General features: G+C 45.5%; 2 protein-coding genes and 23 non-coding genes across 25 annotated transcripts; all 25 read left to right on the forward strand.

The window, feature by feature from the left end:
- The first annotated feature begins 53,117 nt into the window (after nucleotides 1-53,117).
- On the forward strand, nucleotides 53,118-106,872 carry LOC137423137 (fibroblast growth factor 4B). Its single transcript, XM_068109969.2, has 3 exons — nucleotides 53,118-53,728; nucleotides 102,555-102,658; nucleotides 106,589-106,872. The coding sequence occupies exons 1-3, from the start codon at nucleotides 53,425-53,427 to the stop codon at nucleotides 106,799-106,801; spliced, it is 621 nt and encodes a 206-aa protein (XP_067966070.1). The 5' UTR covers nucleotides 53,118-53,424; the 3' UTR covers nucleotides 106,802-106,872.
- A 15,374-nt stretch (nucleotides 106,873-122,246) lies between these two features.
- On the forward strand, nucleotides 122,247-122,328 carry TRNAS-GCU (transfer RNA serine (anticodon GCU)). The gene has a single exon. It is a non-coding gene; the product is annotated as a tRNA-Ser (tRNA).
- Nucleotides 122,329-123,068: 740 nt separating this feature from the next.
- TRNAS-GCU (transfer RNA serine (anticodon GCU)) lies at nucleotides 123,069-123,150 on the forward strand. Its single transcript has one exon. It is a non-coding gene; the product is annotated as a tRNA-Ser (tRNA).
- Nucleotides 123,151-124,759: 1,609 nt separating this feature from the next.
- On the forward strand, nucleotides 124,760-124,844 carry TRNAS-GCU (transfer RNA serine (anticodon GCU)). Its single transcript has one exon. It is a non-coding gene; the product is annotated as a tRNA-Ser (tRNA).
- Nucleotides 124,845-125,581: 737 nt separating this feature from the next.
- Nucleotides 125,582-125,663, forward strand: TRNAS-GCU (transfer RNA serine (anticodon GCU)). Its single transcript has one exon. It is a non-coding gene; the product is annotated as a tRNA-Ser (tRNA).
- Nucleotides 125,664-126,398: 735 nt separating this feature from the next.
- Nucleotides 126,399-126,480, forward strand: TRNAS-GCU (transfer RNA serine (anticodon GCU)). Its single transcript has one exon. It is a non-coding gene; the product is annotated as a tRNA-Ser (tRNA).
- Nucleotides 126,481-133,319: 6,839 nt separating this feature from the next.
- Nucleotides 133,320-133,401, forward strand: TRNAS-GCU (transfer RNA serine (anticodon GCU)). Its single transcript has one exon. It is a non-coding gene; the product is annotated as a tRNA-Ser (tRNA).
- Nucleotides 133,402-135,011: 1,610 nt separating this feature from the next.
- TRNAS-GCU (transfer RNA serine (anticodon GCU)) lies at nucleotides 135,012-135,093 on the forward strand. The gene has a single exon. It is a non-coding gene; the product is annotated as a tRNA-Asn (tRNA).
- Nucleotides 135,094-135,813: 720 nt separating this feature from the next.
- Nucleotides 135,814-135,894, forward strand: TRNAS-GCU (transfer RNA serine (anticodon GCU)). The gene has a single exon. It is a non-coding gene; the product is annotated as a tRNA-Ser (tRNA).
- Nucleotides 135,895-139,255: 3,361 nt separating this feature from the next.
- Nucleotides 139,256-139,337, forward strand: TRNAS-GCU (transfer RNA serine (anticodon GCU)). Its single transcript has one exon. It is a non-coding gene; the product is annotated as a tRNA-Ser (tRNA).
- A 2,327-nt stretch (nucleotides 139,338-141,664) lies between these two features.
- On the forward strand, nucleotides 141,665-141,746 carry TRNAS-GCU (transfer RNA serine (anticodon GCU)). Its single transcript has one exon. It is a non-coding gene; the product is annotated as a tRNA-Ser (tRNA).
- A 1,568-nt stretch (nucleotides 141,747-143,314) lies between these two features.
- On the forward strand, nucleotides 143,315-143,396 carry TRNAS-GCU (transfer RNA serine (anticodon GCU)). The gene has a single exon. It is a non-coding gene; the product is annotated as a tRNA-Ser (tRNA).
- A 739-nt stretch (nucleotides 143,397-144,135) lies between these two features.
- TRNAS-GCU (transfer RNA serine (anticodon GCU)) lies at nucleotides 144,136-144,217 on the forward strand. Its single transcript has one exon. It is a non-coding gene; the product is annotated as a tRNA-Ser (tRNA).
- Nucleotides 144,218-144,958: 741 nt separating this feature from the next.
- TRNAS-GCU (transfer RNA serine (anticodon GCU)) lies at nucleotides 144,959-145,040 on the forward strand. The gene has a single exon. It is a non-coding gene; the product is annotated as a tRNA-Ser (tRNA).
- Nucleotides 145,041-145,777: 737 nt separating this feature from the next.
- Nucleotides 145,778-145,859, forward strand: TRNAY-GUA (transfer RNA tyrosine (anticodon GUA)). The gene has a single exon. It is a non-coding gene; the product is annotated as a tRNA-Tyr (tRNA).
- A 748-nt stretch (nucleotides 145,860-146,607) lies between these two features.
- Nucleotides 146,608-146,689, forward strand: TRNAS-GCU (transfer RNA serine (anticodon GCU)). Its single transcript has one exon. It is a non-coding gene; the product is annotated as a tRNA-Ser (tRNA).
- Nucleotides 146,690-147,429: 740 nt separating this feature from the next.
- TRNAS-GCU (transfer RNA serine (anticodon GCU)) lies at nucleotides 147,430-147,511 on the forward strand. Its single transcript has one exon. It is a non-coding gene; the product is annotated as a tRNA-Ser (tRNA).
- Nucleotides 147,512-156,202: 8,691 nt separating this feature from the next.
- On the forward strand, nucleotides 156,203-156,284 carry TRNAS-GCU (transfer RNA serine (anticodon GCU)). The gene has a single exon. It is a non-coding gene; the product is annotated as a tRNA-Ser (tRNA).
- A 738-nt stretch (nucleotides 156,285-157,022) lies between these two features.
- TRNAS-GCU (transfer RNA serine (anticodon GCU)) lies at nucleotides 157,023-157,104 on the forward strand. The gene has a single exon. It is a non-coding gene; the product is annotated as a tRNA-Ser (tRNA).
- A 737-nt stretch (nucleotides 157,105-157,841) lies between these two features.
- Nucleotides 157,842-157,923, forward strand: TRNAS-GCU (transfer RNA serine (anticodon GCU)). Its single transcript has one exon. It is a non-coding gene; the product is annotated as a tRNA-Tyr (tRNA).
- Nucleotides 157,924-161,169: 3,246 nt separating this feature from the next.
- TRNAS-GCU (transfer RNA serine (anticodon GCU)) lies at nucleotides 161,170-161,252 on the forward strand. Its single transcript has one exon. It is a non-coding gene; the product is annotated as a tRNA-Ser (tRNA).
- A 739-nt stretch (nucleotides 161,253-161,991) lies between these two features.
- Nucleotides 161,992-162,073, forward strand: TRNAS-GCU (transfer RNA serine (anticodon GCU)). The gene has a single exon. It is a non-coding gene; the product is annotated as a tRNA-Ser (tRNA).
- A 741-nt stretch (nucleotides 162,074-162,814) lies between these two features.
- TRNAS-GCU (transfer RNA serine (anticodon GCU)) lies at nucleotides 162,815-162,896 on the forward strand. The gene has a single exon. It is a non-coding gene; the product is annotated as a tRNA-Ser (tRNA).
- Nucleotides 162,897-164,498: 1,602 nt separating this feature from the next.
- Nucleotides 164,499-164,580, forward strand: TRNAS-GCU (transfer RNA serine (anticodon GCU)). Its single transcript has one exon. It is a non-coding gene; the product is annotated as a tRNA-Ser (tRNA).
- A 24,203-nt stretch (nucleotides 164,581-188,783) lies between these two features.
- On the forward strand, nucleotides 188,784-250,873 carry NDUFA9 (NADH:ubiquinone oxidoreductase subunit A9). Its single transcript, XM_068109968.2, has 11 exons — nucleotides 188,784-188,888; nucleotides 190,464-190,664; nucleotides 192,236-192,333; nucleotides 206,944-207,035; nucleotides 208,243-208,384; nucleotides 208,570-208,672; nucleotides 221,550-221,617; nucleotides 224,718-224,794; nucleotides 230,474-230,569; nucleotides 237,595-237,661; nucleotides 250,554-250,873. The coding sequence occupies exons 1-11, from the start codon at nucleotides 188,840-188,842 to the stop codon at nucleotides 250,734-250,736; spliced, it is 1,176 nt and encodes a 391-aa protein (XP_067966069.2). The 5' UTR covers nucleotides 188,784-188,839; the 3' UTR covers nucleotides 250,737-250,873.
- Nucleotides 250,874-288,358: the final 37,485 nt, after the last annotated feature.

Below are 288,358 nucleotides of genomic sequence, written 5' to 3' on the forward strand. Positions count from 1 at the left end.
TTAACTTTCCTTCTCTATATTCTCATAGTAAAGCTTTGTTGAAACGTTTATGACAAAACTCAAAAGGTAAGTTTTAATTTCAGGTCAATTGGATGAAAATTTATGATTTTAGGTGATGCTGATCTTTAACCTCGTGACCTTTTGACAAAATTATTAATTTACCTTTTCCATATTATCATAATAAAGCTTTATTGAAAATTTGATGACAAAACTCAAATGGTAAATTTAAATTTCAGGTCATTTGGATGAAAATTGATGATTTTATGTGAGGCTGACCTTTGAACTTTTGACAAAATTATTAATTTGCCTTTTCCATGTTATCATAATCCGGCTCTTGTTAAAATTTGATGCCAATAGCTCCAATGATAAAAAGTTACGGCACGGTCAGACACACACACACACACACACACACACACACACACACACACACACACACACACACACACGCACACACACGCGTGATTGCAAAACCCCGTCTCCTGCTGCGCATGGGGACAGGCTAATAAATAAATAAATTCTTCCTCACCACACATATTTCTGCTCTTTTACCACCCTTCTTCCTCCATCTTGCCGATTTCACCATTCCATCCTCACTCTGTTCGTGAATTATTCACCATACCCCTTTACGATCTCTTTCAACATTTCTCTTTTTACTCTACCCTGCTTTTAAAAAAACAAGAAAGAAGTCCCTCCAAGAAAGAAGGTCCCTCCAAGAAAGAAGTACTTTACTAACCAAGTGCTTATATACTCAACATCAAAATAAACTTATCAAATCTTTAGATTTAGAAGGACACTTCATTGAAATGCTCCACGCAAAAATGAAAAATATTTGAACACAGAGGTAAAGTTCAGCTATCTTTACTAAAGACATGTCAATAAACAAGAGGTTGCCTCAATCACAAAAAACAAAAAGCATGAACATCACAAGGGGTGGTGCAACAAAAGTCACAGCACTGCAACACAAAGGCACGCACCTGAATACAGTCAAAACAAAATGACACAGGAATGGACACAACACTCCTAACAGTCGAGGACAGAATGACAGCAGTCCTAAATATCGTGTGTGTCCTCCCTGAGCTGTGATGCAGGCTGTACACCTGCGACGCATGCTCTGTACCAGGCGTCTGATGTGGTCCTGGGGAAGTCGATCCTTGAATGAGCATTTGCCGATTGACAGCTGTTGATCTCCTCGATGCAAGACGTCAACCAAGCTCATCCCATAAATGCTCAATGGGATTGAGGTCAGGGGAATAAGGCATCCAAGGCATCACTTCAACACCCTATTCCTGGAGGAAGTTGGTGGTCAGGTGAGCAGCATGGGGTCGAGTATTGTCCTGCTGGAAAACTGCGACGTCAGGATGAGCCTGGATAAATGGCAGCAGATGAGGTCTCAAAACTTCATTGACAAAACGCTGACTCGTGAGATTGCCTTCGATGATGACCAGAGGTGTCCTGTAACGGGTGTAAATGCCGGCCATACCATCACACTGGGTCCTCCCCATCGATTGATCTGGCGAATACAGCATGATGCATACCTTTCCCCACCTCTGCGCCACACCTGTTGACGCCCATCAGCAGCATGGAGGCAAAATCTGGACTCATCGCTGAACAAGACTGCACTCCACTGTTGCTGTGTCCAGCGGCGATGCTGCAGAAACCATCTTAGTCTGTTCCGCTGATGCACTGCGTTCAACACTGGACCTATGCATGGACGTCTTGCCACCAAGCCCCAACTTCTCAAGCGCCTCCGCACAGTAGTGACACTGACGTGGTTGTTGTGGTGACCTTTTGTCACTGCAGCTGTTTGCGTCGCAGCACGGAAACGATCACGAAGATGCTGCAGCAAAATCCAGCGGTCTTGGTTTGGGGTGGTTACCCGTGGTCCTCCTCTTCGTGGACCATCATTCACAGTTCCAGTTTCACCATAACATCTGGCCAGGTTGGAAATTGCATGCTGTGAGCAACCAATATGTTGGGCAATTGTTCACTGGCTTACACCAGCCTCAAGCATCCCAATTGCCCTTAAACGTTGTTCAGATGTCAGGCGTGGCATCTGAATTTTCTTGTTGTGTCAGAAGTCTCTAGAGTCTAGAGTGACTAGAGACAGCAGAAAATGAATGTCTAACCACCAGAACTGAAGGATTTAATTATGAGGGTCATTATTTAAAGGGAAAGATCCCGATACAGAACCACTCAAGCATGCCATTGTTGATCAACCAGGTGATTGAAGTGAAGTTCCCGTTACATAATCAGCCATTACAATTGAAGAAACGTGTTTGTAAAGCTCCACATTTCTAAAAATGAAAGTGATGTTTATTTTGATGTTCAGTTTATATACACCTCCACCTTTCCTTCAATCTACGCTCCACTTAGCTTATAAATCTGGTTTTATTGTTTCTTCCTTTTTCTGCTTTTGGAACCGCTGGCTGCAATATTCGTCCTCCCAGCCTCCCTGCCCTCATTTAGGTGAATACCCAAACCTTCACGTTGTTTGTTATTTTGTGCTCGGGAATCGAAAACAGGGTTAGGCATTCGGGTGCGTACGTGTGTATGTGTGGCATACATGCGTGTCTGCATATTTAAAACTAATTTTCTCGGCAACCATTATTCCGATACAAAGATATACAGAAAAATTGTATACTGTATATGTATAAATATTGAAGTGAGAGAAAGAACCCCAATTTTAGTGAAAAATTTGACCATGACCTGCACATTTTCATGGCAGTGGGTTTCATAAAACTCAGACCCCAAAAACTTAGTTCGGCTGCTTTTAATCACCATTTGAACACAATCTTTGGGATACCGTTCCATTGTCTTCCTCACTGGGCTATCCCTTCACCCAGTATCTATGTCAGCTCAATTCCTATTATTGAAGTCAGCTCATAGGCAATTATTGAAACAAGGGTCTTTTGTTTCTCATTACCTCGTCATGAAGTTATTTCTAAATGAAGCTTCACTGAGCAGCTTCATATCAAAATGGCCTAAGGAAACCAAGCAGTGAGCCCTGCTGTAAAATAGATGCCGGGAATCTGTTGTTACCCCACACACGAAGCGAAAAAGTTGGGGTAAATCGCAATTGGTTCACTTTGTCTATCTGTCTACAAACGTCAGTCTATGATTGAGGAACTACATTATTTCAATTGGATGTTATATTTTAAACATCGCATGGGAGCATTTATATTTTAAACACTGTAGAACACAAAAACATGAACCTGTAGTTCAGCAGTGCTTTGGCTCTGAAATTGGCAAATTGCACGGAATCTCGTTCCATTCCATGTGCATGTGCGCACAGTGGAGTACGATACTTGTATTATTCTGTCTGCCTTCCTGGCAGTAAAACAACATTGAAAATCATTCCAAACATGGAACTTACTAATTTTAGGAACGTCATAAAGGACACAAAAAAAAGGCACGAATAACTCATGTAATGTGTCAAATAGGTGGTGCAAAAGACAGTGCATGAACGGCGGTAAACTTCCAACAGATTTTTTTATTTAATTTTATAGCTTTTAATTTTTTTTACTATATTTCAATTGAATTATATAGTTGAACATTGTAGAACACAAATAGCCTTGTTGGCACTTCCAAAAAACCTCCATTTTGCCATACTTTAACAAAAGATTAAGCCATTTTACACCACCTTCCCAGCCAGCATGTACAGCTGGGTCCCATATGAGTCCTATGTGGGCTAACTTTTGGGTCCCATGTGTGTCCCCACACATAGGCCCCAGCTGGATTTTTCCATAGGTTCCGTGCCAGCTGGGTTGCCCACGTGGACAGTGCATGGATTTTTTGTGGGCTACCCCATGTGGGCAGGGCATGGGTTTTTCATGGGCTAACCCATGTGGGCTGGGCATGGGGTTTTCTTGGGCTACCCCATGTGGGCTGGGAATGGGATTTGCATGGGTTATACATGGATTTTTTCCTGGGCCTCATGTGAATGTAAATGGGGTGTAAATCAACACTGCATTAGCTACATCACATTTGCTTTACTGTCAGTAGATATATAGAATGGTGTGTATCTTTAGAGAGGCTTTTGCTTTTGCTTGAAGTGATCTCAAAGAACATCATAACTTGGATCTGTCAAAACAAGATAATAATGGAAAATACTTTAATAATTCAATGGTGTTCCTGTAGTATTTCAAATGCCTTGGAACATCTTGCTGTGGTATTCCTGCTTCCAGAATATCAAGGGTGTGAACCTCTGAAAGTTGTACGAAGATAAGATCCATTCACCCATCCCCGAGAAAAATGGCGACACACACACACACACACATACACACACACACACACACACACACACACACACACACACACACACACACACACACACACCAGACACATCAGGCACATCAGACCTGGTAGGTCTCCGTTCCACCTTCTGAAACCACATGGAGATAACGGATAAACGTTCCACATCGAGATAACAAACAATGGAGTAGCAACTTAAGACCATTCCATTCACGTATATGAAGGAAATAAACCTGTTCAAACGCAGACCTTCAAACATGGAGACAAGTGTGTACCTTCAAAACAAAACTGGCAAACCACACAAAACACCAGCACACACAAAACTCCAGCACACACAAAACACCATCACACACAAAACACCATCACACACAACACACCATTACAACACACACAACTCATTAGTGACACGAAATATCTCTCACCTCGCCCGTTCAGTCACGTGAGCAAGGCCCGTCACATTTCAACAGTTAGGCCTGGTCATGTACTTTGCACAGTGCAGCCACATGTCTGTACAAAGGCCATAAAATGTCACTTCAACCAATAACATACACGACTACATACAAGATGTCTAATAAAGAGATTCCTCTATTGATAACCTTGCCCTGAAACTAGAGTTACAAGATCTGCTCTACAACAACCTGCTTGGCGCTCCACGAAGAGGTTTAACCAGTTCCTCTCGTAGACTCTTCCATTCCACACCGTGTCGGGGAGGGGGGGGGGGGGGGGCAAGAGGAAAATGGACTTGTCTGACCAGTCCATATATCTCTGCCATTTTTAAACTTCTGAAAATAATATTAGCTTGACCTAGCTGCGACCCACATAGGACCCAGTTCAAAGCCCATTCAAAATCCCAAGTCGAGTTCAGCTAATCTAACCGACAAAAACCCATGTGGCCCCCAGCCAGCTTTGTAAGGTGGGATTTGACGTCAAAGAGTGTAGTTCTAAAGTTTTAGAATGACATTGGCATCCCAGATGACAGCCATGTGGAACCCAGTTAAACAAGCGTTACGCCTAGGGCCCCCGTCGGTGAAGTGATGTGAGTTGACAAGGTGGAAGGCGCAAGGCGGCCATCTTGGATTTTGACGTGGCGACCCAATTTTCAATAGCGTTCTTCCTTATGCCTAGATACACCCACACACCAGATTAGAAGTTAGTAGTTCGTTTATTTTTCAAGATATTTCGCTCACAAGGTTCAGACATATATATGGTGGTGGCCATCTTGGATTTTGACGTAACGAACCAATTTTCAACAGCGTTCTTCCTTATGCGTAGATACATCCACACACCAGATTAGAAGTTGGTACTTTGCTTATTTTTCAAGATATTCCGCTCACAAGGTTCAGACATACATGGCATCAGACATACATGGCGGCGGCCATCTTGGATTTTGACGTGGGTTGCACCCACACACCAAATTAGAATTCGGTCCTTCGCTTACGCACGCACGCACGTATGCACGCACACACGCACGCCCGCACGCACACACGCACGCACACACGCACGGAGGGGAAAACCATAGTCCCCCTTTCGCTCCGCGGTGCGACGGGGGACAAAAACACACCCAAAACCCAAGCCCAGCTTTGCCCATCAAAACCACCAATTTCCCTGCTGGGCCCTAGCTGTACGTGCTGGCTGGGTTGACCAATCAAATTTGCTCTCAGCATTAGGGACTATTGAAATTCAGATAAAATCGTGTCTCGTAGGAAATATATATGTCTCCTGTTGTCCTTTTAATTCAATTAAAATGCAATGACGTGTCAAAGCGCTATGGTGATGATCGAGCTGGTGGTGAAATAATTGTAATGCATTCACAGATTGTGTGAGTTCCGCTTCCAATCTTGTAAACGCAGCGCAGTATTAAGGAGCTTCTACAAACTCAGCCAGTCATGGGGAAAACCCAGCTGACTCATTATTAACCTCCGGGGAAGGGGTCACCTGTCTGTTATGGTCTCTATGTGATACTCGGTTTGTTGACATTGTGGTTAACTCGCAATGCCCCCAGGGCAGCAGCACAACTAAAGCAAAATAAACTGAAATACGACCGATGAAAATTGTTATGTATAATATTACCAACTATCAGGGCTCACTTTTCATTGAGCACTGTTTATAGATTTTAGTGTGCACATTTGCAGGTGAACGTGCAGCAGGTCAATGTGAGATCTTTGCGGAGCAGATTGTTTGTCAATATTGGCGAATGATGAGGACTCAGGGCTAAGCTCCCAGACATTGAAGGTTCGCAGCCAGTTGAAGACAATATTCAAAGGACATTTGAAGGATCTGGATCCTAAATTTGTGGAAAGCGAGCAGTATTACCATGTCACTATCGGATTGCAGGTGAAATCCCAGCTGACTCATTAATGACCTTAACGGAGAGATGAGTCTGCCTGTCCCAGCATCTAGGGTTTCCATGTGATGCCAACACACATTGAGTTTGACTCTTAATCCCTTGGCTTAAGAGTCAAACACAATGTGGGGATTGGCATCACAATTACATCACAATCCTCTTAATCAAATCGAAGAACATTCGTTTTGTTCTGTTATAGTATTACGCGTCCTAACACATCTAGACGCATTGTTACTTCATCATTGCGATTTTAGAGGATCATTGCAAGATGAGTGTACCTCCTCCATTGCTCTACACACTGTGTGCCTGGCCTTGATGCTTTGTCCAGCATATGGGGTTGACCTTCGTCCCTTATAATTATCTCCTAGCTTCTCACCACTCAAATGGCCCCTTGAGGCTCTCCAGCAAGCCTCTATCAGGATGTTTTGATGTGTTTGTATAGTCATCCCATCGTTGTGGAGTACAGAGATTTTTGAAGCAGGTGAAGGTAATTGGAGATCGTCCTGGTCACATTAGCAGCTGCTTAGAGACAGAAAGGAAATAGGGGACTTTGCAAGGCTCAGAGCAGCGCTCAACGCGCTGCAATTATCCGATGAACACAGATAAACACTTCCTGAGTTTCATGCTGCCTTGCACTGAAATTGTCATTGTTCCAAGCACCCTCCCTGCTTTTCAAACCTGCTTTCCTTCTACAGTTCGTTGGTTTTGGCCCTTCATGTAACATCAAAAGGGTACCGTACAGCTGCGTGCATTCAAATTCAAAACAAAGCTAGTTGTTGAGTGAAGTCAATATTCTTCATGGGCATTCGAAAGGTTCTTCAAAAGATGCGGTCAGAAATGTCCAAGAGATGCCAAACTTTTTATATTCTTAAATGGATAAGTAAATGTAATTACAAAGAAAAAAACATTTTCTCATTTCTTTATAAATAAACAAGAAGAAAAAGACATATAATGTCATAGCCCCCGCCATGGTTTTAGTCATTTTGCTGTGCGGAGTTAACTAAAAGCTGTCAGTCGGACATCTTTGGTCGTATGGGAAAACAAAATCTTCTGCAAATGTATTACTCATGTATCGTCTTTCTGCCAAGTTTCAAGAAAATCGGTCCATGCATATCTGAGAAATGGATGGGGATACGTTTAAGTAACAAAATGGCCTACATTCGGCAATCTTAGATCTGATCTTGAAAAAAATGACGTGCATATGCAACCCATCATTCGTTTTCTGCGTGCCAAATTTGAACAAGATCGGTAAATGCATGTCTGAGAAATGGTGGAGGACATGGTCAATATCGGGATTTTTACAAGTAAAATGGCCGCCAGTCGACCATCTTTGATCAATTGCAAAATAAAGTGAAGTGAATATATATATGCTGCCATGTGCTATGCTCATGCCAAGTTTGAACAAAATTGGACCATGCATGTTCACGAAATGGTTTGGGACAAGTTTAAGTAACAAAATGGCCGCCAGTCGGCCATCTTGTATCTGTTCTCGAAACTAATTGACGTGCAGATGTAAGCCACATTCATTATCTGTGTGCCAAATTTGAACAAGATTGGTAAATGCATGTCCGAGAAATCGTTGAGGACGTGTTGAACCTCGGGTTTTTTTTACAACTAAAATAGCCTCCAGTTGGCCAGCTTTGATCGCATCGCGAAACAAAATGATGTACTTATGTATACCCTCATCACCTCATGTATTGTCTTTGTGCCAAGTATGAACAAAATCGATCCATACATCTCCGAGATATGGTTGCGGATGCACGGATGCACGGACAGACAGACGGACGGACAGACTGACGAGACCAAATCCATAAGCCCCTGTTTCAGCCCAAGTACAACGAGGGCTAATTAATATTCCCAAATATCTATATTATAATAGCCGTAGATGATTCTGTCTGTCTGTCTGTCTATCTGTTGGGTGTCTGTCCGGGGTGTGGCTTACTCGGTTTGCAGAGTAGCTCCACCCATAGCTCCACCCATTCTGGGAGTGGCTATAAACAAATATCCACCATTTTATTAACTCGCATAGCTTTGAGTCCTGTTTTGTAGGCCCGTGGTGTCTTGCTCTCCCCCAGTTTTATTTCAAATCAAATTCGATAAATCATTTCATTTTTCACAGTCGCTAACATAGTTTTAGACTCGGTTGAAAAAAAACGGGAAGAAAATCCGATGAAAGTTGCCGTTTATAGAACGAAATGAATTCTCAAAGGCCTGTAACTTCAAGGCCATTGAGTCTCTCTCACGCCTTTATCTCCAATCTAACTCACCATATGATTTCATTTTTATCGATGGTTTTACTTTTAGACTCGGTGTCAGCAATAATTGAGAACAATCCACACACGCGGGAAAATGCAGAGATATATTTTTTAAAATCGCGTCATGGTGTATCATACACCGCCCAACATGACACCGCCGGCAATGTGTCGATATATATTAAAAATTCGCTTTTGCTTTTCCGTTATGATATATTACTATTTCGTTTGATGATAGTCGTCACAAAAACGTCAACAATGATGCCGACATATATTTCTTCGTTTTTATTTCATTCAACATATTAGCCGGAAGTAAAATATGTTTCAGGAAATTACCGAGAGATATTTCTTCGTTTTTTTTATTAGTTATGTGCGCATACACTTTAAATAGGTTTATTTGAAATCTTTAATTTTCCACAAACATTCCACACACGCGGGAAAATGCAGAGATATATTTTTTAAAATCGCGTCATGGTGTATCATACACCGCCCAACATGACACCGACGGCAATGTGTCGATATCTATTTTAAATTCGATATATCATTTCATTTTTCACAGTCGCTAACATAGTTTTAGACTCGGTTGAAAAAAAACGAGAAGAAAATCCGATGAAAGTTGCCGTTTATAGAACGAAATGAATTCTCAAATGCCTGTAACTTCAAGGCCATTGAGTCTCTCTCACGCCTTTATCTCCAATCTAACTCACCATATGATTTCATTTTTATCGATGGTTTTAGAGTCGGTGTCAGCAATAATTGAGAACATTCCACACACGCGGGAAAATGCAGATATATTTTTTAAAATCGCGTCATGGTGTATCATACACCGCCTAACATGACACCGACGGCAACGTGTCGATACATATTAAAAATTCGATATATCATTTCATTTTTCACAGTCGCTAACATAGTTTTCGACTCGGTTGAAAAAAAACGGGAAGGAAATCCAATGAAAGTTGCCGTTTATAGAACGAAATGAATTCTCAAACGCCTGTAACTTCAACTTCAAGGCCATTGAGTCTCTCTCACGCCTTTATCTCCAATCTAACTCACCATATGATTTCATTTTTATCGATGGTTTTGGACTCGGTGTCAGCAATAATTGAGAACATTCCACACACGCGGGAAAATGCAGAGATATATTTTTAAAAATCGCGTCATGGTGTATCATACACCGCCCAACATGACACCGACGGCAACGTGTCGATATATATTAAAAATTCGCTTTTGCTTTTCCGTTAAGATATATTACTTTTTCGTTTGATGACAGTCGTCACAAAAACGTCAACAATGATGCCGACATATATTTCTTCGTTTTTATTTAATTCAACATTATTAGCCGGAAGTAAAATATGTTTCAGGAAATTACCGAGAGATATTTCTTCGTTTTTTAAAATTAGTTATGTGCGAATACACTTTAAATAGGTTTATTTGAAATCTTTAATTTTCCACAATATAATTTACTTGCCATTTATCATTTGATGATTACGAGACAAATTCCTCTTGAGGATCGTGACAATTCATGCGCTGCGTGGAAACTTCTATTTCCAAAATGAATGAGACGATCGATGAAGAACGCAGACTTGAACAGGATGTAGCAAGAAAACGAATGAGACGGGCGAACGAGTCCATCGACGAACGTCAATGCAAACTTGCGGGGTCACCCGTGGGAATCCCACGGGCATGGATGTGTGTGACATTTCGACATATTGAGTTAGATGCTGCACATTCATTTTTACAAAATGGTTACTGGCAAGTCATCAGATCCAGAAATGGTGTAAAAACCACCGTTTAGAGGCCATTTTTCCCCGCAAAGCGGGGGTTGGCCTTTTCGGGGACCGTGGTAGTTGTTGTTTTTTTGTCCCCTTTTTGAAGCAATGTTTTACGGCCGGATGCCCTTCCTGACGCCAACCCTTTTTGCCGCCTTCAACGACAAACAGGGCATTACCAGTGAACTGGTACTCAATTAGCCGACCTCGGAAGGATGACAGGCTGAGTCAACCCCCCTGGCATTAATTCGGCGATCGACCGAGATTCGAACCCAGGATCCTAAGCCGGCACCCTAGCCGCTAGCCCAACACCAGAAATGGTGTCATGAACACAATTTATTTATGCACAAGCACAAAAGCAAGACGGGCCGATTTCCGATTCCGACGGGCCGACGGGCGAGACGGGCCGATTTCCGATTCCGACGGGCCGATTTGGAGCAAGAAAAAGAACGAGACGGGAGAAAAAGGAGAGAAACGAGACGGGGAAAGCCGATTGGAGAGGCGAGTGAGGCGCGATTGGAGAGGAGTGTGAGGCGCGATTGGAGAGGAGTGTGAGGCACGATTGGAGAGGAGTGTGAGGCGTGATTGGAGAGGAGTGTGAGGCACGATTGGAGAGGAGTGATTGGAGGGGAGTGTGAGGCACGATTGGAGAGGAGTGTGAGGCACGATTGGAGAGGAGTGTGAGGCGCGATTGGAGAGGAGTGTGAGGCGCGATTGGAGAGGAGTGTGAGGCGCGATTGGAGAGGCGTGTGAAGGATTGGAGAGGAGAGGAGTGTGAGGGATTGGAGAGGTGAGGGATTGGAAAGGAGAGGGATGTGAGGGTTTGGAGAGGAGAGGAGTGCTAGGTGGAGAGAGGAGAGTGTCAGGTGGAGAGAGGAGAGTGTCAGGTGGAGACAGGAGAGTGTCAGGTGGAGAGGAGTGAGGGGTCACATATTATGTGAAATAACTAAATTCACACCATTTCTGGATCTGATGACTTGCCAGTAACCATTTTGTAAAAATGAATGTGCAGCATATAACTCAATATGTCGAAATGTCACACACATCCATGCCCGTGGGATTCCCACGGGTGACCCCGCTAGTATATGTATATTGTCACAACTGGAGCTCCCATTAAGACAGAAAGCTTAACACCGAGATCTTTAGTCTCGAAAGATGGACCAAACGATCTTTTATTGCACTGCATTCAATAAATTTACACAACTTTACCATTCCCCAAGGATCATTCAATTGGGCCGAAATTGATGGCAAACACACATGGAAAACAGATACCTCAAACATGTTTTCTTACCTTTTAAAGGATTTATTTTGTAAAGTAAACAGAAAAGAGAGTAAATAAGATGCTATAAACAAAAACAGAATGAACAAAGAATGGCAGTGATGGCCAGCACCCAGAGTTCCCAAATTTTGAATTCCTACCTATTAACTAGATGGTATTCCTAGAATACTTATTCCCGCACAGTCTTGAGAAGGACTTGGTGCAGGCCAACTCTTCTGTTTTTTAAGGTTGTTTTTTCTTTGATCCAATATGGCTGCCAGTCCACATGAGCTATGACGTCATATATTTACATTCTCCAATATAATTGTTGTGTAGATCACGCTCAAGAAATTTCCAACAGATCGGACTAAGCGTTTCACTTGTCGAATTATGACCTCCTAATGAAGGCAACAAAGACATCATCGTTAAGAAAACTTCTTTCCCATGCAGAGTTCTTAACAATGAGACATGTTTCATTTTGTTTCCTTTTGAGCAGTTTCTGAGATATAGAGGTCCAAAGTTTTCAGTTTGTCCAAAATAATGTCCATACCACGTGACATATGACGTAATAAGTATCACAAATCCTGCATGAGTACATATACACATACCATGGTGAAGATTTCTTGTCAATCAGACCAAGGGTTGCTGAGAAAATGAATTTTAAAAATGCAGACACGTATCTACACACCGATCGCTTAACCCCACTTTTCGCTTCACGCATGAATGACTTGACCAGGTTCTAGAGATAGTCACAACTGATAAGCCACCCTGACTTGAGCCATCCCATTTAGGTCAAAGGTCATATTGAGGTCAAATTTCTAAAATCATCATTTTTCATCCGTTTGACTTGAAAGTTGAACAGAATTTATATTTTGGGTCAATGAATTGGGAAACCAACAAATTTTGAGGTTAAAAGGTCAAAGGTCAACCCAACGTCAAGCTTCTAAAGTTATCAATTTTAATCTGAAAAATCGTTAATTTTCATCCAATTGACTTGATAATTAAACAGCAATTGCATAGTGCATTACTGAAATGGGGAACCAACTATATTTTAGGTCAAAAGGTCAAAGGTCAACTCATGGTCAAACTTCTAAAATCATCAATTTTCATCTGATTGACCCAAGCTTTGATCAAGATCAATTTTAATCTTAATGAAATGGACAATTTGATGTATCCATGGCAAAAAAAACTTTTGGGGGGAGGGGGGGGGAGGGGGAAGTTTGCAAGTATCGTACGTCTTTCTTGTTTGTGTGTCTGTTTGTCTGTATGACAATCGCCTACTAGTCACAATTTGAAACCAATCTTCACAAACTTCACAAAACGGTGGAGTTGGTCATAAGCAAAAAAGTTAACTATTGATTTTCAGGTCAAAAGGTCAACAACTCTGTCAAATTTATGAAATCATCAATTTTTATCTGATTGACTTGAAATTTGAAGAGGATTTTAACATCAGGTTTGCAAATTTAACCACCAATTATTTTTGAAGTCAACCTATGCCAAAAGGTCAACATACGCCACATTTCTAAAATTGTCAATTTTCATCCATCTGACTTGCAATGTGAAGAGGATTTGCATATCAGGCCACTGTACTCAATGACCAATTATTCTTGAGGTGAACATAGGCTAAAAGGTCAACATAGGCGAAAAGGTCAACATAGGCCAAAGGTCAACAACTTAGTAACAACTGCTAAAATCCTCAATTTTCATCCGATTGACTTGAAACTTGAACAGGATTCACATATCAGATCACTCAATTCAACCACCAATTGTTTTTGAAGTCTTACGGTCAAAAGGTCAACATAGATGGAATTTCTAAAATTATCAATTTTCATCTGATTGACTTAAAATTTGAAAAGGATTTGCATGTCATGTCACTGAATTCAACCACCAATTATTTTTTTAGGTCAACATAGGCCAAAAGGTCTACATAGGCCAAAGGTCAACAATGTATTCTCGGGATTCCACAAGTATCGTGCTATGCATGACATTATTTCTTATTATTTGTTCATATGCCACACAAGGCTGTGGGATAGCATCATTGTCTGAGGGCATGGCTGTGCCCTGATGCAATGCCCTCTGCTGGTTAGGGCAGGAATTTGTAATTTTTTCAGGGTGCCGGCGATAATTCGCCTCTTCTTCATGAAGGACACAGTGGGATTTTTAACGTCCACCAAATAATGCTGGCAGACGAGATGCCCGTTTAACATCCACCAACTAATGTTGGCAGTCTGTTTAACGTCTGTCCGAGGGACACACATTGATGAATCACCTTCTCTGCGAAACACCAGGATGACAGTTTATTGCTAGGTTAGGCTTCAAACCCAGGTTACACAGCAACGAGACGAGTGTGGTGTACCTCTAACATAGGCTATCCTATCAGCTCATATCATATGCTCATCCACTTGCATATACCATTGTATACACTTACATACATACCATACATTTGTCCATAAGTAGCACCCCAACAGCCTAAAATGCAAAACATCTTGAGATCTATAATATCCACCAGCAGCATCATACCATTATGATAAATTTCTATCCAATTCTATCAAATATTTTGGAGTTTTAAGGGATTCTTTTCGTACACTAACTTTGTGAGAAGTGGAATACTCCACAAATATGGGGAATTAGCTGGATTCATGGTTTTATAGTCCAATCAGACTGAATAGAGATTTCATCTTGGCGATAGATTTCATCTTGGCGTTAACATATGTAATGTTAATGATGATGAAAGGAATAGTTTAAACCAATAACCGAGTTTACACAAAAATACATTTATGGAATATGCTGTAGTTTATAAAGCTACGAGGTACATTAATTGACCCTCAAGCTGCTTTCTAAGGATTGTATGACTGAAACAGATGTCAAAGATCACATTTCACTGTCATGTTGAGATGGCCAATGGTCTGTTCTTCAAGTCTTGGCTATTATGCTTATCTTTCCTGACCATGTTTACTTCTTAATACTCTTCAGATCCAGAGAGTGTACGAGTGTTCGAGTTCATGCAAATTGTGAAACTGCTTTGTATACAACGCATGTGTGTATCTGCAATTATTTCCATATGATACGTATCGAGCACACTTAGGATGAATGGATGCGTGACTTGTTTCAAAACTTTAAAGAACGACACAAAAATTTCACAGTGCAAAATAAACTTACTTAATTGATTCTAAACAATTTAGAATTGTTTATAAGAGGCTATGCTCTTTGTTATTTAGTTTCCAATGTTTAGGCTCATGGAAGAGCTTGGTTATATACTGTGTAAAAGTTATTAGAAAGTGCTTCATTAACATAGTTCATAGGCTTTAAACCTGAAGTCTCATCATCATCATCATCATCATCATCATCATCATCATCATCATCAGGGCCAATCAGAGGTGGGGCCAGGAGGGGTATTTGGCCTGGGTCTCAAACTTTATAATAGCTATTTGGCCTGGCCTGGATCTGACCATCGCCAAAGAGTAGTCAAATTTAGTCACTTGTTAATCTTTTGGGCATTTTATTAGGTTTCGTGACTTGTTATTTTTACAGTCACGTGAAAAAGTAAGTACACCCCATGTAAAGTTTTGACTTTTTCAACATATTTCAACATACAACTATTTGATCTTCATTTCAACAATATTGACAGATAAAGGTGATATAATATAACAAATATCATGAAATATTTACATTTTGTAGTCCATTGTATAATTTAAACAAACATAAATGCAAATTTCGCATGTGGAAAAAGTAAGTACACCCTTGGCTCTAATAGGTGGTATTGCCCCCTTTGGCAGAGACAACCTCAAGTAGGCGTTTCTTATAACTGTCTACCAGTGTCTGACATCGACTGGGAGAAATTTTTGCCCACTCCTCCATGCAGAATTCTTTCAGCTGTGTGATGTTTGAGGGGTTTCTTGCATGCACAGCTCGTTTCAAATCCCCCCACAACATCTCGATGGGATTTAGATCCGGGCTTTGACTTGGCCATTCCAGAACCCTCCATTTCTTTCTTTTCAGCCATTCCTTGGTGGATTTACTGGTATGTTTAGGGTCATTGTCATGTTGCAAGGTCGACCTTCGGTTGAGCTTCAACTTTCCGACAGATGGCCTCACATTATCCTCAAGCACCCTCTGGTACAATGAAGAATTCATAGTGGATTCTATGATGGTGAGCTGCCCAGGCCCTGATGCAGCAAAGCTGCCCCAAACCATAATATTTCCACCACCATGCTTTACAATTGGTATCAGGTTCTTGTGGTCAAATGCTGTCTTTGGTTTTCGCCAAACATGTCTTCTGGTACTGTGGCCAAATAGCTCTACCTTTGACTCATCTGTCCAGAGCACATTGTTCCAGAAGTGCTGGTCTTTGCCGAGGTGTTCATTGGCAAACTTTAGTCTTGCCCTGATGTTCTTTCTGGACAGCAAAGGTTTCCTCCTGGCACACCTCACATGTAGATCAAATTTGTGCAGCCTCTTTCTAATGGTAGACTCGTGCACTTTGACATCAACAGTGGCAAGAGCTATCTGTAGGTCCCGTGATGATATTCTGGGGTTCTTAGAGACTTCTTTCAGCATCTTGCGGTCTGCTCTCGGGCTGAACTTGCTGGGGCGGCCTGGCCTGAACAAGTTGGCAGTTGTTTGGAATCTTCTCCACTTGTAGATGAGCTTCCGGACAGTCGAAAGATTGATTTCAAATTGATTGGAGATCTTTTTAAATCCCTTCCCAGACTCGTAGGCATCTATAACCTTCTTTCTGAAGGCCTCAGAGAGCTCTTTTGATCGAGGCATGGTGACGCCGCACACTTCAACAACAAAGAGCAAACCAAACTAAATGTCTGAGGCTTAAATAAGACAGGTTCCTCCAAGATCCTCTCTAATGATGTTCTAATCATTTGCACCTGAGCTGGTGCACCTGATTCTAATTTTAGGTATTTGAAGTAGTGATAAATGTAGGGGTGTACTTACTTTTTCCACATGCGAAATTTGCATTTATGTTTATTTAAATTATACAATGGGCTACAAAATGTAAATGTTTCATGATAGTTGTTATATTATATCACCTTTATCTATCAATATTGTTGAAATGAAGATCAAATAGCTGTATGATGAAATATGTTGAAAAAGTTAAAACTTTACATGGGGTGTACTTACTTTTTCACGTGACTGTATATGCCACCTTATTGGGCCAGAAGGTGACACACTCTCACCTTAGAGATACAAATTTAAACAGGTAAGAGATGTGATTTGGTGAAAAACGTTCATTTTTTTTGTTAATTGATATGGATGTTTTCATATTTAGTTTAAAATGTTAATATATATATATATATATATATATATATACAATATACATACATACATATATACATACATACATGCATACAGTGCATTCAGAAAGTATTCAGACCCCCACACTTTTTTCACATTTTGTTATGTTGCAGCCTTGTGCTGAAATCGTTTAAATTCATTTTTTCCCTCATCAATCTACACTCAATACCCCATAATGACAAAGAGAAAACAAGATTTTAGAAAGTTTTGCAAATTTATTAAAAGAAAAAACTGAAATATCACATTGACATAAGTATTCATACCCTTTGCTATAACACTTGAAATTTAGCTCAGGTGCCTCCCATTTCTCTTGATCATCTTTGAGATGTTTCTACACCTTGATTGGAGTCCACCTGTGGTAAATTCAATTGATTGGACATGATTTGGAAAGGCACACACCTGTCTATATAAGGTCTCACAGCTGACAATGCATATCAGAGCAAAAACCAAGCCATGAGGTCGAAGGAACTGCCCGCAGAGCTCAGAGACAGGATTGTGTCGAGCCGCAGATCTGGGGAAGCCGACAAAAAAATTTCTGCTGCATTGAAGGTTCCCAAGAGCACAGTGGCCTCCATAATTCTTAAATGGAAGAAGTTTGGAACAATCAGGACTCTTCCTAGAGCTGGCCGCCCGGCCGAACTGAGCAATCGGGGGAGAAGGGCCTTGGTAAGAGAGGTGACCAAGAACCCGATGGTCACTCTGGCTGAGCTCCAGAGATCCTGTGTGGAGATGGAAGAAACTTCCAGAAGGACAACCATCACTGCAACACTCCACCGGTCTGGGATTTATGGCAGATTGGCCAGACGGAAGCCAAACAGTTCAATCTTGGTTTCATCAGACCACAGAATCTTGTTTCTCACAGTCTGAGAGTCCTTTAGGTGCTTTTTTGTAAACTCCAAGCAGGCTTTGATGTGTCTTTCACTGAGGAGAGGCTTCAATCTGGCCACTCTGCCATAAAGCCCAGATCAGTGGAGTGTTGCAGTGATGGTTGTCCTTCTGGAAGTTTCTCCCATCTCCACACAGGATCTCTGGAGCTCAGCCAGAGTGACCATCGGGTTCTTGGTCACCTCTTTTACCAAGGCCCTTCTCCCCCGATTGCTCAGTTTGGCCGGGCAGCCAGCTCTAGGAAGAGTCCTGGTTGTTCCAAACTTCTTCCATTTATGAATTATGGAGGCCACTGTGCTCTTGTGAACCTTCAATGCAGCAGAAATTTTTTTGTAGGCTTCCCCAAATCTGTGCCCCGGCACAATCCTGTCTCTGAGCTCTGCGGGCAGTTCCTTCGACCTCATGGCTTGGTTTTTGCTCTGATATGCATTGTCAGCTGTGAGACCTTATATAGACAGGTGTGTGCCTTTCCAAATCATGTCCAATCAATTGAATATACCACAGGTGGACTCCAATCAAGGTGCAGAAACATCTCAAAGATGATCAAGAGAAATGGGAGGCACCTGAGCTAAATTTCAAGTGTCATCGCAAAGGGTCTGAATACTTATGTAAATGTGATATTTCAGTTTTTTCTTTTGAATAAATTTGCAAAACTTTCTAAAATCCTGCTTTCTCTTTGTCATTATGGGGTATTGAGTGTAGATTGATGAGGGAAAAAATGAATTTAAACGATTTCAGCATAAGGCTGCAACATAACAAAATGTGAAAAAAGTGTGGGGGTCTGAATACTTACAGAATGCATTTTACACACACACACACACACACACACACACACACACACACACACACACACACACACACACACACACACACACACACACACACACACACACACACACACACACACACACACACACACACACACACGTACTAGGTTTTTTCTGTGTGAAGTCTTTTGTTTGATTTTCATACAATTCATACCCTGGGCAAGTTACCCAAAATGTTCTCCACCATAAAATTGTAACACATACTAGGTCAATGTCACAATAAAAAAGCAATTTTTAATCAAATCAATGTTAAAACAGGAAATAATTGTGCTCTGGCTAACAGCGGGGAGAAGGGCGACGCTTGGTTTATGACTCGGCACTTCTGTATGTCGTGTTCAAAGGTGAATTATTTGCAAGAATTTGAACCAATTGCATTTTTTATACTTGCTCTGGGCTCGTGGAAAAGGTAGAATTTAATAATTTATATTCTGTATGCAGAATGGAATATAATATATAACGAATCCACAGTCTCCACAGGACTACACTGAGTGTAAATAGTCATTGCACGACCCTATCCGACCTCAAACAAGAAAACGAGGCCTTTGGCCCATCAGTGCAGTGTTCCACTCTGGGGTTTATTTTTGCTACAGCTCTAAATATGAATCTTCTTGAAGTGTTGCTCAGGTCTAAACAAGAAGACATCATGCAGAGCACGATACTTGCAAAACCACCCCCCCCCCCTCCTCCCCCACCCCCCACAGAAAAAGAAATTTGCCATGGATACATCAAATTGTCCATTTAATTAAGATTTAAATTGATGATCTTAATCAAAGCTTGGTTCAATCAGATGAAAATTGATTATTTTTCAGATGAAAATTGGATTTTAGAAGTTTGACCGTGGGTTGACCTTTGACCTTTTGACGTAAAATAGTTGCTTTCCCAATTCACTGAGGCACTATGTAATTGCTGTTTAATGTTCAAGTCAATCGGATGAAAATTTATGATTTTAGAAGTTTGACCTTGAGTAGACCTTTGACATTTTGACTTAAAATAGTTGGTTTTCCAATTTAGTGACTCAATGTGCAAATGCTGTTCAATTTCCAAGTCAATCGGATGAAAAATGACAATTTTAGAAATTCGACCTCTAGATGACCTTTGACTTTTGACTTCAAAATCAATAGGCTTCTTCCTTATGACCAACTGTACCATCTGGTGAAGTTTCGTGAAGATCGGTTTAAAATTGTGACCTGTAGGTGATTGACAGACAAACAGACAAACAGAGATAGAATAATGTGCAAGATCAAACAATATACTTGAAAAATCTTAGATTTTGCAAGTAATAAGCTAATATTGATCTCTTTTTTTTTTTTTACAAGCTAGTATTGTAAAATTCATCTCTCACAGTTGGGGACATTTGTGTCTTTTCGGTCCTCGGGGACTTTTGTGTTATCTGGGTCTTTTGGATCCTCGGGAGCTTTTGTGTCTTCTGGGGCTTTTGGGTCCTCGGGGACTTTTGGGTTATCTGGGTCTTTTGGATCCTCGGGAGCTTTTGTGTCTTCTGGGGCTTTTGGGTCCTCGGGGACTTTTGGGTTATCTGGGTCTTTTGGATCCTCGGGAGCTTTTGTGTCTTCTGGGGCTTTTGGGTCCTCTGGGGCTTATGGGTCATCTGGGTCTTTTGGATCCTCGGGAGCTTTTGTGTCTTCTGGGGCTTTTGGGTCCTCGGGGACTTTTGGGTTATCTGGGTCTTTTGGATCCTCGGGAGCTTTTGTGTCTTCTGTGGCGTTTGGGTCCTCTGGGGCTTATGGGTCATCTGGGTCTTTTCAGTCCTCAGGTACTTTTGGATCTTCTGTTTCTTTTGTGTCTTAAGGATCTTAGGGTTCTTAATAACTTATACCCATACAGTAGAAAATTGAGCTAATATTGATCTTACAAGCTTTTTACAGTACATACAAGCTTCAACTTATTACATACAAGCTTCAACTTATTACATACAAGCTTCAACTTATTACATACAAGCTTCAACTTATTACATACAAGCTTCAACTTATTACATACAAGCTTCAACTTATTACATACAAGCTTCAACTTATTACATACAAGCTTCAACTTATTACATACAAGCTTCAACTTATTACATACAAGCTTCAACTTATTACATACAAGCTTCAACTTATTACATACAAGCTTCAACTTATTACATACAAGCTTCAACTTATTACATACAAGCTTCAACTTATTACATACAAGCTTCAACTTATTACATACAAGCTTCAACTTATTACATACAAGCTTCAACTTATTACATACAAGCTTCAACTTATTACATACAAGCTGTTCCATTCTAAATTTAAAATCAATTACTTTTCTCATTTTATTGATAATATTTAGCATTGCACTCATTTGAATAAGTGATAAACTTATCAAACTGAAATTATAAAGTTATTTATTCATTGTGCTATTGTCCTCATTACCTGCTCATTGCCAACAACAACACCGACAATAACAACAACAACAACAACACAAACAGCACCAATGACGAGGAAACAGCAGTGTCGGAAGAAATATCATGGTGTAACCGACTCAACAAGGATGGTTTGGACCGAACTGCATTGGGATATCACAGGTCTTGGCTTGCCAGGCGCAAACCCCTACCCTGATACACAACCCAGATATAGTCTTGAGACAGCAACCTGACAAAAATTGAGACAAACGACGTGCCAAATTGCCTGTAACGAGCAAACTCCACTTGAACTTGGGCCTCAGAATGCTTGCTTGTGGGCCTTGTGGTGTGTGTAATGGAGAAGCAATTTGGCTGATAATACTGGGCAGACACAGAGCGTAAAAAGTTCACATCTGTCTGTCCTAAGTGATGTCACAGGCATCCCTGCAGGGGCACACAATGGAATCAAACACAGTTATAATGCAGCAAAACTGACAAAGATAATAAAAATAAATCTAAAGCATATGAAGAATATTCATGAATTATTGCCCTTCCATTTAATTGTATGATTATTATAACAATTAACATTTTACCCAGAAAATAAATAATCACTCATTATGGCACCCCACAAAATTGTAATATGCTCATGTCGAGGCTGTGTGCTATTTGTTTTGCTCTTTGACGATGAGATCTGACCATCGCCTGGTTCTGAGCCTGCAAGGAGGCATTCCATCAAGGAGAGACATTAAACTGCTTTCCTCATCTAATTGTTCTTTAACTCTTTAGACTGCTGTGACCCCTTCGACGTTGGAAGACCCTTTAAGACCCCTAAGATCCTTAAGATCCAAAAGACACGGAAGACCCAAAAGTACCCGAGGACTGAAAAGACCCAGATGACCCAAAAGCTCCCGAGGATCCAAAAGACCCAGATACCCCAAACGCCCCTGAGGACCGAAAAGATACAGATGACCTAAAAGTTGCCGAGGACCGAAAAGATGCAGATGACCCAAAAGTACCCGAGAACCCAAAATACACAAAGGTTCCCAAAGACCAAAAAGACCCAGAATACCCAAATGTCCCCAAGGACCCAAAATACCCAAATGACCCAAAAGTCCTTGAGGACCCAAAACACCTAGTCGACCCAAAAGTTCCCAAGGACCCAAAACACTCCCAAAGTTCCTGAGGACCCAAAATATCCAGATGACCTAAAATTCCCTGGGGACTTTTTAAAAAACTCCAAGGACCCATAATACCACAAGAACTGAAATGACCCAAAAGTTCCAGAAGACTGGAAAGACCCAAAAGACCCAAAAGTCCCCGAGGACCCAAAAAACCAAAAAGACTCAAAAGTCCCTGAGGACCCGAAAGACCCAAAATTTCCTGAGGACCCAAAAGACCCAGATGACCCCTAAAGTCTCTGCAGACTTAAAAGGTCCGGGGACCCAGAGACCCAAAAGACAGGTTGCTGTCAGGTTGCTGTCTCAAGAGACCGAAAAAACTCAGAAGACCCAAAAGTTCCTGACGACCCAAAAGACCCAGAGGACCCGAAACACACCCCCCCCTCACTCCCCGAGTCCGACAGGCAGGTAAGCTACAAGGTGGTGAAGACCAATGAAAATTTTGTCCAATGGACCAACTGGCCCACTAGTTATATAAACTCCAGAAATCAATTTTTTTTTCACCCTGAAAAAAGCTCACATTGGTGAAACTTGTGATATGGCGATATACAGTACGTTTGGGAAAGTGTTGTATGGATATAGATTAATAGATCACACATATTTGTATAAGATAGATATAACTTAAGACCTAAGCTATTGTATCAAGCTGGCTGACATCTTAATACAAGGTACACATTCGAAATTAATCTGGAATATTTAATATCACACCAGAAAAACATCCACTGCAATTTTTTAACCTTAGATCAAACAAAAATCTTTTGCAACAAATAACTGAGCAGTTCTCAGCAGGGTGGGAATCATAAATTATAAAAATATTATACCAGAAAAATAATTTATGAAGGTAAACCTTTCGTTAATCGGTATGAAATTTAACAAGCTCACGCATATTCTGCATTCTGCAAATGCTGTGATTCAACGAAGAAACTATACAATATTAAACACGTAACATGTCACATGACCTCACACAAAACACTTGTTACTAACTTCCTGTCTCCCCCGCCCTACCCCCCTCCTACCACCCCTTCCCCCCACGACCGTCATCACCTGTCTTACTCCTTCTGTTAGAGGTTGATGCAAGACAGACAGATGGGCCAAACAACCTCTTAAATCCCAAGGTAAGTGGAAATTATACACAAGGTGAGGAATGTTGTGACCTCTCATTATAATTAATCATGTGAGTAGGTGATATTGGTTATTAAAATATTGCACACATTTAATATTGAATAAAATAAATACCATATTTTAAATTTAAAAAAATTTAAATAAAATAAAATAAACATTTAAATTAACAAGCATTCTGAGTATTGCGCTGCAATACATGTCCCCTACCGGCAGTCTGTCGTCCAGAAAACTGTTGGGGAAATTACGAAGGGTTATTTATCCACAGATTCCGAGTCGTTCCCAATCGCTAAATACCTCAGGACGGGCTCACCTGTGATTCGCACTCGGGACTTCGATTTATACACCTTGTGGCCAGGTCAGCAGAAGCACGAGAAAATAAGTTGTTGATAAAGAACCTTTCGAGTCGCTAAATATCAGTAATTTCTTATATTTTCCGGTTCACGATCAATGATCGATGTGTATATATATGTTGCTCGGCTTGGTTCCGCCCCTCCGGCAAGCGTGCGCTGTTGACGTTCGCGAGACGAGGCTGAGGGTGCACGGTGCGGAGTGAGGAGAACTCTAGAATAAACAAGAGATATCCATTAAAAAAAATATTTTCGTTTAATTAACGATATCTGCCAAACCACGTGCCCTATCGCAAATTCCAAAAGGACATTTTAGTGCTGAACATATCTGTGAAGTTTCCCCTCGATTGGATCAAAAATGAGGGAGGAGCTCGGTTTTCAAGGTTCATGCTTAAAAACGTCATAACTCTGAAACCATGTGATGCATGACGTCATGCTCGCTGACTTTTTTGTTCGTCATGGGTATGCGATTCTGCCTGCAAAGTTTGGCCTCGATCTGTTCAGCCATTGCAGAGAAAAAGGGTGTTTTCGTGTTTTCACGAAAAACAATATGGCGGCCGAACAACGTGACCCGTGACGTCATAATTACCATTAAAATATTCCACAGACCGAGTCCCCCCTACGGTGAAAATTTGATCTCAATCGGTCCTATTATTGCAGAGAAAATGGTTTTTAAAGGAAATTAAAACTTAAAATGGCACTGAGTTAAGGATCATCAGAATTATCAGAATTACCAAAGTTCAAAGTGCCATAACTTTGTCAAAAATGATCGAAACGTCGTGAAGTTCGAACTCGATCTGTAACTTATCATGAGGAAACCATGTGCCCGGTTTGAAATCATTAGCATTAAGAGTTTAGAAAAAAAGTCCGGAAAACTGTTCTTTGTGTGACGGACTGACGGACTGACGGACTGACGGACGGACAGACTGACAGACTGACGGACTGACGGACTGACAGACTGACGGCCTGACGGACTGACGTACTGCCAGACTGACGGACTGACAGACTGACGGACTGACGGACTGACGGACGGACAGACGGAGGGACGGCGTGCAAACCTATAGTCCCCTCCGGTGTACACCGTTAGGGGACTAATTAAAATATTAAATATTTAAATAAAATGTTGCACACAATAAAATATGGTTGATGTTGTATACACTAAATAACTACTCTTTCAGTTCTGACTTACTTACCAGAATCAACGTTTAATTGACATTTAAACACTTAAAATTGACCGAAATACATGTCGAGCATTTGCTTATTCAAACGCAATCAACCACTTTCCCCCAATCTCCCCCACCCCTCCCTTGAACACAACAACTATATACCACCCATACCCCCAACGTTCCCACGCTACATCCCTCGTCTATACATGGAAAATAGATGACCCCAAATGCAATGTAAAGTGAAACCATTAATTACGATCATAAAGAAGAATATAAAACATAGGGGCAATACCCCTGGTGATCACCTGGTAGAATAAACAGTATAATGCACTGACTAAAGGTATTTTAAACCAATTTCAATGGTTGCGAGAAACAGGGCAGCATGTAGAATCATAACAACATAATCATAAGACTTTAAACAAACAAACAAAAAAATACCATTTCGGGGGGCAACCCCCCTCCCCCAACCCCGTATACCTCCTAAGACCCCAATATTTTTAATGCCGTGAACAAACATTGACACATCACGGGTGGTGAAAGTTGTGGTGAAGTTTCATCGAAATATTATATTTAGTTTCAGAGAAAAAAGCAAATTCCTATTTTGGGGGTGAAACCTGGGCCCACTTTGACCCCCGGTAAACCCCCTTAGACCTCGCTTTTATTTAATGCCGTGATCAAACTTTAATCAAAACACAACAATATAATTTGTGCCAAATTTGGTCGCAATCTCTTCAGCGGTTTCGGAGAAGAAGTTGCAAGTGTTTATGGATGGACGGATATTCTGACGGACTGACGGACTGACGGACTGAATGACTGACTGAATGACTGACTGACGGACTGACTGACGGACTGACTGATGGATTGACGGATTGACGGATTGACGGAATGACGGAATGACTGACGGACGGACTGACGGATTGACGGACTAATAGAATGACGGACTGACTGACAGACTGACTGACTGACGGACAGACTGATGGGTGGACTGACAGACAGACTGATGGACTGATGGACTGACTGACTGACGGACTGACGGACTGATGGACTGATTGACAGACTGACGGACTGACGGACTGACTGACGGAATGATGGACTGACAGTCTGACAAACGCATAAGCTCCCCTGAACTTCGTTCCAGGTGAGCTAACAAGGAAACAAATTCTGTAATGGTCGCAACAGCTATATAAACGATTTTGGTGCAAGAATGCAAAAGATGCCGAGCGAATTGTTGATTGGATGAAATGTGATATTGCTGAGAGGAGTTTGACTGCAATGGTTCAAGACGGTTAGCTACGACCACCTTCTCAGTTATGGATGAAGGATAAATGTTACCTTATCCAGGAACACCTACATCCCGTAACTCCTCAATAACAAAAGTCAATGTGTGTCCATTAGTCTGTCATTGTGTGTGTGTGTGTGTGTGTGTGTCTCCTCCATAACTGTAAAACCATGAAACCTAGCAACCCCAAACTTCGCTTGCATACGTATCGACCTCCGAGGGAGTGTATGAATGAAAATTAGGTGTTTGGGTGTGTTAAAACACCCATTTTGAAGATCATTAACCGGTTTATTTAATTAAACCAAAAACAGGCTTTATCCTTGGTCAGCCTGCTATCACTCGTAGCTGTCTTCAGCTTTTTCTGCCTGCTCAAAAAACACATTGCCTTGGAAAAGGCCACAACGGTTTCTCAATTTAAATTAAGCTCAGCATTTTTCACTTTCATCACTCATATCCTCGAATGTCTGATCTTCATACCTACAATTTGCGTATACATCGCTTTTGCGCTTTTGTATAAATCACATTTTATGACTGTGAAGTGACTCACACTCTCATTTTAACTCCTTTTCGATTTCTGTCTTCATTTATGGCAGTGAATAAAGTAGATTAAGACTCGGTGAAAAATACATTGTGTGACGATCCGTTCAGTTTTGATTAATTTACGGTGTGGAGTGATCTTACATGGTGCACAGTCACGGGAAAAAGTGAGGACACCCCATGTGAAGTTTTGACTTTTTCAACATATTTCAACATACAGCTATTTGATCTTCATTTCAACAATATTGACAGATAAAGGTGATATAATATAACAAATATCATGAAACATTAAAATTTTGTAGTCCATTGTATAATTTAAATAAACAAAAATGCAATTTTCGCACGTGGAAAAAGTAAGTACACCCCTACATTTATCACTACTTCAAATACATAAAATTAGAATCGGGTGCACCAGCTCAGGTGCAAATGATTAGAACATCGTTAGAGAGGATCTTGGAGGAACCTGTCTTATTTAAACCTCAGACATTTCGTTTGGTTTGCTCTTTGTTGTTGAAGTGTGCGGCGTCACCATGCCTAGATCAAAAGAGCTCTCTGAGGCCTTCAGAAAGAAGGTTATAGATGCCTACGAGTGTGGGAAGGGATTTAAAAAGATCTCCAAACAATTTGAAATCAATCATTCGACTGTCCGGAAGATCATCTACAAGTGGAGAAGATTCCAAACAACTGCCAACTTGTTCAGGCCAGGCCGCCCCAGCAAGTTCAGGCCGAGAGCAGACCGCAAGATGCTGAAAGAAGTCTCTAAGAACCCCAGAATGTCATCACGGGACCTACAGATAGCTCTTGCCACTGTTGATGTCAAAGTGCACGAGTCTACCACTAGAAAGAGGCTGCACAAATTTGATCTACATGGGAGGTGTGCCAGGAGGAAACCTTTGCTGTCCAGAAAGAACATCAGGGCAAGACTAAAGTTTGCCAATGAACACCTAGGCAAAGACCAGCACTTCTGGAACAATGTGTTCTGGACAGATGAGTCAAAGGTAGAGCTATTTAGCCACAGTACCAGAAGACATGTTTGGCGAAAACCAAATACAGCATTTGACCAGAATAACCTGATACCAACTGTAATGTGTCCCCCCCCCCCGCCCCCCCCATCCCACACCTCCTCCCCCAAGCCCTCTCCCTCCCACACATCTCCCTGCTCTTAAATGTTGTGTGCTCTCAAGTGTTTGTGTGCTTCCCCTTCTCTTGTCTTCCGCTCCCTCTTTTTATATATTTTGTTTGTCTGGTTGATTTGTTTGTGAAGTAAATGTCAGCTCTTTCACGAGCCTCGATTCAGTAAAAAAAAAGCAAAAAAAAAAAGCATGGTGGTGGAAATATGGTTTGGGGCAGCTTTGCTGTATCAGGGCCTGGGCAGCTCACCATCATAGAATCCACTATGAATTCTTCATTGTGCCAGAGGGTGCTTGAGGATAATGTGAGGCCATCTGGCGGGAATTGAAGCTCAACCGAAGGTGGACCTTGCAACATGACAATGACCCTAAACATACCAGTAAATCCACCAAGGAATGGCTGAAAAGAAAGAAATGGAGGGTTCTGGAATGGCCAAGTCAAAGCCCGGATCTAAATCCCATCGAGATGTTGTGGGGGGATTTGAAACGAGCTGTGCATGCAAGAAACCCCTCAAACATCGCACAGCTGAAAGAATTCTGCGTGGAGGAGTGGGCAAACATTTCTTCCAGTCGATGTCAGAGACTGGTAGACAGTTATAAGAAACACCTACTTGAGGTTGTTTCTGCCAAGGGGGCAATACCACCTATTAGAGCCAAGGGTGTACTTACTTTTTCCACATGCGAAATTTGCATTTATGTTTATTTAAATTATACAATGGACTACAAAATGTAAATGTTTCATGATATTTGTTATATTGTATCACCTTTATCTATCAATATTGTTGAAATGAAGATCAAATAGCTGTATGTTGAAATATGTTGAAAAAGTCAAAACTTTACATGGGGTGTACTTACTTTTTCACGTGACTGTATGTTGTAGGCCTTCCCTACTGTTAGACTGCATCGTTTTCTGCTCATAAAGGTGTCTAAATGATTTTTGTTTGTTCACAGTTGTACATATTTTCACATACCTGAAGTGAAAAGCTGTTGGCTTATCTAAGGATTGGAGATGCATGGCTTAGAAATAACATTTTATCACTTTGTCAAGGATTTCTTTTGGTGAAAATGTGTTTTTTGCTTTGAATGGCCTCACACCCTCATTTTACCTCTGATTTGATTCATGTTTTCATTTCTGGTAGTCTCTAAGATAGATAAACTCTCTGTGAACACAAATGTTTGAAAAGCCGTTCACTTTTGATTGACTTACCATGTCTAGTAGTAACTTTACGACTAACTATCCTCCCCTCTGAATCCTCCTCCTCCTCTCCTCGCCTCCTCCTCTACCCACCCCGCCTCCTCCTCTCCTCTCCCCTCCTCTCTTTCCCTCCTCCTCTCTTTATATTACAGTCACGAAGCGCCTCTGCTTTGACCAGAAACGCTGGGTACCTTTGCTAGTGTATAATCCTTACTGTCATTAATGGACCGGTGTTTGTTTGTCACTCTACTACTCCTAAGGTTCTGGCCCAATTACATCCAGACTTGCTACATAGCATCAGCATGACCCAAATTAGTGTATAGGGATGTTTCTGTCTTTGATGGTGGACCTGGGGGTAGGGGTGAGAGGGACAAAAATTCTCTATGTAAATGTGTATCGTGTAGCACCGCTCTAGGTGGGGGAAGGTATTGCAAGCTCCCAACCTTTAGAGTGCAGTATTCCAGTCGCTACGTTTTCCAGTGCATTGTTCGGTATTTTTGAACTGTAATCAGTCGGCATGTTTTTTCTTTATGCCCGTAATTTGTGTTTTTTTTTTCTGGGAGCGATTGAGGCGCTTGTCACCTGCCTATACACCACCCAAATGAAAATGTCTCAGAAGACTGTGTTACTTGCTTGGAACTAGATCGCCCTAAGGGCGGGTACTCTGCTAGTAGTAAAAACTTGTGTTTTTTAACATTGTAACATGGCCTAAGGCACACACACACACACACACACACACACACACACACACACACACACACACACACACACACACATACACACCCACAACACTCTGTGATCTCACTTTTTCTGCACAGTCAGCACAGCAATTGAGAAATTACCCTCTCCCCATGGGCGCCAATGAACTGATCTGGGTTTGTCCCTGCTTTATCCTCTCAGTCTAAATGCTGAATGTCAAGTGTGTCCTGTACAACCAGAGCCAGTATTGGAAGAAACCACAATGGTTATAGAGAACACAGTTTATCTTGCGATGAATGACAAAGTCCAATGATCAGGTTACCCAATTAATGAAGAGGCCATAAAAATAAGGCAATGGTATGGTTGTGTTTCAAAAACAAGATCACACACACCGTGTCTTCAGACAAAATAAGGAAAAAAAGCCTTCTCTTTCAAATGATATCCACTTTGCATTTCATACACAACTGCATCACCAGAGATCTGTTCTTTGGCTATCTAGTATTTAGTGGGGGAGGGAGAGATCATGGATCATGGGATGAACCACTTCCCGAATATTTCAAGAAACAATGGGAAACTGGGGTGCCTCTCTCACCGTACTCACCACTGTTCCGCACAATTATTGTCCTTATCCGATGTCTGAAAACTCACGCCGTGAGTTACACGTTTTACCAGAAGCATCAACGGAAGCAATTGGTGTCTGCAGTTATTTGTGTCTTGTCAATGGCAACAGTGAAGTCATTGTAAGTTTTGTTGCAGGAAAAGCCAAGTTTGCACCGCTACAGACAAGTATTCCATGTTTAGAAGTCTGCACCTCTGTTCTGGCTGTCGAATTGGCTGACACACTTCGTTATAAAGATGCGGACACGCAGATAGGATCCAGCACCATATTTATTCCAGGCAATGGCAACACAGGCCTCACTCGGCCCCGCCCACAGCGGCCTCACTCGGCCCCGCCCACAGCGGCCTCACTCGGCCCCGCCCACAGCGGCCTCACTCGGCCGGACACGGCACTACGAATCTACGATCCTCCGCCAGTATTGGTTGTCGTTGGTTTAGTACATACGACGTGCCGTCGTCTGGTGCCGTCCCGCGCATGCTCGGTTATGCCTTTTGTCGCATTCATGATCTTCTTCCTCTTGGCTCTTTGTTTCCCTTGAGCTTGGTGTGTTTTGCGTGAGCTCCCAATATAGCTCTATCTATTCACAGAAACGGTGTGCTGTGTGTGATCCAATGGAGTGAGAACACGATAAGGTCTATCTCGGCTAATTGGCGTGGTGGCGGCGATTCCGACCCTCCGTTCCAGCCTTTCAGAAATGTGCTGCACCCGAATGCCTCGTGCTTCTTCTTCTTCACAATGTGTGATGGACCACCCAGGCGCTCACAACCTGAGTAACACAGCCATCGGCACGGTTTCTGTGAGTAACGTTTTTATCTACACCTATGACGATGGCAAACTCACATCGGGCTCCCAAACAATGGTGCCTTACTAAATCAGAGACGATTAATTCTTTTGAAAACTGGAAACAAAATCTCCATTACGTACAAGTTATCGCTAGACCCGAGTTTCGCCCCTTTTCTTGTGACTGGCTCACAGTGGCTCAAGAAAACGAGGTCAACACCTGTCCGGAATCCGGTGAGCACCCAATAAAGCTCTATCTATTCACGGAAAGGGCGTGCTGTGCGTGATCCGATGGAATGAGAACACGATAAGGTCTATCTCAGCTAACTGGCGCTCACAGATGAGCTCGACATAGAACTCATCCCCATCACTCTCTGCACAGACAGTTGTGTGGTGCTTGGATATATCAACAACGTATCTCGCCAGTTTTATGTATTTGTGGCCAACCGTGTACAAAGGATTCATGAGTACATCACCTTCTCAATGGAACTACAGTACGTGACAATCGACATCAATTCGGCAGACCTGGCTACTCGTTTCATAAAAGCCTATGACCTGGTGGAGTCATTATGGCTGCATAGGCCAAAATTTCTCAAGGATTTTGAACTACCCATGAAACCCACTCTGCCCGCTGCAGAATTTGTTAACGATCCGGAGTTTTGTTCCATATCCACATTAGCCCCCAGACATGAACATTGGGAACTCGTTGGGGGAACATTGGGAGTGGCTTTTCACATGTTTCTCCAACTTAATTCGATATTACTTTGTTGGTCCACTTCATATGCTTGTTCAAGCTAATAGGAAGACTACCAACAACTTCCACTTCATCTGATGGAGGAGGCTACAATGATCACAGTCAGCAATGTTCATCATGACTCAGCCTCAGCAACATCAGCCTCGGAAATTCACAGCCTCACTAACGGCAAACAAGTGGACACGTCCATCACCCTGCACAAATTAAATCCTGCCTCCGATGATGAAGGAATTCTGAGAGTGGGTGGTCTACCCAACCGAGCAGACCTAAGTGAAAAGGAGCGACATCCAGTCATATTACCCAAACTGCATCACGTTACCACCCTCGTTATACATCATTATCACAAGCAAGTTAATCATCAAGGTAGACACTTCCCAAGTGGCGCTATTCGCTCAGGTGGATATTGGATTGTTAGCAGCGAGCGTCTCATTGATGGTATACTGAACAAGTGGGTCACATGTCGTAAACTCCGAGGGAAATGTATACAGCAGCAAATGTATGATCTTCCTCCCCAACGACTTGTACCTTCTGCTTCCTATACTCATGTTGGCCTTGATGTGTTTGGACCATGTGAAGTTCTCACCCGTTGTACCAGGGGCAACATCTCCTCTGGACAATGCTGGGCCATATCATTTACCTGTATGTCAGCAAGAGCAGTATTAATATAAGTAATTGGAGAGATGACTGCATCATCATTTATCAATGCACTGCGCCGCTTTGTGGCTATCCGTGGGCCTGTTATAACTTTACTTTCAGACTGTGGAAGCAACTTCGTCAGAAATGATGCCCTGAAGGAACTTGATGAACAACAAAGTTGTGTGGAAGTTCAACCCCCTCTCTCCCCATCCCTTCATGCGTCACATATGGGTGGAGTGTGGGAATGGATGATCGGTGCCTGTCGCATATTCCTAGATCCAATTCTCTTGGAGACAAAAGTTTCTCTAACACATGAGCTCCTTACTACCTTCCTGGCCGAGAATGCGCTATTGTCAACACTCGTCCACTTGTACTGGTGTCTACAGATCCAGACGTCCCAGAAATATTGACAACAGCGACACTACTTACAATGAAAACAACGCCTTCATACATCTTTGGCCATCAGTGGTGACGTGTACAGAATATGGCAAACACCTTCTGGTCAAGATGGTGCAAATAATATCTCCCAACCCTGCAGCCCCATAAGTGGTGACAAGTCAAGGAATGCAACTTTGGTGTTGGTAATATTGTTCTGCTGAAGACAAATGCTCACAGGAATGACTGGCCCAATGGACGTGCAATTGAGACATTGCCCAGTGCCGACCGTCAGGTTCGGAAAGTGTGAATCCACACCACGAAGTGGCTGCTCCAGTGGCAGTGGCTTTATTTCTTTAATATAAAAACCAGGTGATGAGTGGGATGGAACCAGGTTTGATTGTACACATGCATATTCATGTTCCACCCATGCTTTGCATCATTTCCTCTCGGGGTGGCCGGCAGTTTCCCTTCCCTTTTTGCGTGAACTGTGTGTGGACTCATGTGACAAAGGAGCACAGTTCAGCAGTGTGATGAACTGCAGTGGACAGGATGTTCTTGCGGAGATGCCATCCTGCAAGGCAGGATGCCAATTACATGACCAGCAGTGCGCTGAAAGACGGGCCCAAGGGCACACGCACACATACACGCATGTGCGAACTCTTTCTTCTCACTGCTCTTGGCCCACGGACTTTGTTGGCCCCAAGCTTGTGGAGTTAAACCCTCTGCCTGGAACTCTGCTCTTCAGTGAAAGGGCTGACCTGCTACCTCCCCATTCACCAGCAGAGGCCACATTGATTCATCTGGCCTGCTGCAGCATCGGAGCGGCGTGGACAAACCCAACCACAAGGATTTGTCATGCCATTTGCAAGTTCTTGCCTGTATCCCCATTGTATGGTTCGGGTGAGTGTGAAATTGGAGCCAGAGGGGTTTTAGTTCATTTGTATCATAAGTTTGTGTCTTTCTTTCCCTTATTCGTGGTCTTCGTCCACCAGATAAGTTCTGTGTTTCATTGTCTCGACTCCATGTGTCATTTCTCTTTTCAACAAACCATTTTAAATATAAGAAGCATCTTCTCAACTCTCACTTCCTGCATGTGGGAAAGACCGCCAGTTGGAAAGACCATATTAAATGACCTTGCGGAAATATTAAGTTATAACATAAGCTCCTGGTATTATGTTGTGGAGAGAAAAATGCAAGCACTATCTGCTCAATGTGACTTCGTAAAGATTGTTTCGCCATTCACGGAGGTATTAGACCTCCCGCTCAGACGGTCCACATTTGCAGACCCTCTGACGGACAATAATAAACATATGGATTGAAACGAATCGAAACGTTGAGGTTTCTTGGACTAAGTGAGTAACTCATTCAGTGCACTTTTTGAACATCCTGCATATAATGATTGGTGACCTTCATTTTGAGGTTCACTTGTTTGAATCCCAATCCCGAGTCAGAGAGCAAAGTGATCTAATAAGTCAGAGCAAGGAAGCATTAAGGAAGGTTTTGCTAAAAGTGCACATACCAGTTCGTAGTTCTTAACGGGGGGAAATGGAAGCCTTATTTGTGGGGTGTTGATGTTAGGAGGACGTTGAGTTGGGTGATTTTGGGTAAGTGTGGAGGAACCGGTAATCACAGGGCAGATGAAAGAGTCTATTTGGTATGAGAAGCAGGAGCTACAACGGTGGAGCGGGTTTGGGGAAATGGGGCGGAGAGGGGTCGAAGGAATTGAAGGGCAGGGCGTGAGTGGGAGGATGAAACACGGCAGTGAAGGAGGGAAGATGCATTCGATGCCATTTCCCCAGACATGACAGACAGACAGTGGGTATGCCAAGCAATATCTGCTCAAACAAAGGCAGCCGGTGTTAGGATGGCAACTCAGACAGAAAGTCGGTTGGGAAGACAGCAAGGCCAACAGTACAGGCTCTTTCACGTGTTGTTGACATCATAGAAGGTGGGAGGAGTGAATTGATGTGAAAGGATAAGAAAGAAGATTTGACCTTTTATCCGCTTCATCCAAATTATGAGGTCAGATTGTAGCTGCCTGCCGAGCTCCCACTACACTGTCCAAAAAATGCTAACAAGACATAACAGTTTGTCTCCCAGTATGCGTGGAAGCCCAATGGGATATCACACAAGTGAAATACTGTCCACATCAAGGGCGAATAGTAGAACCATCCCAATCCTAAAAAAGGACATCAGTCTTCAACAATTCTTTTTCTTTTCTTCCTTTATTTCGACTTGAGTCTTCTAAACACAAAAATTGTCTGAGTTCCCCAAACATTTCCCTTCCCTTCCTCAATTACCCTCACCTGCCAATCTCTATCTCTTCCCTTTCCTTAAGTTTATGTCCTTCTACTTCTTCCTTAGAGTGTAACTTCCCTCACTTTTAGCAATTTTAATGTATTATTGTGAACCTCCCTCGCACCCTCCAACTTTGCATAGAGAATATTTTCTTTGCTATAGATTAAAATACAGACCAGGTATGGTGTCAGGTGTCAGCAGAGGGTGTTACCTTGCAAAGGATATTGTCATTTATGTTGGAAATATAGTCGACAGTATCTTCTCCAGTATTGTAAACTTAAAACTCTCTTTCTTTCTCTGGTGTTCTGTTCAGTGCACTAGGATTACACTAGGTGGTTTACCTTTGCCTTCCCAGTGGTCAGGAAAGATTTTGTAATTTGCTCAGCAGACTGGTGATGACTAGTCGAGTCTTTGCTAAAGACACCATGGGGATCTTTAACGACCACCAACTAATGCTAGCAGATAGGACACCCCGTTTAACGTCCATATGATCACTGATCAGGGAAGAATGGAAATATAGAAAGCAGCTGCATCATTCTCCATTGATCTGGAATTGATTCGAAGTTGGTATGATAAATGGAACATGGCTTCCAATGCTGGAAAATCTCAGTCTCACCCTGGTACTTATTGGAAGACCTTTCTATTTCCATGGTCAGCCAATGGAAGACGCTCAGTCTGTTGAGCTTCAAAGCCATCACCGTCAGTCATGACTTCATCCAACCAAGTTGGATGGAAAATCAAGGTGGAAAATGTCTTTTTAATGCAATTTAATTCCAGGCTGTAAGGTAACAAAAGGTGAATATTTTAAAAGAGGTTGTACCTTTCTATAGACACTGCTCTTCCACGAGCCTCGACTATGTATACAAAAAAAAAGTACAAACCAAAAGAAAGCTGGTAAATGCTGTAGTATTCAATGTATGGATGTGAGTCATACTCATGGACAGTGAAAAAGAAAGAAAGGAAGAAGATTGACCGTTTTGAAATGTGGTGTTGGAGGTGAATGTTAAAAATTCCATGAACTGGAAGAAGAACAAGCAGATCAGTGTTTGAACAAATTAGATCACCATGTACATTAGAAGTGTTGATGGTAAAACAGAAACTGTCATACTTTGGACACATCATGCGTACAGAGCACAAAGGTCTGTATAAATCATCCATGCTGGGTGTAGTTGAGGGAAGAAGAGGAAGCCCTTCAATGCACTGGATGGATGGGGTAATGGCTGCAACCAAACTATCTCTGCCAGAGTTTGGGGAAGCAATGCAGGATTGGGATGTTTGGAGAAATCTGATCATGAATGTCACCAGAAGTCGGACATGACTTGGCGGAACTAGATAAAATAAATAAATTAATAAATAATGGTCTTTCTATGAAGAATATTGTGACAGAAATAAAAATTTATTGTAAAACAAAAACAAAACTGACATGTTTGGTTATTATCCCATTCGTGCAGCGGTGCAGGCATGGAAGTACATTTATAGCTTTATTTTTTTAATCTTGGCTCTCAAACGATTCGAATCCAGCTGGCTCTTACACAAGCCAGAAACTGGTGCTGACAACACATTTGTTTTGTCCGTCACTTAACCTTGCCTGTTATTCGAGTGTGCCGAAAACGTGATTTCACCTGCTAGCCCGAGTTCCAAGTCGACATATTATCCCAAGCCCTGTTTCACATCTGAGCAGGTCGATTGGGTCACTGGGAGGCGTGGCTTGTGCTGCACACACTGGGAGGCGTGGCTTGTGCTGCAAGCACTGGGGGGGGTGGCTTGGTGCTGCACAGGCTGGGAGGCATGGCTTGTGCTGCACACACTGGGAGGGGTGGCTAGTGCTGTACACACTGGGAGGGGTGGCTTGTGCTGCATGCACTGGGAGGGGTGGCTTGTGCTGCACATACTGGGAGGGGTGGCTGGTGCTGTACACACTGGGAGGGGTGGCTTGTGCTGCACACACTGGGAGGGGTGGCTGGTGCTGTACACACTGGGAGGGGTGGCTTTAGCTGCACTCACTGGGAGGGGTGGCTTGTGCTGCACACACTGGGAGGGGTGGCTTGTGCTGCACACACTGGGAGGGGTGGCTTGTGCTGCACACACTGGGAGGGGTGGCTTGTGCTGCACACACTGGGAGGGGTGGCTTTAGCTGCACGCACTGGGAGGGGTGGCTTGTGCTGCACACACTGGGAGGGGTGGCTTGTGCTGCACACACTGGGAGGGGTGGCTTTAGCTGCACACACTGGGAGGGGTGGCTTTAGCTGCACACACTGGGAGGGGTGGCTTTAGCTGCACACACTGGGCGGGGTGGCTTGTGCTGCACACACTGGGAGGGGTGGCTTGTGCTGCACACACTGGGAGGGGTGGCTTTAGCTGCACACACTGGGAGGGGTGGCTTTAGCTGCACACACTGGGAGGGGTGGCTTTAGCTGCACACACTGGGCGGGGTGGCTTGTGCTGCATGCACTGGGAGGGGTGGCTTGTGCTGCACATACTGGGAGGTGTGGCTTGTGCTGCACACACTGGTGAGGGGTGGCTGGTGCTGTACACTCTGGGAGGCGTGGCTGGTGCTGTAGGTCCCGATTAGGATATTTATTACCGGCAGGGGCTTTTCCCTGTCCCGATTTTCTTTGCAATAAACCCTTGTATTATTTTCCATTCCCTGTTAAACCTGTGCCCGGTTGAATTAATTTCCTTGCAGGATCGAAGCTGCAGTCGGCACACAAGGTAAGCTTTTTGCGCAGCTTCCATTTTCCTTCTTCCTCCTGTGCAACATAGTAAAATCCGTGTTTGGTTGTTGCCTCCGAATAAACCGTTTAGGCCTATCCGCGACCTGCTGGTGTTAACCGGGAGTCACACGACAATATACATACAGTTCATTCAGAAAGTATTCAGACCCTTTCACTTTTTTCACATTTTGTTATGTTGCAGCCTTATGCTGAAATCCTTTAAATCCATTTTTCCCTCATCTATCTACACTCAATACCCCATAATGACAAAGAGAAAACAGGATTTTAGAAAGTTTTGCAAATTTATTAAAAATAAAAAACTGAAATATCACATTGACAAAAGTATTCATACCCTTTGCTATGACACTTGAAATTTAGCTCAGGTGCCTCCCATTTCTCTTGATCGTCTTCGAGATGTTTCTACACCTTGATTGGAGTCCACCTGTGGTAAATTCAATTGATTGGACATGATTTGGAAAGGCACACACCTGTCTATATAAGGTCTCACAGCTGACAATGCATATCAGAGCAAAAACCAAGCCATGAGGTCGAAGGAACTCCCTGCAGAGCTCAGAGACAGGATTGTGTCGAGGCGCAGATTTGGGGAAGCCTACAAAGAAATTTCTGCTGCATTGAAGGTTCCCAAGAGCACAGTGGCCTCCATAATTCTTAAATGGAAGAAGTTTGGAACAACCAGGACTCTTCCTAGAGCTGGCCGCCCGGCCAAACTGAGCAATCGGGGGAGAAGGGTCTTGGTAAGAGAGGTGACCAAGAACCCGATGGTCACTCTGGCTGAGCTCCAGAGATCCTGTGTGGAGATGGGAGAAACTTCCAGAAGGACAGCCATCACTGCAACACTCCACCGATCTGGGCTTTATGGCAGAGTGGCCAGATAGCCAAAGTTGTAAAAATGCGATTTGAACTTGTCATTTTCAATGAACATGTACTCGGTCATGTGTGAGAGCAATGATGCATGGAAGGTATGAATGGAAAGCTGAGGATCTCTTCTTAATTAGTAAACCACATGTAAATTGTCAAAATAAATAACCTTTGCATATTAACCCCTTGAATTCGGATTACCTTTTTTTTGATACGCACTGTATATATATAAATAGTGTGTATCTTTTCAGAGAAGAAAGTACCTATTTTTTTGTAGGGGGGTGGTGTTGTCAAACTGTACCATTTTGACCTCCCCCCCCCCCCTCCCCCCCGACCCTCTCTTCTCTCTCCCGTAGACGCCCTTCGATTCTGATTTTCTTAATGCCATGAAAAAACTTTGGTACATCATGGGCAATGAAGGTTTTGATCAAGTTTCATGGAAATAGTGTGTGTAGTTATATTTTGGGTCGTCAAACTGGACCCCCTAGGACCCAATTAATCCCCCCTTTGACCCCAATTTTTTTGCCATGAACAAACTTGAGTTGCAACATACCAAATATCATTTCAGCCAAGTTTGGTCACGATCCCATCAGCAGTTGGAAATTTTGAAGTTGAGAGAATAAGTTGCAAATTTTTACGGACTGGCAGACGGACGACGCTCCATGGCATAATCTCCCCGGAACTACATTCCAGGTGATCTAATGATATGAAATATTAGTCAGAAGCAACATGAAGCCGTGAGGGAGGCAGAAAGTATGAGCATTAAAAAGTTACATTTTATATCAAAGCAAATTCGTCTTTACAGAGTTATACAATTAACGCTGTTTTTAACACTATTCATCTTCAAGGGAAGGCATGACTATTGTGAATAGGTACGTACTGTTTATGCCTTACCGTAGCAGATGGCTTTGGCTTACCACAACATGAAAATGGTGAACGTATTATTTATTTAGTTCGGTTCTTATTGTGCGTCGAATTGGGCCAGCTGTGCAGCTAGCCAATAGATGCGCAGCTCGGCCAATTAAATATGCTGGCCTTTGCCCGTGTTATGTGCCACGTGATAGCTGTTAACCAATGAGATCGCATATAAATGAAAAAGCCCGAAAAGTCGCCCTCAAAGGCCGAGGTTGTGGATGAAAATACCCTTAGGACAATCCCTGGGTCAGACATGGTCTGTGTGTCAAATTTGGTGGTTGTCGGCCCAGCGGTCTTTGCAAAAAAAACGCGAACAAACAGACAGACACCCTGATTAATTTTATTTATTTGATGTGTCTACGTACGAATCACAGTTCATTATTGCTTACAATGTGTAAGCATACCCCATTCGTATATATATATATATATATATATATGTATTATGTATGTATGTATATATATTGTATATACAGCATATACAGTGGTGAGAAAAAGTTTGTGAAATATTAGAATTTTCTGTATTTCTGCATAAATTTGACCTAAAATTTGACCAGATCTTCATCTACCTCTTAATAATAGATAAAGGGAACCTGATGAAACAAATAGCACACAAAAAAATCGACTTTTACAATTATTTATTGAGCAAAATGATCCAACATTTAATTTCTTTGTCAGAAAGAGTATGTGAACTTTTACATTCAGTACCTGGTCTTTCACTTACTTAGTCACCGCAGGTAGGTTGGCGGTCTTTCCGTCTTCTTCCGACTCCTCTCCGGCCTTGCTCCCCCAGCTCTCTCTGGGCTCTGTCCCCCAAATATTCCTCCAGGTCGCACAAGATCCGCCTGCAACCCTCATATGGTGAAACTGCCAAAATCAAGACTCTCTGCTCACCTTCACTCTTTCATTCCTCTTTTCTCCCGCCTCTGGAACAAACTCCCTCACTCTCTTCAATCCCACTCCCCCCTCCAAGTCTTTAAAACAGCTGTTCACCACCATCTCTTATCTTCCCCCATCCAAAACCTTGACCTTTTCTACGCCCGCTAATTTCACCCCAGATCCAATATATATATATTTTTTGGAAATACCGACTTCATTCCTGGAAGTCCTTGCAGTGTCCTTGTGTTTTATACTTCTCCCACCCACCACCCCCTTCGCAGGCCTCCTCCCCCCAAGCCCTCTCCCTCCCACAGATCTCCCGATGTCCCTGCTCTCAAATGTTGTGATTGTGTGCTTCCCCTTCTCTCCCCATCTTGTCTACCACTCCCCTTATTATATGTTTTGTGTGTCTGTTTGATTTTTTGTGTGATAAATGTTAGCTCTTTCACGAGCCTCGATCCTGTATTTAAAAAAAAACAAAAAAAAAAAAAAAAAAAACTGGTGGCACCCCTTGAGCAAAAATAACTTTAACCCAACATTTCTGTAACTCTTCATCAGACCTGCACATTGGCTTGGAGGATTTTGGCCCACTTCCTGACATTCTCCTGTAGAATTTGCTGGTACAATCCAGAATTGATGATTCCATCAATGATGGCAAGCCATATAGGTCCTGAGGCAGCAAAGCAACCCCAAACATTGATACTCCCATCACCATGCTTCACCGTTGGGATGAGGTTCTTATGTTGGAATGCAGTGTTTGGTTTTCGCCAAACATACGTTTATCATTTAAGCCAAAAAGTTCCACATTCGACTTATCTGTCCATATAACATTCTTCCATTAGTCTCCGGGATCATCCAGGTGTTATTTAGCAAACTTGAGACGGGCGGCAATGTTGTGCTTGGAGATATTCCATCCATCTTTATTCTTCCATCTTTGCTTAGAGATATTCCATCTTTAATACTATCCTCCCATGTACACCATTCTTGTTCAGTGTTTTCCTGATGGTGGACTCATGCACATTGACATTAGCCAATGCAACACATAGATCCTTAGATGTTAGAGGGGCGATAGCGGTGCATATTTTTGCATTCCTAAAACTCAAACTCCTCCCTCCAAGGTATTGATGCGGTGAGTCATTGTTATTAACGCCGCTCCAACCAATGGGAGCTAGGGATAATGGAGACTGAGTCAACCAATAGGTGTTCCGAGTACCAATTACGTCATGACTGATGAACCAATCGGTGTCGCTCTTACATAGACATGCTTATAAATGCACGATCTCTCACCTTTTCCGTTCTCTTGCTGTGAATTACCTTTAGGAGTACAGAACGAAAAGCTTTGGTTATTCTTATTATGTCGTGTTTGTTTTCTTGTATTTTAAAGTTCTGTAGTACCAAACATCTGTTTTCACCCCTCAGCCCAAATTGGGCTAAGGGGTATTGTCGTCACGGGCGTCGTCCGAGCGTCCGGGCGTCCGTCAATTTTTGGTTTCCGTCAATTTCAAGGAGAACGGCTTGTCTGATTAAATCCATTTTTGCAGTGTATGTTGGGGTTGAGTAGAGGAAGGTTCCTTTCTAAAATGGGCGCGCTATGGCCGCCACGGCAGCCATCTTGAAATTGGTTTCCGTCAATTTCGAGCAGAATGGCTTGTCCCATTAAATTAATTTTTGCAGTGTGTGTTGGGGTTGAGTCGAGGAAGGTTTATGGGTGCGCTGCGATTTTCAATATGGCCACCACGTCAGCCATCTTGAAATTGGTTTCCGTCAATTTCGAGCAGAACGGCTTGTCCGATTAAATCCATTTTTGCAGTGTGTGTTGGGGTTGGGTAGAGGAACGTTCATGGGCGTGCTGCGATTTTCAATATGGCCGCCACGGCAGCCATCTTGAAATTGGTTTCCACCATGCATGGGCTGAGGGGTTACGCCCGCTTTGCGGTGCTATTTATTATATATCTATATACAGTGCCTTCACAAACTATTCACATCACTTGACCTTTTTACATTTTCTTATGTTACAGCATGAATTAAAAATGGATTATATTGAGATATTCTTTTTGTCACTGATCTTCACATAATACCCCATAATGTCAAAGTGGATTCTTTTCTATCTAAACAGTTTAAGAAATGTTTCTTTAATGATTTTTATACCTATAGATGTTTTAGGTAAAATATATACTATATACTAAGACAAACATTTGACTAATTGATGCTAGATGTGAACCGTACGTATGTAACTGTTCCGACTTACATACAAATTCGACTTACAGACAGACTTAAAAACGGAACTCGTTCGTAACCCAGGGACTGCCTGTAATACCATCCCGACCGTGAAGCATGGTGGTGGCAGCATCATGCTATGGGGATGCTTTTCAGCAGCAGGGACTGGAAGACTTGTAAGGATAGAGGGAACAATGAATGGAGCCAAATACAGGCAAATGCTTGAGGAGAACATGCTTCAGAGTGCAAAAAAACCTGACGCTGCGGTGAAAATGTACGTTTGAACAGGACAATGACCCCAAGCCCACAGCCAAAGCAACACTGGAATGGCTTCAGAACAAGAATGTGAAAGTCCTTGATTGGCCCAGCCAAAGCCCAGACTTGAATCCCATTGAGAATTTGTGAAAAGACTTGAAGATTGCTGTTCAGCGACACTTCCCATCCAACGTGACAGATCTTGAGCAAATCAGCGAGGAAGAATAGAAGAATATATATTATTTATACATGTATATTTATATATACACATTATGCATGTATAAGTATATACCACACATATCATATTCATAGAATACACACACATACACACAGAGATTATATATATATATATATATATATATATATATATATATATATATATATATATATATATGTATAATATATATATATATAATTGGAAGAAATTAAATAAGTAGCGGAAGTAGCTTCAAGACGGTCGATCTTTTATTTTTGACAAGCTTTCGACCAAACAGGTCTTTTTCTCAGTCTTCCTCGAGTTAAATGAAAGTTAACGACTTTCAATATACATATGCTGTATAGCCTGGTGTTGGCTTAGTGGTTAGGGTGCTGGATTGGGATCCTAGGATCCTGAGCTTGAATCCTGGTCGATCGTTGAATTAACACCAGGGAGTGTTAATTCAATGACTCAGCCTGTCATCCTTCCGAGGTCGGCAAACTGAGCACCAGCTTACTGGGATGAATGAGCCACCCGCGTATCCTGCGTCAGAGTGGCGACCCGTCCAGGGCGACCCGTCCAGGATTGTGACCAATAGCCAAGGAAACTGCTTCGGCACAGCCCTATGCACTGCCACTGTGTGAAAAGGAATGGTTATATATATATATATATATATATATATATATATATATATATATATATATACATATACATTTCTATATATATATACACCACTGGTCAAAAGTTTTAGAACACCTCAATTTTTCCAGTTTTTATTTAAATTTAAGCAATTCAAGTCCAGTGAATAACCTGAAATGGTACAAAGGTAAGCAGTAAACTGCTCGAGGTTAAAAAAAAAGTATAGGTTAGCAAAAACGGGAAAATAATGTAAATTGCACAGTTATATTGTAAAACTAGAACGCCACTCAGTGGAGCGCACACTCCCGCCATGGGTGGCCGCTGCTGAGCCCTATCTTCCAATGGTAAAAAATTCCTGGATCCAGAATAATATCCTGAGCTTCACCAAAAACGAATCAATTCTTCCTTATCCCAAGGGCAATCATCCTACCAACTTTCATCCAAATCCGTTCAGAACTTTTCCAGATATCTTGTTCACAAACACACGAACACACGAACATAAGAACACACACACACACACACACACACACACACACACACACACACACACACACACACACACACACACACAAACGGACACGATCGAATGCATTACTCCCTGGCGGGAGTAAAAAGGCCTTCTTCAGGGAACAAGTAATGGGTTAACAACTTACAGCTGTTCGGCAGCAATGTAAATTAAGCCTTGAAAGTTGATGCAAACAATTCCTACAGGTGTCCCAACCTCTGCTGATTACTTGATTACAAACCCCCTGTCTGTATAAAAGCAGTATTGGAACAGACTCTCATTACACCCTCTGAAGCATTACTTGGACAATATTGCACGGCAGGAAGTAATATATTGCAATCATAATGGTGAGAAAAAGGCAATTAACAAAGGAAGACAGACAGACCATTATAACCCTTAAAAGTGTAGGTCTTTCCTTTGGAAAAATTGCAAAGAAAGCCAAGGTGTCAGTGAGCACAGTTTCCTACACCATCAAAAGGCACTTGGAAACTGGAGGAAACTCTGACAGGAAGAGGTCTGGCAGACCCAAAGCCACAACAGAATCAGAAGACAAGTTTCTGAGAGTCAACAGCTTGCGTGATAGGCGGCTCAGAGGACAACAGCTTCAAGCACAGTTTAATACTGGTCGAAGTAAGCAAGTCTCAGTTTCAACTGTGAAGAGAAGACTTCGAGCTGCAGGTTTGACAGGTCAAGTGGCAGTGAGAAAGCCATTGCTAAGATGGCAAAATAAGAAAAAGAGGCTTGCCTGGGCCATGAAGCATCGCCAGTGGACTACTGAAGACTGGAAGAAGGTCTTATGGACCGATGAATCAAAATTTGAAATCTTTGGTTCATCACGCAGGGCTTTTGTACGCAGTCGAGTAGGCGAAAGGATGGTTCCTCATTGTGTGACACCAACTGTCAAACATGGAGGAGGAAGCGTGATGGTCTGGGGCTCTTTTGCTGGATCCAGAGTTGGCGACTTGCACAGACTGACTGGCAGCCTGAACCAAAAGGGCTGCCACAGCATTTTGCAGCACCATGTAATACCCTCTGGTATATGCCAAGTTGGTCAGGGGCTGATCCTACAGCAAGATAATGACCCTAAACACACCTCCAGGCTATGTCAAAACTACCTTCGAGGAAAAGCCTTCGAGGCTAATGACTGTACCTGAGTTGCTGTGTTGTCATGATTTACACCAATCATAATACAAATAATTACTTTGCACAAATGTATTTGTTGTGTTTGTGATATTACATTTTTATAGGCAATTTAGGTTGAAGATTTAGGTTGAATGTTTTTTTTTCAAGAAAGAACCTCTCAGCACATACAAAGGGGAGGGGAAGGTGCACACTGGAAGTTTGGGACGATTACACCTCACCACCACGTAATTCAAAACACCTCACCACCACGTAATTTAAAACACCTCACAGCCATAAAACACGTAATAAAAACACCTCACAGCCATAAAACACTTAATAAAAACACCTCACCACCACGAAATTAAAAACACCTCACAGCCATCAAACACGTAATAAAAGCACCTCACCACCACGAAATTAAAAACACCTCACAGCCATCAAACACGTAATAAAAACACCTCACAGCCATAAAACACGTAATAAAAACACCTCACCACCACGAAATTAAAAACACCTCACAGCCATCAAACACGTAATAAAAGCACCTCACCACCACGAAATTAAAAACACCTCACAGCCATCAAACACGTAATAAAAACACCTCACAGCCATAAAACACGTAATAAAAACACCTCACATCCATCAAACACGTAATAAAAACACCTCACAGCCATAAAACACGTAATAAAAACACCTCACCACCACGAAATTAAAAACACCTCACAGCCATAAAACACGTAATAAAAACACCTCACAGCCATAAAACACGTCATAAAAACACACCACCACGAAATTAAAAACACCTCACAGCCATAAAACATGTAATAAAAACACCTCACCACCACAAAATTAAAAACACCTCACAGCCATAAAACACGTAAAAAAAACACCTCACCATCACAAAATTAAAAACACCTCACAGCCATAAAACACGTAAAAAAAACACCTCACAGCCACGAAATTAAAAACACCTCACAGCCATAAAACACGTAAAAAAAACACCTCACCACCAAGTAATTCAAAACACCTCATCACCACGTAATTCAAAACACCTCACCACCACGTAATTCAAAACACCTCATCACCACGTAATTATAAATACCTCACCACCACGTAAATCAAAACACCTCACCACCATGTGATTTTAAAACATCTCACCACCACATAATTCAAAATACCTCACGACCACGTGATTCAAAACCACCACAACGTTATTAAAAACACTTCACAACCACGGAAACAAAAGTTTGAGGGAGTCGTTAAGTGACAACACATACACTGCCCAGATGTGTAGATGTATAGATAAATGACTGCACCCGAGTTGCCGTTTTGTCATGGTTTAAACCAATCATAATTCAAACAACTATTTTGCACAAATGTATTTGTAATATACGTCATATCACATTTTATAAACAATTGAAGTTGAAAAAAAAAATTTCCCAAAAAAATTCCCCCAAAAAAAATTAAAAAAAATTGGAAAATTTTTCAAAAGAAATACCCTTAGGACATACCGACGGGAGAGATATGTGCATACCAGAAGTTTGGTACGATTTCACAAAAGTTTGAGAAAGTAGTTCAGTGACAAGACAACACAGGACAGGACAGACGCTGCACAGATATATATATAGTATACTATATATATATATATATATATATATATATATATATATATATATATATATATATATATATATATATATATATATATATACATACACACTTCCAAGTACATGTGGAATTATTTTGCCATACTTTTGTGAGGTGTTAACCTGGGATGATGTGTCAGTATGCCTTTGGGTAATTCAAACTGAGCTGAGCAACGTTACAAGCTTCACGTCTACAAGCTTTATCCCGAAGGACTAATATCTGAACCACAGAAGTGTATAATATGGCTGTGTGCCATAAAAAGGGAACATTTCAATCCTAAATCAGTAGGGTTATGTTGTGTTTGTCTCTTGGTAAAACCTTAAAATGCACACGTCAGTCTCATTTGGCATACATTTGAGATGAAGTGAAAACTTTCTCAGAGGTATTCAGGGAGGATTGTTTCTGTTGTGTATAGTTAAACCACGTGGTTCAACTTTATTGAAAATATGGTTCGAGGTTTCGATTTCCAGCCCTTCGCTCATACTAAAGCACAAATTTTATTGTATTTTGCTTTTCAAGTGAATTATGAATTGAACTGGCTTGATTTACAAGCGTTTGATTAAACTTAAGAAGCACAATTGCGATTCCACCCTGTTTGTACAATCAATCATGCTATGTTATGATTGAGCGTTGTACATTATACTGCTATTATTATTATACTGTACAAGGTTTTGGCTCGTGAAAAAGCAGGAACGTGAAGTCAGAGGGAAGAAGGGCAAGCACAGACAGTTAGACAACAGGTGTATGTGTAAATACGCAATAGATTGAATGCCTGAATGAAGAAGGAAAAAACAGGAGGGAGGAACAGGGCTACGTTCTGTGACGTTTCGGATAGACGGGGTATCGGGCTGGTAGGATAAAGCCCATAGGTATGCACACTCACAATCGCACTGTTCTCACCGTTGTTCAAGGCAAGTTTTCACCGCGTTTACCATGAATAAATGATAAATTCCAGTCGAGCGTCTGGCCTGGCCAGCGCCCCAAAAGTATTCCCAACTGACCCCAAATAAGGTGGGAATGGGCTGTCACTGTCCGGATAGTCTCGAGGTATGCACACTCGCCTCTAACTGTCCATCCTGGGTTCGAATCCTGAATCCAGCTTTCGACTGTCATCCCTTTGCTTTACAGGCAGAATGATTCATGTGTGTGTGTGTGTGTGTGTGTGTGTGTGTGTGTGTGTGTGTGTGTGTGTGTGTGTGTGTCGTTCCTCGGACTGACGCTAACCGGGAATCACGTCTGCTGACAATAGTCGGTGTAGTAGTAGTTGTAGTAGTAGTAGTAGTTATAGTTGCTGTTGTTATTATAGTAGTTGTTGTTATAGTAGTTTTAGTAGTAGTTGTTGTTGTTATAGTTGTTGTTGTTGTTGTTGTTGTTGTTGTTGTAGTAGTTGTTGGAGTAGTAGTAGAAGTAGTTATAGTAGTAGTAGTAGTTATAGTTGTTATTGTTGTTACCTCCACCACCGAAGGTGGATGGAGGTTATGTTTTCACCCCTGTCTGTTTGTCTGTTTGTCTGCCTGTGACCAAGATATCTCAAAAAGTTGTGGATGGATTAGGACGAAATTTGGAAGAGATGTAGCGTATGTGACAAGGACGAAATGATTAGATTTTGGTGAAGATCCGGATTCTGATCCGCCTGGTTTTTAAGTGATTCTTCACCATTGTGATTCTATTTTTTAACCATTGTGATATAATTTTAAAGTGATTCTTCACTATTGGGAGATAGGGCCAAAAACGATACATAGCAGGATATCTCAAAAAGTTGTGGATGGATTTGGACTAAACTTATTGGACCGGGTGGGTGTTTGATAAGGACGATTCGATTCCATTTTGGCGAAGATCTGAATATGTATTCAAATATGACAATTATTCATTTTTTAAAGTGATTCTTCACCATTGAGAGATCAGGCGAAATGCGATAGAGGCTACTGTATAACATGATATTGTTATGAAAATTAGGGGTAAAGGAATATCTATATCCAGGTAGATCTGCATAGGTAGGTGTCCAGCTGTCGTGATAGCGAATCTAGATGTAATAAGTTCTGTAGCCTGAATGTCGGATAAGCTTGTATCTTTGTCCCCGCCACGAGGGGGCGGAGCATGCTAATTAGTACAGGGATTATGGGTAGAATTCCCTTGTGTATCATTCCCTCTGTGAGCATCCCAGTGTCCCTTATGGCAATACATCCCGTAGACATTAGATAGGCCCATTGGCGCACCACACATTAAATAATTCCCCCGCCGCCACAATGACTTTGGAAGAACCAACAGGCAGCAGCTGCGCAGTACGCCACCATGGGCGACAAACATCGTGCCAGGCACGCTGGAGCCACACCCAGGAGAATGTGTAATTGGTCGGGGAAGGGACAAAAAGCTTCCTTGTGATTGGAGGGTAAGAAAGGTAAAGGAGAGGCACACTGATTGGCCCCAGACCATTGACACCTCGGCCAATCAGTGCAGAAGGCGCGAACATTCAGCCAATCAGTGCGGAAGGCACAACACGACGACTTAGAAGCAGGGCGCTGATTTAAGGACAAGCGCCGGTGACGTCAGAAGGTGCGAAAGACGACCAAGAAACGAGGCACTGGTTGGGAGAGAAAAAGGGCTGACGTCACCCTGCAAGTGACAAAACGACTCGCTCGCCGGCATTTTGGCTCTTCTTCGCTCTCTTCCCTCGCTCTCTCTTCCCTTGCTTCTCTTCCCTCGCTTCTCTTCCCTTGGCCTCTTGCTCCTGATTGTCCCTTCGCACTGGGCCTTCTCTTGCTTCGGACCCGGTGGAGGAATGAGCCGTTCGAAAGACGGTGGAGAGAAGGAACGCCGTCGATTCTCTTCCTTGCGTTGGTGTGTGAACGACAAACGACGAGCAGGGCTTGCGTTGGAGCGCTGACGAGCGGGCGCGCCGAGGGCCAGGCAGTTCGCGCCAACCGGAGCTGCGTCGGACGATGCGCTCGAACCAGATGATCCCTCACACTGCCAGACGCAGATAAGCTCGCATCCACAAACGCACAAACAACGTTTCTTTTATTTACTGATTTCCCTTGTCTTGTATGTGAAGTGAGGTGTGCGGGATCCCAATTTAGGATTTAGTGTTTATCGTCGCGTTTCCCTGTCCCGATATTTATTTTGAATAAACTCTTGTATTATTTTCCCTTTCTATTCAAAACCCCGTTTTGGTTTGATTCATTAATTTGCAGGGTTGAAGACTGCTCGGAACGCGTCAGGTAAGAGCTCGCCGCTTCTTCCTCTTCCTTCTTCCTCTAGTGCTTGCATAGTCAAGTCCGCAATTGATCGTCGCCTCGGAGTTAAAGCTCGTTCAGGCTATCCGCGATCCCAAGGTCTTAACAAGGGGGCAATCGCGCGACAATATTTTAAAATGTTGTGGACGAGTTATGACTAAACTTGGTGGATGATTTGGTTTGGTGACAAGAACAAGCCGACTATATTTAAATTCTGGTCCGTATCCAGATCCGTCCTATCAGAGAGATACAAAACATACACTGTTCAGCCTGGCGGAGGTATGCGCACTACCGAGTGTCGTTATAGTTGTTGTAGTAGTAGTAGTAGTAGTGTTGTAGTAGTAGTAGTACTAGTAGTAGTAGTAGTCGTAGTAGTAGTAGTAGTAGTCGTAGTAGTAGTAGTAGTAGTAGTAGTAGTTAAATAAGGTATTTTTACCCAGAAAGCCAAATAAGCGTCACGTAGATGGATCTCATTAGTCTTGTTTAAAATCATGAAAACATTAGTGAAAATTACTTTCGATCTTTTAATCTACTTTGAACATTTCCAGCTCCTCGTGGTTTCATCCTATTTCCAATGAACATCCATCGGCCCACCGTGTAATCAAAAAGCCAATATCTATCTTCTATATACTGTATATTATAAAAGGAGCAATGTCTGTCTGTCTCTGTGTCTGTTTGTTTGTTTGTCGTGTTCTAACTTGTGAATGGACTAACGGATTTCAATAAATTCAACTACTTTGGATTCGGGTAACTCCCGGGAACGTTTGTGATCCCATTTTTTTTTTAATGGGTACATGGACACGTGTGAAAACTGCAAATGCCAACATGTGACGTTAGTTATCCCTGCACGGAGAGCAGGATCTCCGAGGAATCCTCCCCCCCCCCCCCCCCCCCCATAGATTAGCCATCGCACCAAAGATTGGTATTTCCGACAGTGAAGCGACGGGTCTTATATTCTAGTGTAAACGAAATGAGTCTTTTTCGAATGTAATTTTCGAACAAATCAAAATACACAAAGACGAGAGTAAGTGGAGAAAAGAATTTCGATAAGCACTAAATCGATAAGTTCTCTACCGCGGACCACGTGCGGACTAGATCAGGATTGGCGCAGTAGGTCGTCGACCTCTACAGGGATTTGAACGTTCAGACCGACGGACGGCGTGCTCCGAGATGCATCCCCCCTGCTGGCATTGCACCCAGAGTCGTTTTTGGTCGAATCCCATTTCGCTGGGTCCAACGAGCACACGACTAGGCCTACTTAAGTTCGGCGAGCAGACAGATACACCACCGAGTTTCCCAGCCTCCACCTGATCACATTTACAATCCTCTTCCAATCCTTTTACAATTTAATTTATTAATTTAATTTACAAATTTAAAATTACTATTTACAATCCCCCCACCCCCCTTCCCATTCCACCTCCCCCCAAGCCCTCTCCCTCCCACAGATCTAGCGATGTCCCTGCTCTCAAATGTTGTACTTGTATGCTTCCCTCCCACAGATCTCCCGATGTTCCTGCTCTCCATCTTGTCTCCCGCCCCCTTTATCATATGTTTTATGTGTCAGTTTGTCTTTTTGTGATCAATGTTAGCTCTTACACGAGCCTCGACCTTGTATACAAAAAATAAATAATAATAATCCACGAATCGAAGTCACGCTCCAACTGGACGCGACGTGTTCGGCCGGGATCGTGTGAACTTGAGCTTTTCCCGCCAAAGCGTCAAACGCACGTCGGACGCGCGGAGCGTGAGAATCGGTCTGTCTGACGACGCCACGACGGGTGTGGCCCGAACGGCTCCATCGATCGACCTGTCCAGGTCATACTCGTCACAGGAGAGTTAAACATCCTCGGATTCAGGGAGCGCCGGACCCCGGAGGGGCTTTCGGAGGATCCTTCGACCACGAGCTTCATTTTCCACGTGGATTCTCCTCCAGGAAACCCGTTCGTACCAGCAGCCCCCGGGGCACTGCAGCATGTCACGTGATTGTTTATAAACATAATACTTTCGTGCATACGTGATGAATGAACTCGTACAACGAACTCATGCACTAGGTGGTTTGCCGTTGCCTTGGCAGTAGGACCCGGAGCATGAATTTACAATTTGTTCAGGTAGAACTCACCGACTCATGGCGAAAACCTATGGCGCCCAGACGAGACAGCTCGCAGGTGAGTGAGTGTGCTACCTGTGCATCATCCTGTCGGACGTCGACGCTTGTTTTCGCGGGATATTCGGAACAGGCCGCGGACGCGCACTCGACGTGCTCTTCTTCTTCATCAATTTAAACACCTCCTCTCGTTGCTGCGCGTCTCGGAAGTACCTCGTTTTGCACGCCACACTCAGCACCTCCTGCCGTTAACCCTCGGGGCGTGTGGTCATCACCCTACAGACAAGACCCATCCCTGAGGACGCGTTTCCCACGGCTGGGCCGGGCTAATGGCGCCCGGGGCCGCCCCGTACGAATATACCCGCCCCTGCACACTTTGCGAACGGGCAATGGCCCTGCCTGTTCTGCGCACACCTTCTGACGAGCCGCGAGGAGAGCGGTCACGGTGGCTGAACGTTGCTGCGTGCGGCGGCGGCACCGACACGAGCATGAGGATCCTCCTGACGTCACTCCGATGCTCGGATATAAATATGATGGCTGAGGCGCGTCGCTTGGATTATGGCAAGCGAGTACAGGTGCTGTCGGCACTGACGGGTTCGAGTCCACCTTCGAAGTCGCCTGTGCCGCTGTCTCGGGCCGTTCATAAAGTTCGCCGATCGCAGCCGGAATAAGACACGGGGAGGCGCCGCCACTATTTTTAGCAGCTGCGTCCCGCGAGCACGTGCGCGCAGATGGGACCGCGATGGGACCGGGACCGGGCTGCGCGGACCGCGCTCGTGGTCTCGCTCTTCGTGGCGATGCTGCCCGCGGCCTGTCCGGGAACTCCGCGAGCGGACGAGCCGCGCCACGACACGCTGCTGTCGCGATCCCGGCACGGCAGGCCCGGGCACGGGTTGTCCGGCGCCCAGGACGAGAGCGACTACATGTTCGGCATCCGACGGCTGCGCCGCCTCTACTGCAACGTGGGCATCGGTTTTCACCTGCAGGTCCTGCCAGCTGGAAAGATTAACGGCGGGCACAGGGAGAGCTCGTACGGTACGTGCTCGTAGGGTAGAGCGCGGGGCTTGGATGGGAGCTCGTCTCTCTGATTGTGTGCGACCTCGTGCTCTGGAAGCACCGAACGCTGCACGTTTGCTGCTGAATGCAGATAAGAATGGAAAACTTTCAGAGGCAACAGTGGATAGGGGGTTTTGAAGGTGCGGTGGTTAACGTGTCTGAAAGTCATGCGTGTTCAAGACCCCACGGAGTATACAGTATAAGGCCACCAAGAACGGCACCGTCACAAAATCCTTCATGGCATAAAGACGTTGTGACCGTTATACCGTGGTGAAATTAATAATTACTCAAAAGGAATATTACATAATATACATTATATATATACAATTACTTATTTATATAATTATTTATTCATATAATTATTTGTTTATATAATTATTTATTCATATACTTCATTATTTATGTATTTAATTATATATTTACATATATTTAATTATTATTTTATTTATATTTAATTAATTATATATATATAATTCTTTATTTGTTTATGTTGAATCATTAATTTAGATAAATTTAATTATTTATTTATATACTTAATTATTTATTTGTGTATTTAATTATATATTTACATCTATTTAATTATTGTTTTATTTATATTTAATTAACTATATATATATTATATATATATATATATACTTATTTAATTCTTTATTTGTATATATTTAATCATTTATTTGGATATATTTAATTATTTATTTAGATATATTTAATTATTTATATATATATATATAACCGTTTACACCCTTTTGCTGGACCATAACCGCTTCTGTAACCCCAATATGGTGCAACTCGCACAGAGAATGACGTTCGATCGGGAATGCTTTAATCGTGTATAGGCCTTCAATACAGCGTGAAGATGCTGTAAAATTGGTGCTTCATGCGAGATGCGTTCAACCTTTTCCTCACGGATCGTGTAGCTCAACCTGGGCGATTTACCTTAAATCGAGGATCTCCGGAATGTGCTCGATTTGGGTGGTGTAGGCCCGGAAAATACATACAGGACTCGGTGACGTGATGGATCTGGGATTTCGGTGGTTCGGACCCTGGCTGAGTCATACGAAACACTTTAATAATGGCGTGTGCTGCTTCCTTGCTTGATGCTCAACATTTGAAAGCACAGACAAACAACCGCAGGTTGGCAATACTATCGCATGTTTTCATGGGAATATTATGACCTCTTCCTTCCTTGAAGTTCATTGTAAGGGAACTCGTATTTATTTATATATATATATTCTTATATATATTAAATGTATTTGCTACCTCGCCGCTGTATGTAGTAATATAGACAAGCTCTTCTGATAAAAGGTATCGAATCACGGTCTTGTCTGCTCACGTCCGGACTTACCTTGCGAGCTTCAACAACGGCCGTGGTTGTCTCGGTGTTTTCCCTCGGCCGATCCGTATCTGCTTTTCAAACGCGGGCTCAGCGTCGGCGCGTCTCTCCATGTCCCTTGTGTCTGCCGAGATGACAGCAAGAGGAGCTTATCGTGGAGCGGGGCGCCGCGGCCTTTGTCTGCCCGACTCATCAGACAGCGAGGCAAGTCAAGTTCGCCGAACGCCGCTTCTTGTCTGCACTCTGGGAACATCTTTTTGGCAAAAACAGCGAAATGCTCTCAAAACGAGGCGGAACGTCTGGGTGTCCCGAGGGAATCGGCAGGGATTAAATATATACACAGATGTATCATGGACATCACCAGGGAATTCGTTAGGTGTGAACACACCTTCATTTTACCGGTGAAAAATATTTATTTTCGACTAAAAAACCCTTTTTCTCAAATTATTTTTGAGAAAAAAAAAACTAGACTTTTCTGAAATAACTAAGTGCAAATAAGCTTCAAAACGCTACAAGATGTTAGACAACTGACTATTATATACCTGAGAAAAGAGATCATTTTCTAACCAAACGCATTGTCATGACGTCACCATCATAAAGCTCCAGCTGGGCATAAAAGACAATGCGTTCGCATGACTGACGAGCTTTGTTGTTTCCACATCGAGCAGTAATCGCTGTAATAAGACTCCACCTGCTGTCTTGCTAAACGACGTACACACACACACACACACACACACACACACACACACACACACACACACACACACACACACACACACACACACACACACACACACACACACACACACACACACACTGTATATATATATACACACATATATATATATATATATAGCAGCAGCTGTATGGGACACCTTGCTGGCGGTTCTCCACTGCTAATATGAAGGTCGCGTAGTGACTGATATAAAAACCGAAAGGTTCACAGAGTTATAAGTGTATGGAAGCCTCACTGCGTTGCCCTGATGAAGCCCCAACAAGGGCGAAACCAGGTCGGTAACTGTGAGTTTTGCATGCACTTGTGACAGTATCTGAATTTATAATCCGTAATGACGCACTGCTAGATGGTTCCTCTGGAGCTTTGCAGGCAATGCGGACATGCATGGCGATGACGTCATGCTGTCCGCTCATTAGGTTGGAGAACCAGAATACAGATACCATTATTAGTAACTCCCAACCGCAACCAGGTCGACTCCATATGATGAGTGGATACCAGAGATAACGTTACCGTGTGGCAGGCGGTGCTTATCGCTCCCAGCAAGGTGCAGCAGCAGCTGTATGGGACACCTTGCTGGCGGTTCTCCACTGATGATATGGGGGTCGCATAGTGACTGCTATATATTTATATATCTGTGCAGTGTCTCTTTTGTCCAGTGTTGTCACTGAACTACTCCCTCAAACTTTTGTGAAATCCTACCAAACTTCTGGAATGCACCTATCTCTCCCGTTGGTATGTCCTAAGGGTATTTAAAAATATATAGGGTGGGGGGGGGGGGGGGGGGGGGTTGGGAATTTTTTTTTTTTCAACTTCAATTGTTGATAAAATGTAATATGACGTATATTACAAATACATTTGTGCATTATGATTGTTTGAATTATGAATGGTGTGAACCATTAAAAAAACAGCAACTCAGGTACAGTCATTTATCCATATATCTACACATCTGGGCAGTGTCTGTTGTCACTGAACTACTACCTGAAACTTTTGTTGCCGTGGTTGTGAAGTGTTTTTAATAACGTGGTGGTGGTTTTGAACCACGTGGGGGTGAGGTGTTTTTAAATCATGTGGTGGTGAGGTGTTTTGAATTACATGATGGTGAGGTGTTTTGAATTACTTGGTGGTGAGGTGTTTTTAATTATGTGGTGGTGAGGTGTTTTGAATTAGTTGGTGATGAGGTGTTTTGAATTACTTGGTGGTGTGGTTTTTTTAATTATGTGATGGTGAGGTGTTTTGAATTACATGGTGGTAAGGTGTTTTTAATTACATGGTGGTGAGGTGTTTTAAATTATGTGGTGGTGAGGTGTTTTGAATTACGTGGTGGTGAGGTGTTTTGAATTACTTGCTGGTGATGTGTTTTAAATTAGGTGGGGTGAGGTGTTTTAAATTACGTGGGGGTGAGGTATTTTAAATTACATGGGGGTGAGGTGTTTTGAATTACATGGGGGTGAGGTGTTTTGAATTATGTGGTGGTGAGGTGTTTTAAATGACGTGGTGGTGAGGTGTTTTGAATTACATGGTGGTGAGGTGTAATCGTCCCAAACTTCCAGTCTGCTCCTACCCCTCCCGTATGTATGTGCTGAGGGGTTCTTTTTTGAATTTTATATGCTTTTTCAACCTAAATCTTCAACCTAAATTGCTAATAAAAATGTAAAATCACAAACACTTCAAACAAGAAGACGTCATGCGGAGCACGATACTTGCAAATACGCCCCCCACTCCCCAAGAAAAAAAATTCCATTGATACAGCAAATTGTTCATTTCGTTGGTGATTAAAATTAACAATCTTGATCAAAGCTCGGGTTGCAGTTCCAGGAAGGAAGAAACCAGGAAGAAAAGTGACGATTTTTCAGATGAAAAATGATGATTTTGGAAGGTTGACCTTTGACCTTTTGACCTCAAAAATAGTTGGTTTCCCTATTTAGTGACTCAATGTGCAAATGCTGTTCAATATTCAAGTCAATCGGATGAAAATTGATGGGTTTTTTCAGATAAAAAGTGATGATTTTGAAAGTTTGACCTTGAGTTGACCTTTGACCTTTTGACCTAAAAATAGTATCTTTCCCAATTTAGTGAATCGATATGCAAATGCTGTTCAATTTTCAAGTCAATCGGTTGAGAATTGATGGCTTTTTAGATGAAAATTGATGATTTTTAAAATTTGACCTTGAGTTGACCTTTGACCTTTTGACCTCAAAAATAGTATGTTTCCCAATTTAGTGACTCGATATGCAAATGCTGTTCAATTTTCAAGTCAATCGGTTGAGAATTGTTGGCTTTTAAGATGAAAATTGATGATTTATAAAATTTGACCTTGAGTTGAGCTTTGACCTTTTGACCACAAAAATAGTATGTTTCCCAATTTATTGACTCGATATGCAAATGCTGTTCAATTTTCAAGTCAACCGGATTTAAAATGGCGATTTTAGAAATTTGACCTCCAGATGACCTTTGACCTCAAAATTAATAGGCTTCTCGATTGGGTCGACTTATACAACGTGGTGAAGTTTCGTGACGATCGGTTTAGAATTGTGACCTGTAGGCCGGTGACAAACAGACAAACAGACAGAACCACAAACGGAACCGACCAATATACTTGAAAAATCTTTGATTTTGCAAGTAATAAATTTGTGCAAAATTATTGTTTGTATTATGATTGGTGTAAATCATGACAACACAGCAACTCAGGTACAGTCATTATCCTCAGCTAAAATAAGCCCGTTCCTCACTAACTGCGCTCGCCTCACCAAGCTAGGATATATATATATATATATATATATATATATATATATATATATATATATATATATATATATATATATATATATACGTATATATATATATATATATATATATATATATATATATATATAGTATATATATATATATATATATATATATATATATATATATATATATATATATATATATATATATATATATATATATATATATATATATATATATATATATATATATATATATATATATATATATATATATATATATATATATATATATATATATATATATATATATATACAGGGTGATTGAAAAGTAACTCCCTATTTTAAAATACTTATAATTTATTTCTTAACTATAATTTTTACAAAACATGGATAGAAGAAGAAAGCGTATAGCATGAGGTTTTATTTACAATTCGATATGGGCACCAGAATTCGCCACCAGCTTCTCAAGCCGCCCGGAAACCGCGTCAACTGATTTCACCAGGAACTCTTGTGGGATGGAAGACATAACTTCTCGTATTCGCCCTTCAAGTTCTTCCAAAGTCGTTGGTTTGGTACAGTAGACCTGCTCTTTTACCCAACCCCAAAGAAAAAAGTCACATGGTGTTAAGTCAGGGCTCCTGGCTGGCCACTCATACGGACCACGACGACCCATCCATCTCCCAGGGAAGTGGGCATTCAGCCATTCACGAACAACAATAGCAAAATGTGGAGGAGCGCCATCTTGCATGAAAATCAAATCTTCAACATTCTCCGAAGCACTGATAATTGGCCAGATTTCGTCTTGCAGCATGGTGAGCTACCTTTTGGCAATCATGGTATCGCGAAGAATGAAGGGACCTACAATCCTTTCCGAAGTCATTCCACACCACACCGTTACCTTGGGCCGATATTGCGTTTTTTCAGAAATAACACGAGGATCTTCTCCTGCCCAGTAATAGCAGTTGTGACGGTTCACAAACCCACCGATGTGAAATACCGCTTCATCAGACCAGAGGATATTTTTAAAGAGATCAGACCAATCTTCATACCACTAGCTGGGCATGCTCCTGCAGGGTAAGACATCCAGCCATGTTTGTAGGGCTTCCGAATTTCAAACAAAAAATAATCTGAAAAAAAACCAACACAGACTAAATTCTCATACATAAAGGAACAAACACTAAAAATGTGAGAAATATATTACAATAAATAAATAATTTCGAAATATTTTAAAATAGGGAGTTACTTTTCAATCACCCTGTATATATATATATATATATATATATATATATATATATATATATATATATATATATATATATATATATATATATATATATATATATATATACATATATATATATACATACATATATATATATATATATATATTGAAAACACACCTGGTCACAAGTGTACCTCACTGACCGGATCCTCAGTTGAGGTCCTCTGCATCATCCCCTTTCGGCCCTTCAACCTCGATATGGTCAGCTAAGGTGGGCCAGCAGGGGCACATACACCTCCACATGCAGCAGCTACACCTGGGTGCGTGTGTATATATGTATATATATATATATATATACAGTCACGTGAAAAAGTATGTACACCCCATGTAAAGTTTTGACTTTTTCGACATATTTCAACATACAGCTATTTGATCTTCATTTCAACAATATTGATAGATAAAGGTGATATAATATAACAAATATCATGAAACATTTACATTTTGTAGTCCATTGTATAATTTAAATAAACATAAATGCAAATTTCGCATGTGGAAAAAGTAAGTACACCCTTGCCTCTAATAGGTGGTATTGCCCCCATTTGGCAGAACCAACCTCAAGTAGGCGTTTCTTATAACTGTCTACCAGTCTCTGACATCGACTGGGAGAAATTTTTGCCCACTTCTCCATGCAGAATTCTTTCAGCTGTGCGATGTTTGAGGGGTTTCTTGCATGCACAGCTCGTTTCAAATCCCCCCACAACATCTCGATGGGATTTACATCCGGGCCTTGACTTGGCCATTCCAGAACCCTCCATTTCTTTCTTTTCAGTCATTCCTTGGTGGATTTACTGGTATGTTTAGGGTCATTGTCATGTTGCAAGGTCCACACTCGGTTGAGCTTCAACTTTCCGACAGATGGCCTCACATTATCCTCAAGCACCCTCTGGTACAATGAAGAATTCATCGTGGATTCTATGATGGTGAGCTGCCCAGGCCCGGATGCAGCAAAGCTGCCCCTAATATTTCCACCACCATGCTTTACAGTTGGTATCAGGTTCTTGTGGTCAAATGCTGTCTTTGGTTTTCACCAAACATGTCTTCTGGTACTGTAGCCAAATAGCTCTACCTTTGACTCATCTGTCCAGAGCACAGTGTTCCAGAAGTGCTGGTCTTTGCCTAGGTGTTCATTGGCAAACTTTAGTCTTGCCCAGATGTTCTTTCTGGACAGCAAAGGTTTCCTCCTGGCACACCTCCCATGTAGATCATGTAGATCAAATTTGTGCAGCCTCTTTCTAATGGTAGACTCGTGCACTTTGACATCAACAGTGGCAAGAGCTACATGTAGGTCCCGTGATGACATTCTGGGGTTCTTAGAGACTTCTTTCAGCATCTTGCGGTCTGCTTTCGGGCTGAACCTGCTGGGGCAGCCTGGCCTGAACAAGTTGGCAGTTGTTTGGAATCTTCTCCACTTCTAAATGTTCTTTGGGACAGTCGAATGATTGATTTCAAATTGTTTGGAGATCTTTTTTTAATCCCTCCCCAGACTCGTACGCATCTATAACGTTCTTTCTGAAGGCCTCAGAGAGCTCTTTTGATCTAGGCATGGTGACGCCGCACACTTCAACAACAAAGAGCAAACCAAACGAAATGTCTGAGGTTTAAATCAGACAGGTTCCTCCAAGATCCTCTCGAACGATGTTCTAATCATTTGCACCTGAGCTGGTGCACCTGATTCTAATTTTAGGCATTTGAAGTAGTGATAAATGTAGGGGTGTACTTACTTTTTCCACATGCGAAATTTGCATTTATGTTTATTTAAATTATACAATGGACTACAAAATGTAAATGTTTCATGATATTTGTTATATTATAGTGTGGCGGACACAAAAGCCCACTGGCGTGGTGACATCATTCCGCGCACCAAGTGGGCGGTGGCCACGCCCGAGGGGTAGGCGTGGCCTCATGATATACACCGGGCGCGCAGCCCGGAGCGCGCCAGTGTTACAGTGAGCTCCTGAAATAAAGACGCTTATAAGTTACCGCTTGTCCGCTTCCTCCTTGCTCGCAAGCAGCGCGCGTAACGCCGCGCTTTACTGGTGACCCCCTTGACGTTGGATCTGCCGGAGCGATCCTTCCACACGCGACGCCATTGCCATGGCCAACTTCATCAAACTTCCCGAATTTTGGGAGGCTCAGGCCGAAGTCTGGTTCGTCCAGGCCGAAGCCCAATTTAAGCTTCGGCGCCTCACCGGCGATGACACGCGCTATTGCCACGTCGTCGCCTCCCTCGGGCCCGGCACGGCCGCTCGAGTTGTGTCCGTCCTTCGCCACCCACCGGACGGCCACAAGTACGAGGCACTCAAGCGGCTACTCCTAGCCACGTTCGGCCTCACGGACGACGCACGGGCCGACCGCCTCCTGGATCTCCCCGAGCTCGGTGACACGCGCCCGTCGGTCCGAATGGACCATATGCTGTCACTGTTGGGCGACGAAGCCCCCGGTTCTCTATTCCGGGCGCTTTTCCATCGCCAACTTCCAGCGCAGGTTCGCCTCGCGTTGGCCGGGACCGGGCTAACGGAACCCCGAGCATTGGCAGCCGAGGCGGACAAGTACTTCGCCGCTTCGGACACGCGGGCGAGAGTCGGCGTGGCCGTCACGCCCTCGTGGCTGATGCTGCTGATGCTGCTGCTGATGCTGCTGATCCACAGCATCAGCTTATACAGCATACGCAGCATGCTGATACGCACCTCGTGACCGCCGCCACGCCCCGCCCACCGCCGCGGCGAAAACCGCCACCGCGGGGAACCCCGCCAACTCCACCGGCCTGGCGGAGCCAGCCGCGCTCCTCCAGCTCCACCACCTGGTGCTGGTTCCACGCCAAGTTCGGCCACGAAGCTCGGCAGTGTCATCCGCCATGCTCCTTCAACAGGTCGGGAAACGCCTGGGCCAGCGCTCAATAGTGGCGATGAGCGCCGGCCATTCGAGCAGCCTGCTGTTCATAATGGACACCTTCTCCGGGCGCCGTTACCTGTGCGACACAGGAGCGCAGGTGAGTGTCGTTCCCGCCGGCACGTCAGACAAGCACGCCGCGGGTGGGGGCCCCACGCTGCTTGCCGCGAACGGGACGCCCATCCGTACGTACGGAAAACGCTGCCTCTCTCTGCGGTTCGGAGGGCAGGTTTTCCGATGGACGTTCGTCACCGCCGACGTGCCCATGGCACTGCTTGGCACGGACTTCCTGTGCGCTAATGGGCTCCTGGTCGACGTCAAGCGCAGACGTCTTGTCCAGGCCGAGACGTTCAGCTCGCTCGCTTGTGCGTTGCCCAGCTCAACGAGCGGCTTGCCAAGCGGCTTGCCGAACGGTTCGGTTCTGGCCACGTTGGTCTGTACGCTTCCGGCAGCGGACGCATTCACCCGCCTCCTCGCCGGCTTCCCGGCCCTCACGCGGCCCACCTTCTCGGCAGGGGCCATCAAGCACGGGGTGGCCCGTCACATCCCCACCGTTGGGCCACCGGTCTACGCCCGGGCACGCCGCCTCGAGCCGACGAAGCTGGCGGTGGCAAAAGCGGCGTTCGCTACCCTGGAGCGACTCGGCATCGTTCGGCGCTCAGAGTGCTTGGGCGTCGCCGCTGCACATCGTGCCGAAGCCCGGCGGGGGATGGCGACCGTGCGGGGACTATCGCCATCTCAATGACGCCACGACTCCCGACCGCTACCCCGTCCCCCACATTCAGGACTTTTCCACCCGTTTGGCGGGCATGTCCTTCTTCTCGAAGGTGGACCTCATACGTGGCTACCATCAGGTCCCCGTCAGGCCGGAGGACGTCCCGAAGACGGCGGTCATCACGCCATTCGGACTCTTCGAGTTCCTGCGCATGCCCTTCGGTCTGAAGAATGCGGCTCAGGCGTTCCAGCGACTGATGGACAGCGTCCTGCGTGACTTGGATTTTGTCTACGTCTACCTGGACGATATCCTCGTCGCCAGCGCGTCCCGCGAAGAGCACCTACGCCACCTCCGCACGCTCTTTGAACGCCTGGGCCAGCATGGCCTGATTGTGAACCCCGCAAAGTGCCGGTTCGGCGCCACCATAATCGATTTTCTGGGGCACCGTGTCACCAGGCACGGAGCCGTCCCCCTGCCGGCCAAGGTGGAGGCGGTGAAGGGGTTTCCGTGACCCCGCACGATCAGAGGGCTGCAGGAGTTCCTGGGCATGGTGAACTTTTACCATCGGTTCCTGCCCCGTATCGCCCAGCTCCTGCGCCCCCTGCACGAAGCTCTCCGAGGTAAGCCGGGCAAAGGCGACGTTACCTGGACCGAGCAGATGGACACGGCGTTCACGGGCGCGAAGCTCGCCTTGGCTAACGCCACCATGCTCGCGCACCCGGCGCCCGATGCACCGATCGCCCACACCACCGATGCCTCGGACTACGCGGTGGGCGCGGTGCACGAGCAATGGGTGCGTGGAGCTTGGCAACCGCTGGCGTTCTTTAGCCGGCAGCTTCGCCCGCCCGAACGCCGTTACAGTACCTTCGACCGCGAGTTGCTCGGGCTTCACTTGGCGGTCAGGCACTTCCGCCATCTGCTCGAGGGCCGTGCGTTCACTGCCTTCGTCGACCACAAGCCGCTGATCTTCGCGATGGGCAAGGTCACCGAGCCGTGGTCGGCCCGGCAGCAGCGTCACCTCTCGGCCGTGTCCGAGTACATGACGGACATCCAGCACGTCGCGGGGAAGGACAACCCGGTGGCGGATTGCCTTTCCCGGGCCGTCGCCCACGCAGTCCACCTCGGCATCGACTATGCCCGGATGGCAGCGGACCAGGCCGCTGACCCCGACGTCCAGGCCTTGCGGACCGCCGTCACGGGCCTCCGCGTCACCGAGGTGGCGTTCGACGGCGCGGGCGCGGCCCTCTTGTGCGACGTCTCCATCGGGCGTCCTCGCCCCATCGTGCCCGCGGGCTGGCAGCGCCAGGTGTTTGACGCCATCCACGGCCTGTCCCACTCGGGCACGAGGGCCTCCCAAAGGCTGATCGCCGACAAGTTCGTCTGGCATGGCCTCCGGAAGGCCGTCCGCGGCTGGGCCAGGACGTGCCTCGCGTGCCAGCGCGCCAAGGTGCACCGGCACACCCAGGCCCCGTTGGCCCCGTTCACGGTGCCGGAACGCCGGTTTGACCACGCCCACGTGGACCTGGTGGGACCTCTGCCCCCCTCGCGGGGTTTCACCTACGTCCTCACCATGGTGGACCGCACCACCCGGTGGCCGGAGGCCGTGCCCTTGGCGTCGACAACGGCGGCCGATGTCGCGCAGGCTTTCATCGCCACCTGGGTCGCCCGGTTCGGCGCCCCCTCAGACATCTCGTCCGACCGCGGCCCCCAGTTCACCTCGGAGCTCTGGGGGGCGGTCGCGCAGGGGCTCGGGGTCCGGCTGCACCGAACCACGGCCTACCACCCCCAGGCTAACGGCCTGTGTGAGCGATTTCACCGCTCATTGAAGGCCGCGCTCCGGGCCACCCTCCGCGACGGCGGCTGGGCCGACAGGCTCCCCTGGGTCCTGCTTGGCCTCCGGACGGCGCCCAAGGAGGACCTGCGCGCATCCGTGGCGGAGTTGGTCTTCGGGCAACCGCTGCGGGTGCCGGGCGAGTTCCTCCCCGACTCCACGGCACCATGGTCCGCGGCACAGCAGCGCTCCGCTCTGCAAGAGACCGCCCAGAGGTTCGCCCCGGTGCCAACGGCATGCCACGGGCACCCACCGACGCACGCCGCCCCGGAGCTTCGCACGGCGGAGTACGTCTTCGTCCGCCATGATGCCCACCGGACACCACTGCGGCCCCCGTACGACGGGCCTTTCCGCGTGCTGGAGACCGGGGAGAAGCACTTCACCCTGGACATCGGCGGTACTCCTGACCGCGTTTCGGTAGACCGCCTCAAGCCGGCCCACCTCGACGTGGACCATCCACCGCCAGTGGCCCGACCCCCACGTCGGGGCCGCCCCCCTGCGGGCGGACCCCCGGCACCGCCCAGCCCCGCCGCCACGCCGCCCCCCGGTCCTGCACCCATCCCAGGGGCAGCCAGGGGCATCCCACCTGGCATCCCTGCACCCCGGACGCCGCCGATCGCCAGGGGGCGCTTTGGCCGGGTCATTCGTCTGCCCCGCAAACTGGCCCTCCAGGTGCGCGGGAATTCTGGGGGGGCGCGTGTGGCGGACACAAAAGCCCACTGGCGTGGTGACATCATTCCGCACACCAAGTGGGCGGTGGCCACGCCCGAGGGGTAGGCGTGGCCTCATGATATACACCGGGCGCGCAGGCCGGAGCACGCCAGTGTTACAGTGAGCTCCTGAAATAAAGACGCTTATAAGTTACCGCTTGTCCGCTTCCTCCTTGCTCGCAAGCAGCGCGCGTAACGCCGCGCTTTAATAGCACCTTTATCTGTCAATATTGTTGAAATGAAGATCAAATAGCTGTATGTTGAAATATGTTGAAAAAGTCAAAACTTTACATGGGGTATACTTACTTTTTCTAAGTGACTGTATATATATTATTGTATATATATATATATTGTTACCGAATCGGAGTATGGCACTCCCCTTACCGAGGGGGGTTTAATCCCCTTGTCGTTAAGCTGGCCGTCTCCGTCCCTGGACCCACCCCGCTCCTTTGTGGGATAGGATTGGCCAAGGTGATTAGTCAAGGGATTCCCGGACACCTCTGCCAATCCCTCCACAAAGCAGGTGGATGGCCCCGCTCGAATCCCGGACAAGATGGTATTTTGCCGAGTGGTTTAGCAGTCCGGAATCCGAGCCGTTAGCAATCGACTAAACCCGATTGCGAAGCGGGTCGGCTAAAATCGTGCCACAGGTACTCAATTGAAAGAAATCACGAAAGCAATCGGATGAGAATGAAACCAAAGTAAGGAGGAACAGGTATTTATTGACTATTATTTACAAAACCAAAGAAACCAAAGGAGAGGAAAAAGAAACGAAAGTAATTTACAGAAGAAGAAGAAGAAGACAGTGCAATTCTTAGACCAAGCTTAACTTATACCCCAGGGACAATACAAACATCACAAACTCACGTACACTAATGGGGAATTGAAGGCAGGAATGAATGGCTGGAAGGAGAAGGTGGGACCACAGGGCTGGAAGGATGAGGTTCAGGTCCGTGCAGAACGGCAGGGCTGGAGGTGAGCGGCCGCCGACTCCCCGCACTCTGGTTCACACGGCAGGGTTGCTCGCGGCAGCGCGCCAAAGGTTTACGCGGTAGGGGCTGTTTGAAGCAGCGTCTCTCTCTCGTAACTCACTCCACAGAACTCCGAACTTGGTCAACACTCAAGCGCCTCCCTCCACAGAACTGCTTGGTTCGTGCTCCCTCACTCATCTGCATAAGCAGTCCCTCACTCCTCCTTTTATTGCCCTCCCCGAAATCAAGCCGCGGGCTACGAGGGCACGCCTACCGGGTCGCTCACCGTGGTGCTGATTGGCTGTTAGGGCTGGCTGACTCCACCTCTGATGACGATGAGGTGCCACGCCCCCCTTCTTCTCTGAGATGAGCACATGGCAATGGCGGCTTGCAGGAATGGAAAACCACTCGCACCCTTTTGAAGGGAAAATGGGCCTACTCTTATTTGATTGATGCAACGCAGATTCAACTATTGGACACATGGCCTTACCTGAAACACATAATAATGATAAAACTACGAAAGGGCCTATGATTTGCCACGTGTTGCAATGTGGACTAACTAAGGTGCAATTATTTCATTTAACAGCCAATTAAGGGGGAATGTACACAGAGGTTATTTATAAGGGAATTTACTACTAAATTGACAAAGTGAAGGTTCTAAAAACCGCAACACAGCACCCTCATTCCTCACGGCACGTCTCGGGCCGAAAAACGTTAACTTAGTGTGACACGCAGGCGTAACTTCCCTCTACTATTAACCTTACCCTGAGTGCGACAGTTTTAAACACAAATAAGTATGTCCCCCTACTACGTTGCATCCTACCTAACAGATTCACGCCCACAATTAACAGAGTTGCGGAATTAATTCTCAAACTATACATTTACGGTGGGGAGAATTATTTACAAGTGACATTATTACATTATTTACAAAACGCAACCCAGGACCTGTCATTTTTCTGAGGAAACAAAAAGAATCATGTGGGAGGGAGGAGACAGCATGCACTGCATCGATACACCACCTCACATGCCCAGGGATGCGGAAATTTATTGTAATGCATCCCCGAGCATGCAAGCACCAAAGCACCAATCATAAGCACCAGTCAAAGCACCAATAAAAGCACCAATAAAAGCAAGTGATGGTCTTGATGTTCCTTGCTGCTGCTCCCTCTGCTGGCCGTTGTCTCTTCCAGATGTTCTCTCTTAATGGTCTCAACTTGTGGCTTGCTGCCTACTTGCAATAATAATAAATAAAAAAGCACAAACCGTGTCCATTTTTATTTATGGCCCACAGGGGCCAGCTGTGGGTGGTCCACCTGTAGGGCAAAAGGGGGCCACCTCTCCGTGGTCCGCAAGTAAACTTTCTTGGGCCATGGTGGCCGGTCCCAGCAGAGGGGTCATGCCCCAAAACGTGGGGTCCATCAGTGTGGTGCTCGGCCACAGAACCGTGGTCCATATGGTGGTGCATGGCCGCAAGACGTGCGGTCCATAAGTGGTGCATCGATTCAGGCAGCTGGCAGCGGGGGCTCGGGCACACAATTGCGGCTCCCGCACGCTCTCCCTCAGTGCCCAGAGAGCACGGTCCATGGGGGGAGGGGGGAGGAAGACAAAGCAGAGTCAGCGAGGGCAAGGGTGCAAGGGTACACATCAACACAGGTAATGCAGAGCGAGGTGCGCACGGTGAGCGGGCGGAGAAAGCTTGTCCCTATCATACGCCACCCCCCCCCCCCCTGTCACCTACTCTACCTTTGCCCTTACCCCATATTTACAAAATCTACACATTTACCAATTCGTCACTATCGTCACGTCTTCCCCATATCTCCCCTAATACCAAATTTGTTACAATCCCTCTAAACCAAATTTCCCATCACCAATTCATCATCAATCCCTCCTAAGGAGGAAGCGATGGAACAACCAGCACAATGTCTCACCCACGTCATGATGCATCTCACATTCCCAAAAACATCTGCACAAAAATAAATAACAAACCATGGCATGGTGTGGAGTTCTGTCACCTCAGGTGAGTGGGTGTAGATGGTACGAGGAGATTTCAATCCTAACTATCCTCTAAATGACTTTAACACTTTTACACTACCCGGGGTCTTTCCCTGCAAAACCATTGGCCATCTTACTCTATGCGGTTTTAAGAACCAAATTCCCATTGACCAAACTGTGGTGCTTCCTCAATTTGGGGTCTCACTCCCCCGATTCAACTCCCTGTGCCTTTGCACAATTTCAGGACTGGGTCGTGTGGCTCTCCCAGCAGGTCTACCCACCTGCACACCGCCACCACTGCAGTTGCCTCCGAGCTTACCTGCTCCTTACCTAACCTATCTAACTGGGGAAGGCCCTCTCTGACACTTACCTCCTCGGTGCCCTCTCTGGCACTGGGCTACCCGGGTCCGTCCTCCCGATCCTCGGGCCCCATCCACAACTCTACCGGCTCCCAGAGCCCACCTGCGGCCTAACCTGGCCGACATCCTCACAGTGGCGGAGTGTCCAACCAACCACACACACTAACAGGCCACACGCCCAGCCATTCCACGTCACTAATGCACCCATCCAAACACCATTCTACCACACGCACCACAGATGCCAATATCCACCACAATTTACCTATACCCTCTGTCTTACTCTTAAACTACCCTCCCCGAGTATTCGTGATAGGGGTCCATCTTCCCCATCCACTCCCTTCGCGCCAACCACTCCACTCTACGTTTTCCACCGTACTCACTCCACACCATCCATTCCATACTCCATTCCAATTATTTCATTCAACCATTCTCCATACACCTGTTCACTTGCACACCTGTGCTCACAAACACCTGGTGGCTCTTGCAGCCTCATTTCCTCCCAGGCTTCTTCGTTCACTACAATGCCATTCACCCACACTCCCAATACTCTGCTCAATACTCTTTCTACACACACACACACAGCATCATCTAAATCTAAGTACTCCCTTCTGCAACTCGCGCTTCCCAGTCACCCCTTATACTATTGCCCTTCCTCGTCGTTATAATCCATCTAACCTACCTACGTCCCCTACTACAGGTATCATGTCGCTACTTAACCCTACGGTTACCTATTGTCATTTCTCTAGATCCCTAATCCATTATCCAAACCCTCCCTCGGCGAACTTACACTGCCAAAACCCCATAATCTATAGCTCATGTGCCCGGGTGGATGTGAGGGATGGTGGATTTGCCATCCCTCCACCTCGGGCATCTCCCACTATCAATTTTGCCCATCCAATTTTCTGCCAATCAAATTTACCAATCATTGGTGCGTGGTGCCAATCAAATTTGCCAATCCAATTTGCCAATCATCAATTTCCTACCCCTATTCGTCCATTATTCTGAGCCTCGGTGCATCGTTACATTCTCAAAGCCCGGCTTCGCAAAGCCGAGCAATGAATTTGGGTGGTTTGGTCGCCTGCAGGTTGAGTCCGTCCGGCATTCGGTTCAGGGGAGGAGATTTGCTCGGGCCGAGGTTTAAAGCACCATCCCTATGCAGGGCCTCTCGCTCCCAAGCGCGATGGGCCAACCTTGCCCGGGTGGAACGCCGCCACCACAAGGGGGCGCCGTTCCGGTCCCCCCTACCTTCCCTCGAACCGGACCGGTCGCCTTGCCCGGCAAAGCCCGGACTCGACCGTGCGGGGCAGGCCGCAGCCCGGATCGTGCACAACGCTCCGAAGAGGAGCGACGCAGCACCGATCCCCGCCGGCTCCCGCAATACCCAAAGCCTGGCATGGACCGAGCGCTCGCGTCGGTTAAACGTCGGTCTAACTGCTGCTCCGTTTAACGTCGAAGCCTTACTCGCATGCTCGCATCCATACGCGACACCTTTCACACTCTCCAAACCCGGCGCACCAACGCCGCTCGTATATCCCACACACTTTGTCACAGCACTCGCTCGTGCATACCCCTTTCTTACGCACTCTGTTACGCACCACTCCTCTCACGCACCTTCTCGCGCACTCATCCTACTCGCACACTCCATCGCACACCACTCCTCTGTTACGTACTCCGTAACACTCACCACGGGTGTGCACTCCTGCACATACCCACTCACGTGCTCCGATGTGCCCTCCCGCACCGGCGCCACCACCAACTCACTCTCCGTGTCACACTCCGTACACTCTGTTTCACACATACCCTCCGACGTGCATTCGCTCTCGCACCCGGTATCACTCCCACACTTTGTAACACACTCACTCTCCGACGCACACTTTTTCCTCACACGCATGCCATTTTTTCTCACACAGCGCCCAACAGACCTCCCACAAACGCCCGCGGTACGCTGGGATCCCAAGCGCGTGAAAATTCTTTTCACGCCAAACATCCTCCTGCAAAACCTATTAGCACCATATACCACCTTACTCACCTTTGGGATCCTCCTCTCTACGGGCACCTGCAAATCTTTATAAGGATTAGCAAGTACGGCATCAGGATGTGATTTCAGACTTTGTACATTATCCATTTCTCACTTCTGCTGGTGCTTTTCTAAATCTGCCGTCTCTACAAGCCCGATTTCAACTATTTCTTTCTCTTTATTCACCTCGACGACCCCTGGCTTTATTAAAATTCCGTCTTCCACCTCAGCGGTCGCCGGCTTCCCCACACCCCGGGTCGCGATTTCTACCCCGGTCCAGTTACCTGTGCCTTGCTCCGACTCGCTCAACCTGCGCTCCTCGACCCGCGTTACCCTGTCGCATACCCCCGCAACCTTTTCGCCCGATTTGCTCCCAAGGTTCTCCCCTACTGCCAAATTCGTCCCCATCTTTTCCATATCACACCTGGATTCCTCCCTTTTTGACTCTGCATTCATTTCTTTTAGTTCCTTAGTCATTTGAACACCCATGTCGTTAATTTCCCTGGTGGATATGAGCCCCTGGGCATACATTTTGTTTTCTTCATCCCACTGGGTCAAAAATTTCAACAAATTTGCAAATAATGGATCCCAGGCCGTTGACAACGCGGGCTCGACTGCCACGACCACGTGCGAGGCGCCATTCTGTGCTCCTCTAACCTCATGCGCGAGGCCGCCATCTTGTGCGCCTGAAATCCCCTCTACCGCATTCGTATTGCTCTACTCTTCCAATTCCTCCCTGGGGTCCTGGGTTACATCCAAACCCTCTTCTTCTACCCCCACCGGCATCCGACCGACTTGATCATCCATGGCACGATTTTAATTTGGATGTTACTACAATTTCGGCCGCTCCAAATTTTGACCAAATTTTTAAGATGTTTCAAAAATTTGGTTCGGGTCCAAATCCCACTCCCCGACACCAATTGTTACGGCCAATAGTACAATTGGTGTCCAAAATTTGGGCTAAATAATTTTAGTCCCAGGTTCCAGATCCCACTCCTGACACCAATTGTTACGGATCTGGGGGACAGCACTCCCGTTAGCAAGGGCGGTTTAATCCCCTTGTCTTGTTAAGCTGGCCGTCTGACCGGTCCTGGGGGTATGACGTCACGCCCGGACAGCGCTGAATAGGGTAGTAGGCCAATCCTTCCTATGACCTAAGTACCAGCGCCTTCCGGTATGCGAGGAAATACTCCCACCCGAGCCGCAGCGTAATTGATGGATTGCGCCGAGCGAAGCGAGCCGCGACGCGGGCCGTTAACAAAAGACTAAACCCGATTGTAAGCGGTTCTGCCAAAATCGTGACACAGGTATTCAATAGGGAAAACACGAAGACGATCGGACGAGAATGAAAACCAAAGAATAAGGAGGAACAGGGATTTATTAATTATTATACAAAACCAAAGAAACCAAAGGAGAAACGAAAGCAATATACAGAAGAAGAAGACACAGAGCAAATCCTTAAACAAGCTTAATTATACCCAGGGACAAGACAAACAGAACAAACTCACGTACACTAATGGGTTTTCAGACAGGAATGGTGGGAAGGATGAGAAGGGCAGACGGTCCACAGGGCTGGTGGCAGGGAGCTTCGGGAATCGCGGCACGCCGTTGGTGGCCCACGTGAGCGTCCACGCTCCGGTGCAGTGGCGAAAACCCGGTCGTCAGTGCTGGTTGGTAACGCGTCTCTCTCCAGTGTTCCTTTCTCATGAACCTCCTTCCGCGTCTCTTCTCATGGGGGCCTCGTGCCAAGGGTTTTATAACCACGCCCTTGGAACCCTCTCGAACCCTCTAGATGTTTCTTGCCACGCCCTATCAAGCCATGCCCACCAAGCCCTGGTTGGTCGTTAAGGGCTCTCTGGCTCCACCTTTGATGACAAGGGCTCTCTGGCTCCACCTCCTTCCTCTCCGATCCTGGCCTTGTGGGCAACGGAGTTTGGCGCCAGGCAGCGAACGCCCCTGGGCGAGTAGAGGCGGTGTGATGCCCATGAAAACAGCCCAACTGTCACTGGCACTTGGCAGAGGCGATTGGGGATCTGAAAGGGGAACTATCTTATTTGATTGATGCAACGTAGAGTCAACTATTGGAAACACAGCCTTACCTGGAACACAGAATAATGATATAACTATAGAGCGGTCTGAAAGTGTCCTTGTTGGAACCCATCGTTGGATCGGTCCCATCGGCCGATGGGTCTGACCCATCTGTGGATGCATGAGAAATGACAATGCAGACCCATCGGCCGATGGGTCTGCGCCATCTGCGGATGTGTTGTTCACCTTGAAGGAATGTGTATGCATCAATGGTGGATGAGTATATTGTTACAGACGTGGCTTGGATGTTATTTACCGAGCGGTTTTATGGTATGACCACGTCTGCACAAGTTACCCGATTGTGCCCGAACGTTGACTAGTCGCGCGATGCTGGCTCAATAAGAAAAAGAAGACACCCGGCTGGATTACAATAACACAATACGACACCAGGGGTTCAGTTCTCAAGACCTCCGGAGGAGGTTATATTAAGGCGGAAGGTTAGATTACAACTACAAGAGGGACAGCATAGAAAGACAAGCACTTAGACACAATCTTATATTATTCCCAACAGACGACAGGTAAACAGGACAACGGCTGACTCACACGGGGATTGATGCAAAGGACAGGCGGGTAGCGATGGCTCCAGGTGCACCTGGGCTCAGGGCAGAATCGACCCGGTTCGGTCCGGTCCAAAGATGCGGGGAGGTATCGTCGCGCTGGGGGTGGCGGTGGCTTCCTCTGCTCTCCGTAGTTCAGGCGCATCTGACGTCACATCCGGCGCGGGGCCGCGTATATCCGGCGGGGAGTGACACGCCCTCGGCTCGTTAGCTCCGCCTCGTGGAATCGGCACGTTGCTTCTCATTGGGTGCGTGCGGGGGGTTTACCAGGCTCCGCCCTTGACGAGGAGCTGACAAGGAGCCCCTTCGTGGTAACCCCGTGGAGCGCATGGTCTGGAGCTAATCGAGCCGGTGGGAGGACGCATCCTCCCCCGCTCCGCCGCCATCTCCTCTGTTGTTGTTGTAATTGTTGGGGAAGAAGATGGAAGGAGGTATGGGAAAGGTCCTAAACTCACTACTGATGCCATATAATCACATTCTGGTGCAACGAAGAGTCATAATTAATGGAAACGAGGCCTTAACTGACATAGATTAAGAATAACTAGGAAGATGTCCGAAAGTTGTCTACGTGTGGTGCGGTGGACCTGGGCACGACATTTAATGGGGGAAGAAGGGGAAGGTCGGCTCTACTGATTGTTATTTACATGCAATGGGACTAGGGAATGGGGGATTGGGGAAAGTTGGGGAGTATTGGAGAAAATAGGGGAATATTTACAAGTGGATATGGAGGCCAAATTCCATATTCGCAACATTGCACCCTTCTCTACCCTCGGGGCGTCCCGACCCGATAAATTTTTACCTACTTTAGTGTGGCACGCAATGTAGTTCCCTCTACTATTAACTCTACCCTGAGTGCGACAGTTTTACAGATATTCACAAATGAGTAAATATGTCCCCCTGCGACGTTGCACCCTTCTCCTCACAGAAACACACCCACAGGATAACCGAATCCGGAAAGAATTCTCAAACTAAACATACAGCCGGTAGGGAGCATTATTTACAAGACTACGCTGCTATTTACACTACGATCCAGGACCTGTTTTTGGAGGGACACATGCAGATGTTATGCATAGAGAGAGAGCGCGCTTGCCAACATCGATACACCAACCCACGAGTGCTCTGTGGCCGACGGCCTTTAATAACGTGCAGAGCACCCTTCCCGAGCATCAACAGCACCACCCCACCACCAATCGGTGCAGTCACCATTGTTCATTGGAATAAAAATAAATTCGACAACCCCTAACCCTGCAGGTGTCTCTTGCTCTTCTTGTGGTGCACTTGGTGTTAATTAACAGTGGTTCACCTTTATGGCATAGGTGCCACGTTGACCCATAGGTCCATCCCCGGGTGGTGCTTGGCCGCAAACGAACTGCGGTCCATTGTGGGTGGCCACAAACATTGCGGTCCATATGGTGTATCGATCCCGGCAGCAAACAGCGAAAGTGCAGGCCCACAACTGCGCAGCCAGCACCTCTCTCTCCTCTCTCTCTACCCCAAAGCCAGATCCTCGGAGGTGGGAGACAAAAGAAGAAACAAGTGAGTAAGGTGGTAAGGGCGCAAAAGTGCACGCAATGTAAGGTGATGCACACTGGGGGCACATGGGAACCAGGTGAGACAGGTACGTTCCTATCGTACGCCCCCCCCCCCACCAGGTAACCTACATGGCCCCTCCCTTACCCCTTACTGCATCCACAAAACACAACACTACTCATAAACATCTACTTTACAAATCAACAAACATCCCTACTGTCTTCCCCGTTCCTCCCATAAACCAAATTCGTCTTCTCTCCCTCCTAACCAATCAAATTTGCCATTTTCAACTCTCATCAAAATTTGCCATCTCCAACTGCACATCAAAATTTGCCATTACCAATTCATCATCAGTCCCTCCTAGGGAGGGAGAGATGGAATCACCCCAATGTCTCATCCACGTCGTGATGCGTCTCACAAATCCACAGCAATCTCATTTCCTGCAACAAACAAAGAAAACACAGGTGTGGAGTCATCATCATCACCACAGGTAAGTGGCTGCGTATGGTGCGACAGGTTCATCAATCCTAACTATTTCCTAAATGACTTTAACAACTTTACACTACCCGGGGTCTTTCTCCGGCCAAACCATTGGCCCTCTTACACTACGGGTTCTAAAAACCAATTCCCATTGGCCAAACTGTGGTGCTTTTCAATTTGGGGTCTCACTCCCCCGATTCATCTCCCGGTGCCCTCGCACAATTTCTGGGCTGTGGCGTGTACCTCTCCCAGCGGGTCTACCCACCTGCACACCTCCACCACTGCAGTTGCCTCCGAGCTTACCTGCTCCTTACCCTAACCTAACTACCTGGGGAAGGCCCTCTCGCACTCTCCCCACTCGGTGCCCTCTCTGGCACTGGGCTACCCGGGTCCGTCCTCCGGATCCTCGGGCCCCATCCACAACTCTACCGGCTCCCAGAGCCCACCTGCGGCCTCACCTGGCCGACATCCTCACAGTGGTGGAGTGCCCAACCAACTACACACACTAACAGGCTACACGCCCAGCCATTTCCACAACACTAATGCACCCATCCACAACACCATTCTGCAACCGCACCACAGATGCCAATATCTAACCACAATTTACCTATACCCTCTACCTAACACTTACACTACCCGCCCCGGGTACTCGTGAAAGGGGGTCCACTCTTCCCCCATCCACACCTTCGCACCATGCACACCACTCCGTACCACTCACTCCAACTCTCTCCACACACCTGTACCTGCACACCTGTGCTCTCACACCTGGTGCCACCTGCACCCTTCTCTCCCCAAGCGCATTCGCGCTGATCCACACACTCACTACTCATACACTGCTCCACACACCTGTCCAGTTGCACACCTGTGCAATCACACCTGTTCCATCCTCACACACACGGCATCATCTCAGCTAACTACTCCCTTCTGAAACTTGCGCTTCCCAGTCGTCCCTTTAAACTATTGCGCTCCCACGTCATTATCATCCATACTAATCTACCTGCGTCCCCACTACAGGTATCAGTCACTAACTAAACTTAACGTTACCTACTGTCATCTTCTAGATCCCTACACACAATATCCTAACCCACCCGGGCTAGTTTTCACTGCCATACACCCCATAAACTATTGCTCCTTTGCCCCCCGCATGGGAAGGGTGGCAGATTTGCCATCCCACCCCATCGGGGGTCTCTCACTACCAATTTTGCACATCAAATTGCAACAAATTAAAAATTTGCCAATCACTACCCATCATCTGCCAATTACTACTGCCAATCCCTTGCCAATCATCAAATTTTGTTTTTCTCTAATTTTGGGTCCAAAACACTAACCTCATCTCCCAGTCTACTCACTAATACCTCTCGGTGCGCCAATCCCTGTCCAAAGCCCGGCTTCGTAAAGCCAAGCAATGGATGCTGGTTGTTTTGTGCCAGCGGCTGGATACGTCCGGCACTCGGTGCAGGGACGGGGGCTTACCCGTGCCGAGATCCCACACACCACCTCGGCGTGGAGCCATCCAATGCCCCGATCTAGACCTGCCGGCACGTCTCAACAAAAAGTGGTCGCCATAACGACCCTTCCTATCCAGCTGCCCGCTCCGCCTAGTGGAGCACGGACGCGGCCGTCCCACGCGAGGCCCAGCGTGGATCGCGCACGGCGGTCCTTTCGAACCCGCCGTGGCTCGGATCCCCGCTGGTTCTCGCGGCACGCGAAGCCCGGCACGCACCGAGGGCCCGATTCGGCTATAAGTCGTTCTAAACTCGACCCCGTCTAACGTCGATGCTTCACCTGGACGCTTACACCCCGCAGCCCGTTCCTTGCTCACACATCCAGCCGTGCCCATGCTCCTCGTACCTTTCCTTACACACCCAGGTACACCCATTCCACTCACAGCCTTGGTCACACACCTGACCACCGAACACTTTGGCACACATTCGTTGCTCGCACACCTCACCAATACACCGCTTCGCGCCCCCTCCTCGGTCACCTCCTCTGTGACAATCACAGGTGTGCCCTCATTCGCACACCCAACCACGTGCCTCACCACCAACTCCAGCGTGCATTCCCACTCACGCTCTACCATTCCAGGTGTGCATCCTTCCATCCCAGGTGTACATCCTCGCTCACCTGTCACAACTAACTCACGCTCCATGTCACTCTCACTACTTCCACCTCCATTCCTGACAGCGCACTCACCCTTACTCTTGACAGCGCACTCTTTCCCCATGCACCTGTCCGTTACACACCTTCCTCGCGCACACTCTCCCGTCAAACCCTCTGTAACACTCACCACAGGCATGCATTCTTCCTTGCCTTTGACAGCGCACTCTCTCCCCATGCACCTGTCCGTTACACACCTTTCTCGCGCACACTCTCCCGTTACACCCTCTGTAACACTCACCACAGGTGGACACTCTTCCTTACTTCTGACAGCGCACTCTTTCCTCATGCACCTGTCCGTCACACACCTTTCTCGCGCACACTCCTGTGCACACTCTCCCGTCACACCCTCTGTAACACCCACCACACCGCGCTCCCATGTGCTCCCTCGCACACACGCTACGACCGACTCACTCTCGCCAGCACACTCACTCCTTGGCACGCACTTTTTCCTCACACACCCCAGAGTCGGACTGTCTCGCACACCTCCTCTTTCGCACACCAGACCTGTCGCACACTTCACCCACGGCCTCTCACGAACACCCGGGTCTATCTCGACCCCCAAGCTTCTTAAATCCCCTGGCGCATCATATGCACGACCATATTGGTCACCACTTACACCGGGTCCTCTTCCTCTTCGCTTCGCCTCCATCACCTGCGAATCCCTCATCCGGTTAATGAGCACATCATCACGATCCAAACACAGACTTTGGACCAATTCTTTTATCTCCTCTTTTATCTCTTTCTTATCCCCTCTCCGTCGCTTCTTAATTTCGCTCATCCCTTCTTCCACTTCTTCTAATTTGTGCTTCACCTCTTTTATTCCCCGGTACGTCTCCTCAAGCTCATCCTCTAAGGCTACCTTGACCGTTTCCAGGTGCGTCCTCACCTGCCGGTCCTTCGTCTCCATTACCTCTATCACCTCGTCCAACCTCGTTGTCAGTCCCTCACGTACCATCTGACATTCCCTCTTTGTCGCTATCAAGTCGTTTTTTATGTCGTTTTGTGTCGCTTTTAAACCTCCTAATACCGCAGTGTTCCTTTGAACCTGCTCCACTAACTCCGTCTGTCCCACCGTCAGCTGCTCCACCTCCTGCGTCAGGTCCTCTATGCCCCCTTGTAACTTTACAGTCCCCTTTCTCACCTCCTTTTCCATGTGCTCCTCACAGTGCCTCACCTCCTCGCGCACTCCTCCGACCTCCTCACTCACTCCTCTTCTGATCTCTTCTCCCATCACTTGCATCTCCTGCCCAGATGCCACCCTCATCTGCTCCATTTCCTCCCTGTGAGCATCCAGTTTGGCTTCTACCCCCATTCTGACCCCCTCTATCTGCTGCCCCATTTGGTTAACTTCCCTTTCCGCTTGGTCCCTCATGTCCCTCAATTTGCCTTCCATACTGTTTTCTAACCCCTCTAACCCTTTTTGCATCCCTTCCATTTGATTCTCTTGAGCGGCCATTCTGTTTTCTACCCCCGTTAACCCATGTTTTACTTCTTTTATCCCATTGTCTAACCCCTCTAATTTCTTGTCTAATCCCTCTATTCTACTCCCTAACCCCCCGATCTGCGCCCCCATGTCCTCCCTCAATTTCTCGCTATTGGACCCCATTTGGCCCTCCAATCGCTCACTATTCTTTTCCATAAGGGCCGTCATTTGTATAAAAAAAAGTTCCAATCTTCCCAGCGGCGCTACTTCGGTCGCGGGCACGGTGACCAGCGAGGCGCCTTTTTGCGCGCCCGCTACTTCGTGCGTGACGGCGCTATTTTGCGAACCTGCCGCCCTCACTGCTTCGCTCTCCTCTTGTCCCTCAATTTGGTCCTGGATCGACCCTACCTCTCTCTCCTCTACCGGACACCAGCTGTCTTGATCCGCCATAGCGCGACTTTCAAAATTCGGTTTTTTATTTTATTTTCGTAAAACAAATTCAAATTTCGCCGTTATAATTTCGCGCGGGAAACGCGCTCCGAATCGATTCTACTTGTTACCAATTTGGGCCTAATAAATTTAGTCCCGGGTTCGAATTCCACTCCTCGACACCAATTGTTACAGACGTGGCTTGGATGTTATTTACCGAGCGGTTTTATGGTATGACCACGTCTGCACAAGTTACCCGATTGTGCCCGAACGTTGACTAGTCGCGCGATGCTGGCTCAATAAGAAAAAGAAGACACCCGGCTGGATTACAATAACACAATACGACACCAGGGGTTCAGTTCTCAAGACCTCCGGAGGAGGTTATATTAAGGCGGAAGGTTAGATTACAACTACAAGAGGGACAGCATAGAAAGACAAGCACTTAGACACAATCTTATATTATTCCCAACAGACGACAGGTAAACAGGACAACGGCTGACTCACACGGGGATTGATGCAAAGGACAGGCGGGTAGCGATGGCTCCAGGTGCACCTGGGCTCAGGGCAGAATCGACCCGGTTCGGTCCGGTCCAAAGATGCGGGGAGGTATCGTCGCGCTGGGGGTGGCGGTGGCTTCCTCTGCTCTCCGTAGTTCAGGCGCATCTGACGTCACATCCGGCGCGGGGCCGCGTATATCCGGCGGGGAGTGACACGCCCTCGGCTCGTTAGCTCCGCCTCGTGGAATCGGCACGTTGCTTCTCATTGGGTGCGTGCGGGGGGTTTACCAGGCTCCGCCCTTGACGAGGAGCTGACAAGGAGCCCCTTCGTGGTAACCCCGTGGAGCGCATGGTCTGGAGCTAATCGAGCCGGTGGGAGGACGCATCCTCCCCCGCTCCGCCGCCATCTCCTCTGTTGTTGTTGTAATTGTTGGGGAAGAAGATGGAAGGAGGTATGGGAAAGGTCCTAAACTCACTACTGATGCCATATAATCACATTCTGGTGCAACGAAGAGTCATAATTAATGGAAACGAGGCCTTAACTGACATAGATTAAGAATAACTAGGAAGATGTCCGAAAGTTGTCTACGTGTGGTGCGGTGGACCTGGGCACGACATTTAATGGGGGAAGAAGGGGAAGGTCGGCTCTACTGATTGTTATTTACATGCAATGGGACTAGGGAATGGGGGATTGGGGAAAGTTGGGGAGTATTGGAGAAAATAGGGGAATATTTACAAGCGGATATGGAGGCCAAATTCCATATTCGCAACAATATTTATTTGAACCTAAAAATATTATCTTATTTTTATCTTATCGACAAACGGTTATCGACAAACCACATGTCACGGACTGCTTTATAAACATTTATGACATCAATTGCTTATTTTTAGGTTCAAATAAACATACTCATCCACCATTGATGCATACACATTCCTTCAAGGTGAACAACACATCCGCAGATGGCGCAGACCCATCGGCCGATGGGTCTGCATTGTCATTTCTCGTGCATCCACAGATGGGTCAGACCCATCGGCCGATGGGACCGATCCACAGATGGGTTCCAACATCCTACGTGTTTGTACATGGACTAACTAAGGTGCAATCTTTAATTAACAGCCAATTAAGGGGAAATGTACACAGGGGTTATTTATAAGGGAATTTACGACTAAATTTACATGTGAAGGTTCTAAAAACCATAACAATATTGTCGCGTAGCCGTGATTAACACCACAGTTACGGATGACCGATTTGCGAGACTTTAACTCCCGAGGCGAACACTCAATGGCGGACTCAAGTTCAACACCAACGCACGGAATGGCGGGACGCAGCGAAGGCTCCGCAACCTTATCTATTAAAATCAAACACCCAGGAAAACTGCGTTCAAATATATACAGAAAATAATATAAGGGTTTATTAGGAAAAGTAAAGCCAGTGAAAAAGCCCGCCGGTAAATCTAATAACTCTAATCGGGACGTCCCCACACGACAGACAGCAAACACAAACGAGGGAGATTAATTACGAAAATAACACGTCTTGTAAAATGTACACAAGGAGCTCGGCTTATCTGTCTTTGTCGTCTTGTATTGTTTGCCGTCCACCCCGGCACCGCTCGGCCCCGATGCACCCACGAGGCCTCGCTCCACCAGGCTCCGATCCTCTCGCCGCCCACCAGGTCCGTGCACCACGCTCCAAAGCACCCAACGCAAGCCAGCAGCTTCACACGAGGTCGATCCCCACACAAAGCACGAAGACAGGACCGGAGAGAACGCAGGTGTGACTGCACGTCTCGTCCTTCCAACTCGCTTCTCAATTGCTCACTGCCAAGCTCGAACTCGACTGCGACTGCCCGAAATGGCGTGTCCTCTCCAACTCCAACTGGCGAACTAACTCCGTGTGACTTGCGACTCAACTCTCTGGTGCCTGCCTGCGTCTGCCACGAACTCAACTCAACTCGCGACGCAACTGCCGAAATGGCGTTCGACCGTCGCCTATATTGGTGGCCGATGACGTCACATTGGCGCACTCCTCAGCCAATCATAGCCTCCCAACTCGCCCAGGTCACGCCCTCTGCGGCATGCGACTCCTGACATCTCCCGTCCGTGACCCCGCGGTCCTGGCATAACACGTGCCGGCCAGGTTTGTAGGCCTTTGGAGGTGTACACGGTGGCGGCCAATTGTGGTGGTGTTTTTGACCTGGTTTCCTGTCAATTTAATACGAAGTCCTTGTCAGGGAAAGGGGATTATTTAATGTTGCGCTAAGGACCTAACTAATGTTTATGTGGTTTGCAGTGCCATAAAGGACAAAGGTTTGATTACTAGGTGATACTCACAGGGGCGTTACCTTTAATCCCTCACTATTTAACACTCGGACCTCCAGGTAGATCCACAATCATACATCTTACCCCGACAAACGCCTAAACATCAAGAACTTATTACATGTAGAGTCCCTGTCACGACAGCCGAATACCTACCTATTCAGATCTACCTAGCTCTAGATGTTGCATTACCAAATTCATAACAATATATATATCTATCTATCTCTATCTATCTATATATATATATATATACTATACTATATATATATATATATATATATCTATCTATATATATATATATATATATATATATATATATATATATATATATATATATTATATATATATATATATATATATATATATATATATATATATATATATATATATATATATTATCTATCTATCTATCTATATATATATATATATATATATATATATATATATATATATATATATATATATATATATATATATATATATATCTATCTATATATATATATATATATATATATATATATATATATATATATATATCTATCTATATATATATATATATATATATATATATATATATATATATATATATATATATATATATATATATATATATATATATATATATATATTATATTATATATATATAATTATAATAGCCGTAGATGATTCTGTCTGTCTGTCTGTCTATCTGTTGGGTGTCTGTCCGGGGTGTGGCTTACTCGGTTTGCAGAGTAGCTCCACCCATAGCTCCACCCATTCTGGGAGTGGCTATAAACAAATATCCACCATTTTATTAACTCGCATAGCTTTGAGTCCTGTTTTGTAGGCCCGTGGTGTCTTGCTCTCCCCCAGTTTTATTTCAAATCAAATTCGATAAATCATTTCATTTTTCACAGTCGCTAACATAGTTTTAGACTCGGTTGAAAAAAACGGGAAGAAAATCCGATGAAAGTTGCCGTTTATAGAACGAAATGAATTCTCAAAGGCCTGTAACTTCAAGGCCATTGAGTCTCTCTCACGCCTTTATCTCCAATCTAACTCACCATATGATTTCATTTTTATCGATGGTTTTACTTTTAGACTCGGTGTCAGCAATAATTGAGAACAATCCACACACGCGGGAAAATGCAGAGATATATTTTTTAAAATCGCGTCATGGTGTATCATACACCGCCCAACATGACACCGCCGGCAATGTGTCGATATATATTTAAAATTCGCTTTTGCTTTTCCGTTATGATATATTACTATTTCGTTTGATGATAGTCGTCACAAAAACGTCAACAATGATGCCGACATATATTTCTTCGTTTTTATTTCATTCAACATATTAGCCGGAAGTAAAATATGTTTCAGGAAATTACCGAGAGATATTTCTTCGTTTTTTTTATTCGTTATGTGCGCATACACTTTAAATAGGTTTATTTGAAATCTTTAATTTTCCACAAACATTCCACACACGCGGGAAAATGCAGAGATATATTTTTTTAAATCGCGTCATGGTGTATCATACACCGCCCAACATGACACCGACGGCAATGTGTCGATATCTATTTTAAATTCGATATATCATTTCATTTTTCACAGTCGCTAACATAGTTTTAGACTCGGTTGAATAGTCGAGAAGAAAGATCCGATGAAAGTTGCCGTTTATAGAACGAAATGAATTCTCAAATGCCTGTAACTTCAAGGCCATTGAGTCTCTCTCACGCCTTTATCTCCAATATAACTCACCATATGATTTCATTTTTATCGATGGTTTTAGAGTCGGTGTCAGCAATAATTGAGAACATTCCACACACGCGGGAAAATGCAGATATATTTTTTAAAATCGCGTCATGGTGTATCATACACCGCCTAACATGACACCGACGGCAACGTGTCGATACATATTAAAAATTCGATATATCATTTCATTTTTCACAGTCGCTAACATAGTTTTCGACTCGGTTGAAAAAAAACGGGAACGAAATCCAATGAAAGTTGCCGTTTATAGAACGAAATGAATTCTCAAACGCCTGTAACTTCAACTTCAAGGCCATTGAGTCTCTCTCACGCCTTTATCTCCAATCTAACTCACCATATGATTTCATTTTTATCGATGGTTTTGGACTCGGTGTCAGCAATAATTGAGAACATTCCACACACGCGGGAAAAGGCAGATATATATTTTTAAAAATCGCGTCATGGTGTATCATACACCGCCCAACATGACACCGACGGCAACGTGTCGATATATATTAAAAATTCGCTTTTGCTTTTCCGTTAAGATATATTACTTTTTCGTTTGATGACAGTCGTCACAAAAACGTCAACAATGATGCCGACATATATTTCTTCGTTTTTATTTAATTCAACATTATTAGCCGGAAGTAAAATGTTTCAGGAAATTACCGAGAGATATTTCTTCGTTTTTTAAAATTAGTTATGTGCGAATACACTTTAAATAGGTTTATTTGAAATCTTTAATTTTCCACAATATAATTTACTTGCCATTTATCATTTGATGATTACGAGACAAATTCCTCTTGAGGATCGTGACAATTCATGCGCTGCGTGGAAACTTCTATTTCCAAAATGAATGAGACGATCGATGAAGAACGCAGACTTGAACAGGATGCAGCAAGAAAACGAATGAGACGGGCGAACGAGTCCATCGACGAACGTCAATGCAAACTTGCGGGGTCACCCGTGGGAATCCCACGGGCATGGATGTGTGTGACATTTCGACATATTGAGTTAGATGCTGCGCATTCATTTTTACAAAATGGTTACTGGCAAGTCATCAGATCCAGAAATGGTGTAAAAACCACCGTTTAGAGGCCATTTTTCCCCGCAAAGCGGGGGTTGGCCTTTTCGGGGACCGTGGTAGTTGTTGTTTTTTTGTCCCCTTTTTGAAGCAATGTTTTACGGCCGGATGCCCTTCCTGACGCCAACCCTTTTTGCCGCCTTCAACGACAAACAGGGAATTACCAGTGAACTGGTACTCAATTAGCCGACCTCGGAAGGAATGACAGGCTGAGTCAACCCCCCTGGCATTAATTCGGCGATCGACCGAGATTCGAACCCAGGATCCTAAGCCGGCACCCTAGCCGCTAGCCCAACACCAGAAATGGTGTCATGAACACAATTTATTTACGCACAAGCACAAAAGCAAGACGGGCCGATTTCCGATTCCGACGGGCCGACGGGCGAGACGGGCCGATTTCCGATTCCGACGGGCCGATTTGGAGCAAGAAAAGAACGAGACGGGAGAAAAAGGAGAGAAACGAGACGGGGAAAGCCGATTGGAGAGGCGAGTGAGGCGCGATTGGAGAGGAGTGTGAGGCGCGATTGGAGAGGAGTGTGAGGCACGATTGGAGAGGAGTGTGAGGCGTGATTGGAGAGGAGTGTGAGGCACGATTGGAGAGGAGTGATTGGAGGGGAGTGTGAGGCACGATTGGAGAGGAGTGTGAGGCACGATTGGAGAGGAGTGTGAGGCGCGATTGGAGAGGAGTGTGAGGCGCGATTGGAGAGGAGTGTGAGGCGCGATTGGAGAGGCGTGTGAAGGATTGCAGAGGAGAGGAGTGTGAGGGATTGGAGAGGTGAGGGATTGGAAAGGAGAGGGATGTGAGGGTTTGGAGAGGAAAGGAGTGCTAGGTGGAGAGAGGAGAGTGTCAGGTGGAGACAGGAGAGTGTCAGGTGGAGACAGGAGAGTGTCAGGTGGAGAGGAGTGAGGGGTCACATATTATGTGAAATAACTAAATTCACACCATTTCTGGATCTGATGACTTGCCAGTAACCATTTTGTAAAAATGAATGTGCAGCATATAACTCAATATGTCGAAATGTCACACACATCCATGCCCGTGGGATTCCCACGGGTGACCCCGCTAGTATATTATAATAGAGCAAACGTATATGGTTATGTCGTCATGTATGGATGTTTGTTCAGGACGAAAACGTCGTCTTCTTCTTCAAATATATAGCCCACCCTCTTAATTAACCCTCTTAGTTGCGTTAAGACTGCTGAGACCCCTCAGACCTTTGATGACCCTTTAATTCCCCCAAGACCCTTCAGACCACCAAGACCCCTGAAGACCCAAAATACCCTGAAGACCCCCAAAGACCCCAAAGACCCAAAATACCCTTCAAGGCCCTGAGACTCAAAAAGACCCTGAATACCCAAAGACCCTGAATACCCAAAGACACTGAATGCCCAAAGACCCTGAATACCCAAAGACCCAAAACACCCCGAAGACCAAAACACCGCGAAGACCTTAAACACCCCGAAGTCTCAAAACATCCCGAAGACCCAAAACACCCCGAAGACCCAAAACACCCCGAAGACCCAAAACACTCCGAAGACCCAAAACACCCCAAAGACCCAAAACACCCCGATGACCCAAAAACACCCCGAAGACCCAAAACACCCTGAAGACCCAAAACACCCCGAAGACCCAAAACAACCCGAAGACCCAAAACACCCCGAAGACCCAAAACACCCCGAAGACCCAAAACACCCCGAAGACCCAAAACACCCCGAAGACCCAAAACACCCCAAAGACCCAAAACAGCCCGAAGACCCAAAAGACCCCGAAGACCCAAAAGACCCAGAATACCCAAAAGACCCCGAATACCCAAAACACCCCAAATACCCAAAACACCTGAACACCCAAAACACCCCGAAGACCCAAATCACCCCGAAGACCCAAAACACCCCGAAGACCCAAAACACCCCAAAAACCCAAAACACCCCGAAGACCCAAAACACCCCGAAGACCCAAAACACCCCGAAGACCCAAAACACTCCCGTAGATCGAAAACACCCCTGAAGACCAAAAAGACCCTGAAGACCCAAAATAACCCAAAGACCCCATATACCAAAAAGACCCCAAATACCAAAAAGACCCAAAGACCCCAAAGACCCTGAAGACCAAAAAGACCCTAAAGACCCCGAAGACCAAAAATACCCGGAAGACCCTAAAAGACCCAAAGAGCCTAAAAGACCAAGAAGAACCAAAAGAACCTTAAGACCCAAAAGCCCCTGAAGACCCCGAAGACGCAAAAGACACTGAAGACCATTTAGACCCAAAAGCCTCTGAGACACCAAAGACGCAAAAGACCCTGAATACACCAAAGACGCAAAATACCCTGAAGACCCAAAACACCTCAAAGACCCAAAATACCTTTAAAGGCCCAGAGGATCCAAAAGACCCTGAAGACCCAAATGGCCCTAAAGACCCAAAACACCATGAAACCCAAAAGACACCGAAATGGTCAAAGATGCCTACCCCTCTGAAACAACGTGTGGTGAGGCGTGCGGAGCGCCGAGTCATGCCAGTATCTACAATATATACAGACTTGGCATTTAATATGGAATCTTTTTTTTTTCTTGACTTGGGTTTACTTTCTTAACTCAGTATATCAATCTGGTGAGTTTCTTTTACACTTTGGTGATTTATTTGTTAAAAGAACCATGTCACTGATTGTCTGTCGCAGCAAGAAGTCAACAACAGGATTATATCACAGGTGGCGTGGCAAAATGTACGGACAGGTGCATTTGATGATTGGCTTCACAGTCGGGTATACAAGGGTTGTTGCGTTCTGTATTAGTGGAAAACAACTGCTGCACGTCTCCAAAAGTTATTGCTGCTTCCTCTGGAGATGGTCCGTCAACTCGACAATGCTGTTTATCATGGAGTGGTGGCTTTACGAAATTACGGCATGAAACAGCGTGCTATTGCTCGGTAGTATGGCATCACTCAAGGTCAGGTATCAAAGATCCTGAAACGAAATGCTCAGAGGGGTGTCCCTACTCCAATACAAAGGCCAGGACGTCCACGCAGAACCACAAGGAGAGATGATCGCCAGCTGCACCGGTTAGTCTGTAAAGGCCGTACCAAGTCAGCTTATCGGCTTAGGGCTGAGTGGCAGCAACTGACAAATGTGCCTGTATCCAGAAGGTTAGTCTAGTCAACCAACGACTGGTTCAAGCAGGCTATCGTGCCAGGCGTCCCCTGAGAAAGCCACGCCTGACCAGGCAACACCGCCAGCGCCGATTGCAGTGGGCCAGAGAGCACAGTCAATGGCAGCCAGGACACTGGAATCACGTGATCTTCAGTGACGAGTCTAGATTTCTGGTCTATTGTCAAGATGGCCACGTCCGAGTGTGCAGACAAGTGCATGAAGCCTAAAACAAAGATTGTATAGTGCCAAAAGTCCAAGCTGGTGGTGGTGGGGTGACCGTTTGGGCTGCTTTTCATGCAGGGGGCAAAACTGACCTGGTTGTTCTGAATGGAAACCTGAACCAGTTGAAGTACAGGGTCATTCTGGAAGAAACATTGCTTCCATTTGCTCGTGCAGCCTTTCAAGGAAACATTGTCTTCCAAGATGACAATGCACGGCCTCATCGTGCGCGCATGATCCAACACTTTCTTGCTGACCGTGGTGTAGAGCATATGGAGTGGCCTGCCATGTCCCCGAATATGAATCCGATGGAGAACTTATGGGCAGAATTAACGCGTCAAATCGACCACTTGGACCAGCAGCCGACCTCTGTGCATGAATTGCAGCAGGCTATTGTAACTGCATGGCAAGCGATTCCTGTCCAAACCTTGGCAAATCTCGTGAACAGCATGCCTCAATGTGTACGTGCTCCCATGAATGCTCGTGGGGGTTACACGAAGTACTGAACTGTAATTTTACTGTCCGTAATCCCAGTCGTAATTTAACTTTTGTTTTTGTTTAAAAAAATTTGGCTAATGTGCAAAATAAAGAGATACTTCTGGAAAACGTACAGAAGTTTAACACAGTGCTGTCCGTGAATTGAGTTCGATATCAGTTTACATCACTTTCAAGGATCAATTTATTTGTTTCGAATGGTCAAATGTGGTTTTTGTTTCTTTTAAAGGTCACATTAACAAAATCTAGAATAATTTCAACATAATTCCAATCAACTTTTGGTTCTAAGACAACTTGAAAAGTAAGTTCACCCCCACAAAAAAAATATTCCATATTAAATGCCAAGTCTGTATATATATATATATATATATATATATATATATATATATAATTATATATACTGTATATATATCTATGCAGCGTCTGTCCTGTGTTGTCTTGTGTTGTGTTGTCTTGTCACTGAACTACTTTCTCAAACTTTTGTGAAATCGTACCAAACTTCTGGTATGCACATATCTCTCCCGTCGGTATGTCCTAAGGGTATTTTCTTTGAAAAAATTTCCAATTTTTTTTTGGAATTTTTTTGGGGAATTTTTTTTTCAACTTCAATTGTTTATAAAATGTGATATCACGTGTATTACAAATACATTTGTGCAAAATAATTGTTTGAATTATGATTGGTTTAAACCATGACAAAACGGCACTCGGTACAGTCATTTATCTATACTAGGGCATGCCCGTACTATATATACTAGGGCATTGCCCGTACGTGGGTGCCCGTTCCTTGCCAAAAAAAAAAAAAAACGCTACCCGTACGCTCTACCCCGCCCGTACGCCCGTAAACAAAAAAAACAACGCTCTTCACTTCCGCCCTTCGCTCTGACTGAATTGGGAGAAATAATGCGCATAAGAAATCGAATTACGTACCGTAATGGCGGTCAGCTCGTAACGCGCTCAGCTCCGCTCGTCTCACATCGGCCACGCCTACGCAACAAAGCGTTCTGTGATTGGCTGCCGAAGTGAAGTCTTCACTGTCCGGAAGTTCGCAAATCGCAGTTACGATGAATCGTTTTAATTTAATCGCAGTTTGAATTCGTTTTAAAACATAGTTTAACGGCAACATAGTTTTCCAACGTGAAATAAATGAATACGCTGTCAAATGTGCCGTCCGAGGCAGAGTCTGATCGCCACGTTCGGCACACGTGATAGCTCGCTGCTCTCTGATTGGTTGAAGCGTTTTTTGGACATAGCTCGGTAAGTACTTGTCCGATTAATATGAAACCTTGAAAAGGCACATCCTCGGGTCCCCAGCAATATACCTGGCAAGTTTCAAGTATATCGGACCCGTGGTTGTCGAGAAACAGCGGTCACAGACAAACAAACACACAGACACACAGACACACAGAGATTACTGGAATTATAGATAGACTAGGGCATGCCCGTACTATATATATGCCCGTACTATATATCTATCTAAAATTATATCCCCCCCCTCTATTTACATGAAATGGTTTGGTCCATTCGCAACGCCAAAGCGAACGGCGAACGGCTTGCGAGTACAGTGACAATCCCCCCCCTCTATTTACATGAAATGGTTTCGTCCATTCGCAACGACCACAGAACCCCCCCCTCTATTTACATGGAATGGTTTGGTCCATTCGCAACGCCGGCACACGCGATCGTTCGCTGCTCTCTGATTGGTTGAATCGTTTTTTGGACATAGCTCGGTAAGTAATTGTCCGATTAATATGAAACCTTGAAAAGGCACATCCTCGGGTCCCCAGCAATATACCTGGCAAGTTAAAAGTATATCGGACCCGTGGTTGTCGAGAAACAGCGGTCACAGACAAACGTACAAACGTACAGACAGAGATTACTGGAATTATAGATAGATATCTAAAATTATATCCCCCCCCTCTATTTACATGAAATGGTTTGGTTCATGAAATGTTTTGGTTCATTCGCAACGCCAAAGCGAACGGCGAACGGCTTGCGAGTACAGTGACAATCCCCCCCCCTCTATTTACATGAAATGGTTTTAATTAGTTTTAAAACATAGTTTAACGCCAACATAGCGGCAACATAGTTTGCCAACGTGAAATAAATGAATACGCTCTCAAATGTGCCGTCCGAGGCAGAGTGTGTTCGCCACGTTCGGGTTCGGCACACGCGATAGCTCGCTGCTCTCTGATTGGTTGAATCGTTTTTTGGACATAGCTCGGTAACTACTTCTGCGATTAATTTAAAACCTTGAAAAGGCACATCCTCGGGTCCCCAGCAATATACCTGGCAAGTTTAAAGTATATCGGACCCGTGGTTGTCGAGAAACAGCGGTCACAGACAAACAAACACACACACAGACACACACACACACACACACAGAGATTGCTGGAATTATAGATAGATATCTACATATCTGGGCAGTGTCTGTGTTGTCACTTAACGACTCCGTCAAACTTTTGTTTCCGTGGTTGTGGAGTGTTTTTAATAACGTTATGGTGGTTTTGAATCACGTGGTGGTGAGGTATTTTGAATTATGTGGTGGTGAGGTGTTTTTAAATGACGTGGTGGTGATGTGTTTTTAAATCACATGGTGGTGAGGTGTTTATAAATCACATGGTGGTGAGGTGTTTTGAATTACCTGGTGGTGAGGTGTTTTGAGTTACGTGGTGGTGAGGTGTTTTGAATTATTTGGTGGTGAGGTGTTTTTAAATGACGTGGTGGTGAGGGGATTTTAATTTCGGGGCTGTGAGGTGTTTTATTAGGTTTTATGGCTGTGAGGTGTTTTCAATTTCGTGGTGGTGATATGTTTTTATTACGTTTTATGGCTGTGAGGTGTTTTTATTGCGTATTTTATGGCTGTGAGATGTTTTTATTACGTGTTTTATGGCTGTGAGGTGTTTTTATTGCGTGTTTTATGGCTGTGAGGTGTTTTTATTACGTTTTATGGCTGTGAGGTGTTTTTATTGCGTGTTTTATGGCTGTGAGGTGTTTTTATTACGTGTTTTATGGCTGTGAGGTGTTTTAAATTACTTGGTGGTGATGTGTTTTAAATTACTTTGTGGTGAGGTGTTTTGAATTAGGTGGTGGTGAGGTGTAATCGTCCCAAACTTCCAGTCTGCACCGATCCCTCCCCTCTGTATGTGCTGAGGGGTTCTTTCTTGAAAAAAAACATTCAACCTAAATCTTCAACCTAAATTGCTTATAAAAATGTAATATCACAAACACAACAAATATATTTGTGCAAAATAATTGTTCGTATTATGATTGGTGTAAATCATGACAACACAGCAACTCAAGTACAGTCATTATTCTCAGCTAAAATAAGCCCGTTCCTCAGTAACGACGCTTGGTGAGGGGAGCGCAGCCAGCCGAGCCAATTAGTATATATATATATATACAGTCACGTGAAAAAGTAAGTACACCCCATGTAAAGTTTTGACTTTTTCAACACATTTCAACATACAGCTATTTGATCTTCATTTCAACAATATTGATAGATAAAGGTGATATAATAGAACAAATATCATGAAACATTTACATTTTGTCATCCATTGTATAATTTAAATAAACATAAATGCAAATTTCGCATGTGGAAAAAGTAAGTACACCCCGACATTTATCACCACTTCAAATACCTAAAATTAGAATCAGGTGCACCAGCTCAGGTGCAAATGATTAGAACATCGTTACAGAGGATCATGGAGGAACCTGTCTTATTTAAACCTGACATTTAGTTTGGTTTGCTCTTTGTTGTTGAAGTGTGCGGCGTCACCATGCCTAGATCAAAAGAGCGCTCTGAGGCCTTCAGAAAGAAGATTATAGATGCCTTCGAGTCTGGGAAGGGATTTAAAAAGATCTCCAAACAATTTGAAATCAATCATTCGACTGTCCGGAAGATCATCTACAAGTGGAGAAGGTTCCAAACAACTGCTAACTTGTTCAGGCCAGGCCGCCCCAGCAAGTTCAGCCCGAGAGCAGACCGCAAGATGCTGAAAGAAGTCTCGAAGAACCCCAGAATGTCATCGCGGGACCTACAGGTAGCTCTTGCCATTGTTGATGTCAAAGTGTACGAGTCTAACATTAGAAAGAGGCTGCACAAATTTGATCTGCATGGGTGTTGTGCCAGGAGGAAACCTTTGCTGTCCAGAAAGAACATCAGGGCAAGACTAACGTTTGCAAATGAACACCTTGGCAAGGACCAGCACTTCTGGAACAATGTGCTCTGGACAGATGAGTCAACGGTAGAGCTATTTGGCCACAGTACCAGAAGACATGTTTGGCGAAAACCAAAGACAGCATTTTTTTTTTTTTTTTTTGTTGTATACTGAATCGAGGCTCGTGAAAGAGCTAACATTTATTTCACAAACAAATCAACCAGACAAACAAAATATACAAAAAGAGGGAGCGGAAGACAAGATGGGGAGAGAAGGGGAAGCACACAACCACAACATTTGAGAGCAGGGAGAAGTGTGGGAGGGAGAGGGCTTGGGGGCAGTAGGCATGGGAAGGGGGGGGGGGGGGTGGGAGAAGTATCAAACACAAGGGGACCGAAATTAGCGGGGGGTAGAAAAGATCAAGGTTTTGGATGGGGGAGGATAAGAGATGGTGGTGAACAGCTGTTTTAAAAGACCTGGAGGGTGGAGTGGGATTGAAGAGAGTGAGGGAGTTTGTTCCAGAGGAGGAGAAAAGAGGAATGAAGGAGTGAAGGTGAGCAGAAAGTCTTGATTTTGGCAGTTTAACCATAAGAGGGTTGCAGGCAGATCTTGTGCGACCTGTAGGAATATTTGGGGGACAGAGCCCAGAGAGGGCTGGGGGGGCAAGGCCAGAGAGGAGTCGGTAGAAGACGGAAAGATCACCAACCTGCCTGCGGTGAGTGAGTGAAAGGCCCTTGGAGTTAGCTTCATCGCGGGAGATTCCAATGATTCTGAACGCTTTGGTTTCAACAGCGTGAAGACGGGCTAGGTGTGAGGCAGGAGCACCAGACCAGAGGGGAGAGCAGTATTCCATAGAGCTGCGGATGAAAGCCTTGTATGTGGTGAGGAGCTCAGGTGTGCCAAGGAAGGACTTCGCACGACGGAGGATGCCCAGTCGGCGACTGGCTTTGGAGGCCAGATTTGAAATGTGGTTTTCCCAGGAAAGATCATGGCAAATAGTGAGACCCAAAAGCTTGAGTGACAGAACTTCTTGGAGAGGATTATTCAGAAAGTGGATGGGAGGGTTTTCCAGTCGGTCTTTTCGGAGAGACATCGTAAGAGTGTGAGATTTATCAGGATTGAAAGACATGGTCCATTTGTTTGCCCAGTCTGTGATTTTGTCCAGGTCTGCAGAGAGTGAGGAGGCTGCAGACTGCCGATCTGAGGGATGAGGAATGGAGCGACAGAGAGTAGAGTCGTCAGCAAAGAGATAGAGAGGATTTTCAAGAGAGTCAGAGAGATCATTGATGAAGACCAGAAAAAGCACAGGGCCCAGAACACTACCTTGGGGAACTCTAGCCTGAACACGTAGAGGAGATGAGAGAAACCCATTCAGGGCCACACGTTGACTACGACTAGAGAGGAAGTCCACCAGCCATGCGTGGAGATTTCCATGGATACCAAAGGAGGAGAGTTTGGTGAGCAGAGCAGGGTGCCAGACCGTATCGAAGGCATGTGAAATGTCAAGGGAGACGGCTCTAATTTCCTGTTTGGCGTTGAGGACCTCCATCCATTGTTGAGAAAGCAGAAGCAGCATGTCCAGAGTAGAGTGACCATGTCTGAAACCAAATTGATGATCAGAGATCAAGCCATTGGAGAAGAGGAAAGATTTCATATCTGAAGCAATGATGGATTCCATGACTTTGCTGATAATTGGGAGAAGGCTGATTGGTCTGTAGTTGCTGGGATCTGTTTTTGCACCTTTTTTGTGCAAAGCGGTGATGTTGGCTGATTTCCAAGCAGATGGCAGATGACCTTGAGCAAAAGAGAGGTTGAAGAGAACAGAAAGAGGGAGTGAAAGAGCGGAAGCACATGATTTTAGGACCCGTGGGCTGATGCCGTCAGGACCAGTTGCAGAATCAGAGTCGAGGGTTGACAGAAACTTTTCCACCTTGTCAGGAGGAAAGGACACAGAGTCCAGGAGCAGCTGGGTACGACTGGGTACGGTGGGTACAGAGAGGGATGGGTTTGGGACACAAGATTTAGAGGCAAACACAGAGTTGAGGCATTCAGCTTTTTCACGTGCGGAGTCAGCGTTAAGCCGTTTGAGGTGAGGGAGGGGATGGAGGGGGCACAAACACCAGAAACAGATTTGACCAGATGCCACCAGGATTTGGAAGAGGGAGACAGATAAGAGAGTTCGGTCTTGAGAACGGTGAGATATTGTTTCCTGGCTCTCCTGAGGGTGGACACACACTTGTTTCGGGCTTTGTGAAAGGAAATGAGATTTCCTTCCGTTGGATTTGCTTTCCAGGAGACGAAAGCAAGTTGTTTCAGGGCAACAGCCTCACCATAAGATTCCGTGTACCATGGACGGGAGGATGGGTATGACAACTGAAGACGAGATGGGATAAATCTGTGCATGAGAGAGAGCAATTTACTTTGAAAGAATTCCCAGGATGGGTTGATGTCAGAGGCGGTAGAGATGGGAGACCAGTCCAGATGATTGATGGCTGCTTGAAGACCGTGCCAGTTGGCCTGAGTGAAATGCCAGACTCGTCGACGCTGAGGAGGCTCTCTGAGAATGGTCAGAGAGATGTCCAATTTGACAAGCACATGATCAGATGAGCCGATTGGAGCAGAAGAAGAGCAGCAGACATTTTCAGGGAAGTTTGTCATAACCAAATCCAGAAGAGAAGATGCTCCGTTGACTGAGATCCGGGTCGGGAAATTGACAGATTGTGTCAGTCCCAGTGAGTCGCAGAAGTCCTTTGCTGAAGAGCCATGGCTGGTGAGAGAGGTACCCACACCCAGCCAACTGGCATGGTGACAATTGAAATCACCACATATGAGGAAGAGAGAGTTGGGATGGGTAGATAGAAGTTGGTCCATATTATCAGACAGCGAGATGTAGATGGAGTCATCGCTGTTTGGTGGACGGTACAACACACATATGAACAAAAGGTGGGAGCGAAGGGGAAGCCGTAGCTAAAGGTATTCCTGGGGGTGAGGTGGAGAGAGGGCAGTGGAGGGCGAGTGAGGAAGAGAGTTTTTAATAAAGATAGCAACCCCACCTCCAGGACGAGGCTCAGGTCTATCATACCGGAGGAGGGAGTAACCTGGGAGAGATACCAAGGCGTCAGAGACATCATGAAGGAGGAAAGTTTCTGTTAAGCAGATCACATCTGGTTTGTCAGAAGCAACCTGTATGGAGAGATCAGTCAAGTTTGAGCGAAGGCCCCGGATGTTTGAGGTCCATACCGTTAATGAAGAGGAAGGGGGAGCATCGGGTCCAGAACAGGGGGGTGGGAGGGGTAGGGTAAGATGTGGAAGAGGAGGAAGAGGAAGGGAGAGCTGTTGAAGGTGTGTCAGAGATTTCAGAGATTTCAGAATTGCTTGGAGAAAGGGAAGAATGGGGTGGACAAAAGGTTTGATGGAGATTAGGTGAGGCACAGTGAGGTGTTATTTGAGGAGGGGGCAGAGCGAGGCAGAAGGTTGGGGGAGATGAAGGTGAAAGTTGGAAGGGGGAAGAAGCAGGGAGGATGCTTTGAGGAGGAGGGGTGAGAGGGGAGTCTAGGAGGGGAGGAGCGAGGGAGAGTCTCGGAGGGGAGGCTGTGGGGGGAGTTTAGGAGGGAGGGGAGGGAAGGGGCAAGGGGGGAGATTTGAAAGGGATGGGTGATGGGGAGGATTTGGAGGGGAGAGGTGAGATTGGATTTTGAAAAGTGTACAATTCATGGGAAACGAACATTTTTTGCAAAATGAGTGAGACCTTCGAGTCAAAAATACGTTTGAGGACACTGAAGGAGGGGTGGAGTTCTGGATAGTTTAGGGAATGTAGAAAGGAGGAACTGCAAGAGATGGTATTATATATATTTTTTGGAATGAATAGATTTGGTGAGCAAGACAAAAGCATCCTTTTGTAGGAAAAGAAGAAAAGGGTGTTATAATATATGAGAGAAAATAGTTGTTCAGGGGAGAGATTATACATTTCTAACCACGTGATCGCGAACGAAGAACGAACGAACAAAAAAGAACAACAAATAAACGAATAAGACCTGGGAAGGAAATATTTTTTTGTGGTTTTTTTTTTTTTTGAGTAGAGATATTAAACAAGGAGGTACGGGGTGAACGACTGGGACGAAACAGAGAACGAAAATAAATGCAGCGCATTCGACGAATCGCTGAGAGAAAAACAAAACCACAAGGTCGGAGACGGTACGGTAGCCAAGCCTACGAGTACTAGGCCTCAGAATACTCGATACGCATTAACCGACGATTGTGTATACATGTACGAAAAATTAGCACCGAAAATTTTCCAAAAGATACGCTATAGATACATACACCGAAAGATAGATACAGTCTCGACAAAAACACAATTGAGAAGGATCACTTAGCTTCGAAAGCGTGAGCGCATGGAACAGCTTCGAAAAGACGTGACCTCGCCGCGATCTCGCGAGATCTTTGATCGCAAGCGATCAAAGACCACAAAAACCTTTGACCACAAGAACCTGATACCAACTGTAAAGCATGGTGGTGGAAATATTATGGTTTGTGGCAGCTTTGCTGCATCAGGGCCTGGGCAGCTCACCATCATAGAATCCTCTATGAATTCTTCATTGTACCAGAGGGTGCTTGAGGATAATGTGAGGCCATCTGTCGGAAAGTTGAAGCTCAACCGAAAGTGGACCTTGCAACATGACAATGACCCGAAACATACCAGTAAATCCACCAAGGAATAGCTGAAAAGAAAGAAATGGAGGGTTCTGGAATGGCCAAGTCAAAGCCCGGATCGAAATCCCATCGAGATGTTCTGGAGGGATTTGAAACGAGCTGTGCATGCAAGAAACCCCTCAAACATCGCACAGCTGAAAGAATTCTGCATGGAGGTGTTGGCAAAAATTTCTCCCAGTCGATGTCAGAGACTGGTAGACAGTTATAAGAAACGCCTACTTGAGGTTGTTTCTGCCAAAGGGGGCAATACCACCTATTAGAGCCAAGGGTGTACTTACTTTTTCCACATGCGAAATTTGCATTTATAATAACTAGGGCATGCCCGTACTATATATAAGCTAGGACGTGCCCGTACGTGGGTGCCCGTTCCTTGCCAAAAAAAAAAAAAAAAAAAAATTTGTGTAGGGGTGTGTGTGTGTAAACATCCTAGGGCGTGCCCGTACGTGGGTGCAAAAAAACATGCGTGCAAACAACAACAACAAAAAAAAACTTTGAAACCACGTGGCAGTAACGACCACAGAACCCCCCCCTCTATTTACATGAATGGTTTGGTCCATTCGCAACGACCACAGAACCCCCCCCTCTATTTACATGCAATGGTTTGGTCCATTCGCAACGCCAAAGCGAACGGCGAACGGCTAAATCGCCATAGCTCGGTAAGTACTTGTCCGATTAATTTCAAACCTTGAAAAGGCACATCCTCGGGTCCCCAGCAATATACCTGGCAAGTTTAAAGTATATCGGACCCGTGGTTGTCGAGAAACAGCGGTCACAGACAAACACACACACACACACAGACACACACACACACACACACACACACAGAGATTAGTGGAATTATAGATAGATAATAATAATAATGCATTTATTTTATATAGCGCTTTTCAGGAAGCCCAAAGACGCTTTGACAGAGTGCAAAACATAATGCATAGCAAAACATAAAAACAATTGCAAAAAAAGAAGAATCAATAGGGAAATATTCAAAGCACAAAGGAGGGAGAAGGAGAGGAGATAGTCAGGGGTTAGATGCTGTGGGTTAAATGTTGAATGCAGTGTTGAATAGGTGGGTCTTGAGTGATGTTTTGAATGTGGTGAGTGAGGAGGAGTCTCTGATGGTGTGAGGTAGCGATTTCCAGAGGGTGGGAGCAGCGATGGAGAAGGCCCTGTCCCCCCAGGATCTAAATTTGGTCCGGATGGGGGGGGGGGTCAGGAGGTTGGTACCAGCAGAGCGGAGGTTGCGGGTGGGAGTGTGTCTGGAGAGGAGGTCAGCCAGGTAGGATGGGGCCAGGTTATGGAGGGCTTTGTAGGTCAAGAGGAGGATTTTGTACTGGATTCTCTGGGAGATGGGGAGCCAGTGAAGCTTGTAAAGGACGGGGGTGATGTGGTCACGGGTCCGGGAATGGGTGAGTAGACGGGCAGCGGAGTTTTGAATGTATTGGAGTTTATTGGTGATTGTTGAGGGTGAACCATAAAGGAGGCTATTGCAGTAGTCCAGACGGGAAGTGATGAAGGCGTGGATGAGGGTTTCTGCAGCCACGGAGGAGAGGGATGGACGGAGACGGGCGATGTTTATGTTTTTTAAATTATACAAAGGACAACAAAATGTAAATGTTTCATGATATTTGTTATATTATATCACCTTTATCTGTCAATATTGTTGAAATGAAGATCAAATAGCTGTATGTTGAAATATGTTGAAAAAGTCAAAACTTTACATGGGGTGTACTTACTTTTTCACGTGACTGTATGTATATATATATATATATATATATATATATATATATATATATATATATATATATATATATATATATATATATATATATATATATATATATATATATATGTGTATAACTGTATATACAGACTTGGCATTTAATATGGAATATTTATTTGTAGGGGTGAACTTACTTTTCAAGATGACTTAGAACCAAAAGTTCATTGGAATTATGTTGAAATTATTCTAGGTTTTGTTAATGTGACCTTTAAAAGAAACAAAAACCACATTTGACATGTCGAAGCAAATAAATTGATCCTTGAAAGTGATGTAAACTGATATCGAACTCAATTCATGGACAGTACTGTGTTAAACTTCTGTACGTTTTCCAGAAGTATCTCTTTATTTTGCACATTAGCCAAAAAAAATTTCAACAAAAACAAAAACTAAATTATGACTGGGATTACGGACAGTAAAATTACAGTTCAGTACTCGTGTAACCCCCACGAGCATTCAGCAGAGCACGTACACGTCGAGGTATGCTGTTCACGAGATTTGCCAAGGTTTGGACAGGAATCGCTTGCCATGCAGTGACAATAGCCTGCTGCAATTCACGCACAGAGGTCGGCTGCTGGTCCAAGTTGTCGATTTGACGCGTTAATTCTGCCCACAAGTTCTCTATCGGATTCATATCCAGGGACATGGCAGGCCACTCCATATGCTCTACGCCATGGTCAGCAAGAAAGTGTTGGGTCATGCGAGCACGATGAGGCCATGCATTGTCATCTTGGAAGACAAAGTTTCCTCGAAAGGCTGCACAAGCAAATGGAAGCAATGTTTCTTCCAGAATGACCCTGTACTTGAACTGGTTCAGGTTTCTATTCAGAACAACCAGGTCAGTTTTGCCCCCTGCATGAAAAGCAGCCCAAACGGTCACCCCACCACCTCCAGCTTGGACTCTTGGCACTATACAATCTTCGTTGTGGGCTTCATGCACTTGTCTGCGCACTCGGACGTGGCCATCTTGACGATAGACCAGAAATCTAGACTCGTCACTGAAGGTCACGTGATTCCAGTGTCCTGGCTGCCATTGACGGTGCTCTCTGGCCCACTGCAATCGGCGATGGCTGTGTTGTCTGGTCAGGCGTGGCTTTCTCAGGGGACGCCTGGCACGATAGCCTGCTTGAACCAGTGGTTGGTTGACTAGCCTTCTGGATACAGGCACATTTGTCAGTTGCTGCCACTCAGCCCTAAGCCGATAAGCTGACTTGGTACGGCCATTACAGACTAACCGGTGCAGCTGGCGATCATCTCTCCTTGTGGTTCTGCGTGGACGTCCTGGCCTTTGTATTGGAGTAGGGACACCCCTCTGAGCATTTCGTTTCAGGATCTTTGACACCTGACCTTGAGTGATGCCATACTGCTGAGCAATAGCACGCTGTTTCATGCCAGAATTTCGGAAAGCCACCACTCCATGACAAACAGCATTGTCAAGTTGACGAACCATCTCCAGAGGAAGCGGCAATAACTTTTGTAGATGTGCAGCAGTTGTTTTCCACTAATACAGAACGCAACAACCCTTATATACCCGATTGTGAAGCCAATCGTCAAATGTACCTGTCCTTACATTTTGTCATGCCACCTGTGATATAATCCTGTTATTGACTTCTTGCTGCGAAAGACAATCAGTGACATCGTTCTTTCAACAAAGACATCACCGAAGGATAAAAGAAACTCACCAGATTGATATACTGAGTTCAGAAAGCAAACCAAAGTCAAGAATTTTTTTTTTTTTCCATATTAAATGCCAAGTCTGTATATACACCAAAGGCACTTCTACAAGGTAGATTCTACTCCGGTAGATTCTTCTTCTCAGGGGATTGAATACTTATGTAAATTTGATATTTCTGTATTTCATCTCAATTTAATCCATTTTAAAATCAGGCTGTGACATAACAAAATGTGAAAAAGTCAAATGGTGTGATTACTTTATGAGAGCACTGCATATATATAAATATATATGCTTTTTATAAACAGGTATCAAGTTCCTGCGAGGGGCTGGGTGTGAAAGAATTCTGACTCAATGCAGGATTCGAACCACGGATTTACACGTCAACAGCCCACTGCGCTATTGAGCCAGCCACAATCCCCTCAGAGCTTTTACACACACACACACACACACACACACACACACACACACACACACACACACACACACACACACACACACACACACACACACACACACACACACACACACACACACACACACACACACACACACACACACACACACACACACACACACACACACACACACACACACACACACACACACACACACACACACACACACACACACACACACACACACACACACACACACACACACACACAGTATTCTGGCAGAAAGGACATTTCATTCACTGTGGTAACATGTAACTGAAGTTTTGTTCGATCATCCAATGGACGCTGACACTCATTCTCCCTTTTCTTTTGTTGTGAACTGAACAGGGCTCCTGGAGATCGCGACAGTCCATCGGGGAGTGGTGAGCCTGTTCGGAGTCAAGGCGGAATTCTTTATTGCAATGAGCCACCGAGGCAAGCTCTATGCATCGGTACGTCGCAGGTTCGAACAGCCATGGCACGGGTTGGGGTCGTTTTTACACCAACGTGGATCGAAGCACTGTTTTCTGTCTTAACATGGCACTGGAAATTACGTGACCACATATCGTGCGTGATTAACCGTAGAGGAGTTTGAATGACCTCCACTCGAAAAGCACTCCAAAAGGAGGTTGTGGTAGTGGAGAATAGGAGAGAAGATAAGTGCGGTGGTTAAACCTACCAATGACGTGAACACGAAAGACGGTCAAACCACGTCAAACGTCTGCCTGGCATGGTGACTTGAAACACACGTCGATTACCGTCAGACAGAGCACACCTGAGCTGAGCCATTATTTTCCCAAAACACTCCGATTGTGAGCGGCCTCAACTGCGAGGAATCTCCACCCGACCGGTCTGACTCCCCATTGTGGGTTCGTCAATTAGTACTGAAGGCCGTCTAGCCCTGCCGGTGGATCACTGGAGGACTGCAGTGTCCTGCCCTGGGAAGATGGGAGGGCGGTGTTGCCCTGACAGTGGAAGAATTGGGGTGGTGTAACCCCACAATGGGAGGACGGGAGGGCAGTCTAGCCCCGCCGGAAGACAGGAGGGCAGTGTATCCCCGTCGGAGGAGGACGGGAAGGTGGTGCAGCCCCGCTGGAGTAGGACAGGAGGGTGAGGCAGCACCACCGGGGGATGATGGGAGGACGGTGTAGCTCCCTGGAGGAGTGTGGTGTCACCCCGATGGGGAAGGATGGGGGAGGGGGGTGGGAGTGTATCTCCGCCGGAGAGGACGAAAGGCGGTATAGCCCTGCCAGTGGAAAAATTATGGTGGTGTAATCCCGCAATGGGAGGATGGGAGGGCAGTCTAGCTCTGCTGGAAGACAGGAGGGCAGTGTATCCCCATCGGAGGAGGATAGGAAGGTGGTGTAGCCCCGCATGAGGAGGACAAGAGGGTGGTGTAGCCCCTTCGTGGGAGTACAGGAGGGTGGTATAGCCCCTTTGTGGGAGTACAGGAGGGTGGTGTAGCCCCTTCGTGGGAGTACAGGAGGGTGGTATAGCCCCTACGTGGGAGTACAGGAGGGTGGTGTAGCCCCTTCGTGGGAGTACAGGAGGGTGGTGTAGCCCCTTCGTGGGAGTACAGGAGGGTGGTGTAGCCCCATCGTGGGAGTACAGGAGGGTGGTATAGCCCCTACGTGGGAGTACAGGAGGGTGGTGTAGCCCCTTCGTGGGAGTACAGGAGGGTGGTGTAGCCCCTTCGTGGGAGTACAGGAAGGTGGTATAGCCCCTTCGTGGGAGTACAGGAGGGTGGTGCAGCCCCTTCCTGGGAGTACAGGAGGGTGGTGTAGCCCCTTTGGGGGAGTACAGGAGGGTGGTGTCGCCCAATTCGTGGGAGTACATGAGGGTGGTGTTGCCCCATCGTGGGAGTACAGGAGAGTGGTGTAGCCCCATCGTGGGAGTACAGGAGGGTGGTGTAGCCCCTTCGTGGGAGTACAGGAGGGTGGTGTAGCCCCTTCATGGGAGTACAGGAGGGTGGTGTAGCCCCTTCGTGGGAGTACAGGAGGGTGGTGTAGCCCCATCGTGGGAGTACAGGAGGGTGGTGTATCCCCTTCGTGGGAGTACAGGAGGGTGGTGTAGCCCCATCGTGGGAGTACAGGAGGGTGGTGTCGCCCAATTCGTGGGAGTACAGGAGGGTGGTGTAGCCCCATCGTGGGAGTACAGGAGGGTGGTGTAGTCCCAACGTGGGAGTACAGGAGGATGGTGTAGCCCCGCTGGAGCTGACCGTTCAGTCATAGCAAACTTCTTGTACCTGCATAGTTAATCAGAACACGTTTTGGTTTCGTTACCGTGGCTGAAATAGGCCTACATTTCGGAAGAGGCCTATGCAGTGGTCTCCTTATACAATGACCGCAGGAGCACTGTCGGGGTGATTTCGCGGCTGTCTCTGATGCCGTTTTCCCGGACGTTGAGCAATTTAAGCAGAGACAGCCACTAAGAAATACAATACGCCATATAAACAGAGCACCTGGCTTCCTCAATGCAGTCATGATAACATCCCGCCAGGACGGTGCCGAGGTAGTGCACAGTCATCTTCAAGGTTTTGATTCCCCACTGGAACATAAATTGTTGGATTTGCGCTTCCCAGGAAGGGCGATTCCATCCCTAAGTTTGCCATCTCTGAGATGGACATCCATTGGAGCTCGGTGTACCGTCTGCTGACATCAGCCGGTGGAGTCTGGAGATCCAACGGTGTCTTTTGCAAGGAGTAGGTGTTATGGTAGGCACCCTGACCAAATAACCTGCTAACCTACAGGGTAAACGGCTAACCTACATGGTAAACTCAGCTCCAGAGCCGAGCGATGATGCTCCCAAGCTGTACCAACGTGGTGCACATGGTATTGGGAGAAGAAGAAGATTCTGAGAAGGAACGTGGCAGGTGCGATTTTCAGGGTTTTATTTTATCTTCTCCTTTTTGGGAAATGTGGCAGGTAGAGGAGAAACTGGATAAGGAAGGGGTGGAGCTGGATGCCGGGGTTGCTGAAGGCTTCAGAGAACAGGTTGGTTCAGAGCTTCTAACGCAGCCGCTGAAAAGCGCTCAGACGGTCCGGGGCTTGTGTTACCGTCTCCAAGGCTGTTGTTACGGGTGCAGCGACAAGCGCAGAGACGACAGGTATTCGGTGATGAGAGATTAGGGTGGAAGAAAAACAGCTCTATGGTCGGCGGGAATTATTCACCGATGAAAATAAAGAAATAAAGAAATAAACACAACATTCCATGCTCGAAAAGCCGCACTGCTGTAGGTCACATATATAAGAGGGTCGTCACCAAAATGCACATAGATTATTACGTGGTGCTGTATCCATTACTTCTAGCTGTTAGGAGCTGCTACGACTACCACCTTTAGAAGCCATTTTCCCCCACAGAGCAGGGGTTGGCATTTTTCAGGTACCGTGGTCCCTTTTTTGAAGCAATGTTTTATGGCCTTTTTCGGGTACCGTGGTCCCTTTTTTGAAGCAATGTTTTATGGCCTTTTTCGGGTACCGTGGTCCCTTTTTTGAAGCAATGTTTTATGGCCTTTTTTGGGTACCGTGGTCCCTTTTTTGAAGCAATGTTTTATGGCCTTTTTTGGGTACCGTGGTCCCTTTTTTGAAGCAATGTTTTATGGCCTTTTTCGGGTACCGTGGTCCCTTTTTTGAAGCAATGTTTTATGGCCTTTTTTGGGTACCGTGGTCCCTTTTTTGAAGCAATGTTTTATGGCCTTTTTTGGGTACCGTGGTCCCTTTTTTGAAGCAATGTTTTATGGCCTTTTTTGGGTACCGTGGTCCCTTTTTTGAAGCAATGTTTTATGGCCTTTTTTGGGTACCGTGGTCCCTTTTTTGAAGCAATGTTTTATGGCCTTTTTCGGGTACCGTGGTCCCTTTTTTGAAGCAATGTTTTATGGCCTTTTTTGGGTACCGTGGTCCCTTTTTTGAAGCAATGTTTTATGGCCTTTTTCGGGTACCGTGGTCCCTTTTTTGAAGCAATGTTTTATGGCCGGATGCCCTTCCTGCCACCAACGTTCTTAGTCACCTCTTGTGACACACAGCGAATTACCAGTGAACTGGTACTCAGTTTGCCGACCTCGGAAGGATGATAGGCTGAGTCAACCCCCCTGGTGTTAATTCAGCGATCGCCCAGGATTCAAACCCAGGATCCTAGGATCCCAAGCCGGCACCCGAACCGCTAAGCCAACACCAGGCCCTTAGCTGTTAAGAGCTGTACTGCAGTAATTGGTGGCGTATGGTACTTGTGTCGATTCGTCTGGAGTGTTTCCTGCAAGTATACGCAGCTGCGCTCCCAGCTAAAGCAAAAATGTTCCTGCGGAATTGTAGTTTTACTGGAAACTTTTGAAGCCCCCCTGCAGTCCTCCTCCTCATCTCCCCTCCTCCTCCTCCCTGTGTTCCCAGGAGACCTTCAGCAACGAGTGCAAGTTCAAGGAGATCCTGTTGCCCAACAACTACAACGCGTACGAGTCATGGGAGCATCCTGGCAAATACATTGGTCTCAGCAAAGGCGGGAGGGCGAAGCGTGGTGGCCGCGTCTCGCTCAACCTCACGGTCACGCATTTCCTGCCGCGGCGCATCGTGCAGCACGGATTGGCGGAGAGGCGAGGAACCTAGCGGACTACCGAGTCGCGTGAGGATGTGAGCGAGGGGTCGGTGGCGTTGGGCGGGATCGGGAGATTTGGGGGTAGCTCGGGTGCAGGGAGCGGGGAGGGTTGGGTGGTTGGGGGGGGGGGGGGGAAGCGGCAGGAAACCCCTGTGGAGCACGGGAAGAGACCGCATTGCCCGAGGAAGCGCCGGTCTTAAGTAACTCCTCCGCCACCAATCTCCGGGCAACAGCCGCGAGGGGCCTCTGGGAGCGGGTTACGATGGCAGGTGGCTGGACATGGGTTTCCTGGACTGTCGGTCCTGAACGCACTGCACTTTCATCCCTCTCACTCCCAGAAAGAAGCCGAACTCTAATCCTCCATCGATACAACACACCTCGTGTGTATATTTTGTAAACTTCATAATTTATTGTCAATATTTGTATATAGTGTTTATTATTTGTTCTGTACAGCACTTATACCTTATTATATTTATTAGACACAGAATATAGCTCCCCTGTATTATATAAGAAATGTAATACGATGAAATACACCACAGTTCACCATAGTTCATATTGTGCCAGCCAGGAGTGATTTATGCCTGTCGGTTCATGGTCCAGTGATGAGTATTTTAAAGCCAACCAAATATTGATAACAAATGATGAAATGAGCGATGGTATATCGGGGTAAAGTGAATTATCGCTGGACACTTTCCCATGGTTGGGGAGTTCAAGTACTGCACACGCGGCCTTACTTGTTTTGTTTCTGTTTGTTTCAACGAACTCAGTTTGTGGATTTCCACTGTACTCCGAAATGGCTTGGGAACAAGACATTATCATTTAAAATCGCATTCCGACTTTTACTTCCAGTTATCGTTAACTAATCTACCACTTACACGCCTCATGAGTTTATATTTTTCAGCGCGGGTTGATATTGAACCTTTAGTAGGACGTGCGGAAAGATCACTTATCATTCCTTACCTGAGTAAAAAACGATTGCTATACACGGAGAGACTGGTGTACTGATGGGCTGCACCCAGGGAGGATGGAGTACTGATGGGCTGCACACAGAGAGACAGGGAGACTGGAGTACTGATGGGCTGCACAGAGAGACAGGGAGACTGGAGTACTTAAGGGCTGCACACAAAGCGACTGGAGTACTGATGGGCTGCACACAAAGAGACTACAGTACTGATGGGCTGCACACAAAGAGACTACAGTACTGATGGGCTGCACACAAAGCGACTGGAGTACTGATGGGCTGCACACAAAGAGACTACAGTACTGATGGGCTGCACACAAAGCGACTGGAGTACTGATGGGCTGCACACAAAGAGACTACAGTACTGATGGGCTGCACACAAAGAGACTACAGTACTGATGGGCTGCACACAAAGAGACTGGAGTACTGATGGGCTGCACACAAAGAGACTACAGTACTGATGGGCTGCACACAAAGAGACTGGAGTACTGATGGGCTGCACACAAAGAGACTACAGTACTGATGGGCTGCACAGAGAGATAGGGAGACTGGAGTACTGATGGGCTGCACACAAAGAGACTACAGTACTGATGGGCTACACACAAAGAGACTGGAGTACTGATGGGCTGCACAGACAGACAGGGAGACTGGAGTACTTAAGGGCTGCACACAAAGAGACTGGAGTACTGATGGGCTGCACACAAAGAGACTGGAGTACTGATGGGCTGCACACAGAGAGACAGGGAGACTGGAGTACTTAAGGGCTGCACACAGAGAGACTGGAGTACTGATGGGCTGCACACAAAGAGACTGGAGTACTGATGGGCTGCACACAGAGAGACAGGGAGACTGGAGTACTTAAGGGCTGCACACAGAGAGACTGGAGTACTGATGGGCTGCACACAGAGAGACAGGGAGACTGGAGTACTGATGGGCTGCACAGAGAGACAGGGAGACTGGAGTACTTAAGGGCTGCACATAAAGAGACTGGAGTACTGATGGGCTGCACACAGAGAGACAGGGAGACTGGAGTACTTAAGGGCTGCACACAATGCGACAGGAGTACTTAAGGGCTGCACACAAAGCGACTGGAGTACTGATGGGCGGCACACAGAGAGACAGGGAGACTGGAGTACTTAAGGGCTGCACACAAAGCGACTGGAGTACTTAAGGGCTGCACACAAAGAGACATGAGGACTGATGGGCTGCACAGAAAGAGACTGGATTGCTGATGGGCTGCACCCAGAGTGACTAGAGTACTGATGGGCTACACAGAGAAAGACGAGAGTATACTGATGTGCAGCACAGATACATGCTACAGAGTATTGATGTGCAGCATAGAGACATGCTGGAGTACTAATGTGCAGCATATAGAGATATACTAGAGTATTGATGTGGAGCACATATACATTCTAGAGTATTGATGTGCTGCATATATACGTACATGTTGGAGTGCTGAGTGCAACATATAGAGATATGCTAGAGTATTTATGTGCAGCACGGATACATGCTAGAGTATTGTTGTGCAGCATAGAGACATGTTGGTGTACTGAAGTGCCGCGGCACCTATCAGTCCTATCATGCACAAGTACTGATTTGCCATGTACAGTTGTACTGGAGTCACTGCACGGAGTACTAAATGCTCTGCTTCGCCATCTGCATGGGCGTCATTACGCCATTGTTGAGGTTGTTACGGTTTGAAGGTTGACCCATCCTTATAAGGTCGACATCGTACTTTCGGATCACTTCACATCTGATGTGGAATCCTGTAACCACTTTGTGTTTTGGACGATCATTCACATTGCCTTAGGACAGAGAAGTAAGTGCTGGCTTTATTTGTTTAATTTCTCACCATAAGGAAATCATATTATTGGGTTCATAACTCTGAAACAAATAGGTGAATGCTTTCTCAACTGTCACCGTATGACATCACAAACACTACTCAGAGATACGGTGCATGTGCTGTGCCATTTGTGGCGGATCTCGTGCTGAGTGCTTGTGACTTCTCTGAGGTCTATTAGTTGAATAGCCATCTTGTCAGCACTTAAGAATATGTAAAAAAAACAACTATTTTTCATTTTTATAATGTGCAATAATGATTTGATCATAGTATTGAAGTAGCAGAACTATGGAATAAACTTCTTTTTTTGCATCATATTGTAGATTTGCTTGTGGGACATTTGATAATGAGCTATGGATGGTGAGTGCAATGTTTGGCTACAAGAGTAAACTTTTGGGTCATTGCACAAATAAAATTTAGGGGGATGCGTAAAAGATGTAGTTCTTACACGAGCCTCGACTTCGTATCCAAAATAATAAAATAAATAAAGAAATTTTTAAAAATAAAAATAAAATTAACTAGAACAATGCGACTTTGTCGCCAATATGCCACCTCATAGTCCCACAACGGGTAGATGCCAACGTTCACTGTCCTAAAAATAAACAAGTTTGATTTAAATCCCTTCAGCTGTTTTCAAGTATCACATTTTTACCAGACATGACAGGTTTCACATCGATCGGTGAAGCGGTTTCAGAGAAGGGATTTTTTTAAATATCGGCTTTCAAGCTAATATGACTGCCATACCACGTGACATATGACCTTAAAAATATACACTCTGCATATGTATGGGTAAGGGATCACGTTTGTGAAGTTTTGTGTTAAACGAATAAGGTTCATTTTTCTATCCAAGATGGCTGCCAAACCACGTGACTACGACATCATCATTTTCAAACTATATGTAACAAAGTTTCACAATATGTTTCAAATTTTTCCATTCAGCGGTTTTCGAGAAATATATTTTAATTATTTGCATTGAATCCAAGATGGCTGCCATACCACATGACCGATGACGTCGCAATTATCATAAAAACATTCTGCATGGTTGCCACTCCTACCCTGAAAGTTTCGTCTCAATCGGACATGTGGTTGCTGAGAAAAACGAGGTTTAGCCTGTACGGACGGACGGACAGACAGCCCGAAAACATGATGCCTCCGGCCACCTTCGGGGGCGGAGGCATAAAAAAGAGAAAATGGCTGGCAGGATAGCTTTGAGGTATACGCAATCACCTGTAAGCTAGTCCAGCCTGGGCTCAAATTCCGACCCTGTCATCCTGGTGTTTCGCTGGCAGGGTGATCCATGAATTTGTGTGCTGGTCCTCCGATGGATGATAAACTGGGTGACCCGTCTGCCATTATTAGTTGGTGGACGATAAAGATCCCACGGTGTCCTTCGTGAAGAGTCGGCAAGCCATCGCCGGCATCCTGAACAAATCCAAAAATTCCTTCCCTGACTTCTTGACTCGAAGTGGCGATCCGACCACAATTGCAGGCCAATAACTGCTTCAGTAGCACCAATTCCCTGCATAGGACATGGTGCAGACACAGGACATGATGATGAAAAGAGAGCGGGGGAAGGCAAAACATTTTTTGGCTGCAAGAACGACACTCATGGACAATGAGATGACAGAGGGTAGATAGCACAGGCTTATTGGAGCTACGGGTGGATGCAACAAGCAGACAACTGAACAGACAGGAAAAGAGGAGGAAGACAAAGGAGGAAGCAGTAACCTATAAGTACGAGGTCTGAGTTGTCGGGGTTAATCCAGGTAGAAAAAAATCATTGGTATGGATGGAAGGGAGGTGGGGGGGGGGGGGGGGGGGAGGAGTGGCCACTAACTTGAAGCCCTGGAGGTAGGGGCGTGGCAAGATTGGTAGCGGCCAGAGGCAGGTTTCCACACCTGTGCCCTCTCTCATGTTGCAGTTCCGCTTTTGAAGCTTTTGTTGGGGATGATGACGTAAATTTGACGTTCATGGGCAAGAATTGATTTTTTGTTATTACAAGTCACAATATTAGCTAATTTATCACTCTAAGTCACCTTTACCCTTCACACAACTCATGGATCCGTTATTTAATCTCAGATCCCTGGGACAAGACCTGGACCTTACGCTGTTTGTGACGTTTTGTCACTGAAATTCAAACTTTGAACCAAAAACTTTTCACCAAAGCAAAGCTATTTCCGTTAGTCCTTCTGGTCCCCAGGGAAGCATTATTAAACGTTTCTAATTAATCGATTACACTATTGATCTTTTTTTATCATTCACTGAGGCCTGTGATTTTGATAAATTATTGAAATAAGTAATTTTATTTGATTAATTACTGCATTACTTAATTAAAACTTTAAAAAAACAAAACTTTTTATTTGATTAATTACTGCATTAATTAATTAAAGCTTTAAAAAATAATTAATTACTTTTTATTTGATTAATTACCGCATTATTTAATTAAAACTTAAAAAGAAATACTTTTTATTTGATTAATTACTGCATTAATTAATTAAAACTAAAAAAAATAAATTAATTACTTTTTATTTGATTAATTACTAAAAGAACGCCAATGACCCTAAATTTTGCGCTCCTGTCCAAGTTGCAATGGGAGAGGCCACCCTCAACCCCTTTGATTCTTTTATGGAAGGAAAGAGCAGGATTTCTGAGCCCGCCTGCTCTCGACCTCCAGGCATTGCAGACCATGGTAGGATTTTAGGCCCCATTGCTCGGTATCTCTTTTACCCGTGATTAGGCAGGCCAAGAACTCACATATCTGCCTGGGTACACTTACGCGACATTCCCTGAGTGGTGTATACTGAAAGTTTCTAGCGGTGGATCGCGTACACGTTCGTTAAGCGCAGCTTGTATGACGTCATGGGAATGCCTCTACGTCGCGACGTATTTCGAGGACCGTGGGCAAGCCTGCACGTATTTGCGCAAACAAGTACAGTTGCGGCTTTTCACACCAGCTTGGTGTTGTGGGAGCACCCCATGGCGTGCTGCGTAAACCCTCGCCTCGTCGGTTGGCGCGCACGCTAGGGCACGTTAAAACGTCCGAAGGGTTCCATCCGAGGCCCGGCGCTAACGAGGCGGTCCGCACGGACCCTGGTGCTTTCATATCAAACGGGCACCGCACCTCGCACGGCCTTCCCGGGGGGTAACTTGAGCCGAAGAGCGGCGCCGAGACGCGTGGGAAAAGAGCGTACCTCGCGGCCTCTCCGGACCCCACGGAGCCTTTATTCGTTGTACTCGGCGATCCGGTGCGCGGCCTTTCCCACGTGTAACTTGTTGAAAAGTTCGCGCGGGAGTGAAAGCGTGTGGTCGCTTGTTGCTGTAATTAACGTGACCTTTTCTTTTGCTTTTTGCAGCCGCGGGGACTCCGGTGGAACCAAAGTGCTCCGAGTGAGATCAATTGCAATCGACCACGAACCTGTGTCATTGCATATTGTTAGGGAAGGATCGGGTGATGTGGATCCTTGGAGGAAATATGAACCCAAGAAATTCCTGACTGTAGAGAAATTCTTTTGAATAAATCTGTGGACGTTGGCATGAAAATTCATTCATGATTCGGAGAATATACATTAATAGGATATTGACAGACGTGGCCATTCTCGAGAACAGAACAAAGTGGAATCAGGAAACTTGATAAGGGGATCATATTACTGGAGACTATTATAAATTTAATTTTAAAAAGCACGAATCTCAATTCATCTTCGATTCCCAAAGTTTCAACAACACAAGCGTTGACGTTGATGGGGACTTTGAATATTTTAGAAACTGAAAATAATAAGACATTGAAAAGCAAGATGGTGGAGGAATCTACATAATTACTGCGAATGTTGTGAGTTGTGGTTTTTAAGTTATCGATCATGTCCACCGATCAACCACAAGCACAACCGCAGCTTACCTGGAAACTGTACACGTCGAAGGACATCGCTTCGAGGCTGGCCGTGCTCGAATCGATTCCGAACAAAGCCGAAACCGATCGGAGAATGTGCTTTGTACTCCAAAAGAAGTCGAAACAAAGTCGGTTATCAATATTATAATTCACTTTAATTTAACCCCTCGGGGGATTCTAAACCAACTTAAAAATTAAAATGAAAAAGATAGCAGGAACCAGATATGCATAAATCTGTCTTTAGAAATGCGTATAATCTATAATAATAAAAGGTGTGTGTGTAGGTATGTAAAAGGTGTGTGTAAAATAATAACAGGCAGTGTGTGTGTGTGTGTGTGTGTGTGGTGTGCATGTGTGGGTGTGCATGTGTGTGCTTTAGTCTCCTCCATAACTCCAAAACCATAACAACTATCCGCACCGAATTTGCATGCATACTTAAAGAACTCCTAGGGATTGCATGAATGAAAACTGGGTCTTTGGTTGTTAAAACCAAAACAAAAAAACAAACAAAAAAAAAACAAGAAATATGTCGTGCATTGCACAATAACAGCGAAATCCCTAAAATAAGTTATTTGCCTATGATGACCTCAAAAAAAATTGGTAGTTGAATTCAGTGACCTGGTATGCAAATCCTCTAAAAGTTTCAAGTCAATCAGATGAAAATTGGGGGTTTTAGAAATTTGGCCTATGTTGATGTTTTGGCCTTTGTTGACCATTTGGCATATGTTGACCTCTTGGCCAATATTGACCTCAAATATACTTGGTGGTTGAATTAAGTGTCCAGATATGCAAATCCTCTTCAAATTTCAAGTCAATCGGATGAAAATTGATGATTTTAGAAATCTGGCCTATGTTGACCTTTTGGCCTATGTTGACCTCAAATATGCTTGTGGTTGAATTCAGTGAACAGATATGCAAATGCTCCTCAAATTTCAAGTCAATCAGATGAAAATTAAGGATTTTACAAATTTGGCCTATGTTGACCTTTTAGCCTATGTTGACCTTAAAAATACATGGTGGTTGAATTCAGTGACAGATGTGCAAATCCTCTTCAAGTTTCAGGTCAATCGGATGAAAATTGAGGATTTTAGAAATTTGGCCTTTGTTGAAAAGTTTAGCCTATGATGACGTCAAAAATACTTGGTGGTTGAATTCAGTGACAGATGTGCAAATCCTCTTCAAATTTGAAGTCAATCGGATGAAAATTGTTTATTTTAGAAATTCGACGAAGTTGGTGACCTTTGGCCTATGTTGACCTATTGACCTTTTGACCCCCCCAAAATAGGCTTCTTGTTCATGACTAACGCTACCATTTGGTGAAGTTTCGTGAAGATCGGTTTACAATTGTGACCTGTAGGCAAGTATAAGTGAGCGGACAGACAAACACACACACACACAAACCGGGGTGATCAACATACTTGCAAAAATAAAAATTAAAAAAAATTGCCAAATAATAATGCACAAGACCAACCAATATACTTGAAAAATCTTCGATTTTCATAAGTAATGACCAAAAACTGCTCATAACTAAAACCACAAAATAGCCTTACCAAAATGTTGGTCAGCCAACTTGGTTTGCCCACTGGCACATCGCTGAGTTCTTAAGCTGCCATTTTGTATTGGCCTATTCAAACGTGACTTTCCTTGGATACACATGCCTACTTTCATGAAACAATTAAAGCATATAATCAAAATCTGGATTCAGATTTGAGGATTGGATCCTGTTCACTAAATAAGTCTCAAAATCTGGAGTGAAATCTGAATAAATTTAACATATTAGCGATTCTTATAACTAAGTGTATATCTTTCACACGGTTTTCAGCAAGGCTGTCCTTCCTTCCTCTCCACATTGCCAAAACATTAAACTTAACTTTTTTTTACAGTTCCAATAATTATATTGAGTGAAGAAAATATTAAGGAATGCACCCAAAATGTACATAACTTCATTGAGTAGAAATGAAAATAATTACTCTGTGAGGGAAATCTCCAGAGTTAGGAAGGCAAAATAAATCAAATTAAATATTGTATTCAAAAAAACGTGGCCCTCCTCCTGCCATAGTCTATTAAGAAATGTGCCCAAAGTGTAACTTTATTGAGTAAAACGAAAATAATTAACCAGCGGAAATTGAGAACAATGAAAATAATTAACACAGCAGGATCGATGGACGGCAAGGCTTCCGCAATCGTCACGCCTGTGCAGTGTGCACTCCGTATTCTGTGGGGAAATCTCCGAGTAAGGAAGGCAAGATAAATCTAATTAAAGATATAATTAAAAGAATGTGTCACTCATCCTGCTATGCATATAGTCTATTGAATTTATTTCCTTCTGTAAAGATTTGTATGTGAAGACCAAGAAACGAGGTATTCAAACAGGATGCAGCTGCATTCATCAGCCTTGGGTTTAATCACAATCTGGGTAACGATCCAGCCCAGCGCACCACACACTGCTCGGCCTGCACAAGTCCAACACTTCGTACCCATCCAACGCCTCACACCCCTACATCACATCCGGGAGTCCCAACATCCCCTTACACTCCCCCCTCCAAATCAACCCAAAGGTTATTTTACTGTCGTTTCAATCATATCAACAAAGAAAAACACAACAAACAAAAACAGAATTATGACGTCATAATGAGAGCAGCTATGACATCATCATTAACATACACTACATGACCAAAAGTACACCCAAACATCGAACATCTCATTCCAAAATCATGGGTATTAATATGGAGTTGGACCCCCTTTTGCTGCTATAACAGCCTGCACAGAGCTTCTTCTGCACTCTTCTGGGAAGGCTTTCCAGAAGATGTTGGAACATTGCTGCAGAGATTTGCTTCCATTCAGCCACAAGATCATTAGTGAGGTTGGGCACTGATGTTGGGCGATTAGGCCTAGCTCGCAGTCGGTGTTCCAATTCATCCCAAAGGTGTTTGATGGGGTTGAGATCAGTGCTCTGTGCAGGCCAGTCAAGTTCTTCCACACTGATCTCGAGGAACCATTTCTGTATGGACCTCAATTTGTGCATGGGGGCATTGTCATGCTGAAACAGGAAAAGGCCTTCCCCAAACTGTTGCCACAAAGTTGGAAGCACACAATCGTCTAGAATGTCATTGTATGCTGTAGTGTTAACATTTCCCTTCACTGAAACTAAGGTGCCCAGCCCGAACCATGAAAAACAGACCCAGACCATTATTCCTCCTCCACCAAACTTTACAGTTGGCACTATGCATTCAGGCAGTTGCGTTCTCCTGCCATCCACCAAACCCAGATTTGTCTGTCGGACTGCCAGATGGCAAAGCGTGATTCATCACTCCAGAGAACGTGTTTCCACTGCTCCAGAGTCCAATGGCGGCGAGCTTTACACCACTCTAGCCAACGCTTGGCATTGTGCATGGTGATCTTAGGATTGTGTGCGGCTGCTGAGGCCATGGAAACCCATTTAATGAAGCTCCCGACGAACAGTTGTTGTGCTGACGTTGCTACCAGAGGCAGTTTGGAACTCGGTAGTGAGTGTTGCAACCGAGGACAGACGATTTTTACGTGCTCCGCGCTTCAGCACTATGCTGTCCCGTTCTGTGAGTTTGTTTGGCCTACCACTTCGCGACTGAGCTGTTGTTGCTCCTAGACGTTTACATTTCACAATAACAGCACTTACAGTTGACCAGGGCAGCTCTAGCAGGGCAGAATTTTGACGAAATGACTTGTTTGAAAGGTGGCATCCTATGACGGTGCCACATTGAATGTCACTGAGCTCTTCGTTATGGCCCATTCTACTGCAAATGTTTGTCTATGGAGATTGCATGGCTGTGTGCTTGATTATATATACCTGTCAGCAATGGGTGTGACCTGAAACAGCCGAATACACTAATTAGAAGGGGTGTCCGCATACTTTTGGTCATGTAGTGTATGTTATCCCCCATGAAGAGTTCTTTACAATGAGCCATGTCTCATTTTTTTCTATGCAGCGCTTTCGGAGATATAGAAGTGCAATTTTTTTTGGTTTTTCCAAGATGGCGCCCATACCACGTGACCTATGACGTTATAATTATCATAAAAAAATTATACAGGAGGAGATGCACCAATGTTTGAAATTTTACTGTCAATTGGAACAACGGTTGCAGAGAAAATCATATTTATTCTGTGCGTACAAACAAACAGACAGAAAGACAGACAGACAAACGGACTCAAATGCAATACACTCTTCTCTGGCGAGGGTAATAATTGTCCCCAATCAGGTCATTCATATTATATTTTATGCAATGCTCAAATGTTCTAGCACAAAAAAGATGTTGAGTCATTTGCCTTGCCCTCATCCCTCAGGACATGGTTTCAATTGGTCCACATGCACTATTCTCGATTTTTGCAGCGTCTCCACACTCGCGAGCTGAAAGTTCACAGGTGTTAGTTGTCCCTTGATGACAAATGGGCCCATCCATTGTGGTGCTATGTTTGCACTGAAGTGTTTCTTGGCGTTAGATTGTGGGTAGGTTCTCACCATGAGACATGCACATCTCCCTCTTGGACATGCACATCTTTTCGTCGTTTGTCGTAATATAGTTTAGACATCGACCTTGAATGTTGAGAGTTACCATGAACCACGTCTTTGCTTGGGACAGCTGCTACGCCTTCCTCGTCGAAACCCAGTCTGTTCACAAGTGGGCTCCTCAGTCGACACCCAAACATCAGGAAAGCAGGTTCAACAAATGTGGTGTCATGAGTTGCTGTGTTCAAGGCAAAGGCAAATTCTGCAAGATGGATATCCCATTGTCGATGATCTGTTGAAGTGAAGGTTTGGATCATCGACTTGATGTTTCTGTTGACTCGTTTCACCCAGGTGCTCTGTTGGTGATATGGTGTGATGAAGACTTGCTCAACATCCCCATTCCAGACAGACTGCTGCCAATGCCTTACTTCTGAACTGAGGACCATTGTCAGAAAGGAGGGATTTTGGGTCTCTTACCAGAGGCAAACGGCAAAACAACTGTCGTACTTGTCCGCAAACAACTGTCTGACCAGAGGCCGTCTTCAACGGCAGTATTTCTGTTAACTTGGTATAATGGTCAAAAGCCATGAGTATGTATTCGTGGCCAGCATAACTCTTCGGGAATTATCCCATGAGGTCTACTCCCACTATTTCGCAGGGTCAAGTAGATTTGGTCGACAACATCTTTCCTGATTTTTTTCTGAAACGGGTTTAGTCTCTTGGCACTTTTAGCAGCTGCATATGAAGCTACGTTCTGGGACATGCCCTTCCAACAAACCTTCATACTTCTCAGCCTGTGGGGGATATGGATAACTTTGAACACAGTTCATCTGCTATCAGGGACACACTTGACCCGGTGTCGACGAGAGCTTCTGTGGCAACATTCTGGCCATTCATAATGACGTCTATCATTGGCATGGTCCCTCGATGGAATGCAATGAAGTTGCATTTGCGAGGCTTTCCTTCATGCCTGGTTTCTGACGGTTGAGATACTTGAGTAGCTGTACGAGTTGGAGGCTGAGGAGGAGAAGGGGTAGGGCACTCTGCAGCCCTACGTCTTAACTGTCCACAACGATAGCAATTGATGTTGTATGTGTTCCTATGTGGGATTTGAGTGGTGATTCCCGGTCGCCTCACGGATGGATTTTGGGGGGGTTCACCATCCACGTATGTGATGTTTGACCACCGATGGAGTAGGAGCTCATCAGCTGTACTCGCAATCTGATCAGAGAAGTAGAATTCTACTCCTGTAGTTTCAACCTCAATGTTCCATCTGAGGCTGTACTCAGAAATTGATCAATCATGATCGGATTGAGGCACCTTCTTACTTCAGGCAGGTCAGCTGTAGGCTGGGTGATTTGTAACCATCTGAAGAAATGGTTCTGTAGCATATTGCCAAACTCTTCAAACATTTCATCACCACACTTGGAATCAGTTTTAAACTTCAACTTGTAGGCCTCCGGAGTGAGATGGTATCTGCATCTAATAGCTTCTGCAACCTGGTCATAGTTGTTCTTTTCATCATTGTCCAATGCATGAAAAGCTTGTTGGGCCTTTACAGTCAGATACGGCTCCAAAAGTTGAGGCCATTCCTCACTCGACTTCTCAGCAGCAATTGCAATGCATTCAAAGGTGCTGAGGTAGCACGATATGTCATCATCACTCGTGAGTTTAAGAAGGCCTGCCAGAGGGAGATCTGCATGAGGATTACTGTTTCTCAGGGCCTGCAATAATGACTGACATGACTGATCTGTCTCGTACCTACGAGAGCTTTCCATTCGTTGCATAACGCGTATAGAATTGTCAGCACCAAGGTTGGGCCTGGTAGGATATTCTTCAGCCAAATTAGGCAACTCACACAGGCATGTAATCCTTTCCTGCTTGGTTTTCACCTCATTAATATCAAGGTGATTAATCTCACACAGTCCACCAATGTAATCTGCGGTATATACATTCAAGTACCGTATGCAGCACGGTCTGCCATATCGGATGAATATAGGCAACAGTCTCACCAGAAAAATCAAGACAAACTCACACCAGTCGCCTCGTATAATAATCAACTCGATCACCCACACAGCACCAAGACCTTGGGTGTGTCTTCACCAACAACGAACTGTGAACAGCTGAAGTCCGTAGATTCTCCCGTTTTCATATCAATGTATCCTGCCGACTACGCCATTGTAAGGATTTGTATGTGAAGACAGAGAAACGAGTTATTCAAACAAGACGCAGCTGCATTCATTAGCCTTGGGTTTAATCACAATCCTGATAATGATCCAGCCCAACACACCACACGGTGCTCGGCCTGCACAAGTCCAACACTGCGCGCCCATCCAAGGCGTCACATCCGGAAGTCATCCCCTTACACTTCCCCTTACACTTCCTTTAAAAAGTAGAAAGTACGCCGATTGACGAACAAAGGCCTCTTTAAAGGTAAACCTATGGTGCTTTAGGGTTGTCGTGTTGATGAACTTCAGATGCGTGCTTATGTTTTACCGCAATGGCACTTCGAACAGGCTGCGGTGACTCGATCCACTGATAAGTGGCTCATATGGGACATTTTCTGTGTGTGTGTGTGTGTGTGTGTGTGTGTGTGTGCGTGTTTGTGTGTGGATGAGCGTGTGTGTGTGTGTGTGTGTGCATGTTTGTGTGTGGATGGGCGTGTGTATGTGTGTGTGTGTGTGTGTGTGTAAGGCGGGATTTGCTCCCGGCCTGCCCCATTTGCTCTCAGCCCAAGATCCTGACTGGTCCAATTTTTTAAAATCAATTAATAAAATGTTTTTATACAGTTAGCTCTTTTTACAAACGAAAATAGCTATCTGGGCATGCTCCAAACTTGGTAATCTGTTCTGTTCTTACTAAAATGGCGTAATATGAGGGAGCAACCAAGGAAAACTGTGGAGTGAATCGTGTGAGTGGTGCGATGTTTCGGGTGCGTTAACAGTAGATAGAAGGCCGTGTGGTGTTCCGAGTGAGTGAACAGTGTAAAAAAGGCTGTGAGATGTTCCGTGTGAGTGAATGGCGCAAGAAGGCCATGAGATCAGTGTGAGTGAATGGTGAAAGGAAGGCCATGAGTGGTTCCAGTTGAGTGAATGGTGTAAAAAAGGCCGTCAGATGTTCTGTGTGCGTGAACGGCATAAGGATGGTCGTGAGTTGTTTTGAGTGAGTGAACGGTGTAAGGAGGGCCGTGAGTTGTTTAAGGCTTGTGACCCCCCTCCTTCACCTTTCCCTCTCACGACCCTCCTCTCATCTCTCCCCACTCCCCCTCTCCCCTCCACCCTTCCCTCTCATGACCCTCCTCTCCTCTCTCCCCCCCTCCCCCACTCCCCTCTCACGACCCTCCTCTCCTCTCTCCCCCCCTCCCCCCTCCCCTCCACCCTTCCCCCCTCCCCTCCACCCTTCCCCCCTCCCCTCCACCCTTCCCCCCTCCCCTCCACCCTTCCCTCTCACGATCCTCCTCTCCTCTCTCCCCCCCTCCCCTCCACCTTTCTTCCACTCCCTTCGTGCTCATGTTTTACGGCAATGAAAACGATCCAGCCCAATTGGATTTTACCGCAAAGTTTTACTTCCAATCCCTTTCTTCCATTTTCTCTTAAAATTAGCTTGATTTCAAAAAATTTGGACTTTAATATGTGATTTGTCTGAAAAGAGGGCAAAATATAGCTATTTTAAATTGTGTTCCACCATGCAGATGTGTATTATATCTACTTTAATCCAGATGTTCATGTTTATTCGGAGATTAAGAGAAGGGAAAATAAAGTAACTGAATATATTGCATCAAGAAAAGTGAATTGAAAATGCAACACAACAAATCAGCATCTTTTCAAACGCAGCATGGGAAATGGCCGCCATTAACGGGAGACATACAAATTCACAGACAGACATCGCAGATGTATGTAACATAGCGTTTCGGAGTATAGAGGATGCTAATTCACATGAAAATACATCAGAACCCCGTCTCTCCCACCACAATATCTTCACCACATTCTCCAACATTTCCTCCAAACTCTCTACTCTTTCATCAATATTTCACTTCCCAACTTCCGAACTATAACTTTTGCCCTTATCCACCTCATCACTTCCTTTTGTCAAACTTCTTCATAAAAATTGATCTCTCTTCTCTTATTTTCGCTCATTGAAAATGTAGATTTTCTTTCTCTTGATTATTTGTGAGTGATTTCTGTGCGAAGTTGCAATCAAGGTTGCATTGTTCATTGAACTTTGAAAAGAACTTCCTTGTATGTGATGACAGTTTGGTCGGAAATGAAAAATAACCAGAGGAGTTATAAAACGAGGTGGCCGAGTGGTTAAGGCGATGGACTGCTAATCCATTGTGCCCTGCATGCGTGGGTTCGAATCCCACCTCTGTCGGTAATGTTATTAAATTTATGAATTGGTATGAAGACCCATTTTCTCTTGAATCAGCTTGATTTCAAAAAATTTGGACGTGAACATGTGATTTGTCTGAAAAAAAGGCAAAATTTAGCTATTTTAAATTGTGTTCCACAATGCAGATATGTATGAAATCTACATTAAATCCAGATGTTCATGTTGATCTGGAGATTACGAGAAGGGACAATAAGGTAACTGAATATATTGCATCAAGAAAAGTGAAATGAAAATGTAACATAACAAATCAGCATCTTTTCAAACGCAGCATGGGATGTGGCCGCCATTAATGGGAGACGTACAAATTAACAGACAGACATTGCGGATGCATGTAAAATAGCGTTTCGGAGTATAGAGGATGCTAATCACATGAAAATGCATTAGAATCCCGTCTTTCCCACCACAATATCTTCGCCACATTCTCCAACCTTTAATCCAAACTCTCCACTCTTTCATCAATATTTCACTTCCCAACTTCCAAACTTTAACTTTTGCCCTTTTCCTCATCATCACTTTCTTTGTCAAAGTTCTTCCAAAAAATTGATCTCTCTTCTCTTATTTTATCTCATTGAAAATGTATATTTTCTTTATCTTGATTATTTATGAGTGATTTCTGTGCAATGTTGCAATCAAGGTTGCATTGTTTATTGAACTTTGAAAAGCCATTCCTGCTATGTGATGACAGTTTTATCTGGAATGAAAAATAATCGAGGGAAGCACATGACAAGGTGGCCGAGTGGTTAAGGCGATGGACTGCTAATCCATTGTGCTCTGCACGCGTGGGTTCGAATCCCACCTTCGTCGGCAATTTTATTGAATTTATTAATTGATGGGAGACCCATTTTCCTTTGAAATCAGATTGTTTTCAAAAAATTTGGACGTTGACATGTAATTTGTCTGAAAAGAGGGCAAAATATAGCTATTTTAAATTGTGTTCCACCATGCAGATATGTATTAAATCCACTTAATTCCAGATATTCATGTTGATTTGGAGATTATGAGAAGGGACAATAAAGTAACTGAATATATTGCATCAAGAAAAGTGAAATGAAAATGCAACATAACAAATCAGTATCTTTTCAAACGCAGTATGGGATGTGGCCGCCATTAATGGGAGACGTATAAATTCACAGACAGACATTGCGGATGCATGTAAAATAGCATTTCGGAGTATAGAGGATGCTAATCACATGAAAATGCATTAGAACCCCGTTTTTCCCACCACAATATCTTCACCACATTCTCCAACCTTTAATCCAAACTCTCCACTCTTTCATCAATATTTCACTTCCCAACTTCCTGACTTTAACTTTTGCCCTTATCCTCCTCATCACTTCCTTTTGTCAAACTTCTTCAAAAAAATGGATCACTCTTCTCTAATTCTAGCTCATTGAAAATGTATATTTTCTTTCTCTTGATTATTTGTGAGAGATTTCTGTGTGATGTTGCAATCAATTTTGCATTGTTCATTGAACTTTGAAAATAACTTCCTTGTTTGTGATGACAGTTTGGTCGGGAAGGAAAAATAACAAGAGAAGATTTCAGACGAGGTGGCCGAGTGGTTAAGGTGATGGATTGTTAATCCAATAATCTGTTGTTCTCTGCACGCTTAGGTTTGAATCCCACCTTCTTCAGTATTTTATTAAATTTAATAATTGGCGTGAAGACCCATTTTCTCTTGAAATCAGCTTGATTTAAAAAAATGTGGACGTTAACATGTGATTTGTCTGTAAAGAGGGCAAAATAGCTATTTTAAATAAATTGTGTTCCACCATGCAGATATGTATTAAATCTACTTTCATCCAGTTGTTCATGTTGATTTGGAGATTATGAGAAGGGACAATAAAGTTACTGAATATATTGCATCAAGAAAAGTGAAATGAAAATGCAGCATAACAAATCAGCTTCTTTTCAAACACAGCATGGGAAATGGCCGCCATTAACGGGAGACATACAAATTCACAGACAAACATCGCGGATGTATGTCATGTAGCAATTCACAGACAGACATTGCGGATGCATGTAAAATAGCGTTTCGGAGTATAGAGGATGCTAATCACATGAAAATGCATTAGAATCCCATCTTTCCCACCACAATATCTTCGCCACATTCTCCAACCTTTAATCCAAACTCTCCACTCTTTCATCAATATTTCTCTTCCCAACTTCCTGACTTTAACTTTTGCCCTTATCCTCCTCATCACCTCCTTTTGTCAAACTTCTTCAAAAAAAGGATCACTCTTCTCTCATTCTAGCTCATTGAAAATGTATATTTTCTTTCTCTTGATTATTTATGAGTGATTTCTGTGCAATGTTGGAATCAAGGTTGCATTGTTCATTGAACTTTGAAAAGCCATTCCTGGTATGTGATGACAGTTTTATCTGGAATGAAAAATAATTTGGGGAAGCACTAGCCAAGGTGGCCGAGTGGTTAAGGCGATGGACTGCTAATCCATTGTGCTCTGCACGTGTGGGTTCGAATCCCACCTTCGTCGGTAATTTTATTGAATTTATTAATTGATAGGCGACCCATTTTCCTTTGAAATCAGTTTGATTTCTGATTAAATCAGTTTGATTTCAAAAAATTTGGACGTTGACATGTAATTTGTCTGAAAAGAGGGCAAAATATAGCTATTTTAAATTGTGTTCCACCATGCAGATATGTATTAAATCTACTTTAATCCAGTTGTTCATGTTGATTTGGAGATTAAGAGAAGGGACCATAAAGTAACTGAATATATTGCATAAAGGAATGTGTAATAATAATGCAACATAACAAATCAACATCTTTTCAAACGCAGCACGTGAAATGGCCGCCATTAACGGGAGACATTCAAATTCACAGACAGACATCGCAGATGCATGTGATATCGCATGTCGGAGTATCGAGGATGCTATTCACATGAAAATACATGAGCACCCAGTTTTTCCCACCGCAATGTCTTCACCACATTCTCCACTCTTTCATCAACATGCCACTTCCCAACTTCCCAACTTTAACTTTTGCCATTGTCCCTCCTCATCACTTTCTTTTGTCAAACTTCTTCAGAAAAATTGATCTATCTTCTCTTATTTTAGCTCATTGAAAATGTATATTCTCTTTCTCTTGATTATTTATGAGTGATTTATGTGCGATGTTGCAATCAAGGTTGCAGTGTTCATTGAACTTTGAAAATAACTTCATGTATGTGATGACAGTTTGGTCAGGAATGAAAAATAACCAGAGAAAACGTAAGACGAGGTGGCTGAGTGGTCAAGGTGGTGGACGGCTGACCCATTGTGCTCTGCATGCGTGGGTTTGAATCCCACCTTCGTCGGTAATTTTATTGAATTTATTAATTGATGTGGAGACCAATTTTCCTTTGAACTCAGATTGACTTCAAAAAATTTGGACGTTGGCATGTGATTTGTCTGAAAAGAGGGCAAAGTATAGCTATTTTAAATTGTGTTCCACCATGCAGATATGTATTAAATCCACTTAATTCCAGTTATTCATGTTGTTTTGGAGATTATGAGAAGGGACAAGAAAGTAACTGAATATATTGCATCAAGAAAAGTGAAATGAAAATGCAACATAACAAATCAGCATCTTTTCAAACGCAGCATGGGAAATGGCCGCCATTAACGGGAGACATACAAATTCACAGACAGACCGCCGGTGCATGTAAAATCGCGTTTCGGATTATAGAGGCACGAATCACATGAAAATATATTAGAGCCCCGTCTCTCCCACCACAATGTCTTCACCACATTCTCCATCCTTTCAACCAAACTCTCCCCCCTTTCATCAATATTTCACTTCAAAACTTCCGAACTTTAACTTTTGCCCTTGTCCTCCTCACCACTTCCTTTTGTCAAACTTCATAAAAATTGATCTCTCTTCTCTAATTTTAGCTCATTGAAAATGTCGATTTTCTTTCTCTTGATTATTTGTGAGTGATTTCTGTGTGATGTTGCAATCAATTTTGCATTGTTCATTGAACTTTGAAAAGAACTTCCTTGTATGTGATGACAGTTTGGTCTGGAATGGAAAATAACCGGAGAAAATATAAGACAAGGTGGCTGAGTGGTGAAGGCGATGGGCTGCTAATCCATTGTGCTCTGCATGTGTGGGTTTGAATCCCACCTTCGTCGGTAATTTAATTAAATTTATTAATTGATGGGAGACCCGTTTTCTCTTGAAATCAGCTTGATTTCAAAAAAATTGGACGTTAACATGTGATTTGTCTGAAAAGAGGGCAATAATTCGCTATTTTAAATGGTGTTCCACCATGCAGATATGTATGAAATCTGCTTTAATCCAGATGTTCATGTTGATCTGGAGATTACGAGAAGGGACAATAAAATAACTGAATATATTGCATCAATAAAATTGAAACGAAAATGCAACATAACAAATCAGCATCTTGTCAAACACAGCATGTGAAATGGCCGCCATTAACGGGAGACGTACAAATTCACAGGCAGACATCGCGGATGCATGTGATATAGCATATCGGAGTATCGAGGATGATAATCACAAGAAAATACATTGGAACCCAGTCTTTCCCACAACAATATCTTCACCACATTCTCCAACCTTTCATCCAAACTCTCCACTCTTTCATCAATATTTCACTTCCCAACTTCCGAACTTTAACTTTTGCCCTTATCCTCCTCATCACTTCCTTTTGTCAAACTTCTTCATAAAAATTGATCTCTCTTCTCTTATTTTCGCCCATTGAAAGTGTCGATTTTCTTTGTCTTGATTATTTGTGAGTGATTTCTGTGCGATGTTGAATTCAATTTTGCATTGCTCATTGAACTTTCAAAATAACTTCCTTGTATGTGATGACAGTTTGGTCTGGAATGAAAAATAGTCAGCAAATGTAAGATGAGGTGGCTGAGTAGTTCAGGTTGATGGATTGCTAATCCAATGTGCTCTGCACGCGTGGGTTCGAATCCCACATTTGTTGGTAATTTTATTAAATTTATTAATTGGTGTGTCGACCCGTTTTCTCTTGAAATCAGCTTGATTTCAAAAAATTTGGACCTTCATATGTGATTTGTCTGAAAAGAGGGCAATAATTAGCTATTTTAAATGGTGTTCCACCATGCAGATATGTATGAAATCTGCTTTAATCCAGATGTTCATGTTGATCTGGAGATTACGAGAAGGGACAATAAAGTAACTGAATATATTGCATCAAGAAATGTTAAATGAAAATACAACATAACAAATCAGCATCTTTTCAAACACAGCATGTGAAATGGCCGCCATTAACGGGAGACATATAAATTCACAGACAGACATCGCGGATGCATTAACGGGAGACATACAAATTCACAGACAGACATCGCGGATGCATGTAATATCGCGTATCGGAGTATCGAGGATGCTAATCACATGAAAATACATTGGACCCCGTCCCTCCCACCACAATATATTCACCACATTCTCCAACCATTCAACCAAACTCTCCACTCTTTCGTCAATATTTCACTTCCCAACTTCCAAACTTTAACTTTTGCCCTATCGTCCTCATCACTTCCTTTTGTGAAACTTCTTCATAAAAATTGATCTCTCTTTTATTTTATCTCATTGAAAATGTCGATTTTCTTTCTCTTGATTATTTGTGAGTGATTTCTGTGCGATGTTGCAAGCAATTTTGCATTTTTCATTGAACTTTGAAAATAACATCCTTGTCTGTGATGACAGTTTGGTCTGGAATGAAAAATAAACTGAGAAAACATATGACGAAATGGCCTAGTGGTGAAGGTGATGGACTGCTAATCCACAGTGCTCTGCACGTGTGGGCTCGAGTTCTTCCGACGTCGTTAATTTTATTGAATTTATTAATTGATGTGGAGACCCATTTTCTCTTGAAATCAAGTTGATTTCAAAATATTTGGCCGTTGGCATGTGATTTGTCTGAAAAGAGGGCAAAATATAGCTATTTTAAATTGTGTTCCACCATGCAGATATGTATTAAATCTACTTTAATCCAGTTGTTCATGTTGATTTGGAGATTAAGAGAAGGGACAATAAAGTAACTGAATATATTGCATAAATGAATGTGTAATAATAATGCAACATAACAAATCAACATCTTTTCAAACGCAGCACGTGAAATGGCCACCATTAACGAGAGACATACAAATTCACAGACAGACATCGCAGATGCATGTGATATCGCGTGTCGGAGTATCGAGGATGCTATTTAACATGAAAAGACACGAGAACCCCGTTTTGCCCACCGCAATGTCTTCACCACATTCTCCACTCTTTCATCAATATTCCACTTGCTAACTTCCCAACTTTAACTTTTGCCATTATCCCTCCTCATCACTTTCTTTTGTCAAACTTCTTCAGAAAAATTGATCTCTCTTCTCTTATTTTAGCTCATTGAAAATGTAGATTTTCTTTCTCTTGATTATTTGTGAGTGATTTCTGTGCGATGTTGCAATCAAGGTTGCAGTGTTCATTGAACTTTGAAAATAACTTCATGTATGTGATGACAGTTTGGTCGGGAATGAAAAATAACCAGAAAAAATGTAAGACGAGGTGGCCGAGTGGTCAAGGCGGTGGAAGGCTGATCCATCGTGCTCTGCATGCGTGGGTTTGGATCCCACCTTCGTCGGTAATTTTATTGAATTTATTAATTGATGTGGAGACCAATTTTCCTTTGAAATCAGATTGACTTCAAAAAATTTGGATGTTGGCATGTGATTTGTCTGAAAAGAGGGCAAAATATAGCTATTTTAAATTGTGTTCCACCATGCAGATATGTATTAAATCCACTTAATTCCAGATAATCATGTTGATTGGTAATTGTTGATTGGTAATCGATATCACTTCCGTTTTCCGGTCCGGTCGTGAGAGGACGCTGGCGTCGTTTGCTCGCCGCTTCTCTGACTGGACCATTGTCCGTGTCTTGCTTTCCTGGTGGTCGTGGCGGATTTATGGCCATTGAGTCTTCCTCTGCGCGGTCCCGGCTCTGCTCTGCTGCTCCGGGCTTCACCTGCTCGGCTCCATCGCTGTTTCCTCGGGCCCACTCCCGTTGGTTGTGTCGATTGTTTCGCCTCCTCACCCTTGGCCGCGTGCTCGCTTTGCCTTCGCTCCTGCTGGCATGGCTCTGCGGTACTCTGCCGCAAGGCTTCTCCTGCTTAAAACCCGCTCCACCCCATCATGCATCTCTGCAATCAGATCGAATGGACTCCTGCGTCGACCCAGGTACATTCACCGTGGCTCCGGTCGTAAGTTTGTTTATTTACAATCAGGTCACTCCATCCCCATCCTCTGGTCGGCTCAGCGCACTCCCACTCATCGTCCCAACACACCTGGTCACAACAACGCACAAAATCGCACCTCCTGTCTGCGAACCCTGGCCAAATCACCTGGATTCATACCCGCCGTACAAAACAACATCAAGCTCACCCTGTTCAATACCCGGTCCCTCAACAACAAATGCCTCATCCTGAACGACTACATCCTGGAAAATAAACTGGACTTTCTCTGTCTCACTGAGACCTGGCAACAACCACTGGACTACTACACGCTCAACCTCACCACACCCAATGGATATTCTTACATCAATAAACCACGCTCGGAGGGCCGAGGTGGTGGAATTGCCGTTATTCACCGACAAGACATCAAGACCAACCTCATCTCCATCTCATCTGCTCCATCATTTGAACACCTGGCTTTTAAACTCTCTGGTCACACACAGTCAGTCATGGCTGTTGTCTACCGCCCTCCCAAACCACACCCATCATTCCTGTCTGACTTCTCCTACTTTCTGACCCAGCTATGTTCCCTCTCCCCCTCAATCCTCCTCCTTGGTGATTTCAATATCCACATGGACTCCACTGACTCCACGCTAACCACTGACTTCACTGATTTACTCACCTGCTTTAACCTCACTCAACATGTCAACTTTCCTACCCATAACCGTGGTCACATTTTGGACCTTGTCTGCTCTACTGGACTAATTTTGCACCATCTCTCTGGCTCCGACCTCACTCTCTCTGACCACCTAGCCATCACTCTGACCATCAACATCCCCACCCCAGCACCAAGGCATTATCGCACTATCAACTTCCGTAAGCTAAACGCTTTTTCACCTGCCTCATTCTCATCGACCCTCTCTGAAAAAATGTCCACTTCTCCCTTCGTTGACCTCCACACCCCTTCTGACCTCACTGACTACTACAACCACACTCTCTCTTCCTGCCTTGACCAAATTGCGCCTATAAAAACCAAAACAGTTTCTTTCACCCATTCTGCTCCCTGGTTTACCCCTGAGCTCCGCCTAATGAAAACTCGTGCTCGCCAACTTGAAAGACTCCGCAATAAAACAGGTCTCACAGTTCACTCCCAGGCCTACAAGGACCACATACAACACTATAAAGATGCCCTCTCCCGCGCCCGCTCCGCCTACTACTCTCAAATTATCCACTCTGGCTCCGGAAACCCAAAAGCACTCTTCTCTACAATAAACAAACTCCTCAGCCCCCTGAACACCACCACCCAGTCATTCACAATAGACAACTGCATCTCCTTCCTTTCATTCTTCCAACGCAAAATTGAAAACATCTACAACAGCTTGACCACCGCCGCACCCGCTCCCCCTCAAACCACCTGCCCCCCCTTATCCTGCCATCCCCTGTCTCAATTCTCCCCAGTCTCCCCTACTGACCTCTCTGAACTCCTCATCGGAATGAAAACTGCCACCTGCACTCTTGACCCCATCCCCTCCAGCTTTGTCAAGGCCTCCCTTCCTGCTCTTTCTCCACTTATCATTGCAACAATAAACTCCTCCCTGTCTACAGGCATCGTCCCACCATCCCTCAAAATTGCTGCTGTTACCCCCATTCTGAAAAAACCTGGACTAAACCCTGACACCCTAAATAACTTCAGACCCATCTCCAACCTACCCTTTCTGTCAAAGGTTTTGGAACGCGCTGTAGCCACTCAACTCAAGCATCACCTCTCTGCCAATAACCTGTATGAAACATTCCAATCCGGATTCCGGTCCAACCACAGTACTGAAACTGCTCTCCTCAAAATCACCAACGACCTTCTCCTCTCCTCTGATGCTGGCAACCTCAACATTCTCATCCTCCTCGACCTCAGCGCTGCCTTTGACACCATCGATCACACCATCCTCCTCACCCGACTTGAAACCACCTTTAACATTACCGGCACTGCCCTCTCTTGGATTAAATCATACCTCTCTGACAGACGTCAGTTCATCTCCATCAATAACTGCAAATCCCCCACTGCTCCCCTCCCCCAAGGTGTCCCCCAAGGTTCAGTTCTTGGCCCCCTCCTCTTTATCCTTTACCTGTCCCCCCTCGGTCACTTAATCCGCCGTCATGGTCTCCAATTCCACTGCTTCGCCGATGACATCCAGCTTTTCATCTCCACCAAGTCCATCTCCACCGCCACCCACTCTATCCTGACAAACTGCATCACTGAAATAAAATCCTGGCTTCAAATCAACTTCCTCAAACTTAACTGTGATAAATCTGAAATAATCATCATTGGCCCAAAAACGCTCACCAAGTCCACCCATAACTTTGCCCTCAACATCGACGGTTTCCCAGTGTCCACCTCCCCTCACATCCGGAATCTTGGCATCATCTTTGACCAAACCCTCTCCTTCGACAAATACACTAAACAGATCACAAAGACAGCCTTCTTCCACCTGAAAAACATCGCCCGTCTCCGTCCATCCCTCTCCTCTGTGGCTGCAGAAACCCTCATCCACGCCTTCATCACTTCCCGTCTGGACTACTGCAATAGCCTCCTTTATGGTTCACCCTCAACAATCACCAATAAACTCCAATACATTCAGAACTCCGCTGCCCGTCTACTCACCCATTCCCGGACCCGTGACCACATCACCCCCGTCCTTTACAAGCTTCACTGGCTCCCCATCTCCCAGAGAATCCAGTACAAAATCCTCCTCTTGACCTACAAAGCCCTCCATAACCTGGCCCCATCCTACCTGGCTGACCTCCTCTCCAGACACACTCCCACCCGCAACCTCCGCTCTGCTGGTACCAACCTCCTGACCCCCCCCATCCGGACCAAATTTAGATCCTGGGGGGACAGGGCCTTCTCCATCGCTGCTCCCACCCTCTGGAACTCGCTACCTCACACCATCAGAGACTCCTCCTCACTCACCACATTCAAAACATCACTCAAGACCCACCTGTTCAACACTGCATTCAACATTTAACCCACAGCATCTAACCCCTGACTATCTCCTCTCCTTCTCCCTCCTTTGTGCTTTGAATATTTCCCTATTGATTCTTCTTTTTTTGCAATTGTCTTTATGTTTTGCGATGCGTTATGTTTTGCACTCTGTCAAAGCGTCTTTGGGCTTCCTGAAAAGCGCTATATAAAATAAATGCATTATTATTATTATTATTTGGAGATTATGACATGGGTCAAGAAAGTAACTGAATATATTGCATCAAGAAAAGTGAAATGAAAATGCAACATCACAAATCAGCATCTTTTCAAACGCAGCGTGGGAAATGGCCACCATTAACGGGAGACATACAAATTCACAGACAGACATCGCAGATGTATGTAATATAGCGTATCGGAGTATCGAGGATGCTAATCACATGAAAATACATGAGAACCCCGTCTTTCCGACCACAATATCTTCACCACATTCTCCAACCTTTCATCCAAACTCTCCACTCTTTCATCAATATTTCACTTCCCAACTTCCAAACTTTAACTTTTGCCCTTTTCCTCATCATCACTTTCTTTGTCAAAGTTCTTCCAAAAAATTGATCTCTCTTCTCTTATTTTATCTCATTGAAAATGTATATTTTCTTTATCTTGATTATTTATGAGTGATTTCTGTGCAATGTTGCAATCAAGGTTGCATTGTTTATTGAACTTTGAAAAGCCATTCCTGCTATGTGATGACAGTTTTATCTGGAATGAAAAATAATCAAGGGAAGCACATGACGAGGTGGCCGAGTGGTTAAGGCGATGGACTGCTAATCCATTGTGCTCTGCACGCGTGGGTTCGAATCCCACCTTCGTCGGCAATTTTATTGAATTTATTAATTGATGGGAGACCCATTTTCCTTTGAAATCAGATTGTTTTCAAAAAATTTGGACGTTGACATGTAATTTGTCTGAAAAGAGGGCAAAATATAGCTATTTTAAATTGTGTTCCACCATGCAGATATGTATTAAATCCACTTAATTCCAGATATTCATGTTGATTTGGAGATTATGAGAAGGGACAATAAAGTAACTGAATATATTGCATCAAGAAAAGTGAAATGAAAATGCAACATAACAAATCAGTATCTTTTCAAACGCAGTATGGGATGTGGCCGCCATTAATGGGAGACGTACAAATTCACAGACAGACATTGCGGATGCATGTAAAATAGCATTTCGGAGTATAGAGGATGCTAATCACATGAAAATGCATTAGAACCCCGTTTTTCCCACCACAATATCTTCACCACATTCTCCAACCTTTAATCCAAACTCTCCACTCTTTCATCAATATTTCACTTCCCAACTTCCTGACTTTAACTTTTGCCCTTATCCTCCTCATCACTTCCTTTTGTCAAACTTCTTCAAAAAAATGGATCACTCTTCTCTAATTCTAGCTCATTGAAAATGTATATTTTCTTTCTCTTGATTATTTGTGAGAGATTTCTGTGTGATGTTGCAATCAATTTTGCATTGTTCATTGAACTTTGAAAATAACTTCCTTGTTTGTGATGACAGTTTGGTCGGGAATGAAAAATAACAAGAGAAGATTTCAGACTAGTTGGCCGAGTGGTTAAGGTGATGGATTGTTAATCCAATAATCTGTTGTTCTCTGCACGCTTAGGTTTGAATCCCACCTTCTTCAGTATTTTATTAAATTTAATAATTGGCGTGAAGACCCATTTTCTCTTGAAATCAGCTTGATTTCAAAAAATGTGGACGTTAACATGTGATTTGTCTGTAAAGAGGGCAAAATAGCTATTTTAAATAAATTGTGTTCCACCATGCAGATATGTATTAAATCTACTTTCATCCAGTTGTTCATGTTGATTTGGAGATTATGAGAAGGGACAATAAAGTTACTGAATATATTGCATCAAGAAAAGTGAAATGAAAATGCAGCATAACAAATCAGCTTCTTTTCAAACACAGCATGGGAAATGGCCGCCATTAACGGGAGACATACAAATTCACAGACAAACATCGCGGATGTATGTCATGTAGCAATTCACAGACAGACATTGCGGATGCATGTAAAATAGCGTTTCGGAGTATAGAGGATGCTAATCACATGAAAATGCATTAGAATCCCATCTTTCCCACCACAATATCTTCGCCACATTCTCCAACCTTTAATCCAAACTCTCCACTCTTTCATCAATATTTCTCTTCCCAACTTCCTGACTTTAACTTTTGCCCTTATCCTCCTCATCACCTCCTTTTGTCAAACTTCTTCAAAAAAATGGATCACTCTTCTCTCATTCTAGCTCATTGAAAATGTATATTTTCTTTCTCTTGATTATTTATGAGTGATTTCTGTGCAATGTTGGAATCAAGGTTGCATTGTTCATTGAACTTTGAAAAGCCATTCCTGGTATGTGATGACAGTTTTATCTGGAATGAAAAATAATTTGGGGAAGCACAAGCCAAGGTGGCCGAGTGGTTAAGGCGATGGACCGTTAATCCATTGTGCTCTGCATGCGTGGGTTCAAAACCCACCTTTGTCGGTAATTTTATTGAATTTATTAATTGATGGGCGACCGATTTTCCTTTGAAATCAGTTTGATTTCAAAAAATTTGGACGTTGACATGCAATTTGTCTGAAAAGAGGGCAAAATATAGCTATTTTAAATTGTGTTCCACCATGCAGATATGTATTAAATCCACTTAATTCCAGATATTCATGTTGATTTGGAGATTAAGAGAAGGGACAAGAAAGTAACTGAATATATTGCATAAAGGAATGTGTAATAATAATGCAACATAACAAATCAACATCTTTTCAAACGCAGCACGTGAAATGGCCGCCATTAACGGGAGACATACAAATTCACAGACAGACATCGCAGATGCATGTGATATCGCGTGTCGGAGTATCGAGGATGCATATTCACATGAAAATACATGAGAACCCCGTTTTTCCCACCGCAATATCCTCACCACATTCTCCACTCTTTCATCAATATTCCACTTCCCAACTTCCCAACTTTAACTTTTGCCATTGTCCCTCCTCATCACTTTCTTTTGTCAAACTTCTTCAGAAAAATTGATCTATCTTCTCTTATTTTAGCTCATTGAAAATGTAGATTTTCTTTCTCTTGATTATTTGTGAGTGATTTCTGTGCGATGTTGCAATCAAGGTTGCAGTGTTCATTGAACTTTGAAAATAACTTCATGTATGTGATGACAGTTTGGTCGGGAATGAAAAATAACCAGAAAAAATGTAAGACGAGGTGGCTGAGTGGTCAAGGCGGTGGACGGCTGATCCATTGTGCTCTGCAGCGTGGGTTTGAATCCCACCTTCGTCGGCAATTTTATTGAATTTATTAATTGATGTGGAGACCAATTTTCCTTTGAAATCAGATTGACTTCAAAAAATTTGGACGTTGGCATGTGATTTGTCTGTAAAGAGGGCAAAATAGCTATTTTAAATAAATTGTGTTCCACCATGCAGATATGTAATAAATCTACTTTCATCCAGTTGTTCATGTTGATTTGGAGATTATGAGAAGGGACAATAAAGTTACTGAATATATTGCATCAAGAAAAGTGAAATGAAAATGCAGCATAACAAATCAGCTTCTTTTCAAACACAGCATGGGAAATGGCCGCCATTAACGGGAGACAAGCAAATTCACAGACAAACATCGCGGATGTATGTCATGCAGCAATTCACAGACAGACATCGCTGATGCATGTAATATAGCGTATCGGAGTATCGAGGATGCCATTCACATGAAAATACATTAGAACCCTGTCTTTCCTTTCAAAATATCTTCACCACATTCTCCAACCTTTAATCCAGACTCTCCCCCCTTTCATCAATATTTCACTTCCCAACTTTCGAACTTTAACTTTTGCCCTTATCCTTCTCATCACTTCCTTTTGTCAAACTTCTTCATAAAAATTGATCTCTCTTCTCTCATTTTAGGTCATTGAAAATGTGGATTTTCTTTCTCTTGATTATTTATGAGTGATTTCTGTGCGATGTTGCAATCAAGGTTGCAGTGTTCATTGAACTTTGAAAAGAACTTCCTTGTATGTGATGACAGTTTGGTCTGGAATGGAAAACAAGTGAATCCTCTTGGATTGCGCTGAGGTTCGGGCTTGGAATTTCTAGGAGGAAGTATAATTTGTATGCAATGAAAGTACAGTGGAACCTTGACTTACGAGTTTAATCCGTTCCGTGACCGAGCTCGTAAGTCAAATTGCTCGTATCTCAAATCAAATTTCCCCATTGAAATGCATTGAAATGCTATTAATCCGTTCCAGCCCGCCAAAAACCACACCAATTTTTTTTTAAATATACAGTATATATAAAAATATCTCGCGCCTTATATTTCACCTGTATGCAGCATACAAGTTGGCAGGATGGCCTGGACTGGAGGTACGGACACTTGACTCTAAAGTCTAAACTGTCCAGCCTGGGTTTGAATCCCGACCCAGCTATAACCTGTCATGGGTGAATCACAGGCAGGGTGATTCATCAATGTGTGTACCGCTAAACTGGGCGCCCCGTTTGCGTCCCATTAGTTGTTGGATGTTAAGGATCTCACCGTGTTTTCCACAAAGAGAAGGCGAGCTATCGCCGGCACTCTGAACAAGTTGACGGCAGAGATACTGTACTTGCACGGCATGATAACCACGTGTCGCACGATCTCTTGTCATGGTCCACAAGATTATCACAGAGAGGTGCAGCTTCCAGCGTTTCGAGATCTGATCCAGGCCTATCCAACGAGACCGGTCCCAGCGTTCTAGGCCCGGTGGTTGTCTCAGACGGACCCGACAACGGCAGTGTTCGTTTTAACTCGATTCGATTCGAGCGCCGACGTGCCGGCGAACAAAACCGGTCATATCTTTTGAACGCGTGGCTCGATTTTTACAAAATAAACTTTTTCGTGAAGGTCTGAACCGTGCGCTCAAAACGATACCGAGTTTGACCCTGAGAGAGCCGTTTTGCGCCGGCAAAGGCGCCTTGTGTGACGTGAGGACCACGTCGTGCTGCATAGATTATCATAAATTATCATATCATTATCGGCGGCGTTATATATCATTAGCGCTATACGACAGAGATACTGTACGTGCACGTCAAGATAACCACGTGACCGGAGCCCACCTGGCGGCGGAAACTCAAAATAACCGAAATGCGAAAACTAAAATGCAGCGCTATACTACGACAGAGATACTGTACGTGCACGGCAAGATAACCACGTGACCGGGTGGCGAAAGCTCGTAACTCGGATCTCGGCTCGCATCTCAAAGCAATAAACTGCCAGAGTGACGGCTCGTATCTCGAAAAACTCGTAAGTTGGGGCACTCGTAAGTCGAGGTTCCACTGTACATGTAATATGGGATCGAGTAAGATCGAGTAAGCTTCACCAGTGCGCGTGCGCGAATTTACGTCACGTCGGCAGCGAGAAGGCGTTCCCCAACACGAACCAATCAGGAACTGCCACGCCCACTTATATGATCTCCGAATTCCTGTGACAGGAATTAGCGTTACACTGGCTGGAAGTCAATCGCTAAAGGCGCTTCCTCAGCGCCAATAACCAGAGAAAGTATAAGACAAGGTTGCTGAGTGGTTAAAGTGATGGGCTGCTTAATCCATTGTGCTCTGCATGTGTCGGTTTGAATCCCACCTTCGTTGGTAATTTAATTAAATTTATTAATTGATGTGAAGACCAATTTTCCTTTGAAATCAGCTTGATTTCAAAAAATTTGGACGTTGGCATGTGATTTGTCTGAAAAGAGGGCAAAATATAGCTATTTTAAATTGTGTTCCACCATGCAGATATGTATTAAATCCACTTAATTCCAGATATTCATGTTGATTTGGAGATTCTGAGAAGGGACAATAAAGTAACTGAATATATTGCATCAAGAAAAGTGAAATGAAAATGCAACATTACAAATCAGCAGCTTTTCAAACGCAGCATGGCATGTGGCCGCCATTAATGGGAGACATTCAAATTCACAGACAGACCGCCGGTGTATGTAAAATCGCGTTTTGGAGTATAGAGGACGCTAATCACATGAAAATACATTAGAGCTCCGTCTCTCCCACCACAATATCTTCACCACATTCTCCATCCTTTCAACCAAACTCTCCCCCCTTTCATCAATATTTCACTTCCCAACTTCTGAACTTTAACTTTTGCCCTTAGCTTCCTCATCACTTCCTTTTGTCAAACTTCATAAAAATTGATCTCTCTTCTCTAATTTTAGCTCATTGAAAATGTCGATTTTCTTTCTCTTGATTATTGGCGCTGAGGAAGCGCCTTTAGCGATTGACTTCCAGCCAGTGTAACGCTAATTCCTGTCACAGGAATTCGGAGATCATATAAGTGGGCGTGGCAGTTCCTGATTGGTTCGTGTTGGGGAACGCCTTCTCGCTGCCGACGTGACGTAAATTCGCGCACGCGCACTGGTGAAGCTTACTCGATCTTACTCGATCCCATATTACATGTACTTTCATTGCATACAAATTATACTTCCTCCTAGAAATTCCAAGCCCGAACCTCAGCGCAATCCAAGAGGATTCACTTGTTTGTGTGTGATTTCTGTGTGATGTTGCAATCAATTTTGCATTGTTCATTGAACTTTGAAAAGAACTTTCTTGTATGTGATGACAGTTTGGTCTAGAATGAAAAATAACTTGGGAAAGCACAAGACAAGGTTGCTGAGTGGTTAAGGCAATGGACTGCTGATCCATTGTGCTAGGCACATGTGGGTTCGAGTCCCACCTTCGTCAGTAATTTTGTTGAATTTATTAATTGATGTGGAGACCCATTTTCTCTTGAAATCAGCTTGATTTCAAAAAATGTGGACGTTAACATGTGATTTGTCTGTAAAGAGGGCAAAATAGCTATTTTAAATAAATTGTGTTCCACCATGCAGATATGTAATAAATCTACTTTCATCCAGTTGTTCATGTTGATTTGGAGATTATGAGAAGGGACAATAAAGTTACTGAATATATTGCATCAAGAAAAGTGAAATTGCGCATATGAGTTGTGTTGTGTTGATATGAGGATGTGTGAGGATGTGAGGTTGTGTTGTGTTGTGGATATGAGGATTGATAGTGTTGCGGATATGAGGATTGAGTTTTTTTTGATTGTGTTGTATTGTATACAAATTGTTGTAAAATATCGCCTTCCTGCCTCCAGTCTGTTGTATAAAGGTCAAAGGGCGTTCCGGTCGTTAATTCCATAAAGCATACATTGAAGGACACTATAATATCCCTGTTCAGTAGTTTATTTCCTTATTCTGTGTATTAGGTTAAGGCTTTGTCTTTCATTAAAATGACACTCCATTGCACCAAGTGAAATAAGATAGATTCCCTTCATTCTTCATTCCCATTCCCAAAACCTCCATTTCCCCTTTCGTCATGGCCAAGCCTCAATTTGCCAATTACATCCCCTCCACAACCACCATTGAACATGTGCTCGGGTCGGGGAAGAAAGGCGTGCCCGCCCGTCGTCATCAAGGGCGGAGCCAGAGGGTCGCGCGACCAACCATGGCCGAGGTGAGCACACCGATGGGCATGTCCTGAAGGCCGGCGGCTTAATCGCCGGAGGCGCTATAAGGGCGCACGCGCAAGAAGCAAGGCGTTGGTTGCGTTGGTTGCGTTGTGGTGGTCAGTGGTTGCGTTGGTTGCATTGGTCATCAGTGGTGGCGTTGAGTGGTCAAGGGTTGCATTGTGGTAGTCAGTGGTTGCGTTGGTTGCATTGGGTTGTCGATGGTGAGGAGTGGTCGGACCAAGAAAGAGAAAGAGTTGTTGGACCAAGAGAACATAGAGAACATCCAAGGAGATCATCATCCAGGGAAGCACGTGACAATATTGCATCAAGAAAAGCCTGTTGTAGTCCTGGCAAAGCACGCGACGTCCACAGCAGCAGCAGCAGCGGCGGCCACAGCAGCAACAACACTCAACAGCCGCTTGGGGCCTGGACGGCCTGTTGTAGTCCTGGCAAAGCACGCGACGTCCACAGCAGCAGCAGCAGCGGCGGCCACAGCAGCAACAACACTCAACAGCCGCTTGGGGCCTGGACGGCGGTTTTGAGCAGGGCCGCGAAGGAACGGCGGCTGCTAAACGCGCCGATCGTGCTGCAGGACCCCTTGGACCGGCCTCCCCCCCCCTCCATGCCATCCACCTCCGCCATTCCTATCATCATTCCCCGTGTGAGTCGTCTTCGTTTGTTCTCTCCTGGGTATTAATTAAGTCTGTTCAGATAAGCTAGTGATTTTCACTGTGTCTCTAAAATCTTCTGTATATTATTTTCTTATCTTTCCTTCTCCTTGGTTATTTTGAGCCTGTACATAGTAAATAAATTATAGTAGTATTTTCAACCTTTTTTTCGTCTTCTTCTTCTTCTTCACATCCGTGTCGCTTTTGTCTTTTCCATATTGAATATCTGTGGCGCGATCCGGCCAACGTTCGGGGATCGGGTTAATCGGGGTAACTGTTAGGCCAAGGTGCCATCCGCTCGGCAAACCAACATCCTTAACCGCGGGCCGTAACAATATTGCATCAAGAAAAGTGAAATGAAAATGCAGCATAACAAATCAGCTTCTTTTCAAACACAGCATGGGAAATGGCCGCCATTAACGGGAGACATACAAATTCACAGACAAACATCGCGGATGTATGTCATGTAGCAATTCACAGACAGACATCGCTGATGCATGTAATATAGCGTATCGGAGTATCGAGGATGCCAATCACATGAAAATACATTAGAACCCTGTCTTTCCTTTCAAAATTTCTCCACCACATTCTCCAACCTTTCATCCAAACTCTCCACTCTTTCATCAATATTTCACTTCCCAACTTTCGAACTTTAACTTTTGCCCTTATCCTTCTCATCACTTCCTTTTGTCAACTTCTTCATAAAAATTGATCTCTCTTCTCTCATTTTAGGTCATTGAAAATGTGGATTTTCTTTCTCTTGATTATTTGTGAGTGATTTCTGTGCGATGTTGCAATCAATTTTGCAATGTTCATTGAACTTTGAAAAGAACTTCCTTGTATGTGATGACAGTTTGGTCTGGAATGGAAAATAACCGGAGAAAATATAAGACAAGGTGTCTGAGTGGTGAAGGCGATGGGCTGCTAATCCATTGTGCTCTGCATGTGTGGGTTTGAATCCCACCTTCGTCGGTAATTTAATTAAATTTATTAAATGGTGTGGAGACCCGTTTTCTCTTGAAATCAGCTTGATTTCAAAAAAATTGGACGTTAACATGTGATTTGTCTGAAAAGAGGGCAATAATTCGCTATTTTAAATGGTGTTCCACCATGCAGATATGTATGAAATCTGCTTTAATCCAGATGTTCATGTTGATCTGGAGATTACGAGAAGGGACAATAAAATAACTGAATATATTGCATCAATAAAATTGAAACGAAAATGCAACATAACAAATCAGCATCTTGTCAAACACAGCATGGGAAATGGCCGCCATTAACGGGAGACGTACAAATTCACAGACAGACATCGCGGATGCATGTAATATAGCATATCGGAGTATCGAGGATGATAATCACATGAAAATACATTGGAACCCAGTCTTTCCCACAACAATATCTTCACCACATTCTCCAACCTTTCATCCAAACTCTCCACTCTTTCATCAATATTTCACTTCCCAACTTCCGAACTTTAACTTTTGCCCTTATCCTCCTCATCACTTCCTTTGGTCAAACTTCTTCATAAAAATTGATCTCTCTTCTCTTATTTTCGCCCATTGAAAGTGTCGATTTTCTTTGTCTTGATTATTTGTGAGTGATTTCTGTGCGATGTTGAATTCAATTTTGCATTGCTCATTGAACTTTCAAAATAACTTCCTTGTATGTGATGACAGTTTGGTCTGGAATGAAAAGTAGCTAGCAAATGTAAGATGAGGTGGCTGAGTCGTTCAGGTGATGGATTGCTAATCCAATGTGCTCTGCACGTGTGGGTTCGAATCTCACATTTGTTGGTAATTTTATTAAATTTATTAATTGGTGTGTAGACCCGTTTTCTCTTGAAATCAGCTTGATTTCAAAAAATTTGGACCTTCATATGTGATTTGTCTGAAAAGAGGGCAATAATTAGCTATTTTAAATGGTGTTCCACCATGCAGATATGTATGAAATCTGCTTTAATCCAGATGTTCATGTTGATCTGGAGATTACGAGAAGGGACAATAAAGTAACTGAATATATTGCATCAAGAAAAGTGAAATGAAAATACAACATAACAAATCAGCATATTTTCAAACACAGCATGTGAAATGGCCGCCATTAACGGAAGACATACAAATTCACAGACAGACATCGCGGATACATGTAATATCGCGTATCGGAGTATCAAGGATGCTAATCACATGAAAATACATTGGAACCCCGTCTCTCCCACCACAATATATTCACCACATTCTCCAACCATTCAACCAAACTCTCCACTCCTTCGTCAATATTTCACTTCCCAACTTCCAAACTTTAACTTTTGCCCTATCGTCCTCATCACTTCCTTTTGTGAAACTTCTTCATAAAAATTGATCTCTCTTCTCTTATTTTATCTCATTGAAAATGTCGATTTTCTTTCTCTTGATTATTTGTGAGTGATTTCTGTGCGATGTTGCAATCAATTTTGCATTTTTCATTGAACTTTGAAAATAACTTCATTGTATGTGATGACTGATGACAGTTTGGTCGGGAATGAAAAATAACCAGAGAAAATATAAGACGAGGTGGCCGAGTGGTCAAGGCGGTGGACGGCTGATCCATTGTGCTCTGCATGCGTGGGTTTGGATCCCACCTTCGTCGGTAATTTTATTGAATTTATTAATTGATGTGGAGACCAATTTTCCTTTGAAATCAGATTGCCTTCAAAAAATTTGGATGTTGGCACGTGATTTGTCTGAAAAGAGGGCAAAGTATAGCTATTTTAAATTGTGTTCCACCATGCAGATATGTATTAAATCCACTTAATTCCAGATATTCATGTTGATTTGGAGATTATGACAAGGGACAAGAAAGTAACTGAATATATTGCATCAAGAAAAGTGAAATGAAAATGCAACATCACAAATCAGCATATTTTCAAACGCAGCGTGGGAAATGGCCGCCATTAACAGGAGACATACAAATTCACAGACAGACATCGCAGATGTATGTAATAGGCGTATCGGAGTATCGAGGATGCTAAGCACATGAAAATACATGAGAACCCCGTCTTTCCGACCACAATGTCTTCACCACATTCTCCAACCTTGCATCCAAACTCTCCACTCTTTCATCAATATTTCACTTCCCAACTTCCAAACTTTAACTTTTGCCCTTTTCCTCATCATCACTTTCTTTGTCAAAGTTCTTCAAAAAAATTGATCTCTCTTCTCTTATTTTATCTCATTGAAAATGTATATTTTCTTTATCTTGATTATTTATGAGTGATTTCTGTGCAATGTTGCAATCAAGGTTGCATTGTTCATTGAACTTTGAAAAGCCATTCCTGGTATGTGATGACAGTTTTATCTGGAATGAAAAATAATTTAGGGAAGCACATGACGAGGTGGCCGAGTGGTTAAGGCGATGGACTGCTAATCCATTGTGCTCTGCACGCGTGGGTTCGAATCCCACCTTCGTCGGTAATTTTATTGAATTTATTAATTGATGGGAGACCCATTTTCCTTTGAAATCAGATTGATTTCAAAAAATTTGGACGTTGACATGTAATTTCTCTGAAAAGAGGGCAAAATATAGCTATTTTAAATTGTGTTCCACCATGCAGATATGTATTAAATCCACTTAATTCCAGATATTCATGTTGATTTGGAGATTATGAGAAGGGAAAAGAAAGTAACTGAATATATTGCATCAAGAAAAGTGAAATGAAAATGCAACATAACAAATCAGTATCTTTTCAAACGCAGCATGGGATGTGGCCGCCATTAATGGGAGACATACAAATTCACAGAGAGACATTGCGGATGCATGTAAAATAGCGTTTCGGAGTATAGAGGATGCTAATCACATGAAAATGCATTAAAACCCCGTCTTTCCCACCACAATATCTTCACCACATTCTCCAACCTTTAATCCAAACTCTCCACCCTTTCATCAATATTTCACTTCCCAACTTCCGGACTTTAACTTTTGCCCTTATCCTCCTCAGCACTTCCTTTTGTCAAACTTCTTCAAAAAAATGGATCACTCTTCTCTCATTCTAGCTCATTTGAAAATGTATATTTTCTTTATCTTGATTATTTATGAGTGATTTCTGTGCGATGTTGCAATCAAGGTTGCATTGTTCATTGAACTTTGAAAAGCCATTCCTGGTATGTGTTGACAGTTTTATCTGGAATGTAAAATAATTTAGAGAAGCACATGACGAGGTGGCCGAGTGGTTAAGGCGATGGACTGCTAATCCATTGTGCTCTGCACGCGTGGGTTCGAATCCCACCTTCGTCGGTAATTTTATTGAATTTATTAATTGATGGGAGACCCATTTTCCTTTGAAATCAGATTGATTTCAAAAAATTTGGACTTTGACATGTAATTTGTCTGAAAAGAGGGCAAAATATAGCTATTTTAAATTGTGTTCGACCATGCAGATATGTATTAAATCCACTTAATTCCAGATATTCATGTTGATTTGGAGATTATGAGAAGTGACAAGAAAGTAACTCAATATACTGCATCAAGAAAAGTGAAAAGTAAATGCTACATAACAAATCAGCATCTTTTCAAACGCAGCGTGGGAAATGGCCGCCATTAACGGGAGACATACAAATTCACAGACAGATCGCCGGTGTATGTAAAATCGCGTTTCGGATTATAGAGGATGCTAAACACATGAAAATACATTAGAGCCCCGTCTCTCCCACCACAATGTCTTCACCACATTCTCCATCCTTTCAACCAAACTCTCCCCCCTTTCATCAATATTTCACTTCCCAACTTTCGAACTTTAACTTTTGCCCTTGTCCTCCTCATCACTTCCTTTTGTGAAACTTCTTCATAAAAATTGATCTCTCTTCTCTCATTTTAGTTCAGAGAAAATGTAGATTTTTTTCTCTGTATTATTTGTGAGAGATTACTGTGCGATGTTGCAATCAATTTTGCAGTGTTCATTGAACTTTGAAAATAACTTCCTTGTATGTGATGACAGTTTGGTCGGGAATGAAAAATAACTTGAGAAAATATTAGACGAGGTGGCTGAGTGGTTCAGATGATGGACTGTAAATCCATTGTGCTCTGCACGCGTGGGTTTGAATCCCACATTTGTCGGTAATTTTATTAAATTTATTAATTGGTGTGAAGACCCATTTTCTCTTGAAATCAGGTTGATTTCAAAAAATTTAGCCGTTGGCATGTGATTTGTCTGAAAAGAGGGCAAAATATAGCTATTTTAAATTGTGTTCCACCATGCAGATATGTATTAAATCTACTTTAATCCAGTTCTTCATGTTGATTGGGAGATTACGAGAAGGGACAATAAAGTAACTGAATATATTGAATCAAGAAAAGTGAAATGAAAATGCAACATAACAAATCAGTATCTTTTCAAACGCAGCGTGGGAAATGGCCGCCATTAACGGGAAACATCCAAATTCACAGACAGACATCGCGGATGTACGTAAAATAGCGTTTCGGAGTATAGAGGACGCTAATCACATGAAAATGCATTAGAACCCCGTCTTTCCCACCACAATATCTTCACCACATTCTCCAACCTTTAATCCAAACTCTCCACTCTTTCATCAATATTTCACCTCCCAACTTCCAAACTTTAACTTTTGCCCTTATCTTCCTCATCACTTCCTTTTGACAAACTTCTTCAAAAAAATTGATCTCTCTTCTCTTATTTTATCTCATTGAAAATGTCGATTTTCTTTCTCTTGATTATTTGTGAGTGATTTCTATGCGATGTTGCAATCAATTTTGCATTTTTCATTGAACTTTGAAAATAACTTCATTGTATGTGATGACTGATGACAGTTTGGTCGGAAATGAAAAATAACCAGAGAAAATGTAAGACGAGGTGGCCGAGTGGTCAAGGCGGTGGACGGCTGATCCATTGTGCTCTGCATGCGTGGGTTTGGATCCCACCTTCGTCAGTAATTTTATTGAATTTATTAATTGATGTGGAGACCAATTTTCCTTTGAAATCAGATTGCCTTCAAAAAATTTGGATGTTGGCACGTGATTTGTCTGAAAAGAGGGCAAAGTATAGCTATTTTAAATTGTGTTCCTCCATGCAGATATGTATTAAATCCACTTAATTCCAGATATTCATGTTGATTTGGAGATTATGACAAGGGACAAGAAAGTAACTGAATATATTGCATCAAGAAAAGTGAAATGAAAATGCAACATCACAAATCAGCATCTTTTCAAACGCAGCGTGGGAAATGGCCGCCATTAACGGGAGACATACAAATTCACAGACAGACATCGCAGATGTATGTAATATAGCGTATCGGAGTATCGAGGATGCTAAGCACATGAAAATACATGAGAACCCCGTCTTTCCGACCACAATGTCTTCACCACATTCTCCAAGCTTGCATCCAAACTCTCCACTCTTTCATCAATATTTCACTTCCCAACTTCCAAACTTTAACTTTTGCCCTTTTCCTCATCATCACTTTCTTTGTCAAAGTTCTTCAAAAAAATTGATCTCTCTTCTCTTATTTTATCTCATTGAAAATGTATATTTTCTTTATCTTGATTATTTATGAGTGATTTCTGTGCAATGTTGCAATCAAGGTTGCATTGTTCATTGAACTTTGAAAAGCCATTCCTGGTATGTGATGACAGTTTTATCTGGAATGAAAAATAATTTAGGGAAGCACATGACGAGGTGGCCGAGTGGTTAAGGCGATGGACTGCTAATCCATTGTGCTCTGCACGCGTGGGTTCGAATCCCACCTTCGTCGGTAATTTTATTGAATTTATTAATTGATGGGAGACCCATTTTCCTTTGAAATCAGATTGATTTCAAAAAATTTGGACGTTGACATGTAATTTCTCTGAAAAGAGGGCAAAATATAGCTATTTTAAATTGTGTTCCACCATGCAGATATGTATTAAATCCACTTAATTCCAGATATTCATGTTGATTTGGAGATTATGAGAAGGGAAAAGAAAGTAACTGAATATATTGCATCAAGAAAAGTGAAATGAAAATGCAACATAACAAATCAGTATCTTTTCAAACGCAGCATGGGATGTGGCCGCCATTAATGGGAGACATACAAATTCACAGAGAGACATTGCGGATGCATGTAAACTAGCGTTTCGGAGTATAGAGGATGCTAATCACATGAAAATGCATTAAAACCCCGTCTTTCCCACCACAATATTGTAACGATTTTGAGAAGTGTGTAACGAATTTGAGAAGTGTAACGGTTTTTGAGAAGTGTAACAATTTTGGAGGAAGTGTAACGAATGTGGAAACGTTACAATGTGAACGTTACAAAAGTATGGTAACATCCTCGTAATGTAAATAATGGTCGCAGCCGTCCTCCTAGTTAATTCCATGAAACTTACACGCAGGTCACGATATATCTTTTAAATAGTGTATTTCCTTATTCCATGTAGGCTAAATATGTGTTTCCCACTAGATTGACTTTGCATTGTATCAAACAAAATAAGCGTAGGCCCTTCCAATTTCCCCAAACATCCCCGCTCTCCAAAGTTCCTTTCAAAAGGGGAGTTGTTTTCAATCCCGCAGGCCGCCATTGCCCATGTGCTTTGAGTCGGAGAAGAAAGGCGTGTCTCCACCTCGTCATAAGAGGGAAGCCCTAACAGCCAATCAGCACCGCGGTGAGCGACCCGGTAGGCGTGCCCTCGGAGCCGGCGGCTTGATTTCGCCCGAGGTGATAAAAGCGACTGTAAGGGACTGCTTTAGGAGATGACCTGGGAGGAGCAAAGAGGCTGCACCAAGAGGAGCGGTGAGATGCGAAATGCTCCAAGCCAAAGAGGAGAGGTACTCGGCAAGGAAACCAGCTTTGGAGAGACGCGCTGAAAGGAGGGAGACGGCTCCACCACAAGAAGAGGAGCAGGTGTGCCGAACCAGCGCATGACGTCTACCGCAGCGGATACGCGACGGAGGGTTTTCCCGCCAAAACCGCGAGGAATTGCGAGCTGCTGCCTTCCGACTTTGCCTCCCTCTCAAGCAATCCACCTCAAGCCCTACCTGCCTGCAATATCCCCTGTGTAAGTGTGAACGTCCTGTCCTGCTCGTTGTCTTGGGGTTAAGTAAAAATGAATAGTGTAAGTTAACGATTCGCTGTGTTACTGCTTCTTCCATCCATTGCTTGTGTGTGTATAATAAATCTGTTCTTCCTCCGTATTCTTCTTCTTCTTCTTTTTCATTCTCTTTCGGTCGCTTTAGAGGTTTCCCGATTGAATATCTGTGGGGCGATCTGGTCAACGTCGGGTGGAATCGGGTTCTAATCGGGGAGTAACTGTTCGGACGCGGTTAAATACACCACCGCTCGGTCAATAAAACATCTAAAGCCGCATCTGTAACAATTGGTTGTCAGGAGTTGGATTCGGACCTGGGACTAAATTTGTTAGGCCCAAATTTTGGAACACCAATTGTGTTATAGCAGTAACAATTGGTGTCAGGGAGTGATATTCGAGGCCCGAATCAAATTTTTAAAACGTGTAGAAAAAATTTTTGGTCAAAATTACGAGCTGACGAAATTTGTTTTGTTTTAAAGCAAAACCCGAATTTTGAGATCGCGCCATGGACAATCAAGGCGATCGGATGTCGGTGGGAGAGATAGACAGGGTGGAATCGACCCAGGACCTCGGGGAAATGTATGTGGAGGAAAGGGAGGAGGAGAAAAATAGCAATGTGGTTGCGGAGGTTTCAGACGCACAAAATGGCGCTCTTGCGCACGAGGTTGGGGCAGCTGCGGCCGCACCCTTGGTACTACCAACGGTGGCCCAAATGCAAGCCTTCATGGCCCAATTCATGGTGGAAATGCAGAAAGAAAACGACATTATGGAACGAATGGAAAGCAGAATGATGGGGGCCATTATGGGGCAAATGGGGGTAATGGGGAACCGGATGGATGCTCAGGGTGAGCGATTGGAGGGCCAAATGGGGGTAATGGGGAACCGGATGGATGCTCAGGGTGAGCGATTGGAGGGCCAAATGGGGGTAATGGGAAACCAAATGGGGGTAATGAGGGACGAAGCGAGGGGTACCGGTGAGAAGTTAGACAATAATTTTGAGGGGTTAGACACGGGATAAAAGAGGTAAAGAATGGGTTAACGGGGGTGGAAAACAGAATGGCTGCCCAGGAGAATCAGTTAGAGGGGGTGAAAAATGGGTTAATGGGGTTAGAGAATAGGATGGAGGACAAATTGCGGGAAATAGGGGAACAATCTGCCAGGGAAATCAAACAAATGGGAGAGCAGATAGAGGAGGTGAAAATCGGGGTAGAAACCAAACTGGATGCTCAGAGGGATGAATTGGGACAGATGAGGGTGGCATCTACAAAAGAGATGGAGGAAATACGACGAGGGGTAAGTGAGGAGGTTTCGGGGCTACGCGAGGAGGTAAAGCGAGGTGAGAAGCGTATGGAGAAAGAGGTGAGAAATAATACGGCTAAGTTACAAGGGGGAATAGAAGATCTGACGGAGGAGGTGGAACAGCTGACAGAGGGACAAACGAAGTTAGTGGAGCAGGTTCAAAGGAACACTGCAGTACTCGGAGGGTAAAAGGCGACACAAAAAGAAATAAAAAATGACTTGATAGCGACACAGAGGCAATGTCAGATGGTACGCGAGGAACTGACAATGAGGGTGGACGAGGTGACAGAGATAATGGAGACAAAGGACCGGCAGGTGAGGATGCACATAGAGACGGTCACGGTAGCCCTAGAGGACGAACTTGAGGAGACGCACCGAGAAATAAAAGAGGTTAAACAAAAACTAGAGGAAGTGGAAGAAGAGGTGAGTGAAATTAAGAAGGGACGGACAGAAACTAAGAGAGAAATCCAGGAGGAGGTAATGGAATATGTACAAGGTCTGTGTTCAAATCATGATGAGGTGCTCACTAACCAAATAAAAAGTTTGCAGGTGGCAGAGGAGGTGCGACGACGAAGTACGGAGGTGAGTGGCAATGTATATGATGTGAGGAAAGCTTCAGTCGGCTTGGGGGTTGCTTTGGATCCGGGTGTTCGTGAAAGGCCGTTGGTGAAGTGTGCGACAGGTCTGGTGTGCGAAAAAAGAGGTGTGCGAGAATGTCCGACCATGGGGTGTGTGAGGAAAAAGTGCACGCCGAGGAGTGAGTGTGCCGTCAAGAGTGAGTTGGTCGAAGCGCGTGTGCGAGGGGGTACATGGAAGCGCGGTGTGGTAAGTGTTACGGAGGAAGTAACGAAAGAGTGTGCGCAAAAGGATGCGCGAGAAAGGTGTGTAACGGACGGGTGCATTGGGAAAGAGTGCGCTGTCAAGAGTGAAGGAGAATGCACGCCTGTGGTGAGAGTTACAGAGGGTGTAACGGGAGAGTGTGCGCGAGAAAGGTGTGTAACGGACAGGTGCATGAGGAAAGAGTGCGCTGTCGAGAGTAAGGGTGAGTGCGCTGTCAAGAGTAGTGGTGAGAGTAGTGAGAGTGACAAGGAGCGTGAGTTGGTTGTGACAGGTGAGCGAGGATCTACACCTGGAATGGAAGGATGCACACCTGGAATGGTAGAGCGTGAGTGGGAATGCACGCTGGAATTGGTCGTGAGGCACGTGGTGGGGTGTGCGAGTGAAAGCACACCTGTGATGGTCACAGAGGAGGTGACCGAGGAAGGGGCGCGAGGAGGTGTGTTGGTGAGGTGTGCGAGCGACGAATGTGTGCCAAGGTGTTCGGTGGTCAGGTGTGTGACCAAGGCTGTGAGCGGAATGAGTGTACCGAGGTGTGTAAGGAAAGGTACGAGGAGAATGGGAACAGCAGCATGTATGAGCAAGAAAGGGGTAGCGTATGCATGTAAGCGTCCAGGTGAAGCGTCGACGGTAACCAGTTTAGCGGTTAGGGCGGCTTATAGCCGAATCGGGCCCTCGGTGCGCGTCGGGCAGCTTCGCGTGCCGCGAGGACCAGCGGGGATCCGAACCACGGCGGTTTCGAAAGAACCGCCGTACGCGATCCACGCTGTGCCTCGCTTGGAACGGCCGCGTCCGGGCTCCACTAGGCGGAGCGGGCAGCTGGATAGGAAGGGTCGTCATGGCGACCACGTTTTGTTGAGACGTGCCGGCAGGTCGAGATCGGGACATTGGATGGCTCCACGCCGAGGTGGTGCATGGGATCTCGGCCCGGGTAAGCCCCCGCCCCTGCCCCGAATGCGGGACGCATCCAGCGGCCGGCACAAAAGAATCCGCGTTCATTGCTCGGCTGTACGAAGCCGGGCTGTAGACGTGAATTGGCGCACCGAGAGGATGTAATAAGTAGACGGGTGATGGTGATAGTGATAGTGAATTGATACGAAATTTCGAAAGGTGGGTAGAATTGGCAGTAAATGGAAAATTTTTGAATTGGTTGGAATCTGGACGAACAAAATTGATAGTGAGAGACCCCCGATGTGGAGGGATGGCAAATCCACCATCCCTCACAGGTGGGGCAAAGGAGCTATAGTTTATGGGGTGTATGGCAGTGAAAACTAGCCCGGGTGGGTTAGGTTATATTGTGTGTAGGGCCCTAGAAGATGACATTAGGTAACGTTAAGTTTAGTTAGTGACTGATACCTGTAGTGGGGACGCAGGTAGTTTAGTGTGGATTATAATGACGTGGGAGCGCAATAGTTTAAAGGGACGACTGGGAAGCGCAAGTTTCAGAGGAGAGTAGTTAGCTGAGATGATGCCATGTGTGTGAGGATTGAACAGGTGAGAATGGAACAGGTGTGATTGCACAGGTGTGCAACTGAACAGGTGTGTGGAGCAGTGTATGAGGGAGTAGTGGTGATTGCGTGTTGTGTTGACCAAATGGTCCAGGAAGAAAGGAGGGTGCAGGTGGCACCAGGTGTGAGGGCACCGGTGTGCAACAACAGGTGTATGTGGCTGTGTGGAATAAATGGTAGTGTGGAATATCTGGAGTATTGGAATGGATGGTCGTGGAGTGAGAATGGTGGAAATTGTGGAGTGGAGTGGATGGTGCGAAGGTGTGAATGGGGGAAGAGTGGACCCCCATCACGGATACCCGGGGCGGGTAGTGTAAGTGTTAGGTAGAGGGTACAGGTAAATTGTGGTTGGATATTGGCATCTGTGGTGCGGGTGGCAGAATGGTATGTGAATGGGTGCATTAGTGTTGTGGAAATAGCTGGGCGTGTAGCCTGTTAGTGTGTGTAGTTGGTTTGGGCACTCCACCACTGTGAGGATGTCGGCCAGGTGAGGCCGCAGGTGGGCTCTGGGAGCCGGTAGTAGTTGTTGTGGATGGGGCCCGAGGATCCGGAGGACGGACCCGGGTAGCCCAGTGCCAGAGGGCACCATGGGGTGACAGAGCCAGGAGAGGGGCTGTCCCCAGTTAGTTAGGTTAGGGTGAGGAGCTAGGTAAGCTCGGGTGGCAACTACAGTGGTGGAGGTGTGCAGGTGGGTAGACCTGTTGGGAGAGCTAGACGTCGCAGCCCAGAAATTGTGCGAGAGCACCGGGAGATGAATCGGGGGAGTGAGACCCCAAATTGAGAGGCACCACAGTTTGGTCAATGGGAATTGGTTTTTAGAACCCATAGTGTAAGTTGGCCAATGGATTGGCAGGGAGAGACCCCGGGTAGTGTAAAGTGTGTTAAAGTCATTTAGAGGATAGTTAGGATGAAGGATCTCCTCGCACCATCTGCATCCACTCACCTGAGGTGACAGGTACTCCACACCATGCCATGTTTTGATTATTTTTTATGATGCAAATGTTTGGATTGTGAGACACATCATGACGTGGGTGTGACATTGTGCGTAATTCCATCTCTCCCTCCTTATGAGGATTGATGATGAATTGGTGATGGCAAATTTTGAAGTAGAGGGATTGTGGAGACGAATTTGGTATAGGGGAAATATGGGGAAGACGTGACAGTAGTGACGAATTTGTAAATGTGTAGATTTTTGTACATATGGGGTAAGAGCAAGGGTAGGGTAGGTGACAGGGGGGTGACGTACGGTAGGGACGAGCTTTCTCACTTCGCCCTCCGTACGCATTTCGCCTTGCATTGCCTTATTGACGTGTACCCTTGTGACCTTACCCCTCGCTCAATTGTCTTTCTCTTGTCTCCCACATGACCTGTGCGCCATTGGGTGCCGAGGGGAGCATGCGTGAGGTGGCCATTGTGCGCCCGAGATTCCCAGAACCAGCATGCATTGCGTTGATGTACCACTTTATGGACCGCTGTTCTGCGGCCAAGTACCACTTGATGGACCCCAGGTTCTGGGGCAGGGCACCTCTGTTGGAGACCGGCCATAGTGGCCAGGGAATCTTGCTTGCGGACCTCGGTAAGGTGGCACCTATGCCAAACAGGTGGACCACCCTTAGTTGGCCCCTGAGGCCCTAAATAAAAATGGACACAAGTTGTGCTTTTTATTATTTCCAACTAGGCCGCATGAAGCCAGAAGACGTCGGGAAGAACATCGGCCCAGCAGAGAAAGAGAAGACCACCACCAGTTGTTTTGTTGTGTTTATTATGAACCATGGTGACTGCGCACCGAGTGGTGCTTTTGGTGCTTTGTGGTGCTTTTGGTGCTTTGTGGTGCTTTTGGTGCTTTTGGGTGCTTTGGTGGTATTGGTACTGGTGCATCGATGCAATGCGTGCTGTCTCCTCCCTCCCAACAGGAATTTCTTTTTCTTGTTCCCTAAAAAGAAAAAAAAAAAAAAAACACAGGTCCTGGGTTGCGTTGTAAATAAGAAATCACGTCATTGTAAATAATGCTCCCCACCGTAAATGTATAGTTTGAGAATAATTCCGTAATTCGGTTAGCTGTGGGCTTGAGTCTGTTAGACAGGGTGCAATGCAATAGGGGGACATACTTATTTGTGTTTTTAAATTGTCACACTCAGGGTCAGGTTAATTGTAGAGGGAATTACACCTACGTGTCACACTAAGTTAAAGTTTAGTAGGCCTGAGCACGGGCCTGAAGAAAGGAGGGTGCAGTGTAACGATTTTGAGAAGTGTGTAACGAATTTGAGAAGTGTAACGGTTTTTGAGAAGTGTAACAATTTTGGAGGAAGTGTAACGAATGTGGAAACGTTACAATGTGAACGTTACAAAAGTATGGTAACATCCTCGTAATGTAAATAATGGTCGCAGCCGTCCTCCTAGTTAATTCCATGAAACTTACACGCAGGTCACGATATATCTTTTAAATAGTGTATTTCCTTATTCCATGTAGGCTAAATATGTGTTTCCCACTAGATTGACTTTGCATTGTATCAAACAAAATAAGCGTAGGCCCTTCCAATTTCCCCAAACATCCCCGCTCTCCAAAGTTCCTTTCAAAAGGGGAGTTGTTTTCAATCCTGCAGGCCGCCATTGCCCATGTGCTTTGAGTCGGAGAAGAAAGGCGTGTCTCCACCTCGTCATAAGAGGGAAGGAGTGAACCAGCCCTAACAGCCAATCAGCACCGCGGTGAGCGACCCGGTAGGCGTGCCCTCGGAGCCGGCGGCTTGATTTCGCCCGAGGTGATAAAAGCGACTGTAAGGGACTGCTTTAGGAGATGACCTGGGAGGAGCAAAGAGGCTGCACCAAGAGGAGCGGTGAGATGCGAAACGCTCCAAGCCAAAGAGGAGAGGTACTCGGCAAGGAAACCAGCTTTGGAGAGACGCGCTGAAAGGAGGGAGACGGCTCCACCACAAGAAGAGGAGCAGGTGTGCCGAACCAGCACGTGACGTCTACCGCAGCGGATACGCGACGGAGGGTTTTCCCGCCAAAACCGCGAGGAATTGCGAGCTGCTGCCTTCCGACTTTGCCTCCCTCTCAAGCAATCCACCTCAAGCCCTACCTGCCTGCAATATCCCCTGTGTAAGTGTGAACGTCCTGTCCTGCTCGTTGTCTTGGGGTTAAGTAAAAATGAATAGTGTAAGTTAACGATTCGCTGTGTTACTGCTTCTTCCATCCATTGCTTGTGTGTGTATAATAAATCTGTTCTTCCTCCGTATTCTTCTTCTTCTTCTTTTTCATTCTCTTTCGGTCGCTTTAGAGGTTTCCCGATTGAATATCTGTGGGGCGATCTGGTCAACGTCGGGTGGAATCGGGTTCTAATCGGGGAGTAACTGTTCGGACGCGGTTAAATACACCACCGCTCGGTCAATATAACATCTAAAGCCGCGTCTGTAACAATATCTTCACCACATTCTCCAACCTTTAATCCAAACTCTCCACTCTTTCATCAATATTTCACTTCCCAACTTCCTGACTTTAACTTTTGCCCTTATCCTCCTCATCACTTCCTTTTGTCAAACTTCTTCAAAAAAATGGATCACTCTTCTCTCATTCTAGCTCATTTGAAAATGTATATTTTCTTTATCTTGATTATTTATGAGTGATTTCTGTGCGATGTTGCAATCAAGGTTGCATTGTTCATTGAACTTTGAAAAGCCATTCCTGGTATGTGTTGACAGTTTTATCTGGAATGTATAATAATTTAGAGAAGCACATGATGAGGTGGCCGAGTGGTTAAGGCGATGGACTGCTAATCCATTGTGCTCTGCACGCGTGGGTTCGAATCCCACCTTCGTCGGTAATTTTATTGAATTTATTAATTGATGGGAGACCCATTTTCCTTTGAAATCAGATTGATTTCAAAAAATTTGGACTTTGACATATAATTTGTCTGAAAAGAGGGCAAAATATAGCTATTTTAAATTGTGTTCGACCATGCAGATATGTATTAAATCCACTTAATTCCAGATATTCATGTTGATTTGGAGATTATGAGAAGTGACAAGAAAGTAACTCAATATACTGCATCAAGAAAAGTGAAAAGTAAATGCTACATAACAAATCAGCATCTTTTCAAACGCAGCGTGGGAAATGGCCGCCATTAACGGGAGACATACAAATTCACAGACAGACCGCCGGTGTATGTAAAATCGCATTTCGGATTATAGAGGATGCTAATGAACTGAAAATACATTAGAGCTCCGTCTCTCCCACCACAATGTCTTCACCACATGCTCCATCCTTTCAACCAAACTCTCCCCCCTTTCATCAATATTTCACTTCCCAACTTCCGAACTTTAACTTTTGCCCTTATCCTCCTCAGCACTTCCTTTTGTCAAACTTCTTCAAAAAAATGGATCACTCTTCTCTAATTCTCGCTCATTGAAAATGTATATTTTCTTTAGCTTGATTATTTATGAGTGATTTCTGTGCAATGTTGCAATCAAGGTTGCATTGTTCATTGAACTTTGAAAAGCCATTCCTGGTATGTGATGACAGTTTTATCTGGAATGAAAAATAATGTAGGGAAGCACATGGCGAGGTGGCCAAGTGGTTAAGGCGATGGACTGCTAGTCCATTGTTCTCTGCCCGTGTGGGTTTGAATCCCACCTTCGTCGGTAATTTTATTGAATTTATTAATTGATGGGAGACCCATTTTCCTTTGAAATCAGATTGATTTCAAAAAATTTGGACGTTGACATGTAATTTGTCTGAAAAGAGGGCAAAATATAGCTATTTTAAATTGTGTTCCACCATGCAGATATGTATTAAATCCACTTAATTCCAGATATTCATGTTGATTTGGAGATTATGAGAAGGGACAAGAAAGTAACTGAATATATTGCATCAAGAAAAGTGAAATGAAAATGCAACATAACAAATCAGCATCTTTTCAAACGCAGCGTGGGAAATGGCCGCCATTAACGGGAGACATACAAATTCACAGACAGATCGCCGGTGTATGTAAAATCGCGTTTCGGATTATAGAGGATGCTAAACACATGAAAATACATTAGAGCCCCGTCTCTCCCACCACAATGTCTTCACCACATTCTCCATCCTTTCAACCAAACTCTCCCCCCTTTCATCAATATTTCACTTCCCAACTTTCGAACTTTAACTTTTGCCCTTGTCCTCCTCATCACTTCCTTTTGTGAAACTTCTTCATAAAAATTGATCTCTCTTCTCTCATTTTAGTTCAGAGAAAATGTAGATTTTTTTCTCTGTATTATTTGTGAGAGATTACTGTGCGATGTTGCAATCAATTTTGCAGTGTTCATTGAACTTTGAAAATAACTTCCTTGTATGTGATGACAGTTTGGTCAGGAATGAAAAATAACTTGAGAAAATATTAGACGAGGTGGCTGAGTGGTTCAGATGATGGACTGTAAATCCATTGTGCTCTGCACGCGTGGGTTTGAATCCCACATTTGTCGGTAATTTTATTAAATTTATTAATTGGTGTGAAGACCCATTTTCTCTTGAAATCAGGTTGATTTCAAAAAATTTAGCCGTTGGCATGTGATTTGTCTGAAAAGAGGGCAAAATATAGCTATTTTAAATTGTGTTCCACCATGCACATATGTATTAAATCTACTTTAATCCAGTTCTTCATGTTGATTGGGAGATTACGAGAAGGGACAATAAAGTAACTGAATATATTGAATCAAGAAAAGTGAAATGAAAATGCAACATAACAAATCAGTATCTTTTCAAACGCAGCGTGGGAAATGGCCGCCATTAACGGGAAACATCCAAATTCACAGACAGACATCGCGGATGTACGTAAAATAGCGTTTCGGAGTATAGAGGACGCTAATCACATGAAAATGCATTAGAACCCCGTCTTTCCCACCACAATATCTTCACCACATTCTCCAACCTTTAATCCAAACTCTCCACTCTTTCATCAATATTTCACCTCCCAATTTCCTGACTTTAACTTTTGCCCTTATCCTCCTCATCACTTCCTTTTGACAAACTTCTTCAAAAAAATTGATCTCTCTCCTCTAATTCTAGCTCATTGAAAATGTATATTTTCTTTCTCTTGATTATTTATGAGTGATTTCTGTGCGATGTTGCAATCAAGGTTGCATTGTTCATTGAACTTTGAAAAGCCATTCCTGGTTTGTGATGACAGTTTTATCTGGAATGAAAAATCATTTGGGGAAGTACAAGACAATGTGGCCGAGTGGTTAAGGTGATGGGTTGCTAATCCATTGTGCTCAGCATTCGTTCGTTCGAAACCCACCTTCGTCGGTAATTTTATTAAATTTATTGATTGGTGTGGAGACCCGTTTTCTCTTGAAATCAGCTTGATTTCAAAAAATTTGGACTTTAATATGTGATTTGTCTGAAACGAGGGCAAAATATAATTATTTTAAATTGTGTTCCGCCATGCAGATATGTATTAAATCTACTTTAATCCAGATGTTCATGTTGATTTTGAGATTATGAGAAGGGACAATAAAGTCACTGAATATATTGCATCAAGAAAAGTGAAATGAAAATGCAGCATAACAAATTAGCATATTTTCAAACACAGCATGGGAAATGGCCGCCATTAACGGGAGACATTCCAATTCACAGACAGACATCGCGGATGTCTGTCATATCGCAATTCACAGACAGACATCGCGGATGCATGTAATATAGCGTATTGGAGTATCGAGGATGCTAATCACATAAAAAATACATTAGAACTCCGTCTTTCCCACCACAATATCTTCACCACATTCTCCAACCTTTCATCTAAACTCTCGACTCTTTCATCAATATTTCACTTCCCAACTTCCTAACTTTAACTTTTGCCCTTATCCTTCTCATCACCTCCTTTTGTCAAACTTCTTCATAAAAATTGAACTCTCTTCTCTTATTTTAGCTCATTGAAAATGTCGATTTTCTTTCTCTTGATTATTTGTGAGTGATTTCTGTGCGATGTTGCAATGAAGTTTGCATTGTTTGTTGAACTTTGAAAATAACTTCCTTCTATGTGATTACAGTATGGTCTGGAATGAAAAATAACCAAAGAAAATATAAGACCAGATGGCCGAGTGGTTAAGGTGATGGATTGCCAATCCTTTGTGCTCTTCCCTCATGGGTTTGAATCTCACCTTTGTTGGTGATTTTATTGAATTTAGTAATTGGTGTGGAGACCCGTTTTCTCTTGAAATCAGCTACATAAAATAAAATTGGACCTCATCCGTGATTTGTCTGAAAAGAGGGCAACATTTAGCTATTTTCAATTGTGTTATGCCATGCAGATATGTATTTAATCTACTTTAATCCAGCTGTTCATATTGATTTGGAGATTACGAGAAGGGACAATAAAGTAACTGAATATATTCCATCAAGAAAAGTGAAATGAAAATGCAACATAACAAATCAGCATCTTTTCAAACTCAGCATGGGAAATGGCCGCCATTAACGGGAAACATACAAATTCACAGACAGACATCGCGGATGTATGTAAAATAGCCTTTCGGGGTTTAGAGGATGCCAATCACATGAAAATACATTAGATCCCCGTCTCTCCCACCACAATATATTCACCACATTCTCCAACCATTCAACCAAACTCTCCACTCCTTCGTCAATATTTCACTTCCCAACTTTCAAACTTTAACTTTTGCCCTATCGTCCTCATCACTTCCTTTTGTGAAACTTCTTCATAAAAATTGATCTCTCTTCTCTTATTTTATCTCATTGAAAATGTCGATTTTCTTTCTCTTGATTATTTGTGAGTGATTTCTGTGCGATGTTGCAATCAATTTTGCATTTTTCATTGAACTTTGAAAATAACTTCCTTGTATGTGATGACAGTTTGGTCTGGAATGAAAAATAAACTGAGAAAACATATGATGAGGTGGCCTAGTGGTGAAGGTGATGGACTGCTAATCCACAGTGCTCTGGACATGTGGGTTCGAATTCCTCTGACGTCGCTAATTTTATTGAATTTATTAATTGATGTGGAGACCCATTTTCTCTTGAAATCAGGTTGATTTCAAAAAATTTGGCCGTTGGCATGTGATTTGTCTGAAAAGAGGGCAAAATATAGCTATTTTAAATTGTGTTCCACCACGCAGATATGTATTAAATCTACTTTAATCCAGTTGTTCATGTTGATTTGGAGATTAAGAGAAGGGACAATAAAGTAACTGAATATATTGCATAAAGGAATGTGTAATAATAATGCAACATAACAAATCAACATCTTTTCAAACGCAGCAAGTGAAATGGCCGCCATTAACGGGAGACATACAAATTCACAGACAGACATCGCAGATGCATGTGATATCGTGTGTCGGGGTATCGAGGATGCTAATCACATGAAAATACATGAGAGCCCCATCTTTCCCACCACAATATCTTCACCACATTCCCCAACCCTTCATCCAAACTCTCCACTCTTTCATCAATATTTCACTTCCAAACATCCTGACTTTAACTTTTGCCCTTATCCTCCTCATCACTTCCTTTTGTCAAACTTCTTCAAAAAAATGGATCACTCTTCTCTAATTCTAGCTCATTGAAAATGTATATTTTCTTTATCTTGATTATTTATGAGTGATTTCTGTGCGATGTTGCAATCAAGGTTGCATTGTTCATTGAACTTTGAAAAGCCAATCCTGGTATGTGATGACAGTTTTATCTGGAATGAAAAATAACTTAGGAAAGCACAAGACGAGGTGGCAGAGTGGTTAAGGTAATGGACTGCTAATCCATTGTGCTCTGCGCGCGTGGAGTTTGAATCCCACCTTCGTCGGTAATTTATTGAATTTATTAATTGATGTGGAGACCAATTTTCCTTTGAAACCAGATTGACTTCAAAAAATTTGGATGTTGGCACGTGATTTGTCTGAAAAGAGGGCAAAATATAGCTATTTTAAATTGTGTTCCTCCATGCAGATATGTATTAAATCCACTTAAATCCAGATATTCATGTTGATTTGGAGATTATGACAAGGGACAAGAAAGTAACTGAATATATTGCATCAAGGAAAGTGAAATGAAAATGCAACATCACAAATCAGCATCTTTTCAAACGCAGCGTGGGAAATGGCCACCATTAACGGGAGACATACAAATTCACAGACAGACATCGCAGATGTATGTAATATAGCGTATCGGAGTATCGAGGATGCTAATCACATGAAAATACATGAGAACCCCGTCTTTCCGACCACAATGTCTTCACCACATTCTCCAACCTTGCATCCAAACTCTCCACTCTTTCATCAATATTTCACTTCCCAACTTCCAAACTTTAACTTTTGCCCTTTTCCTCATCATCACTTTCTTTGTCAAAGTTCTTCAAAAAAATTGAACTCTCTTCTCTTATTTTATCTCATTGAAAATGTATATTTTCTTTATCTTGATTATTTATGAGTGATTTCTGTGCAATGTTGCAATCAAGGTTGCATTGTTCATTGAACTTTGAAAAGCCATTCCTGGTATGTGATGACAGTTTTATCTGGAATGAAAAATAATTTAGGGAAGTACATGACGAGGTGGCCGAGTGGTTAAGGTGATGGACTGCTAATCCATTGTGCTCTGCACGCGTGGGTTCGAATGCCACCTTCGTCGGTAATTTTATTGAATTTACTAATTGGTGTGAAGACCCATTTTCTCTTGAAATCAGGTTGATTTCAAAAAATTTGGCCGTTGGCATGTGATTTGTCTGAAAAGAGGGCAAAATATAGCTATTTTAAATTGTGTTCCACCATGCAGATATGTATTAAATCTACTTTAATCCAGTTCTTCATGTTGATTGGGAGATTACGAGAAGGGACAATAAAGTAACTGAATATATTGCATCAAGAAAAGTGAAATGAAAATGCAACATAACAAATCAGCATCTTTTCAAACGCAGCGTGGGAAATGGCCGCCATTAACGGGAAACATACAAATTCACAGACAGACATCGCGGATGTATGTAAAATAGCGTTTCGGAGTATAGAGGACGCTAATCACATGAAAATGCATTATAACCCCGTCTTTCCCACCACAATATCTTCACCACATTCTCCAACCTTTAATCCAAACTCTCCACTCTTTCATCAATATTTCACCTCCCAACTTCCTGACTTTAACTTTTGCCCTTATCCTCCTCATCACTTCCTTTTGACAAACTTCTTCAAAAAAATTGATCTCTCTCCTCTAATTCTAGCTCATTGAAAATGTATATTTTCTTTCTCTTGATTATTTATGAGTGATTTCTGTGCAATGTTGCAATCAAGGTTGCATTGTTCATTGAACTTTGAAAAGCCATTCCTGGTATGTGATGACAGTTTTATCTGGAATGTAAAATAATTTAGAGAAGCACAAGACGAGGTGGCCGAGTGGTTAAGGCGATGGACTGCTAATCCATTGTGCTCTGCACGCGTGGGTTCGAATCCCACCTTCGTCGGTAATTTTATTGAATTTATTAATTGATGGGAGACCCATTTTCCTTTGAAATCAGATTGATTTCAAAAAATTTGGAGTTTCACATGTAATTTGTCTGAAAAGAGGGCAAAATATAGCTCTTTTAAATTGTGTTCCACCATGCAGATATGTATTAAATCTACTTTAATCCAGATGTTCATGTTGATTTGGAGATTATGAGAAGGGACAAGAAAGTAACTCAATATATTGCATCAAGAAAAGTGAAAAGTAAATGCTACATAACAAATCAGCATCTTTTCAAACGCAGCGTGGGAAATGGCCGCCATTAACGGGAGACATTCCAATTCACAGACAGACATCGCGGATGTCTGTCATATCGCAATTCACAGACAGACATCACGGATGCATGTAATATAGCGTATCGGAGTATCGAGGATGCTAATCACATAAAAAATACATTAGAACTCCGTCTTTCCCACCACAATATCTTCACCACATTCTCCAACCTTTCATCTAAACTCTCCACTCTTTCATCAATATTTCACTTCCCAACTTCCTAACTTTAACTTTTGCCCTTATCCTTCTCATCACCTCCTTTTGTCAAACTTCTTCATAAAAATTGAACTCTCTTCTCTTATTTTAGCTCATTGAAAATGTCGATTTTCTTTCTCTTGATTATTTGTGAGTGATTTCTGTGCGATGTTGCAATGAAGTTTGCATTGTTTGTTGAACTTTGAAAATAACTTCCTTCTATGTGATTACAGTATGGTCTGGAATGAAAAATAACCAAAGAAAATATAAGACAAGTTGGCCGAGTGGTTAAGGTGATGGATTGCCAATCTTTTGTGCTCTTCCCTCATGGGTTTGAATCTCACCTTTGTTGGTGATTTTATTGAATTTAGTAATTGGTGTGGAGACCCGTTTTCTCTTGAAATCAGCTACATAAAATAAAATAAAATTGGACCTCATCCGTGATTTGTCTGAAAAGAGGGCAACATTTCGCTATTTTCAATTGTGTTACGCCATGCAGATATGTATTTAATCTACTTTAATCCAGATGTTCATATTGATTTGGAGATTACGAGAAGGGACAATAAAGTAACTGAATATATTCCATCAAGAAAAGTGAAATGAAAATGCAACATAACAAATTAGCATCTTTTCAAACTCAGCATGGGAAATGGCCGCCATTAACGGGAAACATACAAATTCACAGACAGACATCGCGGATGTATGTAAAATAGCCTTTCGGGGTTTAGAGGATGCCAATCACATGAAAATACATTAGATCCCCGTCTCTCCCACCACAATATCTTCACTACATTCTCCAACCTTTCAACCAAACTCCACTCTTTCATCAATATTTCACTTCCCAACTTCCTAACTTTATGTTTTGCCCTCGTCCTCCTCATCACTTCCTTTTGTCAAACTTCTTCATAAAAATTGATCTCTCTTTTCTTCTTTTAGTTAATAGAAAATGTCGATTTTTTTCTCTTGATTATTTGTGAGTGATTTATGTGCGAAGTTGCAATCAAGGTTGCATTGTTCATTGAACTTTGAAAATAACTTCCTTGTATGTGATGACAGTTTGGTCTGGAATGAAAAATGACCTGAGCAAACATAAGACGAGGTGGCCGAGTGGTTAAGGCGATGGACTGCTAATCCATTGTGCTCTGCACGTGTGGGTTCGAATCCCACCTTCGTCGGTAATTTTATTAAATTGATTAATTGGCCAGGAGACCCATTTTCTCTTGAAATCAGCTTCATATAAAAATTTTTGGACCTTATCATGTGATTTGTCTGAAGTGTTGAGCAGCGCTTGTCTCGAAAATCTTCTGCTAAAGTGAGTCTGTCAGTCTGTCTGTCTGTCCGTCCAAGGGTGTGGCCTCCCCTGTTGAGGGAATGTGTCCACCCATTCTGGGAGGGGCTTTAAAAACACATTTCCCCCATTTTGTTTTCCTCGCATATATCTGAGGCTCCATCAGCCTCTGATGTCCATTTTAAAGCTGAATCAATACGTCTTCTATCATAAGTTACTTTTTGAAGATACAAAGTTACATTTTGATTTCAACTCATGCAAAGGAAACCAGGTAATGCCTGTTTCGTTTGGAGCGATTATAAATCGCTTCAAGAAGATGCGTTTTCATAATACGAGTATATCGGAAATATAATCGTGAAGTCTTTGATTTAAAAAACCTTTTTGCTTTTCACACGAGTTTTCAAGGCTGAATCGTGTTCAAGTTCAGGATTAATAAATAAAAAAACTCTATTTCACGTGTGCATCAACATGTAATTCACAAATGTGAAAAAAAAAAAAAATTTACACGGAGGGTAAATTGCCGAGAGATATAATTTTCGTTCCTATTTTAGAAGTGATGTGCACTTACACTTTAAACACGTTTATTTGAAATGTTTAATTTTTAAAATTTCATTTTGTATGCTGTAACGAAAAGAGTAATTTTGGTTTTTCGCCGGACAGATGGGTGTGATGAAATATCCTTATAAACTGCCCATAAGACTTTTTTCCCCCAAGGACTTTTCCATTTGATCTGTCTTCTTTATATAGTCGGAATGTTTCATTCTTTTGACGTTGTCACAAGAAAAAGTTGCAATTATTTAGTACTCTGCACACGGGGAGAAGGGTGGAGCTTCGTTTACATGTTGCCATTCACTAATGGCAATTTACCCGTCGCATTTGTAATTGCCATTTTCAAAATGAATAAAAGAATGAGGGAACAGAATGAGACAACATCGTGATCCTCTGCCCCTCTCCCCTGTGTGTGATCCTCTCTCCATCCATTGTGTGATCCTCTCTCCATCCCAGTGTGTGATCCTCTCTCCATCCAGTGTGTGATCCTCTCTCCATCCCATTGTGTGATCCTCTCTCCATCCCAGTATGTGATCCTCTCTCCATCCAGTGTGTGATCCTCTCTCCATCCCAGTGTGTGATCCTCTCTCCATCCCAGTGTGTGATCCCCTCTCCATCCCAGTGAGTGATCCTCTCTCCATCCCAGTGTGTGATCCTGTCTCCATCCAGTGTGTAATCCCCTCCCCTGTGTGTGATCCCCTCTCCATCCCAGTGAGTGATCCTCTCTCCATCCCAGTGTGTGATCCTGTCTCCATCCAGTGTGTAATCCCCTCCCCTGTGTGTGAACCTCTCTCCATCCCAGTGAGTGATCCTCTCTCCATCCCAGTGTGTGATCCTCTCTCCATCCCAGTGAGTGATCCTCTCTCCATCCCAGTGTGTGATTCTCTCTCCATCCAGTGTGTGATCCTCTCCCCTCTGTGTGTTCCTCTCTCCAGTGTGTGATCTCCTCTCCATCCAGTGTGTGATCCTCTCTCCATCCAGTGTGTAATCCTCTCTCCATCCAGTGTGTGATCCTCTCTCCATCCAGTGTGTGATCCTCTCTCCATCCAGTGTGTGATAATCAGTGGCGTACCTAAGGTATGGCAGGTATGGCATGTGCCTTGGGCGCCACTTGAAGGGGGGCGCCACTGAGCAGTTTCTATTAAAGTCAGACAAGCCATCCTCGAATAGCGAAAAAAGAATTTTCTTCAGATGTATGATCTGTCTTTGATTATTATCGGTGAGAAGCACTAGGATGGCTAGATTGTTAAACCACTTATATAAATAATGAGGTAAAAATACAGTGCTGGGAGATACATGACCACATACCTCACAGTACCACTGCTCAGTGCCAACTGGCATTAAGACCATTCTCCTGCGCAAACTAGGGAGGTAGTCTAGAATTTTGTACAAAATCTGTGAAATTTAATGTTATTAAAAGTGCCATTTCCTTATTTCAGAGCATTGTGTAAGAAGACCATGAAACGTTCTTCACGAAGAAGAAGGAAAGTGGAGCTGAAGGACGGAAGAGACGAAAGTTGGAGATGGAGGAAGCCAAGAAGTTGAGCAAGTTCTTCATGCCCTTCTTTGAAAAGCCCGGAACAAGTTGTTTGACACGTTCCATGGAGTCGCCTGCACCTGCTACAAGTTTGTTAGAATCCGAAGGTGGATCAAGTACAAATGCGTCACAAGCCGAGGAGGAAGTCAAGTCAGATAAATCCGAGTATGACGAGATTAAAAGTGAGGCTGCCAGAGAGAACGTGGACATGACAGGAGGGGAAGACGATGGTGGTGGTGGTGATGTTGAGTTTATTGACGAGATTTTACCTGACGAGATTGAACCTGACGACACTGAACCTAGTGAACTGGATGGTGTCGAAGAGCCTCGAACTGTCATGCCAGGAGTGATTGAACAGCATGACATTGGACTTCTGAAGTTCGACAAGGATACTGGAAAAGCAATTCTGCCTGATGTGTTGAGAACAGAAATAATAAAGCTGGGTTCGAAGTATTTCCAGAACAGTGAGTGTGAGGGGCCTTTCCTACCAACAAATAACCGCTCAATGAACAAAACTTGGTTCAAGAGGAAATTGGGAAATGGTCGTGGTGAGGAAGTGACTCGCTCATGGCTGGTCTATTCCCCTTCTAAAAAGTCTGCATTTTGTATCTACTGTCTTCTCTATTCCCGTTCCCGGTCAGACCAACAATCCTCATTGGAGCAGGAAAGAGGATTCAACCAGTGGAAAGCACCTGAATGGATTAGTGTTCATGAAAATGCTAAGAATCATCAGGAGTGCTTCACACAGTGGAAAGAAATGGAAAGAAATTTAGCTGAAAACAGAGGAGTTATTGACGTGGAACTTCAGTCACAGATTGAGAAGGAAAAGCAGAAGTGGCGTGATATCTTGACGAGAATCCTTCACTGCATAAAATTCCTTGCGACTCAGAACCTGGCTTTGTGAGGACACAGGGAGTCACTTCAGCTGGCCGATCACTCAATGTGGGAAATTTCCTTGGCTTACTGAAACGACTGGCCATCTTTGACCCTGTCATGAAAGAACACCTCACTCGTGTGGAAAGTCATCCTGGATCCACGTCTTATCTTTCACCGGGTGTCCAGAACGAATTCATCCACAAGATGGCATCCACTGTTCGCCAGAGTTTACTGAGAAGCATTCATAAAGCCAAGTACTATGGTCTCATGTTCGACTCGACTCCTGATCAGGCACACCGTGAGCAGATGTCAGAAGTAGTGAGGTACGTGGAAGTTGATTTTGAGAGGAAAACAGTCCGTGTTAGAGAGTCCTTCCTTGGTTTTATCCAGATAAGCCAGAAGGATGCTGAGAGCTTGGTTGAAGACATCTTGAAACAGCTAGAGAGGACGAAATGGAGCTACAAGATTGTCGGTCGCAGTGCTATGACAACGCTGCTGTGATGGCCAGACACAGAAGTGGTGTTCATCAAAGAATAAGTGAGAAAAAGAACCTGGCAGTGTTTGTAAATTGCGACAATCACTCACTCAACTTGGTGGGTGTACAGGCAGCCAAGCAGGATACAATGATGGTCACGTTTTTTGGAACCATCGAAGCTCTCTACGTGTTCTTCTCTCGTTCAACACAGCGCTGGAAAATCTCAAAAACGCCGTGCCTGTGGTTGTTAAGTCGGAGTCCGAAACCAGGTGGAGTGCAATGACAGAAGCAGTGAAGCCCATCAACAAGTACCTTGAGGAGATAAGTTCTCCAGGACATGATAGACAATGAAAACGAGACCAGTGAAACAACAAGTGACACAAGGCAGCTGTATAACCGCATGTTGAGTTACGATTTTCTGACTTTGCTAGGATTTTGGAACAGAGTACTCATTAGCATTGACCGTATTCAAAAGAGGCTGCAGGATCCTAGCATGAACTTCCACGATGCTGCCCTAGATTTGAAAGCCCTCCGAGATCATTTTGATGATGAAAGAGAAGTGTTGGTCAGTGAGTCACTCGAAGAAGTGCTCGGTCTCTGTCAAGAATGGAATATTGAAGTTGAAAGACGTCAGACGAAAGAAACGAATGGCTGATGAGAACTCGAGACGCTGGGTTAACAGCCAAGGAGGAAATGGAGAGAATCATGAAGGGAACACTCGACCGTCTTCATAGAGAAATGGATGAAAGTTTCGCTCGTTTGCACGACACTAACGCCAAGGTTGGGTTCCTTCTCGATGTCGAGGGACTGCGTTACGGCTCCGACAGTAACGACCGAAAGAAGAAGTGCGAAAATTTGGGCGATTGTACAGCTCCGATGTTGATGGACAGCAGCTATATGAAGAAATTTTGGATTGCAGAATGTTGCTGTCAAGTCGGGCCAACATGAAAATATCAAGACCTGAAGAGCTTCTCGAATTAATTGTTCAGTATGGAGATGAGAGCGTCTTCCCCAATCTTCGCATTGCTATTCAGATAATGCAAACCATCGCAGTTTCCATCGCCAGCTGTGAAAGATCATTCAGCAAGTTAAAACTAATACTTTCGTATTTGAGAGCCTCCATGGGTCAAGGCAGACTCTGTGATCTTGCTCTGCTGAGTGTAGAAAGAGAAGAAACTGAAAAAACTGACTTTGAGCACATCATAGACCAATTTGCATCAATGAAAGCAAGGAAGGTGCAGTTGTAATTTTCATGTAGTGCCATAATTTGTTAATTAAAGGATTAACGAGCTTGACTTGTATTTTTGAGCTGATTTTATGGTAAAGTTATCTAAAAGATGGGTGTCAGATGTTTGGACAGGGGCGCAATTTCAGTGCTTGCCATAGTTGCTATTTTCCGTAGATACGCCCCTGGTGGTAATCTCTCCATCCAGTGTGTGATCATCTCTCCATCCATTGTGTGATCATCTCTCCATTCTGTGTGTGATCATCTCTCCACCGAGTGTGTGATCCTCTCTCCAGTGTGTGATACTCTCCCCCTCTCTCCTGGGTGTGATCCTCTCCCCTTTCTCTCCTGCGTGTGATCCTCTCCCCCTCTCTCTTGTGTGTGATCCCCTTTCCTGTGTGTGCTACCCTCACCTGTGTGTGATCGTCTCTCCCATGTGTGATCGTATCTCCCTCTTCTGTGTGTGATCCTCTACCCTGTGTGTAATCCTCTACCCCGTGTGTGATCCTTCCTCCTCAGCTGTGTGTGATCTCCTCTCCTGTGTGTGATCCTCTACCCTGTGTGTGATCCTCTACCATGTGTGTGATCCTCTACCATGTATGTGATCCTCTACCATGTGTGTGATCCTCTCTCCTGTGTGTGATCGTATCTCCCTCTCCTGTGTGTGATCCTCTACCCTGTGTGTAATATTTTACCCCGTGTGTGTGATCCTTCCTCCTCAGCTGTGTGTGATCCTCTCCCCTGCGTGTGATACTCTCCCCTGTGTGTGATATTCTCCCCCCCCCCCCCCCCCCCTGTGTGTAACCCTCTCCCCTGTGTGTGATCTCCTCCCATGTGTGTGATACTCTCCCCTGTGTGATACTCTCCCCCACTGTGTGTGACCCTCTCCCATGTGTGGGACTCCTCTTCCCCTCCTATTTGTGTGTGATCCTTTCCCCTGTGCAGTGTGTGTGATGTGGGAGGGAGAGGATTTGAGGTGTTGAAATCATATTTTACATTAGGTGTAAGAACACATTACAAACTGTATTTCCCATGTGCATGCACATGCATTCACATATTAACAGAAGTAAAAAAAATTGTGTTTATTGCATAATTTCTAGATCTGATGAATTGCCAGTAACCATTTTGCAAAAACTGAATGTGCATCATCTAAATCAAGATGTCCAAATGTCACACGTCTATGCCCTTGGGATTCCCATGGGTGCCCCTCTAGTCTATCTCGATATCTTATGTGATGAATTCATTTGAATGATGGGGACAAAACATGTTGTACGTGTTGTCGGTGGATTAAAACTTTGCCCTAATCCTTTTCAATGGTTTCAACTGGGCTAAGAAGTCTGGTCTTTCCCAATTTCATGATTTGGCAGGCGATGCTGCTGAGACTCAGAATAGCCGAACAGTTCAACAGAAGGTAACTCAACTCAAAATAATGCTTGGACAAGTTTCCAATTTTTGTCCTGCAATCTCAAGATCCACAATCGTAACGAAATCCAACTCACTGGCTTCAGTCTGGCAGGCCATTTTGATTCTAGTGCACTTTGGTGTGCACTTTAGTTTGTATAGCTATCAGGGTCTCATATCCTCGACTTTGATTTAATATGCTTTGGGATTGAAGAACACTCTGAGGATTTGTTTCAGCGACGCATTGCATTCACAGATGATGGCCTGCTACGAAAAGATATCTCGATAATCCATCATATTGAGTCAACATATATTGACGAAGAGTTGTCTCCAATGCTAGAAAGACTTATTGTGTTAACATGGCTTTGTATGATTCACCCAGATCTGCTCTAGCTGGTTAAACAATGTTGTGGGACTGAGTTGAGGTCTCAAGCATTAGCCTCAATCAAACCTGAGATATCACTATAGCAATGGACTCACTCCTTCCTGAGATTGTTTCTGCGGCTAATGCCAAACTCATGAGGTCAGCTGTAACTCAACCATCCTTTCGAACCCTCCCCAATCCACAAAAGTAGCCACATCAATCTTCATCAAAGCCATCTGGACCCAGTGGAAAACAATAACGATAACTTCCTTTTGTTATGCAAATAGGCAGCTCCGCCTAACGATCATTTCCTACGTTTTTCCATAATGTGCTTAACAGAAACTTTCCTCCTTCAAGATGTCTCTGACTCCCTAGTATCTCTCCTTGGTTACTCCCTCCTCCGATATGATAGACCTGAGCCTCGTCCTGATGGTGTGGTTGCTATCTTCCTCACTCTCCCTGCACTGCCCTCTCTCCACCACACCCCCAGGTGTACCCCTGGCTACGGCTTCCCCTCCGCCCCCAACTTTTGTTTATATGTGTGTTGTATCGTCCACCAACCAGTGATGACTACAATTACATCTCGCTCTCTAACAACATGGACCAACTTCTATTCACTCATCCAAACTCAATCCTCCTCATATGTGGCAAATTTAATTGTCATCATGCCAACTGGCTAGATGTGGGTATGTCTCGCACCAGCCATGGCACCTTAGCAAAGGACTTCTGCAACTCATTGGGACTGACGCAATCTGTCAATTTCTCGACCCGGATCTCAGTCAATGGTACATCATCTCTTCTTGACTTGGTCATGACTAACTTCCCTGTAAATATCTGCTGCTCTTCTTCTGCTCAACTCGGACATCTGATCATTAGCTTGTTAAACTGTACATATCTCTGGCCATTCTCAGAAAGCCTCCTCAGCACCGATGAGTCTGGCATTTCACTCAGGCCAACTGTCATGGTCTTCAAGCTGCCATCAAACTTCTAGACTGGTCTTGCACCTCCACTTTCTCTGATATCAACCAATCCTGGGAATTCTCCAAAGTAAACTGCTCTCTCTCATGCACAGATTTATCCCATCTCGTCTTCAGTTGTCATACCCTTCCTCCCATCCATGGTACACGGAATCTTGTGGTGAAGCAGTTGCCCTGAAACAACTTGCCTTTGCCTCTTGGAAGGCAAATCCAACTGATAGTACATGGTGTTGTGTCATTGTAGTGCAAAATTTGCTACACTAGTGGAACCAATGTTTTTTGGAATCCTTATACCCTAGGCAACAAGACCTGAGTTGGTTCCATTTTTTTTAATGGCGTCTTTGGCGGCCATTTTTTGCAATTTTGTATGTATCTTTTCACATAAAACACTTTAATTAACCATTTTTTTCTGGCATTTTTGTCATTCCTTGTACAGAAAATCCACCAGAACACTTATATCCACTTATATCCAGATATTTGAGAAATATCTTTGGCTAACAACTTGTTTTGAGCATAATCTAGTGGGTTGTAGCTGAAGAAGTATATGCACAAATTTTCTAGAGACGCCAAGTACAGGAAGAAATCTGGCTGCTTCAGTGAACGTGTGATGTTAATCAGCGCCAACACTTGCCTCATGTACATTCGTGCCCATTGATACATTGGGAATTTACTGTGGCTCCTGTCAAAATCACTCAGCTGCTTTTCCAAGTTTAGATGTTCAATCTCCATTAGAAGTTGGTGATGGGCTTCCTGAATGCCTACCTCTTTCTTGTTTGCTTCTATCAAGTTATCCATACAGGCAGATAGAGCTTCTACAACTGCAGGCTTCTCTTTCAGAAATTCTGCAAGCCAGAGATCAAAGAATACCTCTAATGTGAGCTCATGAGCTTGAACAGCATGATTGTGGTGATTCCCATTGAGCATCTGATTTACTGTCACAGTGCTGTACAGATCCTTGCTCCAAGCTTCATCAAGCCCGCTGTGCTCAACAGTCCTCCCAAGGCACCTTAGTGCACACAAGACAGTGTGGAAACCACCAGGGCATACCATCCATTTCCCAGCATATTGGTCATGAAGATATTCTAACTCTAGGGCCCTCTTGTAAAGATCCATGTGTTACATATTTAGGTGAATGTATGTAAATTACCATTCAGGTTGCTTATCCGTGTGTATTATATTAAGGGTTGTTGTGATGGGAGGGTCAGGAGCCCTTCGGAACCAGTGGCCGGAAACGGAAGTGGCCGGAAACGGAAGAAGAAAAGACACGAGGAGAGAAAAGGACGGTGCTTCTTCTTCCTCGCCCCGCGACGACGAGAAGGTGGAATCGACCTTACGCTGCGCGGAAAACGCGCCGTTGCGAAACGTCTGGCGAGAGGAGTTACCTGGGCGGTAAATACCTTTTGACACGTCCAGTCACCGTGAGTTCGTGCACGAAACCAAGCGTCCGGGACAGTTTGCCCCGTCTACAAAGACGCGTACGGGTCCGCACGTTGGGCCTCGCTCGCGTCGAAAGCCGCGCTGGGTTTTGCCCCGTCTACAAAGACGGGTACGGGTCCGCACTTGGGGCCTCGCGCACGTTGGACGCCGCGCTGGGTTTGCCCCGTGGCTTGGCAAGGAGGTGCGCTGCAGCCGCGGCCCCAGTCCGAGACGGCACGTTTAGAGCACGTCCGCCCGGGGCTCGTTCAACCGCCCGTGTGCGGAGAGGAGAGACATTGACCACGGAGGGAGTCAGGAGTGGGGCTCACGTGAGGAATGTATAAGATTAAGATGGCCATCTTAGAGTTTGTGTAGATGAGTTCACATGGTTGTAATATTGATTGTGCCTGGTTGTGTATTGTTGATTGCTCGGGGAAAATCTCCGTGGTTGTGTCTTTGAAAGTGTTTGGTATCATTACCATTGGAAATATATACTTGCACATCAGTTGTCGCCTGGGTGAAATTCCTATGGATTGCGTGGCGAATGCGCCTATATAATACTATTTGCTGGCGAAGGTCCTCTCACGGTCCGGGGGTCACCGAGACCTGGTATGCACTGAGGGGACCACGTAACAGAATTGGGGGCTCGTCCAAATTACGATTTGCGGTTTCGCAATTGGGTCTACGTCCGGGATCTAAAAGTGTATAAAATAATAAAATAATAATAATTTTGGTAATTAAAATTAATTAATTAATTATTAATTGGTAATATTTTTTTTTTTGAGAAATTGGGGAAAGTCTTGGGGTGAAGGTTAACAGGTGTTAACGATAGGCACCATGGCGTTTGTGGCACAGAACTTTGGGGTAACCCCGAGTGAGGCACAGTTCCGAGCATTGCTAAAGTCGGATCTCTTGAAATTGGCCAAACATTTTAACTTGGAGGTCCGAACTAATTTGAGGAAGGCAGAGTTGCAGGCCACGGTGATACAATCTATGGTGGGATTAGGAACATGGGACGAGTTAGCCTGGGAATGGCTACCCGAAGAACCAGAAGACGTGGAGCTCCGGAAACTGGAGTTGCAATTACGGAGCCAGGAACGGATCAAAGAAGAAGAAAGGAAAGCAGAAAAGGAAAGAGCAGAGGAAGAAAGGAAAGCAGAAGAGAGGAGAGAAGAGAAGCAAGCAGAGGAAAGGAGAGTGGAAAGAGAACTCCAGGAAAGGTTAAAAGAAGAAGAAAGGAAAGCAGAAAAGGAAAGAGCAGAAGAAGAAAGGAAAGCAGAAAAGGAAAGAGCAGAAGAAGAAAGGAAAACAGAAAAGGAAAGAGCAGAAGAAGAAAGGAAAGCAGAAAAGGAAAGAGCAGAAGAAGAAAGGAAAGCAGAAAAGGAAAGAGCAGAAGAAGAAAGGAAAGCAGAAAAGGAAAGAGCAGAAGAAGAAAGGAAAGCAGAGGAGAGGAGAGAAGAGAAACAAGCAGAGGAAAGGAGAGTGGAAAGAGAACTCCAGGAAAGAAGAGAAAAGGAACAAGCAGAGGAAAGGAGAGCTGCAAGGGACCTCGAAGCAGAGGAGAGAAAAGCGGAAAGGGAATTAAAGGAACGTGACATGCAGCTTCAGCAAGAAATCAAATTCAAGGAGCTGGAGTTAATGAGAGAACGGGGAGAGGCACCACCCTTGCTGACGGGGTCGACACCTAACCAGAAAACCTGGGATGTGGGCAGACATGTGAGGCTGGTTCCACCGTTCAGTGAAAAAGAAGTCGCAAAATTTTTTCCACACTTTGAGAAAGTGGCTCGACAATTAAACTGGCCGGAGGAGGCATGGACCATACTCGTGCAAAGTGTGCTGGTGGGGAAAGCTCAGGAAATTTATTCGGCGCTACCAATGGACCAATGTGCAGATTATGAGGTACTGAAGAAGCACATCCTCAAAGCCTATGAGTTGGTTCCGGAAGCTTACAGGCAAAAATTCAGGAATGCCAGGAAGAGGGAGAGTGAGACCCATGTGGAGTTTGCCAGAGTGAAAGAAAACATGTTTGATCGGTGGTGTGAGTCAAAAGGAGTCGGGAAAGACTTCGAGACATTGCGGGACTTGATCCTGGTGGAGGAATTCCAGCAGTGTGTCCACGAGGACATCAAAGTGTACCTGCAGGAAAAGAAGGTACCAAAGTTGTGGGACGCAGCCACCATGGCAGATGATTATGCCTTAACCCACCGAATAGGGGTCCACGAACCTAACTCCTCGCCTAGATCTCCGCAGGGGAGGTGGGGAACAGCAGGTGCGGAGAACGACCATACATGGCGGCGGCCTCGAGATGATTATGGGGACAACTATGATACCCCACCGGTTCGAAATCAGAGGGATGCGGGCCCAAGACAAACTTATAGTTCGGGGGGCCCGAGGCAGACCCCGAGTTTTTCCTCCGGGCCTACTTGCGCGTTTTGCAAAAAACCTGGACACTTGATGTCCAGTTGTTACCTCATGAAAAGGGACAACCCAGAGCGGAGTCCGACTATTACAACTCCGAATGCGATGGCTAGCGTAAGAAATCGCCATCAAGAGGGTTACCAACCATTTATTTCCGAGGGGTTTGTGTCACTGGATGGAGCCTCGACTAACCGGAGACCGGTTAGGATATTGAGAGACACAGGGGCCCATCAATCTTTAATGCTTGAAGGCATTTTGCCATGGTCCGAGGAGACGGCAACGAGGGATAGTGCTCGTTTACAGGGGATCGGGGGCGGTGTTAGTGCTCCCCTTCAGGTCATCCAGTTGGAGTCCGATTTGGTGTCAGGACCGGTCACCGTCGGTTTACAAGCCACGTTTCCTGTAGAGGGTGTATCTGTGGTTCTCGGGAATGATTTGGCCGGGGGTCAAGTTTATGGTAACCTGAGGGTTGATAAAGAGCCCAGCAGGGAAAATAACACCACACCAGCTCGGGATGGTGACAAAAGTGCCAAGTTATTTGTAGGGGGACTGAACTTCAAAACAGAGGAAGAAGTTCTGACCTCTGTCTTCAACAGATATGGGCCGCTGGTGGAAGTGCGGTTGGTAAGAGACTGGGAAACGCAACAGTCAAGAGGGTTCGGCTTTGTCACGTTTGCCAGCACAAAAGACGCCAGAGAGGCAGAGAAGAATTGGAATGGCAAGGATTTGGAGGGTCGGACCATAACAGTAGGGAAGGCATTTCGTAGGCGTCGAGAGGTCTACAGGAGAGGACAACTGGGCGGTAGTTTTGGTGGTGGCCGCAGTCAATATTATTATGGAGGCTCCCTGAGTTACGGCCGCTCCCGAAGGAAGAATTGGCAAAGTAGTGGCCGAGAAGAAGACCGGTATTCAGGGGACTACAGGGACCAGTGGTCCCACCCTAATTATTAGGGACGTTCTGAGAAGTTGAAGCACTGAAGGCGGCGGAGCCGCCGAGCCAAGATTCCTACACGAATTAACCGTGAACGCCGTTCCTAAAGGCGTCCATGTAGTGAACTTTCCTGCACGGACTAACCGTGAACTCCACGTTCCTCAAGGCGCCCATGTAGAGAACTTTCCTGCACGGACTAACCGTGAACTCCACGTTCCTCAAGGCGCCCATGTAGAGAACTTTCCTGCACGGACTAACCGTGAACTCCGCGTTCCTAAAGGCATCCATGTAGTGAATACTCGGCTTGGCCTCCCGGAAAAGTGCTATCGAGTGGCTTAACTGGCTTTATTTTTAAGTGATAACTGTGCCCGGGGGGAACTGATAATGTGGGGGGGTTGAGTTATCTGGTTGTTTCTCCAAATTGGCCGGCAAAGAAAGTTTTCGCTGGGTTCAAACTTTCTTTCTTGAAGGGGGGGAGTGTTACATATTTAGGTGAATGTATGTAAATTACCATTCAGGTTGCTTATCCGTGTGTATTATATTAAGGGTTGTTGTGATGGGAGGGTCAGGAGCCCTTCGGAACCAGTGGCCGGAAACGGAAGTGGCCGGAAACGGAAGAAGAAAAGACACGAGGAGAGAAAAGGACGGTGCTTCTTCTTCCTCGCCCCGCGACGACGAGAAGGTGGAATCGACCTTACGCTGCGCGGAAAACGCGCCGTTGCGAAACGTCTGGCGAGAGGAGTTACCTGGGCGGTAAATACCTTTTGACACGTCCAGTCACCGTGAGTTCGTGCACGAAACCAAGCGTCCGGGACAGTTTGCCCCGTCTACAAAGACGCGTACGGGTCCGCACGTTGGGCCTCGCTCGCGTCGAAAGCCGCGCTGGGTTTTGCCCCGTCTACAAAGACGGGTACGGGTCCGCACTTGGGGCCTCGCGCACGTTGGACGCCGCGCTGGGTTTGCCCCGTGGCTTGGCAAGGAGGTGCGCTGCAGCCGCGGCCCCAGTCCGAGACGGCACGTTTAGAGCACGTCCGCCCGGGGCTCGTTCAACCGCCCGTGTGCGGAGAGGAGAGACATTGACCACGGAGGGAGTCAGGAGTGGGGCTCACGTGAGGAATGTATAAGATTAAGATGGCCATCTTAGAGTTTGTGTAGATGAGTTCACATGGTTGTAATATTGATTGTGCCTGGTTGTGTATTGTTGATTGCTCGGGGAAAATCTCCGTGGTTGTGTCTTTGAAAGTGTTTGGTATCATTACCATTGGAAATATATACTTGCACATCAGTTGTCGCCTGGGTGAAATTCCTATGGATTGCGTGGCGAATGCGCCTATATAATACTATTTGCTGGCGAAGGTCCTCTCACGGTCCGGGGGTCACCGAGACCTGGTATGCACTGAGGGGACCACGTAACACATGTCAAATGTAACTAAGCTCGTTCCAGTGTTTTCTGGACACACAACGCTATTGAGGTACGAAAGCGTCTCAAGAACTGTCACCAGTGTTGTCTACTCATGAGCTGGTGCCTTAATGATAGGCATTGTGTGATCTTGATCAAGGTTGGGTGTCTTGTTCTCTGCTGGAGTGCACACACGAGAATTGTATGCTGACCAAACTGGTATACCGTCTGATGTCTCTTCATGGTGCCTCTGTGAATACCGTGAAAGTAGCCATGCAAAGTCTTGCTGTGTTGCATTAACAACTTTATCTTGATACTGACCAAGTTGAAAGTTTTCATAGCGTGGACTTCTACTTGGCTTGGGGTTAGGGACGAAGACGCCATTGAAAAAAATGGAACCAACTCAGGTCTTGTTGCCAAGGGTATATAGATGAAAAAAAACATTGGTTCCACTAGTGTAGCAAATTTTGCACTTACATATAATAATTCTACATAACACCATGTACTATGAAGGCAATCTCAGTTCCTTTCACAAAGCTCGGAACAAGTGTGTCTACCCTCAGGAGAGACAGGAAACACTATCTCTCTACTCACAAGACTGAACTCTCAAACCTGTCTCCCTCCTCCAAATCCTGGTGGTGTCTGGTCAAATCTGTCTCTGGTGTTTGTTCCCCCTCCATCCCCTCCCTTACATCAAAAGGCTCCATAGCTGACAGTGTCCATGAAACGGCTGAATGCCTCAACTCTGTGTTTCTTCCTCAACCAACTTCGAACAAGTTATTCTTCTCCAGCATTCGTCAGATCTGTGGCGAGGACCATTATGATGACTGTCCTGACAGTGAACTTGACGACCAGGATGAGCCTTCAGGTGCTGAGGGTGCTGGTATAGCCTTCTATTCACCAGCTACAAAGACCATGCTATACCTCTCACACTAAACACTGCCACCAAAACTAACTTAGTTCGTGGAACTTTGGTCCACCATATTGGCCTCCCTGTCTCAAAAAGTTCAGAGTGCTAACCAAGCAGATGGTGTCATCCCCTGGATGCCATCGGAGAAGCCCAATGTTGTTCTCAACAGGGGTGATCACATTTTGGCACGTGACGGCTTGATTTTCTTCAGACTTTTATGTCGACTTCCTCATGAGAACTGTCGAATCCATGTCGAAAAATGGTATTACTATCGCCCGGCACAGCGTCTCATTTGCACCGGTGATCAGAATCGGTGCACGTACGGAAAACTCTCCTGCAAGAGAAGCAGGGTCTCTTCAATCTAAAGCACACAAGTTGATCTCTGCTTCCCAGAAACTACAACCACGCTATGGCCCGGGCAGTTCCTTGAAACCCTTTTATACTTCCCCAGCACCATGGTATGTTCCGGCATCGCCACTTAGCCCAGTCCAAGATCCCTTTGTACACGAGACTCATCGCCCATGCAGGTGTGGCCTCAACTTGACATTGTGCACAGTGTATGCACAGGTGTGGCCACGTTTGCATTCTTAACTGTACTTATATGCAGGGTCCATCACTATCAACAGATATTCCAATTCAGGCATCGTGTATGCTGACTCTAATCCCTGAGGTTGTGAGCCCCCCTCCAGTGTTGCCTCGGTGTGCACCACCACCATCACCTCATGCCTGTGTTGACACTATCTGTGTTGATCTTGACAACATCCTAGCAATGGATATTAGGGTGAAGTTCACCTCCCTCCATCGTGAGTTCTTAGGCATCGTGAGTTCATTCGGAGTTGGTTCTCAAAATGGTCACACTAGAATCTCCTGCCAGTTATCTTCCACTGTGAAAGGCCGACAGTCCTTTGGTGGCGCTTACAAGGCCCAAGCACGTCTTTCAGGAATGTGGCTGCCTGCTTGTCCTCCTTGGACAATGCTTGTACCGGCGGGCCCTCACAGAACCGTGTCTCATGGACTGACAAATGAAGCGCTGCTCTTGCTAAAGTTCAGGCAGCCCTTCAATCACCTCGCACAATAACTTTACCTGAAGTGTCGGATCAGTTGTGGATTTCTGCCGACAGATGTACCACACGTGCCGACATTGGCGCCACAGTGTACGACTGTACGTGGTATGCAACAGAAAACCTCTCCTTTCTGCTTTCTTCAGAGTTAAAATGAAGAAACACCAGTTGTCCTGGCTATTATCCCCTGTACCCCCTGCACTGTCCCGACCTGCCTCCCCAGGTCGTATTGATTTGGATCCGACGTCTGCCTGCACTGTCAACCCCACATCACTCCTGTAACCTGTCGACGTTTCAACCAATGGCCTAACTGGTGATGGTCATGCTCTTGAAGCCTCTAATGAACTTCCCCAGGACACATGCATACACATTCACCATGCCCCATTCCTCGACTCTGTCCGATTGTGTAGGCAGCCGGGTTATCTGGCCAATTATGTTGAGTAACCATAATATAGTCCTGCACTTCAGGTACGGCATTGAGTTGTAGCATTTACATCTGTTAGCTGACCCTCTTGTGAGCTTCACACATTTTTTTTTTTTTTTTTTTTTGTATACAAGATCGAGGCTCGTGAAAGAGCGAACATTAATCACACAGAAAGACAAACAGACACATAAAACAAATAACATCGGGAGCGGTAGACAAGATGGGGAGAGAGGGGGAAGGACACAAACACAACATTTGAGAGCAGGGACCGAGAGACATGGAGACATCGAGAGATCTGTGGGAGGGAGAGGGCTTTGGGGGGGAGGAATGTGAAGGGGGGGAGGCATGTGAAGGGGGGGAGGCATGTGAAGGGGGGGGGGGTGGGAGAGGTATAAACATATGGACACTGCCAGGATTTCCAGGAAATAAGTTGGAATTTCAAACAAGGTGGATCTGGGGTGAATTAGTGGGGGTAGAAAAGATCAAGGTTATGGATGGGGGAAGATAAGAGATGGTGGTGAACAGCTGTTTTAAAGACCTGGAGGGAGGAGAGGGATTGAAGGGAGTGTGGGAGTTTGTTCCACAGGCGGGAGAAAAGAGGAATGAAAGAGTGAAGGTGAGCAGAGGGCCGAGATTTCGGCAGTTTAACCATCAGAGGGTTGCTGGCAGATCTTGTGCGACCTGTAGGAATATTTGGGGGACAGAGCACAGAGAGAGCTGGGGGAGCAAGGCCGGAGAGGAGTCGGTAGAAGACAGAAAGACCACCTACCTGCCTGCGGTGAGTGAGTGAAAGGCCCTCAGAGATAGCTTCATCGCGGGAGATTCCAATGATTTTGAAAGCTTTGGATTCAACAGCGTGAAGCCGAGCCAGGTGTGAGGCAGGAGCACCAGCCCATAGGGGAGAACAGTATTCCATTGAGCTGCGGATGAAAGCCTTGTATGTGGTGAGGAGCTCAGGTGTGCCGAGGAAGGACTTCGCACGACGGAGGATGCCCAGTCGGCGACTGGCTTTGGAGGCCAGCTTGGAAATGTAGTTTTCCCAAGAAAGATCATGGCAGATAGTGAGACCCAAAAGCTTGAGTGACAGAACTTCTTGGAGAGGATTGTTGAGAAAGTAGATGGGAGGGTTGTCCAGTCGATCTTTTCGGAGAGACATAGTAAGAGAGTGAGATTTGGCAGGATTGAAAGACATGTTCCACTTGTTTGACCAGTCTGTGATTTTGTCCAGGTCTTCAGAGAGTGAGGAGGCTGCAGACTGCCGATCTGAGGGAAGAGGAATGGAGCGGCAGAGAGTGGAGTCATCAGCAAAGAGATAGAGAGGATTTTCCAGAGAGTCAGAGAGATCATTGATAAAGACCAGAAAAAGCACAGGGCCCAGCACACTTCCTTGGGGAACTCCAGCCTGAACAGGAAGGGGAGATGAGAGAAATCCATTCAGGGCCACACGTTGACTACGACCAGAGAGGAAGTCCGCAAGCCATGCATGGAGATTTCCATGGATACCATAGGAGGAGAGTTTGGTGAGCAGAGCTGGGTGCCAGACCGTATCAAAGGCCCTTGATATGTCAAGGGAGACAGCTCTGATTTCCTGTTTGGCATTGAGGACCTCCATCCATTGTTGAGACAGCAGAAGCAGCATGTCCAGAGTAGAGTGACCTGGTCTGAAACCAAATTGATGATCAGAGATCAAGCCATTGGAGAAGAGGAAAGATTTCATATCCGAAGCAATGATGGATTCCATGACTTTGCTGATAATTGGGAGCAGGCTGATTGGTCTGTAGTTGCAAGGATCTGTTTTTGCACCTTTTTTGTGTAAAGCGGTAATGTTAGCTGATTTCCAGGATGCTGGCAGATGACCTTGAGCAAAAGATAGGGTGAAAAGAACAGAGAGAGGGTGAGATAGAGCGGCAGAGCAGGATTTTAGGACCCGTGGGCTGATGCCGTCTGGTCCAGTTGCAGAATCAGAGTCGAGGTTTGACAAAAACTCCTCCACCTTGTCAGGAGAGAAGGACACAGAGTCCAGGAGCAGTTGGGTTCGACTGGGAAAGGTGGGAACAGAGAGAGATGGGTTTGGGACTAAGGATTTCGAGGCGAACACAGAGTTGAGGCATTCGGCTTTGTCACGTGCGATGTCAACTGTGTGGCCATTTGAGGTAAGGGAGGGGATGGAGGGGGAACAAACACCAGAAACGGATTTGACCAGACGCCACCAGGATTTGGAGGAAGGAGACAGGTTTGAGAGTTCATTCTTGAGTGAGGAGAGATAGTGCTTCCTGGCACTCCTGAGGGTAGACACACACTTGTTCCGAGCTTGGTGGAAGGAACTGAGATTTCCTTCAGTTGGATTAGCCTTCCAAGAGGCAAAGGCAAGTTGTTTCAGGGCAACTGCCTCACCACAAGATTCAGTGTACCATGGACGGGAGGAAGGGTAAGACAATTGAAGGCGAGATGGGATAAATCTGTGCATGAGAGAGATCAGTTTGCTTTGGAAGAATTCCCAGGAAGAATTGATGTCAGAGGCAGTGGAGATGGGAGACCAATCCAGACGATTGATGGCTGCTTGAAGACCGTCCCAGTCGGCCTGAGTGAAATGCCAGACTCGTCGACGCTGAGGAGGCTCTCTGAGACGCAACATAACGCTTTTGTTACTATTGTTTAGCTTGTGTTATGGTTGTTATGTTTTTTGGTTGTCCGTCTGTCCGTACCGGCTAAACCTCGTTTTTCTCAGCAACCATATGTCCGATTGAGACAAAACTTTCAAGGTAGGAGTGACACCCATGCAGAATGTTTTTATGATCATTGTTACGTCATAGGACACGTGGTTTGGCAGCCATCTTTTTTTTGTATACAAGATCGAGGCTCATGTAAGAGCTAACATTAATCACAAAAAAACAAAAAAACAAACTGATACCTAAAGCATAATAAAGGGAGTGGGAGACAAGATGGGGAGAGAGAGAAGCACACAAAGTACAACAGTAGAGAACAGGGACATCGGGAGATCTGTGGGAGGGAGAGGGCTTGGGGGGAGGAGGGATGGGAAGGGGGAGAGGTATAAAACACTTCTTTCTTTTTTTTTGTATACAAGATCGAGGCTCATGTAAGAGCTAACATCAATCACAAAAAACATCAACAAACAGACACACAAAACATAAAATTGGAATCTCCCGTGCTGACATGGACACTGACTGCTAGGACTTCCAGGAAAGACGTTGGTATTTCCAAGAAGTGGATCTGGGGTGAATTAACGGGGGTAGAAAAGATCAAGGTTTTGGATGGGGGAAGATAAGAGATGGTGGTGAACAGCTGTTTTAAAGACCTGGAGGGAGGAGTGGGATTGAAGAGAGTGAGGGAGTTTGTTCCAGAGGCGAGAGAAAAGAGGAATGAAAGAGTGAAGGTGAGCAGACAGTCTTGATTTTGGCAGTTTCACCAGAAGAGGGTTGCTGGCAGATCTTGTGCGACCTGTAGGAATATTTGGGGGACAGAGCACAGAGGGAGCTGGGGGTGCAAGGCCGGAGAGGAGTCGGTAGAAGACAGAAAGATCACCTACCTGCCTGCGGCGAGTAAGTGAAAGGCCCTCAGAATCAGCTTCATCGCGGGAGATTCCAATGATTCTACTCGTTGTGGGACTATGCGGAGGCATATTGGCGACACATTCGCATTGTTTTAGTTTAAATTACATTTCCAGTCAGTTTGTGTAACTGTCCAATTGTAATGGCATGCATAAACATATGGGAGGGAAGGAGACTATAACTCCTCTGGACTGGTTGTTCTATTGATATTTGTACGTACACGGGGCGCTCTCCCTCGAGTCTCCATCTTGTCCGAGTGCTGTTCATTGTCCGCATTAAACTCAATTGAATCTGGCCCTGACTATGTGGCATCTTCTTAACTAGTACTGACGATGCTCAACATGTGATGAGTCCTTCTGATATGTCACCCCTACCAATTCAGGAAGAATCTGTTTTTGCATCGACACCTAGTCGTCCTGTTTGACTTGCACGTATTAGAACGCATCCACAGCATTTTGAGGATTTTGTCTGTTCACGCTAGCCATTTAGAGGGGGAGAAAGTATGCTGTAGGCTACGCAGGTAGCTAACGCAATGCCAAGGGTTTGACGTATACTGGGGCGCCATCTGCTGGGCAGCGTGCGGTTGTAACTATTGCGGAATAGAATAAAGAAGTACGGTATTGTGCTGTACACGCTTGTCTCTGGCATCATCTCATATTACGTACTTACTACCCGTATTGTTGGTGAAACACGCGACTGTTTCTGCCTCAGTTGGAACAACACAACATTTATGAAGTAACCGTGCTTGAAGATGTATTTGTGTTGGATTTTTGGGTACTTGACTTGCTCTGGAGTCGAAAGTTTTGTTAATTTGGAGCTTTGAGTGGCTCTGGCCATCTAATCTGGGTAGGTCTGGGCATGGTCGGTTCACCCGAGGCTAATTTCATACTATAAATAATATGAGAACTAGAATGACACTTGGAAGAGAGCATACCTCCGCCAGGCTGAACAGTTTACAAATTGTATCCCTCTTATAGGCTGGATCTGGATTCGGACCTGAACCAAAATCTATTTGGTTTGTTCTTGTCGCCTAACCAACTGATCCACCTAGTTTTATCATAAGTTGTCCACAACTTTTTGAAATATCATGCGGTATGCTATATGGCATTATGTTTCTGGGTTGTCCGTCCGTCCGTCCGTCCGTCGGTACGGGCTACACCTCGTTTTTCTCAGCAACCACATGTCCAATTGAGACGAAACTTTCACGGGAGGAGTGAAACCCATGCAGAATGTTTTTATGATAATTGTGACGTCATATATCACGTGGTATGGCAGCCATCTTTGATTAAAAGCAAATAATTAAAATATTAGTTCTTGGAAACCGCTGAATGGAAAAATTTGAAACTTGACACATTGTCAAGTACTCACAATGTGGAACAAAAGCATGATAATGATGACATCATAGGTGAAGTGCCATACCAGCCAAAAATGTTATAATCTAATTCCTTATCCTAAAAATCTGAAATTGCATGCACATGATTTATGACCCATTTTTATTGAAATATTACATTTATTACATCATAGGTCACATGGTTTGGCAGCCATATTGGATTGAAGGAAAATATTAAATAATTATATCTCTGAAACCGCTCACCCTATCGATTCGAAATTTTACAAATATCATCTAACAGCACTGTTGCATATAGATTGAAAATGATGATGTCATAGGTCACGTAGTTTGGCAGCCATCTTGGATAGAAAAACGAATCTTATCCGATCAACACGAAACCTCACAAACGTGATCCACGACCCATAGTCAGGCAGATAGGTGTAACAATTGTGGGTTTATACGTACAAGCATGAAATTTGGCACAGTCATAGATAATAGTCTAGTGAATAATTCCAGATATGGACCCACCGCGAAAACGTCCTATGGTAGCCGTAAAATGGCCGCTTTTAGTCTAGTGGCTAGATAGGGGTCTCGTGCACCCCCCCACACCCCCCCCCCGAAATATACATCTCATTGGTGTCTATAGATAGGAAAAAATGTGTAGAAAATGATTTGCTATGTTAAATAGTTGAAAAAATGTCCCACGAATCATTTTTATGCAAATTAGTGCAAATTAGCAAATTAAATAAAGTGCAAATTAGCAAATTAAATAAAGTTTTTATTTATTTATTGCAACTTGTTATCGTATCTTATCTTTTTTTTCAGTTGGTGTTTCGAACAGCGAAATGTCTAAGAGTTATCAGCTAGTGGATCCACTGCAACCTGGACAATCAAAGGCGCAGGTACAGACGGATTGGAACAAGTGCGTTTTGTGCCAAAAAATCACACGAGAAAGTTTGCAATGCCCAGCAGAATCAAAACGGCACGATGTTGGAGTTGGTTATTCTACCATTGCCTTCAACATCAGACGTTTCAATGAACTTCACGAATTACCGATGCCACTAGAATTAGGACGCCTTGATGACGGGAATGGCATTGAAGCTACGTTTCTGGAGAACAATGCCAAGTGGCACAAATCTTGCCATACAAAATTCAATAATATAAAACTACAACGAGCAGAAAAAAGGAAATGCACACAGGGTTGCGACCCTGATGCTACTCCATCCAAGAAATACACTCGTCAAGTCCCTCATCATGAAGTGGCAGCATCGGATGTCTGTTTTTTATGCGAAGATGTGTCAACTTCCGAACCACTCCGTGAGGCATCAACTTTTCGTCTAGACTCACGCGTACGAAGATGTGCATTAGACCTGCACATGAAATTGCAGCATTCCTCGGACCAGATAAGTCACAGGCCCTCCCGATGTTCCATGCATACACAGGGTGTGACACAGTCTCGTCATTTAATACACGGGGCAAGAATACAGCCTGGGATACCTGGAAAGTATTTGACGAATTGACGCCAGCGTTAGTTCATCTCTCCACGGGGACAGCAGACATCTCTGATGACGTTGTGGCAGTGCTCAAGCGGTTCACCATTCTTCTCTACGATCGCACCAGCAATCTCGTCAACATAGACGAAGCTCGACAGGCACTCTTCACGAAGAAAGGACGAGCCATGCAAGCTATTCCCCCTACCAGAGGAGCCCTGGTACAACAAATCAAGAGGGCTGTGTACACGGGTGGCCACTGCTGGGGAAACATGCTCAAGGTTGTTATGGATCTGCCCTCACCTGGGGATTGGGGATGGATCGATCCCCACAACTGGAAACCCCTGTGGTCCATGCTTCCTGAAGCCAGCATTTCATCAAGGGAGCTGATTTGTTGTAAATGCAAAAAGGGTTGCAAGGGACGATGCAAGTGCAAACAAGCTAGTTTGAAATGTACCACTTTGTGCCAGTGTGGTGGATAAAATTGTGACGTATAAACAAGATCAAACTGGAACTATCTAGTAATATAAGTTACCGTTACAGTGCTTGGTGGGTTAATTGACATTGCTGGCAACACAAATGCAAATTGTGGTCATTTGGAGAATACAATTATAGCATATATGTGTATCTAGAGTCATTTCATTAGAACATAAAGAAGCATTTGTGTCGTCCGGTAAAAAATAATCGCGGTCAAAACGGCCATTTTGTAAAATGGCCGCCACGGCTACCATAGGACGTTTTCGCGGTGGGTCCATATCTGGAATTATTCATTAGATTATTATCTATGACTGTGCCAAATTTCATGCTTGTACGTCTAAACCCACAATTCCTATGATGGATACACCTATCTGCCTGACTACCATACATATGCAGAGTGATGGCATCTACCTGTTGTTGGACTATGATGAGGCATATTGGTGATACAGTCGAATTGTTCTAGTTTGGTCCTATATATTGCTGAATAGTGAAGAATGACTTTAAAATGCAAAAAAAACCATCTCGTATCTGGATTCGTATTCAGATCTTCACCAAAATCGAATCAATTCTTCCTTGTCACACAGCCAACCTGCCCACCAAGTTTCGGCCGAATCTGTGCATAACTTTTTGAGATATCGTGATATATATATATATATATGGTTTTTGGCCTATCACTCAATGGTGAAGAATCACTTAAAAATTTCTTCGATCCAAATCCGGATTCGGATCTTCACCAAAATTGAAACAGTTCGTCCTTGTCACACACCCAACCTGTCCACCAAGTTTCGCCGGAATGTGTCAACAACGTTTTGAGATATCTTGTTCACAGACAGACAGTGGTGAAAGCGCTGCTCATGGTGGTTACAAGGTTTGTGTTCCATTTATATCAAGCAGCTTGTAGAGCGCTCGCCAAGCAGTTTAAGCACTCAAGCAAGCACTCCAACGAAACGTCCGTAATTCTGGGAAAATTAACTCGTCCATCGGGACGGGTTCGTCGCTGGTATTATAATTAAAGACCATCTCAACAGGAGAGTGTGCTATTGGGGTGTATAGTAAAGTTACTCTTTGCTATACTGGTATCTCAAAAAAATACTTTTTTACTTTAAAAAAACAAATCGAAGTTGCATTAGTAAAAATGAATCGTTCAAAAATAAACAATTAAGTTAAAAATGTATATTTTAGAGAGGTTTAATATGCAGTATTCTCCAAACCTACCGAGACGCTTTCCTGATTTAAAAAAAAAACTACGACAAATAGTATCAGGAAGAAGAATGATAAAGAGAAGAAGAGTCCTACACAGGAAGTCGGCAAGCCGTCATGGCGGCTGTTGTCCGCTATCGTTTCCGGCCCGACCTTGGCATGTCCCGTAAGCATCTGTAGTTGCGATACGTTTACCAGGCATAATGTTGTTAAAATTTACCTCATCATTGAATTGCTATCTTGCGATTTTACGGCTTGAAGTTGAATGCGTCAAATCCTGTTAGTGTTATACCGATTAATATTTGTTAAGACATATCTGAATCTGATATCACTTTTCTTGGGACAAGAGACCTCCACGGATAGCCAGGCGTTGAATGACTGAAGGATAACTTGGCTAATGAATGGTGTGCACGCATCTGGATTTGTTCTGCGCCGCATGCGACGAAAAACTACCATCGCGGTGCGGTATCGGTAGGAGGCGACGCATCTCGGAGGACGCCGTCATTCGGATGGACGTGGAAATGGTCGTCCCGTGCGCATGCGCATTATACACGTTGAAGAGTCCGCTATTCCTGGGAAGATTAGGCCACTGTGTGCCCATGCCATAGCCTATCTGAGGCGATTATAATGAGATTATGCAGATGTTAAGTAAATTGTCATTCGTTCACTCTTGTGCAGCACGTGACGGGTTGCGTCATTGCTGTGGAGCTGCTGTGCCAATCAATGATGCAGTCCCTGTCCTGTCTGTAGCTCAGCGCAGGAATTTGGAGAGGATGCTGGTGATAACTCACCAACTCTTTATCCAAACACACCGAAGGATCTATGACGTCAACTAGCTAATGCTAGCAGATGGAACGCCCAGCTTATGGTACATCCGAGGGACGGTAAACTTACTGATGCAACTCCTGGTTGCAATTGGAACAATCCCAGGTATATATTCAATATATTCACATACGCAGTACGCATGTTTTTGCTTCATATACCTAACCGAGGTTATTGTCCCCCGTCGCTCAGCGGAGCGAAAGGGGGACTATGGCTTTCCCCTCCGTCCGTGTGTCCGTCCGTCCGTCCGTGCGGGCGTGCGTAAGCGAAGGACCGCATTCGAATTTGGTGTGTGGGTGCAACCCACGTCAAAATCCAAGATGGCCGCCGCCATGTATGTCTGAACCTTGTAACCTGCATATCTTGAAAAATAAGCGAAGTACCAACTTCTAATCTGGTGTGTGGGTGTATCTCGGCATAAGGACGAACGCTATTTAAAATTGGGTCGCCACGTCAAAATCCAAGATGGCCGCCACCATATATATGTCTGAACCTTGAGCGAAATATCTTGAAAAATAAGCGAAGTACCTTCTGGTGTGTGGGTGTATCTAGGCATTGAAAATTGGGTCGCCACGTCAAAATCCAAGATGGCCGCCTCCATGTTTGTCTGACCCTTGTGAGCGAAATATCATATCATAGCATGTTTTCTGTGTGTTCCACTTTGTCAACTCGCATCACTTCCCCGACGGGGGACCTAGGCGTAACGCTTGTTTTTATTTTATTTTTGGGAGTATTCGAGGCGGCGGTGTGTTGCCTATACACCTCCCAAATAAAGGGATTGCCTCCGCTTGGGCCAATATTGTCCACAGGGCGGGTCTCTGTTAGTATGTGTAAATAAGCAAAAGCATATTATCAGAATACTTAGAACTGGCGTTGTTATGATTTTAGATTTGTCCAGAATTGTGTTTGTGTGTTGTAGTTTTGGGACGGCTTGCTGGTGTGGCATTGCCAAAGCCTGGCTGTCCCACGGGCCTGAGAAAATGCTGTCTGCTACACCATCGGCAGTTGCACGAATCTGTCATTCCACGGGGACGCGGCGGTCGCTCCTCGTTTGGTGGTATTGTTGCTACGGTGTTTGGTGCCACAGGTTTCCTGGGCCGTTATGTTGTTGGCAGGCTGGGTGAGTACTTTTTCATTCGTCTCATTTTGTATCACAGTCTCTCTGTACAGATCTGCATGTATGGAAGCATTAAATTAATTTTGTTATACATCCAAGTTATTCATATAAGTTAACATTTTAAGCATGCTGTGATGTTTTTGTGTATCTGTTGCGACATAATTATTGCTCATAGTGACCTCTCAGTACTTCGCCACAAATAACGTAGTTTGATTCTAAATATTACCCTGCCACAGTGTATATAAATTGACGTCTGATTTCCAGTAAATGCCAAAACCTAAATTTATTTAAAGTAGTGTCAAGGATGGGTGATGGAATGCTGTGGGATTTGATATTACCTGAGGACGTAGAACAACAACAGCAATCCCATGACGGAATGGCACCGGAAGCGTCCACCATGGCGCTCAACTTTAAACTGTCCCGAATGGAATAAATGTTGGAGTTGTAATTAAATTTAGACGGTGTAAACGGAATCGTAAGACACTGTTAATTTTGCCTGCTGAGTTTGGGTTTGTGAGACAGGTGAAACGAAACACAGACGGACAGATCTTGGTCATTTGCTTCCTTGCAGAGATTGCAGTTTGTTACAATTTCAACATGAAGCTTCAACTGCGCTTCAACCTTTGTGATCTGAGACGTGGATTTGTCCAGTTAGGAATATTGTACACTGCTCCTTTCCTATGCCATCTCCAGGCGCTGCGTAACGTCATTGCCGGGCACCGAAGGGGGCTCGGCAATGACGCACGAAGAAAGGGAGTACTCGGTTTTCACTCCAGTTGTTTGTTTGTTTTCTTGTTTTCTTGTTTGTCCAGGCGATATCTCAGCCATCCTTTGAGTGAGGAAGCTCAAATTTGGGCACAGTAGTGAGTAAGTACTTTGTCAAAAGCGGTATTTTTTCGTTTTTTAATTAATTGATCAGTTACTTAATTATTTTATCGATTAATTAAGTACTTATATATTTCCTTTCTCTTCTGGGCACTTAATTAATTACTTAATTATTGATTAATTAATTTCTTTAAAGTTACAGATTCGGATGAAATGGTGGTGGTTTATGTATTATATTAGCCAATTGATTAACTATTTAATTTTTTTATGATTATTTATTTATTTTCATTATTAATCATTTATTTATTTTCTTTCTCATCTGGGCAATATCTCGGACACCTTTTGAGCTAGGAAGCTAATATTTGGACACGACAGTGAGCAAGTGATGTGGCTATGAAGGATGTTTTAGATTTATTAATTAATCGATTAATTATTAATTTTTTTATTAATGACTTATTTAATAAAATTCCTAAAAGTTACATCTTCGGATGAAGCACTAGTGGTTTAGTTATGCTTTTAGCCAATTGAATAAAAAATATTTTATGATAATCTTTTATTGATTTTAATTATGCAATTAATCAATCAATTACCGTTCACCTCTCCCTCCCAATACAGTCTCTATGAGCTGCACTGCGGTATTGCCGGGCGCCGAAGACGCCCCGGCAATGCCGCGCTGGAGGATATTTAATTTTTTGGCATGGGGGCGGTGTACTTTGAATGTATCTGTACTTGTTTGCTTTCTGTTTCAGGACATGAGGGTAATCAGGTGATCATCCCTTACCGAGGAGACAGCTATGACACTGCGCATTTGCAGCCAATGGGTGATCTTGGCCAGCTCATTTTTCGGGTATGAGTTTGAGACAGCTGGAAACCACGAGGGGCATATCTGGTTTGCATCTGAGGCGCACTCCTATGTTTTTAGATAACATTTGTTTTCACTCTTAAGAAGAGAGTACATATTGGCTGAAACGTGATAACACAAGTCATGTTACGCAGAAGTGTGGAAGTAATGATGATTTGGGTGAGAATACTGTATGGCATGCCTAGGACATAATCTATCTATAATTCCAGTAATCTCTGTGTGTATGTTTGTATGTTTGTATGTATGTATGTATGTATGTATGTATGTATGTTTGTCTGTGACCGCTGTTTCTCGACAACTACCGGTCCGATATACTTGAAACTTGCCAGGTATATTGCTGGGGACCCGAGGATGTGCCTTTTCAAGGTTTCATATTAATCGGAGAAGTAGTTACCGAGCTATGTCCAAAAAACGATTCAACCAATCAGAGAGCAGCGAGCTATCACGTGTGCCGAACGTGGCGAACAGACTCTGCCTCGGACGGCACATTTGAGAGCGTATTCATTTATTTCACGTTGGAAAACTATGTTGCCGTTAAACTATGTTTTAAAACTAATTAAAACTAATTTGCGATTCATCGTAACTGCGATTTGCGACCTTCCGGACAGTGAAGACTGCACTTCCGGCAGCCAATCACACAACGCGTTGTTGCGAGCCCGAGAGCCTGCGCCATTACGGTTCGTAATTCGATTTCTTCCGGAGAAAATAATAATTTCTCGATTTCTTATGCGCATTATTTCTCCCAATTCAGTCAGAGCGAAGGGCGGAAGCGAAGAGCGTTGTTTTTTTTGTTTACGGGCGTACGGGCGGGGTAGAGCGTACGGGTAGCGTTTTGTTTTTTTTTTGGCAAGGAACGGGCACCCACGTACAGGCCTGCCCTAGTATAACAAATGGGCAATTCCATGAATCCATGGACATGGCCTTGATAGCTCACCAAATATTCGTGAAGGACACAGTAGGATCCTTAAAGTTCACCAACTAATGCTGGCAGACGGGACGCCGGTTTATTACCCATCCAAGGAACGGCACATCCATTAATGAATCGCCCTGCCTGTGAAACCCCCGGGTTGAGAAGTGGTCCAGTATTCAAATCCAAGCTAAACAGCTTGGACAAGAATGTGCATAGCTCTAGGCCATCCTGCCAGCCCCCTTGTTAATATTATCATTATGCCATTATCAATGGACGGAATTGACAGATTAATTTGTGGTTGTAATAATTTTGATGAAAAATATAATCTGGATGATATAGATTATAATCTATCTATAATTAGATTATAATCTATATCATCTATCTATAATTATAGATGCTGGAGTTTGGATTGGATGAAGATTATTCCTGTATAATGATGGAAAACACCTATATCATGATAATGGACCTCATCATGATTATCACGATAATATCATGACAATATAAATAATGCAATTAGTGCCTTGAGAACCATGTAGCATACTATAACAATCCACGTAAAAACAAACTGAATAGCCATGGAGTTACTCGTGTTCACACTCTTTATTTCATAATTCTGGTGCAATTTTTAAAAGTCAAACCTCATTTTACATCCATGAAATCGCTTTGCTCCTTTGCTGAGTGACTCGGCAAGCAGTTGATACGGAACGTCTGGCTTGCAAAGCGAAGCTGCTTGCTAACGCAACACACCGAGCAAGTGGCCTGCTGACTTTGACTGCTGGCTTTGACTGACGTCAGCAAGCGGCCTGCTGACGGAACCCACCCAGCAAGCGGCCTGCTGAAGGAACCCACCCAGCAAGCGGCCTGCTGAAGGAACCCACCCAGCAAGCGGCCTGCTGAAAGAACCCACCCAGCAAGTGGCCTGCTGACGGAACCCACCCAGCAAGCAGCCTGCTGACGGAACCCACCCAGCAAGCGGCCTGCTGAAGGAACCCACCGAGCAAGCGGCCTGCTGATGCGACACACCGAGCAAGCGGCCTGCTGACGGGACACACCGAGCAAGCGGCCTGCTGACGGGACACACCGAGCAAGCGGCCTGCTGACGGGACACACCGAGCAAGCGGCCTGCTGACGGGACACACCGAGCAAGCGGCCTGCTGACGGGACACACCGAGCAAGCGGCCTGCTGACGGGACGCACCGAGCAAGCGGCCTGCTGACGGGACGCACCGAGCAAGCGGCCTGCTGACGGGACGCACCGAGCAAGCGGCCTGCTGACGGGACGCACCGAGCAAGCGGCCTGCTGACGGGACGCACCGAGCAAGCGGCCTGCTGACGGGACGCACCGAGCAAGCGGCCTGCTGACGGGACGCACCGAGCAAGCGGCCTGCTGACGGGACGCACCGAGCAAGCGGCCTGCTGACGGGACGCACCGATCAAGCGGCCTGCTGACGGGACGCACCGAGCAAGCGGCCTGCTGACGGGACGCACCGAGCAAGCGGCCTGCTGACGGGACGCACCGAGCAAGCGGCCTGCTGACGGGACGCACCGAGCAAGCGGCCTGCTGACGGGACGCACCGAGCAAGCGGCCTGCTGACGGGACGCACCGAGCAAGCGGCCTGCTGACGGGACGCACCGAGCAAGCGGCCTGCTGACGGGACGCACCGAGCAAGCGGCCTGCTGACGGGACGCACCGAGCAAGCGGCCTGCTGACGGGACGCACCGAGCAAGCGGCCTGCTGACGGGACGCACCGAGCAAGCGGCCTGCTGACGGGACGCACCGAGCAAGCGGCCTGCTGACGGGACGCACCGAGCAAGCGGCCTGCTGACGGGACGCACCGAGCAAGCGGCCTGCTGACGGGACGCACCGAGCAAGCGGCCTGCTGACGGGACGCACCGAGCAAGCGGCCTGCTGACGGGACGCACCGAGCAAGCGGCCTGCTGACGGGACGCACCGAGCAAGCGGCCTGCTGACGGGACGCACCGAGCAAGCGGCCTGCTGACGGGACGCACCGAGCAAGCGGCCTGCTGACGGGACGCACCGAGCAGGCGGCCTGCTGACGGGACGCACCGAGCAGGCGGCCTGCTGACGGGACGCACCGAGCAGGCGGCCTGCTGACGGGACGCACCGAGCAGGCGGCCTGCTGACGGGACGCACCGAGCAGGCGGCCTGCTGACGGGACGCACCGAGCAGGCGGCCTGCTGACGGGACGCACCGAGCAGGCGGCCTGCTGACGGGACGCACCGAGCAGGCGGCCTGCTGACGGGACGCACCGAGCAGGCGGCCTGCTGACGGGACGCACCGAGCAGGCGGCCTGCTGACGGGACGCACCGAGCAGGCGGCCTGCTGACGGGACGCACCGAGCAGGCGGCCTGCTGACGGGACGCACCGAGCAGGCGGCCTGCTGACGGGACGCACCGAGCAGGCGGCCTGCTGACGGGACGCACCGAGCAGGCGGCCTGCTGACGGGACGCACCGAGCAGGCGGCCTGCTGACGGGACGCACCGAGCAGGCGGCCTGCTGACGGGACGCACCGAGCAGGCGGCCTGCTGACGGGACGCACCGAGCAGGCGGCCTGCTGACGGGACGCACCGAGCAGGCGGCCTGCTGACGGGACGCACCGAGCAGGCGGCCTGCTGACGGGACGCACCGAGCAGGCGGCCTGCTGACGGGACGCACCGAGCAGGCGGCCTGCTGACGGGACGCACCGAGCAGGCGGCCTGCTGACGGGACGCACCGAGCAGGCGGCCTGCTGACGGGACGCACCGAGCAGGCGGCCTGCTGACGGGACGCACCGAGCAGGCGGCCTGCTGACGGGACGCACCGAGCAGGCGGCCTGCTGACGGGACGCACCGAGCAGGCGGCCTGCTGACGGGACGCACCGAGCAGGCGGCCTGCTGACGGGACGCACCGAGCAGGCGGCCTGCTGACGGGACGCACCGAGCAGGCGGCCTGCTGACGGGACGCACCGAGCAGGCGGCCTGCTGACGGGACGCACCGAGCAGGCGGCCTGCTGACGGGACGCACCGAGCAGGCGGCCTGCTGACGGGACGCACCGAGCAGGCGGCGCTGCTGACGGGACGCACCGAGCAGGCGGCCTGCTGCGCTGACGGGACGCACCGAGCAGGCGGCCTGCTGCGCTGACGGGACGCACCGAGCAGGCGGCCTGCTGCGCTGACGGGACGCACCGAGCAGGCGGCCTGCTGCGCTGACGGGACGCACCGAGCAGGCGGCCTGCTGCGCTGACGGGACGCACCGAGCAGGCGGCCTGCTGCGCTGACGGGACGCACCGAGCAGGCGGCCTGCTGCGCTGACGGGACGCACCGAGCAGGCGGCCTGCTGCGCTGACGGGACGCACCGAGCAGGCGGCCTGCTGCGCTGACGGGACGCACCGAGCAGGCGGCCTGCTGCGCTGACGGGACGCACCGAGCAGGCGGCCTGCTGCGCTGACGGGACGCACCGAGCAGGCGGCCTGCTGCGCTGACGGGACGCACCGAGCAGGCGGCCTGCTGCGCTGACGGGACGCACCGAGCAGGCGGCCTGCTGCGCTGACGGGACGCACCGAGCAGGCGGCCTGCTGCGCTGACGGGACGCACCGAGCAGGCGGCCTGCTGCGCTGACGGGACGCACCGAGCAGGCGGCCTGCTGCGCTGACGGGACGCACCGAGCAGGCGGCCTGCTGCGCTGACGGGACGCACCGAGCAGGCGGCCTGCTGCGCTGACGGGACGCACCGAGCAGGCGGCCTGCTGCGCTGACGGGACGCACCGAGCAGGCGGCCTGCTGCGCTGACGGGACGCACCGAGCAGGCGGCCTGCTGCGCTGACGGGACGCACCGAGCAGGCGGCCTGCTGCGCTGACGGGACGCACCGAGCAGGCGGCCTGCTGCGCTGACGGGACGCACCGAGCAGGCGGCCTGCTGCGCTGACGGGACGCACCGAGCAGGCGGCCTGCTGCGCTGACGGGACGCACCGAGCAGGCGGCCTGCTGCGCTGACGGGACGCACCGAGCAGGCGGCCTGCTGCGCTGACGGGACGCACCGAGCAGGCGGCCTGCTGCGCTGACGGGACGCACCGAGCAGGCGGCCTGCTGCGCTGACGGGACGCACCGAGCAGGCGGCCTGCTGCGCTGACGGGACGCACCGAGCAGGCGGCCTGCTGCGCTGACGGGACGCACCGAGCAGGCGGCCTGCTGCGCTGACGGGACGCACCGAGCAGGCGGCCTGCTGCGCTGACGGGACGCACCGAGCAGGCGGCCTGCTGCGCTGACGGGACGCACCGAGCAGGCGGCCTGCTGCGCTGACGGGACGCACCGAGCAGGCGGCCTGCTGCGCTGACGGGACGCACCGAGCAGGCGGCCTGCTGCGCTGACGGGACGCACCGAGCAGGCGGCCTGCTGCGCTGACGGGACGCACCGAGCAGGCGGCCTGCTGCGCTGACGGGACGCACCGAGCAGGCGGCCTGCTGCGCTGACGGGACGCACCGAGCAGGCGGCCTGCTGCGCTGACGGGACGCACCGAGCAGGCGGCCTGCTGCGCTGACGGGACGCACCGAGCAGGCGGCCTGCTGCGCTGACGGGACGCACCGAGCAGGCGGCCTGCTGCGCTGACGGGACGCACCGAGCAGGCGGCCTGCTGCGCTGACGGGACGCACCGAGCAGGCGGCCTGCTGCGCTGACGGGACGCACCGAGCAGGCGGCCTGCTGCGCTGACGGGACGCACCGAGCAGGCGGCCTGCTGCGCTGACGGGACGCACCGAGCAGGCGGCCTGCTGCGCTGACGGGACGCACCGAGCAGGCGGCCTGCTGCGCTGACGGGACGCACCGAGCAGGCGGCCTGCTGCGCTGACGGGACGCACCGAGCAGGCGGCCTGCTGCGCTGACGGGACGCACCGAGCAGGCGGCCTGCTGCGCTGACGGGACGCACCGAGCAGGCGGCCTGCTGCGCTGACGGGACGCACCGAGCAGGCGGCCTGCTGCGCTGACGGGACGCACCGAGCAGGCGGCCTGCTGCGCTGACGGGACGCACCGAGCAGGCGGCCTGCTGCGCTGACGGGACGCACCGAGCAGGCGGCCTGCTGACGGGACGCACCGAGCAGGCGGCCTGCTGACGGGACGCACCGAGCAGGCGGCCTGCTGACGGGACGCACCGAGCAGGCGGCCTGCTGACGGGACGCACCGAGCAGGCGGCCTGCTGACGGGACGCACCGAGCAGGCGGCCTGCTGACGGGACGCACCGAGCAGGCGGCCTGCTGACGGGACGCACCGAGCAGGCGGCCTGCTGACGGGACGCACCGAGCAGGCGGCCTGCTGACGGGACGCACCGAGCAGGCGGCCTGCTGACGGGACGCACCGAGCAGGCGGCCTGCTGACGGGACGCACCGAGCAGGCGGCCTGCTGACGGGACGCACCGAGCAGGCGGCCTGCTGACGGGACGCACCGAGCAGGCGGCCTGCTGACGGGACGCACCGAGCAGGCGGCCTGCTGACGGGACGCACCGAGCAGGCGGCCTGCTGACGGGACGCACCGAGCAGGCGGCCTGCTGACGGGACGCACCGAGCAGGCGGCCTGCTGCGCTGACGGGACGCACCGAGCAGGCGGCCTGCTGCGCTGACGGGACGCACCGAGCAGGCGGCCTGCTGCGCTGACGGGACGCACCGAGCAGGCGGCCTGCTGCGCTGACGGGACGCACCGAGCAGGCGGCCTGCTGCGCTGACGGGACGCACCGAGCAGGCGGCCTGCTGCGCTGACGGGACGCACCGAGCAGGCGGCCTGCTGCGCTGACGGGACGCACCGAGCAGGCGGCCTGCTGCGCTGACGGGACGCACCGAGCAGGCGGCCTGCTGCGCTGACGGGACGCACCGAGCAGGCGGCCTGCTGCGCTGACGGGACGCACCGAGCAGGCGGCCTGCTGCGCTGACGGGACGCACCGAGCAGGCGGCCTGCTGCGCTGACGGGACGCACCGAGCAGGCGGCCTGCTGCGCTGACGGGACGCACCGAGCAGGCGGCCTGCTGCGCTGACGGGACGCACCGAGCAGGCGGCCTGCTGCGCTGACGGGACGCACCGAGCAGGCGGCCTGCTGCGCTGACGGGACGCACCGAGCAGGCGGCCTGCTGCGCTGACGGGACGCACCGAGCAGGCGGCCTGCTGCGCTGACGGGACGCACCGAGCAGGCGGCCTGCTGCGCTGACGGGACGCACCGAGCAGGCGGCCTGCTGCGCTGACGGGACGCACCGAGCAGGCGGCCTGCTGCGCTGACGGGACGCACCGAGCAGGCGGCCTGCTGCGCTGACGGGACGCACCGAGCAGGCGGCCTGCTGCGCTGACGGGACGCACCGAGCAGGCGGCCTGCTGCGCTGACGGGACGCACCGAGCAGGCGGCCTGCTGCGCTGACGGGACGCACCGAGCAGGCGGCCTGCTGCGCTGACGGGACGCACCGAGCAGGCGGCCTGCTGCGCTGACGGGACGCACCGAGCAGGCGGCCTGCTGACGGGACGCACCGAGCAGGCGGCCTGCTGACGGGACGCACCGAGCAAGCGGCCTGCTGACGGGACGCACCGAGCAAGCGGCCTGCTGACGGGACGCACCGAGCAAGCGGCCTGCTGACGGGACGCACCGAGCAAGCGGCCTGCTGACGGGACGCACCGAGCAAGCGGCCTGCTGACGGGACACACCGAGCAAGCGGCCTGCTGACGGGACACACCGAGCAAGCGGCCTGCTGACGGGACACACCGAGCAAGCGGCCTGCTGACGGGACACACCGAGCAAGCGGCCTGCTGACGGGACACACCGAGCAAGCGGACTGCTGACGGGACACACCGAGCAAGCGGCCTGCTGATTGGGACACACCGAGCAAGCGGCCTGCTGATTGGGACATTTGTAAAGAAAGTCAGACATGACACCGGCAGCAGTTTTGGCGCTTTGATTACCGGTCGTTGGTTGTTTGTTTGAATGTTTATTGCTTGATGATATACCATTTAAATTATATCTTGGAGAATATACATACCATATTATATCACCTGCTTTATTTTATAGAGCTGTGTTTAATACGGGTATATCTTTTGAGAGAAACGTTCATGGTGCAATTTACTTACCGCGCATGCGCAGTCGCTATCGTGAAAATTAATTTACATTATCCTCATGATAGTAAATCTAAAGCACGATTGTCATCCCATCGCGATTATCGCCCATCAATAATGAAGGCGTATCTACAACCTAAGGTTTGCTAATGATATCACTATTGGCAGAAAGCTTAAAGAGGACGCAATGAAACTGCTGCAGACAGTGAAGAAGGAAAGTTAAAAGGCTGGTATTTATTTAATTAAATCTAAAACATTAAAATATTGTCAACTCAGAAGATCGACGTGTTGAGAAGGGTTGTGTTCTGTTACCAATGAGCTCGTGGAGTGCTCGCCAAGTGGCTCGCTTGATTTAAGCACTCAAGCAAGCACTCCAACGGAACAGTTAAGGAACTTTTGGCTTGGCAAGAGATAGCAAGCTGATTGGTAATGGAATACACCCCTAACGGATGGGGTGAAGGCTGCAACCAAGCCGTCCAGCCCGAGATTCAGAAAGCAGTGCAGGATAGGGATGTTTGGAGACAGCTGATCATGAATGTCACCAGAAGTCGGCCACGACTTGACGGAACTGAATAACTGGTTAGAATAGCACCAAGAGGTGTGTGGACCAGCAACTGTTTGCCAATACAGCGCCCACGTGTTAGTACGTCAAACTTTCGACACAAATTTCCCTTTGGCGAGAATCAAAATGCAAACGAACTTTAGGAATATGGTTATGCATCAAATAAAGGTCGCAATTGGGCCGTCAAGGTGTCATTGGCAATATCACAAATGACACTTGAAACCATAGACAGACACCAAATTGTGTATTTTAGTATGATTACATCATTTTCTATTGTTATAATACTGTTATGGGTTTGGTGGGGGTTGAGAGGGAAGTTCTTGGACCCACTTCCCGCCCGACGACCCTGAAGCCGACAAACTGCGGATAACTCTGCGGCAAGACAGGTTGCTTAGCAACCACAGCTGCTTTATGGGATGCTTAATTTAGGTAGGGTCGGGTTGCAAATGAGACGATCAGGCAGTTTGAAGATTAGCAAAAAGGCACGTACAGTCACGTGAAAAAGTAAGTACACCCCATGTAAAGTTTTGACTTTTTCAACATATTTCAACATAAAGCTATTTGATCTTCATTTCAACAATATTGATAGATAAAGGTCATATAATATAACAAATATCATGAAACATTTACATTTTGTAGTCCATTGTATAATTTAAATAAACATAAATGCAAATTTCGCATGTGGAAAAAGTAAGTACACCCTTGGCTCGAATAGGTGGTATTGCCCCCTTTGGCAGAAACAACCTCAAGTAGGCGTTTCTTATAATTATAACTGTCTACCAGTCTCTGACATCGACTGGGAGAAATTTTTGCCCTCTCCTCCATGCAGAATTCTTTCGGCTGTGCGATGTTTGAGGGGTTTCTTGCATGCACAGCTCGTTTCAAATCCCCCCACAACATCTCTGGGATTTAGATCCAGGCTTTGACTTGGCCATTCCAGAACCCTCCATTTCTTTCTTTTCAACCTTTCCTTGGTGGATTTACTGATATGTTTAGGTTCATTGTCATGTTGCAAGGTCCACCTTCGGTTGAGCTTCAACTTTCCGACAGATGGCCTCACATTATCCTCAAGCACCCTCTGGTACAATGAAGAATTCATAGTGGATTATCTGATGGTGAGCTGCCCAGGCCCTGATGCAGCAAAGCTGCCCCAAACCATAATATTTCCACCACCATGCTTTACAGTTGGTATCAGGTTCTTGTGGTCAAATGCTGTCTTTGGTTTTCATCAAACATGTCTTCTGGTACTGTGGCCAAATAGCTCTACCTTTGACTCATCTGTCCAGAGCACATTGTTCCAGAAGTGCTGGTCTTTGCCGAGGTGTTCATTGGCAAACTTTAGTCTTGCCCTGATGTTCTTTCTGGACAGCAAAGGTTTCCTCCTGGCACACCTCCCATGTAGATCAAATTTGTGCGGCCTTTTTCTAATGGTAGACTCATGCACTTTGACATCAACAGTGGCAAGAGCTACCTGTCGGTCCCGTGATGACATTCTGGGGTTCTTAGAGATTTCTTTCAGCATCTTGCGGTCTGCTCTCAGGCTGAACTTGCTGGGGCGCCCTGGCCTGAACAAGTTGGCAGTTGTTTGGAATCTTCTCCACTTGCAGATGATCTTTCGGACAGTCGAATGATTGATTTCAAATTGTTTGGAGATCTTTTTAAATCCCTTCCCCGACTCGTAGGCATCTATAACCTTCTTTTTGAAGGCCTCAGAGAGCTCTTTTGATCTCTGCATGGTGACGCCGCACACTTCAACAACAAAGAGCAAACCAAACTAAATGTCTGAGGTTTAAATAAGACAGGTTCCTCCAAGATCCTCTCTAACGATGTTCTAATCATTTGCACCTGAGCTGGTGCACCTGATTCTAATTTTAGGTATTTGAAGTAGTGATAAATGTAGGGGCGTACTTACTTTTTCCACATGCGAAATTTCCATTTATGTTTATTTAAATTATACAATGGACTACAAAATGTAAATGTTTCATGATATTTGTTATACTATATCACCTTTATCTATCAATATTGGGGAAGGAGAGGAATAGGGCAAGAGTGAAGGTGTGTCTGTGTGTGTGTATATTTGTGTATGTGTGTTGCGGTGTGTGTGCGTTCACATGATCATGTAAATCGCCATGAGGGTCGTTTACTCTGCTTGATGGGGCTATATAAGACTCCTTTATTATTATTATTATTATTATATTGTTGAAATGAAGATCAAATAGCTGTATGTTGAAATATGTTGAAAAAGTCAAAACTTTACATGGGGTGTACTTACTTTTTCACGTGACTGTAACTGTCTCCCAGTCTCTGACATCGACTGGGAGAAATTTTTGCCCACTCCTCCATGCAGAATTCTTTCAGCTGTGTGATGTTTGAGGGGTTTCTTGCATCCACAGTTCGTTTCAAATCCCCCCACAACATCTCGATGGGATTTAGATCCGGGCTTTGACTTGGCCATTCCAGAACCCTCCATTTCTTTCTTTTCAGCCATTCCTTGGTGGATTTACTGGTATGTTTAGGGCCATTGTCATGTTGCAAGGTCCACCCTCGGTTGAGCTTCAACTTTCGGACAGATGGCCTCACATTATCCTCAAGCACCCTCTGGTACAATGAAGGATTCATAGTGGATTCTACGATGGTGAGCTGCCTCTTTCAAATTTGTGCAGCCTCTTTCTAATGGTAGACTCATGCACTTTGACAACAACAGGAGCAAGAGTTACCTGTAGGTCCCGTGATGACATTCTGGGGTTCTTAGAGACTTCTTTCAGCATCTTGCGGTCTGCTCTCGGGCTGAACTAGCTGGGGCGGCCTGGCCTGAACAAGTTGGCAGTTGTTTGGAATCTTCTCCACTTGTAGATGATCTTCCGGACAGTCGAATGATTGATTTCAAATTGTTTGGAGATCTTTGTAAATCCCTTCCCAGACTCATAGGCATCTATACCTTCTTTCTGAAGGCCTCAGATAGCTCTTTTGATCTAGGCATGGTGACGCCGCACACTTCAACAACAAAGAGCAAACCAAACTAAATGTCTGAGGTTTAAATAAGACAGGTTCCTCCAAGATCCTCTCTGACGATGTTCTAATCCTTTGCATCTGAGCTGGTGCCCCTGATTCTAATTTTAGGTATTTGAAGTAGTGATAAATGTAGGGGTGTACTTACTTTTTCCACATGCGAAATTTGCATTTATGTTTATTTAAATTATACAATGGACTACAAAATGTAAATGTTTCATGATATTTGTTATATTATGTCACCTTTATCTATCAATATAGTTGAAATGAAGATCAAATAGCTGTATGTTGAAATATGTTGAAAGTCAAAATTTTAAATGGGGTGTACTTACTTTTTCACGTGACTGTATATACAAGGCAAACAGTGTCACAAAAGAAACCTCTTACTCCTAGTCCAGAAGCCCAGTCTTAGTCAGTCACTTAGTCACAGGTTCTACACACAGGTGCCTCAGTCATTCCGGGGAAACGAGGTAAGGAAGAGTTTCAGAGAGAGATTGGCTTGAGGCGTAGGATCGGCCTCTGGCTCACCCGACACAAGCTGGCAGGCTTACTTTAGTTCCTACAAAAGAGAGGGGAGGGGGAAAAGAAGAGTGTAGAGTATGGAGTGTGCTGTTACTACTTGCCTATTACTTGCTCTTTATCAGAATAGTCAGATTATGAAGACACCTCTTCCAGGGGCTGGAATTGATGGACAACTTCAACATTCTTTCAATTTTCAATTTTTTTTTTTTTTTGTGTACAAGATCGAGGCTCGTGTAAGAGCTAACATTAATCACATAAAAACAAACTGACACACAAAACATGATAAAGGGAGTGGGAGACAAGATGGGGAGAGAGGGAAGCACACAAGTACAACAGTAGAGAACGGACATCGGGATATCTGTGGGAGGGAGAGGGCTTGGGGGGTTGGAGGTAAAAAAAAAAAAAAAACACATGGATACTGCTGGGACTTCCAGGAAAGAAGTCAGTATTTCAAAAAAGTGGATCTGGGGTGAATTAACAGGGGCAGAAAAGATCAAGGTTTTTGATGGGGGAAGATAAGAGATGGTGGTGAACAGCTGTTTTAAAGACCGAGAGGGACGGAACGGATTGAAGAGTAAGGGAGTTTGTTCGAGAGGCGGGAGAAAAGAGGAATGAAAGAGTGAAGGTGAGCTGAGAGTCTTGATGTTGGCAGTTTCACCAGAAGAGTGTTGCTGGCAGATCTTGTGTGACCTGTAGGAATATTTGGGGAACAGAGCACAGACAGAGCTGGGGGAGCTAGGCCGGATTGGAATCTGTAGAAGACAGAAAGACCACCAACCTGCCTGCGGTGAATGAGTGAAAGGCTCTCAGCATCAGCTTCATCGCGGGATATTCCAATGATTCTGAAAGCTTTGGTTTCAACAGCGTGAAGCTGAGCTCTGTGTGAGGCAGGAGCACCAGCCCAGAGGGGACAACAGTATTCCATTGAGCTACAGATGAAAGCTTTGTATGTGGTGAGGAGCTCAGGTGTGCCAAGGAAGGACTTCTCACGACGGAGAATGCCCAGTCGACGACTGGCTTTGGAGGCCAGCTTGGAAATGTGGTTTTCCCAGGAAAGATCATGGCAGATAGTGAGACCCAAAAGCTTGAGTGACAGAACTTCTTCTAGAGGATTGTTCAGAAAGTGGATGAGAGGGTTGTCCAGTCGGTCTTTTCAGAGAGACATAGTGAGAGTGTGAGATTTGCCAGGATTGAAAGACATGTTCCACTTGTTTGACCAGTCTGTGATTTTGTCCAGGTTTGCAGAGAGTGAGGAGGCTGCAGACTGATTATCTGAGGGATGAGGTATGGCGCGGCAGAGAGTGGAGTCATCAGCAAAGAGATAGTGAGGATTTTCCAGAGAGTCGGAGAGATCATTGATGAAGACCAGAAAAAGCAGAGGGCCCAGAACACTGCCTTGGGGAACTCCAGCCTGGACAGGAAGTGGAGATGAGAGAAACCCATTCAGGGCCACACATTGACTACGACCAGAGAGGAAGTCTGCAAGCCATGCGTGGAGATTTCCATCGATACCATAGGAGGAGAGTTTGGTGAGCAGAGCGGGGTGCCAGACCGTATCAAAGGCACGTGATATGTCAAGGGAGACAGCTGTAATTTCCTGTTTGACATTGAGGCACCCCATCCATTGTTCAGAGCAGAAGCAGCATGTCCAGAGTAGAATGACCTGGTCTGAAACCAAATTGATGATCAGAGATCAAGCCATTTGAGAAGAGGAAGGATTTGATATCCAAAGCAATGATGGATTCCATGACTTTTCTGATAATTGGGAGCAGGCTGATTGGTCTGTAGTTGCAAGGATCTGTTTTTGCATCTTTGTTGTGTAAAGCGTTAATGTTGGCTGATTTCCAATCTGATGCAGATTACCTTGAGCAAAAGAGAGGGTGAAGAGAACAGAGAGAGGGTGAAGAGAACAGAGAGAGGGTGTGAAAGAGTGGCAAAGCAGGATTTTAGGACACGTGGGCTGATGCCTTCTGGTCCAGTTGCAGAATCAGAGTTGAGGATTGACAGCAACTTCTCCACCTTGTCAGGAGAGAAGGACACAGAGTCCAGGAGCAGCTGAGTACGGTGGGTACAGAGAGAGACGGATTTGGGACACAATATTTTGAGGCAAACACAGAGTTGTGGCATGCACCCTAGGCATTGCAACATTTGCTCTTATTACAAGCTTCATAGTGAGACCTGGAACCTACTGTCACCAGGTCATATGACGTGTTATCTCATAGAACTTTTGGACCGAGGCAGACAATCAGTCATTTTTTTTTGTGTGTTTTCTGACCTCGATGGAATTTTTCTTTTTGAAAACTACTTTGTGATTCTATGGTATAAATGGACCCATAGTTATATATTCCTGTGAGAATCCCAAAACGGTTCATGAAGCCTTTTGAGTGCACGTATTGCCATTTTAATTATCCGCTCATTGCACTCTCCTTGCAATAATGGACTTTGCATTATAAACGTTTGGAACTGGACAATGAATTTTAGTGCCTGTTAATGTGGCACCTCTGTATGCACCTCACAGGAATGGTATGCTTGGGATGAGGATTCCATCCGAAATTCTGTGAAGAATTCCAATGTTGTGATCAACTTGGTCGGCCGTGAATGGGAGAGCAAGTGAGTGGGTCTTTGTGGTTTTGCCATACAGTTAAAAACCCCTCTGATATAGTAATGCGCTGTGCTTCACTTTATTGGCAAAGCTTAAGAAGGTTATGCTTGTGAAGGAAATAAAATCGCTATCTCAACACAAAATTAGTGATCTGCACGGGTAGCAAGATGTACAAGTCGTCAAAATAAATAGGAAATAAAATACCTTGCATGGTAATTGATCCGCCGTGGAAAGAAGAGAAGCTTACGCTTCGGCCCGTAACCTTCGTCGGAGCTAGTGAGGAAATCGGGGTAATGGGGGAGAGGGGTTTAGGGAGGGGGGGGGGGGAGATAATCTGAGATTTGTGGGGTTTGGGAAAAGGGGGGGGGGGGTGGTTGAGAAAAGGAGACTTCCGCAAATTACATCATCACTGATGTGCGGGGAATGGTGAACACGAATTTGACTAGGTGTGCACGTCATGTGTGACATATTGCTCAGGGTGAAACATCATGAGTGACGTGTTGGGAGAAGAGGAAGAGGAAGAGGAAGAAGGGAGATAGAATGAGAAGGCAAAGGGGTGGAGGGAGAGCTGGAGGAGGAGGAGGAGTAGGACTAGGAGAAGGATGGAGGGGAGGAGAGATGAAGATGCATGGAGGGTGAGGGTGGGGGGGGCGAATGGAAAAGGAGGTCCCCTACTACAAAGGAGTGAAAGAAGGTCTCCCTCAACCCCTCTACTCTCCTCGACAATCCACCCTGCTCCCATCTCTTTCCATCCCCCTTTTCCCCCTACTAATTCTCTCTACCGTTTCTCCCTTTTTTTGTTTTCTCAATCTATCTCTTCTTCTTCTTCCTCATCCCCTGCTTTCCACCAACACATCACTCATGACGTTTCACCTTAGGCAATATGTCTGATATGACATGCACACCTCTGTCTAATCAGTGTTCCCAATTCCAAGCACATCAGTCAGCTTTTTTTTCTCTTTTGCTGAAATGAAGGGTAAGGCCAAATCATGAGTTTCTCTTCTCTTCTCCGAATCATCAATTACAATTTAAGACATTTTATTTCCTATTTATTCTACTTGTGTAGAGCTAGTAGAAAAATTAATAAATAAAGGTTTACCCAGCTAAGGACAGAGCTTCCTCGGCTTTTGGAGGGAAACTTGACATTGTTTACAAAAGATTATTGGTTTAGCTGGCTTGAGTTTTTTTTGAGCTTTTGCATTTTTGTTATTGCAGTAATTTCTCCTATGATGACGTGTTTGTGAAGATCCCGCAAAACTTGGCAAGGATTTCTAAGGAAGAAGGTGTTCAGCGGTTCATCCACATGTCACACATCAATGCAGATGTTGGCAGTCCGTCTCCGTTCCTTCGTGCCAAGGTTTATTCTCCAGTTACTTGCAGTGTGTAGTCTGTCTTTGGACCAATGCCAGAGGGTGTTTATGGTTAAGGGTGTGGCTTTGTTGTCTGTTTGAACTGGCCACAGTTTTGTCTCATTCTGAATCCAGTCATGGTGTTTTTTTATTCAATGTACAGTCGGTGACCTGCTGTTCGTGTTATTTTCAGGGCTTGGGTGAACAGGTTGTACGAGAGGCATTTCCAGAAGCCATCATTCTCAAGCCTTCTGACATATATGGCCAAGAGGATACTTTTTTCAACTATTTTGCATGTGGGTCGTTGAGTTGAAAATTTGAAAATGGACACACTAACTCGAGTCGGTGAACAGTAAAGTGTACATCATGGCAGACTCTGTGCCATAATGGTTAGAATAACCACTCCGATTCTGGGAGTTTGGTGGTTCGAACCCCGGCCGAGTCATACCAAAGACGTTAACAATGGTACGAGCTGCTTCCTTGCTTGATGCTCGGCATTTAAAAAGGATAGAGCACGGCCAATCAACCATAGATTGACAATACTAGCACAGGCATTGGTGGGCCTAATGACCCCTTACGGTGTTGAAGTTCCTTGTAAGGGAACATAGCTACATTTATTTTGAGGCATTATTGTAATATAATCCGCTTTGTAGTATTCTGTGTCGGAGTGGCAACCTGACCAGGATTGTAACCGTAGCCATAGAAAATGCTTCGGCAACACTGATGCTCAGTACACAGTTTTTATGTTCCACAAGGTACCAGGCTCGGTGGTGTAATGGTTAGAGCGTCCACTCTGAATCTGGGAGGTCAGTGGTTCAAAGTTCGGCTGTACCATACCGAAGACTTGTTTTTTTCTTTCTTTTCTTTTTACAACATGGTACGTGCTGCTTCCTTGCTTGATACTGAGCACCTACAAGGATCAGAGCATGTAGAAACGATGTTGGGAACACAATGGCAAACTACCCAGTTTAACTCATGCCAAAAAACTGCTTGGCAATGCCAACGCAATCTGTAAAGAGTGGTACCGTACTTCGGAATCAAAAAAGGTTTTCTTTATGTTGAACTTGTGTTGAACTTGTCTAACCAGGCAATTCCATGATAGTATGACGGGAAGAGTATAATTAGCTTGGTGTAGGTCATGGTGTAAAGCAGGGCTTTGTTTTTGGCTTCATTTATTATTGGAGCTGTTCTTAAATCAAATTCTAAACTTTCAAGCTGATGTTTAATATATGAATGAATGAATGATCGTTTTAAGGCCATTTTCCCCGCTAGAGCGCGGGTTAGCCTTGCGGGCCCCATGACAATCATGGTTCCCTGTTTGAGGCAATGTTTTTTTTTTATTATTGGCCGGATGCCCTTCCTGACGCCAACCCTTGGTCGCCTCTTACGATGTGCAGGGATACGGTGTACCTATTCTAAACCCGGGTACACACCGGGATCATTCATCCCAGCAAGCTGGTACTCAATTTGCCGACCTCGGAAGGATGACAGGCTGAGTCAACCCCCCTGGCGTTAATTCAGCGATCGACCGGGATTCGAACCCAGGATCCTAGGATCCCAAGCCGGCACCCTAACCGCTAAGCCAACACCAGGGATGTTTTTGTTTAATGAAATGGTAAATTGTTCAATGTTGCCATACCGTGAGCTAAGTCTAAAGATTCACCGAGTTTGTATACACGAACTACTATTTGCTGATAATGCTGCATTAATAACTCGTTCACTTTAGTTCCAAGAGATCACTGATCAATTTGCAGCCGTTTATCAAAACTTTGGACGAACGAACAATATTACAAAAGGCTGGAGTCTTGTATCGGCCTCCTCCTCAAGTACGACACACGGATCCTGCTGTTCACGTTATATCTAACTCGTTTATTTCAGTGTGTGTGTGTGTGTGTGTGTGTGTGTGTGTGTGTGTGTGTGTGTGTGTGTGTGTGTGTGTGTGTGTGTGTGTGTGTGTGTGTGTGTGTGTGTGTGTGTGTGTGTGTGTGTGTGTGTGTATATAGATATATATATAGATATATAGATATATATATAGATATATATATATATAGATATATATATATATAGATATATATATATATATAGATATATATATATATATAGATATATATATATAGATATATATATATATATATATATTTATATATATATATATATAGATATATATATATATAGATATATATATATATTGTTACAGACGCGGTTGTGGATGTTGGTTTACCGAGCGGTTTGGTATGACCGCGTCTGCACGTTTACCCGATTATACTCGAACGTTGCCGAGTCGCGCTACGCTAAATCAATTGAGGAAAAGGACACAACGGCTGGGTTAAAATGACACGACACCAAGGGTTCAGTTCTCAAGACCTCCGGAGGAGGTTATAATATTGCGGAAGGTCAGATTACAGGGATGAGAGAGACAGCATAGTAAGGTAGGCACTTAATTACGGTCTTATAATAGCCCCGACAGACGACAGATAAACAGGACAAAACTGACTCACACGGGGATTGATGGCAAGGAAAGGCGGGTTGGTTGATGGCTCAAGGTGCACTCTTGGCTCAGGGACAGAATCGACCCGGTCCGGTCCAAAGATGCGGGGAGGTATTCAGCGCTCGGAGGTGGCAACTTCTCTCTCCAAGCTGGGGGCGCATCTGACCTCACATCCGGTTAGTCGTCGCGTATATCCGGCGGGGAGTGACACGCCCTCGGCTCGTTAGCTCCGCCCCAGATGGAATCGGCCCGTTGCTTCTCATTGGGTGCGGGGGGGTTACCGGGCTCCGCCCTTGACGAGGAGCTGACAGCCAGCCCCTTCGTGGTAACCCCGTAACCTGGAGCACATGGGCCATGGCGGCTAACCGAGCCGGAGTGAGGACACCCACTCCCCGCACTGCGGCCGCGCCGCCCCCGCTGTGGTTGTAGTTGTTGTTGTTCCTTGAGATGATGGGAGGATGCGGAGATGAGGTTGGGGGGAGGTATTGGGAGGTCCTAAACTCACTACTGGTGCCATACCATCACATTCTGGTGCAACGAAGAGTCAGAATTAATGGAAACGAGTCCTTAACTGACATAGACTAAGAATAACTAGCAAGATGTCCGAAAGTTGTCTACGTGAGATGCGGTGGACCTGGGCACGACATTTAATGGGGGAAAAAGGGGAAGGTCGGTTCTACAGAGTGTTGTTTACAGACAATGGGACTAGGGAATGGGGGATTGGGGATAGTTGGGGAAATAGGGGAATATTTACAAGCGGATATGGAGGCCAAATGCCATATCCGCAACATTGCACCCTTCTCTACCCTCGGGGCGTCCCGACCCGATAAATTTTTACCTATTTTAGTGTGGCACTCAGATGTAGTTCCCTCTACTATTAACTCTACCCTGAGTGCGACAGTTTTACAGATATTCACAAATGAGTAAATATGTCCCCCTGCGACGTTGCACCCTTCTCCTCACAGAAACACACCCACAGGATAACCGAATCGCGGAAAGAATTCGCAAACTAAACATACAGCCGGTAGGGAGCATTATTTACACAAGACTACGCTGATATTTACACGACGATCCAGGACCTGTTTTTGGAGGAACACATGCAGATGTTATGCATAGAGAGAGCACGCATGCCAGCATCGATACACCAACCCACGAGTGCTCTGTGGCCTTACGGCCTTTAATAACGTGCAGAGCACCCCTTCCAAGCACCAAAAGCACCACCCCAAGCACCAATCGGTGCAGTCACCATTGTTCATTAAAATAAAAACAACAACCCCTAACCCTGCAGGTGTCTCTTGCTCTTCGTGTGGTGCACTTGGCCTTCTTGCCTCTTTCAAAAAATAAAGAAAGGCGCCAACCGCGTCCATTTCTTTATTGTGGCCGTCAGGGGGCCAACTATAAGTGGTTCACCTGTATGGCATAGGTGCCACGTTGACCCATAGGTCCATCCACGGGTGGTGCTTGGCCGCATAAGAACTGCGGTCCATGGTGGGTGGCCACAAACATTGCGGTCCATATGGTGTATCGATCCAGGCAGCAAGCAGCGAAAGTGCAGGCCCACAACTGCGAAGCCAGCACCTCTCTCTCCTCTCTCTCTGCCCCAAAGCCAGATCCTCGGAGGTGGGAGACAAAAGAAGCAGACAAGTGAGTAAGGTGGTAAGGGCGCAAAAGTGCACTCAACACAAGGTAATGCACACTAGGGGCACATGGGAACCAGGTGAGACAGGTACGTTCCTACCGTACGCTCCCCCCCCCCCCCCCCCACCAGGTAACCTACATGGCCCCTCCCTTACCCCTTACTGTATCCACAAAACACAACACTACCCATAAACATCTATTTTACTAATCAACAAACGTCCCTACTGTCTTCCCCGTTCCTCCCATAAACCAAATTCGTCTTCTCTCCCTCCTAACCAATCAAATTTGCCATTTTCAACTCTCATCAAAATTTGCCATCACCAATTCATCATCAGTCCCTCCTAGGGAGGGAGAGATGGAATCACCCCAATGTCTCATCCACGTCGTGATGCGTCTCACAAATCCAACAGCAATCTCATTTCCTGCACACAGAACAAAGAAAACACAGGTGTGGAGTCATCATCATCACCACAGGTAAGTGGCTGCGTATGGTGCGACAGGTTCATCAATCCTAACTATTTCCTAAATGACTTTAACAACTTTACACTACCCGGGGTCTTTCTCCTGCCAAACCATTGGCCCTCTTACACTATGGGTTCTAAAAACCAATGCCCATTGACCAAACTGTGGTGCTTTTCAATTTGGGGTCTCACTCCCCCGATTCATCTCCCGGTGCCCTCGCACAATTTCTGGGCTGTGGCGTGTACCTCTCCCAGTGGGTCTACCCACCTGCACACCTCCACCACTGCAGTTGCCTCCGAGCTTACCTGCTCCTTACCCTAACCTAACTACCTGGGGAAGGCCCTCTGGCGCTCTCCCCACTCGGTGCCCTCTCTGGCACTGGGCTACCCGGGTCCATCCTCCGGATCCTCGGGCCCCATCCACAACTAACGGCTCCCAGAGCCCACCTGCGGCCTCACCTGGCCGACATCCTCACAGTGGTGGAGTGCCCAACCAACTACACACACTAACAGGCTACACGCCCAGCCATTTCCACAACACTAATGCACCCATCCACAATACCATTCTGCAACCGCACCACAAATGCCAATATCCAACCACAATTTACCTATACCCTCTACCTAACACTTACACTACCCGCCCCGGGTACTCGTGAAAGGGGTCCACTCTTCCCCCATCCACACCTTCGCACCATGCACACCACTCCGTACCACTTACTCCAACTCTCTCCACACCACTCATTCTCTGCTCCATGTATTCCACACACCTGCACTTGCACACCTGTGCTCTCACACCTGGTGCCACCTGCACCCTTCTCTCCCCAAGCGCATTCGCGCTGATCCACACACTCACTACTCACACACTGCTCCACACACCTGTCCAGTTGCACACCTGTGCAATCACACCTGTTCAATTCTCACACAGCATCATCTCATCTAACTACTCCCCTCTGAAACTTGCGCTTCCCAGTCGTCCCTTTAAACTATTGCGCTCCCACGTCATTATCATCCACACGAATCTACCTGCGTCCCCACTACAGGTATCAGTCACTAACTAAACTTAACGTTACCTACTGTCATCTTCGCTAGATCCCTATCAATATCCTAACCCACCCGGGCTAGTTTTCACTGCCATACACCCCATAAGCTATTGCGCATTTGCCCCACTATGGGAAGGGTGGCAGGGATGCCCCCCTTACCCACCAGGCCCATCGCTCACTACCAATTTTGCACATCAAATTTCAACAAATCAAAAATTTGCCAATCACTGCCCATCATCTGCCAATCACTACTGCCAATCCCTTGCCAATCATCAAATTTTGTTTTTCTCTAATTTTGGGTCCAAAACACTAACCTCATCACCCAGTCTACTCACTAATACCTCTCGGTGCGCCAATTCCTGTCCAAAGCCCGGCTTCGTAAAGCCAAGCCATGAATGCGGGTTGTTCTGTGCCAGCGGCTGGGTGCGTCCGGCATTCGGTGCAGGGACGGGGGCTTACCCGTGCCGAGATCCCACGCACCATCTCGGCACGGAGCCATCCAATGTCCCGCTCTCGACCTGCCGGCACGTCTCACCAAAAAGTGGTCGCCATGACGACCCTTTCTATCCAGCCGCCCGCTCCGCCCAGTGGAGCACGGACGCGGCCGTTCAGAGTGAGGCCCAGCACGCACCGAGGGCCCGATTCGGCTAAAAGTCGACCTAACCTCTAAACCGGTTACCGTCGATGCTTCACCTGGACGCTTACACCCCGCAGCCCGTTCCTTGCTCACACATCCAGCCGCTCCCATGCTCCTCGTACCTTTCCTTACACACCCAGGCACACCCATTCCACTCACAGCCTTGGTCACACACCTGACCACCGAACACTTTGGCACACATTCGTCACCCGCACACCTCACCAACACACCTCTTCGCGCCCCCTCCTCGGTCACCTCCTCTGTGACAATCACAGGTGTGCTCTCATTCGCACACCCAACCACGTGCCTCACCACCAACTCCAGCGTGCATTCCCACTCACGCTCTACCATTCCAGGTGTGCATCCTTCCATCCCAGGTGTACATCCTCGCTCACCTGTCACAACCAACTCACTCTCCTTGTCACTCTCACTACTCTCACCTCCATTCTTGACAGCGCACTCACCCTTACTCTTGACAGCACACTCTTTCCCCATGCACCTGTCCGTCACACACCTTTCTCGCGCACACTCTCCCGTCACACCCTCTGTAACACTTACCACACCACGCTTCCATGTGCTCCCTCGCACACGCGCTACGACCGACTCACTCTCGCCAGCACCCTCACTACTTGGCACGCACTTTTTCCTCACACACCCCAGAGTCGGACTTTCTCGCACACCTCCTTTTTCGCACACCAGACCTGTCGCACACTTCACCAACGGCCTCTCACGAACACCCGGGTCTATCTCGAACCCCAAGCTTCTTAAATCACCTGGCGCATCATACGCACGACCATATTGGTCACCACTTACACCGGGTCCTCTTCCTCTTCGCTTCTCCTCCATCACCTGCGAATCCCTCATCCGGTTAATGAGCACATCATCACGATCCGAACACAGACTTTGGACCAATTCTTTTACTTCCTCCTTTATCTCTTTCTTATCCTCTCTCCGTCGCTTCTTAATTTCGCTCACCCCTTCTTCCACTTCTAATTTCTGCTTCACCTCCTTCAGCTCTTCGTGCGCCCCTTTAAGTTCTTCCTCTAACTCCACTTTATTTTTTTCTATGTGCTCCCGCACCTCCCGCTCTTTAACCTCCATCACCTCTACCACCTTGTCCATTTTCCTCGTCAGGTCCTCATGTACCGTCTGACACTCTTTTTTAATTACCCCTACGTCCTTTTTCATCTCCTTCTGTGTCGATTTTAAACCCTCTATTACCGCTGTGTTCTTCTTTACCTGGTCCCCCAACTCCTTTTGTCCCACTGTCAGTTGTTCTACTCCCAGCGTCAACTCCTCTATACCCCCTTGCAGTTTTACAGTCCCCTTTCTCACCTCCTTCTCCATGCGCTCCTTACAGTGCCTCACCTCCTCGCGCACTCCTCCGACCTCCTCACTCACTCCTCTTCTGATCCCCTCTCCCATCACTTGCATCTCCTGCCCAGATGCCACCCTCATCTGCTCCATTTCCTCCCTGTGAGCATCCAGTTTGGTTTCTACCCCCATTCTGACCCCCTCTATCTGCTGCCCCATTTGTTTAACTTCCCTTTCCGCTTGGTCCCTCATGTCCCTCAATTTGCCTTCCATACTGTTTTCTAACCCCTCTAACCCCTTTTTCATCCCTTCCATTTGATTCTCCTGAACGGCCATTCTGTTTTCTACCCCCATTAACCCCTCCTGTATTTCCCCTAATCTATTGTCTAATCCCTCTATTCTACTCCCTAACCCATGTTTCACCCCTTCTATCCCATTGTCTAACCCCTCTAATTTCTTGTCTAATCCCTCACCGGTACCCCTCGCTTCGTCCCTCATTACCCCCATTTGGCCCTCTAATCGCTCACTATCAGCCCTCATTTGCTCACTCTGAGCATCCATCCGATTCCCCATTTGTCCCATACTGCTTTTCAAACCTCTAATTTGGTCTCCCAATTGCTCACTATTCTTTTCCATAAGGGCCGTCATTTGCATAAAAAAAAGATTCAAATCCCCCGGTGGCGTAACCATTACCGCTGTGTTCTTCTTTACCTGGTCCCCCAACTCCTTTTGTCCCACTGTCAGTTGTTCTACTCCCAGCGTACCCTTATGGAAAACGGTGCGCAGACAAGTGCATGAAGCCGACAACGAAGATTGTATCGTGCCAAGAGTCCATGCTGGAGGTGGTGGGGTGACCGTTTCGGCTGCTTTTCATGCAGGGGGCAAAACTGACCTGGTTGTTCTGAATGGAAACCTGAACCAGTTCAAGCACAGGGCCATTCTGAAAGAAACATTGCTTTCATTTGTTTGTGCAGCCTATTGAGGAAACTTTGTCTTCCAAGATGACAATGCACGGCCTCATCATGCTCGCATGATCCAACACTTTCCTGCTGACCGTGGTGTAGAGCATATGGAGTGGCCTGCCATGTCCCCGGATATGAATCCGATAGAGAACTTGTGGGCAGGATTAACGCATCAAATCGACAACTTGGACCAGCAGCCGACCTCTGTGCGTGAATTGTAGCAGGCTATTGTAACTGCATGGCAAGCGATTCCTGTCCAAACCTTGGCAAATCTCGTGAACAGCATGCCTCAACGTGTACGTGCTCTCCTGAATGCTCGTGGGGGTTACACGAAGTACTGAACTGTAATTTTACTGTCCGTAATCCCAGTCGTAATTTAACTTTTGTTTTTGTTAAAAAATTTTTTGCCTAATGTGCAAAATGAAGAGATACTTCTGGAAAACGCACAGAAGTTTAACACAGTACTGTCCGTGAATTGAGTTCGATATCAGTTTCCATCACTTTCAAGGATCAATTTATTTGCTTCGAAATGTCAAATGTGGTTTTTGTTTCTTTTGAAGGTCACATTAACAAAATCTAGAATAATTTCAACATAATTCCAATGAACTTTTGGTTCTAAGTCATCTTGAAAAGTAAGTTCACCCCCACAAAAAAAATTCCATATTAAATGCCAAGTCTGTGTGTATATATATATATATATATATATATATATATATATGGTTCAAAGCTCGGTCCCATCTTGAAAAAGACCCATATATATATATATAGATTTTAAAAAACAAAAAACCTTTAGAGGCCTTTTTTCCCCGCATGCGGGGGTTGGCCTTTTTCGGGCACCGTGGTTGTTGTTGTTTTTTGGTCCCCTTTTTGAAGCAATGTTTTATTGCCGGATGCCCTTCCTGCCGCCAACCCTTTTTGTCGCCTTTTACGACAAGCAGGGAATTACCAGTGAACTGGTACTCAATTAGCCGACCTCGGAAGGATGACAGGCTGAGTCAACCCCCCTGGCGTTAATTCAGTGATCGACTGGGATTCGAACCCAGGATCCAAGGATCCTAAGCTGGCACCCTAGCCGCTAAGCCAACGCCATATATATATATATATATCCACCTCATCCTCAACGACTACATCCTGGATAACAAACTGGACTTTCTCTGTCTCACCGAAACCTGACAACAACCACTTGACTACTACACGCTCAACCTCACCACACCCAATGGATATTCCTACGTCGATAAACCACGCTCGGAGGGCCGAGGTGGTGGAATTGCCGTTATCCACCGTCAAGACATCAGGACCAGCCTCATCCCCATCGCCTCATCCTCATCCTTTGAACACCTGGCTTTTAAACTCTCTGGTCGCACGCAGTCAGTCATGGCTGTCGTCTACCGCCCTCCCAAACCACACCCATTATTCCTGTCTGACTTCTCCTACTTTCTGACCCAGCTATGTTCCCTCTCCCCCTCAATCCTCCTCCTTGGTGATTTCAATATCCACATGGACTCCACTGACTCCACAATAACCACTGACTTCACTGATTTACTCACTTGCTTTAACCTCACCCAACATGTCAACTTTCCTACGCATAGCCGTGGTCACATTTTGGACCTTGTCTGCTCCACTGGATTAATTTTGCACCATCTCTCTGGCTCCGACCTCACCCTCTCTGACCATTTAGCCATCACGATGACCATCAACATCCCCACCCCAACACCAAGACATTATCGCACTATCAACTTCCGTAAGCTAAACGCTCTTTCACCTACCTCATTCTCATCCACCCTCTCTGAAAAAATGTCCACTTCTCCCTTCATTGACCTCCACACCCCTTCCGACCTCACTGACTACTACAACCACACTCTCTCCTCCTGCCTTGACCAGCTTGCGCCTGTAAAAACCAAAACAGTTTCTTTCACCCATTCTGCTCCCTGGTTTACCCCTGAACTCCGCCTGATGAAAACTCGTGTTCGCCAACTTGAAAGACTCCGCAATGAAACAGGTCTCACAGTTCACTCCCAAGCCTACAAGGACCACCTACAACACTACAAAGATGCCCTCTCCCACGCCTGCTCCGCCTACTACTCTCAAATTATCCACTCTGGCTCCGGAAACCCAAAAGCACTCTTCTCGACAATAAACAAACTCCTCCGCCCCCTGGACACCACCACCCAGTCATTCACAGTAGACAACTGCATCTCCTTCCTTTCTTTCTTCCAACGCAAAATTGACAACATCTACAACAGCTTGACCACCGCCGCACCCGCTCCCCCTCCAACTACCTGCTCCCCCTTATCCTGCCTTCCCCTGTCTCAGTTCTCCCCAGTCTCCCCTACTGACCTCTCTGAACTCCTCATAGGAATGAAAACTGCCACCTGCACTCTTGACCCCATCCCCTCCAGCTTTGTCAAGGCCTCCCTCCCTGCGCTCTCTCCACTTATCATTGCAACAATAAACTCCTCCCTGTCTACAGGCATCATCCCACCATCCCTCAAAATTGCTGCTGTTACCCCCATTCTAAAAAAACCTGGTCTAAACCCTGACACCCTAAATAACTTCAGACCCATCTCCAACCTACCCTTTCTGTCAAAAGTTTTGGAACGCGCTGTAGCCGCTCAACTCAAACATCACCTCTCTGCCAATAACCTGTATGAAACATTCCAATCCGGATTCCGCTCCAACCACAGTACTGAAACTGCTCTCCTCAAAATCACCAACGACCTTCTCCTCTCCTCTGACGCTGGCAACCTCAACATTCTCGTCCTCCTCGACCTCAGCGCTGCCTTTGACACCATCGATCACACCATCCTCCTCACCCGACTTGAATCCACCTTTAACGTTACCGGCACTGCCCTCTCTTGGATTAAATCATACCTCTCTGACAGACGCCAGTTCATCTCCATCAATAACTGCAAATCCCCCACTGCTCCCCTCCCCCAAGGTGTCCCCCAAGGTTCAGTTCTTGGCCCCCTCCTCTTCATCCTTTACCTGTCCCCCCTCGGTCACTTAATCCGCCGTCATGGTCTCCAATTCCACTGCTTCGCCGATGACATCCAGCTTTTCATCTCCACCAAGTCCGTCTCCACCGACACCCACTCTATCCTGACAAACTGCATCTCTGAAATAAAATCCTGGCTTCAAATCAACTTCCTCAAACTTAACTGTGATAAATCTGAAATAATCATCATTGGCCCAAAAACGCTCACAAAATCCACCCATAACTTTGCCCTCAACATCGACGGTATCCCAGTATCCACCTTCCCTCTCATCCGGAATCTTGGCGTCATCTTTGACCAAACCCTCTCCTTCGACAAATACACTAAACAGATCACAAAGACAGCCTTCTTTCACCTGAAAAACATCGCCCATCTCCGCTCATCCCTCTCCTCCACGGCTGCAGAAACCCTCATCCACGCCTTCATCACCTCCCGTCTGGACTACTGCAATAGCCTCCTCTATGGTTCACCCTCAACAATCACCAATAAACTCCAATACATTCAGAACTCCGCTGCCCGTCTACTCACCCATTCCCGGACCCGTGACCACATCACCCCCGTCCTTTACAAGCTTCACTGGCTCCCCATCTCCCAGAGAATCCAGTACAAAATCCTCCTCTTGACCTACAAAGCCCTCCATAACCTGGCCCCATCCTACCTGGCTGACCTCCTCTCCAGACACACTCCCACCCGCAACCTCCGCTCTGCTGGTACCAACCTCCTGACCCCCCCCCCCCATCCGGACCAAATTCAGATCCTGGGGGGACAGGGCCTTCTCCATCGCTGCTCCCACCCTCTGGAACTCACTACCTCACACCATCAGAGACTCCTCCTCACTCACCACATTCAAAACATCACTCGAGACCCACCTGTTCAGCACTGCATTCAACATTCAACCCACAGCATTTAACCCCTGACTATCACTTCTCCTTCTCCCTCCTTTTGCTTTAAATATTTCCCTATTGATTCTTGTCTTTTTGCAATTGTTGTTTTCATGTTTTGTTATGCATTATGTTTTGCACTCTGTTAAAGCGCCTTTGGGCTTCATGAAAAGCGCTATACAAAATAAATGAATTATTATATATATATATATATATATATATATATATATATATATATATATATATCTGAGCAACACGATCTTAGCAGACAAGTCCTTTCGATGTTAATGTTCCCAACCACATTAGAGTAACATTGAAAGCCTTTATTAGCTTGTCAAAACGCACTTGGTCTCAAAGAGGTGTTACTTTGACTTTACGAATAAGCTTAAAATCCTAAACCTCCAGTTGTCTACGGTCTTGCGCGTAACTGAGGTTTCGCAGCAAAAATGGACTAGCTTCTCGCCTCGGAAATGTTCATCAAACATAATTTGGTACTCTTCACCCGTCATTGTCGGTGACGGATAGCACTTATTGTGAACACATCGTTAAGTTTGGTGGAAATTCTGTTACGGTGTTTATCGTTTAATCTCTGAAATGAGCACTCTTCACATTATACATGTCGATGCTGTTTGAAGAACTTTTATGGATCCATGCCTGGACTTCCTCTTATTGTACAAGAGATGTATGTAAGGATTTGAAGGTCGTTTCATTGTGTGAGTAATGACCTTCTTTATAATATTTTCTTGCCTTCTACTGTAGGTCTGCGCTTGTTTGGGGGAGTTCCTCTCATCAAGATGGGCAAGGACACTTCCAAGAAACCTGTCTTTGTGAGTTATGACAATAATGACCCCAATTTTCAGACATGCCAAATTTCTGTCAATTGGTGGTTATCCTCTTTTTTGCCTCAAAGTTGGTCAATATATACTTCTTTCAAACCACCAACTCACTCATTCACTCACTAACTGATATAAATGTTTAGTATTTTCTAGATGGGCTAGGAATTTGATATTTTGCATAGTTTTATAACTAGAAACCATGGTTCCAAGATAAAAATTGTTTGCGAAACTGTTCCAAAGTATCCATAAATTAAAATATCTACAAGTCAGGAGACGACGATGGTTCACGAGTGAGCGGTATTCAATGACAAAGGATGGACTATAACCGAAACAGGCCCGGACAGGCCACGCCCGGAAATGTCAAAATGAAGGTTACTGACCATGAAATGTGATAGAAAATAATGTATAATCAGTTATGAGGTTAGTTAGCTACACAATACCGAAAATTCGGTTTGATTCCGACAACTTTGAAAATTTGACCTTTATGACCTTCAAAGGTCAAAGGTCGAGGATTCTGAAATTTGTTGGAAAACTTGTATTTCATGATGTATGTGATAATATAAGATCATGTACGACATTTCACCCTATCAGGAAGCGAACAATAATAAAACCATCAAAAATCGACTTTTCTAAATTTTGTGACCTTGTGACCTTGACCTTGGGGCGAAAATGAAAAATCGAGCTCCATGGGGCTAGACACATGACATTGGCCTAACCAAATACCGAAATCCCTGTCAGATTCCGCCAAACCCCTCGGAGAAGATGTAGCTTGAAATCGATTACCCCCTAAAAAGACATCTTTTTCTGGCGTGGCTCCGCCCCCAATGGGCGCAATACGCCCACTCTAAGCAGGACACAACTAGATCATGATATCAACCTCCCACCCAAGTTTCATCAAGATCGCATGATATCATTGGGTAGTTATGCTGTGGACAGACAGACTCGCACACAGACTCGCACACAGACTCGCACACAGACACACACACAGACAGACGCACACACATGACGAATATAGTGGTCACTTTATAACTCGTGAACCAAAAAGAAAGTCCGTTTTTTTTGTAGCTTTGCTCCTGTTCACGAAATGTCATTGACGGAAGACAAAAGCACGTCACGTGATCATGCATGGGCAGAACTGCTTCCTAACAGAGTTGGCATTTCTGTTTTACGGTCGTGTGATTAGAGAAGCGTCTGTGGGATTTTGTTGTTTACGGACGTTATACAATGGTTGAAAGTCAAAATGTAGCCAGTCAAGTCACCTTTCCATGCATAAAACAGTTTTCACACAAACCACACCGACAGATCTCTTGCAGATCTCCGCAATCAATAGCAGATTCGGTGGTGTAAAAATGGTTAGAGCGTCCGCTTCGCATCTGGGAGTTTGGCAGTTCGAACCCTGACCGAGTCATACCAAAGCCTTTAAAGTGGTACGTGCTGCTGCCTTGCTTGATGCTCAGCATTTAAAAGGATATAGTAGAGACAAACGACGTTGGGAAGGCAATGGCAGACCACCCAGTATAACCGGTGAGAAAAGTGGCACCATTGTTGTGCCATCGCTGGTACCCAAAATATCTCGGAACGTGATGCCACTTCCCTGAAATTCAGTGGCTATGCTTGTCTCGTTTACTAGTCCTGTGTTGTCTCGCCTGTATCGCTTAAAACAACCACATTACAGTTAACTTTTATTGTCAATCCAGGAGGTCGATTTGTACATCACGGAGTCAATATGAATGCTCGAGGCACGATAATGAGGTTGCCCGACGCTAAATGTTGGTTACCCTGGGCAACCTTTAGTGTCGAGCCTTGTGTAAAGTTTACTAAAAATGGCTAAATGAAACTGGCAGGAAGCATGAAAAACAACAACTAGAGACAACAACTAGAGAGTTCATGGAGCATGCATGCATGGTACCCCATGCAGTGTTCAAGAATAATAGTTACATTTTATTAAAACGATAATTTTAAAATCGTTACAAAATCCAGAAGTTTAGCACTACTGAAGCAGGCTCTGGGGTCACACTTGATGTTTAGCTCACCTGGAACGTAGTTGCTGGGAGCTTATAGGATAGCGCATCATCTGCCCGTCCATCCATCAGTAAACTCTTGCAACTACTTCTCCGAAACTACTGATGAGATTGTGACAAAACTTGGCTAAATGATATTTTGTATGTTGGAACTGAAGTTTGTTCATGGCATTAAAAGGTCGGGGTCACCCACGAACACGCGGAACCCACGAATAGCGGAACCACGAATAGTGGGGTCTGACAGTAGATGCTTTCTTCTCTGAAACTACACACACTATTTTGATGACACTTGACCACAACCTTCATCACCTGTGATGTACCAAAAGTTTGTTCACAGCATTAAAAACAATCGGCCCAGGCCTGACAGCTCAAAGGTGAGTGCACTGCCTCCACACCATTTTTCAGACAAGAAACATCATCAATGTGACAATGTAGACAGGAATTGACATACTTCAATTTTCTAATAGTTTGAGACACTGTCATCTCATCTATGAAAAATAAGTATTGTGTTCAGAAATATGCAGCTGTAAACTGGAAAATTATTGTTCTACTTCTTCTTGATCTTCTCTTCATTCTCATTTTCTCATTTGGCAAATCGTACCTTTTTGCCTGGATGCTTCAGCCTGGGCCACTCGATTTGCATTGATATTCTTATGGTGGTCATTGGTTAAACATCAACCGGAGCTGCCTATCTCTATTTCGAGCTTATTTGCTCATCATGATGGCATACCATTCAAAAATCTAACCAATGAAGACCATAATCGTCAGTTATACTAAAGTGTTTGTGTTTGTGTGTTTGTTTATGAAAATGACTTCTGGTTTGATTATGCACAAGTATTTGTAAATCCCAATTGGCATCGGCCAGAATCGTACATTAGGTCTCATTGCAAGCAAGAAGTGAAACTTAGTGAAAATAGTGGTATGCCATTTTGCAAGCTACCTCTATCACCATATCCATCGGAGTGATATTGGTGATTATTAATTATAATGATTTGGGCTGTTTGGTTTCTCTTTTTCTTAGAGTTACCAGTCACCTTGTTGATTGCATGTTGTGATGTGGCTTTTGACAGATCGTGGACATTGCTAAAGCTATCGTGCAGAGTGCTCGAGATCCCAATGCTCCAGGGCAGACCTACGTGCTCACTGGGTGAGGCAGCAATTGAATTTCCCATAAGGCGTACTATTTATTACATATCGATGAGGGGTGGAGTGGAGGTAGTTTGGGCTGATTTGTGAGCGGGTTGGGATGAGGAGAAGTTGCATACATACTGTTGTGGATATGAGAATTGTGTTTTTTTATTGTTGTAAAAATATCACCCTCCTTCCTCCAGTTGTGTATAAAGGTCAAAGGGCGTCCCTTAGTTAGGTCATATACAATCACGTTAGCCAATCATAGATTTCCTCCTTGTTGACAGTTATCTCCTTATTCTATGTAGGTTAAGGCCTTGTCTTCCATTAATTTAACACTCCATTGCACCGAATTTAAATAGAGTAGATTCCCTTTCATTCCCATTCCCAAAGCATCCATTGCCAACTGCATTCGCCGCCATTGCCATGTGCTCCGGCTCGGAGAAGAAAGGCGTGTCTCCACCTCGTCATAGAAAGGAGGAGTGAGTCGGCCCCGCTCAACCAACCCAGCCAAAGGGGTTTGGCTTGAGCGGGCGGAGAAAGCACGATCGGGGAGGTTCAAAAAGGTTAGAGGGAGGGGCATATATAACCCGCACCACGAGGCCCCCACCTGAGACGAGCTTCAGAGAGGAGTCGAGATGAGTCCAGATGCGCTGGAGATGAGCTACGGAGAGAGTCCTGAGAGCAAGAGTTGAGAGAGAGTCCTGAGAGCAAGCAGGAGCAGTACCACGCAGCTTTGACTCCACCATGCAGCGTTGGCTCCACCAGGCAGCTCCGACCCGTTACCCCGCGGGAACCAGGATCGGTGGCATCGGTGGCCGTCGAGGTCCAGCCTGACGTCCCGTGCGGGGTCAAGCTCCAGCCAGCTCCGTGCTTTCCTCTCCCTCCAGCCATCCACCTCCTGCCATTCCTGCCTTCATTCCCCATTCATGTGAGTCTGTCTTTTGTTTGTTCTGTCCTGGGTTAAGTAAGACTGCATAGGTAAGCTAAGGTGCACTGTGTCCGCTTCTTCTTCTTCTGTTTTTATTTTATTATTCTTCCTCCTTGGTTGCTTTCAATTGTGTAAATAGTAAATAAATCATATTTGTATTTCTTACCCTTTGCCTTTCTTTCCTCTACATCCGTCGTTGTTGTCTTTTCCCTCATTGGACACCTGTGGCACGATTTTGGCCAACGTTTCAGGATCGGGTTAGTCTTGGTAACAGTTCGTGCTGCGGTTGCTAAACACCGCTCGGCAATCAAGTAACATCTGTCCGCGGTACGAACGGGGCTGTGCACCGGCCTTTCCGGAGGTCGCGGTGCAGCTTCAGGGACCACGTCGGTCAGTCACAAACGAGGGGACTAATCCCCCCTCAAAGGGGAACCATAGGCTGACGTTGGGTTCCGCAACAATACTGTTGCGGATCTCCTAACGTCGGCCTCCCCCTTATCAAGGGGGGATTAATCCCCTTGTCCTTTTACTGGCCGATGCGATCCTGGGGCTATCACGTTCCTTCCGGTCGGTGTTAAATAGGGTTGTAAGCCGAATTACTTATTACCTAAGTACTAACACCGGCCGTGAAGCAAGGAAATAACCCCACCCGAACCATGGCGTTAGTGGACACGTCGAGCGATTAGCGAGCCGCGATTCGGGCCGTTAACAGGTACTAACCCGATTGGAGCGGTTCTTAATCGTGCCACGCTTACCCAATGGAGAAATCACTAAGACAGTCGAATTAAGAGGAAAACAGGAAGAACAAGGAATTTATTTACAATTGTATGGGAAGGAAGAGAAGTACACACTTTGCACAAATAAGAAGAGGAAAAAGAAGAGCAATGTACAGGGAAGAGGAAGAAGCAGATACACAGGGTAGCCTTATACAGTCTTATACTTATCCCTGGACACGGGCCCGTTTGCACTCAGACTCGGGCTCAGACTCAGACTCACACGGGGTTGTAGATGGTCGGGTTGAGGGTCCAAAGATGGCGTCCACAGCTCGTCCGGTCCCCGACTCGTACCGTGCAGGCAATGGAAGACGGCAGGCAGGTCTCCGCGTGGCGTAGGCGCGGAGCGAACAATTATATATCGGGGAATGGTCGGTTGGCTGGCGATTATATTGCGTACGCAATAGGTGTACCGGCGCCTTTATACGCGCTCCCGGTATTGCTATGAACATTGCGCCGCTCCCCCAATGATGTTACCAAAGCGCCTTCCACCAACGTCTTTCTACCCGAATGACGAGGCTTGGCTCCCCTCACAAGTCCTTCACAGCGCTGCAGTCCTTCGCCAGCCCTTTGTAAAGCGCAATCAATCCTTTCCAAATGCTTGCCACAGCACGTCTCCCCTCAAACCCTGCAAGCGTCTCTCCCGTACCACAACTGTTCAACAGAGGACCCCGGCTCATAACTCAGACTCGACTCTGTTCAAGCGTTTCTCCCTCCTCATAACTGAGGTGGGGGCCTCACGCGAAGGGTTTTATTGCCACGCCCAGCGAACCCTCTGGAATGTCCAGCCACACCCTGTCAGGCGATGTCGCCTCAGCTCTGATTGGCTGGTGAGGTCTTACCGGCTCCGCCCTGGACGGCTGCTTGACGTGGCCACTCCCCCACCCTTGTGCTCCGCCCCCTTTTTGGGCCTTACCTCGTGGCTTTTGGGCTGGTTTGAGCGAGCAAGAGCAGCAAACGCTGCTGGCAGCCAAAGCGAAACAAACTGCGAGGGGCAATGGGGTGCAGACAGGATGGTGTGCAATGGAGTCGATTGGAGGGAGGCTGCACTGAACGGGGGCCTACTCTTATTTGTTTTACACAACGCAGATGCAACTATTGGAAATGGCCTTATCCTAAACACATACTATGAAATAACTAACGTTCTAAGGTGACCTACGTGTTGCATATGGCTTAGCTATGGGGTGCAACCTTTAACCTTTAATGATGTTACCTGTGTGGGTTCTCAAAACAGCAACAATACGAATCATATTTGAGTATTGGGAATGGAAAAAATGTTATTATTTTTGATATTTTGCTTGCTGCAGAGAAAAAGATTTATTTTTTTTGATTGCTTTTTATGGCTGTATATTATTTGCTTTATTCAGTAGGGTGTTTGATACCTCCATTGATTGATTTGAGATGGTCATCTAACAATGTCTAATATTGAGAATAATTAATTTAAAGTTAAGGCAAAGCTTTCGGATAAGAGTAATATCGACAGCGGTAAGCTTCCGATAGGCAGGTGTCCCAATGTGAGGTGGCACTGTTGGAGAAGAAGGGACAGCAAAGGAATTAGCATGGATGCTTGGTGTCATTGTCATGTTGGAAGATTATCTGGGTGCAACTCTGCCCTTAATGAGTGTTCCGACAATATTGGCAGCAGATGTGTTCTATTCAGTTGCTCACGTGTCTGGTAAATCTTTACCACACAGATTACTATTGCCATAAAGCACGCTCATACCAAACTAACTATGAGTATATACTACACGGCTGCATTCTACAATACAAGAAAACTTCACTATTTGTGGGGGTTACATTCCTGGAAAGTACTGCAGATGGTGAATCCGTGAATGGTGAAGCAAAGGGCCAATGGGAAAAGGGGGTCAGGGTTGACGGCTGACAAGCTAACTCAACTAACCTGCAGGTCACACAAGATCTGCCAGCAACCCTCTTCTGGTGAAACTGCCAAAATCAAGACTTTCTGCTCACCTTCACTCTTTCATTCCTCTTTTCTCCCGCCTCTGGAACAATCTCCCACACTCTCTTCAATCCCACTCTTCCTTCCCTCCAGTTCTTTAAAACAGCTGTTCACCACCATCTCTTATCTTCCCCCATCCAAAACCTTTGTCTTTTCTACCACTGCTAAAACACCCCAATTCCGCCTCTTTCAATCCCCAACTTCTTTCCTGAAATTCCTAGTAGTGTTCATTTGCTTTATACCATGTACCCCTCCCTCCGCCCTCAGCCCTACCCCTTCCACAGATCTACCGACGTCCCTGTTCTCTACTGTTGGCGTGATTGTGTTCTTCCCTCTCTCTCCCCCTCTTGTCTCCCGCTCCCTTTGTATGTTTTATGTGTCTGTGCATGTTTTCATGTTCAATGTGCTCGCTCTTACCCGAGCCTCGATTCTGCATATTAAAAAAAAAAAAAAGTTTGTATCCTCCATGATTACGTTGACTCAGTCTGAAAAAGAAGTGTCTTTTTATAGTGACCTTTGACCTGGCTGAATCGTTGCTGGAAGTCAACGCGCACCTCTTCCATTGTTTTCCCTGTCTGATGACATTCTTGAACCCAGACACCGACAGCAATCCATTGTTCAATGATGTTATTGTTTGTATCATCCATGATTACGTTTACTCAATCTGAAAAAGCTGATGATAATGATTATAATAATAATTATTGGTAATAGACAGTAAATTTATGCTAAATGTGTTAGCTCATACACGAGCCCTGATTCTGTATACAAAAAAAAAAAAAAAAAACCTATTCTATAACTTACTCTACACCAAACAAAACCTGAAAAAATGTGTTGTAATGTAGAAAAGGGTTCTTGACTGACAAGAATAAACATACATACTTTATAAAAAGTGTAATTAGAACAGCACTCTGTAGAGAGCATACCTCTGCTAGGATGAACAGTTTACGTTTTGTATCCAGCTGCTAAGCTGGATCTGTATCCGGACCTGAACCAAAATCTAATCGGATTGTTCTTTTCACCTACCCAAGTTCCAACTCATCCACCAAGTGTTGGCCTAATCCATTGATAACCTTTTGAGATATTGTGCTCTATAATCAGTTTTAGCCCGATCAGTCAATGGTAAAGAATCACTTTTTTTAAATTCTAGTATCCGGATCCAGTTCTTCACCAAAATCCAATAATTTCGTCCTTGTTACACACCCAACCTCTCCACGAAATCCTGTCCGAATAAGTCCACAACTTTTTGAGATATCCTGTTCACAGACAAACAGACAGTACCTTTGATGGTGGAGGTAATAATAAAGCTATGGATAATGGCAATGTATGTGACATAATAGGGTGCATCGCTGACACGGGTATAATATAGGCCATAATAGCAGTACGCAATAATCATCACGCTGGTATCTTTGTTCAGAATGAGTGCACAAAGCGAGACTCTGAGCTCTACCGAGTGCCGTTCTTGTTTCATCGTGCATTTAATCGTTGCAATGCCAATTTGCTGTTTTGTTGTTACCTCCGCCACCAAAGATGGCTGGAGGTTGTTTTCACCCTTGTCTGTCTGTGAACAAGATATCTCAAAAGGTTGTCGACGAATTCGGACAAAACTTGGACAGGTTAGGTGTTTGACAAGGAAGAATTTATTCAATTTTGGTGAAGATCCAAATACGGAACTGGATACGAGAATTTTAAAATTTATGTGATTCTTCACCATTGAGTGATACTGATAGGGACAAAATCTATATAAAGCATGACATTAAAAAAATTGTGGATGACTTGTGGCAAACATAGGTAGAGGAGTTGGGTAAGTGACAAGAACAAGCAATTAGACTTTGGTTCAGGTCGGAATCCAGATTCGACTTCTCGATAGGATACAAAACGTAAACTGTTCAGCCTGGCGGAGGTATGCTCTCTACGCTACCGAGTGCCGTTCTAGTTTGAACTGTTAAAATGTAGCAACATGTTTATAATTTAGCATCATTGTGAAGCATTTTTGTTGGTGTTGAAGTCTGTACTAATAGGTGATTTCTTTTTCAGGTACAACAGATATTCGCTGCATGAAATAGTCAAGTTTGTGTACTCAGTGGCTCATCGACCGTTCATCCCTTATCACTTACCCACACGCTTGTACATGTGAGTAGTATGTCCGCCTTATGACAGGCTCCTTCCCCGGGGGAAGGGAGGGGGTGGTTGGGGGGGGGGGGATCCTTCCCTTATGACAGGAAGGTGGATGCCAGCCAGAAATAAATGCATTGCAATTGAAATAAACATGTAAATAAAAGAAATACGTTATAAAATAAACGAAAACACAAGATGTTTACCTTTCTTTTTTTTCTTTTTTTCGAAAACAGCAAGGTGAATTTTACAAAACAGCTAGGTGGGTGAGGGTAAAAACATTATGTCCCACTCTACTGTAAATAGAAAACAAAAGCTCAGGATATGATGATGACGCTGTTCAGGGGACGGGGGAACTGGGAAGGTTGGAGGTGAGAAAAATGTGAATGTAAAACTTGCGATGACTGTTGGATCATTTGGAGATGGTTGAAGCACTGCTGGTGGTTGGCATGGTTGTGGTGGGGTTGGTGCTATCAAAAAAACTTGGGGTCTTGATTAATTTAAAAAAACAGGGTCGCCTAAAAATTAAAAAATAAAAATGGTAGATTGCTTTGCTTTAGCTTACAGGTCCAACACCTTTTTACATTTTATGCTCCTTTCCATGAATGGATCGATCGCATAAACCCTGTCTGCCAAGACCTTCCTCATTTGTAACACCTTAGTGAGCATCTTGGTTGTTGGAGGTTCTGGCACCATCACCTCCTCCATCATCACACTCTCCTCATCATCACTCTCTCCAGTCGAGTATACGAGTTCTTCCAGATCCTCCTCCGTTAACTCTTGGTGGGATTCAAGGAGTTCCTCCACCTCTTCCTCCAACATCACGTGCCACCCTCACAATCTTCCAGACTTCGTCCACCGAGGGGCGGCCCTTGTGGTCGTGCACCTCCTCACTCCACAATGTTCTCCAACACGCATTCCATGTTGTAGGCTTATACTCTCTTTTAAAGATTCCTCAATTATATTGATGCAGTCAGCGATGTTTTAGCTTTGCCAGCAATCACTGACTGTCAAACTAGTGTTGCTCTCCATCTTGCACAGCAACCTCTTGAGTGTGGGGCGGCTGTAATATGACTTAAACGTCACATTGAGACCTTGGTCCATTGGCTAGAGCAGGGAGGTTGTGTTGGGATGTAAGATGACGACCTCCACGTTGGGGTGCGGAAACTGCAGGTTTTCTGGATGACGTGGTGCATTTACCAAGATAAGTAGAACCTTGAATGCAAGGTTCCTCGACACCAGGAGGGTTTCTGCCTCGTGGACGAACCAATTATTTACCAAATCGGTGAACCTTGAGGCAGTAACCCACACTCTCCTGTTTGCACACCAGAATACCGGGAGCTGGCTCTTGTTCTTCCCTTTGATGGCATGGGGATTCAGGGATCGGAAGCGCAGAATTGGCTTTACGACGAAATCGCCTGCAGTAACATGTATAAATGCAGTATTGCCACAAAGCAGAAGGGTATTTCGATCCCTTGCTAGTTTGAACCGATTTTTGACCACCTTGAACATAGCATATTTTTCATCCTTGGACTGGACGTTACGAGACAGCATCTGCTTCCAAAATAATCCCATGTCGTTGGCGTTTAAAGCCTGCTCCGGCATGAATCACTTTGCCTTAGTTCCATGAGCCTTAGTTCCACTTATTTCCATGAAGGACAAGTTCTGGTGTGCAATAGAGAAGCTGATGGAAAACGTGAAAAATGAGGAAGCTGTTGTGGCAGGAGGAGACCTCAATGGACATGTGGGAAGGAGTATGGACGGTTTTGAGGGAGTTCATGGGGGTTACGGATATGGTGTGAGGAATGGAGAAGGTGAAAGGATTTTGGAGTTTGCTGATGAAGCTGATTTGTTGACTTGTAATACTCAGTTCCAGAAAGAGGATAATAAGCTTGTTACATACATGTCAGGTGGGTCGACAACAACCGTTGACTACCTGATGGCGCGTACGTGAGATAGGGGGCACCTCCGGGACACAAAGGTGATCCCGGGGGAGGAGAGGAGGCTGTTTCACAGCACCACTTGGTTGTCTACGATATAAGGGTGAAAGGTGCGAGGAGAGCTCGGCGGGTGAAGTACCAACCGAGAATGAAGGTGTGGAGGTTGAAAGAGGGGACGGTGAGGGAGGCATTAAAAGAGAGGCTGAGTAGGGTAGAGGATGATGTGGTTGAGCTTGAAAGTGTTTGGAAGTCAATGAAAGATAGTCTGTTGGGAGCCGTTGGTGAGCTATGTGGATGGACAAAAGGACCACCGAGGCACTCGGAAACATGGTGGTTGGATGATGAAGTTGGAAAGAGGATTGACGAGAAGAGGAAGAAGTTCAAGGAGTGGCGGAAGAAAAGGGTATGGGAGAAAGAAAAGGCAGAGCATGAAAGTTATAAGGCAGCCAAGAAGGCTGCAAAGAAAGAGGCAGCAAAGGCGCAGGAAGCATGTAGGAAAATATTCGGAGAACGCTTGGATTCGGAAGAGTGTCAGAGAGCGGTATTCAGGATTGCAAAGCAGATAGCGAAAGAGAGGTGTGATGTGATGGGGGTGAGTTGCTTGAAGGATGAAGTGGGACAAATCGTTGTGGACCCAGATGGAATTAAAGGAACATGGAAGAGATATATGGAAATGCTGTTGAATGCAGAGAATGAAAGGGACGGCAACGTGGAGAGTAACCCAGTTTTAGGATCGGCAGAGAAGATAACTGAGAAGGAAGTTGAGGAAGCGATAAAAGCAATGAAGAGTAGAAAAGCGGGAGGGCCGATGGGAGTTGCTGGAGATATGTTGAAGGCAGCGGTGAGTTGGGGTGTGAAGAGAATGACAAAGGTCTTTAATCTGGTGGTGAAAGAAGGCCGCATTCCAGTGGATTGGGAACTGAGTACCCTCGTCCCTCCATTCAAGGGGAAAGGTGACTCTGGACTGTGGCTCGTATCGAGCGTTAAAGTTATTAGAGCATGGAATAAAGGTATTGGAAAGGGTGTTGGAGAGGAGGATAAGGAAGAAAGTGAAGATCGACAAAATGCAGTTTGGATTTATGCCAGGTAGAGGAACGACAGACGCACTTTTTAATGTAACGCAATTGCAGGAGACTTACATGGAGAAGAGGAAGAAGTTGTTTCTTGGGTTTGTTGATCTGGAGAAAGCATTCGATAGGGTTCCACGTGAAGTAGTGACATGGGCATTGAGGAAGTTAGGAGTGGAGGTATGGTTGATCAGAGTAGTGATGGCAATGTACAAAAGAGCATGCACAGCTGTAAGGACGAAGGACGGGAACAGTGGTGAGTTTGAGGTGAAGGTGGGAGTGCATCATGGGTCGGTACTAAGTCCACTACTATTTGTAGCTGTGATGGAGGTGCTGACTCGGAATGTAAAGGAGGGTTTACCGTGGGAGTTGTTGTATGCAGATGATTTGGTGTTGATTGTGGAAAGTATGGATGGACTGAAGGAGAAGATTAACAAGTGGAAGGAACGTATGGAGGCAAAAGGTCTGAAGGTGAATATCGGAAAGACGAAGGTGATGGCAAGTGGCAAAGCATCTGGTGAGGTGGAAAGAACTGGGAAGTGGTCGTGTGCTGTGTGCAGGAAGGGTGTCGGAGTGAACTCCATTCAATGTGCAATGTGCGCAGAGTAGGTTCATCAAAAATGTAGTGGTTTGAGAGGGTCATTAACCAGTGTGGCAGCTACATTCAAGTGTAAGCTGGAAGGTCAATTACTCACCGCAGGCAGGTTGGTGGTCTTTTTCTCTTCTACCGACTCCTCTCCGGCCTTGCTCCCCCAGCTCTCTCTGGGCTCTGTCCCCCAAATATTCCTACAGGTCGCACAAGATCTGCCTTCAACCCTCTTATGGTTAAACTGCCAAAATCAAGACTCTCTGCTCACCTTCACTCCTTCAAGTGAAGCTCATCAAGAACAGCTCATCAAGACTCTCTGCTCACCTCTTTTCTCCTGCCTCTGGAACAAACTCCCTCACTCTCTTCAATCCCACTCCTCCCTCCAGGTCTTTAAAACAGCTGTTCTCCACCATCTTTTTTTCTTCCCCCATCCAAAACCTTGATCTTTTCTACCCCCGCTAATTTCACGCCAGATCCACTTCTTTGAAATACCAACTTCTGCCAAACTGGAAGTCCTTGCAGTGTCCTTGTGTTTTATACTTCTCACACCTCCCTCCCCCCCCCTTCCCACGCCTCCTCCCCCCAAGCCCTCTCCCTCTCACAGATCTCCCTTTGTCCCTGCTCTCAAATGTTGTGTTTGTACTGCCCCTTATCTCCCCATATTGTCTTCCACTACCCTTATTATATGTTTTGTGTGTCTGTTTGATTTTTTGTGTGATAAATGTTAGCTCTTTCACGAGCCTCGATCCTGTATACACACAAAAAAAAAAAAAGTGTGCACAGAGGGAGCTGCACATGGAGGAAATGTTGAGTTGGATCTTGGAGACGGCATGAAGCTGGAAGGTGTGAAAACATTTTTCTACCTCAGAGACATGTATGGAGAAGGTGGATCAGACTCGGCAACGGTTGCTGGAGTGACACCGGCATGGAAGAAGTTTCTGGAACTGAATGGCATACTGACTAGGAGAGGAGTGTCGTTAAATCTGAAGAGAAAGGTGTATGCTCCAATTGCTCCATGTGTGAGAAGTGTTATGATTTATGGGAGCGAGACATGGGTAATGAACGTAGAGCAGCAACGAAGGCTGGAAAGGGTGGAAATGTGAATGGTTCGGTGGATGTGTGGAGTATCGTTGAGAGAGAAGAAGAGACCACCTTTGGAGGCCATTTTTCCCCACAGAGCAGGGGTTGGCCTTTTTCGGGAACTGTGGTCCCGTTTTTGAAGCAATGTTTTACGGCCGGATGCCCTTCCTGCCACCAACCCTGTTCGTCGCCTCTTGTGACACACAAGGAATTACCAGTGAACTGGTACTCAATTTGCCGACCTCGGAAGGATGACAGGCTGAGTGAACCCCCCTGGCGTTAATTCGGTGATTGACCGGGATTCAAACCCAGGATCCTCAGATCCGAAGCCAGCACCCGACCGCTAAGCCAACACCAGGCTCGGGAGAGAGGAAGACAAATGATGAATTGCGAAAGATGATGGGAATAGAGCCTGTGATGGATGCTGTGAAGAGAAACAGGTTGAGATGGTTTGGTCAGGTGTTGAGGAAGGATGAAAGTGACTGGTTGAGAAGAATGATGGAAATGAATGTAGAAGGAAGTAGAGGACGGGGAAGACCGAGAAAGACTTGGCTAAATGTGGTGGAAGAAGAAATGCGGGCAAAGGGGTTAACAAGGGGAGATGCAGAAAATAGGGCAAAATGGAGAAGATTGTCATGGGGCCCGCAAGGCTAACCCCCACTCTAGCAGGGAAAATGGCATTAAAATGCCTGTTGTTGATGTTGTTATGAGCTGCTGTGGATCATTTTTCACAGCATCATGGCCAGCCGGTGCTGCTTCCCGGACTAATATTTAGTGATGGAGGCCGAATCTTTTTCTTTTTCTTTTCTCAAACCAGCCTTTGCTTTGGTTGGTTGCCATGGTTGAATTTGAGCCTTCGGATGCCTCGTTGTAATGTTGGAAAATCCTTGATGCTTTCTCCCGTATCACGGGTCCACTCAAAAGCACTTTTTTCTGGGTTTGGTCCTCGATCCAGATATGAAGTGCTTTTCCCATCCTTTCATCACATGGATTACGAGACTGGAACGAGACTTTTATACTTTGCAGAGCATTGGCGGCAACACTTGAACCGATATTGGACTCACTTTTACGGATATACCGCACAGTAGACTTGTTGATCCTGTAATGATAGCCCACAGATGTCGTGTTTCACCTCGAGCCAAACAATCTAACAACTCTATATTTTCGCCCAACGTCATCATCTTGCTCTGCCTTTTGGCAGAACTAACTTTGTCCATTGCTTTAAGTTTGTGCGCCATTAAAAACCTTGCACCAGAGACAAAAGGTTTGTAATGGGAGCTAGGCAATCGTACACGCATGGGACGGATGCAAACGATGACTCATCTCGGCTCAAAAGCCACGAATGGTCGAAATGGAATCCCACGGTAATGAAATCGGAACACCATAGGTTGACCCTGATTGGTGGAAACCCGCAATATTAGATCCAGCAATATTTGAGGGTTTGCTGTATAGGTTAGTAAAGACAGTGTTACAATGAGATGCTTAATAGAACATTGTTTTGAGATTGGAAACCCCTTGTTTATTTGCTTGCTTTCTTTTTCCTGTCACAGTTTGCTTGTTCCACAAATAAAAGACACACTTCCTATTTATTCGAGCACGTCAGGCCAAAAATGTCCTGCATTGCCCTTAGAATGGTCCCATGTCCCTACACACCAAGTTTAATAACTGGGGTTGTAACTGCAAAACAGTCTTAAAAATCAACTCTAACATAGAAATTGACATAAATGCATCAATGGATATGCTTAACACCCACGTTTGATGTCAACGCACTTGCGTTTGATCTCAAATGTCACATAAAATAAATTAAAGGTCACATGAAAGAAGGAACACGAGAGAGGAAAGATATGCATGGAAGAGAGACCACATCTGATGCTTCCAACGTGAGTTATGGTTTGCGAAATGAACTTCAATGGGCATATGACAGTTCACCTGTTGAACCCATAATGTACTATATTCATCATTGTATTACAGTCCATACTTGTACCAAGTTTGTTTAAGATCCCTTAAAAAGTTTTGTTCACAATTTAGTGGTTAAAAAATCCGATAACAGATGGACGGATAACCTGATACCTTAATGCCTTAATAATTTGGTTGCAGAGACATACAAATCCTTCAGTAACCCTTACAATCCCATGATCCCTTGTTCAAATGCCATATGTTTATGGTCTGCATCATCACATGTTTGTTTCGTTTCCGTGCAGCAGCCACTTGTGGGTCTCGACGTCTTTGTTTCTTTAAAGCACCAGGCAAAAGGTTGTGGATGGAGAAGACAAACGTTTGGCCTTGCAAGCTTATTTGAGCAAATTAATCTTTCATGGCTTGACTTTCTATTTGCTAAGTGGCATCCGGTATTGCTTTGTCTTTCAGGCTGTGGGCACTGTGCTTTGAGAAGTTTTCTGTACACCGCTGGACTACTCGGGACAAAGTAAACAGGGTGAGTCCATGAATGCCCCATTGCCAGCTTCATTGCCCTGACTTTCTCTGCAGGAAACCTTTTCACTTGCATTGCAGTTACCAAAAAGTTGTTGTTCTCCTGCAAGCTTGATTATCTGTATTACTGATTACACTTGATTATCCATCTGCTGAACATAGTTTTTGTTTTCCAATTTTCTTTCCCCTAAGGCTCATGGAGGAGCTTCTGCAAATATAGGGATATTAAGAGACCTCTGAGTAATTGTGTATTGATTCCAAAGACATTATGACAATGGACATTGTGAGGACATTATAAGACAATGGCATTGGGCAGAATCATGAGTTAAGTGCTGTGATGAGTGCCAAATAGACCCACCTGATTACCTCCGCCACCGAATGTTGGCGGAGGTTATGTTTTGAGCACCCGTCTGTTTGTTATTTGCAAAAATCGAGGATGTTTCAAGTATATTCGTTGGTCTTATGCGTTATTCTGTCTGTTTGTCTGTCTGTCTCATTCACCTACAGGTCACAATTTTAAAACGATCTTTCTGAAACTTCACCAAATGGTAGAATTGGTCATAAGGAAGAAGCCTATTGATTTTGAGGTCAACATAGGCGAAATGTCAACAACTTCGTCAAATTTCTAAAATCCTCAATTTTCATCCGATTTACTTGAAGTTTGAACAGTATTTGCATATCTGGTCACTTAATTCAACCACCAATTATTTTTGAGGTCAACATAGGCTAAATGGTCAACAACTTATTTTAGAGATTTTGCAAGTATTGTGCTATGCATGACATATTTCTTCTTTGTTTATCTGTCTGGTTGTTTGTTTTTTGAACAGGATATTTGAAACAGTTGTGGATGGATTCGGATGAAATTTGGTGGATATGTTAGGTTTGTGACCAGGACGAAATGATTAAATTTTGGTGACGCCCCGGATCGGGATACGAGAATTTTTAAAGTGATTCTTTACCATTGAGAGAGAAAAGGCCAAAAAACGATATACACTACTCACAATAAGTTAGGGATATTGGCAGGTTCTTCGGTGTGGTTGATTTTGTGTATTAATTATGTTAAAAAGGTTGTTGGTCCAAATTCTATGGTTATTAATGTGTGAAAAAACACAGCATTCTTGATTTCAATACCATAACCCAAACCCCTATAAAAAAAATAAACTCACTCCCACAATATCCCTAACTTATTGTGAGTAGTGTATAGCACAATATCTCAAAAGGTTATGGATGGATTTGGATTAAACTAGGTGGACAGGTTGGGTATTTGACGAGGACAAATATATTAGGTTTTTGGTAAAGATCCAAATCAGATCCGGATACGAGAATTTATTTTTATTTTTATAAGTGATTCTCCACCATTGAGTGATAGCGCCAAAAACAATACAACTGCATCTGCCGATTTTATTATTATTATTATTATTATTCTAATTTTATTTTTTTTGCCCAATCTATGAAAGAATCAATACTTTCCTGAATGTAATGAACCTCTCCTTCCACCCTCGCCCCCCCTCCTCCCCTACCCCAGTTATCTACCCTACCTATTAATCGGTTTCATCTGCAAATTTGAAAAGCCTTCTCTTCACCCCACCACTCCTACTTTCCTGCTTACAATCGTTGATGTAAATTATGAATAATAATTAATGGTTTTAGTACTGATCACAGAGGAACACCCACAATTTACATCCTCCCAACTCGATACCCTTCCACTCCCAGCCACTCTTGGCTTCCTATCACAAAGCTAGTTTCCAATCCAGTTTGCTACCTGACCAGCCATTCCACAAGCCCTCACCTTGGCTAGGAACCTCCTATATGGTACCTTATCAAATGCCTTCTGAGAGTTTAGATGTACTATGTCTATTGCCTTCCCCTTGTCCACCCCTGCTGCTCTTCTCCAATCTCCTTCTCCACACTCTTCCTTATCCTCCCGTCCAGAATCCTTTCCAGAACCTTCATGACATGACATAACATGAGTGACAGGAGCATAATGCCCCTGTACTTCCACAGATCTTCAACATCCCCTTTGCCCTTCAATACCGGCTTCATTAACCCAGTCCTCCACCCCTCCAGAATTAAACCCTCTCTCATACATAGTCGTGGCCAAAAATATTGGCACCTTTGCACTTTTTTCAAATAATGCACCATTTCTTCCAGAAAATTGTTGAAATTAAAAAAAATTTTGGTATATATATATATATATATATATATATATATATACAGACTTGGCATTTAATATGGAATATTTTTTTTGTGGGGGTGAACTTACTTTTCAAGATGACTTAGAACCAAAAGTTCATTGGAATTATGTTGAAATTATTCTAGATTTTGTTAATGTGACCTTTAAAAGAAACAAAAACCACATTTGACATTTCGAAACAAATAAATTGATCCTTGAAAGTGATGTAAACTGATATCGAACTCATTTCATGGACAGTCCTGTGTTAAACTTCTGTACGTTTTCCAGAAGTATCTCTTTATTTTGCACATTAGCCAAATGTTTTTTAACAAAAACAAAAGTTAAATTACGACTGGGATTACGGACAGTAAAATTACAGTTCAGTACTTTTTGTAACCCCCACGAGCATTCAGGAGAGCACGTACACGTTGAGGAATGCTGTTCACGAGATTTGCCAAGGTTTGGACAGGAATCGCTTGCCATGCAGTGACAATAGCCTGCTGCAATTCACGCACAGAGGTCGGCTGCTGGTCCAAGTGGTCGATTTGACGCGTTAATTCTGCCCACAAGTTCTCTATCGGATTCATATCCGGGGACATGGCAGGCCACTCCATGTGCTCTCCACCACGGTCAGCAAGAAAGTGTTGGATCATGCGAGCACGATGAGGCCGTGCATTGTCATCTTGGAAGACAAAGTTTCCTCGAAAGGCTGCACGAGCAAATGGAAGCAATGTTTCTTCCAGAATGGCCCTGTACTTGAACTGGTTCAGGTTTCCATTCAGAACAACCAGGTCAGTTTTGCCCCTTGCATGAAAAGCAGCCCAAACGGTCACCCCACCACCTCCAGCTTGGACTCGGCACTATACAATCTTTGTTGTAGGCTTCATGCACTTGTCTGCGCACTCGGACGCGGCCATCTTGACGATAGACCAGAAATATAGACTCGTCACTGAAGGTCACGTGATTCCAGTGTCCTGGCTGCCATTCACGGTGCTCTCTGGCCCACTGCAATCGGCGCTGGCGGTGTTGTCTGGTCAGGAGTGGCTTTCTCAGGGGACGCCTGGCATGATGGGCTGCTTGAACCAGTCATTGGTTGACTAGCCTTCTGGATACAGGCACATTTGTCAGTTGCTGCCACTCAGCCCTAAGCCGATTAGCTGACTTGGTACGGCCATTGCAGACTAACCAGTGCAGCTGGCGATCATCCCTCCTTGTGGTTCTGCGGGGACGTCCTGGCCTCGGTATTGGAGTAGGGACATCCCTCTGAGCATTTCGTTTCAGGATCTTTGACACCTGACCTTGAGTGATGCCATACTGCTGAGCAATAGCACGCTGTTTCATGCCGTAATTTCGTAAAGCCACCACTCCATGACAAACAGCATTGTCGAGTTGACAGACCATCTCCAGAGGAAGCGGCAATAACATTTGGAGACGTGCAGCAGTTGTTTTCCACTAATACAGAACGCAACAACCCTTGTATACCCGACTGTGAAACCAATCATCAAATGCACCTGTCCGTACATTTTGCCACGCCACCTGTGATATAATCCTGTTGTTGACTTCTTGCTGCGACAGACAATCAGTGACATGGTTCTTTTAACAAATAAATCACCAAAGTGTAAAAGAAACTCACCAGATTGATATACTGAGTTAAGAAAGTAAACCCTAGTCAAGAAAAAAAAAATATTCCATATTAAATGCCAAGTCTGTATATATATATACACATACACACAGTGCATTCAGAAAGTATTCAGACCCCTTCACTTTTTCACATTTTGTAATGTTGCAGCCTTATGCTGAAATCGTTTAAATTCATTTTTTTCCTTCATCAATCTGCACTTGATACCCCATAATGACAAAGCAAAAATGAAAAAAATGAATGAATGGTCGTTTTAAGGCCATTTTCCCCGCTAGAGCGGGGGTTAGCCTTGCGGGTCCCATGACAATCATGGTTCCCTGTTTGAGGCAATGTTTTTTTATGGCCGGATGCCCTTCCTGGCACCAACCCTTAGTCGACTCTTACGATGCGCAGGGATACGGTGTACCTATTCTAAACCGGGGTGCACACCGGGATCATTCATCCCAGCAAGCTGGTACTCAATTTGCCGACCTCGGAAGGATGACAGGCTGAGTCAACCCCCCTGGTGTTAATTTAGCGATCGACCGGGATTCGAACCCAGGATCCTAAATGACAAAGAGAAAACAGGATTTTAGAAAGTTTTGCAAATTTATTAAAAAGAAAAAACTGAAATATCACATTGACATAAGTATTCAGACCCTTTGCTAAGACGCTTGAAATTTAGCTCAGGTGCCTCCCATTTCTCTTGATCGTCTTTGAGATGTTTCTACACCTTGATTGGAGTCCACCTGTGGTAAATTCAATTGATTGGACATGATTTGGAAAGGCACACACCTGTCTATATAAGGTCTCACAGCTGACCATGCGTATCAGAGCAAAAACCAACCCATGAGGTCGAAGGAACTGCCTGCAGAGCTCAGAGACAGGATTGTGTCGAGGGACAGATCTGGGAAAGCCTTCAAAAAAATTTCTGCTGCATTGAAGATTCCCAAGAGCACAGTGGCCTCCATAATTCTTAAATAGAAGATGTTTGGAACAACCAGGACTCTTCCTAGAGCTGGCCGCCCGGCCAAACTGAGCAATTGGGGGAGAAGGGCCTTTGTAAGAGAGGTGACCAAGAACCCGATGGTCACTCTGGCTGAGCTCCAGAGATCCTGTGTGAAGATGGGAGAAACTTCCAGAAGGACAACCATCACTGCAACACTCTACCGATCTGGGCTTTATGGCAGAGTGGTCTGCACAGAATTCTGGCACACATTATGTTATGGTCACTTTATCCTAAGTGCTCCCCCCTCAACCATGCCTGCACTGGCTACACCATCACTTCCTGCACTCACTGCCCCTCACTACTGCCTGCAATCACTGCACCCTCACCACTGCCTGCAATCACTATACCCTCACCACTGCTTTAGCTCGCTACCTCATCACTACATCCTCACCACTGCCTGCACCATCACCACTGCCTGCACTCGCTCCACTCTCACCACTGCCTGCACTCTCTACACCTTCACCTCTGTCTGCAGTCACTACACCCTCACCTCTGTCTGCAGTCACTACACCCTCACCTCTGTCTGCACTTGTTTCCTCCCTCACAGCTGTCTGCAATCACTGCATCCTCACCACTAACTGCACTTGCTGCACTCTCACCACTGCCTGCACTCGTTACATCCATCCCCTACATCTTGTTTGTTTGTCCACGTGATATCTCAGCTATCCCTTGAGCTCAGAAGCTGAAATTTGGCCACAATAGTGAGCACTTGCTTTGGCAAAAACGTTATTTGTATTTTTGATTAATCAATTAATCGATTAAGCATTTCATTTTTCGATTAACTGCTTAATTAATTTTCAAAAAGCTAGATTTGGATGAAACAGTGGTGATTTAGGTATGTTCTTAGCCAATTGATTAATAAATTGATTATTTTACAATTATTATTACTATTATTTTTATTAAGTACTTCTTTATTTTCTTTCTTATGTGGGCATTATCTCAGGCACCTTTTGAGCTAGGAAGCTGATAATTTGACATGACAGTGACCGAGTTATTTGGCCATAAAGGGTATTTTTGATTTATTGATTAATCAATTAATTGATTAATTTTTTCAATTAATTGATTTTCAAAAATTTACTGATTTGGATGAAACAGTAGTGGTTTAGGTATGCTACCAGCCAATTGATTAAGAAATTCATTCTTTTACGATTATTATTTATTTATTTATTTTAATTACACAATTCAACCCTGGTGTTGGGCTAGCGGCTAGGGTGCCAGCTTAGGATCCTAGGATCCTGGGTTCGAATCCCGGTCGATCGCTGAATTAACGCCAGGGGGGTTGACTCAGCCTGTCATCCTTCCGAGGTCGGCTAATTGAGGACCAGTTCACTGGTAATTCCCTGTTTGTCGTTAAAGGCGGCAAAAAGGGTTGGCGTCAGGAAGGGCATCCGGCCGTAAAACATTGCTTCAAAAAGGGGACCGAAAAACAACAACAACCACGGTTCCCGAAAAAGGCCAACCCCCGCTTGCGGGGAAAAATGGCCTCTAAAGGTGGTTATTTTTTTATTTATAATCAATCAATTATTGTACACCGCCCCCTCCCACTTCCGTCTCCATATGCTGCATGGCGGCATTGCCAGGTGCCCTGGCAATGTCGCGTCCTGGAGGATATGTTATTTATTTATTTGGCATGGAGCCGGTGTACTTTGAATATAGCTCTACTTGTTTGCCCATTATTAATTTTGCCATGGTGGCTGTATTATTTTTGGCCATATTTTCACCATTGTGTGGTTTGAATCGTGGCATGTATCGTGATAGATGTGAATTTGCCACATTGATTATGTTGTATTTGATAAATGTCGAACGTATTGTTAACAAAATAAGTAATTCACTAGACTCGGGGATATAATTCTTCGAAGGTCCACTCTGAGTCTGGGAGGTCAGTGGTTCAAACCCTGGTTAAGTTGTACCAAAGACTTTAAAAATGGCACGTGATGCTTTGTTGTTTGACACTCAGCATTTAAAGACTAGAGCATTGAAAACCTCCATAGGTTGGTATCCATGGGGTGGAGGAAATTCCTCATTCATTGCCCTGCTAATTGTGGAGAGAGGAGTGATGTCATAAATATAACGTCTGCTGGTATCCAGAGTGCTCTGAATATCCTCCCCCTCAATCTCAGCAGCTGTGTTTGTGTTGAAGTCAAGTCAGGTGTGTGTGTGTGTGTGTGTGTGTGTGTGTGTGTGTGTGTGTGTGTGTGTGTGTGTGTGTGTGTGTGTGTGTGTGTGTGTGTGTGTGTGTGTGTGTGTGTGTGTGTGTGTGTTCTCAAGAGTGTGTGTGTGTTCCCGTGTGTGTGTGTGTGTTCCCAAGAGTGTGTGTGTGTTCCCAAGAGTGTGTGTCCCAAAAGTGTGTGTGTTCCCAAAAGTTCCCAAGAGTGTGTGTGTGTGTGTGTGTTCCCGTGTGTGTGTGTGTGTGTGTGTGTGTGTTCCCAAGAGTGTGTGTGTGTTCCAAAAGTGTGTGTGTTCCCAAAAGTTCGTGTGTGTTCCAAAAGTGTGTGTGTTCCCAAAAGTTCGTGTGTGTGTGTGTGTGTGTGTGTGTGAGTGTGTGTGTTCCCAAAAGTTCGTGTGTGTGTGTGTGTGTGTGTGTGTGTGTGTGTGTGTGTGTGTGTGTGTGTGTGTGTGTGTGTGTGTGTGTGTGTGTGTGTGTGTGTGTGTGTGTGTGTGTGTGTGTGTGTGTGTGTGTGTGTGTGTGTGTGTGTGTGTGTGTGTGTGTGTGTGTGTGTGTGTGTGTGTGTGTGTGTGTGTGTGTGTGTGTGTGAGAGAGAGAGAGAGAGAGATTTATGTCATAGCTCTTCTGCAAACCTTAGAGCCTGTTAAAAAAATTACTATTTTTGAAAATACAGATTTTCCCCTATTTATATCATTTAGTATCCATTTATATCTATATATACACACCTTTATTTCATCACAATTATATTGCTGCATGTTTTCTAAGGGGTTTGGTATCGTTTGCATAATTAGTAATCAACGCAATTTATTGTAAAAGAAAATTAAAAAAATTCCCCATTTTATTTAGTTACCCAGGGCAGAGAGAATGACTTCATGGGAGAGTAAAAATAAATGTAATATGCACTTCATACCAACTTATTACATGCCTTTCCAACACATGCCTTCTTTTGTCTTTTTTTTTTTTTTGTCTTTTTCTTTTGTTAATGCCTGTTTGAGGAATCACTTCCCTTTGTCTGTTCAATCACCATTCTCTCCTCCCCTCCACACTCTACACTACACATCATTGATTCAACGTTGCAGCTCACCACCATCTCACCACTTGTGTCCTCTCCCATATCTATTCGTGATTTGTTTTTGTTTGTTTTTTCCGGTAACCTCCACCACACCTTGCCTTTTCTTGCAGGTCATGTTTGTATGTTTGTCGAATGTCTGCTCGTTCCCTTCTGTCCTTTTTTTCGTCACTCAAACCTCTGTCTGTTAGTTGCTCACCCCATCCCCCTCTAATTTGTATTAAAGAAATATAAAACAAACAGCCTTATGGGAATATTTCAAAATGAAATCTCATTAGAATACAGATTGTTTCATTTGCAGAACCCAGGCACAGAAAACGAGGCTCTCATACAATGTGTGTCGTCTGCTGCATTTTAATTGGCTCGCCTTCACTGATTAATATAACGGACCGCAAAAAATCACTTAAATAGATGAACCAGCCGAGGAACGGATTTTTCTCCTCTGCTGGAGTTCGTCTGGTTTGGCGATGGTTCAGACAAATATCAAAAGAGCGATGCAGGCACAGTGCCATGTACAATATCAAAAGGATGAAGTTTCCCTCTGCGGTTATCCATGGAAGGGTTTATGAGCTGTTTATTTTAAAGCTCATGCGAGCTCATCTCTTTTTCTTTTTTCCTTTGTTTCGTTATTGTCATAATGTATGTTTGTTCTGCTTCTGAAAAAATGTCTTTCCATCCAGGTTGTCTTGTTTGAAAGGGAAATTTGTTTTATATTGGCCATCTATTGGCCTGTACAAGCTCACTGGGAAGCAGGTGAAACGTCGCCCGAGACCGAGTCTGCTCTTGTTTTTACTTTTTTAATTAGCAGAGTAGATCTAATGACTTTTTTGGTTGGATGCATCTTTCTCCTTTCTAACAAGAATAACTGCACTGGGGTCACACACAACCTGCGATAAAATCCGGTGACGGGCTGAATGGGAAACGTGCATTTAAAGCACTTGTTACGGTCGCGTGTTTCAGGGTCTACTACAAGGGGGATCCTCGGTTCCTCCCAGACGACCGGACCTGACGGTCACCGATAACGGAAAATTCCTCCCCCTTCTCCTCCCCTTCCCCTTCTACTTCTCGTAGCAAGAGACATGACTTGAGAGTTTTTGTCACTGATCTACACATAATAGCCCATAATGTCAAAGTGGAATTTATGAGAAATTTTTACAAAATAATTTAAAATGAAAAGCTGAAATGTCTTGAATTAATAAATAATCAACCCTTTTGCTATAACACTCCAAATTGAGCTCAGGTCAACCAATTTCTTTGGTCATCCTTGAAATATCTCCAACTTGATTAGAGTCCACCTGTGGCCAATTCAATTGATTGGATACGATTTAGAAAGAGAAACACCTTTCTATGTAAGGTCCCGCAGTTGACAGTGCATGTCACAGCAGAAACTCCACCATGAAGCCCAAGGAACTGTCTGTAGAGCTCTGAGATGGAATTGTGATGAGGTATAGATCTGGGAAAGAGTATAAAACAATTTCTAGAGTGTTGAAAGTTCCCAAGAGCACAGTGAGCAACATCATTAGGGAATGGAACTATCCAGTCTCTTCCTAGAGCTGGCTGCCCGACCAAACTGAGCAACCGGGTAAGAAGGGCCTTGGTCATGGAGGCGACCAAGAACCCAATGATCACTCTGACAGAACTGCAGAGTTCCTTGGGTGAGATGAGAAAACATGATGGAAGAACAACAGTCTCTGCAGCCCTTACAAATCTAGGCTTTATTGGAGAGTGGCCAGACGGAAGACAGAATGTATGTGTGTGTGTGTGTATATATATATATATATATATATATATATATATATATATATATATATATATATATATATATATATATATATATATATGTATATATAATATATATATATATGTATATATATATATATGTATATATATATATATGTATATATATATATATGTATATATATATATATATGTATATATATATATATGTATATATATATATATATATATATATGTGCATGGCTACAATACTGGGTACAGTAAAGCCTACAATGGCTACAATAATAAATGTACAATGTACATGGCTACAATAAAGGCAGCCTGGTGTTGGGTTAGCGCCTAGGGCGCCAGCTTAGGATCCAAGGATCCTGGGTTTGAATCCCGGTCGATTGCTGAATTAACGTCAGGGGGGTTGACTCAGCCTGTCATCCTTCCGAGGTCGGCTAATTGAGTACCAGTTCACTGGTAAATCCCTGCTTGTCGTAAAAAGGCGACAAAAAGGGTTGGCGTCAGGAAGGGCATCCGGCCGTAAAACATTGCTTCAAAAAGGGGACCAAAACACAACAACAACCACGGTCCCTGAAAAAGGCCAACCCCCGCTTTGCGGGGCAAAATGGCCTCTAGAGGTGTTTTTTTTTGTTTGTTTTTTTACAATACTGGGTACACCAAGTGTTGTATCCGAGTGGAAAAATAAAGTTTCAGGAAACTAAGTATGCTGTATTATGATGTTCTGTATATATTGGAGTATTCGAGTTTGAAGCATCAGACCTGCTACATGCTTTGTTTTCGCCAAAATGAAAACAAGAGTGCACTTTGCACGCTGGATTCGTGCATAACGCAGCACCGGAAGACACAGCCACAAAAACAAGTTCTGACGTCATCCGTAAACGAGTGGTCGTCTGCCAGCGAGTGACTGCTTCGCTATCACCACAAACGGGACCCGTGTTACAAATAATCAAGTTTAGAGCGATGCTTGTTTCTTTTCACTTTTGCTGGGATGTGATTCGTGCATAACAGGGCAGACGTGAAAAAATATACAAGATTATCGCGAAAAAAATGAACTTTCTGATTGATCGATTGAATAAGCATCAAGGGTATTCTTCTTAAGGTTTTTCTTAACCTACACATCTAGTTCATCTCACGAGTCCTTCGTGATTTGATAATGAAACTGACATCACAATTATTGTGAATTTGGTGGACACAAAGCGTTATGCACAAATCACTTATTTTGCCACGCATTGCACATTTCAAGGAATTTTCGAAAAATGTAAAAAATACACCAGGAGACATACGAGACATCAAACATTCCATTTAATTACAATTTTATTCATTAATGCATATTTTTATTTAAAGACGATGAATTAAAAATTGACATAGTGAGACTAACATTTTATTTCCAAAATATGCCATTTTTGTCTTGTTTACTCAACCATCGCAAATCTAAGTGCATGATATAATGTGAAAATCTGGTTTTTGCAGGTTCTCAAGACTATTTGCTACAACATAAAACCAACATAGGTGTCTTTTCATTCAGTTCATTTTTTAAATTGAGGGCATTTTATTTAATTTGTGCAAAAGTGTACCCAGTATTGTAGACACACACACACACACGCACACGCACGCGCACGCACACGCACACGCACACACACACACACACACACACACATATATATATATATATATATATATATATATATATATATATATATATATATATATATATATATATATATATATATATATATATATATATATGGGCAGGATAATGAAACAGCAGGATGACAAAGAGGTGATGAGACGAGCAGGACCATAAACAGGCAGCAGGCAGATGAACACAGGCACAGTGTGGAGGCAGGCAGGCAGAATGACCTCCTTAAAGCTCTCCAAATCCCTTCAGAACCCTCTTCAGTCTCCCCTCAGAACTCTATGAATCCCTTCCAGTTCTCTATAGTTCTCCTTTGATTTTCTGCTGATTCTCCTCAGACCTCCTCGTGCTCTCCAGAATGCATAAAACCACTCTCCTCACTCCCAATTATCCTCATATCTCTCTCAATTCCCTGCAGACTCACAAGCTCTCCCCAGAACCGTTCCTGCTTTCTCAACACAACGATCCAAGAGCTACTGGGTCCTCCCTCTTCTCCTCAGAACTAACGCAATCCTCTTGCACCTTTTGCCAGCTCCTCCCTTGTCTCCCTTGATAACCCTCTACCCCTTCAATCAGATGTGTATAGCTCTGCCCCCCCCCCCCCCCTCTCTCCTTGCCTGGCTTTGTCCCATGATCTGCCTCGCTCTTCTCTGCTCTTCGAACCCTGTCAACCGGTGCACGCGGTAGATGTTTTCAGGGAGGTTTTATTCACGGTACCTTCACTTTATCCCTCGCTATATATCACAAGGCACCACCCTCCATGTGGTTCACATTCAAACAGACAATCCTTAAACTGACGTGCCACTACTTATTACATCGAGATTGGCTTCATACTGGCCCACGTACCATGCCACTCTAGATACAGTTCTATCTCTTCTAAGGTAATCTCTAACCCCCCCCCCCCCCCTCCCATCACACCTCCCCCTCCCACTATGAATTGTGTAGAACGTGTGTATCTTAGCTCAATTGCTTCAAAATCCATGGGCAGACTCTGCCACACTGTTTTTTTTTGTTGTTAATTCGAACTGCTCAACTTCCGACATCTTCTTTAAGGCATATATAAGTAATTCATTTTTAACAAGTGCTCTGTCCCAATTTTCCCCTTGAATTCTGTGCATAATAAAGCTTAGATTATTGGCATTGCCCCTGAGGAACATTCCCACACAACCTTATCCTTCCCTTTTCTCCCATCATCTCCTGCCTTCTCTTTTTCTAAGCTTTTCATTTCTTAAACCTCACTTCCTCCTCCCCCTACCGTTTCTCACCTGAAAGGAACATGTATGTAATATATAGATTGTTTCATCTACCGGATGAAAGCAGATGGGATAACAAGCTTAAGCTTTATATAGGTCCTTTCTGTAGAAGTGCATTGTGGACCACCATTATATGGAAAGTGAGACCCTGAACCGTGCAACTCACTGGTGATGTGTGGTGTGGGATGAAGCATACCTTTTATCCAACTTCTCTGTGGTGTGCAGATGCACATAAGTGACCTCGATTTTCCAGGACTGCCTGGTCTGGAGGACCTGGGTATCAAGCCTTCATCTATTGAATCAAAGACCATTGAGGTTGTCCGTCGTCATCGGATACACCGCTGGCTTGAGGAAGACGTAGAGGAGGCTCAGCTACCCAAGATAATTGTTGACGAGTCTACAACATAGTCGCAGCACTACACAACTCATCAACTGCCCTCATCAGATGGATTTGGCTATTTGTTTCGGGTGGATGACTTTAAGATTATTTATCCATCTCAAGTGTTCTGGTTGTAATAAAGAACAACATTCGATACATATAATAATGTGGTTCCTGCTTGTTGTCTCTACCACTTCAATGGCCCCAATTATTCCCATCTTCTCGCGGCAGGAATTTGGAATTTATTCAGGGTGTCAGCGATACCTCATCTATCCTTTGTGAAAAACAAGGTGCGATATTTAACGTCCACCAATCAAGTCTAGTAGAGCTTAGCGTCAATGCAAGGTTTAGTGCACGTTGTGAGGCATCGCCCAGCCCGTGAAGCACCGATCCGATAGCTGATTGTCCGGTCGGGAATTGAACCAGGGTCAGAGAGTGCATAGGTCGGTGCACGACATCTGCACCATCCTGCCGGATGTGTGGTTCCTCATCGCTGTCTTTTAATCACGAATAGTCGTAATCGCACCCGAGGAGGTAAAACCTCAAGGTAAAAAGCTTGGCAAATCCACTTTCAAGAAACCTTAATCTTTTCTCTGTCGTTATCACCTTTAAGTTGGGGACTCATTACGTTTATGAGCTGGTGGACTAACTCCTACCCTACTCACCTACTCGTTATCATGAGGAATCTGTGTACGGTAAACTTTCACGTTTTTACTGGCCGATGTGCGTTGGGAGATTTTTTTTTTCACTGCGCTTGTAGAGCTCAAATGATTTAGTAGAATGGCTTGTGCTTTGGTTTTGTGATGTATAACGTAAAAATGTAGCATTTTTGTTATTTATTTTGTCTCGCCATTTTGATGTATATGGCATTTCCCAAGAGCCGGTGGCTTAGGGCAGGCTTGGCTTTGCGTTTTGTACCCTGTATATCAAATTCGCCTGTCACGGCATAACAGTGATGGCCTTTTTTTACGAGCTGAAATCAATAAGTGTTGTGTTGACATGGAGGCAAGGAGGGGATGGGGGAGCTTTGGATGGACGCCACTATAATCTCCTCTGCTTGTGTAATACCCTTTTCTCACCGTACGCTTGGGTAATTCGGAGTTGTAATGGCTGTGCCGTTGCTAAAAGCAAAATGCATTCGCAGAGTGAATTATACAGTGGCCTGCAAAAGTATTCATCCTCTACCAACAATGCCACATTTAGATGAATTACGAATTATGTAAAAAACAATTTTTCCAAATTATTATTTTTTCATTCATAACTGAAGAGATCAAACTAAGCATTGTTGTTGTGGAAGGAGGTTTCATGTCGGGAGTACCTGAAAAAACATGTACGAATCAAAATTCGTTGGTTGCAAAAGTATTCATCCTCTTATGTCAGTACTTGGTGGAACCACCTTTTGCAGAAATGACTGCGATGAGTATTTTTGGGTAGGACTCTACCAGTTTTGCACAGTTGTTTTTTTTTGTATACAAAGTCGAGGCTCGTGTAAAAGCTAGCACATTAAACACAAAAAACATAAACGGACACATTAAACATATAATAAAGGGAGCGAGAGAAGATTGGGAGAGAGAGGGAAGCACACAAGCACAACAGTAGAGAACGGGGAGATCTGTAGGAGGGAGAGGGCTGGGGGTGGGGGGGGGGGTTGGAAGAGGTACATGGTATGAAACAAATCGACACTACCAGGAATGAAGTCCGTGATTGAAAGAGGTGGATTTGGGGTGTCGTAACGGGGGTAGAAAATATCACGGTTTTGGAAGGGGGAAGATAGATGGTGGTGACACATGGAGCTGTTTTAAACACATGGAGGGAGGACTCAAGAACATTTATTTTCCTCTTATTCAGCCACTCCAGTGTGGCTTTATCTTCGTGCTTCAGATCATTGTCCTGCTGAAATGTGAATCTCCTGCCCAGTTTCAGATTCATGGTTGACTCGAGCAGGTTTTCATCAAGGATTCTCCTGCACTTTGCACCATCTATTGTCCTTTATATCCTGACAAGCTTGCCAGTTCCTGCTGATTAAGAGCAGCACCATAACATTATGTTGTCACCATCATGTTTGACAGTAGGGATGGTGTTGATGGGGTGTGGTGCATTGTTTTGCTTGCACCAGACGTAATGCTTTGAAATAAGACCAAAAAGTTCAATTATTTTTGTCTCGTCTGACCACAAAACGTTTCTCCACGTGCCTGCAGTATCATTAAGATCCTTTTTTCAAAACTCCATATGAGCTTTTAGATGCATCTTTTTCAGTAATGGCTTCTTTCTTCCCACCTGTCCACAGAGGCCAGATTTGTGAAGAACTGGATATTGTTGATTGATGTTGACTGACCCCCATCTTGGACATAGAACCTTGATTAATATTTCAGTCATAGTTGGATTTACTGTGATATCTCGAACCAGTTCCCTGTTTTTCGTCTGCCGAGTTTGGAATGGTGATCTGATCTGGGTGGAGTCTGTGTGGTATGATATGCCTTCTACTTTTTAATGATGGATTGCACTGTACTCAAAGGAATAGTGATTGAAATATTGATTTAACCCTCTCCTGAACAATGCTTCTCCACCACCTTGTGTCCGACTTATTAGGAAAGATCCTTGGTCCTCATGTTTGCGTTGTTGGTTGACCAAGTGAGTTGCACCTTAAAACTCCTTGGATAAATGGGGGAGATTAATTTTTAAGTTAAACCACAGATTACATTCAGCTGAAACCTATTAAAATTATTTTGTAACCTGTTAAACAAATAATTTGCTCCTGCAGTGATTTACAGTTATTTAGGCAAAGGGTTTGAATACTTATGCAACTGAGAATCATCTGTTTTTTTCTGTTAATCTAACTTGTAGATAAAAATGCCGATAAAATATGAATATCATTTGGGGTAGTTTGAGAAGACTATATATTTTGCTTGATTTGAAAGCGTCATAAACCTTGAACTGCACTTGGTTGAGAGCATGCCTTTGCCAGGCTGAACAGTTTGTTTTGTATCCACTGATAGGCCGGATCTGCTTTCGGACCTGAACCAAAGTCTAATCGGCTTGTACTTGTCAACTAACCAACTCATCCATCTAGTTTTGTCATAAGTTGTCATCAAATTTTTGAAATATCATGATCTATATAGTTTTTGACCCTATCTCTCAATGGTGAAGAATCACTTTACAAAAATGATCTGATCCGGATCTTCATCAAAATCGAATTAATATGCCCTTGTCACAAACCCAACACGTCCACTAAGTTTCGACCGAATCCGTCCATAACTTTTTGAAATATCGTGCTATTTATCGGTTTTAGCCCTTTCTCTCAATGGTAAAGAATCACTTTAAAATTCTTCGATGTGGACCCAGATTCCAATTTTCACCAAAATCGATTCCATTTTTCTTGGTGACATACCTCACCTGTCCTCCAAGTTTTGGCCAAATCCAGCGTTAATTCAACGATCGACCAGGATTCGAAATCGGGATCCTCGGATCCAAAGCCAGCACCCTAACTGCTAAGCCAACACCAGGCTCTGATATATCATGATATACATCTTTGTTTTCCCCTTATCTTTCAATGGTGAAGAATCAGTTTCAAAAATCTCAGATTCTGATCCAGATCTTCACCCATATTTAATCATTTCGTCCTTGTCACAATGTCACATACCCAAGCTCTCCACCAAATTTCGTCTGAATCCATCCACACCTTTTTCAGATATCCTGTTCACAAACAAAGAGAAAGTGAGTGAAAGCATAACCTCCATCCACCATCGGTGGCGGCGTTAACAAGCTCGGGTGGCATAAAAATGTGAAAACTTTGAAAGGGGGTGAGTACTTTTGTAAGCCTCTGTATACTTTCGCTGATTGCATGACAGGGTGGTGCAAGGGTGTGTTACCTTTGAGCTGTCTAGCCTGAGTTTTTTTTTCCCAACCAGAATATAAACTGCGTTAAACTTGGTGTCCCGTCTGCCGTCATCATTAAGTGGACATTAAAGATCCAATGGTGTCTTTAGATTTAGATGAAGAGTAGAGTTTGTTTGTCGTGTTATAACTTGAGAACGGATTAACGGATTTCAATAAATCCAACTACGGTGGTTTCAGGGAAGTCCCTGGAAGGTTTGTGACGCAAAAAAAGTCAATAAAAATTAAATGAAGGTCGGTTTGTGTAGGTCGGTCGGTCGGTTCGGGCGACATGGGCACACGTGTCGAAACTACAAACGCCAACTTGCGACGCTGCATTGTGTGAGTGGCATCGCTTTTTCGGGAACCAATTGCTATACCTCTGAGATGGCACACAAGAAGATGCAAACTTGGAACATAGAAACGAAAGTGAGAATCTTCTTTCCTCGAGTGTTTCAATCGCAGTCACTATGAGGGCATCCGAATAGGAGTCGTACGACCACTGTCATAATAGTAATATTCACTATTATGAATGTCTCAGAGCGATCCTTTTTTTTTGTCCCCCGTCGCACCACGGAGCGAAAGGGGGACTATGGTTTTCCCCTCTGTCCATGCGTGTGCGTACGTGCATGTGTAAGCGAAGGACCGAATTCAAATTTGGTGTGTGGGTGCAACCCACGTCAAAATCCAAGATGGCCGCCGCCATGTATGTCTGACGCCATGTATGTCTGAACCTTGTGAGCGAAATTCTTGAAAAATAAGCGAAGTACCAACTTCTAATCTGTTGTGTGCGTGTATCTAGGCATAAGGAAAAACCCTATTGAAAATTGGGTCGCCACGTCAAAATCCAAGATGGCCACGGCCATGTTTGTCTGAACCTTGTGAGTGGAATATCTTGAAAAATAAGCGAAGTACCAACTTCTCATCTGGTGTGTGGGTGTACCAAGGGATACGGAAGAACGCTATTGAAAATTGGGTCGCCACGTCAAAATCCAAGATGGCCGCCACCATATATATGTCTGAACCTTGTGAGCGAAATATCTTGAAATATAAACGAACTACTCACGTCTAATCTGGCGTGTGAGTGTATCTCGGCATAAGGAAGAACGCTATTGAAAATTGGGTCGCCACGTCAAAATCCAAGATGGCCGCCACCATATATATGTCTGAACCTTGTGAGCGAAATATCTTGAAAAATAAACGAACTACTCACGTCTAATCTGGTGTGTGGGTGTATCAACGCATAAGGAAGAACGCTATTGAAAATGGGGTCGCCATGTCAAAATCCAAGATGGTCGCCTTGCGTCTTCCACTTTGTCAACTCACATCACTTCACCGACGGGGGCCCTAGGCGTAACGCTTGTTTTTTTTAAACCGAAAATGATGTGCTGCTTACAGAGAACTATAATAATCGTGTTGTTTCAACGAGTTTCGCCAGGTGGCGATGTCTTCTGCTCGAATGGCTGAGATCACTCACACACGTCCATTCCGTTCGGATGCATTTACACTTGCAGATCACAAACTGTTTCAAAACAAGCTCACAGCTACCATTTTCCAAATTTTGTAGATGTCTGGAGTCCACTCCCCACCCCAAATAGGTAACCGGCTCTTAATTTATTCACCTACGAAGGTGTGTTTCACATCGGCCATCTTCCGGCGTTCCCTCAACCCAAGACCCAATAACTATTTGTATTCCTGATCCAACTCACAGCGATCACTCAGTAGTGATTTGACGAGATGTAAAAGCCAATTGTGGCCACTTACTAGTGTGAGGGTGTGGTGTTTGGCCTGTGGGATAGTAGGATCCCAGCTAACACAACACCGTTGGGCCAACGTTGGCATTCGGTCAATTGGTCACAAGCGCATTGTTTACGTCGGGGGTAACGTTGCCTATTGGTTGTAATCGCGACGTCTATTTTTCCAACGTTGGCCTAACGTTAACTATTGGTTGCTATCGCGACGTCTATTTTCCAACGTCGGCCTGACGTCGCGATTACAACCAATAGGCAACGTTATTTTCCAACGTCGGTCTAACGTTGCCTATTGGTTACAATCGCGACGTCTATTTTCCAACGTTGGCCTAACGGTGTTGTGTTAGCTATATAGCTCAGTTGGTAATGGAGCCTTGGGCCATGTAGTCTGGGTTCCAAATCCTACCTGGGTCAGATTTAACTTGTACCAGGTGAGCTGATGTACTTTCTTCAGGGACGCTGAATTCTAGATCCGCTGTCTTCAGGGTGTGGACTTAAGATCGTTTTGGGTGTGGACCATGGAGTCGATTGTCCACCCCCCAAAGACACCTGCCTTTGGGGTGTGGAAGTTCAATTCCATGGTATTTGTTGTAACGAATCGCGAGGTCATTGTGTACAGGTATTCTCACCAAAGTTCTTGCTTTTTGTTCGCTGTATTATTAACACTACCTGTCGTAGATACAATGATGACATTTACAATTGATTGAAAGGACTAATTGTGTATAAATCAACAATGTATTGATCAATGTTTGAAATCGATATGACATTAGCCTTGCCCGAAGTAGGCAAAATGCAATGGGAAGCAAGAAGAAGTTGTGGTTTGGGGAGTTAATGCTGGGATACCAGGATCAAATCCCTCCTTTTCTCTAACTGGCGTGAGGATATGATATACACAGTCATAGTGGTAGAGAGAAGGTGTTTGATGAAAAAGGCATTAAACAACATTCTGAATCGTTGAGAAAACTGAAATAAGGAAGACATTGTTTGTTTTTGTGTTGGACTTCTTTATTAAAATGTGTGAAACCCTCCTGATTGTCTCAGGAGCATTCTTTATAATCTCCAAATGACTTTAAATGTTACATTTTACAAACGTAGTAGACGAGACTCGTATAACATTGAGAATGAAACGTGAACAATCAGAGACAAACTGCTTCCCTTCCTGTGCCAACCAATGACCCAACAAAGGCCGGTACACAAAATAATGGCAGGCAAGAGAGAAGCAACCACATCATGTATCATGAGGAAACAAGGAGCAAAAGAAGGAGAAAGTACAAAAGGAGATCAAACAAAAACTAAATTCAGTCACAACAACAGCAATCATGAGTCATCGAACTGTAAAGTAAGAAAACAATAACAGTAAAGTTTTTTTTTTTTTTGCCAGATTCGGTGGTGGAATGGTTAGAAAAGCGTCTGCTCTGAGATTGGGAGGTTCGCGGATCGAACCCTGACTGTCATACAAAATATTTTTTGATACATACTGCTTTGTTGCTGGTGCTCAGTATTTTAAAAGGATAGAGAACAGATAAATAACTATAAGTTGGCAATAATAATGCAGGCTTTGATGGGCCTAATGGCCTCCTGCATCACAGTTCCTTGTAAGGGAACGCATAAGTCAAAGCATGACCGACGAAGAGGTGGATCGATTGGCAATGTGGATTGGTGTGGAAATGTCGGCAGGAAGGACGATTCCTCCTAATATTCACCAGTCTTATTTGAAAAAAAATTGAGTCCAGGGTGAAAAGGCAGTGGCTGAGCAGACTGTGGAGGTAATATGAGGGACTTTCATCTCAGATTGCGCATGATGCAGCACCAATGACACCATTTGCGCAAAATTGCGCAAAAAATTGCGCAAAAATAGCGATTGCGCAAATAAAAAAAAAATTTTTTTTAAATGTTGTTGGAAAAATCCGTTTAGGATATGTGTGTATGTATATTATATATATACCTTCTGACTCCGCTATTTGCGGGGGATACGTTCATGGAAAATCCATGAATTGTGAAACCACGAATAGCGGGGCATTGTTTCAATGTAAAAAGGGGGGGATAGGTCCCGGGTAGCAAAAATCCGCGAATAGAGAGGAACAAACCACAAATGGCGAGGCAAAATCCACGAATGGTGAGGCAAAACCCGCGAATGTCGACGAAAATCCGGGAATTCGCGGACCACGGCTGCGAAAAGAAAAAACACCCCACAAATTCACGAAACACGGCTGCAAATAGAAAGCAAAACCTGCGGATTCGCGGAACACTTTCCTGTGAATAAAGAAACAGGTCACATTTTATTACCCACGGAACGAGTAGCGAGGTCCAGCAGTGTATATATATATATATATATATATATATATATATATATATTGTAACGATTTTGAGAAGTGTAACGGGTTTTGAGAAGTGTAACGGGTTTTGAGGAGTGTAACAATTTTGGAGGAAGGGTAACGGATGTGAAGAGTATGGTTTTGGTATGGTAACATCCTGGTAATGTAAATAATGGTCGCAGCCGTCCTCCTAATTAATTTCATAGAACATACACGCAGGTCACGATATATCTTTTAAATAGTGTATTTCCTTATTCCATGTAGGCTAAGTATGTGTTTTCCCACTAGATTGACTTTGCATTGTATCAAACAAAATAAGCGTAGGCCCTTCCAATTTCCCCAAAACCTCCCTTCCAATTGCCTTCCGCATTTTGGCTGGTTTTCTTCAAACCACCATTGGCCACGAGGTAAGGTTGGGGAAGAAAGGCGTGTCTCCACCTCGTCATAAGAAGCAAGGAGTGAACCGGCCCTAACAGCCAATCAACACCGCGGTGAGTGACCCGGTAGGCGTGCCCTCGGAGCCGGCGGCTTAATTCCGCCGGAGGTGATAAAAGCGACTGCAGGGGACTGCTTTAAGAGTGCAGATGAGAGATGACTGGAGAGAGGCCTTGAGAGATACGCTGGGGGATGACCTGGAAGAGGAGCGCAATCCACCGCAAGCCCTACCTAACTACCTACCTACCTACCTACCTGCCTGCCTGCAATACCCCCCTGTCGTTGGAGAGACGCGCTGAACGGAGGGAGACGGCTCCACCCCAGGAAGAGGAGCAGGTGTGCCGAGCCAGCGCGTGACGGCCGCGGATACGCGACGGAGGTTTTCCCGCCAAAACCGCGAGGGGTGCTGCGGCCTCCGACTTTGCCTTCCTCTCAAGCAATCAACCTCGAGCCATTACCTGCCTGCAATATCCACCGTGTGAGTGTGAACGTCCTGTCCTACTCGTTTGTCTTGGGGATTAAGTAAATGAAATAGAATAAGTTAACAATGCACTGTGTGACTGCTCTTTTCCATCTATTGCTGTAAATAATATTGGTCGCTCTAAAATATTGCTTGTGTGTGTATAATAAATCTGTTCTTCCTCCAAACTCTGTCTTTCTTCTCTCTTCTTCTCTTTCGGTCGCTTTAGAGGTTTCCCAATTGAATATCTGTAGCGCGATTAGTCAACGTTCGGTTGGAATCGGGTTCTAATCGGGGAGTAACTGTTCGGACGCGGTTAAATACACCACCGCTCGGTAAAATAACATCCAAAAACCGTGTCCGTAACAATTGGTAGTCAGGAGATGGGATTCGAACCTGGGACTAAATTTATTTAGCCCAAATTTTGGACACCAATTGTGTTAGTACCGTAACAATTGGTGTCGAGGAGTCGGATTCGGACCCGGGACTAAATTTGTTAGGCCCAAATTTAAAAAAAAAAAAATCTTGGTCAAAATTACGAGCTGCCAAAATTGTGTTGTTTTATAAAACCCGAATTTTGAGATCGCGCCATGGACAATCAAGGCGATCGGATGTCGGTGGGGGAGATAGACGGGTTAGGGGTAACCCAGGAACCAGGGGAAATGTATGTGGAAGAAAGGGAGGAGGAGAGCAATGAGGAGGCGGTTGAGGGAGTAGCAGGCGTGCAAAATGGCGTCCTCGCGCACGTGGGTGTTGCGGCACCAAATTTTGCCACGCCCGCGACAGTAGCAGCGCCGCCGTTGGATTCGGACCTTTTGTTGCTACAAATCGGTGCCCTTATGGACAAAATGAGGGACGAAGCAAGGGCTGATAGTGCGAAAATGGAAAGCAGAATGATGGGGGTAATGAGGGACGAAGCGAGGGGTACCGGTGAGGGGTTAGACAATAATTTTAAGGAGTTAGACAAGAAATTTGAGGGGTTAGACAATAATTTTAAGGAGTTAGACAAGAAATTTGAGGGGTTAGACAATAATTTTAAGGAGTTAGACAAGAAATTTGAGGGATTAGACAATGGGATAGAAGGGGTGAAAAATGGGTTAATGGGGGTAGAAAACAGAATGGCCGCTCAAGAGAATCAGTTAGAGGGGGTGAAAAATGGGTTAATGGGGTTAGAAAATAGGATGGAGGACAAATTGCGGGAAATGGGGGAACAATCCGCCCGGGAAATCGAACAGATGGGGAACCAGATGGAGGAAATACGAAGAGGGATGAGTGAGGAGGTCTCGGGGCTACGCGAGGAGGTAAAGCGAGGCGAAAAGCGTATCGAGAAAGAGGTGAGAAATAATACGGCAAAGTTACAAGGGGGAATAGAAGATCTGACGGAGGAGGTGGAGCAGCTGACAGAGGGACAAACTAAGTTAGTGGAGCAGGTTCAAAAGAACACGGCGGTACTAGGAGGGTTAAAGGCGACACAAAAAGAAATTAAAAACGAATTAATAGCGACGCAGAGGCAATGTCAGATGGTACGGGAGGAACTGACAATGAGGGTGGAAGAGGTGACAGAAGCAATGGAGACGAAGGACCGGGAGGTAAGGACGCACGTAGAAACGGTCACGGTAGCCTTAGAGGACGAACTTGAGGAGACGCACCGGGAAATAAAAGAGGTTAAACAAAAATTAGAGGAAGTGGGAGAAGAGGTGAGTGAAATTAAGAAGGGACGGACAGAAACTAAGAGAGAAATCCGGGAGGAGGTGATGGAATGTGTACAAGGTCTGTGTTCAAATCATGATGCGGTGCTCACTAACCAAATAAAAAGTTTGCAGGTGGCAGAGAAGGTGCGACGAGGTACGGAGGTGAGTGGCAATGTACATGATGTGAGGGGAGATTCAGTCGACTTGGGGATTGGTTTGGATCCGGGTGTTCGTGAAAGGCCGTTGGTGAGGTGTGTGACAGGACAGGTGTGCGAAAAAAGGGGTGTGCGAGAATGTCCGACCATGGGGTGTGTGAGGAAAAAGTGCACGCCGAGGAGTGAGTGTGCCGTCAAGAGTGAATTGGTCAAAGCGCGTGTGCGAGGGAGCACAGGGAAGCGCGGTGTGGTGAGTGTTACGGAGGAAGTAACGAAAAAGTGTGCGCGGGAGGACGCGCGAGAAAGGTGTGTAACGGACGGGTGCATGGGGAAAGCGCATGCTGTCAAGAGTAAGGGAGAATGCATGCCTGTGGTGAGTGTTACGGAGGAAGTAACGAAGAAGTGTGCGCGGGAGGATGCGCGAGAAAGGTGTGTAACGGACGGGTGCATGGGGAAAGCGCATGCTGTCAAGAGTAAGGGTGAGTGCGCGACTGAGAGTGGAGGTGAGAGTAGTGAGAGTGAAACGGAGCGTGAGCTGGTTGTGATAGGTGAGCGAGGATGTACACCTGGGATGGAAGGATGCACACCTGGAATGGTAGAGCGTGAGTGGGAATGCACGCTGGAATTGGTAGTGAGACACGTGGTTGGGTGTGCGGGTGAGAGCACACCTGTGATTGTCACAAAGGAGGTGACCGAGGAGGGGGCGCGAAGCGGTGTATTGGTGAGGTGTGCGAGCAACGAATGTGTGCCAAAGTGTTCGGTGGTCAGGTGTGTGACCAAGTCGGTGAGCGGAATGAGAGTACCGAGGTGTGAAAGAAAAGGTACGAGGAGAATGGGAACGGCTGCATGTATGAGCAAGAAAGAGGTAGCGTATGCATGTAAGCCTGCAGGTGAAGCGTCGACGGTAACCGGGTTAAAGGTTAGGTCGACTTTTAGCCGGATCGGGCCCTCGGTGCGTGCCGGGCTTCGCGTGCCGCGAGAACCAGCGGAGATCCGAGCCACGGCGGGTTCGAAAGGACCGCCGTGCGCGATCCACGCTGGGCCTCGCGTGGAGCGGCCGCGTCCGGGCTCCACAAGGCGGAGCGGGCAGCTCGATAGGAAGGGTCGTCATGGCGACCACTTTCTATTGAGACGTGCCGGCAGGTCGAGATCGGGACATTGGATGGCTCCACGCCGAAGTGGTGCATGGGATCTCGGCCCGGGTAAGCCTCCGTCCCTGCCCCGAATGCGGGACGTATCCAGCCGCTGGCACAAAACGACCCGCGTTCATTGCTCGGCTGTACGAAGCCGGGCTGTAGATGTGAATTGGCGCACCGAGAGGATGTAATAAGTAGACGGGTGATGGTGATAGTGATAGTGATTTAAAACGAAATTTAGAAAAGTGAATGGAATTGGCAGTAAATGGAAAATTTTTGAATTGTTGGATTTGGACGAACAAAATTGATAGTGAGAGATGCCCCGCTGTGGTGGGATGGCAACTCTGTCATCCCTCACAAGGTGGGGGCAAATGCACTAGGTTTATGGGGTGTATGGCAGTGAAAACTAGCCCGGGTGGGTTAGGATATGGTGTGTAGGGATCTAGCGAAGATTGACATTAGGTGACGTTAAGTTTAGTTAGTGACTGATACCTGTAGTGGGGACGCAGGTAGATTAGTGTGGATTATAATGACGTGGGAGCGCAATAGTTTAAAGGGACGACTGGGAAGCGCAAGTTTCAGAGGGGAGAAGTTAGCGGAGATGATGCCGTGTGTGTGAGGATTGAACGGGTGAGAATGGAACAGGTGTGATTGCACAGGTGTGCAACTGAACAGGTGTGTGGAGCAGTGTATGAGGGAGTAGTGGTGATTGCGTGTTGTGTTGACCAAATGGTCCAGGAAGAAAGGAGGGTGCAGGTGGCACCAGGTATGATTGCACAGGTGTGCAACGACAGGTGAATGAAAGACAGGTGTATGGAATAAATGGTATGGAGTATTGGAATGGATGGTCGTGGAGTGAGTATGGTGGAAATTGTGGAGTGGAGTGGATGGTGCGAAGGTGTGAATGGGGGAAGAGTGGACCCCCATCACGGATACCCGGGGCGGGTAGTGTAAGTGTTAGGTAGAGGGTATAGGTAAATTGTAGTTGGATATTGGCATCTGTGGTGCGGGTGACAGAATGGTATGTGGATGGGTGCGTTGGTGTTGTGGAAATGGCTGGGCGTGTAGCCTGTTAGTGTGTGTAGTTGGTTTGGGCACTCCACCACTGTAAGGATGTCGGCCAGGTGAGGCCGCAGGTGGGCTCTGGGAGCCGGTAGTAGTTGTTGTGGATGGGGCCCGAGGATCCGGAGGACGGACCCGGGTAGCCCAGTGCCAGAGGGCACCAGTGGGGTGACAGAGCCAGGAGAGGGGCTGTCCCCAGGTAGTTAGGTTAGGGTGAGGAGCTAGGTAAGCTCGGGTGGCAACTACAGTGGTGGAGGTGTGCAGGTGGGTAGACCTGTTGGGAGAGGTACACGTCGCAGCCCAGAAATTGTGCGAGGGCACCGGGAGATGAATCGGGGGAGTGAGACCCCAAATTGAAAAGCACCACAGTTTGGCCAATGGGAATTGGTTTTTAGAACCCATAGTGTAAGAGGGCCAATGGTTTGGCCGAAGAAAGACCCCGGGTAGTGTAAAGTGTGTTAAAGTCATTTAGAGGATAGTTAGGATGAAGGATCTCCTCACACCATCTGCATCCACTCACCTGAGGTGACAGGTACTCCGCACCATGCCATGTTTTGATTATTTTTTATGATGCAAATGTTTGGATTGTGAGACGCATCATGACGTGGGTGTGACATTGTGCTTTGATGTTCCATCTCTGCCTCCTTATGAGGATTGATGATGAATTTGATGATGGCAAATTTTGAAGTAGAGGGATTGTGGTGACGAATTTGGTATAAGGGAAATATGGGGAAGACGTGACAGTAGTGACGAATTTGTAAATGGGTAGATTTTGTAAATATGGGGTAAGAGCAAGGGTAGTGTAGGTGACAGGGGGGTGACGTACGGTAGGGACGAGCTTTCTCACTTCGCCCTCCGTACGCATTTCACCTTGCATTGCCTTGTTTGACGTGTACCCTTGTGACCTTACCCCTCGCTAAATTGTCTTTCTTTTGTCTCCCACATGACCTGTGCGCCATTGGGTGCCGAGGGGAGCGTGCGTGAGGTGGCCATTGTGCGCCCGAGATTCCCAGAACCAGCACGCATTGCGTTGATGTACCACTTTATGGACCGCTGTTCTGCGGCCAAGTACCACTTGATGGACCCCAGGTTCTGGGGCAGGGCACCTCTGTTGGAAACCGGCCATAGTGGCCAGGGAATCTTGCTTGCGGACCTCGGTAAGGTGGCACCTCTGCCAAACAGATGGACCACCCTTAGTTGGCCCCTGAGGCCCTAAATAAAAATGGACACCAGTTGTGCTTTTTATTATGTCCAAATAGGCCGCATGAAGCCTGAAGACGTCGGGAAGAACATCGGCCCAGCAGAGAAAGAGAAGACCACCACCAGTTGTTTTGTTGTGTTTATTATGAACCATGGTGACTGCGCACCGAGTGGTGCTGGTGGTGCTTTTGGGTGCTTTGGTGGTATTGGTACTGGTGCATCGATGCAATGCGTGCTGTCTCCTCCCTCCCAACAGGAATTTCTTTCTCTTGTTCCCTAAAAAGAAAAGAAAAAACACACAGGTCCTGGGTTGCGTTGTAAATAAGAAATCACGTCATTGTAAATAATGCTCCCCACCGTAAATGTATAGTTTCAGAATAATTCCGTAATTCGGTTAGCTGTGGGCTTGAGTCTGTTAGACAGGATGCAATGCAATAGGGGGACATACTTATTTGTGTTTTAAAATTGTCACACTCAGGGTCAGGTTAATTGTAGAGGGAATTACACCTACATGTCACACTCAGTTAAGTCTAGTAGGCCCGAGGACGTGCCTGAAGAAAGGAGGGTGCAGTGTAACGATTTTGAGAAGTGTAACGGGTTTTGAGAAGTGTAACGGGTTTTGAGGAGTGTAACAATTTTGGAGGAAGGGTAACGGATGTGAAGAGTATGGTTTTGGTATGGTAACATCCTGGTAATGTAAATAATGGTCGCAGCCGTCCTCCTAATTAATTTCATAGAACATACACGCAGGTCACGATATATCTTTTAAATAGTGTATTTCCTTATTCCATGTAGGCTAAGTATGTGTTTTCCCACTAGATTGACTTTGCATTGTATCAAACAAAATAAGCGTAGGCCCTTCCAATTTCCCCAAAACCTCCCTTCCAATTGCCTTCCGCATTTTGGCTGGTTTTCTTCAAACCACCATTGGCCACGAGGTAAGGTTGGGGAAGAAAGGCGTGTCTCCACCTCGTCATAAGAAGCAAGGAGTGAACCGGCCCTAACAGCCAATCAACACCGCGGTGAGTGACCCGGTAGGCGTGCCCTCGGAGCCGGCGGCTTAATTCCGCCGGAGGTGATAAAAGCGACTGCAGGGGACTGCTTTAAGAGTGCACATGAGAGATGACTGGAGAGAGGCCTTGAGAGATACGCTGGGGGATGACCTGGAAGAGGAGCGCAATCCACCGCAAGCCCTACCTACCTACCTACCTACCTACCTACCTGCCTGCCTGCAATACCCCCCTGTCGTTGGAGAGACGCGCTGAACGGAGGGAGACGGCTCCACCCCAGGAAGAGGAGCAGGTGTGCCGAGCCAGCGCGTGACGGCCGCGGATACGCGACGGAGGTTTTCCCGCCAAAACCGCGAGGGGTGCTGCGGCCTCCGACTTTGCCTTCCTCTCAAGCAATCAACCTCGAGCCATTACCTGCCTGCAATATCCACCGTGTGAGTGTGAACGTCCTGTCCTACTCGTTTGTCTTGGGGATTAAGTAAATGAAATAGAATAAGTTAACAATGCACTGTGTGACTGCTCTTTTCCATCTATTGCTGTAAATAATATTGGTCGCTCTAAAATATTGCTTGTGTGTGTATAATAAATCTGTTCTTCCTCCAAACTCTGTCTTTCTTCTCTCTTCTTCTCTTTCGGTCGCTTTAGAGGTTTCCCAATTGAATATCTGTAGCGCGATTAGTCAACGTTCGGTTGGAATCGGGTTCTAATCGGGGAGTAACTGTTCGGACGCGGTTAAATACACCACCGCTCGGTAAAATAACATCCAAAAACCGTGTCCGTAACAATATATATATATATATATATATATATGTATATATATATATATATATATATGTATATATATATATATATATATATGTATATATATATATATATATTGTTGTGGATATGAGGATTGTATTTTTTTATTGTGTGTTTTATTAATATTGCTTGATTCTGGACCCTCCTGCCTCCAGTGTTGTGTAAAGGTCAAAGGGCGTCCCATAATTAATTCCATAAAGCATACACGTTAGCCAATCATAGATTTCCCCCTGGTTGATAGTTATATCTTTATTATGTGTATTAGAGTAAGGCCTTGTCTTCCATTAAGATGACACTCCATTGCACCAAGTGAAATAGAGTAGATTCCTTTCACTTTCCCCTTTCATCATTGCCAAGCCTCGATTGCCAATTACATCCCCTCCAAAACCACCATTGAACATGTGCTCGGGTCGGGGAAGAAAGGCGTGCCCGCCCGTCGTCATCAAGGGCGGAGCCAGAGGGTCGCGCGACCAACCAGGGCCGAGGTGAGCACACCGATGGGCGTGTCCTGAAGGCCGGCGGCTTGATCGCCGGAGGCATTATAAAGGCGCGCGCGCAAGAAGCAAGGGAGTTGTCGGTGGTGAGGAGTGATTGGACCGAGAGAGAGAAGGGAGATCATCCAGCAGCGATTCTTGTCCAAGGGAGATCATCCAGCAGCGATTCTTGTCCAAAGGAGATCATCCAGAGAGATCATCCAGAGAGATCATCCAGTGAGATCGTCCAGGGAAGCACAAAGCCTGCTATTCGTCGCCTTGCTCGCCAAAGTTGGACCAAGCAAGAGAGTTGGGCAAGAAGCAAGCACGTTGTTCAGTTGTGTGGGTGGACCAGACGAGTCCTGGCAAAGCACGCGACGTCCCCAGAGCAGCCGCAGCCACAGCAGCAACGACAGCAAATTGAGGCCTTGACGGCAGTTTTGAGGAAACGGCACCGCCGATCGTGCTGCAGTACCCTTGGACCTTCCTCTTCCTCCAGCCATCCATCTCCCACCAGTCCTATCATCATTCCCCGCATGAGTCTGTCCTTGTTTGTTCTGTCCCTGGGTTAATTAAGTTTGTATAAGCTAGCGTTGCACTGTGTCTAATATCTTCTGTAAATTATTTTCTTATCTTTCCTTCTTCCTTGGTTATTTTGAGCCTGTAAATAGCAAATAAATTATATTCGTATTTCCCACCTTTTTGTCTGCTTCTTCTTCACATCCGTGTCGCCTTAGTCTTTTCCCTATTGAATATCTGGCGCGATCCGGCCAACATTCGGGAATCGGGTTAGTCGGCGTAACTGTACGGCCGCGGGGCCATCCGCTCGGCAAACACAACATCTTATCCGCGGTCCGTAACAATATATATATATATATATATATATATATATATATATATATATATATATATATATATAGACACACACAACATGCCCAAAAGTATGTGGACACCTGACCATCGAACATCTCATTCCAAAATCATGGGCATTAGTAGGGAGTTGGTCCCCCCCTCCCCCCCCCCCCCATTGCTGCTGTAACAGCCTTCACTCCTCTGGGAAGGCTTTCAACTAGATTTTGGAACATTGCTGTGGGTATTTGATTCCATTCAGCCACAAGAGCATTAGTGAGGTCGCGCACTGATGTTGGGTGATTAGGCCTGGCTCACTGTCGGCGTTCCAATAAATCCCAAAGGTGTTCGATTGGGTTGATGTCAGAGCTCTGTGCAGGCCAGTCACGTTCTTCCACACCAATCTCGACACACCATTTCTGTATGGACTTTGCTTTGTGCATGGGGACATTGTCATGATGAAACAGGAAAGGACCTTCCCCAAACTGTTGCCACAAAGTTGGAAGCACACAATCGTCTAAAAGGGGCCTAGCCCGAACCATGAAAAACAGCCCCAGACCATTATTCCTCTTCCACCAAACTTTACAGTTGGCACTATGCTTTCCGGCAGGTAGCGTTCTCCTGGAATCCGCCAAACCCATGACCTGTCTGCTAGACTTCCAGATGGTGAAGCATGATTCATCACTCCAGAGAACGCGTTTCCACTTCTCCAGAGTCCAATAGCGTCGCATAATAACTGATATATATATATATATATATATATATATATATATATATATATATATATATATATATATATATATATATATATATATATATATATATATATATACGTATATATATATATATATATACGTATATATATATATATATATACGTATATATATATATATATATATATATACGTATATATATATATATATATATATATATATATATATATATATATATATATACGTATATATATATATATATATATATATATATATATATATATATATATATATATATATATATATATATATATATACGTATATATATATATATATATATATATATATTGTTACAGACGCGGTTGTGGATGTTAGTTTACCGAGCGGTTTGGTATGACCACGTCTGCACAGTTTACCCGATTATGCTCGAACGTTGACTAGTCGCGCTACGCTAGATCAATGAAGGAAAAGGACACAACGGCTGGATTAAAACGACACGACACCAAGGGTTCAGTTCTCAAGACCTCCGGAGGAGGTTATATTAGGGCGGAAGGTCAGATTACAGGGATGAGGGACAGCATAGAAAGACAAGCACTTAGACACACTCTTATATTAACCCCAACAGACGACAGATAAACGGGACAAAAACTGACTCACACGGGGATTGATGGCAAAGAAAGGCAGGTAGTCGGTGGACAGCACAAGGTGCACTCTTGGCTCAGGGACAGGATCCACACGGTCCGAAAGATGCAGGGAGGTCTCTCAGCGCTCGGAAGGTGACGTTCTTTCTCCAAGCTGGGGGCGCATCTGACGTCACGTCCGGCAAGTGGCTGCGTATATCCGGCGGGGAGTGACACGCCCTCGGCTCGTTAGCTCCGCCCCAGATGGAATCGGTCCGCCCTTCTTATTGGGTGCGGCGGGTTTACCAGGCTCCGCCCTTGACGAGGAGCTGACAGCCAGCCCCTTCGTGGTAACCCCGTGGAGCACATGGTCATGGCGGCTAACCGAGCCGGTGTGAGGACGCACACTCCCCCCGCGCCGCGCCCATTCTCCTCTGTTGTTGTAGTTGTTGTTGTTGTTGTTGTTGTTTGGGGAAGAAGATGGGAGGAGGTATGGGAAGGTCCTAAACTCACTACTGGTGCCATATAATCACATTCTGGTGCAACGAAGAGTCAGAATTAATGGAAACGAGTCCTTAACTGACATAGACTAAGAATAACTAGCAAGATGTCCGAAAGTTGTCTACGTGAGATGCGGTGGACCTGGGCACGACATTTAATGGGGGAAAAAGGGGAAGGTCGGTTCTACAGAGTGTTATTTACAGGCAATGGGACTAGGGAATGGGGGATTGGGGATAGTTGGGGAATATTGGGGAATATTCGCAACATTGCACCCTTCTCTACCCTCGGGGCGTCCCGACCCGATAAATTTTTACCTATTTTAGTGTGGCACGCAGATGTAGTTCCCTCTACTATTAACTCTACCCTGAGTGCGACAGTTTTACAGATATTCACAAATGAGTAAATATGTCCCCCTGCGACGTTGCACCCTTCTCCTCTCAGAAACACACCCACAGGATAACCGAATTGCGGAAAGAATTCGCAAACTAAACATACAGCCGGTAGGGAGCATTATTTACACAAGACTACGCTGATATTTACACTACGATCCAGGACCTGTTTTTGGAGGGACACATGCAGATGTTATGCATAGATAGAGCACGCATGCCAGCATCGATACACCAACCCACGAGTGCTCTGTGGCCTTACGGCCTTTAATAATGTGCAGAGCACCCCTTCCAAGCACCAAAAGCACCACCCCATCACACAGTCAGCACCATCCGGTGCACCAATAAAGTGTTTAGTGATCATTGTGTGGTGTCGCAGCCGGCCGATGTTCTGCCGCTGGTCTTGCCTTCGTGTGGTGCACTTGGTGTTCTTGCCTCTTTCAAAAAAAATAAAGAAAGGCGCCAACCGCGTCCATTTCTCTATTGTGGCCGTCAGGGGGCCAACTGTTAGTGGTTCACCTGTTTGGCATAGGTGCCACGTTGACCCATAGGTCCTTCCATGGGTGGTGCTTGGCCGCAAAAGAACTGCGGTCCATTGTGGGTGGCCACAAACATTGCGGTCCATATGGTGTATCGATCCAGGCAGCAAGCAGCGAAAGTGCAGGCCCACAACTGCGTAGCCAGCACCTCTCTCTCCTCCCTCTCTACCCCAAAGCCAGATCCTCGGAGGTGGGAGACAAAAGAAGCAGACAAGTGAGTAAGGTGGTAGGTGGTAAGGGCGCAAAAGTGCACGCAATGTAAGGTAATGCACACTGGGGGCACATGGGAACCAGGTGAGACAGGTACGTTCCTACCGTACGCCCCCCCCCCACCAGGTAACCTACATGGCCCCTCCCTTACCCCTTACTGTATCCACAAAACACAACACTACCCATAAACATCTATTTTACAAATCAACAAACATCCCTACTGTCTTCCCCGTTCCTCCCATATACCAAATTCGTCTTCTCTCCCTCCTAACCAATCAAATTTGCCATTTTCAACTCAACATCATAATTTGCCATCTCCAACTCAACATCATAATTTGCCATTACCAATTCATCATCAGTCCCTCCTAGGGAGGGAGAGATGGAATCACCCCAATGTCTCATCCACGTCGTGATGCGTCTCACAAATCCAACAGCAGTCCTTATTTCCTGCAACACAAAACAAAGAAAACACAGGTGTGGAGTCATCATCATCACCACGGGTAAGTGGCTGCGTATGGTGCGACAGGCTCATCAATCCTAACTATTTCCTAAATGACTTTAACAACTTTACACTACCCGGGGTCTTTCTCCGGCCAAACCATTGGCCCTCTTACACTATGGGTTCTAAAAACCAATTCCCATTGGCCAAACTGTGGTGCTTTTCAATTTGGGGTCTCACTCCCCCGATTCATCTCCCGGTGCCCTCGCACAATTTCTGGGCTGTGGCGTGTACCTCTCCCAGCGGGTCTACCCACCTGCACACCTCCACCACTGCAGTTGCCTCCGAGCTTACCTGCTCCTTACCCTAACCTAACTACCTGGGGAAGGCCCTCTGGCGCTCTCCCCACTCGGTGCCCTCTCTGGCACTGGGCTACCCGGGTCCGTCCTCCGGATCCTCGGGCCCCATCCACAACTCTACCGGCTCCCAGAGCCCACCCGCGGCCTCACCTGGCCGACATCCTCACAGTGGTGGAGTGCCCAACCAACTACACACACTAACAGGTTACACGCCCAGCCATTTCCACAACACTAATGCACCCATCCAAATACCATTCTGCAACCGCACCACAGATGCCAATATCCAACCACAATTTACCTGTACCCTCTACCTAACACTTACACTACCCGCCCCGGGTATCCGTGATGGGGGTCCACTCTTCCCCCATTCACACCTTTGCACCATGCACACCACTCCGTACCACTTACTCCAACTCTCTCCACACACCTGTACTTGCACACCTGTGCTCTCACACCTGGTGCCACCTGCACCCTTCTCTCCCCAAGCGCATTCGCGCTGATCCACAACACTCATTACTCACACACTGCTCCACACACCTGTCCAGTTGCACACCTGTGCAATCACACCTGTTCAATTCTCACACACACACGGCATCATCTCAGCTAACTACTCCCTTCTGAAACTTGCGCTTCCCAGTCGTCCCTTTAAACTATTGCGCTCCCTCGTCATTATCATCCATACTAATCTACCTGCGTCCCCACTACAGGTATCAGTCACTAACTAAACTTAACGTCACCTAATGTCATCTTCGCTAGATCCCTATCAATATAACCTAACCCACCCGGGCTAGTTTTCACTGCCATACACCCCATAATCTAGTGCTCCTTTGCCCCCACCATGGGAAGGGTGGCAGGGATGCCACTCTTACCCACCGGGCCCATCGCTCACCACCAATTTTGCACATCAAATTTCAACAAATCAAAAATTTTGCCAATCACTGCTCATCATCTGCCAATCACTACTGCCAATCCCTTGCCAATCATCAAATTTTGTTTTTCTCTAATTTTGGGTCCAAAACACTAACCTCATCACCCAGTCTACTCACTAATGCCTCTCGGTGCGCCAATTCCTGTCCAAAGCCCGGCTTCGTAAAGCCAAGCCATGAATGCGGGTTGTTCTGTGCCAGCGGCTGGATGCGTCCGGCACTCGGTGCAGGGACGGGGGCTTACCCGGGCCGAGATCCCACGCACCACCTCGGCGTGGAGCCATCCCATGTCCCGATCTCGACCTGCCGGAATGCCTCAACAAAAAGTGGTCGCCATGACGACTCTTTCTATCGGGCCGCCCGCTCCGCCTAGTGGAGCCGGACGCGGCCGTTCAAAGCGAGGCCCAGCACGCACCGAGGGCCCGATTCGGCTATAAGTCGTTCTAAACTCTACCCCGTCTAACGTCGATGCTTCACCTGGACGCTTACACCCCGCAGCCCGTTCCTTGCTCACACATCCAGCCGTGCCCATGCTCCTCGTACCTTTCCTTACACACCCAGGTACACCCATTCCACTCACAGCCTTGGTCACACACCTGACCACCGAACACCTTGGCACACATTCGTTGGTAGCACACCTCACCAACACACCTCTTCGCGCCCCCTCCTCTGTCACCTCCTCTATGACAATCACAGGTGTGCTCTCATTCGCACACCCAACCACGTGCCTCACCACCAACTCCAGCGTGCATTCCCACTCACGCTCTACCATTCCAGGTGTGCATCCTTCCATCCCAGGTGTACATCCTCGCTCACCTGTCACAACCAACTCACTCTCCTTGTTACTCTCACTACTCTCACCACCATTCTTGACAACGCACTCACCCTTACTCTTGACAGCACACTCTTTCCCCATGCACCGGTCCGTCACACACCTTTCTCGCGCACACTCTCCCGTTACACCCTCTGTAACACTAACCACAGGTGGACACTCTTCCTTACTTCTGACAGCGCACTCTTTCCTCATGCACCTGTCCGTCACACACCTTTCTCGCGCACACTCTCCCGTCACACCCTCTGTAACACTCACCACACCGCGCTTCCATGTGCTCCCTCGCACACGCGCTACGACCGACTCACTCTCGCCAGCACACTCACTCCTTGGCGTGCACTTTTTCCTCACACACCCCAGAGTCGGACTTTCTCGCACACCTCCTTTTTCGCACACCAGACCTGTCGCACACTTCACAAATGGCCTCTCACGAACACCCGGGTCCATCTCGACCCCCAAGCTCATTAAATCACCTGGCGCATCATACGCACGACCATATTGGTCACCACTTACACCGGGTCCTCTTCCTCTTCGCTTCTCCTCCATCACCTGCGAATCCCTCATCCGGTTAATGAGCACATCATCACGATCCAAACACAGACTTTGGACCAATTCTTTTACTTCCTCCTTTATCTCCTTCTTATCCCCTCTCCGTCGCTTCTTAATTTCGCTCATCCCTTCTTCCACTTCTTCTAATTTCTGCTTCACCTCTTTTATTCCCCGGTACGTCTCCTCAAGCTCGTCCTCCAAGGCTACCTTGACCGTTTCCATGTGCGTCCTCACCTGCCGGTCCTTCGTCTCCATTACCTCTATCACCTCGTCCAGCCTCGTTGTCAGTCCCTCACGTACCATCTGACATTCCCTCTTCGTCGCTACCAAGTCGTTTTTTATGTCGTTTTGTGTCGCTTTTAACCCTCCTAATACCGCAGTGTTCCTTTGAACCTGCTCCACTAACTTCGTCTGTCCCACCGTCAGCTGCTCCACCTCCTGCGTCAGGTCCTCTATGCCCCCTTGTAACTTTACAGTCCCCTTTCTCACCTCCTTCTCCATGTGCTCCTTACAGTGCCTCACTTCCTCGCGCACTCCTCCGACCTCCTCACTCACTCCTCTTCTGATCTCCTCTCCCATCACTTGCATCTCCTGCCCAGATGCCACCCTCATCTGCTCCATTTCCTCCCTATGAGCATCCAGTTTGGTTTCTACCCCCATTCTGACCCCCTCTATCTGCTGCCCCATTTGGTTAACTTCCCTTTCCGCTTGGTCCCTCATGTCCCTCAATTTGCCTTCCATCCTGTTTTCTAACCCCTCTAACCCATTTTTCACTCCCTCTATCTGATTCTCCTGGGCAGCCATTCTATTTTCTACCCCCTCTAACCCCTTTCTCACCTCTTTTATCCCATTGTCTAACCCCTCAAAATTTTTGTCTACCTTCTCACCAGTACCCCTCGCTTCGTCCCTCATTACCCCCAATTGCTCACTCTGAGCATCCATCCGGTTCCCCATTACCCCCATTTGGTTTCCCATCCTGTTTTCCATCCCTTTGAAATTATCGTCTGTTTTTACCATAAAGGCCATCATCTGTTTCATAAACAGGTTCCAATTCATTGGCATCTCGGGTTCGGCTACCGCGACCACGGCCGCGGCTAAATTTGGTGCCGCTACACCCACGTGCACGACAACGCTATTTTGCGACCCTGCCGCCCTCACTGCTTCGCTCTCCTCGCGTCCCTCATGTCCCTCAATTTGGTCCTGGACCGACCCTGCCTCACTCTCCACTACCGGACCCCAGCCGACTTGGTCTGCCATAGCGCGACTTTCAAAATTCGGGTTTTTATTTCCGTATAACAAAATCAAATTTCGCCGTTATAATTTCGTCGAGCGCGGGAAACGCGCTCCGGGTCGATTCTACCTCCCCAACACCAATTGTTACCCTAGTGGTACAATTGGTGTTCCAAAATTTGGGCCTAATAAATTTAGTCCCGGGTCCGAATTCCACTCCTCGACACCAATTGTTACAGACGCGGTTGTGGATGTTAGTTTACCGAGCGGTTTGGTATGACCACGTCTGCACAGTTTACCCGATTATGCTCGAACGTTGACTAGTCGCGCTACGCTAGATCAATGAAGGAAAAGGACACAACGGCTGGATTAAAACGACACGACACCAAGGGTTCAGTTCTCAAGACCTCCGGAGGAGGTTATATTAGGGCGGACGGTCAGATTACAGGGATGAGAGGGACAGCATAGAAAGACAAGCACTTAGACACACTCTTATATTAACCCCAACAGACGACAGATAAACGGGACAAAAACTGACTCACACGGGGATTGATGGCAAAGAAAGGCAGGTAGTCGGTGGACAGCACAAGGTGCACTCTTGGCTCAGGGACAGGATCCACACGGTCCGAAAGATGCAGGGAGGTCTCTCAGCGCTCGGAAGGTGACGTTCTTTCTCCAAGCTGGGGGCGCATCTGACGTCACGTCCGGCAAGTGGCTGCGTATATCCGGCGGGGAGTGACACGCCCTCGGCTCGTTAGCTCCGCCCCAGATGGAATCGGTCCGCCCTTCTTATTGGGTGCGGCGGGTTTACCAGGCTTCGCCCTTGACGAGGAGCTGACAGCCAGCCCCTTCGTGGTAACCCCGTGGAGCGCATGGTCATGGCGGCTAACCGAGCCGGTGTGAGGACGCACACTCCCCCCGCGCCGCGCCCATTCTCCTCTGTTGTTGTAGTTGTTGTTGTTGTTGTTGTTGTTTGGGGAAGAAGATGGGAGGAGGTATGGGAAGGTCCTAAACTCACTACTGGTGCCATATAATCACATTCTGGTGCAACGAAGAGTCAGAATTAATGGAAACGAGTCCTTAACTGACATAGACTAAGAATAACTAGCAAGATGTCCGAAAGTTGTCTACGTGAGATGCGGTGGACCTGGGCACGACATTTAATGGGGGAAAAAGGGGAAGGTCGGTTCTACAGAGTGTTATTTACAGGCAATGGGACTAGGGAATGGGGGATTGGGGATAGTTGGGGAATATTGGGGAAATAGGGGAATATTTACAAGCGGATATGGAGGCCAAATTCCATATTCGCAACAATATATATATATATATATATATATATATATATATATATATATATATATATATATATATATCAGTTATTATGCGATTTATGGAGAACTGAAATACAGTCACGTGAAAAAGTAAGGACACCCCATGTATCAGTGGAGCAAAACAAAAAAAGTTGAAAAAATGACAAAATCTTAGCTTATTCCACACAGAAGTTCTAAAATGGCCCAGACAATATTGGCATCTTTTAGAAGTTGTTAGAAATAATTAGATTTCCAGTAGCTGATTCTCCTTTACTTTGGAATTGAACTCACCTATGGTGAGTTGCAGGTGCCTGCAATTTTTTTTAAATCACTCATTCAACCAGTTTGAATGGAGAAAAGGAGTCATTCTGCTGTTTTGTGTCACTGTGTGTATCATAATGAGCATGGAGAAAAGAAAGAAAACTGGAGAATTGTCTGAGGAGGTCAGACACAAGAATGTAGCCAAGCATGGACAATCTTAAGGCTACAAGTTCATCTCCGGAGACCTTGATGTTCCTGTGTCCACCGTACGTAATGTTATCAGGAAGTTTAAGGCCCATGGCACTGTAGCCAACCTCCCTGGATGTGGCCGCAAGAGAATACTTGATTGAAGATTGCAGCGAAGGATTGTTCGAATGGTGGAGAAAGCACCTCAATCAACTGCCAAACAGATTCAAGCTGACCTTCAGAAACAAGGTATGACAGTTTAAACTCGCACCATCCATCGCCAGCTCAATGAAAAGGGGTTCTATGGTGGGAGACCCAGGAGGACCTCACTGCTGAGAGAGAGAAATAATAAAGCCTGACTGGAGTTTTCCAAAAGACACCTGAATAAGCCAAAATCCTTTTGGGAGAATGTCATGTGGATAGATGAGACCAAATTAGAGATTTTTGGTAAAGCACATCATCTCTATGTTTACAGAAAAGAAAATGAAGCCTTCAAAGAAAAGAACACCTTCCCTCCAGTCAAACATGGAGGAGGTTCAGTGATGTTTTGGGGTTGCTGTGCTGCCCCTTTCACTGGGTCCCTTGAATGTGTGCACGGCATCATGAAATCAGGAGATTACCAATGTATTTGGGAATACAATGTTGAACCCAGTGTCAGAAAGCTGGGTCTCTGTCAAAGGTCATGGGTCTTGCAGCAGGACAACGACCCCAAACACACTTTAAAAAGCACCCAGGAATGGTTCAAGACAAAACGCTGGACTGTTCTGAAGTGGCCAGCAATGAGTCCAGATCTAAATCCCATTGAACACCTGTGGGGAGATCTGAAAACAGCAGTTGGGAGAGGGCACCCTTCAAATCTGGGAGAACTGGAGCAGTTTTGCACAAGAAGAGTGGGCCAAACTACCAGTGGAGAAGTGTAGGAAGCTCATTCATGGCTATAGGAAGTGCTTGACTGCAGTTATTTTGTCCAAAGGTTGTCTGTGCTTCCAAATATTAATTCTTGGGTGTCAATAATTTTATCAATGCCATTTCTTTTTATTTTCTGATTTAAAATGATATATGAAGTTCTGAATCAAAAACAAAGGTTCTGCAATATTAACAGTGAAATTAATAATTGTGGAGACCAAATACTTCTGTCAATTTCAACTTATTTTTCGAGAAAATTGTGAGTTATTTGGAAAAAGTTCAAGGGTGCCAATATTTTTGGCCACGACTGTATATATATATCCCTGTGACACTAATGTAACAGCGCAACGATAGCCAATTAACTCCGAATTACCAGCCTGGCATGGATACATTCTGCTGTTACACATTACTTATCTGGTGTCACAAAGCTAACTCGGGCCACGTCTTCAATAACCACCCGTTTATTTATTTAGTTAAGTTCGGTCGGGCGAACCGTGCATGGCTATTGGCTAAATCCAGAGCTTATCACAGGGAGACGACTTCCTGTCTAACTATCCTTCCATCTTTATCGGGCCAACGAATGAAAAGACATTAATGAATTGGTCGGAAATGCCTCAATCATTAACAAGCACATTCATTTCCAGATTCCAGACCGTGTTCAATGGAGATGATCGGCGAGCGATGGTGTCTCAGCAGTAGCAATGTGATGGAGTTCAAGGCAGCATGGCTGCGCCATGTGATTCGGCACCGTGGATTGGCAGCAGCCATTGTGGATGGGTTTCCAGAGGGATGTCGTCGTTCGGTAGGCCGACCAAAGATGTGTTGGGTTGACAACATCCGAGACTGGTCAGGGTGCAATATCATTGAACTTAAAGCAGCAGCGCTAGAAAGATGGGTCGTGTCGAAAGCGGCTGTAGTGGTTCCGGTGTTGTATAATTTGAGGAGGTGATCACGAGCTTAGGCCTATGTCGAATGAATGAATGATCGTTTTAAGGCCATTTTCCCCGCTAGAGCAGGGGTTAGCCTTGTGGGTCCCATGACAATCATGGTTCCCTGTTTGAGGCAATGTTTTATGGCCGGATGCCATTCCTGACGCCAGCCCTCAGTCGCCTCTTACAGCACACAGGGATACGGTGTACCTATTCTAAATCGGGGTCCACACCGGGATCATTCATCCCAGCAAGCTGGTACTCAATTTGCCGACCTCGGAAGGAGGACAGGCCGAGTCAACCCCGCTGGTGTGAATTTAGCGATCGATCGGGATTCGAACCCAGGATTTTAGGATCCCAAGCCAGCACCCTAACCGCTAAGCCAGATGATGGTTATTTCCAATTAACACTAATTTCAATTCAAATCAAGCACAATCACATATATTTACAATTAAAAGCACAAACACATTTATTTACAGCCAAAGCAAAGAAAGCACATTTAAAAGATACATGATAAAGTCGTAACTAGAGGACCATTCGGTAGAGAGCGTACCTCCACCAGGCTGAACAGTTTATGTTTTGTCTCCCATTGACAGGTCGGATCTGGGTCTGGGCCTGAACCAAAATCGAATTGACTTGTTCTTGTAACCTTACCTACTTATCCACCAAGTTTTGTCATAATCCATCCACAACTTTTTGAAATATTTTGCTATACCGTATATCGTTTTTGGTCCTATCCCTCAGTGGTGAAGAATCACTTAAGAATAAAAAAAAATTCTCGTATCCGGATCTTCACTAAAATCGAATAAATTCTTCCTTGTCACACACCAAAGATGTCCACCAAATCTCGTCCGAATCTGTCCACGACATTTTGAGATTTCCTGCTCAGAGACAGACAAACAGATAAACAGACAGGGCTGAAAGCATAACCTTCGTCCACCATCGGTGACAGAGGTCAAAAGGAACAAAAGTGTGGGTTCAACTTCTTAGCAACAAATTGCTTCATCAGATGAGAACACAACATACTTTCTCCCTTAAAAAATGAGAAAGGTGTTCAATTTGTGAGGAGAATTGCTAAGAGCATGGTTGTCATCAATAAGATGATTAATGACTAATGACGTTCTCACTCCCCAATCACGATTCCTCCATCGCATGAGAGCTCAGCACACTAGCTCAGCAACTACACAGTGCAAAAATCACACCACAGGGCTACTAGCCCCACCAGCTGCTCAGCACGACATTCTTAATTGTTTGCCAAGTGTAGCATTGCAAAGCATGGACTTCCCACAGATAGAACAAGAGTTCGAACAGATAACGTCGTCCTTCAAACTATAAGGGGCGTCCAAAAGGATCTGAATACAAGGCACATTATACCAAGGCACACCAACGTTTAAAATTTATATTGCTCCACACATGAGGAGCGAAAAGCGGGACGAAGCAATTGGCTCGCTTCTGTCTGTTTGTCTGTCTGTCTACAAACGTGGAACGACTTAATTTCAATTGCATGTTATATTTTGAACCTGAATCGGGAAACAGACCTGTAGTTTAGCAGAAGGGTCTGAATTCGTCTCGATTGCGCGTGTGCAGAGGAGTGAGATAGTTATTTTGAATTATTTTTGCTTGTCTTGAGTTGGCTTCGCGTGTCGGGTACCAGGCATGTAATGCCTGGAGTTGGCTTCGCGGTTAGGGTGCCGGCTTGGGATCCCAGGATCCTGGGTTTGAATCCTTGTCAATCGCTGAATTAATGCCAGGGGGGTTGACACAGCCTGTCATCCTTCCGAGGTCAGCAAATTGAGCACCAGTTCACTGGTAATTCCCTGTGTGTCGCAAGAGGTACCAACGGGGTTGGCGGCAGGAAGGGCATCCGGCCATAAAACGTTGCCTCAAAAAAAGGGGGCCATGGTGCCCAAAAAAGGCCAACCCCCATTCAGCGGAGAAAAAAAAAAAAAGGCCTCTAAAGGTGGTTCTTTTTGCCTGTCTGGCAATCAAACAAAATTGAAAATTATTCCAAACAGGAAACTTGTCATAGCGATGTCTTTTGAAAGACACAAACAGGAATGAAGAACTCAGGTAATGTGTTAAATAAGATTGTGTAAAAGACGCTGCATCAACGGCGGTAAACCTCCGAAAATTTTCTTTTTCTACTAGCAGAAGTACCCGGCATTGCCGGGCGGGGGAGGGGAGGGGGAGGGGGAAGGGGAGGGGAAGGGGGGAGGGGAGGAGAGGGGGGGGAGGGGGAGGGGGAGGGGAGGGAAGGGGGAGGGGAGAGGAGGGGGAGGGGAGAGGAGGGGAGGGGAGAGGAGGGGAGGGGAGGGGAGGGGGGAAGGGGAGGATGGAGGGGGGAGGGGAGGGGGAGGGGGGAGGGAGGATGGAGGGGGGAGGGGAGGACGGAGGGGGGAGGGGAGGACGGAGGGGGGAGGGGAGGTAACATTACATTACACACACACAAACTGTGTTTTATGTTCAATGGTCTGGCGGCGGGGATGGAACATCACGTGATCGCTCTGAGCGAATCAGCGCGCTGCTCTGCCACCGGCTATTCCGTGTATAATATTCCTCGCTGAAAAAAAATCTATGTGAAACATGCTACTATCTATGCTAAATCATGCTAAACCATGCTAAATGCTAATCATGCTAAAATCTATGCTACTTGCTGTGAGTTTATGGCGGCAAGGAACATCACGTGATCGCTCTGAGCGAATCAGCGCGCTGCTCTGCCACTGCCTCAGATTCCGTGTATAATATTCCTCGCTGAAAAAAAATATGGATCTAAAGATGAAAGAAAAAGAAACCTATATGGTGTGAATGGCAATGTTCCTCGCTGAAATGTGAAAAAACGCAATCGCTTTTCGCTCTGAATTACGTGCGAACGCGTAACTGTGAGTTTATGGCGGCAAGGAACATCATGTGATTGCTCTGAGCGAATCAGCGTGCTGCTTTGCCACCGCCTCAGATTCCGTGCATAATATTCCTTGCTGAAATGCGCTGAGGTAAAAATATGGTAAAAAAATATTATGAAATAATTTTTTTTAGGTCGGCCATGTTCTTCCCAGGCTCAATGGCCATGTCTATGCCAAATATCAAGCACGTGAGCCTCTCCGTTTAGGAGTCTATCGGTAACATTACACACACACACACACACACACACACACACACACACACACAAACTGTGTTATATATATATAGATTACCTTCAAATTAATATTATAAAACCTTTCCCAGTCCAACTGCTCTATCATGTTCAACTAGTTTCACAAACCACAGCTTATCTCCCGTCACCTAATGGGCTCGTATTTGAAATCAGCAGTTGGCAGTTGAAAGCATCTCTGAAAGCCCATGCAAATATAAGATGGCCGGAGAGTCTTCCTATCGTCTTGCTAGGTATTCGATCTGTGGTTAAGTCTGACCTAAGAGACTGCTGAGTTCGTTTTTGGCACAACTCTCAAGTTGCCAGGACTTTTTACAAGTTGCCAGGAGTTGGCTGGAGGAGCAATTATGAGATCCCTCACCTCTTGTGCTATTTCTGTGCTGGAGAGATCCAAGAACATCGGAAAAGCGTGTGTCCTGTGTGGTGTCCTGCATTGTGGTTCCTGACCAGGCATGGTCAGGAACCACAATGTAGGATCATTAGACCAGAATGGAGGGAGTTTTAAACTCATGGCTGCTACCGGTGACTGGGGTACCTAAGTAGTGGCAGCTTGGTGGACGTCGTGGGCAGATGGAACTTCGACAGACATGGTAGCAAATAATCACGTCAGGATCACTAATATAGAAAATCACGTTATCGACTTGTACTCACTGCTAAAGGTTGATGACTTTATCCAGTCTTAGCGGTGTCCCATAAGCTGTTACGCATAGGTACATGGGAATCAGGGCCGGCCCTAGGATTTTGTGGCCCTAAACAAGATTTTGTTGGTGGCCCCAAAACACTCCCAGCGCAACCACCAAATCACACACTGCTCATAACTGAATGGACACACACACACACACACACACACACACACACACACACACACACACACACGCGCGCGCGCAATGGAGATGGACAAGTTAATTAACAACAAATCTCTTACTTTATTTGCAAACAATGTATATTAAAAATATATAAAAATTTGAGAAGTTAAGAAACAATTAAGTAGACAACGACAAATGAACACCAATAAAAACAAAAATATTTTGACAATTAAATAGCAATGAACAATCAATATGAGTGCAAAATATTCAAAATAAATAAAGTGAACACCACAAAAGTGTTAACTATTGTACAAAACAACAGCTATAGGCGAGTGTAGAAACGATAGCTGTCCATCCTTTCACCACCACCCAACATCAGTGAGAACGTCCTCAAAATCTTTGCCTCCTTGATTTTCTTGAAGCAAAATCGTGAATGACATCATCGTAAGACACCTGCCTGCCAACCTCATGGTTAATACTAATGATGGCAAGTCCAGTGAGGCGGTCTTGTGCCACAGATGATCGCAGGTATGTCTTTATCAGCTTACGCTTTGAAAAGCTTCTTTCAGCTGATACCACTGTCACTGGCAGGGTACAGGCAATCCTCAGGGATATCCAAAGATTTGGATACAACTCTGTCAGTTCCTTCTTGTGGACAAAGTCTAGCAGTTCAAATGCAGTCATACTGTTTGTGGGTAACTGAGGGAGGTTCCTGATTTCCATGGCCAGCTCTCTCCCATCAATGTCGGCTTCCTCTCCACTCCTCAGTGTGTTATCAAGCTCCTCACATTGTTTCTCCAGTGCTTCATCATCCAAGGTTGGGAAGATTTGCAGTACCCCAAACTTGCTTTTAACTTGACCAAGTGTTTCAAACCGGTCGTCCAAAGATGCAATGGCAGAGTCGATGACCACATTGAAAAATGTGGTCTCTAGCCTCTTCAGGGCATCCCTGACTGGCTCATCTGGTGCTTCATAGGCAAAGTGAGTCTTCGTGCTTCGCAGTCTCTTCTCCTTGAGTACGGTCTCTACGTGCATTTCCTCACATGCATCTTTTACAGAAGCTTGTGCAGCAGCAAAGCCATCGTTTCTGTAGCTTAACAGATGGCTCTTAGTACTCTCCAGGACGTTGACTGCCACATCCAACAGCATTGTGGAAGACTGCAGTAGCTTGCTGACTGTGTTGATCTTGGAGAGGACGTCATGCCACACAACTGTGCAAATCTGGAATCTGAATGACCCAACCTCCTCTGCCAAAGATTGGGCCTCGATTTTTGTGATGGCATCTGTTGCCTTTTCCCTGACTTCTAACAATGCATCCCTGATGCCAGATGCCTGGTAGCGCAAAGGGATGATGCTGTTGACACAGCTCTCCCACCTCATCTCACTCCAGGACTTTACAGTAATGGTGACATGCTGTTTCAAAATGGCCCATCTCTGGGGAGCAGCTAAGAATAGAGTGTAGATATTGTGAACATTGCCAAATAAACTGGTAGCATCTATAGAGTTCTTGGCAGCATCAGCCACAACAAGATTCAATGTATGAGCCCCACAGGGGACATACAGGGCACGAGGGTTCTTCACCAAAAGCTTTGCCTGCACTCCTTTGTTTTTGCCCTTCATGTTGCCACCATTGTCGTATGATTGCCCTCTGCAATTGATTGCTCATCACCTAATGAGCAATCACTGGTCTCTTGCTGGAGGTGGGCCTTGAGCAGCAACGGGCAGATCTGGATCATCAGGATCAGGATGTCCGTCCATAGTATTGAGCTCGATGCCCCCGTTGGTCGGGTACCCAGCTACGAGAGTTACCATAGCATTGTGCTCTAGCATCTCATCGTCGGTGATCTCCGCCTCCAGGTCAACACCAGAGTGGGTTCGAGCGAAAGAGTCAATCATTCGTTCCACAGCGTCCTTATTGACCCTATCCTCCACGAACCCACGATAGTTGCCCAACGTGGTGTCTCCCATTGCCACAAGCAGTTTCCCACAAAACGATGCCAATTTCTTGAACCGGGTGGACCGGACTTCCTAGAGATCACGCCTGTACCCAAAGTATGGATTGTTGCCGACCAGTTTGATGGCCCTGCCAGCAGCCTGCCACTCCTCTGGATACATGCGTTTGATTATGCCCCAGGGAAAGGTGGGATGCTCATGGATGGCTCTGGCAATGGCATCAAGTGATGTTAACCCTGACCCGGCTGCTTGTGACAGCAGAACCCGAAGACGGATGGCTGCAGGTGGGATGCGATCCAACCAACGTTTCATTATGCCTGGCATCGTTCTATCATCCACCAAGTATCCGAATGTTTGCCAGGTCAGCTGTATGTCAGCTGCTGTCAAAGATTCAGATATTTGTGGCAAAATAGGCTGCAGATCACCCACAACTCGGCCCAACTTAGCAGCGGTTATACTGCCACGAACAGCGAATGATATGACCGTTAACAAAATGGTCGACAATGCACGGTTGGTAATCCGCTCATTGGCCAGCTCTGCCATTAAAACCAGATACTCAAGCTGCTCTGGCAGAGTCATGCCGGCCATCCACTGATGTTGGTCTCGATTGTACCTTTGGGCAATTGGGTGAACACCGGCCATTACTGGAGGCGGCTGTTGAGCCGGATCAACAGCAGCCGCTGCCAGAGCAGCATTGGCAATGATGGCTCCAGCTCCGTCCAGAAACCAGGTTTGGTCTCTTAGAATGTTGGTATCGGACAAGATACGTCGCAGCTCAATCTGAGCCTCATCGCAAGTCATGATCAAATCCATAGGGAGATGTGGAGCCATGGTCTCCAAAATCATTTGCTGCCTCCGCATAGCCGGCTGTTGCACACGCATCATGCAAATGTAACTAGCTACCACCAGTCCTGTGACATCCAAAGTACAGCCATGCATGATGTCCGCTGTAAAAGGAGCGATGTTTAGATCACGAAGAATTGATCTTCTAATGCCACTACCAGCCGTGTTCAGCTTCTCAAATACCCCTGGGTTGTCGGCAGGAGCTATGCAAAGCTGAATGCCTCAACTCTGTGTTTGCCTCTAAATCTTGTGTCCCAAACCCATCCCTCTCTGTACCCACCGTACCCAGTCGTACCCAGCTGCTCCTGGACTCTGTGCCCTTTCCTTCTGACAAGGTGGAAAAGTTTCTGTCAACCCTCGACTCTGATTCTGCAACTGGACCTGATGGCATCAGCCCACGGGTCCTAAAATCCTGTTCTCCCGCTCTTTCACTCCCTCTCTCTGTTCTCTTCACCCTCTCTTTTGCTCAAGGTCATCCGCCATCTGCTTGGAAATCAGCCACCATCACCGCTTTACACAAAAAGGTGTAAAAACAGATCCTAGCAACTACAGACCAATCAGCCATCTCCCAATTATTAGCAAAGTCATGGAATCCATTATTGCTTCGGATATGAAATCTTCCCTCTTCTCCAATGGCTTGATCTCCGATCATCAATTTGGATTCAGACCAGGTCATTCTACTCTGGACATGCTGCTTCTGCTGTCTCAACAATGGATGGAAGTCCTCAATGCCAAACAGTAAATTAGACCTGTCTCCCTCGACATATCACGTGCCTTCGATATGGTCTGGCACCCCGCTCTGCTCACCAAACTCTCCTCCTTTGGTATCCATGGAAATCTCCACGCATGGCTGGCGGACTTCCTCTCTAGTCGTAGTCAACGTGTGGCCCTGAATCGGTTTCTCTCATCTCCTCTTCCGGTTCAGGCTGGAGTTCCCCAAGGCAGTGTTCTGGGTTCTGTGCTTTTTCTGGTCTTCATCAATGATCTCTCAGACTCTCTTGAAAATCCTCTCTATCTCTTTGCTGATGACTCCACTCTCTGCCACTCCATTCCTCATCCCTCAGATCGGCAGTCTGCAGCCTCCTCACTCTCTGCAGACCTGGACAAAATCACTGACTGGGCAAACAAGTGGAACATGTCTTTCAATCCTGACAAATCTCACACTCTTACGATGTCTCTCCGAAAAGACCGACTGGACAACCCTCCCATCCACGTTCTGAATAATCCTCTCCAAGAAGTTCTGTCACTCAAGCTTTTGGGTCTCACTATCTGCCATGATCTTTCCTGGGAAAACCACATTTCAAATCTGGCCTCCAAAGCCAGTCGCTGACTCGGCATCCTCTGTCGTGCGAAGTCCTTCTTTGGCACACCTGAGCTCCTCACCACATACAAGGCTTTCATCTGCAGCTCAATGGAATACTGCTCTCCCCTCTGGGCTGGTGCTCCTGCCTCACACCGAGCTCGTCTTCACGCTGTTGAGACCAAAGCGTTCAGAATCATTGGAATCTCCTGTGATGAAGCTACCTCCGAGGGCCTTTCACTTACTCACCGCAGGCAGGTTGGTGGTCTTTCTGTCTTCTACCGACTCCTCTCTGGCATTGCTCCTCCAGCTCTCTCTGGGCTCTGTCCCACAAATATTCCTACAGGTCACACAATATCTGCCTGCAACCCTCTTATGGTTAAACTGCCAAAATCAAGACTCTCTGCTCACCTTCACTCCTTCATTCCTCTTTTCTCCCGCTTGTGGAACAAACTCCCTCACTCTCTTCAATCACACTCCTCCCTCCAGGTCTTTAAAACAGCTGTTCACCACCATCTCTTATCTTCCCCCATCCAAAACCTTGATCTTTTCTACCCCCGCTAATTTCACCCCAAATCCACTTTTTTGAAATACCAACTTCTTTCCTGGAAGTCCTTGGTGTCCTTGTGTTTATACTTCTCCCACTTCCCCCCCCCCCCTTCCCAAGCCCCCTCCCTCCCACACATTCCCGATGTCCCTGCTCTCAAATGTTGTGTTCATGTGCTTCCCCTGCTCTCCCCATCTTGTCTACCGCTCCCCTTTTTATATACTTTGTTTGTTTGTCTGTTTGATTTGTTTGTGTGATAAATGTTAGCTCTTTCACGAGCCTCGATTTTATGTATACAAAAAAAAAAAAATCACTGAAGGGAATGTTCAGCTCTTCCAGGCTGCTCAAAATGAGATCAGACAACCCAAGACCTGTCAATTCGGGTGCAACCAGGAAGCCCCAAAAGTGCTCCTTCATCTCAGGTGTTTCTTCCAGCTTGACTGTTCTGATCACAACAGACATTTGCTCCAGGTGGCTGAGATCTGGGGTACAATCCAAAATTATGGCATAATATTTGGACAGTTTAATTTCAGCCACCATTCTCTCCATCATTTTGTCACTGATGCAAGTAATCAGTTCATTTTGAATTGTTTTGCCTAAGTAGGTGGCATAAGAATTCATTCCACTTTCAACTTGGCTGACGTGTTGCCTCATTACTGGGTCAAACCTGGCTAAAAGTTCCACCTCTTTCAAGAAGTTGCCATTATTCTGACTGTACAAAGTGTCAACAATTCCTCTGAGAGCCAGGTTTCTTTCTGCTAATGACTGAATAATGGCGACCAGGCGATTGAGAACCTCCCTCCAGCGTTTTTGTGATGCTTCCATAAGGGACATTTCTACCTGGTCAATTGTCTTCCCTTTCTTGAGTCGAAGCTCCAGTTCATTCCATGTGACCATATGCTTTGCGTGATCAGGGTCGTTTTCATGGGTTTTCAACAAGGCCCCAA

The sequence above is a fragment of the Myxine glutinosa genome, chromosome 3 (genome assembly GCF_964187855.1).
Source record: "Myxine glutinosa chromosome 3, kmMyxGlut1.1, whole genome shotgun sequence".
Lineage (NCBI taxonomy): Eukaryota > Metazoa > Chordata > Myxini > Myxiniformes > Myxinidae > Myxine > Myxine glutinosa.

Excerpts from the sequence above, each read along its gene's own strand:
- LOC137423137 (XM_068109969.2), top strand. The coding sequence starts at position 53,425 with ATGGGACCGCGATGGGACCGGGACCGGGCTGCGCGGACCGCGCTCGTG. Across the intron at positions 53,729-102,554 it reads GCACAGGGAGAGCTCGTACG|GGCTCCTGGAGATCGCGACA; the intron begins GTACGTGCTCGT and ends TGAACTGAACAG. Across the intron at positions 102,659-106,588 it reads GAGGCAAGCTCTATGCATCG|GAGACCTTCAGCAACGAGTG; the intron begins GTACGTCGCAGG and ends CTGTGTTCCCAG.
- NDUFA9 (XM_068109968.2), top strand. The coding sequence starts at position 188,840 with ATGGCGGCTGTTGTCCGCTATCGTTTCCGGCCCGACCTTGGCATGTCC. Across the intron at positions 190,665-192,235 it reads TTATGTTGTTGGCAGGCTGG|GACATGAGGGTAATCAGGTG; the intron begins GTGAGTACTTTT and ends TTTCTGTTTCAG. Across the intron at positions 208,673-221,549 it reads TTTTTTCAACTATTTTGCAT|GTCTGCGCTTGTTTGGGGGA; the intron begins GTGGGTCGTTGA and ends CTTCTACTGTAG.